Below are 288,358 nucleotides of genomic sequence, written 5' to 3'. Positions count from 1 at the left end.
GTTTTTACTACAAACTTTTGATCTGCTTCTTCCTGGGCTAACGGTCATTTTACCTGTTTTTGGGAACATCTTGATTCCCCTACAAATTGGCGCTGCGAGCAGGGTGGATTCGATTCCTGACCTCCGTGGGTTCCCCGACCGATGCAAGAGGAGTGAGTACCTTGTTCTACCACCATATAGTTAGGCGATTGGAAGGCAAACTTGCGGAGGTCTGGAACGCTCCACCCAGTGGTATGTAACCTATACTGTAACTTGACCGGTGTAGAAGCAATTAATTGTTTGTAGTTAAAAACTGCGTCTTTTTGTGTCTATTGTGTTGTTTTTAAAACATATGTTATGTTTTAACTGATCAGGTAATGTTTTGAAAGTACCAGCGCTGATGATGATTTTGAATATAGCTATACTGTGACAGGGTGATGTTCATCCTAACCTGCGGCGAGTGAGTTTTCAAGCCAAGAACAAAAGGTGAATACGTGGTTGCGTAGCTGCGGCAGGCTGAGTTTTTGGCCCGCGGCCCAGAGTGACTAATTATTTTCACGTCTGGTTATTCGGTCGTGTGGACCGATGAAGCGTATATCGTGTCTGTGTTTTCATGTCCCGGGGAGAGTTGAGTTTTTGCGCCTCGGCCTAGAGTGAGAGACAAGGGAGGACTCTCTCACTTAGGTTTTTGTGAGTTTGTGCTGAGGCAGGCTGAGTTTTTGGCCCTCAGTCCAGGGGACGAAGATCCGAACCGTACCTGGAGTATTAGGTGAGTGGGCTATCATAGCTGCTTTTCCTAAGAAGCTTACTCGTGTCCGACGTGAATCACGTCATTGTTGTGTTCGATACCGTTTTGGGTCATTATTGTTGTTTGACATTGTTCTGAGTCTTTATTGTTTCGTGTTCGTATTGTTCTTGATAGTTTGTTAAGTGTTGGCCAGTAACGCGCATTTATAATTATATATTATTTATATCTAGATACAGACTGATATGAAGTGTACACAATATAGTTGACAGAATATATTACCTAAGTAATATAATAGAATCATAGATAGTATTACAAACTGAGGTTCCGGTCTATTAGCCTAAGTACTGCAGAACCTATATGAACCTGAAATAATGGAGTAAGGTTAATAATGACTAATCTACAGATCTCTGAAGAGTTTTACAATTGTGGGGAAAAGACAAAAATGGTGAAAGACATGTTAAGTGAAGAAGGTTAGGAAGGCTGCTGTGTGTCCTCTGCTAGGGAAAAAGGTGAGAACGGGCCTTTAGAGATACACTGCTATCTTATGGTAATTCAGGGAATGAATTGAGTAGAGGCAGTGGTGATTTCCTGACCATGGTAATTGATGGTAGTCTTCCCATTTTTTTCTACAGTAGCTAGTGAGCTAAACAAAAATTGTGATGGGAAAACCTCCACACACCCTGTCACAACTGACTCAGCTAACTCGGCAGCACATAACGTTAAGCGAACTACTCTAGGTTTAAAGTTAACAACACTAAGTGCATCAAAAAGAAAAGCACTTACCAATGCAATTTCAGTCTGGATTGCATCAAGTGGCCGGCTAATTAACATAGTCGAGGACAGGGGGTTAGAAGCAGGCCTACAGCTCGCATTGAATTCCAAGGAATATCAACTTCCAGCACGATCAACAGTGACAACGAACATAAAGCAGCTGTTTGAGGAGGGGAAAACTAAGCTGGAACAAGAGCTAAGTAAAGTTAACTTTGTCAGTCTGACAGGGGACTTTTCGACCTCAATATCAAATGACAGTCACAACGCAGTGCCACTCTGCAAGTAAAACATGTCACCGAACGCCACACAGCGAACGAATGTGCAATTGAATTCCGAGATGTCGTTGAAGAATGGAATTTGAATGGCAAAATTGAGGTCGTATGCACAGGCAATGCAAGGAATATCCATCTGGGCATCAGCAGAACGGACTTTGACAATGTGTTTTGTGCAGCACACACGCTCCAGTTGAGCATTAAGAAAGGTTTGGAGACTGCGTCAATTGACAGGTTGCTGAGTGCCTGTCGTAAAATAGTTTGCCACTTTAAGCACAGCTCTGTTAGCAAGAACGAGCTATGTTCAAAAGTAGAGGAACTTGGACTCCCTGACAAATGTTTGGAACAAGACATCCCCATGCGATGGAATAGTACCCACAACATGATCAGCAGTCTACTTGAATTAAAAGACGCTGTCGACAGCATCGTTGAAACAAAACCGACACTGAGGGCTCTCTCTGCGTTTGAGTGGGAGCAGCTAGCCAAACTGAAAATTGCACTGAAACCATGCTTGGATGTTACAGAATTGCTCGGTGGAAGCGAGTATGTCACTGGCAGTGTTGTCATTCCAGCTGTATCTCACTTGCGAGGGCAGATGACAATTTCCGAAAAGGACCCAGAATTCATTGAACGATTCAAAACTACCCTGATGGAGGATCTAACCTTCAGAATGGACAACTGGTCATGGATCAAGAAATACGAGGTGGCCACTGCTCTCGACCCTCGCTTTAAGACACTTCAATGCATCGCCACAGAGAGACGTGAAGGTGTCTGGGATGAAATTCTCAAGATGGGATGAGAACTGAATTTGGAACAAGCCCCCTGGATAGCTCCAGTCTTTCAGAAGAAAAGAAAACTTTGTTTCCATGCTGATAACACCTTGGTGGATTCAGAGCAGCCCAGGCCAACACTTGCAGGGGAATTGGCAGTCTACAAATCGCTGGCTGAGCTGGATGATGATTTTGCAAACCCCCTCGAATGGTGGAAGATCCACCAGTTGCAACTGCCACAGCTTGCAAAGCTTGCCATGCGACTGCTTTGTGTCCCAGTCACCTCTGTACAGTGTGAGAGGGTATTCAGCACGGCAGGTTGTGAATAAACTGCGGTCTTCGCTCAACCCGGAGAATGTCAACATCCTCCATTGCTTACAGAACTGGCTTCAGGGGGACATGAAAGCATAATTCCAGGTGAGAATTTTCTATTTCATTTATTTGGCTTAATTGTTGTGATAAATTACATGCCAATTATTTTTTGTTCATTATTGATCATTAGGTGGCAGTGCAAGTAGATTGAGAAGCTTTTGAAAAACAGGGCAGCACAAAACTATGCGATGGTTGTTCTTATGCTACAGTAGCTATATGTGATTGGAAACATTAGTGGCCGCGGTGATGTTGTTAGACAAACTTACTATAGTTAGTTTGAATAGTCAGACGGACTATTCTCTTATCTACTTTCAGGGTTCGCAAGAGAGAGAGAGAGAGATAAATCTACAGAGGGAGAGATAAGCTTACGTCGGATTCCGAGAGATTCAAATGGACATTTACATCGGACACGGAGGATTGAGGGAGAGTGCACTGTGGAGGAAAATATATTCCTGTTGGAATGTTACTGAGGAATAAAATATATATTTTGTCAAAGAAGCTTCAATAAAAAAATTTCCATTAGCAAAATCTGCGTTATTGATTACGCTGTGGTTAAGCTAAGTTTTCATTGCAAATAAAGGAGATTTCTGAAACAAGATGTCATTGGAATGTAAAAATTCATTGGAATGAACGGGTTTAAAATTTACCGATTAATCGACCGATTAATCCAACTAATGGAAAAAAATTAACCAACTAATTTTTTTAATCGGTCGACAGCCCTAATATATATATATATATACACACACACACACTTACCGGCCACTTCATTAGGTGACAGGAGTGGCACCCGGTGTGGTCTTCTGCTGCTGTAGCCCATCTGCTTCAAGGTTTGACATGGTGTGCGTTCAGAGATGCTCTTCTGCATACCTCAGTTGTAACAAGTGGTTATTTCAGTTACTGGTGCCTTTCTATCTGCTCAAACCAGTCTGGCCATTCTCCTCTGACCTCTGCCATTTACAAGGCATTTTCGCCCGGAGAACTGCCGCTCATTGGATATTTTCTCTTTTTCGGACCATTCTCTGTAAACCCTAGAGACGGTTGTGCGTGAAAATCCCAGTAGATCAGCAGTTTCTGATATACTTTAACCAACCTGTCTGGCACCAACAACCATGCCACGTTCAAAGTCAATTAAATCAACTTTCTTCCCCATTCTGATGCTTGGTTTGAACTTTGACCATGTCTACATGCCTAAATGCATTGAGTTGCTGCCACGTGATTGGCTGATTTGATGTTTGTGTTAACGGGTGCAGTTTGCAGTTGAACAGGTTAACGGGTGCAGTTTGCAGCTGAACAGGTGTACCTAATGAAGTGGCCGGTGAGTGTGTGTGTGTGTGTGTGTATATATATATATATATATATATTGCCAGGGATATTCAGTGCGCACATTATTATGATAAACCATTACAAATGTTAAGTGCTTATTTTGGATTAGATTCGGGAGACGGATTTCCCTCGCCAACACCGCTACTATTACTGTTTCATTACAACTAAGTTAATATGTTAGAAGTCTTGTTTCCGTTTTTTTTTTAAAAGTAATTCTTTATGAGTTTCTATATTTCGTTGTGGTCACTTTAAGAATCACAGGATGTCAGTAACAGGAAGTTATGTCATGTGACCAGTAATCAGGAAGTAAATGAGCATGACACGGAGAGCACATTGTTTTATGGTATCTGAGCAATTCCAGCGACATCTACATACGTCTTATGTCTTTGGTTGCATCGTGGGTATGTATTGATTATTTTTGTCGTTATCTACGATCGCAGTCATTATTTTAGGACAATGTTACATTCTGTAAAGTTAGATGCTAGAATTCTACGAGTTGCTATTAGGCTACTAATTACTACATTGTTCCTAAGCCATTGGAAGTTCATATAGGAATAATTACAAATAAATAAATTAACAGATAATTGATTACATGTTAAAAATATGACGCCATATACTACATTTTAAGTTAAATATATAATAAATACATGCAACCTGTAATAGTATAAAACAAGGGGATTTAATTCATATTAAAGGTTGAGTTGGTATATTTACATTGTATGTATCTGTACATGTTAAAAGCAAGCATAGTGGATTATGTTTTTGTATGTTTCAGTTTTACCCTTCTTGCAATGTCAATAAACCTGTGGACAAGGGGCCAACTGTCTTCAGAGTCTTGATGTTAGGGAGGCGTTCATCTGACTATCAACTTACATAGAGCACATATACTGAGGACAGCACAATTACGATAACACAACACAATCAGAGAAGTACTTTCCTTGTAAATGCCCAACCAAGCTCAGAAACAAGTTTAAAACATCTTATGATCAAGAATAAAACATACCACGCAGTGATTATGCGGAGATGTAATGCATACCGAAGGCTTCCCCTGCACTGATGACTTTAATCTAAAATGTACAGCGTTTTCAGAACACGCATCTCTCAAATAACGGTTAAAAAGGTTAAAATGCCACAGTATAGTGCATTCAGACCTACTGAGAGCAGATGTAAAGCACGCCGATGCAAACAATTCTCCCAGTGAGGCGAGAGCACAATGGATTTTTCTTTTTCTTATTTTCCCGACAGACTAGGCACTGTTTAGTGCATTGCTGCCTCCCACTGGTGTAGAAATGTCATTGCTGCTAATGCAATCTGAGGCCTATATCTTGCTATAGAGACCTGGAAGGAAGTGTATTACTTCCCTAGCTCTCTCTTTTTGAACGATCCTGTCACCCAGCAATGATCTAAGGCAAAAAATTTTAATTCCGTTTGCTTAACTCTATAAATAAAACTGTCCTTTCCCCAGCATAGATCGGACAATGCATCAAGACATGTTGTACAGACTCCACAGGACTCCCACTTGCTAAACCGCAGTGCCCCAGCCTTAGCCTTGTCAATTTGATTTCATCTTTCCGAGGCATATTCATTCTATTACCAGGTTTAACAGACGGTTGGATGTTGTATAGCTTTCTCCCTCTGCTGTCTGCATCCCCTTCTTGCTGCCATTGGAGATTCAGTCTCTCACTGATGATGCTGCGGCACTCCATCCTGCCAAATGGCACCTGCACATCTACACTATCCCTACCTAAACTTGCCTTAGCTACCCTGTCCGCCACCTCATTGCCCTCAAGCCCAACATGCGCTGGCACCCATAAAAACCCCACACTACAGCCCTGCCTCTCCAGTTTAAAAATCATCATTAAAATCTCCCCAACTATGTCTATTCTAGCTCTTACCCCCTCACCTCCCCCCAATGCCATCAAGGCAGATAATGAATCAGTGCACAAGACAGCATTGCCCAAACCCTCTTCTTCCACCCACCACAATGCCCACAATAAAGCAACCAGCTCAGCAGAGAATATTGATATCCCATCAGGCAACCTTCTACTCTGACAGAATTGTACATGTGGTACATATAAGCCGACTCCCACTCTTCTGCTTTCAGGATCTCTTGAGCCATCAGTATAAATATTTATATAGTTACCCCACCTATTCCTAAGGTGATCCTCTACATACGCTGCAACACTTCCTATTTAACCTTTCTGTATTAACTCTTTTTATTGCTAAGTCCACAGCAACCTCTGTCTGCATCCACCGAGGGATAGGTGGCCAGCATACAGAGGGCCCTACCTTTATTCCATTAAATCCCAGTTCCTCTGAGTATTTCCTTTCGGAATTTATATAGCTGCCGCTATTAATCCCGCTGCCACCCTTTTCAAACTCCCGGCACTCCGTTAACAGAGAAATCGATGGAAGAGCTGTTCCAAAGCCTTTTAGCTTAATCCAATAATTTAACGCTAATTTTTCACGTCACAGCCTCAGTGGAGCCTCCCCCGTTTCCACCAGCAGCGCTGGGATCGGCGTTGTCGGGAATACCCCAGTGCACAACCTCAGAGCCCTGGCCTGAACAACATCCAATTTCGCCTATTTAGACTTGGCCGCTGAACCATATGCCAAGCACCCATAGTCAAAGATTGCTCTTATCATAGCCTTATAAATCATCAGCATTTAATTTCTATCTGCCCCCCAGGAACAGCCAATCAAGCACCTCATAATATTTACAACCTTCTCACACTTACCATTTTTTTCCCACATGTGCCCTATATGTCAAGTTTTCATCCAGCCACACACCTAAAAACTTAACTTTTTCAATGGGTTCTCCATATACCTTAAGCCCCTGATGATCTATTTCCTTCATTCTGCAAAAGATCACATATTTTGTCTTTGATACTGACAATCTAAAACCCCACTTATCAGCCCAAGTCTGCACCTTATCTAAGGCTCCCTGCATCTGCCTCATCAAATATAAAACATTGCGACCTCTCTTCCATATTGCTCCGTCATCTGCAAAGAGAGATTTACCAAAGCCATCTCCCACTTCATCAAACATATCATTCACCATTATATTAAACTGGACAGGACTGATAACACTACCCTGCGGGGTCCCATTATCTACACTTACAGTGTCAGAAAGACTCCCCCCCCACTTTTACCTGAATAGTATGGGATCTCAAAAAATCTTTAATCCAATTCAACATCCTGCGCCGAATCCCTGCATCATATAACTTAATTACCAACCCCTCTTTTCACAACATATCATAAACCCTCTCTATATCAAGGAAGACACCAATCACCGCCTCCTTATTCACTAGAGCTCTCTTAATGTCTCTATCTAACATTAGGATTGCATCCATTGTTGCTCGACCTAGTCTAAACCCACTCTGAAATGGAGAAAAATACCCTCTCTGCTCTAGTCTATGCACAAGCCGATAATTAACCATTCTTTCCATTATCTTGCAAATAACTGCTGTAAGGGCAATAGGCCTGTGTGATCCAGGACTGTCGGCTTCCTTCCCAGGTTAGAAATCGGAACGACCTCTGCGTGCTTCCACTCAGCCGGAATTAGCCCGTCCTCCCCCTATATTAATCAAATATAACATCTCCCCCAAAGAAAAGTCATCCATGTGCTTAAACAACTCATATCCCAGACCATCTCTTCCAGGGGTGGTATTATGCCCTTGCCTTACTGCACGCTTCAGCTATTGCATAGAAAAGAATAAATGAATCCCATCACTATTATCGGTATTTCAAGTGTGTCCTTCCTGCTCAAGCATTTTTTCCCTCCTCAGCTGTCCCTCTCTGCCCACATTACTAGTACTATGCACTCTCTGAAAAGACCTGACTAATAGATCAGCCTTCTTCCTGTTGCTTACAACTTCTTTATTTCCTTCTACCAAAACAGGAATAGGCAGACCCCTGTTAAGCCCGGCCATTCGATGAATCATACCCCAAACTTGCTCAACAGTTGTTTCTGTATCTATAGTGCTACAAAACCCTCCTAGCCTCTGCTCGCAGTCTCTTATATTCAATAGCATAGCACTCAACTGGACTCTTTCTAAGATGCCTATACCCTCTGTTACGAGCCCGCACTGCCTCGTCACAAGCCTTATTCCACCATGGCACTATTTTCCTCTCTTTCCTGTTCCCCTTGACTTGAATTTATTTTTCAGCCGCTCTTCTCACTACAGAACAGAACTTACAGACTTACTCCATTCTTCTACACTACCCTCACTCATGACATCGCCCAAATCTGCCGATAGTTGTTCTCTAAATTTACCCAAGTTCGCTTTTAGAAAGTTAAATCCTCTCACAGTGCTTTCCTTCTCCACCTGCAAAACTCTACCAAACCGACTTAAAATGGGAAAATGTTCACTCCCCACGGTGTAACGCTCCAAAAGATCCCAATCCCCACACCTAGCTAACTCAGCTGATGCAAAAGTTAAATCTATACATGACAGACTCACATTACCAACCTGAAATCTTGTTGGTCTTCCGTCATTCAACATCACAAGCTAGTATTTATCCAAAAGATCTTTCCTATCTTTATTTTTACTGCCCTATAAAGGATTGTGTGCATTAAAATCTCCTGCCCACACCACTGGGGGCTGCACTTGACCCATTATTCCATCTAACTTCTCCATACTTAACTGGAGACAAGGGTTATAAAAATGTATCACTGAGATAAATTTACGCACATTCCAAATCCCCCTCAGAAGAATTATGATCTTTCCGTAAACAAACAAATCCCGGTAGGTTTCAGCAATGTCTCTTGTACACAAATTAACTTCGGTTTTTCTTTAAAAGCATCCACAAACTTCTTTAACTCCTGCCCATTCGCTACCAAACTCCTGGCATTCCACTGGAGGATAAAAAACATTTTTTTTAAAAACCTAAATATCACCATCTACCATTTGATCCCTGTTATTTTTTACCCTTCTGTCTTTTGAAAACACGTGATTATGAAGGACAGATGGCTCAATCCCTCCAATCCCAAGGATCCTCTCAGCAGCCTGCACCACACTTCTCACCACATCTGAATTTTTCTTGGTCTGCTTTACCTCACACAGCACTTCAACAAAAGCCAGGAAATTAAACCTACTCTGCCTCTATTATAATCACTTCAGTTTTCTTACATACTAACTATGGATGCTTCCCTGAATTTTATGATGGAGCGGCGCTCGGATGTCTTTCATGATATCATATGATGTCTATTACTTCAATACACTTTTAGGCTGAGGGGAACTTTGACCAGGTGGACCCTACATTAATATAGCATACTTTTCTTAAAATAAGAAAGTGTACTTGGTTCACTTTTTAACTATTCTGCAATCGGGGAAAATATACTTATACTAAAAGTTTTAAAGAAGTTCAAGTATATCAAGTATACTCAAGTAGGCTCCAAAAATTATACTAAAATACTGAACTAGCAGTAAGCCAGTAGTTCTGACTGGATGTTTAAGTTGCTTTTGGGTTTGGTTAAGTAAAAGCTGAGGCAGTTTCCTACCAAAGTTGTGAACATCAGTCTAGTTGGTTGATTTTAGTTCATGTGTAGCCTAGCTAACACTCTGTGTTATGGTGGCGTTATTTAAACAGACAGAGTGTGATTGATGAGTTTAAAAAAAAATGTATTTATTAGTTTTTTATACATATGTAAGGAAATGAAAGACTGAAAGACTGGACACCTGGGAAATTCTTAACCTGGAGGCATGGGAACTGGGCCTGAGAAACCCCACCAGGAATTTCCTTTACGGCGGGTCGCAAAATCATTAGGCAGAGGCTGCTGTATCCTGCAAGATGGATTACGACCTCCTGAATTCCAGGGCACCTTTTTCAGGACAAGAGCCACCTGTTTGCAGAGGTCACTGCCAGGCAACAACTGGACATTACTTGTAGAGAGCGAAACATTACCATCATGAGGAAGAAGTAAGTCAGGACACCTCCTTCCTTTTTCCTTTACTCCAAACAAGGGATCTCATACAGAAACCATGCACTGAGCTGGAAAGATACATTTTTCTTTCCAGAGCACTGTATAAAGAAAACTGTGGACATTTTCAGCAAAACTCTGCATTATGTTACATTACATTACAGGCATTTGGCAGACGCTCTTATCCAGAGCGACGTACAACAAAGTGTATAACCATAACCAGGAACAAGTATGACGAAAACCCTAGAGAGAAGTACCGTTCCAAGTGCAGGGAACAACCGCATAGTTCAACTTGGACCCTGAAGGTTAAACTGATTAACACTAACACAAACGAGAACAGCAACAACGCAGTCTATGGAAAAATACAAGCAGTAGTTAAGACAGGTGCATTAACTAACTCACCTACGAAACAGCTACCTAGTTTCAACCCTAAGCTCATTTAAGAGATTACAGGGAGGTAGGGAGGGATGGGGAGAGGTGCAGCCTGAAGAGGTGAGTCTTCAGTTGTCGCTTGAAATGGGTCAGTGTCTCAGCTGTTCTGACCTCCACGGGGAGGTCATTCCATCATCGTGGGGCCAGAACAGACAGGAGACGTGTTCTGGAAGCGCAGGTGCGAAGAGGGGGAGGTGCCAGGCGTCCTGAGGTAGCAGAACGAAGGGATCTGGCTGGCATGTAGGTTTTGAATATCTTGTGGAGGTATGCTGGGGCTGATCCCTTGACTGCCTGGTATGCTAGGAGCAATGTTTTAAATTTGATGCAAGCTATAACAGGCAGCCAGTGGAGGGTAGTGAGCAGGGGAGTGACGTGGGAGTGTCTGGGGAGGTTGAAGACCATGTTATCATTAAGATATTGTTTGTCTGATTAAATATATTGTGTTAGAGTAACATAATCAGAATATACTGAATAAATGTAATATCTATATTAATACACCATATTTTACCTAACTTAGGTTAAAGGTGTATATTGTGGGTATTGCTCCAATCAGAATTCAGGGATATGTTTGGGTTTTAGCTATTGGAACATGTGACTGACAGGTGTTTCTTGTTGCCCAGATGTGTCCTGTTAGATTGATTGGTTAAACAATAAATAGTTCTGAATGTCTGCTCTTGGTTTTAGCCTTGGGTGTTGCCTGTGAAAACTGCATTTGTGTTATAAAAGATAAACTAACATAAAGACCAGAGAGCTGTCTTTGGGAGAAAAGCAAGCTTAGAAAAGAGGGGAAATCTATCAGAGACATTGCACAAGCATTGGGGATAGCTTGTACGACGACTTGGAATGTCCTGAAAAAGAAAGAAACCGCTGGCGTACTGAGCAACAGATATTGAACAGGTCGACCAAGGAAAACAACAGCAGTTGATGATAGAAACATTGTGAAAGCTGTGAAGAAAAACCTCAAAATATCAGTCAGTGACATCACAAACAATCTCCACAGGACAGGGGTGAAGGTATCTCAATCAACCGTTCGAAGAAGACTTAGAGAGCAGCAATATAGAGGTTATACCACAAGATGCCACTCATCAGTATTAAGAATCGGAAGACGAGATTACAATTTGCAAAGAAGTACAGAGATGAGCCACAAAAGTTCTGGAACAAAGTTTTATGGACTGATGAGACCAAGATTAACCTCTACCAAAGTGATGGAAAGGCCAAAGTGTGGAGAAAGAAGGGATCTGCTCATGATCCAAAACATATAAGCTCATCTGTGAAGCATGGTGGAGGAAGTGTCATGGCTTGGGCTTGCATGGCTGCCTCTGGAGTGGGCTCACTAATCTTTATTGATGATGTAACTCATGATGGTAGCAGCAGGATGAATTCAGAAGTCTACAAAAACATTCTGTCTGCCAACTTACGGAGAAATGTGTCCAAACTAATTGGGAGGAACTTCATCATGTAGCAAGACAATGACCCAAAACACACTGCCAACACAACAAAGGATTTCATTAGGGAGAAGTGGAAGGTTTTAGACTGGCCAAGTCAATCACCAGACCTTAACCCAATTGAGCATGCATTTCACCTCCTAAAGAGGAGATTGGAGGGAAAACCCCCCCGAAACAAACAACAACTGAAAGAGGCTGCAGTAAAAGTCTGGAAAAGCTTCACAAAAGAAGAATGCAACAGTTTGGTGATGTCAATGGGTCGCAGGCTTGATGCAGTTATTGCAAGCAAGAGATATGCTACCAAATATTAAGTGTTATTTGCTTTCATTTACTTAAATACTCTTTGTTCCAATACTTTTGCTCACCTAAAAATTGGGTGGTCTGATACCAAAGGTGCTATGTTCTAAGTAGTTTAACACATCTAGGTGTAAATACCAGGAAATAAAAGCTGAAATTCTGAACTCTTGTCTCATGTTCATCTTCTTATCTCAACCCCAAATGTATTCAGTGTATTGCAAAAACAAAGGAATTGGCCTTGCTGTTCCAATACTTTTGGAGGGGACTGTACCTGACTAATAAATTGTTAACCCTTGATTGGTGTGGTTTCTGGTAATTGTTCAACCTGTCTTGTAAATCCCTTCTGTTGAGCCTCCACGATAGCTAGGAAATTGCGTCTGTTCGACTTCTCTGATCAATTAGTTTTGAGTTAAAGGCGCCTCGCCACTTGGCGGTGTTCCATGTGGATAACGAGATCTTAATATGGTCCTCTGCGGGCCCTGAACGTAATCGTTATACCCAACAGAGTTTAAGATATTCGCCCACCTCTGCGTCTCTGCCACTCTACTTGGCAGTGTTCCATGTGGATAACGGGGTCTTAATATGGTCCTCTGCGGGCCCTGAACGTAATCGTTATACCCAACAGAGTTTAAGATATTCGCCCACCTCTGCGTCTCTGCCACTCTACTTGGCAGTGTTCCATGTGGATAACGGGGTCTTAATATGGTCCTCTGCGGTCCCTGAACGTAATCGTTATACCCAACAGAGTTTAAGATATTCGCCCACCTCTGAGTCTCTGCCAGACATCTAGTTTGTCGTATGTTGGACGCATGTCGGCCGGTGCGATCCGCGGTAGGCCGGCCTCTCCCGGTATAGATGTTGCAAAAGAACAGAAATCCATTCACAATCAAGGATAAATTTTAATTGGAGTCAGATAATCGAGAGTAAAACTAACCGCAATGCTTACAGACTGCCTCTGGATAAAACTAGATAATAGCCCAGACCAGAAAAAAGCGGAGAATAGAGTGGTACTACTATTGTAACTTGGTCTAAATTTAGCTGATCTCATTGATCCAAAGTGCAGTCTCGCCCCGTTTATAAGAACGGTGAAATTTAATGCTTATCTTTTTCCTACAGCAACAAAGGAAGCATCACGCACAACAACCTTCGGTCACAGCTAGTTCCGGCTTTGGTACTAGATTTGTACGAGATTTACACATAATAGTTTGACCTAAATGCAGTTATGGTATATAACCCTTTTTGTATATTTCTCTATATAATTGTGCTGCCGTGTTAACACATTTGCATTCGGGTCAGGCACTTTTCATGGTAAGAAGAAATTTTAGGACACTTCCGAAATTGCTTGTGTCTACAGTGCTGCAACGTAAACAGCAATATATGTACTTCACCATCACATCTGTCCAGAATGTAAACAAGTCAGGCATTCTTCAAGGTTGGGATAAATTTTACGACAACGATATCCCGGTCTAGCAAAGACAGTGAAACCACAGCCCTAGTTATTATACACAATATTAAATTAATTTCAAAATACATTTCCATATGATTAAGATTTCAAGGCTTGCAAATTAAATCTGGATCCTATAAAGTGGTTGTTAAAAATCATAGCTAACCACTGATAGCTGATGCCCAGTACAGTAGATGGTGACATCATCCCATTTAAAAAGCGGATTTCCGATCGAATTTATTTGTGATTCGGATTTAAAGTTAACACCTGGGCCTTGTAGCTAGGCTTATTATCTTGAGCCTATAATAGCTTTGATTGTTATAAGATGAAAATTGTAACAAGCTGTGTCTCACTCGAGTGATCACCTTGCTGAAATGATCATGCTGACAGGAGCAAGCTAATCAAAAAGATTAATGATAAGGCCACCATGTCATAGCAAATATAAATTTAATTATAGCAAAGAAACAGTCCTGGATGTATTCTTCATCATACAAGCTCATTCAGTGCAAAACTGTATCTCTGTAGGCTCTGCTTCAGTTGCCTCTGCTTCAAACGTGACATATTTACGTGAGTAAAACATGTCCTTCTACACCTATTAGCTAAAAGTACATAAGAAAAATTTGATCTCTAACTGAAATGAAGGTAATATATAGCAACATTGTTTTGAGAAAATTAACCTAACAGAAATTGTTTCAAATTCAAATTTTTTGCCCTTGTCACATAAATGCCTGCAATATAGAGGACCAAAACTGAATAAATTACTAAAAAAAGAATACATATAAATGCAAGAATAATGTAAAAATAAATGCATGTACACAGAAATAAATTAATAAAATGTGACAATAATGGGAATGTTTGTATTTATTCGCCTGTTTGCTTAATTATTCATTTTTGTACTTATTTCCCTATTTATTTCTGTACTTTTTTATTTCTTGATTCATTTAGTTATGCATATATTTAATTCTGTATTTATTTATTTCTGTATTCATTTATATGATAATGAGGGGGCTGTTAATCAAAGTATGTCATGGTGTCACCTTATTCCCATTGGCTGAACGATATTATTGTGCATAGATCGACTGTACGTACCTTGCTTGGTTACATTGGCTATGTTAATACGCTAATGGCAGCATACTGGCAAGAGATCTGAGACTCTTGGCTTGTACAGCTAAAATTGATAGTCCTGATTATTGGCTCTTTCATGTGGATGCTTTGACAAATAATTTGTAAGTTTGCTACATCTACAGACACGGATGTTGACCCAGTAGTGTTCAGCAATTTGGAGGAAGTGGATCCTCACCTGAATGGTTTCGCTCCTGTCAGGAAGGTGAGGATTAATTGGAATATGTTTAATTTTCTGAACCCAGCACTTTGAACTGTTAACACCCTTGTTTGACACGCTGAATACCGAACACATGTGCATCAGCAGTTAAAACACCTCACTTATCCAACAAATATATTTAATTTGGTAATTATTATCAAAGATATCAATTATCACTTAAATCACCAAATTCATTGATTGGAAGAGCAAACTGTTGGATCAACCTTATCAAAATGTAGAACTCAGAACCAGATGAAATTTAAGAAATTTATTAAGTTACAATAAATATTCACATTTAATCTGAAGACAAGGTTCAACTACCTTAAAACAATTAAAAAAGGTTTCCGACATGGACAGTCACACAAGAAATAAATGAAAGAAGATACCAAACCACAGCTTGTTTGTCCCGAAGTAATCCAAAATTAAAAAACCAAAAGACAGCAGGGTATTCTAAAAGAAACCAGAGATGAAATATAGAATGCCAGACCTAGATGCAGGACTCAGATGCCCACTTCCGACTAACAGTAACAAACTTCTTGCCAAGTTGCCCAAAACTGACAGCTGAATGAAAGAAAGCCGCATATTTCATCTCGTGAAAGAGACGAGGGGGGAGGGGCACAGACACGCATTCAAACCTTGAATGGCCCCAGTCCCTGCTCTTGTCTCCAAGCTATGGTAGCTGAGCTTTTTGAAGCTTTCAATGGCTGAGAAATACATGCCACATGAGTAGGCCAGATCAGCTGGAGGCCCTTTGCATATACTGCCTGTGGAAGCAGTAGAGAGTTATTTATTACCTGGTTTGTCTGTCCAAGACATTGACACACTTTTTGGGGTTGGTGACAGGACAGTTCACTATCGAATGGCGGAGCATGACATAAGGTAAGTCAGAGATCTTGGGGCAACAAGCCTCCTATTGAGTAAAATTCGCCTAGGTGTTTGAGCGTGTTTAACCTTGGTTTACTGGGGCACAGCTCAAGTTTGGGCTGATAAGCCCTACGCCTTAGTTAATGACAAGCTTGCAATGTCTTGTTTCCAACTCACCACATGGCTGAAATCTTGTTCTTAAGGGTGTCTGATTTGTTTAACACTATTTGGAGTGAAAAGTTAGATGCAATGGTGCGGAAGATCCTCAGCCATTATCCAAATACAGGACATAAAATTATGTTCAGCCATCTCAATGTTCAAGGCATACGGATCCAAAGTGAATTACTCATTCTTGTAATCAATGTAATCTATGCTGTGATTAAAGTAATGATTTGACACCGACTCTGTCATATAGCTGCTACCCATTTGAAAAGGTATAACCTTTCCCTCCCCCAGCTTTGTTAAGTTTGCGCAATGGGGATGTTCTGTCTCCATTTAGAAATGAAAAGAAAAGATGGAGGCACTTCTTAAATATTTTATACAGTGCCTTTGGAAAGTATTAAGACCCCTTCACTCTTTCCACATTTTGTTACGTTATATTTCATTCTTCATTCATTTTTATTCTCATCAATCTACACGCAATACCCCATAATGACAAAGCGAAAACAGGTTTTTAGAAATTTTTTAAAATAAAAAACTGAAATATCACATTTACATAAGTATTCAGACCCTTTCCTATGACACTCAAAATTGAGCTCAGGTGCATCCTGTTTCCATTGATCATACTTGAGATGTTTCTAGTACTTGATTGGAGTCCACCTGTGGTAAATTCAATTGATTGGACATGATTTGGAAAGGCACACACCTGTCTATATAAGGGCCCACAGTTGACAGTACATTCAGAGCAAAAACCAAGCCATGAAGTCGAAGGAATTGTCTGCAGACCTCCAAGACAGGATTGTGTCAAGGTACAGATCTGGGGAAGGGTACAAAAAAATTTCTGCAGCATTGAAGGTCCCAAAGAACACAGTGGTCACCATCATTCTTAAATGGAAGAAGTTTGGAACCACCATCTTCCTAGAGCTGGCCACCTGGCCAAACTGAGAAATCGGAGGAGAAGGGCCTTGATCAGGGAGGTGACCAAGAACGTGATAGCCGCTCTGACAGAGCTCCAGAGTTCCTCTGTGGAGATTGGAGAAGCTTCCAGAAGGACAACCATATCTGCACCACTTCACCAATCAGGCTGTAACAAGTTTGCAGTCCTTCTCCCCACAAACCACACAATTCTCTGTTCTCAGACGCACACGGGTTTTATTGCACTTCCAGTACGCACATACACAAACCAAAAAAAACAAACAAAACACACGATAAGGAAGGGGAATTTGCACACTGCGTCGCTCCCGTGCGCGTTTCTCATTCCAGTGCCCCGGTCTCACTGCAGGCAGAGCATATAAACAATTAGCAATTAATTGTCATCACCCACACCTGGGTTGCAATGCCAGCAAAACAACTTCCTCTCCGCCCACAGATGGCGCCCTAACCACACCACCCCTCCACATACCCCCACCACCCGACTTAGGCTGGGGAGCCGTCCCCTCAACCTCCTGGGACAAAACGGCCCCCAGCCTGCTGCTCGATGCATCTGTCTGCAGACGAAAAGGGAGAGCAAAGTCAGGTGTATACAGGAGCGGTTCACCACAGAAGCCTGTTTTACCCTCTCAAATGCCTGTTGGCACCGCTCCGTCCATTGGACCACATCTGAGGCACCCTTTCAGGTCAGATCAGTCAGGGGACTGGTCAGCTCAGAGAATGCTGGAATAAATCTCCTGTAGTAGCCTGCCAGTCCCAAGAACTGTCTAACCTCTTTTTTTTGTCTTGGGTCGCAGGCAGGCCGCAATAGCTGCTGTCTTATCAACCTGGGGACGCAGCTGCCCATTTCCCAAGTGGTACCCCAGATACCGTACTTCCCTCCATCCAACTGCATACTTCTTCGGGTTGGCTGTAAGGCCCGCATACCTCAGAGACCCAAGCACCGCCCCCACATGCTCTACATGCCGCTCCCAGGTGTCACTATAAATGATTACATCATCCAAATAGGCTGCAGCATATGGAGAGTGGGGCCACAGCACCCGGTCCATGAGCGCCCCGAACAGCCTGAATGGAAGTGTAACAAATTGGTGTAATCCATACGGAGTGGAGAAAGCCGCTTTTTCCATGGATTCTGACGACAAGGGAATCTGCCAGTAGCCCTTGGTTAAATCCAGCGTTGTGAAAAAACAAGCAGTGCCCAACCGGTCCAGGAGGTCGTCGACCCTAGGCATGGGATAAGCATCAAAGCGTGAGACATCATTCACCTTGCGATAATCAACACAGAAGCGTACAGACCCGTCCTGCTTAGGCACAAGTACAATGGGGCTGCTCCACGCACTGTTTGATTCTTCTATCACTCCCATCTCTAACATAGCCTGCAATTCTGCCTGTACAGTTTTTGTTTTTGTGTTCAGGCAATCTATAGGGCCGAGAACGTACCGTCACTTCTGGAGATGTTTCATTTTTTTTTACAATAAAACAATGTTCTGTGAAGCTATATCCCTGTAGGTGTGTGCACTACTGCAGTCCTAACAAAATAAACTACTACTACTACTACTACCACCACAATTACTACTATCATTACTACTACCATTACAAGTCCTCTACTTTATACTACTTTACCTGAAACTACTTTCACTTTTTAAATTATATTCCATTAAAACACTGCAAGTACTTGAAGTATAATTATGGTCACCAATTTGTCACTACCATGTGACCTGCAGAGATTTAAACTTGTGTTTCAATATTTATCCTCAAGGGGTCCCCATAGGCACACCAACGGCATAGTTAAGTGACTATTCATACAATTGAGTTTTTAATTCAGGCATTTATGAGCAATTAGTTATCTATTATGGGGTAAATAAAAGTGAACATTGATGTAAGTTTAAATGCTATGAAAGGCATGTCTTGGAGCCAGTGGCCCTCACACCTGGTCCTGGTGAGCCACAGGGTTCACTGACTTTTGCTGTTACTCAGAACTTGAGTAGCACAGCAGTTGATCAGTTAAAACAGATCATTACACAGTTAACTCAAGTCACCTGGTTGCTTTGGCTAAAATGATACTATTTTAGCCAAAAATTGCAACAAATAGTACTTGCATCAAATTTATGTTGTTTCTCCCCCCAGTGCCCTGTCTATCATGGGCCCTAGCCCTCTTTGCTCACTCTTTCTGCAACGTAACCATTTCTGGTTATTATTCTCCCATTATTTGGTATGTACAGTCTTACATTTTTTAAACAAATAAAAATTTCCCCCAAAAAACAGGTTCCACAATTATTGGCACCCCTGGTTTAATACTTTGTGAAAACACCCCTGGCAAAGATGACAGCCATGAGTCTTTTTCTCTAATTTGTGATAAGGTTAGAGAACACATTTGGAGGGATTTTTTACCATTGCTCCATGTAGAACTTTTCAGAATCATTGATATCTTTGGGTTTGCGCTTATGGAACCCCCCTCTTCAGTTCAGACCACAGGTTTTTTATGGAATTTAAGTCTGGAGACTGAGATGGCCAGTGGAAAACATGGATGTTGATTTCACTTAAGCATTTCTGTTTAGATTTTGATGTATGCTTGGAGTTATTGTCCTGCTGGACAATCTACCTATGACCAAGGCTGTTTCTCAATACTCGTTCTTGTCTGTACTTGTGTTCTTGTGTCCTTGTGAAATGTCATCTTTTGCGGCCCAAGTACTGTTCCAATACTCAAGTTCGCATTTCGCCAAGAACGGTTAAAATTCCCGGAAGTGTTCTTGACACACCCATTTTACCGAGGATGCATCGGTTGGTAACTTGTATGAACTTGACAACACAAATATCCCAGCATTCATTGCGCAATGGCAGAAGAGACTACTGAACGGTCACAATTTTTTTTTTCTCATCTCACTAATAAATGTTACGAAAATCCTTCGAAGAATGAAAATGATGTGAGAAATATATGTTATAATAATTTAATTTCAGCTCATTTTAACCACAAAACATATAACTATAAACATTTAATTCGGCTCTAATTCAGTTTAATCTGTTACCTTAGAGACCAATTTATAGCCAGAGGATAGTAGCCTACTACGTGTTAGCCGAGCCAAATTAAACTTTTTTAGTTTTCATTTCACTAATAAACGTGACTAAAATCTTCCACAAACGAAAATGAGGTGAGAAATAGGTGTTAAAATAGCTGCATTTTAACTCTTTTTAAATACAGCTTCTGTGAATAAGAATCGGCTCGTAGCCAGTACTAGCCTCTGTTGTAGGGGGTGCATCAACAGAGGCAAGCGGAGTTGTGTGCTGTAGCAAACGCTGACTTGGAGTTATTAGCTGATACAGAGCAATTTTAAATGATCGGAATGGCTCGGATAACTTGACGACGTTGGGTTGACTGCTTCAGTTTATCCAAGCCTGCCCTTGTTGCTGAAAGTGCTAGGTAGATTTTTGTCGGTATAGAAAGCAATTGTGAATTAAACTTAGTCATGCAGCAGGTTTCGCTCTCTCCACTGTTACCTCCCCACCTATAGTAGTACTTCAACTATAAACATTTCATTTCACATTGAGGCGATACACAAAGATAATCAATGGAGTACATGCAATTTAAAAACTTTGGTGGATTACCTTGTTTACCAATGGTCCTCGAATATTCAGACATCACCTTCCTCTTCTGCTTCTTCTTCAGCTGTTGCAGTTTCTTTTGCATTTTCTGCTGCTTTTATCTTCCTCTTGTCTTCATCGGAAGAATCGGACGACTTTTCAGAAGATGTACGTGAAGAATCAGAGGATGAACCTGAGGACAGCAAAGGACTTGGAGACTTCCTACTCTTCCCACTTCCTACTCTTTTCCCTAAATTGGATATGCACACATAACACAAGGAACATAAGGAAATAGTTCAGTAAGTTAATTTGTTTATCTCCTACCGTCTCTAATTCTGGCATCATCAGACAGTAGAGAAGAAGCCCACTGGACATTTTTTTGTGATAAGTGATTCAATTTGTCTTCAGTATGAACAAAGTTAGCCATTACAATTATAGGTGCAGTTTGGAGAAAAGTGCAAGAGTGGCTTCGATTAAAACAACATTCCACCCCCTCCCCACAGCTTTCCCTCCAAAGCCGCTCCTTTCAAACACTTGCATGCATGCTGCCTGACATCTGAGTACTAGAGAGAGAGGACAAATTATGTGACCTATTTATAATAATCAATCCAAAGTCACTATGGCCAATTTCATAAAAAACGATGTTTATTTCAGTTATAGGGTTTCATCTTACTTAATGTATGACAGCAGAGTTTCACACATTAATTGGAATCTAGTAGTCCTGTCCTTCGCTCAATGGTCATGGACTGCTTCAGCCGTGTTCCTCCCCAGCCCATGCCTTGATGATGTCTGGAGCTCCAGATCTATCATCCGGGTCCTTTAAACAGCACTACTCTAACTATATGATTTGGTCTTCTACTATTCCTTTTAGCTTTCACCTCAGCTGTAACCTGTTCAACCCATTTTATTTGCTGTCTGCTAATTTACAGCAGACTGGCCAGTGGAGGATGGGCTCCCCCTCTATAGCCGGGTTCCTCTCAAGATTTCTTCCCATTGGGGTTTTTTCTCGCCACCATTTGAGGGTTTTCTCCCCACTGGGTGTTTTTTTTACCTTATGTACCTGCTATTTGGGGGTTCAGGCCTGGTGTTTGCTATACCACTCTTTCTCTTGCCTTGCTACTCTGTAAAGTGTCTTCGTGACAGTTCTCTGTAAGAAGCACTATACAAATGAAATTGAATGGAATTTAATAAAATAGTAACTTTAGCCAGGTTATTGTCACCAGTTGCACAATCACCTCAGCTGCTGTCACAGCTACAAGATAATGGGTTTCATCAGATTTTACTTGTCCTGCATTCACCATCTGTAAATCTACATGTCAAACTTTACAAATATAGTTTTGAAGGATTAAATGTAAGATGACAAGCAAGCATGAAATTCCGACTACTGAGACCATATCTACTGCCGTTTGTCACCATTCACATGTAGCGACTACTTTGTCTTAGCTTTCATAATTTGTATGTCTCAATGTCAAATGTTGATTTATTTAATCAGTAATGTAAGATGACAAGGTAGTGCCAGAGTTTTGCGTCATTCAGAGGTCTAGCTTTATCACTAGCTATCTCTGCAGTAATGTTACCTCTGCTCTGCTCTTATCTCTGTAACTCTGCTTGCCCTGTCTGTTGTAGCAGTGCTGTGAATGCACACCAGGTTTGCTAGACAGACAGACAGGGCAGAGAGCTGTCCTGATTGGTTTTTAAGATTCAGGCGCGTAGAGCCAGGGCCAGTCTGAGAGACAAGATTTGTTTTTAGACCTTTTAATTTATTAGCATCTGTCAAGATATGAAGGATATTTAACCAAAATTTAACAAAAGTGTTCTACAACAAACTTACATACTGCACCTTTAACATAAGCTGTGCCTAACTGCACCCCCACACCCTCCCCACACTCTGATTGTTGGGAAATCGCTGGGCACTCTACAATGTACACCTTATGATGGCATGCATGCTTTTCTCCCATACAATGCAACTACATCTGTAGAGGTCTCTGAGGGTAATTCCTCTGTATTGTGCCAGAGAAATGCTTCAGCTGAGCTCTCAGAAAGTTCCTCTTCTTGATTTTCTGCCTGTAGCCTGATGATTTTGACTTTGGCAGCGAGTGACAGCGACCGGGGAGTGTTCTCCATTGAACGCAGAGACAGATCTTCCAGCTCTGCAGCTTCCTTTTCCTTACTGACATCCACAAAAAAAAGACACAAATAGCAGCACAAGCTGTGTTCATCACTTACAAACCACTGTCACTAAAATAGTGTACACACACAGCTACGCTGTAGTGTTTACATGCATGTCTCTCAGTCTAAATATGAATTACTCTTATCACTTACTCAAAACAAACACAGTACCAAAAGAAATGATATCAGATGAAAAATATGTTTTCAACAAACAAAAATGACAAGTTACTAACGCATGCAAAGCACCTGTCTATAAGTTGTTAAATCAAACTGGCATGATCTAGACCTGCCAATAAAAGCATTGATATTAAAATTATGCCAGGTTACAGGAAACAATTTTGGCTATCTTAGGTCACGCAAATTAAACAAGCTGTTTTCCAAAGCAATGCTACCCATTGTTTCCTAGATTGTTTCAAAGATTTCCACAATATATATACATTTGGAGATCTCCGTACACCCTGCAGGTTCCTTTTGTTTTGCAAATGAGTAATTAGAGGCATAAATCGGACAGTCTGTCATCAAAGAAATTGATGAAGAATGTTACATTACGCCATCTATTGCTTGAAGAGATATAGATAGTCAGGTATGTAGTGTAGTGCTCATTATCTAGACTTCACCAAGATCATGTCGGCAGTGTGATATAAAGCATTTTAGTTTTACAAATGGGTGTTTTTATTTTTTTTACTTTTAAAATTTTTTTAAAAATACGGTGAGAAGATTCCCAGTTCCCAACCTGCTGCCTGTGTGCGGCGATGATGCATATTGCTAGGGAGGTAAAAACCTGTTTTGGCGATTTTTCAGAAAACAGTGTTTGACAGTTTATTTTTAATCCATAATGGCACAAATGCTACAGTATGTTCAAATAACTATATAGAAATCACTGTCTTTTCAGAAAATAACGGTTGTTTCCTTTAATACAATGTTAAAAATTAGCTGCTTCCCTCGACATGTAATAACTATCATTGGGAGGAAAGGAGCCTTTTACTTTTTGACCAATTGTTTTCCATTTCAGGAACAGAAATTAGTCAGTCCCAATCCCCCCGCCCCCCCCCCCCCCCCAAATTACATCACTTTATATATTTCAGTGTAGCCTTCATCGTTCTGTTTGTGAAGTCTACTGCAAACAGTAGTTACTGACATATCCATGCCTGCCTCCTGAAGAGTGTCAGTGTTAGGGGTTTTTTTTCTTCATTATGGTGAGAATATTTCGGTCATCAACTGTAGAGGTCTTTCTTGGCCTTTGCAATTACTGAGCTCTCCAGTGCTCACTTTCTTCTTAATGATGTTCCAAAAAGTTGATATTGGTAAGCTTAAGTTTGGCTTGGTCCCTGGCAGTTTTTTTTCTTATTTCTCTGCCTCATCATGGCTTCTTTGACTTTCATTGGCATGACTCTGGTTCTCAATTTGAAAACACTATTAACAGACTCCAAAGCCAATCAAAAGCTTAGAATTAAGATGAGACACTGCAAGCTCTCTTATGCATGCACTAAGGAATAATTGAACATACCAAAATAAGAAACACACTATTTTCCCCAAACATTATGGTGCCCTGAAATGTGTATGCATAAATGAGTATGTATAAAACTACTGTTATTTCTGCATGGTGAAACCCAAATGCATCTTAACCACATGTGAATAGTTTGATTACAATTTTAAATTTGTGCAGCACAGAGTCAAATCAAGAAAAACTATATCTTTTTAAAATGTTATGGAGCTCACTGTATATGTGTCGTATATTGTGATGCAGTGCTGGGAATAGCCTCTGCATCACGTGGTGAACAAACCATCAAACCGAAAAATATGGGTTGGCACACTATACAACATACAAAAATGCCAAGTTACTCAAAAGTATTGATATCAAAATGAAGCCAAGTTACGGTACTACAAACAATATAGGCTATCTTGCGTCACCGAAATTACATAAGATGTATTTCAAAGCAATGCTACCAAATATTTCCTCAATTCTTTCAAGTCACTTGGCCCTGAGTGTATATAAGCGTGCAGTACATGGACAGGCCAAACATATGTGTGGATGGCTTTCTCACAGTCAAGATTGATTGAATAGGCATGTATATGTCCAATTTGTATTGGTATGTATGTATTTTGGTGCCCAGCCTTTCTGTTGCGTGAATGAATGTATGTTTCTTGGTATAAATGTCTGTTCGTAAATGTGAATGTAACATGCTGCGATCGGTCAAGGTGCTCAATTGAGGGGCAACAGGGTTGACATCCCCTGAAGGGCAAGCCTGGGTGTGGGAGCTGAGGTGCGGCCTCCGTGGACTAACTTGTATAAACTGCTCTTGCCTAAGTATGCAGGGGATTTGCAGTGGAGAGTACTCCATGGTGTTGTGCCAGTGAATGCTTTTGTCTCTTTGGTAAACCCCACAGTGGACAAGGGATGCCCTTTCTGTGGTGTTAGAGAGACAATATTCCACTGTTTTAAAGACTGTACTAGACTCCGTCCTCTTTTAAGCATGGTTAGTTCATTGGTGGCTGCTCTTGGGGTAGTCTTTACCATTCAAGGGTTTATTTTTGGCATTCATTGTAGTAAGAAAACAAAAAAAAAAGTGTCCTGCATAGCTAATTTCTTGCTGGGACAGGCTAAGGTGGCCGTGTACCTCAGCAGGAAAAAAAAAGTAGAAGCGGGGGTAATGGTGAGCATCATTGAGATGTATAAGTCTCTCATCAGATCAAGGGTGTCAGTAGACTTTGAGTACTACAGTAGGATGCAGGATATTTGTGTTTTTCAGGATAGGTGGTGCCATGGTTAATTGTGTGTCCTATTGTTTTTTTATATATATATATTTTTTTTTTTTTCTTAAAAAAAATTTGTTGTTGCCATTGGCTGTGCATTGTACAATAAAGGTTTGTTAAAACTCAATAAAAAATTGTATCGCTTGTAGGACAACCTGAAAATAAGATATCCAGATTCTGATGATGTTGATGGGTCACAGACATCAGGAAGTCATGGCATGCAAATGATATGCAACCAAATACAAAACATGACTCTTTTATTTGACATTATGTTAATGTCTACTGTATGAGTGAATTTCCCTGTTTCTAGCTTTTCCCCAAACAGTTCACTGTAGCTAAAGTAAACAAGCAAATGACCAATGATTTGTTGTTAAGACCATTAAAAGCTTTTTTTTTTTTGCCCAGGAGTGTATATATATATATATATATATATATATATATATATAGTGAACTCTCTCAGCCAATGGGGGGTTGAGTGACGGATGCCCAGAAGAACCAGCATGGTGAGACTGAGGTAGTGGTTAACAAAAAAGTTCTTTAATAATTGTAATGAGTGGGGGTAGGGGTAGGGGGAGCCAAAAACAACTAAAAAGTCTTCCCGGTTGGGGTATCAGTGCTCCACTCCAGGTCTTCACACGCTCTTCTAGAGAGAAACGAGAAACAAGTGGGTTAAGGGGGGGGACAGGGCGTGGTCAGTCCGATCCGGGTCCGGTTCCTTGCTCCGGCCGCCGCTGGTGATCCTCCGGTCCCAAGGGGTGTGGGGGAGAAGGCCTCCCTCCCAGTGCGGTAGCACTCCACTCTTCCCCAGCTCAAGTTCTGAGCTGTTCCTGTCGTTGCCCCCTGCCACACGGTCTACAGGAATCACTATTACTCTTTATCCTTTACACTTCAGGTTATCACAATTATTCCTCAGTTTCAAGAGAGTTGGCCCACAGCCGCTTACAGTCTCTTCCAGGGGTGGAGAGTCGTCCGGCGTAGCTGTGACGGAAGCCCCAGCAACTCTGCCATTCCTGGGGTTGTGCTGGTCTATAAAAGCCTGCATGCTCGTCAGTGCAAGCAGCTTCAGGTGGGCGCCGGCAGCCAATCCAGCAAGCAGCTTCAGGTGTGCGGCAGAGTGGAAAATTCCACCTACCTTCCCTCTGCTGCAGCCCTGTCCATGGTGCTGCCGGGTGTCACCTCAGTTGGTCTGCCTGGGGCTGTCCAGGGTCCTGAATGTCTCTAGACTGTGGTTTGCTAGGTACCGCCCACTCACCACTTTTCCTAGCGGCCGCCGGTGTCCATGGGCTCGGCTGTCCTGGTGGTCTCGTGGGGAGCACTGATAAGGGATCGGGGCGCCACAATATATATATATATATATTATTGTTTAGGCTAACTAGGCTATGTATAAATCTCATTTGCAGATGACTAAAATATTTAAATTGGGGCTTGGGGCCTTTCTGTGTGTAGTTCGCATGTCCTCCCCGTGTCCGCGTGGGTTTCCTCCGGGTATCTTTTATTTAGTTTATTTAAAGGATCCCCATTAGCTGATGCCGTGGCAATAAGCTACTCTTCCTGGGGTCCACACCTGACATACTGTACACAACACATTACATGATAAACATTAAATTACATTAATATACATTAAATAGCATCAATACACATTAATATAAAATGCAAGGATTACATTGATATAAAATTTTTTTTTAATTACATTCATGTCGATTTCAAAGCCAGTCGACACTGAACATACATTTAGGTTAAAATATTAATTAAAAATCAATATACAGATGATGTTTAAAAGGATGAGAATTATACAACTCATATGAAATGGAACACAAATATTGGAAAACTAGCCAGAGTTATACCTCCTACTATTCAGTCTGTCATCTGCATACCAATAGATGCATCTGCATATTCTTTTTAAAGGATGATTTATTTTTTATTAGGCAGATATTAAGGGGTAAATTATTCAGTTTATTATGGCTCTGTAAATGACAGTTTTTTTCAATGAGTTAGTCCTTGGGCTGGGTACCACAATATGACCTTTACCTGCAAATCTGGTGTTGTGTGTTATTGCAGAATTTATTGTTATTGTTTATAAGTTATTGTATCGGTTTCCTCCCACATTCCAAAGACATGCAGGTAGGCCAATTGGAGACCCTAAATTGCCCATAGGTGCGTTCCCTCTCCCTCTCGCTTGCTCGCTTGGCATCTTCCTCCCGCCTCCCCCCCCTCCCCCTCCGCGGTGCGGCCCCTGCACCCTCCGGCACACCCCGCTCGGGGCTGATTGCGAATTCGGGGGAGATCTACCTGAAGATCGAAAGAGAGCCCCAGATTTTTCCCGTGGATCTCCCCAGAATCCCCGCCTGGCCTTCCGGGGACCCGGCTTCACCCAGGCCCCCATGATTCCCCGCCCAACCTGTGGGGGACCCGGCCACACCCATGCTCCCGTGACTCCCCACCTGACCTTTGGGGGACCCTGCTACACCCAGGCTCCCATGACTCCCCGCCCATCCTTTGGGGGACCTGGCCACACCCACGCTCCCGTGACTCTCCACGTGACTTTTGGGGGACCCTGCTACACCCAGGCTACCTCGTCTCCCCGCCCAACCTTAGGGGGACCCGGCTACACCCAGGCTCCCGTGACTCCCTGCCTGACCTTTGGGGGACCCGGCTACACCCAGGCTCCTGTGAAGCCCTGCCCGACCCCTGGGAAGACAGGAATCACTCAGGCTCCCTTGACACCCCACCCGACCTTTGGGGGACCCGGCTACACCCAGGCTCCTGTGAAGCCCTGCCCGATCTTTCTCTTCTTTGTTTGATTATTGGTTTTCTTTCCTCTTTTTCTGTTTTGTTCTGGTTTGATTAGGTCAGTTTATTTTATTATTTTATGACTTTTTTTATTACCTCATCTGCCCTTTTGTTTTGTTTGTTTGTTTACTTAAATTAAAAAATTGCCCATAGGTATGAGTGTGTGAGTGAATGGTGTGTGTGCCCTGTGATAGATTGGTGGCCTGTCCAGGGTGTATTCCTGCCTTCTCCTGCCATCTTGGCGAGAAATCGCTCTTTCTGTATTTTCCCCAAGCCTATGTTACCTAGAGACGTTGTGCTTACTGGACTGTACATAGATGCACACACGAATTTGACGAGCGAATAGTTTGACCAATCAATTTTAAAGATCGGATATACTTGACCGGAGTGGTGCAATCGAGAGACATTTTTTAAAGTTTAAAAGTAGGCGTATAAGTAGGCTATAAACTGTTGGCAATAGCTTAGTAAAAGCAAAGGTGTGTCTGAAAAGTGAAAGGAATAGTATTAATTTGGAGGAACTGTAATAGTCAGAAGAATAAAAATTTTTGTGGCTTCGGCACGAAAACCAATGAAAATAGTGAAGTCTTCTCGAGTAGGTGGTTCTTATAAACAAAGTAAGCAAAAAGAAAATGTCTGTAGACCAGTACTTTACACTTAGGCAAGCAATCTAGTTAAGCAATGTTAGCATAAGGTCATGGAAAATACTCCAACATTTGAATACACTATAATACCGTAGCCTGACACATATTGCAGTGTCATAACGTGTAACCTATAGACTGACTAAATGCGCTATAGGCAGTTGCCTACATTAATATAAAATTATCGGTGATATTAAAGTTTATAGGCTCGTTTTCTTTAATTGATACAACTGAATCAAAATGCTCCCCCTTTCGCACACCTTCCTTAAATTTGCAGCCTCTATATAAAGGTGCTGCAAGCGGTCTAAAAAATTTGCACACGGTCCAGAGTCACAAGGTTTCGAGTATAAAAGCTCGCTCACTTCAGTTGTTAAATAACAAAAAGGAAATACAGAAAATGCTGACAGATCCAGAAAGGACACAAACTGAATAAAAGTTATTTTAAAAAGCTGTTTAAAAGAAGTGTAAATAAACTTATTTTAGATAAAATTTTAGGTTTCTGCAAAGTTAATTACACAAATTATACGTCCGTTATTGCTTTTGGATCAGGACGCACTTTCTCATCATGTTCAGAATGGACCCGGAGAAGTCCCATTTGGTACCTGAAAAAGCGCCCAGTATGTATACCATGACGACGGGGAGGTAAATATTACATTTTAAATGATTATGCTTTTAGTTGTTGAACAAATATCTGTAGGCTATACGTTATGCAACCTCACAATCAATTCATTCGCAAACGTGAAAGAAACGTGTTTTAGCGTGCGTGTAGCTTATATGTGTTGATATATAGGCTAATTCAAGTGCTGGAATTTATTTCTGCTCAGCATTGCTTCCCACTGTTACAAATTATTTTTTACACACGGTCTCACGAAGTATTCGCAGTGTGCAAATGGAATGACCAAGATTAAGAGATTTTTTTTCCGCCGAGGATCACTGGAAAAAAATAGAAATTAGTTGACAACTGACTTGCCTCGAGCATCATTTTTTTCTCCAACAGTAAATAGAAGTACTATTATGAGTGCTTGCTTTCAGTTAAAACGCGGGAAAGTAGCAGTTTATGGGGTGGTTGACGATATGATATATTTTCCGACCGTATTATGTATCGTTAGCAGCTTCCTCCTCTGTTTAAAAAAATGTGACATCTAATACATAAATGGAATGTGGTTGCGTTTTGTTGTAATTATATTACCTAGTCCTATCGGAAACAAACTAATCCACAACACTGTAAAAAAATACAGTGAAGTCAATGTCATGTAAGATTATTGTTCTTTTTAAATTGTATTTGAAGTTTTGGGGCCGCTGGGTAGTTCATCCTATTAAGGTGCTGTTCAGGTGTGTGGATGGGCCCCAACGCCTTGTATTGAATCTGAGACTTTGCCAGCCCCAGGGAAACACACAAATGGGCCAAAGCATCTTGGCAACAATGACCAGATAAACAGTGCCATCCACTGGTCACTGGTAATACTCTTACAAAGGACTGAATATCCTGTATGTGCAGCATAACCATACATCACAACACATGCTGCACAACAATGATCTACAACACTAGATTAATCTTCACTTTGAATATAAGGTGCTGGGGTAACTATAACATATACTAGATCTGAAAACCAAGAGATAATCTGGAAAAGTGTATTTAGAGTCTTCAGTGGGAGATATGGGATGACTCTAAAGTTAAGGACATTAGGGATGTGTGGGCTCAGCAGTGAGGAATTGATAGCTGAACAAAGGTTACTGAGTGGAAAGCTTTTGGAGGGAGTACAAGGGAGCTGTAGGCCCAGTAGACAAGCACCAGCATCTTAAATTTGATTTGCTCTTAAACTAGTTTACCTGTGGAGGTCAGTATAATAGTATACATTATTGAAAATGGTTGATTTGAACCTAAAAATGGAAATTGACGACTTGGCCATAATTAAAACAAATTTAAAAAGTACAAAAATGACATGCTCAGTGTCATGGAAGAAATAATTAATTGTTAATACTATTCTCTTTTTCTCTGTCTTACATGGACAGCTTCAGTCTGTCAGTCAGTGAGTCAGGGAAGAAAGATGGTGACATCAGCCATTGCCACGACAACAGCCGTGCACTTGAAGACAGGGAGAGGGAGAAAAAGCAGGCCAGGAAACGCCTCTACATTGTCTCCATAATCTGTCTGGTCTTCATGGTTGGGGAAATCTTTGGTGCGTGTCTGAGGATGCACTCTGTTCTCCTGTCAGACTGACAACCTTTGAAGAAATTAAACAACATTTTGACAGGATCTTTCCATGATATACTGATGAAGACTTTTTACTAAAATAACATCAGCTAACAATACCAGTAATATAGTAACAGTAATATAAACAGCAGTATAGACAATAATACACTTATTGTATGAACGTATTAAATAATATTTCACACTTCTTTCTCTCTGTATAGGTGGATACTTTGCAGGCAGCTTGGCAGTGATGACAGATGCTGCCCACCTGCTAGTAGACTTCACCAGCTTCCTCATAAGCCTGTGCTCTCTCTGGCTGTCGTCTTGGCCTGCTACACACAGGCTTAACTATGGCTGGCACCGGGCAGGTGGGACCAGGGGCACAGGGCTGTTCATGACCTTGAATAATATCTTTTACAACTTGCATGTAGTGGCAAGGTCTGTATTCCTGAGGGACCAGGGACCTCAATTATGAAAAAAGACATGTACGCGGACTTGGGACCCTGGCAACCAGGGGAAGTGATGGTGCAGCTGAGGTTGCTGACGGCTAGCTTTGGCTACTGTAGATGCACTTATCTTTAGATTCATTCTGTTGATCCATTTTCATAATTTACTTCACCATAACAAATAAGCTACTTAATAGTAATAGTAATTAAAGGTACACAGCACTGCCAACAACTAGAAATGTTCTCACTGTTATTCATAAAAGTCATAAAAGAGGGTAAATGTAGCACATCTCACCATAGCTCGGTGACCATTTATTCAAATTTGTCCTGCATTCAGATGATATAATGTTAACTAACTAGATAGATAACTTGCTGAAATCTAACTTAACTAGGGACAGGTTGCCAAGCGAGCTATCTAGAGGCCTGACTGCAAATTGGTTAAGTGGCCAACAACATCTTCTCTTCAAGAAATAGATGGCCTCATGTCACACTCTTCATTAATTTATTTGATGCCAGATGGTCCGATTTACACATCCAGGTTTTCTGAATAACCGTTTATATCAAATACAACCGTTTCACTCAAATACACACAAAAATGTTATGGGTAACAAGCATGTCCCCATTTAAAGCTTGTAGCTAAAATGTATTTTCCTATCCTTTCCCATTAAAATAAGCGGTAATTTGACCACATGCTACGATTCTAGTTTGTTCCTGAGTCCCGTGGTCAAGGTGTTAACTGTCAGATATGGTTTTGAGTGCTCACATTTGCAAACTGGTGGTGGTTGATGAAACCCTAAACCACTGTAGCCAGCATTAACACAATAGGAGGTGACTTGACTTGACTCCGGTGACTTGACTTGGCCATTGTAGCTTTCCTTAAGGATCTATGCATCATTTATTCTTCCACAAAATTGTGTTTGTATAAAAAAATGGACTGCAGTAAGTTATACCTGGGTAATTTCTCTTAACGTATTGAAGCATTGATTGGTACAACGTGTGGAGAATCTGACTAAGTAAGGTGTTACGACCCAGTCAATGGTCAGACTTTAACAGGGTGAATGATAAAGGAAATGGATAAGGGAAACGTATTGCAAACCGACCAGTAACTTTGGTCCCTATCTGCCTATCTAAATCTAGCTGAATGCTGGCTAGTCTTCGAAGGATACTGGGCATGGGGTGGCTTTGAACACTGAACTTCGGACATTTAGCTGATAGTCGGAAACTAAAAGCCGAAATAGCATACCCTCTACAGAGAGTTAAATCTCCACCCGGATTCGCTTCCAAAATAATAAAGGAAAAATAACAAAGAAAAATAACAAACTTGTGTCCCAATGGAAGGATTTTTAGTCCAGCTGGGAACACACTAACTAACTATACAGCAAGCAGAGGCCAAAATGTGAGTTGAGGTCAAGAACGAGCGTACGGACACAAACCAGAAGGTCTAGACGGGAATCGTAATCAAACAAAGATAGGGTCGAATATACGAAGTCAAATGAAGAAATCACTAAACACAAACCACAAGTTCAAAGAGCTAGTCTCTGCTGATGCAAAGGGCAGCTTTTTCAAGCAGAGTAACCACGGATGAACGGCCTGTGGTTAGATGACAACCAGAAAGAAGAAACACACGCGAGAGTGACAAATGTAAACACAAACTTACGACTGGGGTCGTAACAAAGGATTGACAAGTTCTTCCACGACCATCACCAGTGCTTTTTGATTCACTTGTCTGAATCAACAATGTAGTCATAACATTAATGTCTCGCATATTTATGGTTAAAACAAAGCTGACTTGCGTTATTTTCAGGAACTCAGGCATTTTTTATGATAGTAAACAGATCTTAGCCTGAATGCTCTTGGCAAAACCATTTTGTAACCTGCAATCAACAACTTCCTGACAACATTCTAAAAATGTCAGAACGTTCTATCTTTGTTAACACGCAATGTTACAGGAACATTTTGAAGAAACCATTTTGTAACCTGTCATCTACAACATCCCAACAACGTTGTCAAAATGTTGCTGTCAGAATGTTCCATCTTTGTTAACATGTAATGTTATAAGTACGTTGTTGTATAAAAAAAGTACTGTATTCTGTAATGAAAGGAAAAATCTGTATGAATTCTGTTATTGTGAGTGGAGAATTAGGAAGACCAGACGCGACAGAACAGGTTTCAAAAAGCTATTCCCCACAAAGAGAATAACCACCAAGTCTTTAAGAGACACAGGGATATAGGAGGGAAAAAAAATAGAAAAGAAAAAGGCTTCACTCCACGGGAGACTATCCCAAATAAATAAAGTAATCCGCTAAACCGGAAAATGCCGAACTGAGGAGAAGGAGTAAGCGAAAACCTCTAAAAAAAAAAAAATCGAAAGCAAAATGCACCCGAAGGCGAACTAAGCGACAGTTCCACTCACAAGAACTGAAACTAAGAGACCTCAAGACAGCTAACATAAGCTAGGGCGAAACTACACCCGCAATTCTCTCTCTCAAATAATACCGCCAGAGACCAACCCTGAAATACGGAGTTCATTCAGTACCAGTACCAGCTCTCGTGTATAGGTGACACTAAAACGTTGTTACTCGGTGAACACAGACCTTAAGTAAGGTTCGACAGGTGCAACTGTGAACGCACTAAACACGCCTGCAGACCTCTACCCAGTGAGCGCAGGAAAGGAATCGAGCTGGGTGATACATCCACCCAAAACCATGACAGTTATGTACAGTTATATACAGTTAACTGTATATAAACTGTATATTTATCATGTTATTTTATGGGATGGTTGTTAAATAATGAGTTACTGCCCTAATTCTACATTACTTTGACATTGTTTTTTTTTGTGGGATTCAACTTCTGTGACAAGCTGCCACACCACAAATTTTCTTTTATTGGTTATGTGAGGACTATTTATACCAAAGTGTATAGACTGTCTGAGTTCTACCTCCATAACAAGCATCTCGATTTCACACTTCTTGAAGTTTCTCTTCATTGTTTTGTGGTCTGACTTCTCCATTTTCAGTAACAATGAATTGGGATGACAAGCTGATTTATATGCATATCAAATTCACATTGCGTGTTCTATCAACGATTTATGGTTAACTGGGAGTTAACGGGGCAGGATACTAAGCCTGTACAAAATTTCAAGTTGATTGTGAGAAAATTGTGTGCAGGTGAGCATGCGGATGGGTTTATAAATCGGGGTATTTTTGACTGTATGCAGTTTTCTTCTTTTGTGCATATGTAACCCTTCAGTGTAGAACCTCCACAAAGTTTATAAATGAGGCCCCAGGGATTTTAATCAGCACCTGATGGTGTAGCATTGTCTTTGTCATAAATCAACCAGGATGAGGTTGTCCACCAGCAAGTTTGTTTCAGCAAACAAAAGAGGCATTTCAGTGTGACATAAATGACTGTTTCACTTGTTCATCATTCTACTGTGTCTTGTCTTTTCTCCTGGCTCAGAGATCCTGGGTGCACTGCTGTCTGTCTTCACCATCTGGCTGGTGACAGGTGTGCTGGTGTACCTGGCCATTGAGAGGATGATCAATGATGACTACACCATCGAGGGTACAGTCATGCTCATCACATCCGGATGTGCTCTCCTCGCCAACATCATGTAGGCATTGCACCTAACTCCCATTATGTCCTATTCACTATTATGATAATACGAGGGTAGTAGGGTAAGGACTAGAAAATTGCACTCAGAATAGATTTTGCATGTGGGAGCAGTTATTATGGAAAGGAAATATCTCATTTCCAGATCACCTATTAAAACCGAATAAGGGCTGCTGGATGGCTCATTCGGTAAAGGCACCACTCTCTTGTGCATAGATGAGCCTCACAGCCTCAGATCAAATGCAGACTGTGCCAGAGCCAACTGTGGCCGGTAGCTCCATAGGGCAATGCAAAATTGCAGATTGCCCTGGGTTTGGGAAGGTTTGGTCGGTTAGTGGCTAGTGTCTAACTGCTCTCTAGTCGATCAGGCACCTGTAGACTGCATTTCAAAGCTGCAAAGGTCTTCCTTTGTCTCCACTTTGTGCAGCTTAGTTGTAGTCTGCAGTGCGAAAAGAAACAGCCGGTGACACCATGGGCTCTATCTTACAGCCAGCACAAAGCGGCGCCAAGGGTAACGCAAGTGTCTTTGCTAGTTTCAGACCGACGCAGTTGTCATTTTCCTGTCCAGCGCCCACGTTGTTTAAATAGCAAATGTACTTGTGCCCATCTGAGCACCCATGGGTGTGTTGGTCTTAAAATGAGGTGTGGTCAGGCGCATTGTTGGCGCATTGCTATCTTGAGGCAGCGGAAAGCGATTGCGTGATTGACCAACAAAAACCTGGTCTTAAGTCAATGGCGCAGTATTTTACTGTTATTTCCTCTGCAGAGAAGCGTTTTTTCCTACTACTTGGCAAATCTGCCATTATAATAGAAATCCGCCAAGGTGCAAGCGCACCTAGCTTTTAAAGGGAATGGGAGATGACACTCTGATTGGTTTATTTCATGTTACGCCCAAAACACATGTTTAATTAAGAGACTAAGTACAACCCCTTTAAACCATGCGCCTTACTTTGCGCTCAGATTATCTGCCGTTAAACTAGCAAAAGTGGATTTGGACACGCCCTAAATACACTTGGCTTTAGACCATGTGCTTTGATCATTAAAATATAGCCCCATGTGTTTCAGAGGAGAACTTATTCATGCATGAATGCGACTACAGATTTAACATATGGGTGAGGATTAGATATATGGATTAAATATATGCCAAACTATAATAATAATGAAAACAGTCAAGTACAGATATTTATCCCTAATAACTTTTCTAAGTTATAATAGTTCAAGGAAAGATGGAGAATTTGATTAGTGAAGACTGGAGTATGCCAGTTATAGGCTGAATGTGACCACTACGACTGTAAGGGCCCTGATGTAATAACAGGAAGTAAATAAACGGCAAAATTGTTTTTGCACAGAATGGCGCTCACCTTACATCAATCAGAACATGGCCACAGCTCTCATGGACACACCCACAGCCACGGGCATAGCGCACCAGGGAAGGAGGGATCTAGGTCGCGGCCCCAAGCGAACAGCAGTGTGCGGGCGGCCTTTGTGCATGTGGTGGGAGACCTCCTGCAGAGCATTAGCGTGTTGATTAGTGCCATCATCATCTTCGTCAAGGTCAGTGGAAATGGTGGTGGTAAAGGGGATTATTGCTCTCCCTCCTTCCCCAGCTTCTCAAACTTGGCTCCAAAAGAAGAAAAGTCTACTGTCCATGCCTACATCAGCAAGATTAGACTCAGTTGAAATGTAGGGGAGATTGAAAGATTTAGGGGGGTAAAAGTGAAACTATGAGAATTATGTCTGACTCTGCACAAGCTTTACGGTGGAGCACAGCCACACAACTTTTGAGGCTGCAGTAAGAATCTTTAGAATATTGGGGGGGGGGGCTTAATTTTATATATCTATCCTCATTGAATAGGATACACAATTTCTTGTAGCCTCATTTAAAATATTTAGGTAAATAGGACCATTTGAAATAAGTGTCAGTTCTTCAACATGGCAGTTAAAGAAATAGCACAGATGCTTGAAGATAAATGAAAAAGAAAGGTGCTGTATCTTTGCCTAGACTTTCACAACTCAAAATTAGGGACAATATATTGTATTACGTGAGGTTTGCAGAAAATTAAAGTGAACTGGCATGGTTAATTTGAGTACTCTAAAAACATGAAGGAATTGTTTAAGACATTGAACTAACAGCATCTAGCAGCATACCTTTCATTCTTAACTGATGTCAGATGTTGCCATGTTACCATTACATTTAGCAAAGTTACAGTAAGATCATGCAGCAACAAATTGTGGTTCCTAGGCTAAAAATTATCATACCTAAAACAGTATTGTAAGTGTTTAACTGTACAGTACTATAACTGGTCTATTCAGCTAAAAGTGATGTTATAAAGAAGACTTGTTCACATGTTCACTTTTAACACTAATTTGCTTGTTCTATTTAAATGAACCCTGCTTCTATAAATACTGAATTCTATACTGCTTTATGATTTAAATATTTTAGAAATGTTTATTTTGTAAACATGGAAATATAATGATAAATGTATTTCGCAACAGTGTATATTGTAAAAATACATTTCAATATCTGTAAGCAGACATTGTATCATAGCAGTGAAAATTTGTAATCCAGACCTGTATTTATAGTCATACTTTTCATTTCTTTTTCTCCCCCAGCCTGAGTATAAAATTGCTGACCCTATATGCACATTCCTCTTCTCTGTGTTTGTGCTGGGCACCACCGTAAGCATTATGCGAGACATCCTGCTGGTTTTAATGGAAGGTACGGGTCTGCTCTGTCATTCTGTAATCCAGTTCCCTGAAGCACATTGTTTCTATGGTGTTATCCTTTACATTTTTTCAAGCATCAAACTCACAGGGAATGCATTCTTTTCTCCTGTGTATGCACTATTGATATTTATTCCAGCTTTTGGAAAAATATTTTTTTATTTAATCTGCAAGTGCTTCTTCACAGCATAAAGTAACCTGGAAAAGTATGGACATGAGAAGGGAAATTAAGCAGTCCTCTTTTCTCTCTTGTTCTTGCAACTTCTTTTTTGATGAAGGTATTGTAGTATTACAATACTATTAAGCTTGCAGGCCTATTGAAATGGAGTGCTGGACTTGGTACAATAGAACCTCAGATAGAAAGTTCCGTAATTTCTGGTCAGTTTGCAACAACAAGAGTTACAAATTGACTGGTCAACCAAAAACAACGTCAGAACCTGTGACTAGTATAAGCAATTATGCATTTCAAGCTTTCAAACTTTTTATTATGCAATACATACATTTTGTATTACATTCTGAAAAAATAAGAATTTGTTTAAAAATAAATGGAAATACACCTCTCCCTGCATGTTGCTTCTGTCTAAAATCGGGGAGTTTTCTGAGCAGATTTCTGAGGAAGTGGCATAATGAAAAGAAAACAGGGTGTACTGAGTGTGTTCTAATGTGTTTCTTCAGACATTGACAGGTGCATTTATTCATTAGCAGTGCTAGAAGCAGTTTAAGTTGAGTCGATTTGTCAGAAGCTGCCTGCATGCCCACAGACTGCAGTGTGTTATGTCAAGGTCCCTGTTCATCACCATAGGCCAGAAAAGAACTGGTCTTGTGCTTGTTTCATTATCAACGTGATTATTGTTTTCACCTGTTCCTTGTTTGGCTGAGTATTGAAGTTGCCACTGTGCCCTTGTTGCACAGTCTTGGAGTTGCCTAGTATTTTCTTGTTTGTGGGTGCTAGTGGCTTTTGTTATCTGTTTTTCTAGTTCCAGTTTTCCTTGTTCCCATGTTAATTTTTGTACCCATGCTTATTTTTTGTTTATAGAAATACCACTTGCTTTGTCCTGCATCCTGTGTTTGTTGTCTCTGCACTTGGGTCCACCCCTCTGTTCCCTGTGACATGGTAGTAGGCTACCTTAGAATTTTCCATCTGTAATGCGGTGCCTTTTAAGACATGGGGGAAAAAAACACAACCGTAGTCAATATATTTCAATTCTTCTGTAGTCAATATGAAAAGGCTACATTTTTTACGACACTAACTTAGCTACATTTTCTAATGTTTCTGTTTTTGAGAACACAAAAAGGGTTACAATTATTGTGAGCAGTTGTCAGCTATAATCTTGTTTTATTATGCAATGTATTTTTGAATGCCAATGGGGAGTTTATGTTCTTGTGAGATCCCCTCATATTGGTTTGATGAATGTTAAAAACTTAACTTTAAACTTAAATGATCATAAACTATTTATAGCTGCAAAACTAGTTTCTAAAAACTAAGGCTAGAGAAATGCAACTAACCATTCCAATGATTAATTACAATTTACATTTTGATTTCAACTTCAAAGAAGCAAAAATGTCATTTCCGAATGATCCCCCAAAAATGCTTATATCCTTGAAGTACAACTGTATTGATTTACCATGGTGCAAAGCTGTGGTAAATTTCACATGCAGTGGAATAAAACATAATTATTTCAAGCAGTTTGCCTTCTGACTGAATACAATGACTGCTTGTGTATTTTACCAATTTTGACTGTGTCTGTTTTGTAATCCCTTTTTGCAGGAGCCCCAGCAGGGGTGAAGTACAGTGAAGTGAGAGACCAGCTTCTCGCAGTGAAAGGAGTTAAGGCTGTCCATAACCTGCACATCTGGGCCCTGACCATGAACCAGGCTGTTCTTTCTGCACACGTGGCCATAGGTATGGAAACACGAAGTCTAGAACACGGTTTGAGAGAGTTCGCAGTTCAATATGAGAATTGTGGAGCTCATTTGGTTTCTGCATGTCTGGATGCCATGCGCGTGCGGAGTATAAGCCGTCATCATTGTATGTTATTTTATATATTGTAAGATATGTCCTTGTCATGTAAGTGACTCATACTGTCAGTCTTGCCAATGCTGACTGTTGCCTAGTACAGCCAGGACCACAGTGGAAATAAGTCATCATGACTTTATTGTGTCCAGCTGCCTCAATAATTTTACTGTGTATGTGGTTGTTGTCTAAGGGCTACCAACCCTATGTATACTTTGAAATATGTCAAATAATATCAGTCAATCAATCAGTGAAATGCCATTGCAGTTTCACCCCGAGTCATATGCCCACATGCACTGTATGTACAATAAAATAAAGACATGACAACATTTTCTAAAGAAAAACTACAATGGAGTAAAAATACAAATAAATACTTAAGGTTACTGCAATGATTTGACCATCATCATAATAAACATGTTTCAGAGCAAAATATAAACCAACTGACTCTACTATCAAAAGTATTTATTGATCAAAGTTTCTATTGAGTAGCTAATGTTCACCATGTTGGATAATGTTTTTATGTGATCTATGTTGGTTTCTGCAGAGGATGGCATGGCACCCCAGCCTGTGCTGAAAGAGATCACCCAGGTCTGTCTCACCAGCTTTAACTTCCACTCCGTCACCATCCAGCTGGAGCAGCAGTCTGATCAGAAACCCGGGTGCACCCTCTGTCAAGACCCCAAGAACTAGCCTTGCCTTATCAAAGAATATGATACAGTCATATATGGCATCTAAAATACTGTACATTAGATACATTCTGGATGTGCCTGAATATATGCCTGGCTAAATCCCAGATCTGGCTCTCGCAAACTTGCCACCAAAATCATCCCCTGATTTAATTGGCTAAAAAATATTCTCTCCCTCTCCACCTTCGCTAATGTGTGGTGAGCTTTCTGGCGCAAAATGGCTGCCGCGCATCACCCAAGTGCTTTGGTGTACATTGGTGGTGGGTGAGGTGAGTTCCCCTTCATCAGTGTAAAGCACTTTGAGTGTTCAGAAGTTTGGAAGTGTTATATAAATGCAATGAATGAATGAATGAATTCAAGTTTATTTGTCACCACTCTCTTATATGAAAGCTATACATATATTTAAATATTTGTTTTGTGTGCAGTCTACTATATAATAAGAATAATCTTTATTCTGTCAAAAATGTATTGCTTATATACTGCCATTTGGATTTGAAATTGTATTACTGTAGGGGATAAACTTATAAAGGCTTGTTCCTGTGAAGGACTCGCATAAGGGTACAATATAGGGGCAGTAGTCAAATGGAGATGAACATGAGAACCTGATGTGAGCTTTATGTGGAGTTTTTGTTCATCTGTCTTAGAGAAGTCACCAACAGACCATTACTCGTGTTTGACACATGTATGCATTTTTACCTGCACAATATAGTAAATTTAGCAACCCCACTCCCCCCAACACACACACATGTCAGTTAATCTCTTCAAGCCCATGGGTAATTTCCTATACATATCCCATGGTCCAAGTCCAATTATACAATGTTTTATGGAAAGAAAATCTTTCACACACATACATATATATATATATTTTTTTTTATTGACTCACGTTTTATAAATACAGGTAATGGTAATACTAAGGCATGCCCATTGGCAATACTGAAATTAAAACTCTGCCATTTACTGTACTATGGTATCTTTAATAAAAGTTGTGTGATAAGTATCTTGGAGGATTCATTTGCTTTCTGTGTTCTGCACAAGTGTAGATGTTGCCCGGCAACAGGCCTTACAGTAGACTCATTGTCTTTCAACTCACGTTGATCCTCTGCAATAACCCCTCTCCACTGCATTCAGTAACCTCCAGCCCTGCTGTGACCTTGGGGTGGTTATACACTCTCATTATGATAGATTGACAAGGTCTTTTTCCAGGGCCCCTCAGTGTTACCGAGACCTGTAGCCATTGCACATCTCTATTGGTCATTTTCTCCCTCTGCGGACTGTGACCTTGGGGCATCAATGCTGGTATTTTTTTACATTGGTAGAAGGAGTGTTATTGTCACTGGTGTTTAAGATTAACAGGATGAGCCGAGGAGTCATTGATTTGAGCGGTTTTAGCAAATAATCTCCAGGGTTTAAACGCCATTGTCAGATATGCCTGATGTTAGGTGGATTAGCTCTGCTTTAAATTAAATTAGTAATTAATTTATTGCATTAAAATTTTTGGTCCCATCATTCAAAGGCATGGTTATAATTGGGAGTTTCCAAAGACCAAACATAATAAGTGCCTCCACTCATCAACATAGAGGAATCCTCTCATAAATCTGCCAAATATTGTTTGATGGTAGCAGTCTGGCAGCACTATGGAGATCCAATTTCACTCTTGAAACTAACAGTTACTGATAAACAAAAGAAAATGTAACAGGTGAGCCAATGATGTCTTACTGTTCGTGATTCAGATTAACTCACTGAAGGTTTCTGACATTCCTGTGGCCTCTGGTACTGCCATATTTGACCAGGCAGAAAGATGTACATAATGCAAATGCACATGACAGATTGTGTTTCAGAGTCTGTCTGCTGTAAATCTCCCACCCTCTTACTGTTTCCCCTCCCTCTGTACCCCACTGCAGTGAAATGCAGCTAAGCACTTCAATCCCCTACTGCTGCTTTTGCAGTCACTGCCATTGTAATTCTCCTATCAATGCATGGAAGGAGTGAACAGACCCAGGCAACTATACCTTATGCTGAAGGAGCACCACATCACCCAGCCTCTGCCTTCTCTTTAAAAATGTAATTACACGGCACAGGGGGCACTGGGGCAACTAAACACTTCAGTAAAGCCTTGTTGCGCATGGAGATCTTTACTGTCGAACGTGGTCTGAGAATAAATCACAATACAAGCTGGTGTGCACAGGATAAGTGTACCTTTTCAACCCCAACCCCAGAAAAAGATAAGTCAATTTTTAATTAGAGTGCTGGATCACTGAGCAGTGCAGATAATCCAAATTGCTGCAATATCCCATGTGGAGACATTATACGTTTCCCATCTCTCTCCTCTTATTGTACCTGCTTTGCAACTGTTTGAATAATGTGTGTGGAAGCCATTCAATTTAGAGTTGGAAAATGTTTATGACATCATGATATTTGTAATATTTCCAGAGTGAAATGCATGGAATCCAGTGAGAAAACAATTGGATTTCTGTGTCTCTGGCTGTCCTCTCTGAATTCCTCCATCTCTGGCTGTCCTCTCTAGATTTCTCTGTCTCTGGCTGTCCTCTCTGGATTCCTCTGTCTCTGGCTGTCCTCTCTAGATTTCTCAGTCTCTGACTGTCCTCTCTAGATTTCTGTGTCTCTGGCTGTCCTCTCTAGTTTTCTCTGTCTCTGACTGTCCTCTCTAGATTTCTCTGTCTCTGGCTGTCCTCTCTGGATTTCTCTGTCTCTGGCTGTCCTCTCTGGATTCCTGTCTCTGGCTGTCCTCTCTGGATTTTTTCTGGCTCACCCCTCTGTGCTTTTCTCGAAAGCAAGGATCAAGGACTTAGATTCTATCCATGTCATTTTTATTACTGCCTGTGTTCATAGAAAAGCTTTTACCCAATATTAAAGCTAACAGTTTATGTTTGTGATATGATAGGAACTTGAGGAATGTGCTTCCTTCTTTCCGGAGCTTGAGATCAGATGATTCTGCATGACACTCATACTCAGACACTGGCTCCAGGCTTGGCATGTCACACAATGCACACTCTCACTATCTCACTATCCAAGTATTCTGCTTGGCCTTTTGTGGGTGGGTGTGGGAGGATATGCTAATTATCATAGTTTTAAGAATGTATCTTTGGGCAATCTCCTACAGTACACAAACGCACAAAAACCCAAGCAACTGATGTTTCTATTTATGAACTACCATTGTACTTAGACACAATGAATAGCCTAAATGAGTTCAATATAGATGTGATGCTAATACATGCTAATAGAAAAATGTATTTTTAAATTTTACACTTCGATGTCTTTAGCAGATGTGTATTTGTAGAGGTAATACCTGGGTGAATTTCTCAAGGTAAACCAATCATGCTTAGACGGAAGATAATATGCATTAATGTTAAAGATTACTAAGTTCTCAAAGTCATCTACATACTTGTCTTTATATAACCCCAAAATTGAATTCAAAGTTGCAATTTTTCACGGGAGAGCACTGATGCAAAATGAGAATCTATTCCAAGCCCAAACTGAATTTGATTAATTTTAGTTTGAAAAATCAACTAACTAAATATCCCAAGTAAGCTATCACAAGGTCACACCATTTCATGTGTCGAATTTGTACGATTTCCCTATGCATTCTCGAACACGTATAAAATCAAATTAAAGGAACTGAGTTCGGTAATAATATTTATTTATTATAATAATTAAAAATTATTTTGCATGAGGTTAGTGGAGTTTTTTTTTTTTTTTTTTTTTCTATTTATGAAATTATAATTCACACGACTGACACCAGATGTCGCTTTAGTCTTTCTCACGTTTCATGACTAGCGATGCCATACCGTAATATCATGGGACAGTGTAGAACTACTGTATTACATTAAAGCAGCCTACAATAGCTCTAAACTTTTCTCTCATTATATGGTATGAAATACATACGGTTCATGTTCGTTCACAAAAAAAGAATTATGAAGAGTCCAGTACAACAAAATAATGACATACTACGCTGTATTCCAAATGACCACTGGCGCTTGCGTTTATGGTTTTACGGTAGTAAGTTTTTGGTACGCAGTCTCGCGATTGCTCGTGTAGAGCAGCTGAGATCTCGAGAGACACCGGAAGGTTGGGAAGTTGATCTAGCTAGGCTAGTCTATATCACTTAGCTTGCTGTGCACTGTAGGCTAATAAGACTGGAAATAGAAATGTAAAACCGGACTGAAGTAATAGACCGTCAAGGTAATGACCGGTTACTGAAGAATTGTGAGTAAATTTGGTTTGGAGATTTTGCGCTTGCTCTCTTGCTGTAATGTGTGCATTTATTACAGACAGCTGTCTAACGATATGTTAACGAGTTGTCTAGCTAACTAGCACGCATCTAGCTAACGTAAACGAAAAACTGAAATTTACGTAATTTTTTTCTCAACATGGTTTCATTTTAATGACACTTTCTAAATTGCGAAACCAGTTTGCTGGATAACTAACGGTAATTATTGAACTAGATCTAGCACGACGACTTATTTGTAGTGTTGTTCAGAACTACAATTTTCTAAGGTTAGCTATCTAACATTGACAGTCCAATCTTAGCTATCGATAGCAGCTAAAGGTTTTTGCTTGACGTTAGTGCCAGCGGTCGGAGCAGTTACACGACATATGGGATGTGGTCAGTTTGCCTGCCGTCTAGTTAGCCTAGTCTGATACATACCTGGTCCATAGAAACGGACCTAGCCAGCTAGCTGTTGCCTCCATAAACGCTATAGACTAGTAAGACAGAAACGGTTTCAACACATAATTTAGACCGTTGGCTCCGTTGTCTAGTCTAAAGGACAATATCCAGGACAATATAAATCTCAATTTAGCATTAGGGTAACGTTATATTTTTATATTTAAAATGCATGGTGTAAGTGCTTGATTAGTTGGTTCGCCAAGGGATTTATGAAAGTTATTTTCAATCACCTGCAGGGGCACTATTCACAAAACTACATTTGTGGCAGGCTTGGAGGTTATTGTGTGGGAACCCTCAAATTTATTCTCCACATTTTTGCTAAATTATCTTAATGTATGGGCAGCATAAATGGAAGATGTGGCTTATGCATAGCAACTGATGTTCATAACGAGATGCAAAGTATGCATACATCTCCGGGCATAGTGTATAAGCAGCATGTCAACAATGCTTTCCTTTGGAATATTTGAGGTTGCAGCAAAACCACAACCCCAAAGACCTATTAAAATTATCTGACCGCTGGAGTATGTTCAGACAGTGAAGCAAGGGTGCAGTGCACAGCCATTCCAATTGTAAGTGGCATTTGGATGGCAGGTATGCCATCCCGCCAAGTTATGCCTTGGTGGTGCGGCATGCCCCATACCTATACAGCACAGAGAGTTTGGCACCTTTCAGGGTTTCCTACAGAAATAACCACAATGACCACATACTGTCAGCCCTTATAAACATTAATTTCTGTACCTTCTGACCCCATTTCAACAGACAGAATTCACGAACAACTTCACACGTCTGCACAATAAAGCCCCAAACTTAGGGAATTTTGCGTTTCCTGCTTCTTCTTTTTCCTGCCTGATTACATAATCACAAATGCTCAAAGTCCACAATGTGTCTCCCCATTGGACATTTAGCCAATGCCAGCCAATGCCAGCCAATCAAAACATTGCATACACATGCAAACTGGGAATATATTTTGTTCATGAAGAAAACTCTCAGTTTGTACGCCTACTTCGTTGGTGGCTCACTTGTAATGTCCTTGCCATGGGACTGCAGAGGCACAGGATTGAATCCCACCTAAGGCTTAGGCAAATCTTTCATTTCATATCACATTTATTTGCTAAATCATAATTGTCTATTATTTTTAAACTATTGCTTTTGCAACTGCACAATTGTTGTGGACCCTTGTAGACCAAATGTAGCCAGTCTTTCACTGAACAAACAATAATTTCACAAACAATAATACAGTATAGACTGTATTATGGCATACCATCTAGCGTTCGTTTAACCAGCTGCATTTGGTAACCAGCTACGTTGGCCCTGCAGGGGCGACATAGCTCAGGAGGTAAGACTGATTGTCTGGCAATCGGAGGGTTGCCGGTTCAAACCCCGCCCTGGGCATGTCGAGGTGTCCTTGAGCAAGACACCTAACCCCTAACTGCTCTGGCGAATGAGAGGCATCAATTGTAAAGCACTTTGGATAAAAGCGCTATATAAATGCAGTCCATTTACCATCCATTTGGTTGCAACGTTTTCTAGCTGGCTCAAATATAGCCAGGCCATATGGAATAAAACCAGAGCTGAATTGTGCTTACTGGCCTGCTTTCTTTAAAAGCACAAGCAAATGATGGCATTAAAGAATGTCTTCTTATTGCAAAGCTGTTCTTGGCCCTAACTAAGTAGGTGTGCATAACTTAATTCCCTCATGCAATATTGACATTAATGTCACACATTGATTTTTTTCAAAAGTCAAATAAGCTGACCTCTGGTGTTTCTACTGTATTTATTTTTATTTTTTACTAAGTTACTGTAGCTATAACAAACTCCAGGTTTCATATTAGCTAGCCCTTTTCTCTACCGACATTACAGTTAGGCTATATCTGACATGTCTACACCCTATTAAAACACTTACATTTGCAAACATGACAGACACTTTCATAACTAGCAGTGATTTTGCGAAAAAAGGGCGTTGTTGCACAAGCTCCTTATTACATTTGAGACACTTGTTGATCATCAGAGAATATGATATTTGGTAGGTGCTGACTTTTATATATGATTCAATAAGCAAACTTATCTCTGTCATGGTTAGTACATGTTCTTTGTTCAATAGTCTGTGATCATGTGAAATTTAACCTATATGCCCATTGTGCCGAAAACATGGGATATTGTTTAAACTATTCAATTAAATAATTTGTGGTCATTTCTTTGATACTGCTGTTATTTTCTGATATACAAAGATTGCTGGGAAATATGTCTGTGTGTGCTCTTGTCCAATTTCAAGTGTCTATTTGTCACAGAAAATGCTTTTGATGACCACATTCTCTCATAGACATGCATATAGGCTATAACTAGACAGGAAAGCACGCCCTCAGCCGACCTAAGTGGTGAAGCGCTGGAAGTAAGCTTGTACTGTGCATATCTTTGTTGTTTGAGGGCAAAATATTGAGCTCCCCATTAAAGTGAATGGGGAATATCAGACTTTTGAAGGGAACATAAAACTTCCCTAATGGTATTTTGAAACTCGATAGATGACCGTTAAGTTTCATATGAAAAGCAGATTGAAAAATAGGCATTATGTAATAAATATGCACATTTTAATAAATATTTTCCCAAGACCAAAACAACCATTGTTTCAGAAACTGCTGCACGTAATGATGTATGATCACAAAAAATGGACGGATGAGGTTTTCTTTGGTTGTTAAATCATCTTGGATTTCTACATTGAATTCAATCGGCAGCAAGCTCTTTTGCCCTCAGCAATTATGAGCATGCACAGTAGAGGTCATTTCCCAATACTTCCTAGGCTTCACTGACTGGCCACTCCTACCCTCTCCTGGTCCTATGTACGCTCTATGCATTCTCTTCAGATGGTAAGAGGAAAAAACACAGGGCCAAGTTACTTTAAATAATTTAGGAAACATTGGCTAGCAGCATTGCTTTGGAATACAGCATGTTTCATTTGTGTTGGCTAAGATAGCCAATGTAATCTTCAGAAATGTAATACAGTACAAAGCACTTATAGTTTACTGAAACAGTTTGGGTCAGGTGTAGCTAAAGAAAAAAGGTATGTGGCCTGTCTTCTAGATGACTCTATGATTTTAGTGTGGATTAGGGCTGCCATGCTGATTTGAAAATTGCAGGTGAACGACATACGCACACACGCACACACACACCCACACACACACACACACACACACACAAGTACTTCAAGAGTAATTACACCCTAGATCATTTTAAAGCTGTAAATGTGTTAGTATGCCTATGTAACAGGTTCTGTTGTTCCTCTACCCACAAATGTGCGTACAAATAATCAAACGAACAAAACCACACACGACAGGAGAAGGGAACATAATATATAGCTCCTATGTGCTTCTCATTCCAGCCTCCCCGGGCTCAGTTACTAATCACTGAAATTGTCAACAGCTGTGGTTGTAGGTCAGCTAAACCGCAGAATGCACCCTAACCACACCACCCCTCCACAGCCTACTTTGTAATTAAACATTTTAATCCATGCCAATATTTCTACATTTCGGAAATAATATCATTTGTCAGAAAAAACTGCTAGAAAACATGTTGGTGCTGCCCTCTAACTTTTGAAAATTGCTGTCTGCATTCCATTCTGGCCCTGCCTTAATCATGATGTCATGATGAGTTTCATGAGCCAGGCGCAGCTATGCTGTGCAAATTCATTTGCATAAAGAATACTTTATAAAAATGAGATGGACACACCTACTCCACCCCCACCAGGAAGCATTGTGTAGTCGGTGGAGCCAGGCTGAAACAGTACAATTAGGCTACTTTTTAAATACATGTCCATATTCAGCCACGATAAACAGCCACGATAAATGGTCAACACCATTCTGAAAATTACAACAAATGAAACATGCTATCAGAAATATGGCTATATCTGCTTCTGAAAAGAAGAAACTATTGTATTCCAGCAATTTTGCTAAAACTAAACTCACTTATTAACTTATTTGGCTTATAAATGGACTTGACAAAAAGAATATTAGTAAAGTTATTTGCCTGTCATAATGATTAGATCGACATAAGTGCCATTACTGGTTCGTAGCTGGCCAGTCTCTTGTCTGCCAACTTTTCTTGACAACGTGGGGTAGACCAGCTGGCTGCTGCCCATATTCACATGGCTCAGTCTCAAAAGGAAAGATGGATCCAGTTTAATTATGAGATGTTTACTTTCTGACATTTGTTACTCAGTCTTGCATGACTTTTATGACTAGTCCATAGAGATATGGCTCTCATTGTATTAGCAAGACAGATGGGAACCTATTACAATGTGTTGTAGGTTAGCGAGATGTGAGCTTGAGATCTGTGTGAAAAGGAAATGTACAGCCTGCTTTCACATTCTACAAAGCAGAGAGAACACTGTCATAGAATGTGTACACTAGCAGTCGAGAATATGCCCCCTGAATGTTACCACAGCTGCATGTTCTGACATTCAGCAGTGCCAGCTTACCATTTTACGACATCTCTTGCACTTTACAGGTCCATACACTGTAGAAAAAACATGGAAAAAGTGACTAACATCACCCATTGACTTTACATGGCCTTTTGAAGTCAGGAAAGTGCAGTTTTCATGAGGCTGCGCTAGGGGTTGTGATTTTTAATTATTTAACAGATCTCATGATGGCATTATGTGCTTGATTCCAAATCGATTCCTCGGACTGTAATTCCATTGCCTAGGCAAAATAAGGAGCCCAATTTCACTGTGCACTCTCATGTTGCACTCATGATAGCACTGTATATCAGAGACCGATAAACAATAAGCCCTGTTATAAGTTTGCCTTTTGGTAGCCTAAAAATAAAGGTCACGTTTGGGTCTTCCTATCGGTGTAGCCTGTATGCTGTACATTCTACATGGAGCAGTCAAGAAAAATTGTGATTCCGCCTCAACTTAGGAGTGGCATTTGTGAATATTCTATGCAATTCTACGGGTTCTCTGCCATTGGAGACTAAATAGTAACCATGGAGAAAGTCGCCTGCAGCTGGTAACTGCGCTACTAACCCTTCAAATTCTAACACTTTTTTCCCCTCTAAAGGAGATTTGTCAGTTCAGTAAGAGTAAGTTCAATTAAAGTAAGCCATGTCATTTTTATGAATTAATGAAGGACTCATTTGTGCAACAATTTATCTACTCAGTCATTTTATTTCTGTTAACTACGTCATTAGCATTATGATGATCTTCCTTACTCTGTACGTCCTGCTCAAGAATATCAGTTGCCTCTTGGGAGAAGTTTTTTATAATGAGTAGCCTATATCCTTGTCTTCCATTGCAGTGGTAGACCATGGAAATTAGCAGTATGCCAGGACACAAAGCACTCAACTCTTAAAGGGAATTCAAAGAGGTTGTTTGATTGGCTATGACTGAACACCTGCAACACGCCCACTGATAATATATTCAGCATAATCACCAAACAAAAATGGTGAAATTTTGTAGCCACGCCAAGTGCACCCATGTGGCATGCACCATTGATTCCAGCAAATAGAGCCGTAAGTGTTGATTATGCTACAGCGCTGCTCCAGAGTATTGGCCCAATTGCATGTTCAAATGATAGTAATCCACTTTGAGCAAAGCTTTTCAAATAGGCGTTATTACTGCCGACACTGGTCACTTTTATATCAAGGTGGTATTCAGTGTCAGGCAATTTGCTGTTTGTTTGCATTGTTTCAGTAAGGCAAATCAAAAGTCTCCCCTCCCCAAAACTAAAACTCAATACTGTCAAAGCTAAATGAGTGTGGATTATCAAAAAAAAAAAAAAGCACCAAGACCTTAACACTAAACAGAAGCTAAACTGAACTGGAAATTATATTAGAAAACAGTACAGAAAAAACTATGGAATAGACAAAACTATAATTGTTCAGCAGCCAATTTGCTAATTCTCTCTTTTGTGAGTTTGCAAGAAGGGACCGAGTATTTTTGAAGGATTACATGTAGCATTTCTTTACGTGTTTTCAGTGTGATTAGCTTAATGGAATTAGCATTTTTTTCCACAAAATCTTATGACTGTATTGAATCAAGATTTTAACAGTAATGAATAATCTACTAATTTATTGAGTGAGATATGTATGGAAATGTTTAGCATAAAGTTATTGATGTTTTTGTTGCTGTGTAGTTAAAAAGCCCTTTACAATACTGCAGTGTTTTTACACATTATGTAGACAGCTATGTAAAGCAGAACAAAACAACCATAATCACAGACTAGGGCTCTAATGGTTTTCCTCCACACTGCAACCCATGTTGCTGGTCAGATGTACTACAATAAAGTCAGCATTATGAAATCCATCTTTTCTGACAGACCATTGTCAGTTCAGTGCTTCTGAAATTGTCCTCCCTCCTAACGTTGTGAGACTTACCCTAGAAAGGCCACATTATGTCAGAACTGGCTATCACGCCTTGAATATGAATGTTTCATGTTCACACCCCAGGGCATTTGTTGCTGGTAGTTACACTCTCAATTTGATTTACACTTTGAATTGCCTTCAATGTTGGTACTTGATTTGCTTGAATATAATATTTAGCTTTATGGTGTTCTCACGCGTTCTTGGTGGAACAAGGTTTATGTTTGTCTTTCTTCACTCTTCTGCAGTGTTCAGGCATGCTGCTGTTTCCGAGTGTGGAGTAGCCCTCTGAGCCATCTCAGTGAATATTCTTTGCTATCCCCATGACCACACCCCCCATCGCTGGAGCCTGCATGACGTCCGCGGCGTTCCCCGGGCAACCATCGCAGGCAGCCAGGGAGGTGAACACAGCATCGTTGTGTCGCATTGGCCAGGAGACTGTGCAGGACATCGTCTTCAGGACCATGGAGATCTTCCAGCTGCTAAGGAACATGCAGGTGATGTCCCTGATTGGGTGGCGGGTCAAGAGTTCTGGCATTTGGGTGAACTGACTTCTCCCCCATTAATATACAGGATATCAAACTGAAATCTTCACCCAAATAATATTGGAACTTTTTCATCTGCAAATTCACATTTGAAACTCTGAAAATTGTAGTTGTATTTTGAATTGGAAAGATTGTTGATATTAACGCACTGTACTTTAACCAAGTGCACCATTGATCCATCAGCTGTTGTACAGTACAGTTCACTGTTAGTAACCCTAGCTGTTACAATGAAATCTTTTTAAATGAATTTTGAACGAAGGTGGTCACCCCGCCGCTAGTTTAAAAAAATCTAGAAACGATAACGAGCATTGGTAATCATTGGGATCACTGTCTTGGGGCTGCTGGGTGGCTGATTTTGTTAAGGCTGTTGTGGTGTATGGATGACCCTCATGGTCTTGCATCACAATTTTTGTCTTGCTTGTGAATGTATTGAGAAAGGGAAGTCATTTTCTTGGAGAAAAACATTTACCAGTGCCCCATATTCTTTTGCCCACCTTCTCAACTTTGCTCTCTTTCACTCCCCTCTCCAGCTGCCAAATGGGGTGACATACCACCCCAACACACACCAGGACCGACTGGGCAAGCTACAGGAGCACCTAAGACAGCTATCTGTGCTCTTCCGCAAGCTGCGCCTTGTGTATGACAAGTGCAATGAGAACTGTGCCGGCCTGGACCCTGTGCCCACAGAGGTCAGAGCACCGTTTTTCCACATCAGTATTACTGTATTAGGAAGAGTCCCTGTAATACCTGCACTTAACTATGAGAATGCTCCAGCACTAGCCTTCAGCAATGACCAAACAAAAACCATCCATCTTGACCCTTTGGGTTTCTTTTGTCCAAATTCCTGGGCTATTTTAATGCTCCAGTCTGTCACCATGGCTTACTGACTGATCTTGGTTATGTTAATCATATGCAACTGTGTGCCAGTTGTAGTAGGGTCAGTTTTACTGAACCATTAGGGAGTAGATGGTTGAATTGGTCTCTCAGAAGCTTTGTTCAATCATGATTCAATCATCACGTTCAATCGTCAGTCATGAATGATTGGATCTGGTTGTTCTAAAGTAATGGCCACTGTGGAGTAGTACTATGTGCTAACGACACAACTAGACTAATAAAGTAATGTTAAAACCACAACGCAAAAGTTTTTGCTAGCTTAACAAAAGCTGACATAATTTAGATTTTTCATGCAAAATGTTTGTGAAATTTATTTTAACCCCTTAGCACACAAGCCAAATCTTGCCAATCCTTGCCCATGTAGGGGGTACCCTATTTAAAGCTTTATAACTCCAGATGTGAACCACAGAGACTTGAAAAATGGCTTAAATGAAGCAAGACATTTGTACAATTTACTAACGCAGATTAGTTTATATTCATAATTTTGGAAGAAATAAAGTGCCACAAATGCAATTGTTTTGACAAAAAATCAAAAATAAATTTGCACTTTTTAAGTTTGCAATGAAATACTGAGAGATTGCATATATACAGGAGGTTAAACTATACATGTGCTAGATCAAAAACTTCTTGACCACAAGTTCATAAAATCTAATGGTGGATATGTAGAACTACTATAGATGTATGAAGCAAAAACTAAGCAGTGTGTTGTATTACATATATAAATGTCGAAACTACCTATAAAACGCTATTCCAAAACCAGAATTAGACATGTTATACATCGTTAGAAAACTTGTACTCTCGCCTACTGAATAAATGAATTGTCAATCAAGCCCGACTGTACTAAAAAGGGCGACAACGCCGTAAACAACAGGTGTGGTATTACGCACAGCTATTTTGGAAGATACCCAGGCATCACAAATGCGCGTACATTTCCCAAACGGATTGTCCAAGACAATATATGACCACGCGGTCTAAAAAGGGACATCTCTACACGTAAAACCAACAGTAAGGATGTATATTTATTCAATATTTAGTCCCAGATATTGACTGTAGAATGACATGGTATCGTTTTAAAAAACTTTTTCTCATTTATTTCGTTATTCAGTGAGCAGCGTTTTCACTGCTGTATAGGCATATCTTAGGGCTATTGTCGGGTTTATCTTGTTGCTATGATGGAATATTAATTTTTAGTGGTGAAAGAATATTTTTATGAATTCCAAGATAGACAATATTGTCCATTATGTCAAGGGTGGGGGGTGTTTTGTAGATGAGACTGCAGGGAGGGGGTGCGTGTTAAATGAACGACCAGAGCGACAATGGTGGGGCTGCGAAACTCCGTTTTCGGCATAGTTGTCGTGTATTGTCTACTAATTAAACTAAAACAACGCGTTTCTGTTTTTATCTCACACTTTGGTTGCAGTAGCACCAAATGTTTGAGTTTAGTAATCTTGGCACGCCGGCATGCCGACCACTAGGGGCTGTGCGCTAAGAGGTTAAGAAGGTGAATTAAGCAAGTAATTTGCTGCTTATTCTTAACAGGTGCATTAAAAACACTTAGAAGCAAGCATAATTTTTCTGTCAATAACTGAGCATTCAGTTAAGCAGTAAGGTTAGTGTTGACACACTAGCATGATGAATTTGAAATCCATCATCGGCACGAAACATCAATGAGTTTGTGGGGAGAGCCATTTTACTATTTAATTGAATCTTCTGTTACATTCATTCTTTAAAAATTAATTATTTTTTCCCCCAAAGTTAAATTAAAGTAAGTGCTTGGATGGTTGCTACATAAAACATATATGTAACATATATTTGGCACATATATAAAAATGGTATCTCACTGCCACAGTTGTGATAATTCCACTGGTCTCATCGTGGCTTGAAGGAAAGCTGACACAATGGGATCAGTGGTGATATGGGTAATCTGTCTAATGAAACCATTTTATGAATGAGGAAATGGACAGCACAGCTAAGAGACTCGGAACTCCTAGTGTTCAGCCTCTACAGCAAGCAACCTTTATCTCCATAACATACCATGGTCATCTTCACATGCTATTATTTAACAGGTTACCTTGAAACTTGCAAGCCATTACTTGCATAGCATATTTTTATGTGCAGTGGATAAGTATTTCACTATTTCATGGTTTGCTTCTGTTTTTTGAAAATTAGAAAATATTTTGATTCCATAAAGCTCCTGGTCTCTAGATTTATGCATACTATTTGCATTCACGTGAATGCACCCTATTTTCGAGTAATTTTCCTTTTAAAATCCAAGCTGTAGACGTACTGTTCTCTTTCCTTGTGAGTAACCAATTGTTGCACTGTCTGCCGTTTTAAATTCGTATTGACTGTTCTAATGGTAATAACTTTTTTTTAATCAATGTGTTTTCAATTGATTTCAATTTTTAAAGCTGTTTTGAGCATGTATGTGCTGACACACTTCACCTCTTTACAGATAAACTATTATAGCTGAAATATTCATTGTTTGCATTATTACTGGCATTTAGGGGGCTATAAAATCAGGTGTGCATATTTACAGGCATGTAAACAGACAGACCAAATGTATGGCAAAATCCCATCAAAAATGCATGAGTTAAGAAGAAAAAGCAGAGTTAAAGTAGGTCAGGGATGGACCGCTCCAGTCCTCTTGTGCCTCTGGGAGTTCTGGTCTTTCTTTCCCCTCAGGCCTAAGCAACATTACAAGAGCTTGTGATCAGAAGGCCAGCTCCCCTGTTTTTCTTTCCACGGGCCTCATTAGGTTGTGTATGTAAAGGCACCTTTAATGCTTGCCAAAGGCCACATATACCTGGAGGAGTGGTGGTGGTGGTGGGTGTGGGGTGGGCGAGGGGGGATGTGGGAGGGTTGAGGCTGTTGCTGCATAATAATTTGTTCTGCTCCTTTTTGTCTCTTGCAAATTTGGTCCCAGTACATACAGACTTGATATTTTATATTCAGTCCAATATTTTTGACGAGGCCTGGATGCCTCTTTAAGACACTGAGGTATTTTCTTTGGATACTTTGCCCTCCTTCCCTTTGCAAAGTTTGCATATGCTTGCCCCTAGCTTCCCTGGCTCTCCCGACCAACCATCGTCTTGAAACACTTTGCGTCCATCAGTCAATATGGAAGCCATTCAGCTCAGGAAATCAAATCAGCAGGCCGACCAGCATTACCTCACAACTGCCTAATTATCCACAGTCTTTGTAACGAACAGCTGGCTAAGTTGCCGATGTCAGCATTTGCAGAGCAGACAAACTGCAGGCTCCTCAGCCCTTTGGCATTCCTAGCGCTGAGAGAAGCCATTTCGCTATAATTGTTTTCTTTATTTTTACTGGAAGCAGAGAGCTGGAAAACGTTCCGTTCTTCTCAGTCAGCCAAGGAACCAGCATTCGTCTATAAGCGAAAGAGACTGGGGCCTATTCTGTGAGTCTTCAGCCTTTTCCCCTGCCAAAAAAAATAGATTTTTGTCATTCAAAATTTGTTTGGCTGAAAATGAGAAATGTCTCATTTTGTCTGTTTATGAAGTCTATTTTTTGTTCTCATGCCAGTTCATCAAGAGATTATGGCATGGCATGGAGGATAGAGGAGTCCTACCCCCCACCCCCTGCCCCTTTCTGTTCCATTTTTTGTGAGCATGTCTTCTTGTGTCAGGCTTTAACCACAGTTTGCAGAATCTCTGGCCAGCCATTAAATCCAGATTACAGCAGCATTAAAGTATGTCATAATATTCAGGACTCAAATACACTGTGGCAGATTGTATGTTAGATCTGTGTTTAATTTCCCACATTTTTGGTGTGTGTTTGAGCCCGGTGTAAAAATCATGACTGGTAACTCGCTGTTTTAAGTTTCAAATGCTGCTGCTTTACATTGTGTGGCATTCGGTCGCCGGAGAGGCGGATTGGTCTTGGCTGTGCCGGCTGGTGGAGAGAGCACATACAGTTTGTCTGGTGGAGAGAGCACATACAGTTTGTCTGGTGGAGAGAGCACAGTTCGGGGCCGAGACGGAGAGCTAACACAGAGAGTGCAGTTATGATTTTTGTTTCGTTTTATTTTGAGCACTAAAAAGAAAGGAATCCTCAGCTGGGATGCTGGAGGAGCTGGACCTGGCCGGGAAGGCAGGTCAGCTACAGAGCAGAGAACTGAAAAGTTGCTGCACTGTTTTACTTTGTTATTTTAGCTTGTTGTTTTAGTTTATTGTTTTTGCCCGGAACCCATGAGGGGGAAGGGTGAAGGTGTCTGTTTATTTGATTTCATGTTTCTGTGGGTGTGCTCTCTCTCTCGCCATGCAAGAGACAACGGTGTTGCCCGGTACTGCTGCATCTATCCCCCCCCCGAGGTGTCACGTTTGGTGTGACACATTGCAGCCTGTTTCTCATTACTGAAGCAAAAGTGATTTTCCTAATATGCAGAAGCAATAAACCAATTTGCGTGTGAGATCATTTTATGTAGCATGGTGACCATAACAGTATGATTATAAATCATGTTATTCCCCAACAACTCCAACCCTGAAGTTATAGTAGCTAGAAAAGAGAAGCTCTTCACTGAAAATAAGTACTTTTAGTTGTAAGTTTATCATTATTGTAGCTATCTAAATATCAGTATTGCTGAGATAAGGTAACACCCTATAACACCACTCTTGTAATGGAATAATAGTTTATGAAGAAAATTGACAGTAAGTTATTTACTTATGCAAAAGAGCTACACAACACATTGTGATAGAAACTGAGTTTATTCACAGTGCTTTTAAGTGTCCCTCAAGTCCTGTTGGTTTGTTTTTGCCAGTCAGTTCTCTCACTGTTGAATCAGAGTTCCCCCAATCAAATTATTGGGTAAATAAAATGATTACTGAAAAATACATTTTCATTTTTAAAATTTGTATAGTACTTTTTGCAAAGGGCATTGTCACAAAGCAGCTGTGCCGATATCTGGGCCTGAACCCCCCGAAAAGCACATCTAGGGGGACAGTGACAAGGAAAACCTTCCGCTCTGATAATAGTAATAAACCTTGAGTAGAACTTGGCTCAGAGGGGGGAGACCATCTGCCACTGGCTGGCACCAGTTAATTGAAAAAGGCTGATTACGTAACACGTGTATTAACTGGAAAATGCGAGGACATTAATGTCAGTGTGAAAGTATAATTGAAGCAAGGATGACTCGGGTGATGACGGGAGATGGGCTGGAAGGCCAGTGGGTGGCACCTTCAGGCAGACGTGGAGCTGGAGCTGAACCAACTGTGTCTGCTCTACAGGAGGGTGCTCAGTCAGTCTTATGGCTACTGCTCCAGGGAGTTTCCCGAAGTGGGGAAATGAGGAGAGAAACATAATAATTATGCCGCACAAATATTTTGGTGATTCAGTGAAAAGGAGGTGCCTGTGTGCAGTAAGGAAAAAAGCCTGGCAGAACAGGTCTATGGCAGCATAGCTAGAGGCAGGAACACTGCCAGGGATTATGGGCTCCTTGAGAAGATCTCACGTTGGGTCCCATCACCTTAGGCCTCCACATCCCTGCAGAATTACAGCATAAGAGGGCACTCTAGCTAGAGGAACAAAGGTAAAGGGTCAACACAGTCAGGGCAGCCTTGAGATGATCGCCACCAGACCCTGACTGGCTCAACTTACGTGCACAGATACCATGCATGATCTAGTGAGAGCCCTGACCGCTCAATCTACCAGGGACTGTAAGCCATCCAACCCTGTCCCTGAACCTTAGGCCTGGCTAAAAAAGTGATTCTTAAACCTGGATTTAAACGTAGAGAGTTTGCACTCCAAATATGAGCAGGCCGATTGTTCCATTGGAAAGGAGTATGACAGACAAAGGCACTACCACCAACGATACTTTTAACTACTTTAGGAATAGCAATAAGCCCTGCTCCCTGTGAGTGGTATATTGTTGAGGGATTATAGGAAGAAAGGAGATCATTCAGGTACACAGGGACTAGCCCATGTAAAGCTTTAGAAGTAAGTAGAACTATGCTATAATCTGTCTGGAATTTAACTGGTAGCCAGTGGAGACAAGCTAGCACTGGACTGATGTGGTCAAATTTCCTTGTTCTGGTAAGAATACGAGCAGCAGCATTTTGAATGTAATGGAGACCTTTCAGAGAGGAATTTGCACATGCAGACAAAAAAAAAATGTTACAACAGTCTAATGAAGTAACATAAATGTGGACTAAATTTTCTGCATCATGTAGCTACAGATTTTTTTTTTCATTTGAGCAATATTCTTCAAATGATAGAAAGCAGTCCTAGAGATGTTCTTTTATATGTTTTAAATGAGAGATCTGGATCAAGTGTAGTTTAGAGTCAAGCAGTGGTAACCAGCCCTGCTCCTGGTGATCTAACGTCCTGTAGTTTTTCACTCCAACCCTAACAAAGCACACCTCATTCAACAGCTAGAAATCTTGTTGAGATACAAAAGCCGCGTTTCGACCGCAGGAACTAGGGTCTAAATTTAGTTCCGGGGGCTTTATTTTACCCCCAAAAAAGTTCCTGCTCGGGGGGTAGTACTTTCCAAAAGTACCGGAACCTTTGGGGTGGGGCGCAAGCGCTGAAAATTATTGATTGGTCGACTACTTGCAGTGTTTTATTTCAACCGCCATGTCTAAAAATCTGCAGCCGCAAACCGATTTATTTTCATAATAACTTCAAATCAAACTTGTATGTTATGCGGCGCAGTAGCCTAGTTTTGGTTATAGCCTGCCAACCTCTTGGAATTATAACGTGTGCTCTTCTGTTCTTTTCTTGATTTAGTATTTGTTTTATAAAATGCTAAGCATTCATGCTGGGACAGCATATTGCGTACCAAAACATTCAAACGGATTAATTCGGTTGCTGAATATTTTCTTCCGGATTTTCTTTGTTAGCCCGTTGTAATTGACTCAAAATGTTTGATACAGTTATGTGAGGTATGCGGTAGTTCTGCGTAATTCACATTGGTGATACAGTAAAAGCAAACTGGAAATCACCTTCCGCACTTTTTGTCAGGGTAAAATAACAGGTTAATTCTAGTAATCGTCTCTTTAGCTTTTTCAGACTGCCGTAATTTTACTCTGCCATTCTTCAATTCCACAAAAAGACCAGGAAGACTATGAACTAATTTATGGTGCATGGTTCGCATCTGGAGGGCACACTTCACTGCTCGGCTAGCAGTAACTTCGAAGGAAAGCAAACGGTGGCTGTACCACTGCTAATTTAAATTTTCACGCAAGTCCGAGTTTTCGTTCTATTCTTGTCATTTTGTGATTAGCCTATATGGAATTGACGATGAGAAAGTAATCAAACAGCAAATTGTTTACAACGTGTTGTTGCCAGTTATATTGGAAATGTGAATGCATTCTGTCGCCTCGGATGTCAAGACATGAAAGTGAATGTTCGCATAAAAACATAATGAATGTGTTTGAGAGGATATATAAAACAGTTACAATCTGACTATTAGCCTGTTATATCCTATTTGTTGCATAACAACGGTCCAAGTTCAACTACCAACGACAGTTTTGCTTGACAACGGTAAAATATGCCCAAACGGCTGCAGAATAATATTTCAATTCCAGGTGATTAAATCGATAAAAATCAATAAATACAAAAGTAACCATATATAGTCATTGTTGGTAACCCGTTGTATATAGGCCTAAGTGGAATAAACCCCTCTGGGCTGTCCCGGTTATTAGAAAATAATGTAGGCTACTTCGGTGGTAGTATGGGGTTACAGAAGAAATCATAGGACAGATGGACCGACGACAACGTTGCTTTTTCATACGTCAGTGGGCTAATTTGCCTAATCTTCGCGGGACTTTAGACTGCGGTGGAAACGCAGACAACAATGGGCTGAAGGAACCTTTTAGTTCCTTGAAAAGTAGTTCCTGGGACTAAAAGTTCCGGGTACTTTTAGTGGAAACGCGGCTTAATTAGTAGAGTCAGATTTGCCAAATTAGGGTTGAAAGGAAAACCTACAGGAAGGTAGATCTCCAGGCACAGGGTTAGCTACCACGATGGTAGAGGAATGAAACCTGTAAGAAATACGTCTGCATAGTCTCTGCTCTGTGCCACGCATCAGCCTTGCCAGAAGATGTCAGTGTAATTTAAAACACAGACTGCAGAATCCCCCAGATTCAGGTGCAGTTATATTGAACAGATAATTCTTCTGTCAGTTTGGGAAGGTCAAGCAAGGGGGTTGCAATTTTGACATTACTGAAGCATTTCTCCAATCTGTAGATTAATATCAGGAACAGTTTGCCTAATTTCAGTGATCTGAACACATCCCAAAGAGGCGATACTGTAAAAAAAAAAGAACAACAGCAACGTGCACACACTCCTTTCTGTGTTTTATTACAGTTTAGAGCAGTTGAGCCAGAAATGGGGTGAGCTCTACTTACAAGCCAGCTTAATGTCATCACCCATTTAAGAGCAGGAGGATTTTAAGCATTTTGAAATCTCTTTGGAGGAAATTTTTGGCTCAATAACTTTGAAAAGCTTAATGGTAATCATGAAACAATGGACCTATCAGTGTCCTTCATCTAGCTATCGACACAAGTTATACCATTTTCAGTCACAATCCAAAAAAGGAACAATTTTTTTGAGACCGCAGAAAGCCTTTCTTAGGTAATACTTTTTAACTTTGAGATTGTAAACCTTCTTTAACTGTGCCCTTTGTTCTTATCTGTTATAGCAACTCATTCCCTACATTGAGGAGGACAGCTCTAAACATGACGAGCGTTCGACCAACCAGATCCGCTACGCTACTGAGGAGAGAAGAGAGGTCCTGGAGGTCAATAAGGTGAGCATATTCATCTCCACTTGCAGTTGCACTTGCACTATAGGGCTGTCTGACCTGTGTGCAGACTGTTAGAGGGATTTTGTGTATCCCCTTTTGATGGCACAATATGTGCCAATCACAGAGAGCAGCTTGCAAAGCTACACCGCACATTTCAGTCAGGTGGGAGTCCAATTCACAGTCCATCTCCTTCCTTCCACAACCATGCTGAGCTCTCGAGGAAGGGTAAACATAAGCATTACGGCATGGCCCTGTGATTGGTTGCAGCAGCATTCCCATTCCAGAGTCAACATACGTTCCAGAGTCCCATTCACAAGCCAGGCAGGTTTCATGCTCATCAGACATTCGGAGGGGAAGTCTGATGCATCTGGAAGCAGACAGTGAATCACAGCACTGGAGACTGATGTTGGGAACTTGTCCGCATCTGCCGTGGTTATTGGAGCCAAGTTTGATCAGCTTCGGCCGCCCTGTGCTGAACGCTGGAGAGCGAGGGGCTGGGATCCGGGAATGTGTCCATGATGCACTGCAACACTCTCACATATGGACACACAGCTGTGGATCTGCTCTTGTCTACACCAAGACATGATTATGCATTTGCTATTGTAGGATATTTTATTTAAATAAAATGCATTCTGAAGGTGCACATGTATGAGTTTTATGTAAAAAAAATTTTGAGGGGTACATTTTCTCAGCTGCGTTTGGGTCAAATGGGATGGAAATTGACATGTTGGTCTGTGTGCTGTGGAAAATGTTTTTTCCCCTCATAATTCATCACCTAAATTTGAGGTTTTTTGGCATTTTACTCCCATTTTCTCCCCAATTTTAGTCGTTATACCAATTCCCCGTGTGTATCACACATTCCTGGTCGATGCGCTATCCTCTGTTGGTCTGGGGAGGGTGTAGACTACCACATGCCTCCTCCGATACATGTGGAGTCGCTAGCTGCTTCTTTACACTTGACAGCGAGGAGTTTCACTGGGAGAGCGTAACGCATTCAGAGGTTCACGCTATCTCCCTCAGATCCCTTCCCTGCTGAACAGGTGCCCCGACCAACCAGTAGGAGTCGCTAATGCAACAATCAGGACTCATACCCTCACCGGCTTCCCACCCGCGAACACTGCCAATTGTGTTCGTAGGAACGTCTGACCAAGCCGGAAGTACCGCTGCCGGGGATTGAATTTTAATGTTCATCTCACATGAGTGTACATTATTCAAAAGATATTTAAGAAAATTGATACTCGTTTTTTATGTATCAATTTATATTTGCTATTAAAGATTTCTTAGTGTACCAAAGGATTTAGGCCATGTATGGTTACAGTGTTGGGGGTGGGCCATGTAATTCCCTATCGTGATATTTTCAGGTGCCAACAATATGATATAATTTTCAGAGATATTGCCAGCCCTGGATCACAAGCTTTTGACTATTAAATGCTTAATATACGGCTCTAGTGCTACTAGCTACATGTTGAGTTTGCTTCTTTTTCATCCAATTTCTTGTATTGAATGATCTCTTTTTTACTCATTAGTGAAGTAAGCTCATTAGTGAAATCAGGTGATCATGTGTATGGTTGGGGCAAATACCTTCTGATACTGCAGCCCGCAGGACCTGGAGTTAAGTAGCCCTGGTCTAAATCATAATGCTGTGTTGCTGAATGAAAAAAGAAGCTGGTCCTGATAATCTAACTTTTGGAGATAGAACGTAGGGCACTGTTCCAGAAATTGATTTAATGATTTTTTTAGAAGCTTCTGATTGGCCAATTGTCATAATTAGGAGTTAATTGGGAGTTAATTGGGAGTTCATTGGCAACTGTGGCTGTATTTAAGGGCCTACCTTTAGAGCCACTTCCTTTTTGCCCTTGATACCATGAGAAAATCCAAGCAACTCAGCTAAGACCTCAGAAAAAAAAATGTGGACCTCCACAAATCTGAGCCGTGGAAGTACCACCAGCATTTGTGGAAACAACTGTATGCAAATATAAAACTCTTGGGACCACACAGACATCGTTCAGGAAGGAGGCACAAATTAACTTGCAGGTCTGAATGAACTTTGGTCAAAAAAGTTCAATTGAACCCCAAGACCACAACAAAGGAACTGGTGAAGGAGTTGGAGGCATCAGGTACCAACGTATCTACATCCACCATTAAGAGAATCCTATATCGCCATGGCCTAAATGGTTTTCGCGCAAGGAAGAAGGCCCTACTCCAAGACCGGCATAAAAAAGCCAGAATTAAGTTTGCAGGTGATCACCAGGACGAAGACCTAGCCTTTTTGAGGAGTGTTCTCTGGTCAGATGAAACAAAAATTGAACCAAAACTTGTTTGGCCGTAATGATCAGCGCTATATATGGAGGAAAAGGGTGAGGCTTTTAATCAGAAGAACACCATCCCAACTGTGAAGCATGGGGATGGCAGCATCATGTTGTGACGGTGTTTTGCTGGAAAAAGGACTGGTACACTTCAGAAAATAGATGGCATCATGAGGACGGAGGATTACCTAGAAATACTGAAGCAATACCTCAAGACATCAGCTAGAAAGTTGAAGGATAAAAATTCATAGATGTCAAGTCAATGTTTGGTATGTGAATTTGGCATCACATATTTTGCACTGAACAGTGTTTTCATTGACCTTTTCAAAATCATTCCACATGGCACTCTTTTCAACTGACGATTAAAAAAGTGAATGACAATGTGCCCCACACACTCTACTGCCCATTTAGAGCAGTAGTCTACAGTGAGTTATTTTTATTTTGAATGGTTGGAGAATTTTAAAAAGAAAAAAATAATTTTTGATTATTTAATTTAACATCCGACACATATGCTCGCAACTGAAATCGACAAATTGATAAATTGTACACATCCCTAGTCTTGACCCAGCAAATTGTAGAAACGTCTTGCATGGAAAATCAATGACTGTTCACATGACGCCGAAACTGAAATTTTTTCACAAAGATGAATCTGTGAATCTTTTGAATAATTATTTTTAATTATGAAGAGGTAATTCAGTCCTAGGCGCATGGGTATAATATTGCCAGTGGGTCTTACATATTTGTTAATTATCAATCAGGAGCCATGCACTGTTATGCCTTAATCATACATGCTCCTGTACTGACACTGGCTGTGAGGAGGATAATTGGGGCATCGCTGGTGAAACAGCCCTGTTTAGTTGTGCTGTTTGATTACAGGGCTGAATTAAGCTACTGCTTACCCACAGTGGGCAAGCTTATAGTGTTTCTCAGGCTCTCCTCAATGAGCTGAATTCATTCCTGTAGCATTCCTGTGTCCCTGATTGCGTATTTAACAGCGCCTTTCATGGCGAGCTTGGCTTCCTGAAGGCCCTCATTATAACTGTTGAATAAATATGTTCTGAATCCTGGGTTTTCTCAAATATGTTCAGATTGCCCTTTGAATATATTTTGAATGTCGCCTATTCCGAGGTAGTGAATGTGAAGCATAGATTACTTATTTGTGTACTACTGCTCAATAATGAACTGTTTTAAGCAATGCTATTTGTTCCTGCAAATGTACCCCTTTGTCCTTGTTTTGGTTGTTCTTCAGACTCGTTTTGCATCATTAAGCAAGTTTTTCCAATTATCAGACTTTCCTGGGTCAGCAGCCTATGGTTTGTGGTAACCGTACTGTCGCACTGGAGGTTCAAAAGGATGCAGTGTTTTTCCAGACACCCTAACATATGTGACGTTTTCATTTGTTTGGAAGGAATTAGAGCAGTCTGTTCAGTACATGTCGGCACAACCAGGGAACATCAGAGACGTGTAGAGCTGAAGACAGCACCACTCACAGATTCCTTTGTCATGTTCTGTACAGCTAACAATTACTGTGTCAGGGTACACCATGGCATGCATAATTGTTCTTAAAAGCCATTCTTCTGCAAACTGCAATTCGCTAGGGACTGTTCCTATTTTTCTTTAAATCAAAACAAGAACATGAAAGAATGAAGGACTTTCCAAGGGAGCATGTCACAGTTTGTTTGATACTTATGTACATGTTGGTGTTCTGTTCTGTCATTGGTGATTATTTTAGTTGAGGAGGCATATTCTTTGCAGTTGCTCATAGAAAAGGTGAAGCTTCATTTATGGATATATTTACTTTGAGAAAATGTTTATTGATGGCTTGACTTCTATTGAGCGCTGGCTCAATTTTACCCTCGCTTTGGTCTTTTGGCAAAAACGTATCAATTAAAGACCTAGCATGGTCCAGAGTGGAAATGGGTCTAAAGGGTTAACCTGGGGACCTCTGTCTATGCCATCTCTATAGCCTGGGTGGTGCTTTGCCATTAACAGGAGGGTGATGGTCTTGATTTAATACCAGTCTAAGTATGAATACATTCCTGTCACAGCCCATTAGGAATGCCTCAGAGTAAACCAAGGTCTCCTTGGGTGTTATTAATTCTCCCCAGCTCCTCTTGCTCTCACTGCCTCTCCCTCTCTCTGTGTCCCTGTATTTTTAATGCCCTGTTAATTACCGCATGTATCCTCTTTATTCAAATGGGTAACTGAGAAATTAAAGAAAAGAATGTTTATAATTTCAAATAAGCTGCTCATGCTAGGGTGCACACACAATGAATTACGCTGGCATTGTTGGTTACTGTTATCTGAGGCACAGGCCCTGGTGGCGGGCTAGCAGTGCCACCGTAATAAACAACACACTGAAGCGTTAATGAGATTGGGGAGGGGATGCTGGGTCGGGGGCACCCGGATTAGCAGTCTCTCCGCCAGGAGCCCATTAGATTGCCTTGGTCCACGGGCCAGGTGGTGTAATTACAGTCCTCGAGAAGAGGTCAGGGGGCTGAGGTGGAACAGGGACCGGGGTTATTGAAACAGAACGCAAACATGCAGAGGTCGGGACCAGGTGTACGAATGGTCTCTTGACACACGGTTCTGTCCTTTGGTTTGCCCGTGTTCCAGCGGTGTGTCTGCATGTCGCACTGCCTGCGCAGCTCCCTTTCAGCTCACTGGTAAGAGAGTGGGGGGCCAAGGGCTGGTCCTGACAATGTAGGGGTCTCCTGTCAAAGGTCACAAGTGCAGGAGAACAATCCCCTCTGCACAAGCTTGTACTGAACAGCTGTTTCAAAATGCCTCAGTATTTCTTACGCCTTCCAAAGGTCTACGTGTGGACAGGAATGTGGGGAATTGATAAGGAAAGTTGACTTTTAAAAAGGTTACGTGCTCAGTTTCAAATCCAGTCAAGATGTGCTGCTGTATTCTTGAGCACGGCTGGAACCTGAATGGTTTCTTTATATATCCAACAGTGTAGACTGATGATATGCGAAAAAGGGGTGGTTATTCTAGTCGCAGTAAGATGATTTAAAGCAATTGTGTGAATTGAATCCCTAGTTTGTGTTTATTTACTTTGCGTTCTAAGTTTTCTGAATAAATAAATGAATGTACTGTAATCTGCCGGAATCCATGAAATAGTAGCTTTGTGTTTGTCTTAACTGACTCCTGAAGTTTTGGGGTTTGATGCTCAACTGAGTCTCACACCAAAAGCCTTGAGAGCAATGCTCCTGCTCTTCCTCTGTCTGGTACTCAGCATTAGAAGGACCCAGCTGTCAGTAATGGGGCTGCAATAGGCTCATGTTCTCTTTTCGGGGTACGCTTGTACCTGAAGAAAACTTCACACAATCCTTTGAGTCATGCAGCTGTCAAGAGAACGTCAGAAGGCACCTTGGCTGAGAAAAGAATTTGTGTTGGTCTGAGAGGCGTAAATTAGTCATAATTGAACAGGATGTGTGGTGCTCCCCAAAAAAAGATACTTTGCCACTCTCCCCAACCTCAGATCTTTCTTTTGTTATCCTTGTGTGGGAGTGACAGGAAATTAGAGCTTCAGCTTTTCTTTCTATCCTTTACCTTTTTTTCTTCTTCTTTTTTCCTTTTTTTTGAAGAACTTTGTAGGAAGTAAAAGCCAGACCTGCTGTGGTCAAACCCAGACACATGCCGAAGAGATGAAAGCACTGTGCAGCAGTGGAGGAGATGGAGAAGCATTAGCAAAGATGTTTTTTTCCCACTCCCCCCCCAGGACACCTCTCACTCCCTTTCTCCTGCACCCTTCACCCTCTTCCCTCTTCGTAGAACCTGCGGAGGGAGTTGGCCCCGGCATGCCTTCCCACAACCAGCCCCTCCATTCTGCGGCATGGTCACCGTGGGTCAGCTCTTTATTTAGTGTGGCTAATCAATTCCCCCAGCTCATCTCCTCCACTGGAGGGCTTTACACTTACAAAGGCATCTGAAGCTAAAGCCTAAATGCTCCTTTGAAGATTTGATGAACTTTTCAACCAGGGGATTATATATTTATTTGATTCTGATTTCCTTTTCTCAGTTTAGCCTAACAGGAAATAACTGTCAGGAAGAATCTCTAATTGCCCTGCTCACAGTACACTGTGTTAATGAGAAAATTTACTTGCATTTGAATAACAGTTTATGGAGAAGTCTGAGTGTAGTTGCCTCTGTGGCCCTGTGGAGCCAGAGTTCAGACAGAAGTAATGCGGTATGGCTCCTTACTGTGCTCCTCCTTTTTGAAAAAGTTTTTTTTTTTTTTGGGCTTTGTGAAGAAGCTCTTTTCATTGAGCACTATTCAGGATTTATTCACTCGCATAAGCATTTCTGGCTATGTCAGGGTTTTTTCAGGCGGGGTTAATTTAGCTACACTGGTCTGCAATTGTTTTTTTAGCATATGAAAATATTGAGTTGTATCGAATATTGTCAGCTGTCTTGTGATATTAAAGGGGAATTGCACTTTATAACACTTCTGCTTCTCATGACTGATATTGTCCTTCTAATGAATGTCGCCCTTCATTTTTCGATTAGTTATTTCATTTTAAATGTCTAACGTTAGAAACAAAAACCTTTTTTTTTTTTTGCGCAAGTCCACATAGTTTTTTTATTCTTCTTCGATTTCGTTTTGCAGCTAAATCAAGAAGAAGCGAAGCAAAACATTCCGTTAACTTAGCGTTGAAATCGAACAAACTAACTGCTAGCTTTTGTTTGATGTGATATCGGTGTAATAATGAGGTGCATTTTACCTGGTTGTTATAATGCCCCCGTTAAACTTGACTTGAAAGCACATTTTCATAGTTTTCCACGCAATGCAACTTTGTGCCAGACATGGCTGGATGTAATCAGACACCCCAACATAACAGCCGAAGAAGTTTGCAAACGAAGACTAGGGTATGCAGCGGCCACTTTGAAGGCACCGACTACCAAGGCAACCGTCTGAAGCCTGGAGCTGTACCCACCGTTTTCCCATTGTTGGTCGAACCGCTCGCGGTAGGTACTATGCGGGCTGGCTAACGCTATCGCGTCTGTCTGTGATACATATGGTGCCTACCACCAGTTGCCTTTTTTCTGCCTCAATCTCGGCCCGCTCCTGACTCGCTCTTGCACGATCAGCCAGTGTAATATCTGAATATTTTGATTATGCTACTTTCAGAGTCCTAATAGCAAGTCTAGCTGAAGTTATCATTGATGCAGAAAACCGTAATTACTCCCTAGCTTAGATGTTACGACTAAAGTGCTTTTATTTCTTGGTAGTTAAAGTATAGTGGGACTTTTTTTAGCTGACCGATGAACTTGATTTAATATTGAAGAAGACATAAAATGTAGCGTTGGTTCAATGGCACTTCAGCAAATAAAAAATTCATTTCAATGCAGACAGCCTATATTGGTCAGTGATTAATGGTGTGGGAGATGGTGTGGACGCTTTTACTTTAAACTGCAGTCCCCAAAAATATGGCCAAATTTTATCAGTCAGATGTTATGAGAAAGACCATTGTTGATACGCTGTAAGCCTACATCTGATCAGAGAACAGCTTTCCATCCTAGGACCAGATAATAACTGTAGATGGGCCACAACTTTACCAATACCATACTGGGAAGGTTACTCACCCACCCAAGTTTGGCTCTGGCCTTTTAATTTCTCAATGGGAGACGTCTAGACTAGCTTGAAAATTTGAGCTTGAATACATTTATTTAACCAACATAACATTTTATACTATCACAGTCAGGATATAGCTTTGCCAGCTTGATGTTGGAAATGATGTAGCCTACAAGGACTGTACAAGTGTGTTGCTTACTTTTGTTGTTTTAACTTGACAGACCATTGTAACCACTTAGTTGATATGGATTTAAATTTAGTGAGAGATACCTCAGGGAGTAAGCTACTGTATCAAACTTGGCCAGCCACTAATAATTCATATGGGAGTGCCAATATCCACGGCAGCACTCCCTCACGTAATCGACATTATGTTACGCTTCACAGTTGGGTTACAGATAGCTTTGCTGACCTGATGCTGTAAGTAATGTTTTAAATAATTTTACCCACATTCACATCGATGCAGCTGGAGAAGAGAATGGATGGTAAATGGACTGCATTTATATAGCGCTTTTATCCAAAGCGCTTTACAATTTATGCCTCTCATTCGCCAGAGCAGTTAGGGGTTAGGTGTCTTGCTCAAGGACACTTCGACACGCCCAGGGCGGGGTTTGAACCGGCAACCCTCCAACTGCCATACAATCGGTCTTACCTCCTGAGCTATGTCGCCCCCAATTTATACAATGTATAAGAGACAATGAACTAAAGCGACTCCGAATGGGTTTTGGACCGATGGCTTGCAGAAGTTCAGATGCAGGATTTTAATGTTCTAAAGAGACTAGTCAGTGCTGAAGGCTCGCTCTCATCCTGTGTGCACGTATAGCAAGGGGAGGGGGGGGGAAGCTGACTGGCTGTGAGTAAGAGCTGCTTTGTTGAAATAATGTGTAAAGCACATAGTTATCTTTTATGTTTATTGTGAGTAAATAAATATTCAGACTTCATTCTGAAACTGGCTGGACAAATTAAACTGTGCTAGGCCACCAGTTTAGATTGGAACACTGAGCACTGAATAAAGAAATTAAATGGCTTAGTTTAGCTTAGTTGTCAGCTTGTGTCATGCAAGGTATTTCTTTGCATTACTGGCAAAGAAGAATCTCTTGATCAGACCTGGGCATTTCTAGCATTACTCTCTGGTGCAATGTTGTTCATTGTGAGAAATTGGAGCAATATTCATGTGACTAGCTAAGCGATTACTCCTTTGTAGGTAATTCTATTGTTGTGAAACAGGCATGTAAAAGTATTAATGCACTTCCCAAGAGGGGAAAAACTATGATGTGATAAAATAAGCCCTGTTCACAACAGCTTTTGTCTACTGTCGTGCAAAATTTAAATTTGAACCTTTCAAACTGGTTAGCATCCACATTGCATAACATTGCATCTCTGAACTGTGGCAGGTATATCCAGTTGCTGAACCTGGCCAGTTCTGGACCAGAGCATTAGCCAAACGTTTTAAGCCACGTCTCAGCTAACTTTCTGTGGAGAAAAAAAAAAAGAAAGCAGACCGGGTGTTAATGACAGCACAAACGGGAATAGACTAAGCCCAGCCCAAGTTCCTCTGCCATTATGGTGGGAGATAAATGACGGATGATGGAGGAGGCGCTTTAGCAGGATTATCAGTGCTCCCCCTCCCCAGTCGGTCTAATCCCCTCGCCTCGCTCTCAGACACTTACACTTGTAATTCCGCGCCCGGTCCGCAGCAGTGAAAGGAACTGTTCTAGTCGCCAGTGGCAAGACGCAGTGCGGATGAGCCGAGCCGGATCCAGACACAAGCTCCACGCTCTGGCAGGCAGTCCGTGCTCCAGCCACAGCTGAACGGGGGCAGCCTGCTCTCTTTCACTGAAGTGCATTAGAAAACCTATGGAAGGTGAAGAAACTCAAGCCTGGCCTACTTAAATAAAACCAGTTAATATCTCTGCCATCAGAATGCAGCAAAAACAGGGCTGTTCTTGAAATGTTTAGAATGTGCATGTGAAAGTGTGCTTAAAATATAATGATGATTACCTACTTAGAATTTCTAATGTAAAGTTGTTTTCTCTGCCGTTTCTGTCAGGTTTAATAAATCATTGATTGTTCAGCTTAACTGAATAACTAATAATTGCAGAAATAGGCTCTATTTCAGTGTGATTTTAAAGCAATGAAATTCTAACAGTTCCTAAAGGAGTAAGTTGTGCATGTGAAAATGATGCTTAATATTCAAAGACCATAAGTGTTTTTGATATTTAAAAGCCATTACATTAAAGACATCTATTTCTGTATTTTGACATTTTAACATTTCCCTGAAGCTGCCATTAAACTCTCAGCCATCCCCAGTGGACCTTTCTGAAAATACATCACAGTTCAACTTGTTGATTGGAAGCTGTTTTGTAAATAGCATCTTACACAAAATGAGTCGCTGTGGCAAAACATCAGCATTCAGCAGCCAATGTCTTTGGGAATCCAAACAGCTGAAGACTTTATGGTTTATTTATATCACTCTATCATTTCAATTGCGACAGATGGAAACTGAGGTTACTGAAAAACAAAGGCCCTTGGAGGGACCGGCAAACAACGCTGAATTCCATGGTATTGATTTTAACATTGATTGGTCCACAGCAGCCATGGCCATTTTAGCAGGCTTCCACAGTATCAGTCCCCAGGAACTCCTATGATTCTTAATATCCTGTTTATATTTATTCAGTAAGAGCAGAAATTTAGCTAATCTCGGTTAAAGAATGGGAAGAAATGGTTGTGTTAGGGTATGCCAGCACTCAGACTGGACTTCCAATGAAGTAATTAGTATGGAAGACATTTTGTTAGATTTTGAGATGAAAAGAAAGAGTCTGAGGAAGAGAGCCATAAAATGAGATAAGGAATGAAAATTAAATAAAGGTTGCTTTATGGCAAAGTATTACTCTTTTAATATCCAGTGTTCACCCTTTTAAAATAATAAAGGCTTTTTAATGCCCCTCTGTCTTTTCAAATACAGAAGTTGTAGTTAAAAACAATTTACTTTTGTAGACATCCTTCATATATATGGATAATCAGATATTTGTCGCATTACAGCTTTTCATTTGGAAGGAATCGAGACAGTGGCTGCAGTTGGAATCAGAAAGGAGCTGCTCACTGCAATTGCTCACCTGGTCCTAGCTTGAGCATCAGGGACTGCAGGTTTTCATTGTTACTCCCACTAAATTGAGCTATTACTGGGTTCAATTTGTGGCTGGTCTTATGTTGAAAACAAAAACTGCAGATACTATGGCTTCCCAGGACCAAAGCTTCCCCAGAGCAAGGCTAGCAGACCGGATACGAATCCTCCCTGAATGCACCAGAGAATAGAGATGAGAAACTTTCAGCAGTGGCCAAAATGGTGGAAGTGCATGTAGCGTACGATCCGGCTGCATTCTCCCATGCAGCGATACACGGCTTCAGCTCGCTCATGTTCAGGCATGCTCATTTCACCACACACTGCATTCATTCACAGGTGGTCACATGAAGGCGAGCGCCCTCGCTCTGTAGCGTGGCAGTGCCATCTTCCATTAGACTAGACACTATGGCAAAACTTCACACCTCTCAAACTGAAAATTATAAGCTCTTAAAGGAGTACCATGGTGATTTTCACACTTTCTCGGTTTTATGTGCTATTTGCACAAGAGGCATTGAAGAAACACAATGAGTAAAGTATTAAATATGTCCGTTCTGTATTTTTGGAGAAATATGCGTTTAAAATTTATCGTCCTATTTTCAACCGGTTGAGAAAGTTGTCAACTTGGTGCGTCACGAATACAGTAACCACTCTCCTTTCCACGCCCCGTAAACCCATGGATAACTCGACCCATAGTTTGTGCCGCTGGCTTACCGGCAAGACAATGCAAATATTTGACTAACGTTAGGTTCACTTAAATTAGAGTGCCTTTTAAGGACTATTAGATTATTTCTGGTTATATTCATTTAGCTAGCTAGCTAATGTTAGCTAGCTAGGTAGTTTGCTTTCATAAGGCAATGTTATCGATAACGTTAGCTAGCTAGTTTGCTTTTATGAGGATGTTATAGTTGTGCTTTTATCTTAACTTGGCTAGCTAGATAGCAAAAATTATAATTGGATATAAGTCAATGTCCTTACCTTAGCTATCTATCGATACTTGATATACTACTAAGCTAGCTAGCTTGTGAAAATTCAGTCTCCCAAAAAGAGTGCGTATCATGGGGGTAGCTATGGTAATGGGGCACGGTCTGTCAATCATAGCTAACTGACAGTTCTCATTACCATGCCCAGACGGTTCGGGTGAACTTTTATAGTGGGAAATTTAGGCTTAGAAAAATACGTTTTAAAGTACATTGAAATGACTGAATAATAAAAAAAATTATGCACATTTGTTTTGTTGTTGCCTAAAGACAACTGGGAAGTGTCACGTTCAACCACCATGTTACTCCTTTAAGCTTTGAGTGGAATAAACAAAATTTACATAGAAAATGTAAAACAGCAGTGGCATAAAAGGCTTAATACAGGTACAGTATTTATTCCAAAAGCCTTCATAAACGTAACTTCCATATCATCCATAAGAAATTGATGTATAAAAATATTTTTTGAATGACATATAAAATATGTAAAATGCTTATGTCATCATTAGACATTATGTCAATGCACTGACAAAAAAGTCCTGAATATGTTCTGAAGTAATTTATGAAGATGCTAGCTATGATGGGGTTATACTTGCTTCATGAAGATTTTCGGGAATACTTGGTCTGTTTAGTGTGGCTGAGTGGTATAGGCCAAATGTAACACTCTACTGCGTAACTGCATGAGAACTATTTTAGTGACTTTACAGAGAAAGTGTGGATAGAAACTTGACCTGCAACTCCTTGGATTTCTGTAAGGTTATTTGCTGTTTGATTGGGAATGTGATAGGGACTGTCAAATCTGATGATGATGCATAGGAATTTAGGCAAGTGTAAAACAAGTCGCTCTGAAAGCCTGCTGCCCAGAGTGCCTCCCTGTCACCAGCTACTCTGGGGCTGTGGTAGTGGGAGCACCAAGCTGAGGCAGTGCACTTCACTGAGGTGATCCCATGGACCAATGACTGGCAGGCTGTGGACAGATCTGGGTAGTCCCTCATCTCTGTTAAAATCTGCACTGCACACGCTGCATTGCTGCATCATATTGAAGTTTTTTTTTTGTTATTGTGAGAGTGAGCATCCATAGCGCCATTCTATTACACACACGTCACACTGACCTCCATGTTTTGGAAGTAATACTCTACGGTACCGAACTCTACAGGCTGTATCTATTTTTGTATTGACTTTGTATTGTATCCATTTGGCACTGTAATAATATGTATTTGGTTGTCCAGATGAGATGAAAAAACAAAGTGTATTGAATCCCTATAAAGGATTAATGGTCAAATAAATTGTTCAAAATAATTAACATGGGAAGTTAAAAGAATGTCTGAGCAGAGTTGTTTGAGTTTTGCCCAAGATAAAACTCACTGTTTTGCGAAGAAGTCTAGCTCCTTGCACCGACCATGTCCCATTCCTAAATGCTGTTTACTCAACTGCACAATTTTCAGTCTACCATAGAGACTGTGAGATGAGCCATACAGTTTTATCTATGGCAGGGGGAAAAAAAGAAAGAAATTCCTGAGAGCGATCTGCTTTTTCTTAATCACATATAATTATTCATGGGTAAAGGAGTGTGGCTAATGACTTTATTGTGCATTTAATCATTGTAGATTTCATTTCCACTAATATTCCTCCAGCCTCCTCCTTAGACAAGCTACCTTCCAAGAGCAACTCTTTTAGGACTGCTGAGGAAATGTGGGTAAAATGCTACACTGCTGCAGGTATGCCCTCTTCAGGGCAGGTGTGTCCACTTCATGGCAGGTGTGCCCTCTTCGGGGCGGGTGTGCCCACTTCAGGGCGGGTGTGCCCACTTCAGGGCGGGTGTGCCCTCTTCAGGGCGGGTGTGTCCACTTCAGGGCAGGTGTGCCCTCTTCAGGGCGGGTGTGCCCTCTTCAGGGCGGGTGTGCCCACTTCAGAGCTGGCATGATTTTGCCCACAGGCACTGTGAATCATTTGTTAATCATTGTTAAGCTGTGTGATAATTGAGTGGAATATTACAGCAGTTCAGAGGAGACTGCTGGCAGCTGGGTGTGGGAGAAGCTTGGGTGCCCTTATATGCAGATATAAGCAATAACGGGTTTATGTAAACAGCAGCTGTTTGATATGAGCTTAAGCGCAACTGACTCAAAAACTTGACTTGGAATTCCTTGTTGCGTACCAAAGCCTGGTTCGGTGGCAATATTTTTCAGAGTTTGCCAGTCTTCATTGTTTCCTGAATTACTGGCATGTGTAATTTCTGTATGTTTACAGGGTTTGAGCTGAACAGAATATGAAAAACATGCCATGTGTCTCAAGGCAAAAAATGGATAGGCTGCCTTTTTAACCAATGTGAAATGGCAGATTTCTCATACAGTTTATTTATTGGCAGTACTGTAGGTCTTTTAGAGAACACTGATGATGACTGTATCACTGATCCCAAAGAGCTGGACTGGCACTGAGCAGGGACATATGTTACAAAAAGCAGATAGTTATTTCCTGATGAACTATGAAACTGCTAGCTTATTCTAACCATGAATTAATCCACTTGTGTATTTTCATCCCAGATTAATATAATAATATAATATAATATAATAACAATATAATAATTAATCTCCGTTAATATAATATGGTGTCATTGCTGGCAGTGGCAGTGACCAACTTTAATGTGACTGGGTCCAGGCTAGTATTTCACTCGTCATGTCCTGGCATTGTGTCACCGTGGGACAGGATGAATTCCAGTATTTGGCCAGTTATCTGAAACTAAGCCCTGCTTTCTGCATTGCAAACTGTACTAGGAATGAGAGGCCCAAACCCCAGAATAACCCAAACCCTACTTTGTGTCTTTATTTCAGAAACTCAAACAGAAAAACCAGCAGCTGAAGCAGATAATGGACCAGCTACGCAACCTGATCTGGGAGATAAACTCCATGCTCGCCGTGAGGAACTGATACACACACACACACACACACACACCGTAGATTATCCTCAGGCTCAATGTGAGGATCTTAGACATACGCACACACCCACTTGCATGCATACACAAACAGTCAAAAGTTTCTGGAGGACTGTCTACCTGCTAGTTGGAACATGACGGGGACCTTGAGACTCTGAAGATGTGCTTTAGAGGAGTGGTCTTACACAGTATACATGGCAGTGTTATATGAGAGACTCCAGCGAGAGCAGGCAGCTCTGCCATGGCTGTGAGAGACAATATGATGCGTCCATGGGTTCAGCTTACAGGAGATGACAGCTTACATTGAAGAGGACATTGCTCTGTCATTTACATCCAGGCTGGAGATGATTATGTGTCAGAGTTATGTATTGTGATGAATATACAGTAGCCCTCATACTTTATTCAAACCGCTTATAAACATCAAAAAAGTGACGTAGCACAAGGAGTGCAAATATATAATCTGTATTTTTTTCTCTTCAAAAGCAAAAATGTACGAAAGAAAATTGTCATTGTAATAATAAAAATCATCTAATGCTATCCTACTTAAAGTTTCCAAAATGATTAAAGTTAAGATTTGCATACCTCTATTCCTTTGCAGTTTTCCTTTGGTGTTGAACTTAAAACCAGAGGTACACTGCTGGAAACATTCAGGATGAACAAAGTCTGTCATCAATAAGATAAAGCATCCCTAATATTAACACTGGACATTGATTGCATGAAACTGCTGTGAATCCTTTGAAAATAGAAAAGGTGGTAGAAAACTTGTTTTGCACCTTACTTGCACCATATTCTGTGATCCAGTGCAACTAACTTTTCAGGCTTTCATCAGCATTATTTAAATATCTTTATTTAATCAATTCAGAAATCATTTGTAGATGCTGATTGTGTGTTAGCGTTTATATTGCTAAGTTGCATTTTTGTCATTTTATCAAGGGTGTGAGCACATTTGGAAGCCTTATACCTTAAAATGTACATATAATTAGCTTCCCACACTGTACTGATATATTTGTTATGCAGTGTTCACTCAAGAAATATATGAAAGTCAGATATATGGGGGATTTTCAACCCTCCCAATACCTTCAGTTGGCACCAGTTGAAAGGACAAGTTAATGTGACGCAAAGTAGGGGGAAAATAAACCTGTCACATTACAGGTACTGTATGGTGGGTTTTGGTACATACGTTCTATCTTTATTGGTGGTTTGCTATTGAAGACGAACAGATCTACTGAAGAAGCTTCTCTGTGGGCTTTCTGTTGCATTGTCCTCAGGCCATGAAGGGCTTTCACAGGCAGAGAGAGAGAGAATTCTGCCAGTATCTGCCTTATTTCAGCTCTATCAAGAATATTTATAATTCACTTGATCATTGGGTCATGCAAGTTATATAATGACCATTTCTACAAGGAGATGTGAAGAGGGCAAAGTAGATGGAAATAAAGGTTCTTCCGTCTGTAAAGCTGTGGAAAAAATCAATGCTGGAATGCCCCTCAGCATTTCTAAATAAAGTCCACTTCATCTCCTTTGTCCATAAATGTAGTGCTTTCTTATGCAATTTCCTCGGTGATGCAGGTAGAACATTGCGTCCACAAAATGTGAGAATAATTTGTCAGTATTGGACCGAAAGATTAAATCACTTGTAAAAATGCAACGTATTTGCTTACGTGTTGTCTTTATTGTTGTTAAAAACATTTCATATTCAGCCCTAACCTTTGGAATATTGCCAGTAGCAGAAATTATTTATTGGCCAAGAATAGGACTATGGGGATATTGAGTGCTATTCTGAACAACTGACACATCTGTTCTGAGTTCAATTTAAAAAATGAGTTATCTTCATTATACCGTTTTTGTGTAAACTATTTTAAATTATTTTCAACTGATCACAGCTAAATTTGAAAAGCAGTAACAGTAGTAATTTTGTCTTCCATTAAATTTAAACGAATATTTGAAGAGTGAGGTATAGTTTGTTAATATGATGTCTGACCTAGACTTTTAAAAATGTATCCTCTACCTTTTCACATGTAAGTGAAAAGGGTGCTTCGCTGTCTTCTGGAGTGCTAATTTTCTCCCTACTCCAGTGGTAACCCTGTTCCTGGAGATCTACCATCATGTATGTTTTCATTTCAATCCTAATTTGGCACAGCTGATTCTACTAATTAACAGCTCAAGATCTTGAGCTGTTGAATGAGGTGTGCTTTGTTTAGGTTAGAGTTAAGTCCTACAGGATGGTAGATCTCCAGGAACAGATTTGGTTACAACTGCCCTTCACAGACTCAGATGGCACAGAGAAGACTCAGGAAGAGACTGTTGGCCCAACATGCCAGGGCTAGAATTTATTGGGGCTATTGAGCTATAATTTGCATAAGGCATGAAGATGCTGTGCTTGAGTCATACAAATAGGGCTGGGTGATATAATGTCACTCAGATATCGATGATGATTGACAGCTATCATGATGGGACGGATATTGTGATTTACAGATGGATGTCTACTTCGCTAAGTTTGCTTCCGCTTGCAGGCGCTGCACCTTGAAAGGCCATAGTCGCACATGGCGGAATGCACAGTGGAGAGCCAAAAATGCATTCCTTTGCAATAATATGTTCAGGCTAAACAAACTTGGTCTATAGTGCAAAAAAGGCATGAGGGATGCACCTATTGTCAATATGGTAGGATCGTATATCACAGTATTTTCACATGACAATATCGTGATATCATTTCAATGATATCGCCCAGCCCTACATACAAAGGTATGTTGTCCAATCAAGACTATTTCTGCCTGATACTGAGTTCCAAACTCTCTGTTCTGACTGCATCTAAAAAGTATCAGTGAGAATGGAAACATTATTGTGCATATTTATTCAGCCACCTATTGTGGTATTTTTTATTGCAGGTTTGTATATTTCACATCTCAGTTTATCATTTTTTATGTATATTATTAATAAACTCAACATTTCTGATGATGATGGTTTCTATGCAAACAGAGTTATATCTGTGTAAATACTGTTTGTTACTATTCCTGTTACTCAAACATGAAGGCTACGGCAAGGCAATATATTTTTGAGTATGTTCTGTTAAATAGTAATTTGATAATGTAAAGAATTCTTCACTATTAGTCTCCTCTTCTTTCTCCATATATGGAGTTTTGTCTTCCTTAGTCGTATGGTGAGGAATGCATTTTACATTTGCTTGATGAGAAATTCTTTCCATCATTCACACAGAACAACAGAGACATGCAAAATGGTTTACATCAGCTTACATGCAATTATAAAACAGATAGTTCCGGTCCAGAATTCTGATTGGTCAATACAGCATTCGTGTTGCCGATGATATCAAAATGTTACTAACTTCCAAAACTTATGGCATGTCTTTTGTGCCCAAAAAGGCCACTGCTTTGCACATTTACCACTTATTTGAATGACAACATCCAGATTAATTTATCCTATGCAAACATGAAGTTAGCTAAGTCTTTTTTGTAATTTTTTGTAATCGTATAGTCTAGCTAGCAGTAGAGTGATGGACCAGATAGAAAGATGCAGACTAGACTAGCCTAGGTTTGCATAATGTGAGTGTGTATCGCAACACTACTGCTGTAAAATTCAGGAGAAGTGACATTAAGCAAACATTAAGTTTCAAATGAGTTAGCAAGCATTTTCAGCTAGCTAATGTCAGCCATTAGGCTACCTGGGCTGTCTGCTTTCAATCGCCACTTTAAAGATAACGTTAGACTCCGTGTCCAGGTAGGCTAGTGATCGGGCTGATGTGAAAATGTTTCCATTAGCATATGCTAGATAGTAACTCTAATCACTGTCAGCGCTGAAATGCACGGTTGTAGACAGTGAACGCTAGAATAAATTGAATGCATGCTAGACTAATGTGTGTCAGTATTTTCACTGAGTTGTTGCTGCTTGGCAACCATTCAACAATTTTGTTATAGAACAATGTTTCTTGGAGAAAGAATGTTGTATTTTTTATTAATAAATAATTTTATTATGAATAAAAGTGTTAAACATTGCTGTCTTTTTTTATTCAGCTATATGATGTTACCGCCATTTTATAAAAGCAGCTGAGGTAAACCTAAACTAAATTGACGATATCCTGAGCTAACGTAGTCCATTTATGTAAAAACTTCTCTTAACCAAGATTCCCACACCTCTAGACATGCAGATTATATCTGGATTCGGGTTTGTGCTCACTGGGTAAGTGTTTCTTCATGGTTTACAGCAGGGGTGCCCAATACGTTGATCGTGATCGACCGGTCGATCACAGAGGCCATGCAGGTAGATTACCCTGCTATTTAAAAAAATACATCTAATTCTTCCCATTTTCATTCCATTTCCCTCCAGCTTCTGCCTGACAGACAGGTACACTTGATTGACATAAAATGTGGCCAATTTGCTGCTGTTGAGAACTTTGTTACATTAAGCGTGTCCATTCATTTGTGGTATGGTCACTTAAATGTCCAATATTACGTGATAGCAATGATAACTTGCATCCGACAGATAATGGTGTGAACCTCAAAGCTGGAATTTTGTCCAGATATGATATTAGTGTAATTATTTTACTTTCATGCCAATACAGGTTGTCTTAGATGTTTACATGATAGTAATAAATTTTGCCCATGCAAATGGCGCAGGGCAATCATGGTAAGTGACATGATTTGGTCCATTTTAGGTTTTGCTTTCAATATCTGATGAACAGTGGTGTTTTAAATCTAAACTTGGATTTTCTTTGTCCTCAAATGATGCTGGTCTAACGATTTTACTTTTATGCCAATACAGCTAGCCTACAATTGTAGTTACTGGATTTTTAGAAATAGAAACTACTCACATGGAAAACGTAGGCTATTTAAGCTAGTAGCTCTGCCCAGCACTAGATATGTAACTGTACGACACACAAAAAATGCTGGCTAGTGTCTGTATGCAGTATTATTAAGTAGACTCAAAAAAAAAAAGAAAAACAAAATAGATGGATTCACTAAATAAATAAAATTGCTTAAAATTATAGACATAGATTTTTTTTTTGTATATTATGAGTATATGTAAACAGAGAAATCAACATAAAAACACTGAAACTGCCATATATACCAAGGCTGCGCCTACAAAATTGACCTTTTAGGTCCAGCAAATAAAGGAAGTTCACAAAAAAAAGAATTTATGGTTTGAACTGGGCAGAAAAATTATATTAAGGGACTGGCAAGGAAATTGTTAGTCCAGCATTACTACTAGTGGTTATTGAAGGTATGATGTGATCTACCCTACATATCTACATATCTACAGATGGCATAGTTACAGTACTGCAGAATTGTACTTGAAAACATCGTTTGTTGGACTTCACCAGTGCTAGGAAAAAGACTGAGGCCTGCCACAATCATTGATCTAAAGAGTTTGGTACTTAACTTATAAAGGCAACAGAAATCATCCATTATAGTGTGGGGACCAGCTCACTTATTCCCCTTACAGTATTTTTAATGCTTTTCTCCCCAATTTGGAACGCCCAGTCAGATATCAGCATTCATTGCTGTAATCTCCGTTATTGATCTGGGACAGCACAGACAAGCAGGTGATGCCAAGCGGTACTTCTTATCACACTGCCCCTCACACAGAGGTACACACAGAGGTTCACACAGAGATGAGTCAGCAGAAGACATTTAATCTGCAACTCAACAGGAGGACTTTCAGGTGCCTAAGCAGTGGGGCTCACTAGTGATGGATACAGATCCCTGCCAAATGAGCCCTCCCTAACCCTAGTTGACTCTTCTGCCAGTCATGGATCACCCTGCATTTGGCACTGACATGGCTCGGATGTGATCTTAGCCTATGGGCCCATCCATGAACTAGAACAGAGCCCTAACCAGGCGAGCCACCGAGCAGCCCTCTTGTAATTTTTTCCCCACTGTATAGCAGTTTTCTTATTTTAAATCAAACATTTCCCATCTCTTCATGCAAATTTAAATTTATTGCAACATTTCGTAGACTATGTTGAGTCTGATGTGATGAGTCAATAGACATAAACATTGCTGTTATTCTTCTCATGCGGCTCATTAAGTGGTAACTGTGTGATTAACTCAGATGATTGCTGCAATTTCTTCAAAGATTTGTTTTACACATGGCTTGAAACCAAGGCACCATTGAGCCTTGTTGGAGGACTGAAATGCATGCACGATAACCAATATTTTCTCTGAGCACTACTTGTCATCATGCTATCCTTTCGAGTCATTTTTATGTGAAGGAAATTCTTTACAGTACATTTTTCCACCATATTATGTTTATTCATTAATCCTTGTCCATGATGAAAAATCATCGCTGGAAGTTTCCATGTAGTTGTAATCTATAGATCTGACCAGTCCTGTCCAATTGAGTTAAATTCCTTGGAGGTCTGTATGCTCATTACCATTACTGCAGACTCCTCTAGATTACATTATTATTAAGAGGGCAAGCATGCCAAATTTGTTAATCAGGCATAGCAGTGAACTTCTAGACACTATGGTTCTGAAAATATGCTCGAGAATGTAGAATACAGTTTGAATGGTGTTTGGCAATGCTTTTTTAAATATACATTATATATTACAATCATTTATCTTTATACATGTGGCTCTTCAGATACTAAATTTGACACCCTCATAGAGATCAAATATACATGTTAAACACAAGACAAATTTAATCAGTGAATGTGTTTTTGAAGTGTCATCCTTAAATATTTGCCGCTGGTTAGAAGATGACAGATTGCTTAGAGAGTGGGAAGAGTTTAATAATATTCCATTCACACATTCTGTTTGTGTCCCTCCCTCTGGGGAAAAAAGTTCACCCTCTTATCTTGTAATGAAATCGAAGGTGAAATGATGGTAAAAGGGAGTCTCCAGGACACTGGAGTTTTTGAAAGGTTATGTGTGTGATGTGTGGGGGGACCGCAGGGCACTGGCAATAGCAGAGAAGATCTCTATCTATGGAATGTGATGAGAAGGCAAAGGTAGGACTGTCTATACAGACTTAGGAAGAAGTTCAGAAATTTCCTTCAAAGATTAAAAAAATGACAAATACATTCAGAATTCATACTTTGTAGTGTGTGCATGTGTGTGGAAAGGGGGTTCTTTTTGAATAAAATTTTCTTGCCCACGGGTTCTTCTCCTATATGGTAAATGGTAATGGACTGCATTTACATAGCGCTTTTATCCAAAGCACTTTACAATTGATGCCTCTCATTCGCCAGAGCAGTTAGGGGTTAGGGGTTAGGGGTTAGGTGTCTTGCTCAAGGACACTTCGACATGCCCAGGGTGGGGTTTGAACCGGCAACCCTCCGACTGCGAGACAATCGGTCTTACTTCCTGAGCTATGTCGCCCACATGGGTTCCCTTTTGGTTTCCATTCATTGGAATTTTGTTCCGGCGACTTCATTACAAATTTTTTTATGAATTGAATATGAATCATACTTTTTTCTGTACAATCCCAAATGAATGTCCACAAATTTACCTGACCCCGACATCCCACCCACACACACCATGACCTCGTGCTTAACAGTACCCTTCAGCTGTGACTATATTGGCGATATATCGCATGCCTCATTGCTTTACTATAGTTGGGTAGTGATGTTTGACATGTAGTAGTCAACGTTCACATATTTTAAAAGGACAAAATTTCATTAAAAAAAAACATTTTAACCCAATAATAACAATTAAATTGCAATAGACACTATTACATTATCATGACCTGCTCACCAGAGAAGGACAGTGTGGGTGTGTATCCTGCACTTATGTGTATGAAACACCTCATATATAAACCATTCCCTATTGCTAGGTTAGAACAGGTTTTCCAGTGCAGTAACATTAGACGATCAGACAACACAAAAGAAAGAACTTAAGCTACTTTACCATTGTATAGTTAGATCTACAGATTATTCAGTATTTAATAACATTGTAATATTGTGAGCTACTGGACACTAACATTAGATTTGACAGCAGTCTCAAACTCTGGACATTACACTCAAATAAAGAAAGGCTTCAATTCCAAATATCTAAGCTTGAAAGCGGTTTAATCATCACTAGCTAATAGTAGGCATACTTACCAATCCATTACACTTTTGCAACAACCAAGAGAGTCGTTAGCAGCAACAGTTGGGAGGGAGGGAAGGCACTGCATCATGCACCAGTGCTAGCTTTTTAGCAAACCCACCCACAATGTTTTCGTAGATAGTTGGTAAAGTCCTCCTCATGAAAATGGGCACTACAAATATTAACTGCTGGGGTTATTGCACTTGTGCAGAGTCTGTGGGCCTCCAGAAATGAAACCCATTTCTTATGAGTCTCTTCATTTTTCAGAAAATAAAGTATTGTTTTTCCTACATTTACAGAAAGCACAATGCTTAGATATTTCCAACTTAGATTCCCCATGCAAAAGTGGCAAGAGCATCATTTACCTATTATAAGTAGAAAGGATTTCACTGGCTGTAGCATTTTAGTGATGTACATTGTACCCAGCTAACCGTGCCTACTGAACACTAGGTGTTCAATATGTCTCGGTCATTAGTTACTGCAAAAAAGTATTAAAATAACCCATCAGCAACAAATTCACAGATTTCAGTTTTCTGGACCTTTAATAAATACCATAAGCAGAGTAATGCAGGGACCAACAGCTATTGCTATTTTTATTTACTAAACCATTATTTAACCAGGTAGTCCTAGTGAGAATGAAATTCTCTATTGCAGTGACAACCTTGGAAATCAACGTGGGACAGAATGTGAAGGACTGTGTTGCCAGTCAGATGTATGCCATGTGGGCAGAGGCAAACAGAACAAGTTTTTAGTGAGAATTTATCTAAAATGCTGGGGTCAACCCCCGTCCACTTTCAAAATGAACTGGTGAGTGACAGTGGAGAGCTACAGTGCAAATAACAGTGGAATAATTTAAGCAATATTCTGTCAAATTGCATGCTCATCACAAGCCACTTATTCTTGTGTAACAATACATAACTGTGGTGCCCTCTCCAAATCAAACAAATCAAAACTTTTTTAAAAGGGCTAATTGACATATTAGACAACACATGATTCAATTTACAGTTATGTTTCAGTTCTGAAGTGAAACTTAGATCTCTGCTGTACACCATAGGTGAACAGAGCAGCATTAATATGGTGGAGATGAGGCAGAGGTTTGTCCCTCATTGCAAAAATAGGTCAATTTCACACTACTCATGACAGGGAATCACAGCAGATTGAGGTAGACTATTATAGTGGTATTAAACATAGTAATCAGTAGTAATCAGTTCTAGTTGGAGTAAATGTCACAGAATTAAACTTCTTACCAAAAAAAGCACATACAGTAGGGCTACATTTGGAGCAATGAACAGATATTGCAATGATCAGAGGTATGTTGGTCTGCCCCATACTCTCCAAAGATCAGTGAAGATCACTCCCAGTGACACCACTTTCTGCTTATTACATTACATTATATTACATTACAGGCATTATCCAGAGCGACTTACACAACTTTTTTTACATACTGTAGCATTTTACATTGTATCTAATTATACAGCTGGATGTATACTGAAGCAATGTAGGTTAAGTACCTTGCTCAAGGGTACAACAGCGGTGTCCTACCGGGGAATCAAACCTGTGACCTTTAGGTTACAAGAACAATCAAACACTCACAACAAACAAAACAATCAAGATCCATTGACCTACACCCATAAAAAGGCAACAACAGGTGTATTATCAAATATGATTTATTTATTTATTTTTTTATAAAATCATTCTTACAAAATTGTCATTTGTCTATTGTTCTTTATTAACTCTATAAAAGTCATTTGTTAATTACAAATGGGATGAGGAGGGACAAAGGGGTGGGGCCAGGAAGGAGCAAAAGAAAAGAAAATGTCAAAACTCGGTTTGTGTGATGCGTTATTTATAAATAGTTTAAAAAAAGGTGAAGTACGTAGGAGAGAGGTGTTCATGCAGGTCTGGGTGTGTGTTCCATAGGGCCCTCTGCAGCACATTCCAACTGTTATGAATGCAGTATAACTCCAGTGTTAGACAAAGTAAACAAAACAGCCATGATGTTGTGAGTCATCTTCAGGAAAATTACTTTATGGCTGATGCAGAGGTGTCTTTCTATAAAAGGCACATTCCATCTGTACAGACCACCTCACAAAATATACATGTATACATTAGATGAACATCAGACACATATTCAGTGTTTGCACACGCACAACAACGCAAACACACACTAGTTTCCTAATGTTTGCAGCTGCACACATGACAGAATGACCAGTATCCAAATACAATAATTCTGATTAGATATTAGAAGGAATACAGTTCTGTACTGCTACACACAGCATGCATAGAGTATTTGGTATCATACAGGAGGTTGTTCTCTAGTGTAGTGTTACGTCAACTGATAACCCACTGAGGTGTGTACCATTTCAAAAGACAAAAGAGCACTGTCCTACATTGCAGTGATTTGGCAAATGGGTCATAGATACGTACAGGTCAGTGAATGAAACGCAATGTTTCAACTGATTTAGGAACTTAAACCAAGAAACACATTCAAAGAAAAAAAAAGTATGTAATTGGGAAGTAGTGCACCATTCCTCAAGGCCACCTCAGGCTGTTCTCTAAAATCATTCATAGTATATTACACAATTAGCATTTAACAAGCACTTGGAAGTGAAATTCAATTTTATGAGGGGGAGGGGCATGTCGGACATTATACAACACATCAAGAAAACATCCCTGTTCAGAAAGGTTTATAAAGTCTTGATATGTCCAACCACAACACAGAACAGGTTATAAAATTAAGAATTACACTTCTGTAAGTTTAGAATCAAGTTACTGGAATGAATAAAAAAATGTCAAAAAATAAAACATTTTCCAGAAAGTACCACTTGAGTTAGTATATCAGGTTTAGGGGTTTGCTGAATTCCTGGAGGATAAGATGGACATTTAGCATTTTGTTGAAAAAAAAAAAACAGTATTCTATGAGCCGACATGCCGATGACCATTTCATCAAAATAGATAAACTAAACAAATGCATGATCCATTATGGGACTTGGAGATCGGTATTATATTGGTCTGATAGGCTTTTTTTTGCAGGTTTGATGGTACTATCTGAAGGGCAAACGTCCTTGGGGCTAAGCATTTGAAATGAATTTTTTTTTTTTTAATGAAGCAGAAATCAAATTGTTGGCTTCATTGTTAATCTGCATGGGAGAGTGATATTCTCTCAAATAATGTGCTGTTCTTTTGCTTTACAGTTTTTTCCCTGGCTAAGTAATCCCCAGATTGTTGAATACTTGCACACAATACAATTTCAGCTTTTGTTCCAATATGAAAATAAATATGCAAATCTAAGTATGACAAGGTTTTCTACAAAGTTTCTCATGCAATGCGTTATTGTGCAGGATTGAGATTGTTTGACATGAGATGATAAAGGTATGATATAAATTTAAGAGTTGCACTTAAATGTCAACTAGATATCTTTCAGAGAGTGTAGCCTGATATTTTGTTCAGGTTCATTAGTTTACAGACACTCACAATCATTTAATTTTAGCTGTACTAGGATGAATAACAAGTTTTTCTAGACCGTATGAACAACTATGATCCTGGGTCATAAAAATGTGGCATACCAAAAATAAATTAAAATTGTTCTTTATTTCAAATGACATAATCCGTAATCACATATTTAAATATATATGAGTAAATATTTGAAGATCTAAAGAAAAACTGCCTATTGAATCGATCAGATGAAAACATTACACCTCAAGGGGGGTATGGATAGTTAGATGTAAACACACTGCAAGGATGCCTTCTAAAAATTCTGGAAGGATACCAGCAAATGTCAGACTGATACCTTCAGGTTAAAATGAAGTACAGACCAAAGAAAACATGGCCAAACTTTCAAAGGTCAAATTTCCAATTGAAATAAACTCATGAATAATGACTATGTTATAATACATAGCAGGCTGATGACACAGACTATGAAATTACACCTGGTGTTTTCATCTTAATGACTAGCTGTATTGAGTAGTCCCTGAAGGAGTCTGCAAAATGTTGACGGGTAACATCTCTGTTTTTGGTGGATAATTGTAAAATAAACCTTCTCCTCGGTATCATAAGCTTACATATAAATAGATGAATTGCACTTTCTGCATTCTGAAAGACGCACACAAGAATCACTGCAAGATAAATATTTTTTGGTAGATTGATATGTTCAATGAAGAAAGCCAGTCATCAACATAAAAGTCCAGTCAATGACTTTCCTGCAGTTTTTTCATTAATTGGGAACAGAAACTATAATGATAAGATTGCTGGTGTGAACAGGGTCAAGGTTTTATAAGTCCTTCACAGGAACTGACTTTTGATATTTTACAGAACACATTTTATAAGCTCTGTGTTCCTTCATTTTTTTGATTGCTGGCTAAATGAGATATACACATTTCATTTACTTAAGTTCACATGGTACAAAGTAATAAAAAGACCTCATTTGAGGTATGATGCTCCCAAAACAAAGCGTCAAACGATTCAGATTTGAGTCACAGCTGGTTGGCGCTTAAGTTTGGTCACCATCACAAAAAAGGCCACTTGCACGGTGCTCCTTCAAGTCATCAGACATTCAAGTACCTGTTCAAGCGAAGGCTAACATAGCCCACCACACTTTAAAAGATTATTACAGATTGCGATAAGGGACCGTCTACTTTTTCCAAGCACCATTCCCTTGAAATTAATCAATGAGAAAAAGAAATGTAATGAATTACGAGAAATGAGAGGGCCACTAAAATGAAAAGTACCTACACAAGAGCCACAGGAAGTCACGATGGGGACAGGGGGCCACAGGAGTGGCTCTGCCCACTACACCAAACATAGGATCCTGGATTCATTTAATTTGTATTATCTGGTTAATCCCTTTGTCCACACACTTAAAAATATCTTGAGACTGCACCATGTGCCATTCATTCTGACTTTTTATCCTTTATGCCCCTCATTATTTCACACTTGTTGCCTGGGCACTTGTGAATTTACTCCTTTTACATTGCATAAAAGGATAACGGTTTAGATACAGGTTGAATGGCAACATCCACTTAGCAATAAAGAGTGTTAAAAATGAAAGGAGATCATCATGTGTTATTAGCAAAACAAACATTGCAGGCTGCATGATCCTGTTTCCACCCCCAACAAAATAGGTAAAATTATAGAAAAATGTCAACATAAAATGTACTGGATTGTACTTTAAAGGGAACAACTGATATATCAATTGATCTTAAAATTTGAGGAATGGCATTTATTGTTTTTATTAATCAACTATAATTCAATAGAAAAACTGAAGTAACACAACAATGGATCTCCTTAGACATTTAATGCCGCCTGCTTTGATAATATGGCCAAAGAATATAAAGCAGTTTTAAAGGCATCAAAAGGAGCTCCGGGTATGTCATTGGATTGCACATTCAATTTCCATCAATATCAGCTCTTCTTTTCTCAAATGCACCTCAAAGGAAAATGGCAGAAATACTGCTTCATATATATTCACCTGAAAAGTAAGTACTTTTTCCATCTGGTGAGATGGACATAAGTTTTCACCATTGTGGTTACGCTAAAGAAACCCCTACCTATTCATTATGCAACTGAAGACAAATGGCGACATGACATTCAAATGCCTTGAAATGATGTCTTGGGTATACATGACCATTTCAACAAGTGTATACCCAATGGAAATGGAAGGGAATTTCTGCATGCCATCTACACTGAATACCCATAACCGTGAAACTAATGCAATTTCTCCAGTGAGGAATTTGACCTACTTAATACTGTGCTGTTTTTAGGCACTGTGAACACATGCGTGGTTTCCATCTGAAGAGGATGAAGACCCAGAGCTTTAACCCAGAATGTGCTTATCAGAGGGCAAAAAAAACTGAAATAAACTGACAGGCCTTGAATAAATCCTGCTTAACAATTAAAAATAACAATAAACAAAAAAAAAAAATACAGAGGACGGGGAGGGGGGCTGGCGTTGGTGTGATGGAGGAATTACAGCTGACATCCCAATATGCACACTTCCTGCCCTCCCCATCCTAGGTTTGCATTTATTAGCGGCATTCAAATTTGTAAAAAGCTTTCCAGAAGTCTCTTAGTCAGTAGTTTGAGTGTGTGTATGTGCAGTTCACCTGACATGTCTCCGGTTCCATTGTGGCTGTCGTCATTGGCAATGCGCTGCAAGGGATGCTGGGGCGATGGAAGGGTGGCGCCCCCTGTCCCTGTGGCAGCCTGCCCCTCTCAGGCCCTCCCCTTCTCATTCTGTCTCTTATGGCCCCCAGACCTCCCCCTGAGCCAGGGAGGTAGGGGCCTCAGTCTTGTTAGAGTCTCTCAATGTCCCTATACTTCTTGCGCAAGATGGAAACCTGGTCTTTGAAAAGAACTGGGTCTAGTCTCATTTGGGAGTGGACCAGGGGCATGGTGCCAAACCAGCTGGCAAATTTGTTCATGCAGGTCTGTCGCTGGGCGAAGTGGTCCGGGTCAGCCCAGCGTGAGGCTCGAGATGACTGTAACCATGGAGACGGGGGTGACAAAAGCAGGATGGGAACACGTTAATCACTTTCAATTTTTTTGCACCTTTTAACATTGTGGAGATTGTTTACTGCACTTGTGTTACCTGTCTGCATGAGCATAAACCTGCCTTGGTTATAACTGAAATGATGGAAAATGCCACACATACTTAATCTGAGTGCCTGTTTACTCTATTTTATATCCTGTTCCTCACCTAGATGAAGCCCAGTTGGCCACAACCAGGGCACCGTAACAACAACATGGTTAAAATGACAGAGCATTCGTTTCATTCATCTGAGGGTTTATAAGACACCCCTTCGCCCTTTCCTTTTCATTATAAATAAAAAAGTAAAGACAGTATCATTGCAATAATTGTTAGAGGATCAAACAGATAATGTGTGGCATGAAACTTTGCACACATATTTTCTAGGCTAAACTAAACATGTTTCCAACCTACAGGAATTTTCTGGCCTTCAGAAATATTTGCATATTACTTAGATGACTTCTGAATACCCTACTGATCCAACTTCCATAACACTTCGGAGACATCTACAGACTTGTCGACATTATACTGTACTTAATCAGAGTTTTAGGTAAAACATGCAAATTTTCATGAAAATTACTACCATTCACCATTTGGTGAATTATTCTCCAACTCAGACCACAATGTACTGTGACTGCCAAACTTCCTATGGATGTTTTTTCTCCATTCCATTCCTTCAATCCAACTTTAGAGTGCTGCTCAGACAATTGGTGGCACTATAACCTGCTCTTTATATGGAGTACGTCTCCCATAAGGACCCATAAGGCCTGCAAGGATAATGTTGTGGTTGCTGCCAAATATTGCTCTTTGCTGCTTTTATGTACTTTTTATGATTATTACTTTGATTATAATTAAGTTTTCAAATATAGCGTATCCTGAAGTGAAATTACATTTTCAAAGAATTCTCCAAGAGTATCCCTTTTATTCTAAAGAAGAATGCTATTTTTCATTTGAGGATGTTTCCTCAATCATCCTCAAAAAAGTTTTAAAAAACCAGAATAAATAATTCTCTGTTAGGGAAGAAAGATCCGATCAGAAGATATCTTTTCCTCTTAAAAGAATACCCCTAAGAAAAAAAAAATTAACATTCTTATTTTTACAAAACCCGAACATTTAAAATGAAATGAAATTTGAGTACATTGTTGAAGTTTCTTTGACTCTTGAAACTACTGGGAATCTGACTCAAAAAATCAAACACCTTACAGCAACCAGGACTTTTAGAAGTAGCAGCCAGTTGTTCTTTCTGTTTTCTATTCTTTTGATTCTAGATCTAAGAGGGATGAAGGTGAGAATTCATGTCCCATGATATACCAAGAATTCACTTTATTATATTTTGAAGAGAAGCTGTGATCCCATACCTGTCCCATCATGGTCTCCTTGTACTGCTTCTTCTGTGTGACTTTGATTGGCGGCAGTTTAGTCACAGCAGATACTAGGAAATTCATGAGGATATCCTCACAGTTTGCCAACTGGTCTACCATGCTCTTCAGGCTGGCAGGCAAGAAATTGGTGTACAAGTAGTGGTAATATCTGCAAAGAAGAGATAAAAGGAGTCAGGCACAGCAGGATATACACACTTTGGATTCACACATAAAAGGGTAACCCTACCATGCAAATTCTGGAGTGTATTGGCATCAGACTGCAGGTTGATATGGGCAGAAATGCAGAGGAAGCTGTACAATTACAGATTCAAATGTTTTCAAACATTACATTACATTACATTTATTTGGCAGACGCTTTTATCCAAAGCGACGTACAAAAAGTGCATTTCATGGTCATAGACAACTACTAAACACAGGTTCAAAAAGATAAAATACTTATTTTGTACACCTATTTCTAGCCAAGAATACAGTTTAGTTCACACAGTGAACACTATTCAGACCTAACCTCTGCAAAGCCAACTAGGCAGAAGAATAAGCTACAGTATTAGGGCAAATACAAATTACCAAAAAGTGCTGGGACAAACACAGGTACAATGGGCACAATGGATGTGATCCAGAGACTAAGGCTCTTTCAACAAATTCAGTGATTGAAATGTCACTGGGATGAATGAATTGTGTCTTTCACTTTACATTATGGTTGGATTTCTGAGGCAGATACATCTCTTTGGAGCTGACATGTAAACATATCCTATGGAGAAGCACACTTTTACTAAACCTCTGTGGACAACAGACAATAAAGATTTGTCTCCTCTTCCCCTTGGGCAGTAGAATTTGCTGTGGATGCTTGCAGAACTTGTTTTTAACTGGTTTCAGTGACTTTCACTGCAGTCATTTTGAACATGTTTCAGATGAGTATACTGTGAACGGTATAAGAATGTGAATTCTATCAATCTAAAGGTCTAACTCTGAGACCTTCAGGCACTTCATTACTTAATTAATATCTCAGTAAATACCGTTCGCCAAGGTACCTAACAGTCTTTACTTCACATTCTGCAGGGTTATGCTATTAAGCAGGCCAGATTATTTGAGAAAAAAACATGCTCAACCCTGCAAGCCATGGTGGTAAAATCAGGGCAGGCATCGTAAAGACTGTTAGGAATGAATTGCTATCACCCTAACTGCAACCATGTGCTACAGCCCCAATCCCAAGCTACAGACCTACATTGCAATACTGCTCCAATCGACCATCCTAAGAACTACTCTACATTGCTGCCCCAATCCAGGGCTTGAACCGTTACTTCACAACTCCTTTCCAAATCCAGTGATCTAGTTCTAGTCATTACTCCTACCCTACTCCTCCTCTCCTTATTTTTTATGCTGCTACCTGTGGTAAATAGCAGCTCCAGTCAGCACCATGGAGTAGTCATTGGTCCATTTGGAGGTATAGCCCCAGCGCTCCTTGTTGGCATCCCAGAAGTGGCTGCGTGCTGGGTATCCCACAATCCTCTCTGGAAAGCTCTGCCAAACCGTGAAGGCAAAATCCACCTGTAGATGAACCAAAAAGAGGCATCAATACACACGGAACCATGCTGGAACACTTTTACAATGACAATGCAATTTGATGGTTAGTTCAGTCTGGTTCCTCCCACGCTTTCTTCCTATATGCCCATACCTATATCTGCTTTGCCTTTACAGGGACATAGGCCAGGCTACACTGTGAAGCGTATTGTGACAAATTCTTTGTAAAATGCATACTATACATAAAATTTGATTGATTTATGGCCCATGGTGCCTTTCTCTAAAACATTTTCTAGCTCTTTATTATAAGACTCTATTAATTAATAATTTACTAAAACATTAACATTTATTGCAGTGCCTGTTCCCAAATAGACATGGCTCACCCCTTGCAAATAACTTCAGGACAGGTGCTAAAAACAAGTTCATTAATGTCCGTCCATTTGTGACAAGAAGTTCATTAATTCCTGTCCATTTGTGAATCACTTATAAAGGGCAGGTAATGTCTACTTCAGGTAAGGTTCTGCAAAACAATTCATTAGCATTTATAACATTAATAAAAGCTTTATATTTCATTAATGCATGAATGAATAATTACAGTCATTACATCAATTAATGTGCGAATGTTTAACTAAGCTGTCTCTCAGGGGGCAGTATGGCTTTCCAGCAATGCCGTGACAATTTACTAGCTTGTCAAATAGAGCTAGCTTGGGTGCCAGACATGCCAAAAAAAAAAAAAAGTACAATTCTACTGCAAACTATCAGTTTGTTAGTCATTCTTGTGTGCTGACCCCAGAACAGTCTTAGCGAAACCCTATTCAGCACATATTGGTTTCTGGAATGGGGTTTTGGTAGAAGCCTGTGCAAGGATGAGTGTAAACTGGGCATGGGGTACAGAGACGGGCTTTACCCTTATCAGAGGAGAGCAGCCTCAGCAAGGTGCAACAGTGTACAGCCTGTTACTTTAGGGGATGAAGGACTGCATGTTTGTGTTTGTGCGTGTCAGGGAAATGGGTCTACGCTGCATGCTTTAGTCATTTTATCAAACAGTATGCATGCAACAGCAAGCACATAAACAGGTCAAAGAAAGTGTACAAAGCCAAGTTGCATTCTACTCTAAAGAATGGGCACACATCACACATTTACTGTGTCACCACCACGATTTCCCTGTGCCATATAAAATGCATTAGAAAAGTTTGTCACTATCACGTAAAAATATACGTATAAATTGTATAGAAAGCCGTATTAACATAAAATGAAATCATTAAACCAGCAGCATACCTGGACAAAATCCCAGCTATAGATTTAAATTCCATAATAGCAAAATTCCCTGCCTGAAATCGGCCAGATTTATTGTGGCATCACGACTGATTTTCCGCATATAATATGCATTGGCAAAGTTATCCTGTTACAACCACAAAATATTGGATAGTTATGTGACCATCCCAAAAAATCTTTAATCCACAATCGTGTGTATATCATGAATGGGCATGTTTAATTTAATTTAATTTAATTTTTATTTTAAAAGTTTATTCAAATAAGTAATTCTGCTGTTGTTATCAGAGCAGAAATTAACGAGTTCTTTCAAAGAGGGTGGTACCATGTTGTGAATGATCTTAAAAACTAACCGTACATTGGGGGGAAAAAAAGAGATTTTCAAAGCTGAACAGATTAAATTCAGTAAGTATGTTACACTGGTGATGGTGTTGTGGTTTCTTGCCCAGGATTTTTAGAGCTTTCTTGTATATTGAGCAAAGGGGTTTACAGTTGAGGCCAAAAGTTTTCATATACCTAGGCTAAAGATATTCAAACTCAGTTTTTCACGACTGCACATTTCATGTTACCATACATTTCTTTTGGCAAGTCAATAAGGGCATCTATTTTGTTCACATCAGAGGTAATTTTAAAATAATCAACTGGAGACAGATTTATTTCAGCTTCAATTCAATATATCAGAATTCCAGTGGGTCAAAAGTTTACATACACCAAGTTGACTGTCTCTTTAAACAGTCTGGAAGATTCTAGAAAGTGATGTAATGCCATTTTAGAAGCTTCTGAATGGCCAATTGTCATAGTGAGGAGTTAACTGGAAGTTAATTGGAACCTGTGGATGTATTCAAGGGCCTACCTTTAGAGTCGCTGCCTTTTTGCTCTTGATACCATCCAAGGAAAAAAAATTCAAACAACTAAGCCAAGACCTCAGAAAAACAATTGTGGACCTCCACAAGTCCGGTTCCTCCTTAGGAACAATTTTCAAACAACTGAAAGTATCACAAGCATCTGTACAAACAATTGTATGCAAATATAAAAATCTTGGGACCACACAGACACCACATCGTTCAGGAAGGAGGCACAAATTAACTCCCAGGGCTGAACGAACTCTGGTTCAACTGAACCGCAAGACAACAACAAAGGAACTGGTGAAGGAGTTGGAGGCATCAGGTACCAAAGTATCTACGTCCAGCATTAAGAGTATCCTACATAGCAGTGGCCTGAAAGGCTGTTGCGCAAGGAAGAAGCCCCTAATCCAAGACCAGCATAAAAAAGCCAGAATTAAGTTTGCAGGTTGTCACCAGGACGAAGACCTAGCCTTTTTGTGGAGTGTTCTCTAGTCAGATGAAACAAAAATTTATCTGTTTGGCCATAACTATCAGCTATTTTGACCCACTGAAAATCTGATATAGTACATAAAAGCTATTATATTTTGAAATGACCCTCTTACGGAAATGTGGTACATACCCTAATTGACTTAACACAGGAAATGTATGGTAACATGAATTGTGTGGAGCTGTGAAAAATGAAGTTTGAATGTCTTTAGCCTCTAGGTGTATGGTGTAAACTTTTGGCCTCAACTGTAAATGTAGTCATACTGGCTTGGACCAGCTCGATATGGAGTAGGCCAGGTGAGAAAAAATAATGGCGTGCAAATAAATATAAGCAGTCTCGAAGGAAAGGAATAGGATATGTCTAAAATTTGAGATACTTAATTTTAAAATATTTGTCATCTTTTTAATATGCTTTTTATAAGTTAAGGCTGGGTCTAAAGTAATCCCAATATATTTAAATTCATTAACATTTTCAATCTTTTCACCACAAATGAGAATATCAGATATTTGATGTTTTGGAAAAGATAACAACAAATGATAACATTTTTTTCTACATTTAGAGTGAGGCAGGATTAATTGAGCCATTCTGCAGCTTTCTCCAGTACTGATGTAAGTTTTTTTTGCCACTAGCAATGTAAGGAAGTTCTGAACTGCAGCTGATTGGCCACATTTCACGTCAATCTAGTACACTTGCCTGTCAGGAGGAAGCCGTAGGGAAGAGGGACGAAGATGTGAAAAATCAGAATAGTAACCGATGCATTTTTACAAATGACACACAATCTACCAGCATGGGCTCATCGACTGCTTGATTGTGATCAACGTATAGAACACCCGTGGCCTAGACACTTTCAGAGCTGCACAACGCCCACATGACTGAGTGAATTTACCCTTAACACACAAACCTCAAACACAGCTGAGGCTAATTCTAGGCATGGTTTTCTGGACACAATGACATATTATATCCAGAAAGTGCAGCAATGCCACGCTTGAACACACACTACATTATTACCCTGGTTCAAAAAAGAAAAAACATATTTTACAAGTTCTAAATTCCTGTCAGTCGGTGTCATGCATCAATTGTTCTTATCTGTGCATGGCATTATGAGAGTGGTTAAAGTCAAAAGACACACCAGCTCTGGCACTGTATGATAGCGATGGACCTGAAGTGCTTTGAGATACCAGATTACTTGCCTCTGTGGTGGAAAGCACTGTGTCCTCATCCAAGCTCAGCACAGCGTCGGTCACAATTGCCTCATAAGGCTGGAATCGACTGCTCATCACCTGTAATGGACAGCACACAGGTACAGAATGCAGCATTAGGAGAAAGCCACTGTACTGTATACTGGCCTGGTGCCAGCCATGGGAGAGTGAAGCTTCACTAAAGCATGAATGGCTAAAGCTATAATGTCCAATCAATGGCTCACTTATATGAATCAATCACAGTGCAGTAATACGAAGAGCACTGTATTTTTATTGGCTTTCAATCATGCCAGTTGGCACATGATAGCTCCACCCATAACGTTTAAGTTTACCCTCTTATCTGGCACAGAAAAAAGCAATCTGTATACTCACACACAACAATCTATTTCTGTTTCAAGTTATACAGTACACTCAAAGTAAAATGGGATTGTTCATGTTTTAACTTTCCTGTGTGAACTTTCTATGAACTTCTGTTACTGACAGTTGCTGTATCAAGAAGCCAAATAATGATTAAAAAAGGAAAAGAAAGGCTTTCTTTTGACTTCTTCAGGCAAAAGTGATTTAAAACGTTCACAACATTTCAAAGTATGGACAGCTGCTCTTCTTCTATGGTCATGCATTATGTATGCACACCCGCAGTTCACTGCTCACTGTCTCACACAAATTAACTGTTGCAGATATCACCTTGCCATTAGCAAATTTGCATTTTTTTCTGCTTACATTTGCATTTCAGAAAATGGCAGTTCTATTAAAGCTACCTAAAAGTTTACCCCACCACTGCTTACCACTTAAAGAAGAGTTAAAATTTTCGGGAATAGGTTGAATTAATTTTGAAATATTCCAGAGATAGAATTCTGTTGGACATAGTAAGCATGCATAACCCCCATGACCCTAATACCCAAATGTTTACTGTTCTCAAACATTGCAACTCCTCAATATCATTTTTCTCCAAAAATTCATTTTCACACAACCATACTTGCCATTTTTAATTTCAGTCAAGAATGAAAAGGAAAAATGAATTGCCTTATTTTAACAAATAAGATGCACCAAGATGTGACTAATGGAACATGCATTCACACTTATTCTGTAGCTGAAACACTGTTAAGGTCGATGGGTGCTATCAGATTTCAGTATTTACGGTATATGTAGGAGTAGACACTAAACCTGATCTTGTGAGAAAACGTTATGCTGATTTCATCTGGATGCTCTGATTTATCATGACACAAGTATACGCAGTGTTTGGTAAATCTGAGAAAAATAAGGAATGTGTAAGCACATATTTAGTTCGGATTCTACGCAAACTTTGATGCATGTGGCCTTAGATCTCTTATTCACTATATTCCCAGTGGAAGAAAAGACGCATTCTGATCATTCTGAGGAACCAGGGATGAAATGAGTGCCGTTTCCATCAAGTAACCGCATGATAGTAATGATCCGCATAGCCCAGTGACTTCAGTTTTCAACAGAGGAGGCGCTAAAATGCAAGATTTATTCTTGGTTTAACGCAACCCACTTTGAAAGGAAGACCGCTCCAATAAAGACGTGACATTTTTTTTTCTTTCACAATCAAAGATAAATTTTTACGCTCAAATGTTATTTTGTTTTTGAGAATTCGGATACAATTTGAATATCAAACCACACATACCAAGATCCAGTTCTAAAGGTCAGACTATTTCTAGCATTTTTCACTTTGCACTAGATGTTTTCAGTTATATAAAACATAAGATGTAGGGGCTGCTTTAAAAAATGTCAAAAATACACAAAAAAGTGGCTCTTGGTTGTTGCATCTCTTGTTCTTGTAAAAATCAGTACCAAGCATACTGAGTACCTACCTACTAATTTCTGAGATATGGTTCCCAGATGTTTTTTCCCAACAATAATTTCTTAAAGTGAAATTTAAATTGAACAAGTTTAAACATGTTTTAGAAAAGAACATTAATTTTTCATTGTTTATTTCAAAGAGCAGAGTGGTTGGGTATACATAATAACAATGCTGAGTTCCTTGGTGAAACGTATCAAAAGGGCAATGTTAGACAGCCAAAAAAGTAGACAGACAGAACTCGAAGACTGTGGCTCTGACAAACTCCCAATTCCATAAGCTCAAAACAACCTGGGCAGAGACAGTGCACAGACAGTGGCCATTCTTTCTGTTTTCCCGTTCCCTCTTTCTGAAGGAACTTTCAACTGAGGGCTTGGACTCACTGCAATCATTAAGGATCCCATCGCGCTTATTTCAAAGAGCTAGAGTGTTCCTTAGTGGCATTTTCAAATACCCAATTTCTCACTCTTAATCTGACCATCTAATCTTCCCCCAGACGGTTTAATTGGATAAATAAAGCTCTCCCACTAAATCTTTCCCACATCACCCCCCAGATGATGTGTGGTAAGTGTTCCAGAGTAAAATAGCTGCTGTTGGTAGTTGTTGAGGTGGGTCCGCCCACATCACTATAAAGTGCTCCGAGACAAACAGTGCAATAAATCTTGAATGCAATTCAATATCATCATCACTTTAAGTGTTTTAACTGCACACTGTCTCAGCTTTGAATGGGAGAAGGCAGCTTGTATTGCATTGCAGAAGTAATACATTGCATTTGTAATGTTAGATGTTTGACACATTTGCCAAAGGGGGAATTTGTACTCTGTTGTAACAGGGAGTGCTGGATCTGCTCAGCGGATGATCAGCACTTCCTTTTTTCCCTTTCTCTTTAATGGCCATGACTCTGCTTGCTGCGAAGCCACAAATACAATAGTGGGGCTGAGTGCTGGCTGGTGTTGCACTCAAAGTTTAAAGGGCCTCCATTATAAATCTTACTCGACAACAACCTTGAAAAACTGCAATTCAAAACCCAAAAGGCTGGTCTGTAGGCTTAGCACTGCACTGTTGGTTTGGAAGAAGAAAAATAACATTCCCAGAACCTCAGAGAGAGAAACATACAAGCCATGCTCCCTGTGTATGATAGGGAGCTCTACACAGTCTGATTTTGATTCTCGCAGCCACGAGGCACCAGGCCACATAGCCAGTCCACGCTGTGTGTCGTTCTACTGTTCACAAAGAAGTGCAGGGTCTGCGGTCTTTCGAGAAGCACACAGTGCAATGCAAAGGCGGCAGTGGGGAAATGCAGAAGATGGCTGACCTTGCTCTCCCCCTCAATGACGATGACGGGCACCGAAGTGGCGGGCCAGCGGTGCTTGGCAGGCAGAGGTTTGTCACAATTCCACAGGACGACAATCTGAGGCACGGCGACAAACCAAAAAAGAGAAAGAGAGAGCTGTTAAGTTGGATCAAAATGGATCAATTCAGTTTTTCTCTGCATTAATTATTCATTTTTTACACCATTTCCCCCTCAGCCTAGTATAGAGCATTGGAAAGATAATGATACAGTTGTTAAACCTTGTCTGTACAGAGGATAGAGGCATCTAAATATTGTGTTAGGCACAGCACTATTCAAGCAGTGAATTAACCAGTTCAACCTGACAGCAGAAAATCAGAAGAAAATAGCATGGCCTCCATCTAATCCGCTCGCTTAATTTCTCATCAAGCAACATTTTACTTGACATGTCAAATTGTGTGCTCAGTGGGGTTGTGGGTAATTACATCTTTCATTGACCCCATCATTTACAGTTAAACATCAATTTTCATTTAACTTTAGTGGGGGACACATGACACCTGTATGTAGCTACACACACTGATTCAGTTCAACATTTCTCTTCCTTCACAGGCAATCTTCAACGGTGCAACGAAGTTATTTTCAGGGTCACTGAGTATATTGTAGGTCATATGTACAAATAAATGGGGTAAGGAAAGGGTCCAAGTTTGGGACTGGTTTACAGACACAGCTTCAGAGCTTAAATAATAAAAGTGGAACTCAAGCATGTGAAACATTGAGGTGCTACCTCCTCAATGTCTTTTTTCCCCATTTTCTCCCAATTTGGAATGCCCAGTTGTATTCCTTTGCTGCGCATACTGCAGCATCCTCCGCTATCAGTTCAGGAGAGTACAGATAAGCACGTGCTCTCCTCCAAAACAAGCAAAGATGCGGCTTCTTTTCACAGCACAGCCCACACATTGAGCTTGCAGACAGGAACTGAAGGAGGACACTTCATTTGCAGCACCAGAAACAGACTGCGAGTGACTGACTGACCAGTGGGAGTCGCTGGGGAGTGATGAGACAGTCTTCTCAGCTGACTGAATCCCACCCTTCCTGGGTCACGCAAAAAACAATTCCGCATCACTCCGTGGCACCACAGTCAGCATTGGCACAGTCCAGCCTCCGTTACCGGACTGAATGGCCCATCCGCACACCAGAACAGCGCCTTAGCAGGATGAGCCGCCCAGCAGCCTGATCACAGGGCAAATGTCCTTGTTGAACCACTGAAACGAGGGTGGAACTATCAGAAGATATTGCCCCCTTTGTTCTCGCAGGGGCGTAAGTGACACGTGTACCAGGCCTCTCGACGGCAAACCGGGAACAAACAGTCACAGTGGGTGGGCTGCTGTCTCGGGGAGTGTTTCTACCAGAGACAGATCAAAACAGACTTTATTTATTTATATCTCATCCTCTCTGGCTCACTTCCCTTCAGAGAAGAGAGGCTGTACGAGGAAATGAAACAAAACGGCAAGGTTTTGTTCTTATTCCCAGTTCTCTGCTTTTCCCAAAGAACATGCTCAATCTGGCCTGAGCCACAAAGCCAAAGCTCTTCCACTCAACCCCTGCCTCCTCCTGATTTCCCCACGTACACATTGTGCAACAGTTGTCTGAGCCTACCTTCTAGTTCTTATTTGTCTTCACAGACAATTCCAAGAAACACAAAAGTGCAAGGCTACACAAGGACAGGAATCCCTTAATGTTCGCCTTCTTAATGATTATATTTTGTGCTCTCATTTGGGCAGAATTCCAAAGAAAGAAAAAAATGCTCTCATGGAGGTTGAAGCTGAAATTATCTTCAGATTTAAGATGGTCATTTCATGTGTCAAACAGCATAGAGATAACGTGTTCCCACCAGAACGGACCGGAATGAATATCAAGTGTGACATCCTGTAAAAAAGACTTTCAGAATGGGCAATACTTTTTAGGGTTTTTTTTCTTTTGAGATCCAATATAAATAATCAATTTGGGATTTTTTTTCCCACATCAGAAACATTTCCTGTATGACAACTTGGAATAATCGCTAAGCTTACCATAGAAAACTGAACTGAATTACAAAGGAGAACATCTTAGTAAAAAATAACACATATGTATTCATTAAATGTTGCAGCTGCTTGGTGCCAGCAGTGGCAGCATTAGAACTTACTACCCTCAGTGTCAAAAAAACTGAAATAAATCAGTTTTTTCTGTGTCACTAAAAAGAAAAATTCTAATTTCTGCGTGTTGGTTGTTAGTGTTTTTTTTACAACTGATTTTTAATTAAGGCAAACAAAACATTTTTTTTACACTTCCCCATCCGATGACCTCAATACTCATTTACAATATGAGAAGTTATTGTGGATGAAGGCTCATCATGGTCACTCTCACTCCTGTATTCTGGTCCTTACCTGGGAACAGTACTGTGATTTGGCGACAGCAACCAGGAGCTTGAGAATGGGCTGAGACTGGGAAACCAGGGGAGTCACGGCATGGATGACCGCAGTGAATTTGGGGTATGGTTTAACACCTAGGAGACAAACAAGAATACATGAGCCCCAGGACATTTACAATTAAATGATTTATAGTCTATTTATCTATCCAGCTACACAAAATCCCCTTCTCCCTTGTAACAGTGTAGAAACATAGTGATTTTTATTCTGCCCTGAAGTTCACCTCTCAGATGCAATCCTTTTTAATATACCCAAGAATAATCTTAGTGGCTACTTGCTGATTCACCTTTAATCTCTTGTTTAATTGGCGATATAGATGCTACAATGTCACTCAATGTATTTGCTCAATCATTGTAACAGTCTCAAAACTGGCAGCCTTTAGCTTTCCAAGTAGAAAAAGGGTAGCCTACCCTGCTACTATTAATTGGTGGCACCATGATAAACAAGTAATTGGAGTAGTTGAAATATCTCTCTGAAGACTGCTTCATTTTTGTATTCACAATATGAAAAAAAGCACTTATTAAAGCATGTATTGATCTGAGAGACCATCAAATGCAGTGCTTAGAGACAAGGTTTTGGTCAACAAGCCAATAAAGTCAGTATTTGTATACATCATATTGTAATATCATGTTTGGTATTCACTAATGACCGTGCCACACAGTCCATGCCAAGCAGAGTTGAGCATGGGTCTCTCAACTCCAGTTTGGTCAGTGAAGCTTTCTTTGTGCCATCACACTGTCACACTGCCAAGGCTGTACACAAAATTACTTGCCTGTGCAGGTGGCTTGGATGGCTGAAGTGAAAATAAAAACTGAAAAGAAACCACACTACAGACATTAAAAATGCTAATGAACTTGACACGTGGTTGTTCATCTGGAGTTTGTATATTATTTTTAGACTGAGGTAATTAAAATAAAGGCATAGCACCTACTGGATTTGAAGAGAGGACAATAAAGTTTTTCATTTAAGTTTAGCTGTTTATTGATATTAACTGTCATTTACCAAACATTACATACTTGAAGGGAAAAAATATGTTGAATGAATCCTATATGATGACAAAATCATATAACCGATATTCTTTTTTTTTTTTTTAAATGCTGATTTGCACTTAAAGACTGCCATCTTCCATTTAAACCCATTTTTATGGGGTTTGGAGACTGAGACTGAGATGGCCATTGCAGAACATTAATTTTGTTTTCACAGAATCGTTTTAGTGTTAATTATGTAGGTATTTTGGGGCGATTGTCTTGTTGGAATGCACAGCTATGGTCTCAGCATCCTGGCAGAGGCAACCAAGTTTTTGGTCAAAATGTCCTGGTAGTGGATGGAATTCATTATGCCATTGATCTTACCATGAGCCCCAGGGCCATGGGCAGTAAAACGGCCAGAAAGCGTTAATGATGTACCACCTTACTGGACAGTAAGTATGAGGTGCTTTTCCTCGCATGCATCCCTCTTTTGATGCCTAACGTGTAGTCAGTGTGCGTGGCCAAAGCTTCATCATACCATAGCACCTGGCACCAGTCATAGTTCAAATGATGTTTAGGAAAGCAACTTGTGACGCCAAGATGTAACTAAACTCCTCACTTCTTGAATTGTGATCCTTGGGTCCTTCTCTGTCTCCATCATGATCCACGCTATGCGTGGGGACAACAAGCACTTGCACCTTCTTCTGGGCAAGAACTTTTCCGGATGATTATTGATTATTAATTATTTGATTATTGCCCTAACAGTGCTTAGCAGTATGTTTACCCGTTTATATATTTTTGTACCAATACCTCACTTGAGTATGTCAACAACCATCAGTCTCTTAATTTTTTCTTTACTTATTTTTTGTTTTGTTCATGGTAATGGAAGGGATTTTACATGTCTGTTTACCTAATTTTTACAACACAAGGAAACAGGAAGTGGTGCAGCTGTACAGTATAACGGTTAGAGAACTGGACTCATAATCTAAAGCTTGCAGGTTTCTTTCTCAGGTAGGACACTGCTGCTGTACCACAGCAAGTCCATGTAGCAAGTCACTTATCCTGAATTACTTTGGTATATATCCAACCGTACATATGGATACTGTTCAAAAGAGTGTCAGTTAAATGCAATGTATTGCAGTTCCTTAAGACTGAGATGAACTTAAAGTAGAATTTTATTGCAGATTTAACTTTGATTTTGTTTAAATGAATATTTATGGGTACTAATAATTCTGATGCCTAAATTTCTGAGAAAGAAAACAATAGCACTATAAGTTGTTTAAGGAATAATTGCATTAGAATGCTTGATCTGAAACTGACTGTAGGTATGCATTATATAAAATAGTGCTTTCAGGAATAGGATGTAGCCACCAGCACCACATGAGTTTCTTTTAAATATCTATGCAAAAATGAAAACAGTAAAGTGTATTTTAATCTTTTTCGCAACACTGTGTTGTTGTACATCTTTAGCCCAGGGTTTTCAGATAATTTTCAAGAGCACCTTCTTGTTTTACTCATCATAGATAAAATCTGTTCCCAGACAATGCCTTTTTTCCCAGAACACCATGAGTGCCTGGACTTCATCCACAGCTGCTTTTTGACTATAATCCTGCCTGACATTTCCTTTAAATTTCTTTCAGGAACCGGAAAACCGTCTAGCTAAGGCATAGCCAAAACTAAAGGTAACGCCTAATGCACCTTAATCCTGTGTTTACAAATCCCCAGCCAGCTACCCTGTAACTGCATGTCATTAAGAATGCACAGCACAGACCCCACCAGTATACACTCAAGCCAAACTGTGATCAATAGAGGGCCAGATTTAGGTCATGCCCACCCTCAGAGAGGACGGTGAGAGGAATGAAGAGACGTGGGGACGGCTATTTCTGCAGTTTTTTTCCAGCGAAGACAGCACTAAAGCCCCCTTACCAGTGCGGATGGCAGTAAGACCTTACTTGGAATGGGATAGTGAAAAAGCCAATGAAAAAATGCCTGGCAGCGATGCCAGGGAGTTCAAAATAATAACATTTCAAAAACCCAAGCTGGTTACAGTCCACTTAGTAGGAATACACCAGCAAATATCCCCACAAATGAAACAGCAGTTTGAGGCTTTCCATATACACCTGATCTGACCTGCTCCTTGACCCTGTGATTTCAAAGCTCATCACGAAATAACGTTTCTCAGTCTTTTTCAGCTTGGTAACAGGGGTCAGTAAGTCACACCCAGAGCAGTGATTACTGAGGCAAGAGGTTTAGCAGAACTCACCCAGCCCGGCGTAGTAGAAGGGGAAATCTCCCAGGTTGGGGGAGTATTGCGGCAAGACAAACAGCCCCCCAGGGTGGCTGTTCCACATTAGGCTGCTGCGGGACGGGTGCTGGACTACTCTGTCCTGGATGATCTATCCAAAAACAGACATAAAATCAGTGCACTTAACAGCTTGTCCACTCATTCAAAAAGCAAACAACAGCACTTAACAACAGCATTTGTGTAAAGCAGGGGAAGGGAGACTCCAGTCCAGTCTAATACCATTTTTCCTTCAGGCTAAAACTTATTCTGACTTGAGAACAGAGCCAGAGCTGGAAGCTGGGGGTGGGTGAAAGGTAGAGGATGGACAGTCAGATGAGACCTTTAATTTATGTCACTATCATAATGGCATGAAATTGTGTCATTTCGGTTAACCTGTGGATAACGCAAACATTTAAAAGTAAAGAGGCCTGATGTAATACAGACAAGAAATTTCAGGCTGAGAGACAATTTCTCTCATCAACCACAACAAACATAATCAAACATAAACCATGTGGATTAACTACTCAATCTAAAATCAACAGCTAAGAGCACCTACACAGAGGGACACTAAAACAAGGATAATAATGAAAACTAGTCCTTCAAAATGAGTGATTAGCTTCAGCATCTCTGTGGAGAGCAGTCAGCGCCTGATTGGCAGATGAGTTTCATAAAAAGATGGGCCAGGAGTATAAAACGCCACATCCTTGCCGCTTAAGCCGCAGCAGGTGGAGAGAGTTAAACTCGCTTAGAGATGCATCCCCATCTCTTTTTAAGGTTTTAACAAGATTTTTCAAAAAGAAGTATGAATAAACATGAGGTGGGTAATGTTAGCACTACAGAAGTAATGGCATTTACATATCGTAAGCTGTACCTTATCCTTTTGTGGGGATGAATATGCCGTTTTGTGTTTATCAAGGTCAGCCTTCTCAAAAAAAAACAGCAGTCCTGAGTATGCTGTGAAAACTAATATGCTGGTTAAGATGCTCAGCCTGTTCGTATCCTGATTTTAATCTGGGTTGGCCAACCAATACCAAACCAGCACTCCTCATCACCTTTTCAATAAATTAATTTATTGCATAATTTACTTGACAGTCATTTTCATTTAACTGAATACATACACAACTTCAGTTTAATATTGTAATTGTCCTACTAATTCAATTAGGCAGGAACACTCTTTAATACGGATTTAGAAAGCTAAATAGAATGTTTCCTGATGTGCATGCAAAATAATAATAAATAAAAACTACATAGTGCTTTTCCATAGGCACCATGGGTTTTCAGAGGGACAGGTTTATTTTCTTGGTGGGGTATGCTTTCTGATGTGAAAGTGATGTGGGCATTGCATAATGCTCAGACAAAGTGAAGTTGGGCATGGCCATCCAGACTGGACCAGTTGGGAGGATAATGGAAAAATGATTCAACACATATCATCCAATACCCTCCTCAATAAATGCTGTAATAACTTTAATGTACTTTTAATTATTTGTGCAGCCACACACAGAATATATATATACATACATATATATATATATATATATATATATGTACAGTGAGCTCCACATTGTTTGGGACAAAGACATATTTTTTCTCGATTTTGGCTCTGGACTCCACCATTTTAAATTTGTAATCAAACAATTCACATGAGCGCACTCAGCTTTTATTTAAAATAATTTTTATACACTTTGGTTTCACCACGTAGAAACTACAGCTCTGTTTATACATAGCCCCCCTATTTAAGAGCACCATAATGTTTGGGACATATTAATGTAATGTAAATGAAAGTGTTTACTACACTGTTGCATATCATTTGCATGCAATGGCTACTTGAAGTCTGTGACCCATAGACATCACCAGGTGCTGTATGTCTTCTCTGGTGATGTTCTGCCAGGCCTGTACTGCAGCTATCTTCAGCTCCTGCTTTTTTCAGGGGCTCGGGTCCTTAAGTTTTCTGTTTAGCATATGAAACGCATGTTCAATTGGATTCAGACTGGGTGAATGACTTGGCCAGTCAAGAATTGAAAAACTCCTTTGTTGCTTTAGCAGTATGTTTGGGGTCATTGTCTTTCTGTTGGATGAAGCGCCATCCAATGTGTTTTGAGGCATTTGGCAGGATCTGAAGATTTTCATCAATAAGATAATTCTGTACACTGTGCTGCTGTTGTAGTAGTCACGTAACCAATGAATACAAGTGAGCCAGTTCCAGTGGCAGCAATACATGCCCAAGCCATAACACTAATTCCACCATGTTTCACAGATGAGGAGGGGTGCTTTGGATCATGAGCAGGTCCTTCCCTTCTCCACACTTGCCCAATTTCATACAGGTTAACACTTGTCTCATCTGTCCATAAAACTCTAGCCTGGCCGTTCTGTTCTGGAGGCTTACCAGTGGTTTGCATCTTGTGGTGAACCCTCTGAGGGACTGAGCTATGCTGGTGTAGTGTACTCTTTCAGGTAGTCTTTGACATATCTATGCCTACATCCTGGAGAGTGTTCTTGAGCTGTCTGACAGCTGAAAGAGAGTTTTTCTTCACAATTCAAAGTATTCTTCATGCACTACAGTGATCTTCTGTGGTCCACCAGGGAATTTGCTATTGCTGGGCTCACCAGTGCGTTCTTGTTTCATAACAATGCATCAGCAATGTCTGATCAATTTATTCTCATTTTTCAGCCTAATGATGGCCTGCTTATAATATGATCTTCATGTTAAGGAGCAACAACAACAGCATTAGCAATCCCATACATATTTCTTTTGTTAGCTTTCGAGTGCTTGAACTAATGGCGCCAAGACACAGAGCTGGCTAAGAAGCAGCTGAGCAGCTAATTGTCCTGTTACTTTTGGTCCCCTAAAATGGGGGGAAAATGTATAAAAAGGGCTGTAATTCCTACATGGATCCCCTGATATGGATGGAAATTAAATCTGACAGTCTGCACTTTAACCACATCTTCATTGTTTTATTTCAAATTCAATGTGCTGGAGAACAGAGCCGAAATAACAATAATTGTTATTGTGTCACTGTACCAATGCTTGCATATATATGTACAAACACCAACGTACTGTACATAATCACATGCAACATGGTTATTTCATGTCTTACCTCTAGAGTGGTCAGTACAATCTTCTCCACTGAGGAAAAGTAGGCTTCCCATAGGAACTGCGTCTGCTGTCTTAGAGCCAGGATTTTATCTTGATGGATTGATCGAACTGTGGATGGAATCTACAAGGACAGGATGCCAAGTCACCAAGAAATCAGGCATCTAGTGAGGTTGACAGCAGTACACAGATATGATATATGCTTCACGAGTAATGAAGTGATCAGGCAAACAAATCAAACAAAATGAGTGGCAGAACTGTGCATTCAATGTGCAGAAATACTTCAATGTCTGCACTGTAATGGGTAGGTCATGATATTATAGCTTGCTTATACCCATTATAATAGCAAACCTCTGTATGAACAAAATATAATATAGCTAGATTACAATACAGTTATTCAGGGAAGATATCAGCACAATGTTGTCAAGTGAAGAGGTAACGATTTTCTTTTTGGTAAGTTGTATGTCCGCATGATCCTGAATCCTTAGCATTTTAGCAAATAAATCAATAAATAAATTTCTACAACTAGCTAGACAGCTATAATAAACATTATCATTTTCATTTCTATTTTGAAATAGCTGGCTAGCAAGCTATGGTTTCATTGACTGAAATTACAAGGATAATAACTAACTAATTAATGAAATGTATTGACCCTGAGGGAATTTGCCCAGCACACAATGAGCACAACATAAAACAGGCAGCACATGATTCAAATCCATTGCAAAATGCACCCTGCTATGCTCACAGGATGATTTCCGGTCAGTGCAGCCCTTAAGTTTTTAACTCCGGCATCACCTCGCTTCTTTGTCAGCCCAGGGTCTACCTTTAATACATCTGTGAATGTTCACATATCAACTGCGGATGCTAAAAATATGCTTGTTCAATGGGGAGTACGACTGCTTTATAAATCCTAAATCCTATTATACATGGTTGTAAGCTAATCTAAATACTAGCAGCTATAGTATTCTATTATTGTCTGTTATCTAATCAGAAGTGTAACATAGGGTAGGCTACATTGCTGCAACAGTGGAGGGCACATGATGAGCGCATTTGTTACAACGTATTGTGCATGAGAAAAAAAGACATGCACGTTGCACATGTATGTAGCGCATCATGATAGGCCTCACACTGCTGACTTTGCACAAGGCCTCATATCTCCCAGATGGCCCTGTATGTATATATGCATTTATATGTATAATGTATATAAAATGTATTTATATAAAAACTACAGACACAACAACGAAGAAATAACCCTAATTTTCAGAAGAAATGTTCCATATGAATGGGCAAATAAAGAGAGGAAAAAACAGAGTGAAAAAAACAGCATAATTTATGTGACCGTTCATGGGCATCTGACTGGATGGGGAAAATGTGCTAGGTCTGGCTGGGCCACATGTCAAATTTCCTGTTGTGAGTGAGCGGCACAGCACGCCGGCGTCAGGCAAGCTTTGGTGTGTTTTTGGGAAGATGGTGGCGTGGGGCCGTTTCCACAGCTTCGACAGTAAGGCTTATTAAAGCATCCACACCACTGCCCATGCAGTAAACGGAGACTGTACCACAGCAGGATGTTTCCCAGGAAGTGCTATGGGGCGCTGGGCCAGCGATGAGGGATATGCACACCCTCAGAGAAGATGGTGGGAGGGGTGAGAACAGGTTATTTCTGTAGTGTGTTCCTACCCTTACACATTTGAAAAACATGTTTTTGTCATTCCAGTACACATCAGGGGGGCCGTCGGCCAGCGGGACTCCTACCTGCAGCAGCAGCCTCTCGTCCCCGATCACAGCGGCTGTGTTCCAGCTGATGATCTCAGAGAAGGGAAGCTCCCAGCCGTTACTCAGCATGACAGGTACACAGGCAGCCTGAACACAGCAGAGACAAACATTATTACTGACAGATACATCGCTCTGTCGCTCCCATGCTCCCATACTCATACACGCACACACACGTGCAAGCTCACTCAAGCATACACACGTGCGCGCACACACACACACACACACACACACACACACACCTGCGACTGAGGTAGTCATCAAGACTGCGGGACTGCAGTGCTGAATAAAGTACAGCAGCATCTTGCCAATCAGTGTGGAGAAGTATAAAGGGATGAGAGTGAGAGAAGAGGAGGATGAGAGTAGGAAAGTAGGCCAGCATAGTGCTGGAACTTTTCTTTGCAAGTAACTTTGCTGCTGACTTTGGTGATCTGTGTACTGCAGGAATCCAAGGTTCTGCCATGCGGAAAAGCCCTTCAGCCAATCAGGAGAGAGGGCTGTATTCTGCCTTAACAAGGATCAGTGGATAGGGAGAGAGAGAGAGAGAGTGTGAGAGTGGGAGAGATAAAGTGTGAGAACACCAGAAAGGGGAGGACAGGGAAGGAGACTGAGAAGAGGGAAGATAAATAGAAGGATGGAGAGAGAGAAAGGGAGACGAGGGAAAGAAAAAAAGATGGAGAGAGCAGTGAGTTCATGAGGGAAGAGATGAGAGAAAAATAGGGGGAGAGCAATGGACAGGGCAAGGTAGAGAGATGGTATATGGTTCAAGCATGTGTGTTTGCGAGGGTGATGAAGGAGTACACAGCTCCGGAAGTTCATCTGCATTCATTCAGAATCTAGTATAGGTCACAGTGACAGCCACGATGTGTGGATGCTCCTCCTGATCTAAGCATTTAGTCTAAGAGGAGCAGCCTATACAGCAGCCTGACACAAGCAGACAGGACATTCAGTGGCCTGTCCAAGAGTACTGTCACTCCTACCACAGCTTTAAAGGCATACTATGCAGGATTTCTTTCCTGCTCCTACATCCACAATCAAAAACGTCTCCTCCTCCATTCTCAGCCCTGCCTACACCCCCAAGATGATGAAGCTCACTCACCAACAAGCAGCCAGATATTTTGCTCCAGCTACTATGTTGGTAGCTTTATAACATTGTATTGCAGACTGTTGGAATCATGTCTTTTTCAAAAATACAGCAATAGCTGCATTTATACCAGTGAGGCAGTCAAAAGAATGGCAAAATGCACTACTTACATACAGTATATTCAATAGCAAAAGCTTCCACTTCACTGCCATATACAGCATACAATAACATAAGCACCTATATCCACATCAATTCATTGTTGCTGTTTTTTGAATTTTTATTACTATTATTTTGTATCTTTACATAGTCTAAATTTCTCTATCTATTACAGCAAAGTCGAATACCTGTCCCTCTGTGTAGCTGGATGGGAGGCTGCCATCCCCTTTCCCATGGCCAGCCAGCCAACCCCCGTAGCAACAAAGGCACAAGACCATACATTCAGCTACGTTATGTATTTAGTGGAAAATGCAGTGTCTCACTGACCTCGGACATTGGTCTATAGTACTCAAACTGCAGTCGTATCCAGAAAAAATACCAAACTTAAACGGGATAGTAGGATTTCCTGACCGGTGAACTTTCCCGACAGCTAGCTAGCCCATATGAGCCAAGAGAAGGGGACTAGAATCAGCCTTAAGTTTTACTTTGTAAAATATTGGACCCACAGCGAATTCTCAGGCAATCATGACCAGCCAGCTAACCTTGCCAAACAACTAAATTAAGCCATCTAATAACGGCAGCTACCTAATGTTACGGAACGCTAACCTAATGATTGGTTAGCGTTAGGTTAGCCACCAAATCTCTCCAGCACTAACCCAGCTGAAATGTACCACTGCAGCTAATCCATACACACTTGCTCTTCTTCCTCTCCTTCTTCTTCTGTTGGCCACTTTTCAGATACAGCCCAGAGAAAAAGGGTCACGCCCAGAAACATCCCAAACACTTTTTAGAATAACAGATACAGGCAGACAAACAAGGACTGGGCCAGTGCATCATAGTAACGACTGAGCATGGTTGTTTCACAATATTTTCAAGGTGAAAATTCTACATAGAATGCTTTTAAGAACTCTATAACCCCACACAAGCACATGACAGTATTGGGAAAGTGGCTGTTTGGAAACAAGCAATTATCTTCTCGGCATCATTAAATGGCTTCAACAGATTTAATGAAACCTGTGGTTCATTTCAGCGTGAGAGAACTCTTTGTGGAGCTTAGCAGCTAACACTTAGCGCTGGAATTAGTGGGCGTGGGGGCGTGGGGGTGTGGACATGTATATGAATGTAAGAGTGTGTGTGTGTGGGACTGTGTGTTTTTGTGAAAGAATATGGGGAAGGTCATGTGGCTTCATTCACAGGGGGTGAGTGTCCACCCTCAAGTCCCGACCCTCTTTTCCTTCAGCAGTGAAACCCAGTCTCCCACATAAAAAACCTAAAACCTTTATTTGGGAGTCTTTTCCAAAGGCGTTTTCAGAGACGATAAATCAAACACGCACCGCCGTTTCCCTTCGTGCAGAAATGCGAATGAATTTCGGAGCTCAGCACGCGCCAGTCCGCCGCCCGCCATTACCGAACCGTTCGGAACACGCCAGCCTTTATGGGGGGACGGAGAAGAAAGCCACTGTTCTGTTTGACGGGGCTCTGCTAATGAGGCCCCATCGCTCACAAGTTCGTAAAGTTGTCAGATAAATGCCTCAGGCGTGCGGCTCGGCCTGGCCTAACCCGACTGAGAGGCGTGTCAAACACACCTGTCTAAAAGAGACATTACAAGCAGGATAGGGGATCATGCCCTTCGCTTTTTACGATGTCGGGCAGGACCGCCTGGACCTTCAGTCTAAGTACTCCTTGGGCTTGTGAACTGCTGTTGGATGGTAACAACATGGACAGGGGGTTTTCCAACCCTGTGAGATCAATGTGACAGCCACACGCATTTATCACTGACATTCAGAGCTCTCATTTCAGTAGTATTTGGTATGCATCTGTGATGAAGAGAGATAAATGAATATGATTATGAGGCATGTGAATAGCATTAGTTTGAAAAAAAAATGCAGATAATTCAGTAAGGTCGGTTCACTCCCATGAGTGAGCTGCACCGTAAAATTCTCTCTCCCAGGTCAGCTTGGAGAGAAGATGCACATGAAATAATGTTCAGCTCTGTGATGGAGGATCAGTAGTGCTGTGGAGAAGGCAGGGGGATGGGCTGAGACCCTGGGTGTTCCCTCCCTTTGGGGGAAAGGATACGCGTGTCTCCAGTTTAGAGCCACTGATGAAAGTATTAATAATGCAGGGCTACAGCAGTGGGCCTGGGACAGTCTGGCTGTTTGAGCCACGTGTGGTCTGCTGGGATCCAGGCTGCATGCTCAGGATGTTTCCCCTGTTCAGAGTGTGTGTGTGTGTGTGTGCGTGCGGGTGCATGCGTGCGTGCGTGCGTGTGTGTGTGTGTGCGTGCCTGCGGGTGCATGCGTGCGTGTGTGTGTGTGCGTGTCCATGTGAGTGTGAGTGTGTGTGTGTGTGTGTGTTTGTATTCATTACCATGTGTGTGCATGCGTGTGAGTGTGTGTGTGTGTGTGTGTGTGCGCGTGCGTGTCCGTGTGACTGAGTGTGTATTATAGTGATTCAGACTTGTGTCACTGTGCAATGTAATATATTTTGGAATGCTTATTCAACACATGTTCTCACTCATTACAGCTTCTCTCACTGGCACACACACACAGGCACACACAAATGCATGCACATGCATACAGGCCATGCACATGCACCCACATGTACACAGACGATAGCATATACGTCTGGTATTTTATGTTTTTAAGGCAGATTAATGTTTGTTTACAAATCCAAGCAGTGACTTTAAGAGCAAAGGAAAGCAGGTGTGTAAAATGCTGCCCTTGGGTCATATAAAAATAGTCCTCTGAACCGAGCAAGATTGGTCCTCAGGGCTTTGCACTCAAGTGCAGTCCTGCTGTGCCGTCAATGAAATCAACCCCAGCTTCATTCCAGTTTTCTTTCTAAAATCCTCCCAATGTCAAAAATTGTTGCCATTTTTTAAAACTTGCAGTACAATTTTTCACTTCTTGTAAAAACACATGAACAATGCTAATGATCGTGAAAATAAGAATGGGAAATGCAGACAAAGATTTATGAATTGGATATAAATGTGTTCGCCCACACTTTGCAGGATGGCAGAACAGTGAAATTCAATACATATTAAAACATTGATTTGTACCTTGGAGGCAGTACAAGGGAAGTACAACTAAAAGACAAGAACACAATACAAAAGTACAAAGACGACAACAGAACTGGGACTGCCAGGGCCACTGATTAAAGGCAATAAGCCTTGTATCTGCTCTCCGGTGCCTAACATCTCAAATACTTAAATCTAAAAGATGCACCTTAAGAGATGTTATATCTTTTACTTACATCCCCAATTAAATATATTAGAGTAATACTGAAAAGCTTGCACCTGACACCAGTGTCAGTAGTATAGATGTTCCCATGGTTTGGTCAGTAGTCTAGGACTTCCATGGGTTTGGTGAGTAGTGTAGGTGTTCCCGACACTACACTACAGACCAAACCCTGGGAATTCTCAAACTACTGACCAAACCCTGGGATCATCTACACTACCGACCAAACCCTGGGAACAGTATCCACAAATCTCTGAACCCAAAGGTACCCAGGTGAGACGGAACATTCCGGCAGCACTGCAGGAACGCCATGGCACGTCGTTTACCTGCAGCGCCTCCAGGAATCGGAAAGAGCCGAGCCGACGTCCCCGGGGGACCAGGCAGAAGGTGGAGTTGTGCAGCATTTCTCTGTAGTCATACCTGCGAAAACAAGAGAACAAAGAGTCAGTGAAGCGGCTGGTAAGAACCTTCAGCTTATAGGTGGGCAAACTTGTCTCGTGGGAAGGCTGCATTCATGCAGGAGCCATAGACAAATTATCAAATAAACACGGTATAATATACCACGTTACATACTCCATGATTTTCCACCGTCTATATTTGAAAGATGTTGCCTGTGACACTAAAATCTACAGTGAGTCATTTTTTTTCTGATTTAACACTGCACTCCACAATTTTATATTTGTAATCAAACATGCGTTTCAAGTGCACATTCTCAGCTCCACAGACTTTATTTTTTAATATTTGGTTTTTATGTGTAAATTTGGTTTCTAGTTTATTAACAGTGCCATTTATCTGATGCACAATCTTATGCTTGATAATCGACAGAGAAGAGAATCCTCTCATTAGGTGGTAGAGTAATGGAACTTGTGTAGGCCTATCTGTGCTACTAGCACACCGTCGGAGGAAGTGTTCAGCACTGTGGGAAACATCGCCACTCTGTTGTGTAGCTGCTTAAAACCAAAAGGGTTGAAATGCTCATTTTCCTGCCTAACAACGTATAAAACGCGGAACATGAAACAGAAAATATCAAAGTAGTTAGCATTTAGCCTGGAGCAACATTATAATTTGAGAGTATAACGTTATTTTATTTGATTTAATGGTATGTTATTAAAATGATCATGTTTCTTAATAAGATGTTTTTTTAAGTGTTCATATGTAGGCTATTTATTATGACATTAATTTAGGTTTTTTGTTTATGTAAGCTTATTTATTTAAAAAGTACTTGTAATTGTTATTTAATGACATTGAGCTGCATACACAGGTCGCCCCCTGCTGGTGCACACAAAGCATGCAGTCCCAGCAGGAGGGAGCAGAGTGCCCCACAGGGGAGCAGGTGGCCCTTCCCTTCCTGTAGAGGGCTGCTGAACTGGGGTCCCAGGGCGAGGGGCAGATGCCCAGCAGTGATCCACTGCCCCCCTTTTTTGCGTCTCTAATTGTCACCTTCCGTCCCGGCCTCTCTGCTGAGGTGTGCCTAATTGCTTACGGAGCCAAACAATGAGACCTGAAAGCCTAACGAGGTGCAAGCGACACCTGCTTCCAGAGAACGAAGCAGACCGCACGCGATGGAGTCAGCCTCAGCGCGAACACACGTGCTTACGGGGGGGAGAGATGGACACGGGGGACAAATGCGCATCCTGCAACATCCCTGTCACAACGCCACATGTACCCAGAGCCTTACGGGATGGAGCTACCCTACTGCCACCCAGGGGTCAGCTAGAGAACATGCAGGAACAGGAACTTGCATACGTGTAAACACTGAGTGAAAAGATGCATGATTTTTAGTTCTGGCTTCTGTGACCTTAGCCTGAGGACTTGACCAGCTGCACTCCCAGCAATATGCACAACATCCCAGAATCTCTCTTGCTTGGAATCATACAGCGCTCTGCCTGTCTGCCAATATCCAGCACATCACATATGGCCTGTGTACACAGCGGACTGGGCCACGGAGCAGGATGTTTGGCTAGGACGTGTGAGCGGACGCACTGATGCCTGATCGCACGGCTGAGAGGCAGGACTGCCACAAGCCCACCTCTGCTTTTGCTCTATGGCCACCAGGGCCACATAATTTTTAAAACAATGTTTTGTCCCTTACTCTTATTTTCCTCCCCATTTGGAATGCTAATCATACTGTATTTAAGTCCATTGCACATTTGCAACCCCTCCTAGCACCTCTGAACCCAAACATGTAGCTTCACACTATTATACATCTCTCTGGGTCACATTCACAGAAGATCTGATTTTAATAAGCACAGAAATGTTCAACAGCTGACGGGCAATTCTGGCACACCCTCATGATTTTCATTAAAATCTTTTGAAACAGGGCAGCCAAAGTACTCCCAAGCAATATCTTCCTACAGTAAGTATTCCACTGTACAGGCCTATAACACCAGCGATTATATTTTCAGGAATATAGTGAAATGTCCCTTTAAGAGGTTTCATGACCATTCCATCACATTATCCTGTGTGCTTTCACTTCCCTTTGAAGCTCTTGTTTTTCCCCAGAGAAAACTCACATAAAGGCACATCAGGGTGTCAAGCAGCTATATGAACGCAGAACAAAAGGCGAGATGTGCTAGTGATAGGCGCAGTACACGAATCCAAGGCCATCGTTTCCTGTTGCAGTATGTCATGCTCCTCCCCCTCCCCCAGGAGCCAGTCTGAAGGAGAGTGTCGTGTGTCACCCGAAGCATATTGTTTTCAGCGGCAGGCTTCCTATGCATCAACACAGCACATTACTCGGCACTATACCACACGGTTCCATCCCTGCCGACTCATTTATTGAGCGGTCGCACCTGCTGTGAGGAACTGGCCGAGGCATTAAAAAAAATGCGACCAGGAATCTGACCAGGTCAAGCAAGCTCTGACCCGACCTTGTTAGCTGGTCAGTGATGCAAAGGTCTGTTCTGTCATGTGTTGGCTGCCAGTGCTTTTGTTTGGAAGAGATGCTGGTGTTACATTGCTATCAGACCTCCATGTGTGATGGCACATATTACTATTCTCGTATATGACAGCACAGTTCTGATGGACCTATGCTGGTAAAAAAAAAAAAGTCTTAACCCTTAGAAGACCAGGTCTTTTGGAATGGTTTGGAATATTTTAAGTCAGTGTACTGCAACTACATTGTTTTAAATCACCAGTAGCGACTGTTACAGCAGCATTACAACGTTCAGTTCTAATCACAAATTTGCGATCTTGCATCTTGAAGGTTTAATTAGCATCCCATTGTATACTGACCTTTATTTTCCACTATAATGTCCAATGACACCACAGTCTGCAGATGCATGCAATGTTATAGTCTCAATCTGTCCATTAGGGGCCTGTTCACATCTACACATCCAATCACCTGTGCTGCGCTGAGCTGAGCTGGCATTGCTGACACACAGGCATTCAGCCAAACAGCCTACGGGATACCAGGTGAAGGCAGCCTGCTCACAATGCCTCTGCCTGTCACAGATGCTTCTTCTGATCCTCCAGCTGTGTTCTGATGACAGCAGCACTTGCCAGCCATCCACCTAGAGAATCTAATGCTACACATTTGGGTGCAGAAAGGCATATAGCAGCAGCGTTATCAGGCAGTGACATTCTATCGGTATGGTTACAAGAATGCACCCATCTTATGACTTTCTTGTGAAGAGAACCACATACAGTCATGAAGCAGATGTTTCTGTCCATATAGAATCCCTGTTGTTGAATATCAACAAATGTAGGCATGCTGAGCATCCGTGTTCAAAATATAGATGACTGTCTTGAATACACACTGTAAAAGCCTTGAACGAAGAATTCTTGTTCCTTCCCTCAACACTCTGCCTGGAACTGTATATGCAGCCATTGTGTATGTGAAACCATGACTTCTCACCCCCACCTGGCTACCCCCCCAGTCGCAATTTCAATCGGCACTTGGATTAAGGAGCTTCTTGGAATTCCTAATTTGTCATTCCTCTGCAAAGCACCGGGTTTCTCTGCAAGCCACTGTGAGAAGAATAATCAGCAGAGCTGCACATTCTTCTCCCATGATCTAGGGGCCTCCCTCTCCCCCGTCTGCTACGGATCACTGCACAAGCCGGAGGGCAATCCACACAATCCACACAGACCAAGCTTCCTTTATAAAACAGCACGATGCTACTTTCAGCTTGGATTAATTCCATATTTTGTGTTGTTTGCTCATAACCATGTTTCATAAGATACTGAGTTGACCACAAAAGATAAAGCAGAACAAGAATTTAAACCTGAAGAGCTAAAATAAGGAAAAATGCTAACAAGATGGCTCAGGTTTTTAGTCCTACTGGTCACGTTTTTCAACAAAAGCTTGTCAACGTCTCGTTTCCATTTCAGGAAAATGGAATGCAGCACATGCAGCCCGAAAGGCTCTGTGTCAGCTGGCTTAAACCATGCTCTCGTTATTAATATGGAGCAGCACCACAGATGGCAGCTTTCTTAGCTTCTACAGCTTACTGGTGGGCAGAGGTCTGGAGGTATACACAGAGGGAGAATGAGGATGGTGTGAGGAGGAAGAAGCAAATCTGAGTAGCCAGCTTCCTCTCATTCCCACCTCTAGCTGAGAGTGAAGGTTCATGCAGGGAGCTGTCCCTGTGGCCAAGAACACGGGTATGACAGAAGCCTTGAATCAGATTTCTTATGTAGCGCACACATCAATACAATGCATAATTGTTTACAGAACTGATCCAGGATCAGACATCTGCATGTAGGCATGTGATACATTTAAATGACAGAGAATTTCTAGCCACGAGCTAAGCATTTGCCTACATATGCAAAAATGCAGACAAGTTAAAGCTGGTAGACTGAGGTCTGCGTATTCTGTTTGCATGAGGACTTTCACTGGAGGGCCCGGAAAGAGACTGAGGTTGTTTTTCACACCGGTGGTTTAGTCTGAATCTGGGAACAGTTCACCTCAAAATTTGGCAATGAGAAAGCTTTTTCCGAAACCCAGGTGCAGACGAAGAAACCATACGTAACTTCACCTGTACAAGGTGGTCTGAGAACAATTCCAATCAAACTGTGATACAATAATGCAATCCATTCTCATGGAAGAAAAATCATACGCACATGCCAAAATTAGTGGCAATATACTTGCTAGCCAAGCAATAATTTTATAATCACATTCTACGCATCTGCATGACTACATGTGAGGCACACAAGTGTTGTTCACTGTTTGGTAGAGACCACTGATGGTTGGGGAGCTGAAAATAGATGGGACAAAAAACATCCTTTTAAACAGATCATTGGGTCTTAATTAGTTTTCATTCATTTTCTTTGATTAACAAGCATGTCAACAATCTGAATAATCAACTGGCAGGATTAATCAGATTTCTGAATAATCCATTGACAGGTAAACACACAGCCTTTTACTTCACATGATGTTAAGGAGATTAAACAAAATTTAATTTAGAAAAAACTGTTTTCATTACCAAGTATAGGCCTACACTTAATGAAAAAAAGACAAACCACTCTTAACTACTGCATTACCTTTCAGGTAATTTGCAATAAAGGCTGTCTAACCAAACCTGTGTTTCAAGTTAATTTAAATTACAATATCTGCACAGATCTTTGCCATGAATATTCTCCCAGTGTAGGTGCAGGGAATGAGGAGTAGGCTGCATACAGTCACAATTTTAAACAATACCAATAAAATGTGAACAATTTGGGATGCAAATAAAAATAATTTTATTACTCGACTAATAGGCTAATGGATATTGAGGCTAATATCTGATGGCATTGAGAATTCTAATTTTAATTATTCGCTGTAGCCTATTGCTAATGAAGGAAACTAAATGAAAAGGTTGAGACGAATTATCACTTTAAAGGGAAGTTTGCCACCCCGCCAAATTTCAGCTCAGCAGCCACTACTGGTAGTGACACCAAATAAACAAAATGAAAAATGTGAAGCACACATTATTTTCCATTTTTGCTGCTAGTCACAGGTCAGCGATCAGCTGGTAAGCGGAGAGCTACACGCGTAAAAACAGACAACCAAATCGAGCGCACTCTCCCCCAAGCCTCCTAGCCTGGCAGCAGTGGTAAACAATTGCAGGAACACGCTGATGATGGAAGTACTATGCAGACATGCAATGGTTCAGATCAGGGGGCAGGAGGGCAATCAAACAATCTGATTTAGACACAAGCAAAGAAACCAATGCTTGAAAATGGGAAAGAAAATACAAAATGAAAACAAACACTCACTGTTCATTCTCTCATGGATACTAATGACAAAGGCCAGAGTTCTGTTGTCAAACCCCGGAAAGTCAGATGGACTTAAAACCATAAACTTTAAAATACCATAGACAACAGCTGCAAATTTGACCATTAGGACTTCACTTGAGTGATTTCACTTGTTCACTGAAGCCTTGTGTTTCAGAGCATCATAAACATGGCAAAAATTAACCTTTTGGCTACCGAATTTGAATACATCCAAACAAAAGTTCATTACTTTATGGCCTGAATATGGTTTCAGCTTTTACCCTCCAAAAATGTGCCTACTTACACAATGACATCCAAATATACTAAAGTAGTTGTGTTACCATTTGCTTTAAATCCATTTCTAATGAAACAAACGTTAAAAAAGACAAGGCTAATGTAGCAATTATTCCAATAAATAAAGCATTCAACTGATTAAAATCAGTGTATTTTAAAATCACTTTCAATGTTAAAGCATTTTCCAGAAGTTCTACCGTATGTGAAAACCATTTTTGACAGTGGATGTACAAAAATATTTTGTTGTTCAGCTAACGTGTGAGTTGACAAAATATCCAATTTAGCAAGATTTTGCACAAATAAATAAAAATAAATCAATGTACACACTATATATTCTATATTTCCATATTGTCTCATTCCCTTCTCTACCTATCTTTTATGGGAGATTAGTTTTTGTAAACTTCTAAACATTTTAGTAAATGGTATATATTTGGTATATTAATGTCAAATGCTAGAAACTAAAATGGAATAGAAGCTAAAAGTAATTTCCAGGCAAAATGAAGACACTGGGGAACCAACCTTGAAATTACAGTGAAACACACTTATCGAGAGCATAACAGATGTCAGAATAACAATGTTGTAGCAAAAATTTGATGCATGGAATCATCCCTATTCAAATGCTGTTTAATTACCCTCAATCATTTTCAGTTTAGACAAAATATGAAATATTCACAAAATGCACATTCTGTAAAGCCACCCAATCTTTTTCTTTTTAATTACAGCGCAATAAACAGGCTAATAAGACATTTTAGTTTATAAAGCTTATAATGCCACATAATCCTTTTTAAACTTACATTTACAGCAGAGAAATAGTTGATGTTTCATGGTTCAACAGTTAGCAGCACTGGATTTTTTTGTACATACAAATAATAGTTTGTAAACTACAAAATGCAGTGTTAAAATCATCTCCAGTCCAAGATGTGTTCATTTTGTTTCAGTTGACTGGACTGTGACCAAAACATTTAGCCTAATTCCGGATGCAGTACTACACATTATGGGCTAGAAATTCTCTTTCCTACATCCTGACAAACCCACATACGACTGTTTCATTGCACTGCACTGTAACTACTGTATTTCATTAAACAAAAAACAAAAAGTAAAAAAAGTTAAAGGCTAAAGATGAGTACAGTTATGTTAGTAACACATGCCTGACCCTTTATGAACACCTTTTCATCACACAGGTACACTTCTTCCATTTATTTGAATGCACACTGCTTCTATGAATATACTACTGACAGGAATACAATCTTCTGAGATGGAGGCTGTCCTTACAAGCAGGTAGCACTATAATGATGCTTCAAAATGATTGACTGAATGGCAACTTCCACAAGATCAACCCAACACAGTTAAAAAGGCTTCTTCCACACTCTAATACTACTTAGAGCACTTGCCAAAAGGTGTCCGATTCCTCAATGCAATGGTCTCCTGCTCTGAGCCCCACAGAGACAGATAGCTCGGAGAGTAAGGGGTAATTATTCTATAAATCAATGCTAGAAGCTACAGCTTCCTTGCATTTCTCCCTTCCTTCATTTTTTCTTTTTGCTTTAATATTCTGTGAGAGCGGCATCATCATTCCTCTGACCTTGAAATGCAGAAGAGAACCATTGTTGAGCAGGGACCCCAAGGGCAAAGTACAACAGACACTGCAGAGTGTGCGCTATTCCACCCAGTTTGCGCATGAGAGATTGTACGTGTGTGTGTGTGTGTGTGTGTGTGTGCACATGCATGTGTGTGTACGTGTGTGTGTATGAAAAAATCTGTGAAGAAATGCATATAATGCTTCCCTGATTATTGTGGTACAAGTATTTTAAAATCTCCAAACTTATTAATAAAACTTGTTACATTTCCATTTGGATGCTATTCCCTTTTGCTATTTAAAGAATCATTTAATATTATTGTCATAATTACTGTTATTTTCTTCTTATTAATAACAATCATTATCTGAACAAAGCGATCTTAAAGTCAAAACAAAAATTGCTTCCAATGGAAAATCACAAACAGTGCGGCTTCTTTCCAAGGTCACAGGCACAATTGCTTTATATTTCCAGACCTTCAATAAAAACTCTACAAATAAATCCCTTACCATTGTCCCCATGCTAAAAAAGCTGAATGCAGTGAACCTAGGTAATTTCTGAGAACAAGAGAACAATTTCTGTTACAGGTTCAATGCAATCAGGTGACCTTCATCAACCAGACCTCCAGGCAACTCTAAACACCATGGCAACCTCGGATAAATGCTTCCAATTAGAGTGGATTAATTATAAGCATTCTGCACTATGCAGGGAAAATAAAAAAGCACCATTTAAAAAATATCCAGTCTTGTTTGTACTCCACATTAAATGGCAGGCCAATAACACCACCCCCACTGCAGGATTACTGAAGGACCCATTCAAACTCAGGCAGCTTAAAGTCCACACGTCACTACCATATAGCTCAGCTGGAATCACATTTGCACCAATTTAACAGGTTAGAATTAAAAGGCAAATACAATTCATGAACAAAGTTCTTTTATTGGGGAGTTGAAATGGAGACAAAATGACCCAGGGAAAGTCAGGTAATAAAATCTGTGGGATGTAGATTCATGGAGGGATAGGGAAAGAATTTATGTTACAATGGGAATCATGCTGGATTAATTGCTCACAATTTCATAAAGGTCTCAATGAAGAGTTAACGTTGAGGGGGTTTTTATCCAGCTTTTTGATGTACTGGGATAATGTATTTGATTCCTGAATTGTTACTTATGCATCTTTGTGAATGGGCCTCAATACACCCTCAGTCCATTATGACAAGCAGGGTATTATCTATCTAGAAGATTTTGGCAGTGCTTAGATAATTGTGATATTTGTCCACAGAGTATCATTTTACCACATGCTGATGAAGGCATATCCATTGTTTGAAAAGTGAATGTGTCTTGCTTTTTGAGCTATTATATTAAACTGACACTATATTTTCAAGCGCTTTTTCACTTTACTGTATTTACTTTTTTGACAACCAAAGAGACAACCAATTTTTGTTTTCATTGTTCCAATTTTGAATAGAGCATGTCACATCCTGTGAGTGTGGGAGATTCATAAAACTCTACTGTCCATACTGGAATGCGACATTAAGATAAGTCTAAAAATGGCCTGTTACAGTGACAGCCCAGGGCCTGCTAAGCTTCCTATTTGGGATACTGTCAAGTGGGACATGCAACCCTCTGCAGCACCTGCACCCACTCTCCCCTGTACTGAGCATGCCAGCATGATCTGGCTTGCGGTCACTCATTCAAGATTGCAATTTCTCAGCTTATTCTAGAGGTAAGCGGCTGTTCATACTCGATAAAGCAGCTTAATTGTATGAACAATATGACTTTTATGGGCATTGTGCATGTCGTGGAATGCTCCGGTCAGGCATCTCAAGTGCTGCCGGCAATAGCATTCCTGGGTCGTGCGGCTTCCTTTTTTTCTTCACCACGCATTAAATCGATCGGTTATTGCCGATTTACTCAATTGATTTCCCTTGGTAGCGGCATTCTTGCACATGCTGGTGTTATGCAAAACAAAAAAAAGTATTCCTTTGAAGTGCTTATAAAAAGGTTTGCTTTCTGCATCAACCCATTTTCTGTGGCATATTAGAAATAATTCTAAGAAATATGTGGCATTATACAATACCCAAACGGAAATACGTGACATATTTTGTTTTGTTCCTATTTCCCAGCTCCTACTACTTTATGATACTTTACGTTCAAATCCAAAAATAAAAAAAATGTTAAAAAAACCTGAAGGACACTATTTGGTTAGAGTATGGGTATAAAGATTCGCCAGTTTGAACCAAGAAACCAATTCAAATGTCTAAGATGCAGAATTTTCATGACAACTCGGTTCAAATTAAAGGGAAACCAGACAAAAATCATCTGTGCAAATAACTTGAACTTCAGGAGAGTACAGATATCCACACATGGTGTCGCCAGCTGCTTCTTTTCACACCGCAAAGCCAAGCTCCCCTAGAGCAGTGTCTGAGGAAGACCTTTCACTGTGGCTGTAGCATGCAGTCCACAGGCACCAGATCAACCAGCAAGGGTTGCTACATAGCGATGAACATGGAGCCCTAACCAACTGAACTGGCTCATACCCTAGGTATCACAATTGCCAACTGCACGCTGCCCTAAGGAGGTACCAGACACAGTCAGCACTGACATGGTCTGGATTTGATCCGAGGCAGTGAGGCTCATCTATGCACAACAGAGTGGTGACTTAAACGAATGAGCCAAGTAACTGCTGACTGCTCTTTTTTCGTTTACTCGAGTGAATAGTTTTTTCGTTTCGTTTACTCGAGTAAATAGTCGCACCCTAATTCAGAACATATTAAACAACAGCTGCATCCAACCAACAAGAGTTTCTGCAGTATCGCTGCCTTACCCACCAGTGTCATTACCTTGCATCATTGACAGGCTATCCATCTTCATTACAATTAAACTTTTAGGACATTTTGAGTTTTACAAATCCCTACTAATTGTGGTGAGCCATATATGGCCTTTACCTAACCAAGCTGTTTCAACTGAAGCAGTCACATGTTGTGATGAACCACTATGAAAAATGCAATGTTCAATGTTGTGATGGGCCTCTTTTTGTCATTTGATCAATTTTAAGAAAAAGACTGAGAAAAATAAGAGTATAAAATCATAATTATGTAAAATATGCCTTGCTAGCATTAGGGTACATGGCCCAGTCCCAACTGTGCCAACAACGGTTTAATTCTGAGACCTTTGGAGCAGGCAGATATCCATGCTATCTGAGTTAGCGCCTCACTGTCAAGGTGCTGGGCTCTATGACAATAGCTGGTCACAGCAGCAATTACGGCTGCATGCAAAACAATGCATGCTGTCAAGCAAAGAGGAAAAATGCTGCATATGTAAAAAGGTCAGGCAAGAGGAGCATCAAATGAGCCAAACATGCCCACAGTATTTCATTTCCAATTTGCTTGTCAAATATAATAACTTCACACTTCATAAAAAATAAAAATAAAGTAGTCTGCCCATTGCAATTCCTTCATAGGGAAACAGATTTACCATGAACAGTTCCACACAACCATCCTCTCTCACTTCAAACCACAGATTACACCAATTTATAGCACTGGGGCAGCAAATCAAGGCCTTACTGTTTCATGGGGAGGGTGGTCAAGGGAATAATTAGTCTGAGATTGGACATGAACTAAATTTTAAACATACAGTACATGATCAAATAGGAGCCATTAAAAATGTCCCACAATTATTGAACAACCTTTACTTTCAGTACCAGTCACCTTCGAACCTGTGCGTCTGCTCTGTTCACACACAACACTGCCAGAGTAACACTGACAGCGGCTGACTTGCAGAAATTGCAATGGGAACATTACTCAGACTCTTTTATATTTTAAAATGGCAATGAGGGAAGCTCTGCTCCAATGGCTCTCCTAGTGCAGTTCTTCATTTTTACACAGCCAGGCAAAAATTGTGATATTTTGCCATTTTATCATAATAAAATGCAAACCAATAGGAAAGATTTACATCTGTAGTGCCCTACACCTTTGTCATGTGACAAAATAAAATAAATTCTGCCAACATCGTGAAATAGCATGCTCATTCAGCTAGAAATAGAATTGAATGCCTTCACAAAATGTTTCGACCAGAAAGAAAGAAAATTCTATCTGGTCCTTCTATTATAAAATAGGAGATAACCAAGTTGAAATGCAAATTTTTTGATGTTGTGATGGCATTTTCATTGAGCAGCACTTTAGCTAAGCTTAATCATGTCACTGCCTTGACCTATTCCTTTTGTTGATAAAAATCAAATCCAAATTCAAATTCAACCAGCGAATGGAACTGCCAATAAGTGAAATAGATTTCATTGATGTCCTGAGAACATAAATGTTACAATAAAATTGGCAAACATCTCAACATCTATAAGTGTTCAAGAAAGAATTTTTTTTACATTAAGCATAGTGAGAGAGGTACACCATAAGTATATAACCCCAAAAAAGCCATTTGAATTTAATAGTGTGTACGCACATCAAAGTGTGCGTTCTTTATAAAAGGCTGACAGTACTGTGTGGTAGGACTGTTGTTTCAATGGTTTTGTCATGCATGAATGTGTCTTACAGAGCATGCTGCAGGTTCTTGAATGTGCTTTGAGCTTCCTAAGAATAGATCCTTTTATACAAGTATTTCTGTGTGTTTATGTTGTGTGTGCGTGTGTGTGTGTGTGTGTGTGTGTGGAGGGGGGGAGGGGGGGGGGAATCAGGGTACTCTGTGAATGGTTTCCTCATAAATTACCCTTTCTCTCCATCCGCGTTGTGGGGAAAATCAGGCATAAGGGTTCAGCATACTGTATGATCTTTGACAAATATAATACTCCCTAAAATTAGAGAAACACACACTCACAGTTCCATCAGCTTGTATTAACACACACACCCACATAGGTGCCATATCCCCTGCTGATCTTCCCTGATCATACTTGCAAGATCTGGAACAAGAACCTCTGCCTACACGCACAGACACACACACACACAAACATGCGCGCACACACGCATGCACACACAAACACGTACACACACACACACACACCCACCCACCCGTGCACGCACGCACACACACACACATGCATGCACACACATACACGTGCACACACATGCATGCACGCACATACACGCACGTGCGCGCGCACGCACGCACGCACGCACGCACGCACGCACACACACACAATCACTTGTTCACGCATAAACACTGCAGTGCAGAGCAGTGCTCCAGCTGTCATTTCAAACGCATGATTTCTGCCATTGCATTCTACAAAAAAGGACTGGCCTGAGTCACTCCAAATTACATCTCTTTTCCTTCATCCAATTTTAGGTGACTACAAAAGCCTAAAAAATCTCCATAGTGCACTTTACTTTTGTAACCTCCAATTAGACATGGTAATGTTAAAATTTTGTATGAAAAAATCTATTTCTAAGGGGAAAAAATTAGCTGGGTGGACATGATGATTGTTCCCATCTCCCTGCTTCTGAATCATGAGGATGACATATTGTAGGAGTGGTTCATTTCCATCGTTCCTCACTTACCCTTTAGTGAGCACACTTTATTTTGTCAGCATACTTTATTTGAGTTAGCTAATGTTTGTCAGCACTTTCTGCCATTAAATATATTGCAGACCAATGCATCTTCACCAATCCTTTCATAGCCAGTGCTTATAAATTGCTCTGTTTTACTGTTGCAGTCAAAAAGTATGGTTAATGCATATTAATAGATCAATTTGTCTGGTTGTGTGAACTTGTGCCTGCTGACTCCTTAAAATGCTATGACACTGGCCCCAAGATTCTGTTATGAAGCAATCTCAGAACCAGCCTGCATTACCCCGTCCATGCCCAGCAACAGTTCTCCCCTCTCTGATTCAGATTTGGTCAAGACACAGAGGTTCACTATGTACTATGTACATTATGAACAGCTGGTGTTTCTGGAAACATACAATTGAATTCTCTATTTGAATAAGGGGAGGGAAGCTCAGCATAGTGTCCCTACAATTTAATATACTGAATAAGGTGCATTGTGGTGTTGAGCAGAATTGAATAAAACCTGAACTGCAGTAGAATTGAATTTAACAATACAGAATATTAAACTCTACTTCTCCCGTAACAGAAATATATCAAGGACATATCAGGGTCCTAGGTCTCTCTGATTCAGCCAGTATGGTTTAGTTGTGGCTGAATGAGCATGGTCAGGCTCCCATTCAAACAACAGTAGTCTCTTCCTAAGCATTCATTTGAATTGGAAAACTATCCTTCACTGCGCTTCTACACACTAGTACTGTTCTGAGCATGTGCAGAAAACCCATTCAAAATTTCAGTGACACGTGCATTTCCAGACTAACCAAAAAAAAAGGCACTAGAAACAAGACTCCCTAATTACAGGCCTAAAATAATGGCTGTTGAGGGGGGAAAAGACACAAAAAAACTATATAGATGTTGGAACTTGGCAGCGTGAATATATTCCAAGAAGGAGTAGCGCTTGTTATAACACTGCTAAGAGCATTTCTAGGACCCATCTGCCTTTGCGTGCTCCCTGATGAGGTGACTAAAAAAACTAATTAAGTAATTTATTTGCAAACATATTCTAATTTATTCCTTCTTACAGCTAAAAGCTCCATAACCGTAGCACAAATGCTACAGCTATGGCGCAAATAAAATAAATAAATAAACTCACCAAGGAAAAGTTGCCATACAATTAAGGTTTAAGCCTGGCTCCCCACCGAGCTGGATTATTCACCTGCCACTGTCACCAGCTACATTAATATGGTGCATTCAGCAGTCAGGGCCAGGCAGAATGAGCAGGCAGCTCAAATGCAGGGGGTTAAATATGACAGGAGACAGAGTTCTGACATTTTTATGAATTTCTCCCTGCTGTTCCATTATATTACGCTATTCAAGTGAATCAGCTCCCTTCTGCTTGAAAGGTAACCGTTTCATGCCTTTTTTTTTTTTTTTGCGATTTCCAAAAACAGTCATATGACATTCAAAGTAAACACTTCCACTGCCATTTGGTTCTCGTAATGTGAAGTAGGTCAGTTTGAGTCAAGGTTGGTCAAACATTATCTCATTTTTTATAATAGGATCACACTTTGCTTGAAAAGCCAGCCCTAGAATGTGCAGAATGTGATTCCCATAAAACTCTTCGCTACAACTTTTAGATGCAACAGAATCAAATTCTGTGTCTAATGTCATTTCATCATTTTTAGTGAATAGATGAAACTGTTGAAAATAAATGAACAAATGCAGTTAGGGTGCTGGATGGATTTTCTTTTAATCCCAAGAAAGGAACATTCATTTTTTAAGAGGGTCTATGAATGGTGCAACTTACGAGCACATTGGCTTGATAGATAATATGGAACACATTTAACAGCCTGCGAAAAGCAAGCAGACACAGTTAGACACATTATTTTCTGGGCAACTATGTGGGTGGAATATACATTTTCTCAAAATATATTAACCTCCTACATTTTGTTTAATAGCATCCATATTTTGTGCTACATTTATATTAAGTTTCAGTACTGCCTTTACTAACCAAGTGAAATTCATCACAATGTCATTAGTACTCTACACAGATGAGCAGATAAGCCACTAACTGCTTGGACTGGGGACTTGGACTTGGCTGAGACTCAGGTTACCCAAGCACATCTCTAAATTCTGACTAATAAGCGGAGTTAAAAGTAACTTTATGAATATAATTGTGTTTCAAAGACCCTTCAGCAATTAGATTCCAAAATTAATATATTAAAATTGCTTTGGCATAAAATGATCAAGCATTAGATTAGCTTGTGTACATGGAATTTACCTCTGAAAATACACTGATACTTGATACAAATACATCAAATGTTGACAGTGAAAGACACACAGTATTATACATTTGTTTTCACTGGTATGAACCTCACTGTGACTAGAAGTTTGGAGTCCACAGTTTAATCCCTTGAAGACCCCAGCAGTGAACAATGACCTAATACTTCATAACGTTAAGATCTCATGGTTTGAGTAGTTGAGTTGAGGAAAACAATGACCTAATACTTCATTACGTTAAGATCTCATGGTTTGAGTAGTTGAGTTGAGGAGGAACCCTCCCCTGTCCCTGCAGTCAGTGAAATCCAATGGCTCTGAATGACTGAGGTTTGATGCCTCAATCCAAAACCTGACTCACTCACTTCAAATCAGATTACATTGTGGGAGGCTGCCAAGGGCTACTTTGATGCTTCCAAAAGAATGGCGCAAAATCAGCGGCCTTGATATCCAATACTGTTCAACATCTCTCAGCAAGGGGAGCAGATGGCTCAGCAAAAACATGATTGGGAAACAAAGAAAATGATGTGAGTTGGGTCTGTCCAGCCACAAACTGTTCACGGAACCTGTTCCACCGGCTTCTACTGGCCCTACCCTGTAGATATTCCTTTGTTGGAGAGTCTTCTGATCATTGCTGGGTGGCTTATCCTGTTAAAGCACTAGTACAGTGCACAGGGATGGGCCCCATGTTTAGATATCAAATCCAGACTATGCCGGTGCTGACTGTGGTGGGCAGCCCCACAATGAAGTTCAAGTGTTGTCCAGGGAAGGGACAGTTTCAGTCTCATGGATGACAGAACATCATTGCACACCATAGACCCCTGCTGGTCAGTCGGGGCACCCATAAGCCCGTCTGTGGACCTGTGCATGAAGTTTCTTCCTCCACCTCATATCTGTGCAAGCCTGACTTGCCAGCTGTGGAGAGATGAGAAGCAGCACCCCACCTCATGTCCTTCGGCGAGAGCACATGCTTGTCTGGGCTCACCTGAATAGATAGCAGCGATGGCATAGAATAGACAGCGTGATTGGGTATTCTTTATTAGGAGGAACGGGAAGCATTTGACCAAGTCACAGGGTGTTAAACTAACTTACTTTCTGAGATTTAGGCAACTTTACACTCACTGAATACAAAATGTGATTCCTGTGCCTTCTTGGTGGTTTTGCAGTTTTGTATACCCGAGAACACAGATGTTCTCCACTTCAGTAAATCGCTGTGGATTAACAGCAGCTGCTATCATCACCGGTCACCAACCATGCCATGTCCTGAAACCAAAAGGTGGGCGAGTCTTTGATGAAAACAAGCCCCTTCATTCTCAGGCCAGTGAGCCTCTGAAGCCCTCAGGACAAAAATAAAGAGTCAAGGGAACCGCTGAAATGTCGTGTGTAAAAACAGCTGTTCCATCTCTGTTCTCCAGGACAAGGCCCAGGGAGAATGGCAGCTGTGCTCTGGGAGCCCCTCAGAAACCCAAAACACAGCTCGGCCGCCGCGTGAGAAACTAGGAGCAAGCGACGGCAGGATCCACCGACACCGTTGGACGTGAAAATAACGAGGATAAGTGGGTACGTTTTCAGCCAAACACACCAGTGCTTCACCTCTGTATAGGAGCAAGAGACCTACCGGAACAGATGGCCCCATTTGGACATCTGACCACCAGACCGGCCTGGCAATTAGGCCTAATCATCGCTCTCTCAGTGAAGTACAGCATTAATCAGAACACTCTCCCTGTGCAATACCCTTTACGGCTCTGCTAATATTTTCTGTTATAACTTCTTGAGAGCATTGTGGCTACCTGAAGCAGGGGAATGGAGGCACAGCCACATTGAGCTAATAGCTGAGATAGTGCATCCATACTGTGGCATCTCAGAAGGAATCCACATTAAAAACACATAAATACAAGAAACTACCACAATATAAGCAGAGGTTAAGACATAGCTTTCTTCAGCACCTGTCAGCAAGAAATGGCAAAGGCATCTGTTTCATCAAGCTGACTGATGTGCTCATTAATGAGCTGATGTCCTCCAACTAGGACAGAATCGTGTAAGAAAAAATTTGAGTGAGTGAAGGGAATATTTTTATTCCTTTTATTAACTGAATAAAAATGTGACTATCAATGCTTTGGTGACTTCTTGAGATGAACCAATTAAAGTAGAAAGTAAAAAAGGGGGGAATAGGAAATGTTAAATCAATTTAAGTCCAAGCAGTCTCCTAGCAACATACACCGAGTAAAATGGCATATTTTATGCAAGTGAGTGACTGCGCAGCAGTAAATAGCGAGACGATCTGAGAGGCAACTGCATCTCCTTCCAAGCTCAATGCATGCACAAGAAAAATGTCAGTGCTTCTCCAGCACAGTGTGAGCACCCTGTTATTTGGTGATAGGCGAGAAAGAAAAGAGAGGGATATTAAAATGCAGGTGAAATGCATTAAGCAGATGATGGCAGGAGGGAGGAGAGGAACGAGAAACAGGTAGGAGGGATGGAATGGGGAGGAGAGGGCCAAGGTGAGGAGGAACGTGCTCAGTCCTTGTGACCCAAACAGCAGCTGTGTGTGGGAGAGGTGAAGGCGGTCACTCAGATAGATTCTACCAGAAGCTGTTCTGAGGTCTGGTTCCGCTCCGGCGCACAAAGGGACAGGCACCGCCCGGGCCATCGTCTCAATTATCCACGGGACCCCCGGTGCAGCGGGAGGGCGCGCAAGACGCCGTTTGATGCCGAGTCAAAAGCTGTGTTGACCTGGGCCATCTGCTTCCCGCGCTAAGAGACGTCAGGGGTCACACAAAGGCTTGTCAGGACAAACGCCTACTGGTCCTAATGCAGCTTTTTCTGTGGGAACCTTTACCAAAGGCACACACTAACATTTAGCCTGCCCCCTTCATAAAATGAATGGGGTCCATTCACAGACTCTGGCATAACTGCGTTCACTGGCTTGTACTGTGGGCTTTTCAACACGGTGTCCATAACGGTACACAGTGCTGTGGCTGTGTAAAGATGACTTAAGAAATAAATGCTGCCTGCATTCAGCTTTCACTGTTGAATTACATTTTCTCTCTCATTCTGAGGTAAAAGGGAAATGAATACATTTCAGTAACCGTTAATAAAATAATAAAGATAATATAACATATCTAGGCCAAATATTGCAGGCTGAGGCGGCTGCTTTTTTATGAGAATGTAACACAGCAATAACACGCGTTAGAGTAAGGCCTTGCTGATAGTGGAATGTAATTTGGAGGCACAGGAGATCTCATTAGTTCACGAATCTTCGTGTTTGAAAGAAACCCCACAGAAAACTGGCACTGAGCAGGCGCCCTGCCACTGAACTGGTGGAGACTTCACAGCAGGTCGAAAAGGCAGCATGTTTTCTCACACTTACAGTAGCCATATTTCTAAAGTGAATAAACAAATAAAACACAACTTTTCCCCCCCATTGGCTATATTTACTCTATCCTCATGGGAAAGGACTTCAAACATTTTCTTATTTTTCTGCTGTTTCAAAAGGGGAAAAAATGCTTTTTGGAATGCTCGTTTTGCTTTCTTGTTTGTGTTCACTGTTGACTAAAAGAGCCTTCTAATCTGTCATGGTGCATACGTGTCGCCAAAAAACATCACTTTGAACTAGTGGAATTGAGTCTTGAAAGCCTGAAAGATGTTCTGAGAGTGAATGTCATCACATTCAGACATGAAGACGGGCTGGAGGCACAGCCGTCAGCACACGCAAGGTCAGTCCGGCTCGGCTGTCAGCACTCATAAGAGCCCGGGCCAATCACACGTAAGAGCTCCCACACCTCATCGGGGCACACTTCCTCACAGCTGTACGGCATGGAGCCACGCCAGCTCCAGAGCAACTGCTTATTTATGCCTTCTGCCCGCCTGCATGACCAGAGAGCGGACGCGACGGGTCCATCGCTGTCTGTCGGACAGAAAATCCTGCTTCCGCTGTATCCGCTTTTAAAAATTCTCAATGCGCTCGCCCCCGGTGAACACCAGCCTAATTACACAGCACTGGAGAAATTATGCATGGCAAAACTGAATGGCCAGGCATAGCCAAACTCCTTCATGGGAACAACTTCTGCAAGGTGTAAGGAAATGGGAATACCTCGTGCAAGGTGCAAGGAAATGTACTAAAAGAGACATAGTGCTATTCAAGTGGGCAGCTCTCCACGTCATGGCTAACTTTCCCGCTAGCTTTCCTACTCGTGTGCAGTATCCCAGATTGGCCCAAAGGAAATTTCACTTTGCTCAAGACCCAAAGTGTAGTGTTTATGGGAAAAACCACTGGATTGTGTTTTTCCCTCTTCTTTATGGTTGGTTGCAAGAAAGTATTTTTTCAACACAGTCGGGTGAAGTAATCTTGCACTTTGATCCAATTCAGAGCAAACCTGTCAGCGTTTATCCAAGCATGTAATCCCCTACCCCCCTCCCCGCCACCAAATGAAGTGTTTGAGAGTACACGTCGTTAAAACAGCATCTGACAATCGTGCAATCTTCCCCCATCTCGAGCAGTAAAAGCTCAGCAGATTGCCTGTCTTGCGACAGCTGTTCTAGAGCTAACCTGACAGTGAAAAAAGTGCCCTGTGCAGGGAGGCTGTCCGAGGAGCTGGCACAGCTGCCCCGCCGCATTTCCAATATCAAAACGTGTTCCAGCCCTTGCAATAAGCAGGAAAAGTCTGCCAAACGGTTTTCCCTCCACTGCTTGCATGATTCATCATTACAACGGGGAGTGTTTGACGCCCTTCCTCCGGCTCTACGCCCTCCCGGCATTGGGCCTGGCATTGCACGGCAGTGTTAATGAGAAACCTGGGCAGGCATCTGTCAACCGGCCCGAATCTTCCAGCAATGCCAAGCACTCCAGAGTAAAATCAGCCGTCTACTTTAACGCTGAAGATACATGATCCAGACTCCAAACTGATTCCAGCCTCTGTCGTGCACCTCACCAATAACAAATCCCATTTTTCCCCACTGCTGTCCACGTCAAACATTCATTGTTCACACCTTTAAGAATTTAATTACCTGTGTAAATAGTATTAATGAGCCATTGCACAGCTTTCAACTGCAGTCCTAACATCTGACAGAGATAAGCCAACATTACCCATTAAAAACAGGAAAAACTGGGCTGGAAATGCCAGTACTCTTCCTGGAGGGAGGATTTGGATTTCCCGTTTAAAGGGATTTCTAAAAAATAGCAACCTAATATTTTTTTTTAAATAACAGAATATAAATATAAAGAACTTACGTGTTTTCTATGTTTCTATGTGGAGAATAAACAGAAACACCATTGCAGAGCAGCTTGGACCACCCCCTGTACCAGCTACAACCTGTGCATGCTATGGCAGGAAGTCTATCATCATCAGGAATTATGGTGGACAAAAACCACCCCATGCACACGCTCCATTTATGATGGTGAAAACGTTGTCTCGGGCATATTTCCAGGGTATTCCGACGCTCAAATAAATTTAGATTTGGTAACTGGGAGAATGCCAATATCTCCTTCTCTCCTTTAGAGACCCTAATTCCAGTCACCAATCTATATTGGAATTAGCATGCAAACTAGTAAAACAATGACAGTAGGCATGACTGCATAGGCCATAGTCTTTTATCAACGTGCCATACATTCCTTTATGCCTATGATAAGTCTTGATAAATGTTTCGTCATTTTCTACGTAAAAGTATTTTTAAATATACTAGCCACAAAATAAAACAGTTTGATATCTATATTTTGTAAATGTTTTTTTCTGTGATCATGAAATAATATTGACCATTCTGGGACTGATTTGATGGCCTGCCTGCAGTTCCCTCGTCAACCACTAGTGGGCCGCAGGTCATAGGCTGGTCTAGATGCTGCCCTAGACGCTTCCCTTACAGAACACTGATTCTGCTGTGGTTAAACTCAGCTGGTTACAACCAAATAAATCTTGCATCTTTTCATACATCAGTAGACAAGAGCAGCAAAAGGGACCTATAATATCTAAATGCAACAGAGAGCTTGCATTCGGGATTCCTGTATTGTGAATATATTTTCATGACTATATTTCAGGATTTTTCGCATCACGTGCAGGACTGTGAAAAAGCATGCAGGGTTCTGGTGATATGACACTGAAAATCCTGCCTTGAAAAATCATGTAAAAACAGTCTCATTGGTCTGCTTAACCAATAACCATATCCTCTTACCAGTAACTGAACTGAGGAACCTGGCCATGTTCTCAACATCCTTCTGTGTTTCAGGGAGGAAGCACTGGGCCTGCCACCAAGGGGAGCACAAGTCCTGGGGCACGCTCCCTTCATTCTGTGCCAAAGCTACTTCCTCAGGCCTAACACGACTGGGGGATGAATAAATCTCCATGCACGGGCAAATTAAATATTTCCTGTGGATTTCTCAGTGCAGAGGCTATTGGGCTGGAAATCTCTCAGGAGGAGGACAAAAGGGCCTCGACAAGTAAAACGGCCAAAAACACAAAACCACAAACTGCAGCACTACACTGCTGCATGTACAAACACTGCCAACCACCAGCTTTAACAAGAGCCCTATATGTATGCAGACTTTAAAAGGAATCAGAGGACCCTTTAAAGGATAATCTAAAATAGGCCTTATGAACTGCACTATGCACAATTCCAGATCAATCCCGATTTCCAATGTGTGTCACAATATGTTATGTGACAAAAAGGGTTGAAATACTGGGAGAACACAAGTAGATTCTCTTCCAAAATAGTCACATGTATGAGCCAGATAATTACAGTCTATGCATAATGAACACATCACACATTTGACAGCATCACTTGGCAGGAAATTTCACACTATAGCAATGCATACTGTACAGCAATGAGAAAATTAAATATTAATATGCAGTGCACTGCAGTGTAGTGTGGTGTATGCAGTGACATGGGGCATCTTGGTTAGTCACTAGAATGTGAAGTCTGTTCTGCCTTTTCCATCTGACATCATCTGTTATTACAGTTTTTCTCCATGGAAACCTACTTAAGTCAAAGGGAAACACATGAAATACATTCTACACACTGTACTGAGCCTTTGATCAGGGAAGAATTCAATATATTTCTTGTCCATTTCAGGGAAAAACTCAATACTTGAGGCATTATATTTTATTATACTATATGCATGTTACAGTTTTGTGTTAGTTTAAAGCTCCACTAACGTCACTATTCAGTTGGCGTGTACTGTGTGTTGCTGTTACATAAAAGCGTGCACTGAATGCACAGCATGTTATAATCAAGCATCAAATTAAGCTGGCTTAAAAAAAACAAGAATAAAGGGAAGCGCAGATTGATAAAATATAAGCCTGTATAACAAATCCAGCCCATTTCACATTGCAGAGCTGCCTGAAAACTGCTGGCGTGCTGCTATTCACATTGTACCAAGCAAATCCACTTCTAATCAGAGGCGATTTCGAAAGATGTTATATAACTAACTATTCAAAGAAACAATAGTACTAGGAATTTTTTCCACTGAATTTAGAATGCTATTGCAGTTGCAGGAACGAGAGAAATGAGAGTGAATATGCCAGGGCTGTATGAAACCACAGAGGAATCTCCAGATGTTAATAAGCTTCTTTTTTTTTTTTAATCAAGTTTGAATCCCACTGTGCCCAAATCCACTGCTGTACCAGCTGCACCCGCAGGAAGAGCCCTGCAGCTGAAGCCTGTGCAAATGCTCTGATGCTCCTGCTTGTGAGCCAGTGACTCCTTTAAACTCCACATGCCACCCAGGGAAATAGGAGAGGCGGCATCGATTAGGGGAAAGTCTCGCCTCCCATGGTAGTCAGCGGCCGCCTGGCGCATAGCAGGGAGGAGCTAATGCAGCTGTGGGCTGATGACCCCTGGCCGACGTGAACCACGGCGACCAGGACAGAGCCAGAGTCTCACTGCTGCGGACTCCCAGTCACAGTGTTAGCGACGTAGGCCAGACTCAAACCCGTGACCACGGGCATTTCATAATGGAATGTTGATACCCAAGAAAGTACAGCAAACCTTTTCTAACTTTTCAAACTGTTCCAGTCATCAGTGATTTACCTTTATGCATTAGTGCGCACGGAAAAACAAACCCTGCTGACTTATGCTTAAAGTTTGAAGCCAGTTTCAAACCACTCAGGAGGTAGAAGCTTAAAAAATCTAAAAATGAAGAAAAATGGGGAATTCTCCAAATCAAACAAACAGAAAAGGGTTGGCTCAACGCCAGATACGCTGTGGAGCCGGTTCACACCGAGGAAGCAGCAGTAGAAAGCTGATTATGGCAGCCTTAACTGCAGCAACACATTGGGTTTAAGAAATCAAGACAAACTGACAGAAACAAAGATGTGAAACAAAGAGAGCACAATAAGGTGCTCTCCAATATTGCGATAAATGGACAGTGCGAGATCAAGGATGTGTACTGAGAAGAAGTAGAGCTGTGTTTATTATTGATCTCTGACAACATGTGTAAGAAAATACAATCAGGAAAAAATCAAACAACTCGATGGAGTGCATGTTAACAGCAGTTAGGCCAAAATATATAAATACAAACAAATTAACAAGAAATATGGTGTTGTAACTGGTTTTTAAATCCCACAAACAAATTCTAAACTATTTCAAAAAAATCCGTTAACACATCTTGGCAGTCCTCAACTTCCCATTTGTTGGAGGAGCTCAAAGGAACTCCATAAACCATTAACTGCAGCTTGGAGAATAGTGTCTTGCCTCATGCTGGCACTGAATGACCTTTGGTTAATTTATCTAATTACAGCATGAAGAATTCACGCTCCCTCCCCTCCAAGGGACCCTTCCCGACCATCGATTCTCCACTTATTTCCTTCAGAAGAGAGATCCTTTTCTGCACTTTGAAAATAAAATACTCCAGGGGGTGTTTCTGTTACACTGAGCTCAGATGAGTGTAGCTGATCATATCGATAAGCAAAAGGGTTTACAGGAAGTAGCACATCTTCGGCATGACCAATGGCAACAAAGGCTATTCTCTTTTAATCCAATAAGCAGAATTTTATAAATTTCTGCAAACCAGTCGGTAAATGTTTTAATATGGTCAGTCTCGATGACACATAATTACTGATGTCTTCTGATAGAAAATACCGGCACAAAATGATAAGGCTGGTTCTTGTATCAGTTAATTAAAAATCTGCCAGGAGAACAGAAATATAAAAGTTACACTTGCTTACATGTATAAGTACAAATTGCACAGAAAAAGGATGAAAATATCTCCTGAACAAAAATAAGGCAAAAACTACAATGGAACACAAACACAAAGAAGACCACCTTTAAATAAAAACACACTATAATCACATTACGATTTTAAGAAAAGTACAGAATGTAATTTTTTTTCCTTCTAGAAACATCAAGTAAATGTAAATGAATAGAATGGACTGTAAATGTGATTAGAATTGGAGTTATATCGGAAGGTGTAGACACACCTGAGCGTAAACATTGAATAAAGGCATTTCAGTATGGTTAGAATGTCTTTAACATAGACACAATGGAAACAGAACGCAATTAGAAGGTAGTTATGAGAAATAGTATGGTTCTTTTGGGAAGTAAAGCACCAATAGTTCAGTCACCTCAATGATTTCTTGAGTGTGGCTAAAATGGAAATGTGGTTATAATGCCAGGTCAGAGTCAGTGTGGAAATTATACTGAAAGACACAATGGCAACTTAGGATAAGTATGGGTATTACAAAGAAATTAATATGGAGATAATGTCAAAATGAATGTGGGTTATTAATATGAATCAAATTTTATTATAATGTTTAAAAGTTAGAATTGAATGTGGTTGTGGCATGATTGATTGAATAGTGATTATAATTGAGATACAAATGGATTTCAATTAGAAATGGTGGTGCTATCATAGACAAACGTGGTGGAATAAAAATAATCATTATTCAGAAAAAAGGGTGCCTGTGCTCCGTTGGTGCTTGGCCCCCTAACTGTTCAGCCAAGCATGATGTTAAAGGAAAATGCAGTCCTCGGAGAACATGTGTTACATAAATCAGCTGATAATTATAACCATGGTATGTATATTCAAAACTGTAACAAAGAAAAAAAAAAAGCGGAACACTGGAACACAAGGAGCCCAAGCACTGATCTAGGGTCAGTTTCTGCTTTTGACATTGAATATTCAAAGACAAGATTAAGGTTGGGAAAGCTGATCCTGGACTGGTTTTTGTAAATAGAGAGTATTCACAGCCTTGTGTTTTCCAGCCACAGGGGAGAAATCATTGTCTTGAGAGGGGTGCTTTTCCAAGGGAGGTGGGGTTTGGGGGGTGGGGGTGCACTGGAAAACTCCCGCATTCCTGTGCAGCAAGAACCCCTGATGCAATTCCTTCCACGGCTATTGAGTTACTGATTAAGTCCTACAATGCACAAAGATCACTATTCAAGGACAGGAGAAAATTAAGTCAAAAAGTCTCAATTCTCCCTCACACATATCAACTGATACTAATACTGTTACTAATATCATATGTTATCTGTTTATTAACACACACAAATCCAAACTTAAATTTGCTGATCAGCACAACAAGCTCATGAGTGCTTGTGCCGAAATGGTAGCCGCTGAAGACCTTATACTCAGCCAGGGTATAAGGGTGATGGTAATCTCAATGAACAGTTTATTCTAGTTCCCTACTCCTCTTGCTGTCAAACCCTACTCAAAAGCCTGTGCTTCGGAGCTGCTGGTTGTGACATGACAATGATCACAAATATGACAGAGAGAACATGGTGAAATAATAAAACAAATACACCGAAATAAAATGTGACTCAAGGATAATTACATGGCTATATTGTTTCAAAAATTTCAGCATTACCGGCCAAAGGTTAAATAAATATTAATTATAGCTTACAAAGGGGCTAGTGTTTTCTTTAAAAACATAAAATGGACAGTGGGGAGAGATTCACAAATATTGTCTGAACTTTCAATATGAACTGAATACTACTGTTCAAACAAGCTGGCCAGGAGCTCTACACCAAGTGGAATTCTGTACATGGGGTACAATATTCTCAATGTCACACTGCTGACAAGCCATATGTATTACATCTGCAAAAATTTGCCAGTTGAGTGTTTCGCTTCAATTTCTTGTAGCTCCAGAATTTAATTTATTTACCAAATCTAACAACCAAATAACGATTAGAATTTGAAATAAGTTAATTAATACTAATGAATAAATTAAGGCTTATAAGTACTTGCATCTCCTGGTAAGCTCACAAAATGCCCTAACCCATAAATGCAAGAGAACAGAAGAATAAATCAATGTTCACCATGCGTGAATTGAACAGGCAGAATAGAGAGGTCTCACATGGGAAACTACTGGAAAATATTGCCATGGGAGCTCCGTTAGGAGAGGGGAAAATGTGGCTAGCTGTTCTAGCTCACGTTCATCTAATTTTCCCAAATGTACCATCTTCTGGCACATCACTGCTGTTTTCCTGGCCTCCTATCTACCCAATTATGCATAAAAATATATGCTTAAAGAGATCACTTTCTGGGGTTTCTCGATATTATTTCAGATTTAGTGTATGTTTTTGATTGGTCCAGTTTTTATGTGCAGTGCAGAACATTTAAGATTCTTACAGAGGCTTGGCAACCTCTGTAGGCATTACGTTATTGTACAAATTACTTCGGGGTTACTTCATCAGGAGTATTTTCATGGTTTAGACCACAAACCCCTGAATGTCCCAATACCAGCCACTGTAAAGCTGGCAGGTTGTCATCGGCTGTATATAAATAATCCTCAATCGCACACAAAAATGCATGGGGTCAATCAAACACACAGTCTGAACCTGAAAAAATATAAAAAGAAACCCCTGGAATGTGAGTCAAATGTATGTGTGTTTGATAAAGTTGTCTTGACAGAATCAAAAAGTGATTGTTTTCCATAAAGGTGGTACACTTTGGGCAGCATTGATAATTAACAACCACAGTGCACTTTAATCATACTCATTCACAACTACAGCCGTGAATCTGTTACTACATAGTATTCTTTGTACATGGTATTCAGGTCAGAAGGAAAACGGAGGGGAAGAAGGAACATGAATTGCCTGTCTTTTTTCACTATCCAGCTTACTCAATGGAAACATCCGAGAAATGTGCAACCAAGCAAGGTAGCTGTCTACACAGAGAGTACATAAGGAGTTCTTGGAATGCTAAACGAACATTTAAAAAATACACAAGAGCGACACAATTCCAGTCCAAAGCATCATTAGTTTTGCCTTCACCTTCTTTCACTTCAGGTACACATAACCTTTATCAAGAAAGTAATTTCCAGCTGTGTTTGTTTCATTTGTTCAGGTAATGGCCAGTGAAACTTATTCAAGTGTGAAAGAGGATGCAGTACACCCTGGACCCCTGCCCATTCATGCTATTATATCACCTGGAGCAGAAAGCTTTCAGTGCAAACCAGAATTATACAAGCAATTTCCCTTCCCCAAATTACCTGCAATTTTTTTCTTTCAGGAACAAGTCATGTTCATTTTTGATTGACCCCAGCGTGATCCCTTTCAATCACAAATGATACAGCTGACCCATCTTCCCTAGCCTCCCGAAACATACAAGAATGTAGAAAAATTGTGGAAAAAAACTTGTCCTGACAAAACATAACGTGAGGCACTCTGTGACGTTTACTGATATGCTTCAGACAGAAGCCAAGCTACATTTTTGCTTTCCACCCTCGAAAATGAAAAAAAAGTGGCACATATTCAGACTTTTTTTTTTTTCGAGGGGGGAGAAGGGCAGCTAGTTCATATGAGGAAACGAGGCACAATGTGTCTCACTGACAAAAATTCCAGAGAGCTTTTCTACATCCTGAAAAACCCTAAATAAAGTCTTATTTATATGTGAGTGTTTTATTGGCTGTGAAGGCCTTTAATATGATTTATGTGCTTGGTAGATGCCGCTCCTGAGTCTACACACAAAAGAAAATAAACACACTGTGGCTTTGCCATCAAAGGACCTTTAAAGGGTAAGAGATTTATCAAACCGAAAATGGTACGTGAGTATGGATATTAATTAGCACATTACTACAAAGGGCTTTAGAAATCAATAGCTGCTTCAACAGAACAGAACAATATGGCAATAAAGACTGCAGACGGTCTGACAGCGAAGATCAGCAGAGACATAAAGTTATTTTTGATCGGCTTCTGCAGATCCCTGCAGAATACTTAACACATAAAATGCACCAGATTTGCCTAAAAACATCTTAAAATATTCCAATTCCATTGAAAATTTACAATAAAACATCCCCCTTCCACAAATCTGGGGAGGGTAGGTCTGCAGGGGGGGGGGGGGTTATTTGCTTGACTAAAATGGAAGGCAATCTTCCAGCTAGGAGGAACACAACAAGACAAAATGCCTCATAAAGAAGTGATGGGAAACAGTAGCTCAAGTGCATACCAGTTTCAGGGAAAGGACGGAAAAAGTCCTTCCGGAGCATTAGAGTTTAGCAGCCGCTCTTTTTATAATACTGATATGTGAAACAGCTACCTTGTGGTTGTGCATGAAATTAGTACATCAACAGGTACATAATATACAAAAGTTCTTAATTCCAAATGGAGGTCCATGTGTGTGCGGCAAACTTTGTTGTAAGAATTGTGTATATGAAAGAGAAGGGTAAAGGACATGCTTCAGCACTTATCAAGGGCCTTGCTCTCACTGGGCAATTTTAATATTGGTAGATGAACAGTTCTACTTAGGCCTGTTTAAAATGGTAGCTTGTGTTGTAATTAATTTGAAACGGTATTTCCCCCAAAAAAGTTATATAATGCACTATTCTGTAAAAAACATAATCCATTTCAGAGAGAAAAAAAAAATCTCACTATCAGACTTTATTACTGCTGTTGATATTGCATGGCTGTTGACATTCCATGATATTAAAATACCCAAGGTGTCCTATAGCTGGGTGGACCCTGTCTCAGGGAAGACGGGTTCTCACAACTCAATTACTTTCTGGGTGTGAACCACCACAGAGACATGGATGAGAATGAAAAGTTAAAATGGCTGTCAAAGAAAAAATGCAGAGGTACACCAGACCACTGCACAATTCTCTTGTGGTAAAAGAAACGTCATTCACCCTTCCCTTGCCTGACGACACTCCCTCAGGTTTTGTGTGATTTCTGCCAACACCATGGTAAAAAAAGATTTCCTCCCCTACACTGTTCATCTATGTGAGACAGGTGTGATCAAAAACGAGACGGTTTGTTTTGCCAGGATGTAACAATAAATATATCTGTGCCTCAGTTTGACGCTTGTCTGACAGACAGGCAAGTGAGCCTGGTATGGGAAAAGATGTACTTGGCCAACATATGACAGTGACAGAAACTCATTCTACAGCTGAATCAAGGCCAATGCATTTGTGAGACTGAGTATGGAAAAACAAAAATACCTCACAGGCTCGAATCCTGCAGTGTGATCCACAATATGGAAGCTCACAGGGATAACAGAAGAGACGTTAGTAATGGTACCAAGATATAAGCAGTTCACCTCTCAATCATACAAATGTCAACCAAATTAACAGAAAATCAAAATAACTTGATTCACACTCACTTATTAATGCAGCTCACAGATAGGACATCTTTCACTACATTTATCCTCATAGGCAAAGATGTAAATTGCCAGAAAAAAAATCACCTAAAAACAGTGGCTGTAAAATAATGTCCCAGTATTTAATATGGCCATTGCACTGATGAACACAAACACTCTAATGACCTAATTGTTCGACTAATAACTACAAATCTGCCGAGTGGATTCATTCTGAGACCTGTTTCCTCTGACACTGTGGGCAGGTAATTACCTTCACAGTGGGCTGGATGAAAGAGAGACCTGCTAAGGTGAGAACTGGGAGAAGAATTGCACAGGCATGCAAAAACTTTCAATGACATGGCAAAGGAGGCACAGCCATTTTAAAGGACAGAGGAGTCCCTGTACTACGCTGTCCAGGAAATTCTTCAGGTATAAAATCTCTATTTATCAAACAGATTGAACAGATTTTCTTTGCTGTCCAATTGTGTGTTGGCTAGCTTTGCACCAAATGGCTTTCATCCCGATAAACAATGAAAGATGTCCACACCTCTGGGAAAAAAGGATTTCAAGTTACAAAAAAACATCTTCATGTCATCACTGCACAATAGTTTTGCAATTATTTCTTAATTATGACTCATACCAGTCACTATTAACAGAGTTGATCAAGCATACAAAAAAGATACGCAATGTTTTAATAAAACACATAAATTACATAAAATGCATGTCATGGTGTAAGTTCAGAACATAAAGCAATGCCTCAGTGATATCATCAAGCTCAAAAATGGTGAGAAGATGGATGGATGGATGGACGGACGGACAGATAAAAATTTCTTTCAATTAACTGCAGCAATTATCTCAGCTAATCAATCAAGTAGCACTCAATCAGTCATGAGACGATTGCAGTGAAATGTTTATTTCCATTGAAACTTTTCACATCAGACTTGGCGTACTGCATTAGTCACCAAAAACGCTAAAATAATTACATCATTTGCTGCTTGTGTTTACAGCAGGTTTAGGAAATTCTGCCTTTATACCATTGTAGATCAATCAGTATTTTCAACAAGAGAAATCAGTTTCCCCAAGTGCAAACAATATCCTAAACTCCTTTATTGCAATTGTTCTGGATGTAATGTCGACCTCCAATGCACAAACCAAGAAAACCAGACTGATTTTTAATGGTACTCTGCAGCAGAATATCAAACTCCCCATCTGTTTTGTATGGCTTAGGAGGCTTTCTTATTGCTACAGAATAATCATTCCAAGTGAATGGGTCTCTGTGATATCCCGCACACCTTACTTACCCACTTGAACAATGTTAACGTGTTTCCCACATGCTTGCTAAAAAAAATACTTGCACTTCTCAGGAGAAATATTCTCTCTGACCAATTCCTCCCTTAAATCATGTTTTAAATCGTGCAGTTGCTCACTTCTCTTATTTTCCTTATACTTTTTGACAGATGTTTTCCGCTCGTCTCTCTGTTTGACAGATTGTTTTTGTTTTTGTGCTGGTACATTTGTCTTGTGCTTTAAAGACAAGCTGCTAAATGCACAAAACAAATTCAGGCTATCTGTACGCAATGCACCAGGAGGATATGGCTTACTCTGCCATTAGTCTTTGTGCTTTGCTTCATGATTCACTGTCTTCACACTGCAATGGCTTCATTATATTGTTCTACATGCATAATTAGTCATGTACCGATGCTTACTATCAAAGATAGACAGATAGAGACATTTATTTAACCAGGGAGAGGCCGTTGACAGCAAAGATCTTTCTTTTACAATGGTGCCCTGAGAATACAACAATGTAACACATACAACAAACAATACATTTGAATTGCAGAACTCAAGAGCAGGAGTGGGGCATTTTACAACTGTCTCCACACAATGACAAGCTGACCTGTCCTTGCAATTCTATGACTACTTTTTTTAGGGAGCCAGTAGCCCATTTTACAGCAGCAAACCCGCTGAAAGGCATCACAGAACATTTTCTCTGGCTTTACTTCACACACAACACCAGGACCTGAATAAGTGAGCAAGCACCCAACAGCTATCCGTCACCTTTACAATAATTATTAGGCCTTAGAAGACTGATAAAACAAAGATTTTATTTAGCTATTCTGGCAAACAAAGACATAAAACTACATGAAGTTTGGCTACACCTTATAAATCATGGCCTAAGACTGCAAAACATTTAGCCTTTAGACTAGTTTTCAGCCTCTCGTGTGCACTGCACTCAAGGGGATGGAGGACAGCAACAAAAACATATGAGGCACTGTGGAAAATGTGCTACATGTTATATCGCTTACATTTGACTGTGGTTTCAAATAAAAACAATATAAAAAGACAGAGTATACCGCCAGCTTAAGGTTGAAAGTGTGTGCCACAACATATGTGTGACACTCACCAACGCTGATCATATCATACTCTAACATTTATTAAACAGAGTTGATTGTATGTTTTATTGTGTGTTTTACTCATAACAGTCATACTTAATGAAACTCCATTTTTAGATTTTAATTTAAGTATGATTGAGTGAACCTGTCAGTAGTTAGCAAGCTTTATATTAGCCAGGCTGAAACAAATGCAAATTATGAAGCAGGGTTGCAAAGTCTCATGCATCACGCTTTCAGCAATGGTCACTTAGCTGAGCTAAACCATGCCTGTCATACAGGGCATTTGCTATTATCTCCATTTATGAATTCCACAGGGAAAGAATGGTTAAGATCTGATGCATACACATCTGTATGTACTGTAGGCTTTGCATGCTTCCAGGTAGAATAATGTATGGAGATTTCTGATACCTCATTTGTACTTCCCACTACAGAACAGTACCATTTTTTTCTCTGCTCTAGATAATTAAAAAGAGTAGGAATGTTAAATATTCTCAACAGAAGTTGAAAGCTGCTTTTGCCCAGGGAAAGGCTTGCTTCATAAAAAGTTAAATGCTTCTCTTGTACCTTACCTAGTAATGCAGAATATGATCAGCAACAGAAGAAAATCTGCATTAAATCACAATTTCTATAACTCATATATTTTAATCAAGAGTATGATTAGTGTAAGGAAAAAAACTCAATGCAGTGGGACTGGAGGAATAATGACACGTTTTCAAAGGGAAAATTGGCACTAGTTTTACAGGATATTTTAACAATGAATATGCTATAGGTTATACAGGATGCATGGTCACTTCAAATTAGACCACTAATTCTACAACAATTACAACAATTCTACACAAATATCTGAGTTGCAACTCACCCTCCCCTCCCCAGTCAATGCCCCACAAAACCAATTCTTTCAGGAAATGCCTATTCCTCAACTATTCAAAGAATATGCTAAAATTATATTTAAAGAAGAAGGAAGCAGGAGACAATCAGTCATTTATGCTGGTGGCCAGTCCCACATTCTGTGACAAAATCTAAATTAATGATCTATTCGATCTCAGTTTCAGCACCTTACACCAAATAAATACACGTTAAGCAATATTCATTAATTTCCTAATTTTGTGACACCATATGAGGTTGGCCTAAACTCCTATTCCAAGGGCAGATTTAAAGCAAAGACTTCGGACCAGCAATCCTACAGCAAGAAGCAGGCTCATTATTATTCCTACTAATCTTAACTAGTATGGAAACCCACCATGGATTAAAATGGTGCTGGCTTTGCTTGTGGTTTCATCCATCTTTATGGCTTTCAAAACACATCTCACAACACATAGTGACCAGGAAGCCTGGTCATGTTTCATCATTGGATTTATGAAACAAAAATGACTCAACCGTCATCATGAAAATGGGACACATAATGCATGCAGTCATGTCAAGCAGTCAGGGCTGGACATTAGTTCAAAGTAAAGCAATACTTCTGTCTTCTGCCCCATTTTACAACCCTCGTCTAGAAAGACCTGGCTGGGTCTAAATTTTACTACATTTAAACCAAACACTCCTGTTGTCCATCCTTCTGTTTGTATTGTGCTATCAGGTTTCAGCTGCAATGTCCTGATCATATCCACCTGAGCGACTACTTTAGTCCAGACCGATATATGGACACTCTTCTGTGGAAACACTTCTGTGGAAACACAAATGTTAACTGATCCTTTTGTCAAGCTCTGCCCAAAGTCCCACCTTTTACTGTTGATAGGTCAATTATGCTTTCACTTGTGACAGCAACTTTCCATTGGAATGCTTTCAAATGCAAAAGCCATAGCACTTAAATTGTGTTTTAATATAACTGATGAAAATAAGCTCAATTCTGTAACGTTTTTAGCAGGAGATTTCTGAGCACTTCACAGTCACATTAAATTGGGATGGCAAGTTACACCTTGATGGGGCATGCCCCATACCTATACAGCACCACGAGTTTGGCACTTTTAAGGTTTCCCACAGAAATAACTGCAATGTCCACAGACTCTCAGCCCTTAAGAACATTAACTTCTGCACCTTTAGACCTCATGTAAACAAACATAAATCAGATACAACTTCACATGTCCACATAATAAAGTCCCAAACTTTGGTTATTTTGCATTTTCCTTCTTTTTGCTGCTAATGTCGTTATCACAAATGCTCCAATCCCAAAATCAATAATTTTCCTGATTGGACATTTAGCATTTATCTGTGGATAACAAGATCTGATCAAAGTAGTCTGATGAAAGTAGCCAATTGCAGGATACTCTCGATAGATATGTGATGCTATTTCAGCCATGAGACCATGTTTTTAAAAAAAGTAGTGGTTGCCATCTTTGTTTTGTGTGGAACTAGCTTTCTGCCTAAATAATAATTGCCAAAAAATTAAACTATTGATTTTTCAGCTGTATAATGTTTGTGGGAAGCTCTAAAACGCATTCACTTGGACTAATATTGCAGGCTTCGCCAAGCCGTGGGCTTGTTCTGTGGGCCTGCAGCAAGATATTATTTGAGTCCTTTAGCAACAATGCTACACGAAGCAATCAAAATGTTCAAGCATACAGTAACGATAAATGGTGAACAATTTCCATTTCATTACATTACAGGCATCTAGCAGAAGCTCTTATCCAGAGCGACTTACACAACTTTTACATAGCATTTACATTTTATCCATTTATACAGCTGGATATATACTGAAGCATTGCAGGTTAAGTACCTTGTTCAAGGGTACAACGGCAGTGTCTTACCTGGAAATCAAACTTAGGACATTTAGGTTATAAGACGAACCCCTTACCCATTATACAACACACTACTTTGAATTTGACCATTCTTGGCCATTTAAGTAAGTGTTGATAAATAATTCATTATGCAATGCAGATGTTCAAATTACATCAGAATGTTCACACATATGTTTAGGAAAATTCACAAAGTGGGAGCCATATGGATTTTGTGACAGCAGATTTTTGATTTTCTTAAAGTGACAATGGTCAAATTGACTGCTGTGGAATTTCTATAAGTTTTAATTAATGACTTATAGAGAGTGCTCTGTAGGCATGAGTAACTTAGCATTGTTGTACGTTAAAAACATGTTTTGTTTGAGATTACAAATACAACTGTGGTTGTTTACCTTATGTGTGATAAGCTGTCTACAGCGAGTGCCAGTTGTATCCTGCTTCCCGACAGAACTGCTCACTTAACACACTACTGACAATGTATTAAACAAGACAGGTGTCCTTGATTTCTGTCTGTAGCTATCTAGCCATATTAAACACTTTCCACTCAAGATCACTGATGATGTAGCTTGCGTCCCAGCAGGCTTACTTCATTAAGAAATTAGCTAAGCTAGCCAGCCAAGTTGCTTGTCTAGTTTGCATTTTCTATAATTAACCCATAGTTTGGGAAATTTAATTAAAAAACACTTAATTTGTTAACATACCTGGAGTTAATCTTACAAGTACCCCATGCACACCATTTAACCTTTTTTAAAAAAAAATTTTAAACGTACTCCACGCTTTGAAGTAAAAGCGTGGTTATCAATATGTGCTATGCAAAACAAACACCTTGATTAATGGTCAGCTAGCTATTCAAAAGCTCCACAAGGGGTCAACGGAGTGTACACAATGCCATGAAAAAGCATTTTTCCCCTCCTGATTTTCTCTATTATTGCATATTTGTCACACTGAATGGTTTCAGATTTTTAGACAAAATGTAATATTAGACAAAAGAAAACTGAGTCAACACAAAATGCATTTTTAAAAATGATGACTGTGAAAAAGTAATTGCCCTTAGGCTATAGGTAACTGTATGTAACGGTGTTGTGGTCCATTTTTCTGTCCACAGATCGGCACGGAGAACTCATGGTGATCTCGTTGTTTCTAAAGTCACTTCAGTAGATTTCCGTTGCCAGACCTCCCCTGTGTTCTGGCTTTCATGATATAACTGCTATAAAATATGATTTGTGTGAAATATGCTCTGAAGTCTCTGTGACAATCCCTTCTGTTAGGAGTTCTCTCTCAAATAAAATTTGAGTGAATAACAGACTGATTAGATTAGTAACTAGGCTTATTAAACCAATTGTATGGATTTCACAAATTGTGCTTAACTGAAAACCTACAGGACTGCTGATCACTGCTGCTCTAAGAGGGCAAACATCTACCACTTTGGAATCCAGCACTTTGACTGGTTGACAGAGACCACCACAGAAGTGATGCAGGCTGTGGGGGGAAGCCTGGCATTAACAGTCGTCAGGGGGTAGTGACATCCGAAATCTCTCTGAACTCAAACCCGAGTGATGTCCTCTTTGAACATCGGTGTATTCTCATCAATCACTGCCACCCAGTGGTTAATACCCTCCACCCTGCCACCCTTACACCTACGACTCTGCAGGATTAAATGTTTCCCCAGTCAGCTGGTAGCAAAGGACCTAACATTTTGATAGGACTCAGGGAAAACCAAAGTCATTATTTGAACCCTTTCAGGAAACTCAAATGGCTGTGCTGTAAAACCCGTGGGCTGCTTGTGCATATTTGTATTGTGAAACCGACCCTGTCTGCTCTTTGACTTGCTGCTACGGCCATCCTCTCTGTCTCTGTACGTCTCAGTCTTTTTCTCTCTGTCTGTTTTTCTCTCTTTCAACTTCCTCTCACATAGAAGTTGCTTCTTCAGAAAACACTGAGACAACCGCAGTCTGGTGGAGAGAGACTGAGATGGGAGGATTGTGATTCAGTCTAATCTAAGGTAGAGAGATAGACATAGGAGAGAAAGACAGAGAGCAGGCATGCACATATGAGGTGTCAAATACAATTTTTATATATTCAGCAATTGGGGTCACAGCTTGGAGTAAGAAAGTTTGTTGAAAGTTCCAGGTTCTTGGAAGTCCTAGACTGCTTTTGAGAGGCACAACCTCTCAGTTTTTCTTTGTTTGTTTTTTTGCATAAACAGAAAAAATCCAAACAACCTCACTTGAAACAATGGGGCTGTGCGCAAATTATACAGCTCTTTTGAGCAATATGCATAAAACTCCGCATGAAAAGCATCACTGTGAAAACCTCAGTTGCAGTAACAGTCCCCATACAAAATTGCTGTAAGCAACAGCAGGAAAAGCGATACACCGTACTTACTTACGCTGAGTGATAACCTCTATACACCGTATCTACTTATGCTGAGTGATAACCTATACACACCGTACTTACTTACGCTGAGTGATAACCTATATACACCGTATCTGAAAAGTGATAGGAGAGAAAGACAGAGAGCAGATAACCTATGTATACCGCACCTACTTACGCTCAGTGATAACCTATATACACCGTACCTACTTACGCTGAGTGATAACCTATATATACCGTACCTACTTACGCTGAGTGATAACCAAAATATACCGTACCTACTTACGCTGAGTGATAACCTATATGTACTGTACCTACTTACGCTGAGTGATAAGCTATATATACCGTACCTACTTACGCTGAGTGATAACCTAAATATACCGTACCTACTTACGCTGTATGATGTGATAACCTAAATATACCGTACCTACTTATGCTGAGTGATAACCTCTATACACCGTATCTACTTACGCTATATGATGTGATAACCTATATATACTGTTCCTACTTATGCTGAGTGATAAGTTATATACACCGTACCTATTTATACTGAGTGATAAGCTATATACACCATACCTACTTGCACTGAGTAATAACATCTATATACTGTTCCTACTTACGCTGAGTGATAACCTCTATATACTGTTCCTACTTACGCTGAGTGATAATATACCATACCTCCTTACACTGAGCGATAAGCTGTATACACCTTACCTACTACACCATATCTACTTACACTGATTGATGAGCTCCAAGACCAAGTGGTAATAACCTGCTCCCCTCCCTCTTCCTAGATAAATCTTTGCAGAGAAAAATGAGAAAGCAATCAATTAGGAAGAAGAAGGGGTGGATGAAAATGTAGGTGTGTGGTGATGGGGAGGGGGTATTCTTGGAAAGGTTGAGTGGCTTTTGTGCCAATTACTGCCCACCACTTCATATGATTAAAGAGTTGCATACAATAAAGGTCATTCTTCCCTTTCCTAAACTAATCAAATCATTGAAGAAAAATTGTGCTAATGAAACTTGTATTTACTTAAGATTTGCTGACCTTGGCTGCTGGATTCACAGCTTTCAGCCTGGGGAGGATACCTGCTCCAGCAATACACAGTTCTACAACTGCATGCCAGGAGGTGCTATTCCTGCTTCAACCCTCGTTTTCCTTTAACCCAGCATCATCCCTTTTTTCCCTCCTCCCTCACCTTCATTGTAAACATTATGAAACACGTATAAACACCTTGTGTCAGGGGCGTGGAGCCAGTTCAACATGAAATATCCTTTGTTTAGGCAGTTCAGTTGCCCCCAAAACATCTAATAACCAAAACCCAGCACTTCATCACCTGTTATGATTATTCGACTACCAATGGTATCAGACAGCCTACATGCCAATGGTGCAAAATGTTTTTGTTGCCAGAGGAACATGACACAGAAAAGGGGGTTGGGAGAGAGAGGACACAAATGCAAAAACCTATAAGTCCATACTATTGGACTACACATTCAGGTCAACTGTCTGTACTCAGGCCTATGTCTGTGTGCAGTGTCCCCTCATACACCTCCCCTACTTCAAAATTCTGTCTCACTTTACCCTGACAACCTGGTCGATTTTGCTCCCTTGGTCACCAGGTGGTGAGGGGGCAGGTTGGTTCCTCTTGTGCAGACCAAGAAACTTTAGAACAGGCGAATGGGATCAAATGGATGGAGAAGCAAGAAAATCTAGTCTCCAAGGAGACCAGCTTGCCAGACTAAACAAACAAACATAAATAAAGACACTAACCTCTGTAGACAGAGAGAGACTAAACAGAGCCAGAGGGGCAGGAGGTGAGCACCCTTTATTTTTCCATCTCGCCCTGCTGTTCTGACCTTACGCAATAACACATACCCACTACAACACCAGCTCTGCCATCACTTACTGATCCTTCACAGAGTAAATAAATATTAAATATGCAGGAAACCATGTATCTATCGAAATGAATTCATTCTGAATTGTTTCCTGAAGCCACCAGTAACAGAGGTCTGTGAATGCCCTTTTTAATTTGCTCATCATACCCAGACACACAGACACATGCACAGACACACTGCTCATGTACACAAATATTCAAAGGGCTGTGCCATTTTCTGCAACATTTACACAAGCCCAGAAAAAACAGACAACAGACAAGGATTCCATCGCAAATCATAGGATCTCTGCTAAACCCCAAGTTACCCACACCACCTCATCAGAGCCTCGGTTCCAAAGCAGTTAATCTAAAACAGTTACAGGTGTCAAAACAACAGCATGCGTTTAACATTTCCTTGGAATTATTCCTAAAACTCCCGTTAGTTAGGTGTCAAATACAGGAACTAGGAACAAATTTACGCACAATTTACAGGTTTGTCATTTTCCTATTTTAACACAGAGAAATCTCCTATTCAAAGAATTTTTTTCTGTACAACAGAATTCCTCGGTCTTTCACTGGAAAATGGATAAAAGCGGCCTTTTCTCAAGGAGCTGAAAAGATTGCTTGAAAGCCGTGACAACAGCCAGCGGCCTAGCTTGCACTGGTTTGTGCCGCCCACTTGTTTAGGCACACACTGGAGAGCATTGGTAGTCAGGGCATGTTCTCAACCGAGCATCACCATGATTCTCACGCTGGCCTGCTAGCCCCCCTCTTACCACAGCCCTCCAGTAATATAACATACTCCTCACCAGGCCGTCCCCACGCCATCCCACAAACAGATATTTTAAAACTCAACACTGGCCAAGCGAACCTTTTTTATGCTCACTTAACAGAGGGCTCGGACAGCAATTCGGCGCAAGACGTGTCTGTGCACGGACTGACAAATTCAACAGAAACTGGAGGGTGGGGAGGGAGCAGGAGAAGGTAAAAGCAACCGGCTATATGACTGCAAAGATAAAAGGTCATTCTTACCTGTAAAAAGGTCCCAGTGACAGCAGCAGGAAGATGCATAAAAGAAAAAGAGAAAGAAAGCAATTAGTTATGAATTCTTATACCTGGAATTGTATGCATACCTAACTGGCTCGAACCAACAAATTTGCCAATATAACAACTTCAGAAAACAAAAACACTGAGACATGCTGCTTGTTATGCAGAATCATGAAAGAAGCACGTGCAGGACTTCCTGGATTTGGTGTTTTCCTGGAGTCTGCAAATGAAGTAGATCATGTAAGATGATCCGGATGTGCCACAGAGCCCGCCCCCCCCCCCCCCACCCCCCCACCCCCACCATCCCCAGGCCTTGGCACACAGGTGAGCTGCATTTCCCTCTCCTCCAGCTGCCACAGGTAAAATGTGAGAGCTCTAAACTCGCTTTACCAGCACGTCTTAAAGGAAGATTTAAAAAGTAGTAGCAACCCTTTTATTTACGTCTCATTCGTTCAGCTCCATTATTTTCTGTTCCTTTCCTCTGTTCATTTTCGGCAAGATCACAGGTTGTACAGTTTTGGTGCCCTTGTTAAACTGACTTTCTCAGTTCCCAGTGTGAGAGCTGACCTGGCATGTTTGTGCTCATGAACAGGTCTATTATATGTGCACAAATGTCTGTTACTGCTGAGCTGTTCTGAAATGAAGACACGCTGTCATAATGGTTTATGGTTGAGAGCATATTAGGGCACAGCAGAAAAGGGTGTTTACTACATCTTAGACACTGGAGGTTTTTCTTCCCCCCAGCACAATGCTTGGTAATCACGGCCAATGCAATATTGCTCCTTCATGACTCGGTAATTGTCTCCATACAGTGTTAATGGGCTTTGATCCACATGTAAATAATGCCCTGCTTCAGTGAAATAAATGCATGCATGCAGCCAAGAAGAAAGAAATTGTTTTCCAGATGGACATGGCTCACCAGTGTCAACACACATGCGCTGTTATATGTTATATGTATTGTTATATATTATTGATTTTAACAATAAAAAAAAATACTTCATTCATATCCTGAGGTTACAGGACAATGAAATTGAAAATAAACACTAACAGCAAGGAATATAAAGAATTCATGAATTAACTGAATATTTAGTATAAATGTCTTGAAAAAGCAATACTGACTATAAATGACAATTTAAAAGGAGAATTTTACTCATGTTCTAGTTACCATGTCCATTGATCTTATTGCAATTCTAACTGAACTGTATATGGGTCCACACATTTTTTGAAGATGTAAGAATGATTTCAGATGAAAAATACACTTTTCTCTGTAATTAATTATAATTATTACTTTCTGTTCAGATTACTCAAATCACATTCTTAAGACATTCTTTTAAGTATAAATCTGCACTAAAACTACACTCTCCCACAATGCAGTTCTTCCTCATGTGCCTGCAACCAACACATGGAAAGGAATGTGAGGTCTTGAAGAAAAAAAACAAAACAATGGACCACTATCTGATTTGTGTAACTACAAAAACCTTTTAATACATCACTATGGACTCAAAAAACAAAATGCATTGAGCCCAACACTCTGTGAGAACATGATGCTATTCATTAGAAGCTCTGTGAGTCACGAAACATCCAATCTATTACTCAAATCTAGGCATATATTACAATTAAACCATGTTATCATTTAGACATCACAGGATCACACCACAGATGCTTGTCACTTCCCAGTGTCCCTGCACGATCATGTAAGTGATACCAGCTGCTTACGTAAATAAACATTTTTGCGGTCGCTGCAAAGGTTTATGGGACATTGTACCTGGCAAAGGATACTGACACTGATGCTGCCTTCAAATTTAGCCAAATTATGGCAGCAGTCTGTGATGCCTATGAAACGGAACAGCACTAGTGGATTTTTCATTCCTGCCTTAAAATGCTGCCTTATAAAATGCCAGGATATTTGTAAAATGGGACACAGCCAATTATTCTCTTTGTTAGGGTATTAACATGCATGAAACAAGTGAGAATTAATGGAAATGCCATACTTTCCAATTAAAATGAAAATACACCTCTTGCTCTAAAAATGTGTGTTACGATAAAATCAGTGAGGTGGGAGAAAGCTCCTAGCTAACACAAGAAGTTCTCACAACATTACTGCAATCTAATGCCAATGTTATAACATTGACAAAACATTCCACTAACGTTGTGAGAACATTTTGTGTTAGCTGGGAGGTTCGAAGGAGCTTTCCGAATGAAGACATGAATGCACACATTTACAAATGTAGTTGTTTTCATTTTTAATCAAATAGATTGCGTAGTGCGGCATCAGCTCTCCAACTCCCTGTGACGAACTGAGCCTCCTCACTCAAAGAACCTGGACGCTGTGGAGTTATGTACCTAAATGAGTAGCTATTGGCCAATACTATTAGTTTATAATTGGTTTCAAAAACACAATGTGAATGTGAAGCCAGCAGTGAGACCTCAAGACCTGAGCGTTTCGGATTGATGGGGATAGGACCGTCCGTGGTCCCAAAAAGGGTAAATTCAACACAGGGGTTCATTGATTATGGGTGAAGTGCCAAAGATGCACGTTCCCAGCTAATGGTACACTCACCCAGCATGCACTAGCGTTTTCTTGGGTTACCACCATAGACTTTAAAAAAGCACACCAGCTGGCATCCTGGAGGTAATGAGGATTTGGTTTATGGAGCATCAAAAACAAGGCTGGAGCTCTCTATGATGTAGCGTTGATGTCGTCTGCCACCACTGTATCAAGCGCTTTATAAAGAATATAGAAAAAAAACAGCACAAAATACTTCCAGAATGAGGTGATTGCTCTGAACTAGTTCACCATTTACAATAAATACAGCAAGTAACAGCTGTGCTGCACACTGACTAATGAACATAATACATCCTAGAATTTCAGATCTTCTCATTTTAATTTGTTAGAAGACTTTTCTTTATAAATGCAATGTGCCTGGGGCTGCATCCAAGTTAAATATTATAGGCTAATGTAAGTAAACCTTTCATAAAGCTAATAAATGTATGGGTTGTTTCTGCAAGCCCAATAGCAGTCGTCTGCTTTACAGTAGGGATTCACTCCTCCTGGAAAAATAAACTTGCTGCCTTGCTGTGCAGGAAAAGACACGCAAACTATTTACGCATACACCGTCGAATGCAAATTCTTACTGTGGGAAAATGTTTCCTTGAGTAAACCACTTCTTCCTTACGGCAGTTTCAGTTTCATATGATGATATAAGTGGGAAAAACTGCTGAAACACATTTTTAAATTCATCATTTACACACTTTGCACAATATTTTGAGTGTGAGAACGCATGTCCCGGTGTCGGCTTGCGAAAAATGCTGCCTGGGGCTCCAGCCCTCCAGACTAAATGAGATGTTTTGTCCAGACAACGTGCAGTGGAGCTGGAACAGGCACGTTCGCTGATCTACAAAGCATGTGACACCATCTGCATCGTGGCGAAAAAAGTGTATTCAGCAGTTAGCAAGTGGGTATTTAATGTTGACAGAACTCTAATTTCAGCGATGATGTATTGCTGTAAGCAGGAAAATCCTGACACCCAAACCTAGAACCTCAGGCAGCAGAAGAGAAGGTGTAAATATACACTCACCGGCCACTTCATTAGGTATTTGGTTCAACTGCAAACTGCACCCGTTAACGCAAATATCTAATCAGCCAATCACAGCAACTCAATGCATTTAGGCATGTAGACATGGTCAAGACGATCTTCTGAAGTTCAAACCAAGCATCAGAATGGAGAAGAAAGTTGATTTAAGTTACTTTGAACGTGGCATGGTTGTTGGTGCCAGACAGGCTGGTTTGAGTATTTCAGAAATTGCTGATCTACTGAGATTTTCACGCACAACCATCTCTAGGGTTTACAGAGAATGGTCCGAAAAAGAGAAAATATCCAATGAGCGGCAATTATCTGGGCGCAAATGCCTTGTTGATGGCAGAGGTCAGAGGAGAATGGCCAGACTGGTTTGAGCAGATAGAAAGGCACCAGTAACTGAAATAACCACTCGTTACACCCAAGGTACTCAGAAGAGCATCTCTGAAAGCACACCATCTCACACCTTGAAGCAGATGGGCTACAGCAGCAGAAGACCACACCGGGTGCCACTCCTGTCACGTAATAAAGTGGCCGGTGAGTGTATACTAGATGTGCTTGAGAGACCTTCTCTCTAGCAGTAAGCCAAATCCTCGATGGCACAGCAGATGGCTTTAATTGTTGGACTGAGCTTGATGTTCCCATCACTTAGCAGGCTCCTTCCAGCATGGTCAAATTACGTCAAAAACCAAAACTACTGAACAGCCATCAAGAATATCGGAGCAAGCAAGGACCGTGAAAATGACATCAAACCCTGCCTGGCCTATTGTTCTTTCCGGACATACTTCAATACTATGTTAGTGGCAGTTGCCTAAGGGACTTACGCTAGGAACTGTGGGATAGCAGTAGCTTCCTTACTAACTCAGATAAAGTTGGGCTGCTCATCAGCTGCACAAGCACTAACCAAACACAACACTCTGGGGATGTATTCACGTGCCAAAATATGTGGTTTGTACGCCTGTGTGAGGGGTGGCCAGTTGTTCAGATGATCATAATGTCTCAGGCGTGGGGCTGGGAGAGAGATTGTGTCACCACAGACCACATGCCACAAAGATGTGGCAACTCCTCCAACAGTGAGTCAGGGGCATATTTATTTATGGGGGATTGATAACTGTTTTCATTAAATAAATAAAATAATAATTTTAAAAAATGTGTTTTGTGCTTACTCAGGTTCCCTTTGTCTAATATTACATTTTGCCTAAAGAACTGAAACCATTCAGTGTGACAAATATACAATAATAGAGGAAATCAGGAAGGGGGCAAATAATTTTTCGTGGCACTGTATCTCTAACTGATGGCCGTGAACTTTACCGCATTTCAGACTCTGCGTAATCTCGGCAGAGTGAGAGGTTTCCTTAAGCAGGTCAGGCCATGCCCGTAATTGTGCCCCCAACAACAGTGGCCATTTCCAGACCCTTAACAGCACAATGACAGACAGGAAGTTGGAGGGAACACATCTTGCTCCTGAGTAATATAACAGTTGTGTGTGTATGAGGACAAGCACCATTTACAGCTGATTACACATTCCTCCGGACACACACACACACACACACACACACACAAAAAGACGTCAAAAAAGGAAGCACACAAATATGTGGGGAAAGAGGAATGAACAAAATATGCAAATAAAATGCCAGAACAGCATTGTTCACATAATGGATCTGAAATATTCTAATTTACACTTTTGGATATGAGCAGTTACTTTGTAAATGGTAACTAATATGGTAACTAAATACTGTTCACAAAATGTGAAGGATAGTATATGAGACCTATGTACCCAGGAGAAATTCATTTCCACTTGGCCCTTTCATGTTCATTAAAGAAGCAAGACCCAAGGGAGGGCTGACTACTTTCCGGGTCCCTCCAGATGTGTGAGCGCATGTTTGCATGACTCTTGAACGTTGAGCAAGTTTATTCAAGCGTTTGTGTGTGTGAAGGTGTGTCCACAGACATACATGGATTAATGAGAATAGAAAAAATTGTGAATTTATTCACGTGCCATTTTAGAGTATGGGTGGACAGTGGGGAAGGTGGCCTCAGGTCATAAACCTCCCCTAAATTATTTTTTCTTTGTTGCTCTTAAAGAAGGATAAGTGTTGAACACTCACTCAGCAGTAGAGGGCTAAATACTAAATATGGAGATCTATATCTACATCCTGGCTTTGAGAGAGCTGTGCTCTCATTCAGTCTTGTGGGACTTCTCATTTGAATTATGTTTCCACTGCGTGAGAAATGCTTAGATACAGACTGAGACAGCAGCTAGAGTATTATCACATGTTCCTAGTCTCCTAACACAACATATACAGGCATCCAATGACAATACTGTATTTCATTTAGCAAATATAAAGCACTTTGTTTCAAATATTTAAGTTCGTTCTTAAAATTGTTTTGTTTTGAGTTCCCACATTCCTTGAAAATCATTTGAATTTTTTTTTCAAAGTGGAATGGACTATTACACAGTGTGAACGACTAATCATTGCTTTTACCCAATGAGTCAGCTGAGCTCTTTCGTTTTTTAAATGGTCCTCTTAATTCCCCTGTTGTGAGTAACAGAAGGATAAATGTCAGAAGCAGGGACTAGACCAGTGAAGCGCAGTCAGGTGGCATGACTCACGCATTCTGCAACACAAAGGAGGCAGGCCGAGCACCGCAAGGCATCCCAATTACACAGTGTGCTACAGCCGTGATGGACTGGCAGCTGACATTTCAGTGTCATTGCTACGGAGGAGGACATTTTGATGCTTCTGTGGCAGGAGTCTGGCGCACTGTCATGGGCTGTGGTGGAGGGGGACCAGCCCTTTAGCGCCACCAGCAGGACAGATGGAGCGTCATGTTTTCACGTCACTTGACCCCATGGGCATTGCTATACAGCCTGATAGGTGCTGCGTCATATAGGAAGGGCTATTACAGGCTTTTAAAATGCATTTTAAAAATTACTTTCTTGACCTTCCTGGAGAACTAATTGTGGGGTGTGCAAGTTTGTATGTGTGTATCAATAGGTCTTTATATAGTGTCTTTATGGTGTGTGTACATGTGTTTGTGTGTACATCTGTGTAATGTCTGTATGGTGTGTGTATGTACACATATGTGTAATGTCAGTATGGTGTGTGTACATGTGTATGTTTGTATGCGCACATCTGTGTAGAGTTTGTATGTACATGTGTGTAGTGTGAGGTGTCTTTATTGTGTGTATGTTTATTTGTACAAGGGGTACATATATGTCTATGAGTTTGGTGCGTGACCATGTGTTTTTGAGTGGTGCTTCTACAGTGTGCATGTGTGTGTCTGTGGTCCCTGATTGGCTTGTGTGCAAACATCATTTTATCAGAATTTTACTCGGCTTGCGCCACAAGACTCATACCTCATCCATCTTCATTTCACAGACCGCTTGGCTGAGTATTTACGTGCGTATATGTGTGGAACAAGAAATGGCACCCCTCCATAATTTATGTAAAATTCAGCTATTGAAGGGGGTTCAAGCACTGACTGCAAACCAACATTTGTGACCTTCTCCCCTTCTCTCGCCCCCAGAATGAAATCCAATGACAGCCACGCCAGTTTCCATCAGTACTGAAAGTCATTTGGCACGCTCCCGTGCAAAAGCCTGTCTGCACACTTCATTTCCTCAATCTCTTTTTACAGACCCCCACCTCCACACCCCGCACCGCCAATTCCCATCCTTCAGTGGGCACAGCTCCAAACCACATACAGACATGTGCACTGGCGTGCGCATGCACACAAATAAACGCACAAGTACATTTTGATTTCAAGTGGCTACTTGACAGGTGCAGCGAGGGGGGGTTGTAGAGTATGCATGCTGTGCACATGCAATGCAGATTCGCTCATGGAATATTAGCCCATCTCCAGGGCTTCCGGAGAAGGCTAAGCCCACCCCAGCTCCCACATGCCCAGCCACATTCACCACGGACTCCCAGAAGCACACTTGCTCTGAGGACTCACTGATCTAACAGGCTCTCAACAGCCTTTTAATTCTCTATCATCATCTAATCTCAAAATCTAATTTTGCAAGTAATATCTCTGCATTCAGCTACCAATAAAGTATTAATATATTAATCAGACAAAATTAGCATTTGGAGTAATCATATTTCTGAAATAAATAAAAAAAACAATTGCCTCGATAAACCCACAGTAATAACTATTCTTGTCAAACCCTACACTAATAAATAATGAATAATGTCTGAGCTGAGAAAGCACCACTGCCTCTATGAAAATGTACTTTTTCCTCACCCTCCTTCACCTGCATTTTACCCAAAAGGCATCATCTACACTCATCCTGCTGTTTACTATAGCCCTAATAAAATCTACCGTGTTCCACTTATCAGACCATGGGTACGAGTCAGCTTCTTTCACTTTACTTTAAATGCTAAAATGACGGCGAGGCCATCAACAGCTATCAAACATCACACTACGGCAAACTGCCAGGTGAATTCCCCTTTGTTACGTCAATATAATTACCATGCCCCTTACATGCTGATAAGCTCACAGGAGTGTCATTATGAAAATGAAATGTCCTGGAGTTGTTCAGCCTGGATTCTGACAAAAAGGAGAATAACAGACATTAGGCCAAACTTCTATTCACTTTCTGTCCATTCCTTTCACCCCACAGGTCTTAGCTCTTGCAGCAACTCCCGTGGGATGTGACATGTCTGAGCCTGCATGTTCAGGCCTGGCACTGGGGCCTGAATCAGAGCTTGGCAGACACTGAAGACAAGCCTGTCCTTCCTTCCCACACCCCCGGAATAAGGAGCATGTGGGAACAATCTCCTTGGGAGCGCCACTGAACTTGAAATGAGTCATGCAGGCTCAGTTCTGGCAAACACCACGCCCCCACCCCATCCGTGCACTCCATACAAATAACAGGTGGATACACTTTACAAAAGTCAAAAATAAAAAAATTAATGAAACAATAAATACTTAAATAAGTTTCATCATCAAGCGGAGCTCATGTGGAGCTGTGGAGGACTGTAAAATGGTAACGTCCCCATTCTCTGAAAAAAATGAGGAAGAAGGAAATGCTAACTGAATTCCAATTTTAAAAGCTCAAGGAAAATAGGGGCAGTCTCTTGCATGCTTTTATCAAACTGTCAAAATCCATTTCCTCAGCCACCGGCCTCTCCTGTGGCTTTGCAAATAGTGGCCTTTGTCTTCTGGAAAACTGCCATTTCAATCACATGAATCCACTTAAAATTAAAATTTAACCACCTCAAGTAACAAGTGGGGAAATGAATCATCAGAATTCACAGTGGAATGTTGTACGGCCTTAAAGAAATATTATCAAATTAATGACCAGCTGTGCCTAGTTTAATATCAATCTGCAAACATTCACTTGAAATACTGTGCCTGTTTTTCCAAAAACAGAAATAGGCAGTATATCTATGGGGGGATCTGATGAAAGTCATAACGGCTTAACTGTGTCCTGGAAGGCAGATATGTTCAGGGGTTTACCCAAACCTGACTATCCCTGAGGGATCTGGCCCAGAATGTTAATTCTCTCTTTAGGTCACCTTTGGGCCAGGATAGATGTTTGGGGCCTCAGCATGCATTAATGACCCAGGCACTCAAACAGAGGACACTTTCTTCATCCTTCACTCTGGTGCTGAGTCTGTTTGCATAATGGTGTATAATGCTGAATATATGGCATTACCAAATCGCATGAATTAAAGGTTTGGTGACACTAAATTTTGTCCAAGTATATTTCATTCATCAAAGCTTATTTTGAGATGAGGAGAAGGTGTCTATGCGGTCATGCATATTATTCTGAAATAAGGCTATTATCAGTGAAGCCTAGCTTAAAAAGCTTTGCATCCATTCTGTTGTGAGCATCACAGTCATATAGAGCTTACATCTCAACTTATACCTTGATTAATTACAGTTTAACAGCTTCATCAAGTTTGCTGAAAGACCATAATAAAATGTGCCGTACGTTTTGAGTTTATACCCAAATCACTGACTACAAGCAGACATGAGGGGCATACCGGTGATACAGCTACAGATATACGGTATCTTTGCTGGTTTTGTAGTGAAAAAAGCAAAAACGAATTCTTCATCACCGTGACTGCTGCATGGCAACCTGCTCTTACACAAGCAGATTATTATCTGCTTCCTTTTAATTTTGATAAAAAATGCTAGTTTGTTCTCTGACCATCTTATAGCCATTGGGAGTTTCTGCAACTCCAGTGCAATGTCGTGAGCTCTTCACACAGAAATTTGCCATGTTTCACTCCAGAAAATACTTTCTCAATATACAGAAATCCCAGGGAGGTAGGGCCGGAAGTTACATAGTTTATTAAAGTGAATCTTATTTTCTCCATGTAAAATTGAGAAAAATATTTTTGTACGTTGAAGGCAGTGAACAAAAAGGAAACACCTATTGACATCAACCTTGCCATCTAAGTGGCTGACTGGGCCAAAGCCATAGTAGGAAAATGTGCCCCATACCATTATGTAGCCTAACCAAGAAACCTTAACTGTTGCTTCACTGGCGTTCTTCGCTTTGTTCTCTGTTCACAACCCTGCCTGTATTAGAATTTTCAATGCATTACAAATAATGTGCTGATGACAGCAAATCTTGAGCTAGAGTGTGTATACCACTACACATTCAAATACATCAATTTGGGGATGTCACAACAAAGAATACACTGATATCCCATACATTTATACTATACTATACTATACTATACTATAGTAAGAACCATTGCAACATTTTCAATTTTCATTTATTTTTGTGTACAATAACTTAAGTATTTTCTCTCAAAAATGCATGTGCTTACTTTTCTTTTTTACATAAATATGCCGAGGAGGATTTTTTGGAGAGTGTAATGTGCCCAGTAAATCTGTTATACAAGCCAATATCAATATGCCTACATTGCTTCATGATTAAGAATTCCTGGATATTTTCTTCCCATTTGCAACCAATAAGGGATTCTTCTTTCCAAAACAAAGCATTTACCCAATCAATTGAGTAAGAGAGCTCCCCGGAGATGGTAATTAGGACAAAAACTGTCAGCATACCTGACATGCAAGAAAATTCAGAAGAACACCTACTAGTCTTTGGTCCCCTTGATGCTAAAAAAAGTGTTTTTTCTCTTGGGAAATTCTGCAGTTTATTCATCGGCCTCATGTGCAGTGCTGTTGGCCCACTGAGCCCACACCCGACGGTATGGTGAGTTCTCTGAGGGGGCTGTCGGTACACTGCCCATCTCCTCCACTCGCAGTCTCCTCTGAGAGTGGGGGACGTCCCGAGGCAACGAGCTGGAGAACACCGCGTCTGGCTGAACGGCGGCAGCTTAAATCACTCAGAAATGCCCTCCAAGACACTCGCACATAAAAACTGCAGATAGGTACTTCAGACTCAAACGTGCCAGATGGTGCACATAGCTTTGCCATATATACTGTGAACGCAAACCATGGTCACGATCGCAATTCAGTGGCTAGCTTTTGCGGACTTCTCAGAAATCGGACACATTATCACTACCGCCATTTTAAATGAGAAAAAATAGCTCAAACAGCATAACTAACAAAACAATTTAAATATTGCTACTTAGAAGTGACACATCATATCACATAATTTATGTATTTAAGTACTTGTCACACCTCAGACAAATATTAGTCTGAAATGAGCCATCCGTGCATTCGTTCTGTTCGAGTGATTGAGTGACTTCTCAAGATAAATGGATATCGGGTTGCCTTATCATAAAATGAGTGGCAAGAAAAAGGAAAAGGAAACAGATCTAGGTGGTGAAAAAATGGTTTGGGTTTAGTAGTTCTATCAATCTCAGTCATCCATAGAAGAAAGGAGAGATAGGAAGGAGAAAACACACGCTAGAGCGTAACACAAATAGCCATCTTGACATATACGTGAAGTAGAAATCTATCAATGAAAAGCAAAGCACTTAGGGCATCATTACCATTATGCATACTTCCATTATGTCTGCTTGCACTGTAATAAACTCCTCTCAAGGGTATTCATAGTTTTTGTTAAGCTTCCCTACTGACAAAATATTTCGCAGACAAAAGGAAAGTGATGAGCATAATTTCAACAAATGGCTTAATATCAAGACTCCTACCGCACAACCACGCTTGGTAGCTCTGTTACCAAGTCAGAACGAACAAAGTTAAAATTAAAGGTAATAGAGGGGTGTGGAGGTCCAAGTCAGCCGGTCAGTCAGTCAGTAGGTCTGTAACCGGTGTTCATTGGCTGACATCCCAAATAACCGACACTCCTGCAGCTGACTGTTAGATGCCCTAACTGGTGCAGTCACCTTCTTCAAAGAGAAGGGTAAAAAAATGTGTCTCCTCGCATTGATCTCCTTTCAGAATGAAGCGGGAGGCGACAGCCGTTCTGTGCTGATTTAGACTGCGGAGCAATGCGGGAATGACTCTGGCATTCTGACAGTAGCCCTTTCCTGCATTGACCTCTGTGTTCATGGGCTTTGCTCTGAGCTATACTGGGCCCCAAACCACCTGCCTTCTCCGCTCTGTTAGCTAATAATGCCAGGCATGCGGCGCTGAAGGACACCTTCACATACATACAGATGGAAGAACATTTCATATGCATGCTGAAAACTGAAAAGAGAGAGAAACAGGCCTTTTAACCTTGTTGTAATTACTTTACTTCGACTGAAAAGAAAAAGGGATTTTGTAAATGCCTAAAAATAATAATAATAATTGGGGACGGGTTTTGTTACGTTACCTTTGTGGAACTGAGCCTTCCATTTCAGAACAGAAAAATAAACCAAAATGACCCAATAAATCAAAATGGCTAATCAGCAGGAACGCTGAAATGAACAGAAAAGCCCCAGAACCACAGACCTTTAACAGATGTAAGAGCTCTGAAAGAACCTCTGATTATATACCCCCAGATTCCACAAAAACATTTGAACATAGAAAACCAAGAGAAGGGGGGCAGAGAGAGGGAATGAGAGACAGAGTGAGAGGGAGAGAGAGAGATAGAGAGATAGAGAGAGAGAGAGAGAGAGAGAGAGAGAGAGACTTGACTGGCAGACATACTGAGACAGAGAGAAGACGGCCTTTGCTACAAGTCAAAGAGCAGACAGGATCAGTTTCACAATACAAATATGCAGAGGCAGCCCACGGGTTTTACAGCACAACCATTGGAGTGTTTCCTGGAAGGGTTCAAATAATGACTTGGGTTTTCCCTGAATCCTATCAAAATGTCAGGTGATTTGCTGCAAGACAACTGGGGAAACATTTAATCCTGCATCAATAAAACTTCACCTATTTGCCTGGACTAATAAAATAAACAGGTGTGCAAAGAGTCCATCTCTCACCACACATCCACATTGCCAATGGGCAATGGGTAACCATGGAGAAGTCTCTCAGAAGCAAAAACTGAATCTGTTTATCGTACAAACTTTATATATATAAATGTAGATATACATACACACACAGCAAATTCCCATAAACAGGCCTACATTTAGACAATTTCATACAAATCCAATTTCTTGAATAGAGCACAGGAGGTTCTACTGACAACAAATGCTTGTGTACATTTATGTATCCACAAATAAATGGGGGATATGATGCATGTAATGAGAGAAAGTGTGCTCGCACACACACTGCAAAAAGGGAAAAACTTGCCGACTATTTCCAGCACTCAACATAAAACCAGGACAGGAAAGCACCATCTTCAAGTGCTTCACAAACGTTGTATAACTCTCCAAACAAGAGGGACTGAACAAGCTAAGCTCCAGTCCAAAAGTGCACTTCAGCAAGCCCTGCGGCAGTGTGTCTCCACTGCTTTTATGAAGTCCTTTGCCTCTTTTCAAGGGCTGCAGGTGAAGTGCCACATTTTTGTGCCAGTGCCCCCCTCTGCCTCGATCCCCTGACGTGCTTAACTGTATTGATGTGACTGGCCATATCGAGCTAGTGTACATCATAATACAGCAGGAAGACCAATAAAGCAGACTACGTCGATGCAGCAATCAAATCGACCTGGAAAATTGCTAAGATTCTGATTTACTTAGAGGAATGCCAATGCCCCCTTTTAAAAGGAATAAAAAACAGTCCACTGATAAGAATGGAAGGACAGAAGAAATAAACAAAATGACCCAAATCATTTTTTTTCCCCAATAGAGGAGCTAGAGGGCTTTGGTTAGACTGGGTTGTGTGATGGAGAAAGTTAGAGGAACAAAACCAGACGCTGCTGGACCAGTCTGAGCACTGGAGAGAACGGCCACATTTCACAGGGAATTAGGAGACTGGCATGCTAATTAAACATGGGGCCATAACCATTTCTCTCTCTGCGGCAAATGCGTCAGTGACAGTGGATGTGGCGGGGGGGGGGGGGGGGGGGGGGGGGGAGTTGGGGGGTTTGAGCTAGTGCAGCAGTTCTGAGGTCACTGGGCCCCGCTCCCCTCGAGCCACGGCTTCCCTGGGCGTGCAGTAAGATGAAATCAGAAACTAACACGGAAAAGCTCTCAGCACGCTTCTGGCCAAGCAAGGCCACCAAATGAGAACGGAAAAGCACACGGAAGCTGTGTGGAGTTATGCAGGGCTGCCATTGGCCTGCGAGTGGACAGGACAGGCGTGACCCCCGGAGACTGATCCTGATTAATTCTGCCTATGTGTGACCCTGCCTGACACCTCCCCCTGCTGGCTCAGAATGCAGAGCTGGATAATTGGGGATTGCAGCGGGACTGGGGAAGGGGTGTGTGTGAGTGTGTGTGTGTTTGTGTGTGCGTGGGGGGGGGGGGGGGGGGTTGTAGGTGGGCCAAAAGACCCAGTCTATGTCACATCAGAACTGAACTGAAAGGTCAGAAACACAACTGCTTTTATCCGTTCACCAAAATCAAGACTTCAAAGACTACTTCAGGGGATATTCCTAATTTTAACATCAATAGACTTGGATGAATAATACTGCATTTAGTCAGTGATTTGTAATAAATAATGTATGTACCACCCTAACAACATATTTTCTGTTTTCTAAGTTACGTCATCAAAAGAGTTGTGTTCTGGGCTTGCAGGACAGGTTTCAGAATGCTTATTATTATATATCTAAGTACTTGATGCTCATAAGTTCTATGTAGTTTTCGGTTCTAACAAGGAGTTTCTAGGAAAAACAAATACCAGGAAGTAACAAGTAAAGTGTCAATCTGTAATTTCTTCCGTAATTAAAAAAAAACATACCTGATACCTTCTCACGATGTCATTTTTGTAGCAATATCGATTCAATGTGTTAGCTTTCGTAAATTGCTTCTCTATATGCTGTTTTCCACTGGTGGTGTCAGGTGCAACATTCCTGCCACATTTGATGACACGCACAGAATGTTGCATGACGAAAGTGGAAGAGCATGTGTGTAAAATCAGAGACCGTCCCCCAGGATCTCTGTCAACATCTAAAGCTGAAGAAGACTGCAGAAGGGCCGGTATAACTTAAGGGGTTAATAAAAACTTCAGATGTTCCATTCAAAACTAAAATGAAAAGAAAATCAATGTTTGGCTACATTCTTATTTCAAAATGAATAATCTTGAAATGGGGTGAAAAAGGGTTTGCATCTTATGATGCTGGTCTAAACTCTCCATGGACTACATCTGACTCCTATGGTACACTAAACCTTTTTTCCATAAAAGGCATTTCTTCATGGCATGACACATGCATGCTCTCACAGCACTGTTCCCTGGCCATGACTGGCTCTGTGACCTTTCCCCTTCCACCCCCTCACCGCACCGCAGGGCTCCTTCTTTCGATTCGGCCTGGGAAATCCCACAGTCCCCTTTCCTTGCCAGACAGCCACAATGGCTTCCTCCAAGCGGCAGAGTTGCTCGTCATAGCTTAAATATCACTGGCTGTGTTCCGGTATCATCACAGACCGACTAAGGCCTTGTACACACTAGCATTAAGGTAACGGTTACAATAACAATTTCAGTGTGCCTTATACGAGTCTTTTCTTTTGTCAATTGAAATAGACAGGATACACTGCATTAAAGTAAACTGAATTTATTTCAATTTATTTCATTCACCATTATAAACAATGTTTAGTTTGGTATTTGAAACATACTCTTTTTAATACACACCATTAAAATTAGATTTTAAGAACCGCATCAGTTTGCAGATACTTTAATATAAGTTTCCTTGTTGTCTATAATTAATCTAAATTTTGTTAAATACATGACAAATATATTTCCAAGGAGGCATTACTTATATGAACCAAGAAAAATTGACTTTTTTGCAGAGTTTTCATAACACCATTTACCACTGTCGAAATTAACACGTCATTTATTTAGATTTTACCAATGTAATTTTAATTCAAATTATGTGCCCTCAAGTTTTTTTTAAAATTCCAATTCCAATTAATTCAGTGGAATTGGAATAAACTCAGCATTCTGACATGACCCCAGACGTTTAGTAAGCATGTAATATGCAGAAAAATAAAAAGGGGCACTTGGGATATTTGTTTGCACACAGAATCAGTAAGGATGCAAGGACACACTCAGCTCAAGATTCAATACGATACACGGTACAGGGTTAATGATTCGATACACAAACAATATTTTTAACAGTTTGAATGGAAACAAATTATGGCTGTAGAAGATCCCTTCTTTATTCTTGAGTCATAAGATGTGCAAAAATGTTAAGCTTCACCATTTATTTTTTTTTATTTTGTAAACAAAATGAATAGTTTTCAGTGCAAATGTAAATAATATTATCTCTTAAATAAAATGAAACAAATTAGCTTTTGAAAACAGACGCACTGTCTAAAGAAAAATGTCCAAACAAGAATGTCCTCATTACAATAGTGCAAATATCTGAATCCGGTTGGACCAATACTCTCTGAACATCAGTGGCCACAAAATGTAATTTAAAACATGGGTTAAAAAAGGAAAGATTTGGAACCAAAACAGGTGACAGAAGAAAATGACTAATAGTATTTACAAAGTGGCACCAATCCAACATGTCAACAACAAATAAGGCACAGATAAATGTTCCGGATGAGGAAATTGATAACTACAGCAAGTTTTTTTAAAGGTCTTAAAGATAACAGATTTCCTTCATGAATTCATGAAAAAAAACATGGTGCTCTATAGTGATAGGGCTCAATTGAGCCAGTCCTCTAGTGTTCGACCAATAAACCTACAAAATTTCATCAATTTACATCAAACTCTCGGGGTGATAAGCCACACCCACATTCATTTTTATTGGCTTGCCGCGCCTGTTTTTGGGAGTATCAACTTTTTAGAGGACTGACTAATGAAAGAATTGATAGAAGCTTCATCTTTATATGTCAAAATGTCTTGGAGAAGACATTTTTAAAAATGTTTTAAAAAGTTTTCTTACCACAGTAGCGGGTGGGAATAAGAATCTACCTGCCAAATTGTATTGCTCTATGATGTAAAGTTTTTGCTGTGTAAACACTTTTAGGGCATAAAAAATAATAAAAATCAGAACAATCCCAATAGGGTTCCAGAACCTGTCTGGACCCAATTTCTTTTTTTCTATGTCTAGCCTAGGACATAAGGACATGCTTTTTTCCCCCAAGAAAATCAGCATGTCAATATTTTAAAGCAACAGCTGAGGTCTTTAAAAATTCACAATGTCTCCTGCGGTTAAAAAAAACATGGCCCCTTAATAGCTGGAACCTATTACCCGTATGGTATGCTTCTGCCATAGGGGTAGCATAAAATAAATGAACATTGTCTTTCCACTACTTCGGTGGACAGCTGGAAAGTTGGAAATACCTGCCATCTTTAGGACAGTACAGATAGCCAGAAAGGATAGTACTTAGTTACGCCCCCCCCCCCCCAAGTTTAACTGACAAGCATCAGTTCAGCTGTGTTCCAGCCATCACAGAAGTGCAAATGTTCCGAATCTGTGTGTGACTTTACCAAAAACAAAATAGGCAAGATAAATGTATTGCATCCAGGACAGATGGCGGTGGAATTAGAAGCTTCTGAACAATTAGCAGTCGTCGTTCAAGTGGTACGCAGACGCATTCCAGTGGGGTTCGATTCCTGTTTGTGGTGTTAAGATACAGGCCGTCTCTGAACGTTTGGCAAAACATCTCAGTGACAGGTGTGAAAAAGCAGGGATTCTTTGATCCAGTATGAATGCTCCACTGCAATTAACTACATAGTGAGTAAAAATGACATTACGGGGATAAAACGAGTCCCGACTGAACTGGGCTAAAGAGTACACATTGGTGGCGTAATTGGAAGAGATAAGAGTTGATATCACCAACCCATTTTTCAGCTACACACTGCATATTGTCGCATTTTTGGATCATGAAATTGTGCGCCACCATATACTGTTGCACACCAAAGAATCAGTGTGATCATAATTACCAAATTTCAGTCCACATTCAAGAAACGTGAAGACACATTAGGTTGATTCTGTGGACAGTGTGAAAATGTATCAAACATTTATCAATGACAGTCTTCACAGCACTGAAAATGGACAGTGGGAGCATTTGTTCTTTTGTTCAAAAATAGAAAATGGAGACTTGACTGCAGACTGGTTGCCACAATCGTGAAAATCATTGTAGGAAGATAGGCATCTGGGCTTGCAATCTTGTTGAACATAGGCTATTTGATGTTGACTGGTGACACCACAAGTAGTTGTGATGCAGTGGCTGGACATCAGTGAACCCACTCATGGAAAATCTCCATGATGTGCCCCCCCCCCAAGAACTAAACTGTCTATTTTCCAGGGGTTGTCATGATCTCCTCAAGGGTAGCAAATGTGGCAAAAAAAAGCCAGCCAATTTGGGTGTCTGCATGCATCTGAGGGCGTTGTTGAGTCCTGCATTGGCAGAAGTGATCATGGTCTTTGTGAGGGGGGGAAAAATTAAAAATCGAATCCTACTTCACAATGGAGATGGTGAAGAATCATGTCTTTTGCATAGTGGTAATGTTAAGACTATAAGCCAAGTATCGAATCCCACCCCCACTCCCCACATCACCCCAGAAATACCCCCAATGCGCCAAATGACTATTTTAATCCAGTTATCAGACATCAGATGCTGTGGTAGAAAGCTCACTACTCATTACGATTCATGAGGTAGCAACACTCAGAAGACAAACACACACCCAGCTCTCAGTTTTCATGCTGATTTTATTGACTGATTTTGAGGTCCAGCAGAGCAGAGTGGCTAGATTTTCTCTCTTAATAAACGCAAGAAATGTAACTGGATTGCATTGTACATAACAAAGCAGAGCAGGAGTGAAATATATCAGAAGCAGTTTAATCTCTGCAATTATCAACTGACCAGCGACGGGTTTCCTGACAGTCTCTTAATGCCAAAAATGTCTTTAAATGTTTCTTACAGTAACTCTTAAAATAACGTGGGTTTCCCCAAACACATTCATAATGAAAGTGTCTCTTTAGTTCTCGCTAATTTTATGAGTCGTCTAGATCACTCAACCGCAGCAAAGAACCACTTTAAAATCCTACTTGCAGTCGTCCTACGTGCATTCGATGAATACTTACAATCACAGCCTACATTAACCTAAAAAGTGTAGTAGCCTCATAGTCTATTCTTTTTCATGTATATTCATATTAAATATGGTACATAAATGAAATATATACCCATAAAATTAAAATGGAATATTTGAATATGATTTGTATTGAAGGGATAGTTCCTTTCGTTTTTGAGCTGGGTCCGCTGAGTTTCACACTACATGTTACATGTAATAAATTGGGGTACATATCAGATTCAAGCACTCATAATTTCAATTTAGGAGGGTTTGAGCCCATGTACCCCAATTTATTGCATAACTTGTGGAGAGAAACTATATTTAGCAGAAATGCTAAATATCCCTATAACCCCTTCTGTAGCACCACCTTTTTTAACACAAGCCTGAAAATGACATACCCAAAATATAATGGTTACTACTCTCTTGACTACAGACATACATCATTCAACATGCCCTCTGCTGTGGAGTCAGAGCTATTTTCACTGTCCTACACAGAAAGATTCACTCAGATCCCAAGTCTTTTGTTTAGACACAGCCATTGCAAAAGAAATAAATTTTTAAGCATAAAGTCTCAACTTTTTGTCAGTGCACAATGTTTTCAGCATGCATCCTGAAAAGGTTATGGTTCGTTTACACAGGAGATACTTTTATGTGTACTTTTATGCAAGTTTAACAAACTAGGCAGAATTAGACACGTAATTTCATTGTTTAAAATGCTTCTCATCCATCACTATAAAAGCTTGCCATTGTATATCGTGTGACTAGATTGATTGAACATTTCACAATAAAAAATGCAAATAAACCCACTCAGGCCCGATTAACAGCCAGTGCAACTTACGTGGTTAAATTAAACACAAGCTTGGTAATGCCACATTGATAACTTGATTATTTTTAATCAAATTAAATTATAAGCAAATGATCATCCAATTATGTTTCATTAATAAGACAAATTGCTGCACCGGTATAATTGTATAAATAAGGCCAAAACATTTCCATCCCTGCACTAGGAAGAACAAATTAAATTGCCATGGCGGCACTTCAGAGAATCGCGCACCTGGATCAAAGGTGAAAAAGAATATGTCAATGACGCAGTAAAGTGAGAATAAATACTGCAATCAGGGTCAACTTTAATCCACGAGATAACTTAACAGATAAAGCCTTAATTATTTAACCTATTATTCATGGAACCTTTTGCCTTATTATTTACGTAAACTGTTTAGTTAAACAAAACACTCAGAATAAAAATACTTATAATTTAATGATAGCACAATATATTCTCACATTTTGAGCACTTCATTTTAGTGTTGATTGGCTAAAAATAACATACAAATGCAATTTATCAACTACTCATGCATTAGCAGGAAGCATGCTTTGCAAAGTAGCTCATTGTTAAGCTCCTCTTAAAAGTCTGCCAAACGATCGTGTTAAGGAAACCCACGTAATGACAGAACGTTCGTTGATTAAGAATCTCGTGAACACACTCATTAATCCTAAAATCCAACATTATCGGGAAACCCACCCCAGAGCTTTAAAGGTTTAGGTTGAATACACTCATACAGTATCTTTCCTTCCCCACATGACGTCATGGGGGTGAGAGGACGTGCAGTAATCATGGCAGACTCAGTCTTATTTGGCTTTAACCAGTCAAGGTCAAGTCTTCTATCGAGTTGTCACAGTGAGCTTTGAATCCGGATGGCAGCTTGACCAATCGATAAGTTTGGGGAAGTTCTACATGAAAGCTCATTTGAACTAGAATTGCAATAAAAAATTAGTACCAAACGCCTTAACAATAGCTCTTTAATGTTTGACATCGACTCTAGGCTTCCAAACTTTGATGCATCACATGGCAACCTGACCGGCTTGCAAAATCACCAAGATTTCATGTAAAGCCCACAAAACATATATCATCCAAAAAATAAATGAATAAAAAGTACAGTACACACAAAGTGGCAGCCTGATTACAGATGTTTTACTTTATTTGTAGTCATCCGAAACTGAGCAAGTGTTACACTGTTAGTCTGATCCTCATAGAGAATATAGAATCTATCATGAGCTCTCAGTTTGAGTTTTTAACCAAGTAAGCCTTTTCTTTAAATCAGCACAATACTACTAGGTTTAAATAACTGAATCACAGACAAATTCATAACTCTACTCACCTTTCGGTTAATTTAGACTCACTCTCACATCACTATTTTAAGTGTGAATTTTTACATTAAGAGAAGTCTTGCTGTTGAGGAATGAACAGTTTACTGACCATGTCACTGAACTATACATATCTTGCATTGAAAATAAAGTAAAGCTCACTGAAGGAGTGTACATTACCATCATGCTGGGCAAACCCTAAATCACAATTTCGGACCAATCACTGGGTGTTCTGCAGTTCAATAAAAATGCAGCTCATTTCACGCGATTAGGCGCTCCATTTTTATCAACAATCAGTTATCATTTCTAATTCTAATACTAATTCCACCAATACCAGAGTGACACATATGACTGGCTCACTCATTATCTACATTATTTCATTTTTTTTTTTTCTTAAGTGCAAGCCGTGCAATGATCAAAGATCTATGGGAGTCTCTGTGTGAGAGTCCACCTGGGAGTTCCTCAGCATGAGAGCCCTGGCATCTGCTCCCAGCATCAAACACAAATTGAAATTCAGTTTAGATTTCATCAGCCTCTCCAGACATGAGGCAGGGGGAGAGGAAGGGGAGGCGGAGCCAGATTAGATACTCTATTCAAATTCACTTCAAAAAGACATTACCGCCTGTTGTTTGTGGAGCAGTGGAAGACGCTGTTGCCGCAGCCACCACTGATTTGCCTCTGGGTGTGAAATGTACGGCCACGTCCACTCCTCTCCCCTCCTCCATTCCCAAATTTCCACCTCACAGAGATTTCAAAGAGTACCTGCCTAACACCACACTGCATGCCTCCCCACCCCACACACCTTCTAATGAATCACTGAGGGAGTTATGCTGTTTTTCTCCTAAAAGCTGCAGCTCCCCATTTCGTTAGACAGGGAATGACCACATACGACAGATGGGCCCTGCACCTCGGTATGACACCGAGTGCCTTCAAAGCATGTGGATACGCAACTCACTCCACCACAAGCAGGCCAGCAGATAGCCAAGCTGCGCGGTGATTCGACAGCTAACTAAATCCCATTTGCTCCCTTAAGCCATGTGCTGCCATGCAGCTGTGTTGCGATGATCCATTAATTCACAGAGATGCATGGCCAATTTATCATCAAGCAAATTCTGATGAACGAATGTCCCAATTCCAGGTAGTGATGATTTAGGTACCGGCCACGCATCGAATCCCTTCCAGAAATTTTCTTAAAGCATGGTCCCTCACAAACCACAACAAAGGACATCTTTGTAAATCCACCACCCGGTTGTGAAATGCCATTCTCATCAGCAGTTGCTTTAGATTATGGAATAAAAATCCTTGGAAATACACGACTGACCAACTCTTCCAGTTGACAAATGTCAAACCAAAAGTAAAAGCCTCACGACTGCCAAATAAAGCTCTTTACAATAGAGGGGCCTGGGGAATAAGTGGAGTATATCATAATAATGGAAACGCACATTGCTTTTATAATCCTAATTTAATACACTGCTATGCAGAATACAACAGATTGATTAGTGGCGGAAGCTGTATCTGAAATGCAAGAGGCATAATCATTTGGAATGTATCCGCTGTGCAAAGAACCTGTTAAATTTGCTAATATTCTGTAATGAAACATGAGACAAAAAGGGTGAATCACTGAGGGAGCAGCCAGCCGAAGGTGTGCTCTTTTGGGTGTTGAAGTTGCCTGGTATTTAAATAGATTTGTATCGCCTCATAAATAGGGCCACTAGCTTGTCTCCACCACGCGACCTGCAGGGACTTCAATGGTTATCCTCGAGGCGTCCCCACAGGAACTCCAACTGCACAATCAAGAGACTAATCGCACAATTGACTATCTAACTGAGACATTCATAAAAACAATTAGTTAATCTAATATGGGCTAAGTCATCAAAGAAAGTGAACATGGATGGAAGTTACGAAAGCTTCAAAGCTTTATTACGAAGTTATAAAACAGGTCTTTGTTTTAGACAAGCACCTAAGACACAAAATAAATTCATGATTCATCAATTTATTTTGTATTGAACTTTTTTGTTTAAGTTAAATGTAATGTAAGTCAATAGTTGATCATTTAGAGGGTTTCTCCAAAATATTGTTTTAATAATTAATTATTTTTTTAAATAACACATTTTTTTGCTATTTTTTCCCACATAAAATACCACATAAAACATAAATGACAAAATGTATCAAAGATACATTTTAAGAAGCACCATGGCAAATTTGGTAGCTATATCTTTAAGTTAAGTTGGAAAATGATTTTCGTACAGGAAATATGCACTTTAGAGAAAATGGAGGTTTTTTAAATTATAAAATCATGTGTTGTCCACTTGTATAAGTGTGATGTTAATTCATTTCTTTTCCATGAATACAATCTGAGATAACATACTGAATAGCCTATTTATAGATAGGTAATGCACTATACGCAATTCAGATAGGCAAGCCGAGGGGGAATTTTGCATTCTAACCAGAAAAAGCCTTTTGACACCAGTAATCAATCAGTCACTGGTTTACTACCAATATTTATGGAATCACGGTCATGATTTGAAAGGAAATACCTACATACATCCAAGCTAGCTATACACTCCAGAGAATAAACTTTCAAATTATATGCAATTCAACAAGGTCGGTCCTACAGCCTTAGCGACACACTTGCATGAAAGATGCTAACAGAAGCTAATTTTTTGATTGATGTACTTGATGCAGCCGGTAAAAATATCAAAATAAAACATTTAAAGTTGTTTCTGATCATTGTTTCATATATTTTATAAAACTACAGTAGCTGTAGAACCTAAATATTATAATATCTCAAAATTGACCTATCCAGCCAAAATCACCTTATTCACCTGTGGAGCCTCCCCTTAAAGGAATAAACCTAAATGAAACTGTGTTGCATACTTATATATTAGCAACTGTAATTAGTAGCGAAGCAGGTCATTCCATCTAGACAAGTCTTTTGTCTGAGACCAGAGGCTCCCACTTGTTTAAAAATAAGCACTGGGGTTATCAAATGAATTATTCATTGGTTTGTGGGTGTTCGCAAGAAATCCTTGCAGCTGGGTAATTTATCTCAGGTGCTAGGACTTTAAGCATAAATAAATAAGCCCATTAGTTCGAAGCAGCAGGGTGGGGCCTACCAGGCAGAATCTAAACCTGACCGTGGCAATGCTGAGCGGATGGAAGCTCAACAGTGCAGTGCGTAGCCGGGCAGAGCATGGCACAGGGAGGGAGAGTTTCGGTCTGCAGCATGCACCTTACGTGACACAATGGCTATGGATCTCAGCTGGTAGGTTTAGGCATGAAAAGGGTTGGTTGCCTGTTTCAGAGGACAGGCATGCTTCTCTGCGCTCTCTGAAATTGTGAAGATGTTGCAGTGATGTACACAAAAAATACAGCACTGTGCACACGCAACACAGATAAGCACACAGACGCAGGCCTGCGCACACAGTATCAGTCAAACATACATGCGAGCACATAAACACACGCACATACACATACAGGCAGACACCCACGTGTACACGCATGCAGGTAAGGACACATCTCCTGAAGATCTGATTCAGACTCTCCCTGAGGTGCTTCTGCTTCTCCTGCTGTGCTGCAGGAAACTCCAGTAACAGCCCATGTTCCAGCAGACTTCTCACAGCTCCCCACCCTTCTGCATCAAACCCCCTCCCCCTCCCCAAAGAGGATTACATTATACTACTCATTTACAATAGTGCAGATGTCCTCATCCAGAGAATGTACACAGCTTACATTTGAACATATTATTCATTTACACACCAGGATATTTACTTAGCTTTTCAAACATTTCAAGACTTTTTCTTAAAGGTACATTGCTCAAAGTTCTCTTCAGGTCTGAATCCAACTAACCTCCCAAACAGGCTACCCTCGAGAAATTTTGACCTTGCAATTTATTTATTTTATTATTATCTGTAGTGTTGTTCACCGTAAAAGAGGCAGCGACAACACTTACTGTGACAACTGCACCACAGAAACTGCATTGAGAAACTGGTCATTATGCCAAAGGCCCACTTATCGGTTCTGATGATAAAGTTGAACTTAACTAGACCATCTGCACAGAGGCCAAGGTAAAGCTAAATGTTTTACGTGAAAATTACCTTTTTATACTATAAACTGACTCATCAAAGGAGGCACTACCCTGCCGGCTGCTGACCTTAATTAATGATTGATTGCATGTTAGATTGTTTGAGATTGCTCTTCATGTGTAAACGCTTTCGAATACATTTCAGAATGGAAAATTAATTATTAAACCCAACACGTTCAAGGACAAAATGCGAACATAGCTCTAGCCAATTACAGTTGAAAAATAAGACTTGCCGCACAATGAACCGTGAAGAAGGAAAATATAAAGAGATTCCACCCGTCATCTTACAATCTGCATCTGCTAACCCGTTCCTGCTTATGAAAGGGAAATTGTCCACAAGCCTCATGCAGTGGTTGACATAGTATCTGGGTACATGGGAGACAGACAGAAGGGACTGGAGAAAGGTCTGTTTGTATATACAGAGAGGACACTCCGGTTGATAAGAACAGAGATTAGACTGAGATGATGAAGGCATTGGCGTAATTTCAATGGTTGGGGGGGGGGGGGTTCGGAGGGGTGAGGTTGTAAATGGGGGGTATGATGATCCTCCCCCAGGAAACCTTTGCTATTAAGGAAGTGGATCCTGCATTTCAGTGGCTTCTGAGAGGCTAGGTGCCTAGATTAGAACAGATAAAATAAGATATAGACTACTTTATATCTTACACCTGCGACATATTTGTTAAGCCGAACTTTAACCTTTTCTTCCTCATCTGACCCGTCTGTGAAAGTGCAGGGGACATGTCCCCCCAGAGGACTGCAGCAGGGCTGGTACAGAAAGGCTTTAGCGGAAAGCTTTCCTCATGTGACGTGCCGCTTGCTCACCAGAGATAACCCAAACAGTCTCTCCCAAAGCCACCTCCCTGCAGCCGCTATAGCGATCATAATAAAGGACAGCATTAGCCTGTGAACCGCAGTCTATTTTTGGACTGCCTTTAGTAGAAGAGGGAAATATGATTCAAACAGAGATTTTCTTTAATCTTTGGAAGCTGAGAGACTTTGAAGAGCTTAAAATAAAAAAAAATCGAAAGACAGCACAGAGGGATCGTGTGTGCAAATCGACATTTTACTCAAAGATGGGCACAAGTGAACAGAGATCCAAGCCCCGAGCCTAGGCTATATGGAGTCTGAAGACCGTGAGAAAAGATTACCTTGACTTTCTGCACGTACTGTCAGATCTTGTCACAGAGGCTTGAAAATTTCGCAATGCTGATTTACTAAACTACAGAGTCCAAAGCCGGAGACCCACTTCCTCCTACAGGCTGGGAAATACCCACCAGTGCATGCTAAGTCTAATCTCCAGGGACTCAGCAGTCGCGCCTCATCTTGTCTTGTCTCGCCGCGTCTCATAACCGCTCTCGTTTCCTTTCCTTTCCTTTCATTTTCTTGCTAAAAGAAATGTTCTTTCTCATATATATTTAAAAAAAATTGGTATAGTTTTGACTCTTCTGTAGATCTTAAGCTAGGCACCACTGAACTTGTGTCCTTCTTTCCCTGCACAACCGAGGAAGAAAGGTGGACATGAATCCCCAGAAATGTTGATTCCCCTTGAAGAATTCTGTCAGTGAATAACAAATGTAGGAAGGGATTTGGAGCAGCCTGTGATTTGTAGTAAGATTATAAGTACTGCTCCTCAAGAGAACAGGAACACCAACTGGAAAAAATTAACCTTTTGAAAAGCTATATTGTCTAAAGGTACCATTTATTGACCTTGTGGGGTAGGCTAATTTGTCCTCTGCCTTTGACAAATCTAGTTACTTTGGAGCAGTGGGCAGCCACAGTGCAGTGCCTGGGGACCAACTCCAGTTCTGAGGCCAGTGACATGGTAAAGGAGTAAACCTAAGCTGACATGCATGTCTTTTGGTGTGGGAGAAAACTGGAGTAACCGGCGGAAAACCATGTGAACACGGGGAGAACATGCTAACTTTACGCAGAGAGGATCCGGCCGGTGGGAACCTTCTTGTGACGAGGCAACAGCGCTAATCTCGGCTCTGACCAACCTGACACTTTCTTCCACCTAATACGGCCAATAAACGAAGAGAACTCAGGAAACAGTTAAGCAAAGGGTGTTTGAAAACCTTTAACTGTGACCTGGTGTGCAACATAAACAGCAATTATTAAAGAATAAAAGATGCTGCTGTAATGGAAGTTCTCTTTAACAGCCTCTGCAGCTGAGGAAGCACAATCCTCCATGTCTTTTCACCGCAAAGATGCAACTCTGCACAAAGGAGAGACCGTGTCTAATTTCTCAAACACATCCACAGACGCAGCCACATGCGGTCATGCAAATGGACACAAACATCGGCGTGCACGCAGCCGCGTATATGTTTGCGCTCTCTGACATTGTGAGGAAGCTGCAGTGATGCATCAGGCCTACAAAAACATATGGCACGGTACACATGCAACACACAAACAAGCATGTGCACTTATACATGCATACGCACACCTAGGCATGCATGCGTGCAGCCAGTAAAACATGCACTTGAGCACATAAACACACACACATACACATACAGGCAGACACCCACGTGTACACGCATGCAGGTAAGGACACGTCTCCTGAAGATCTGATTCAGACTCTCCCTGAGGTGCTTCTGCTTCTCTTGCTGTGCTGCAGGAGACTCCAGTAACAGCCCGTGTTCCAGCAGACTTCTCACAGCTCCCCACCCTTCTGCATCAAACCCCCTCCCCCTCCCCAAAAAGGATTACATTATACTACTCATTTACAAAAGTGCACATGTCCTCATCCAGAGAATGTACACAGCATACATTTGAACATATTATTAATTTACACAGCAGGATATTTTCTGAAGCTCTCTGGGCAGTTTGAGGACTAAGTATCTTGCTCAGGGATGCAGAAGCAATGCTCTATTTAGGAATGGAATCCACTAACATTACCAACCAAGTCCTGTTGACCCCGCACAAGGACGGCGGACTTCATAACTACTTTCTCACATTTCTTTAAGGACCTTTAGAAACAGCCAAGGACAAGGTTCCCCACTGTCCTTGAAATACTAATTGAACATCTTGGTTTGTTCTGGTAAACAAAATGTTTTATTAAATCTTCTTTTCCTCCCAGAAGATTTTTAAAAAATATATTCTCAAATATTTTTTAATATTCAGGATAATGAATGGCAAATACATTTCGAATTCTGAAGCTGTATTATTTAGTCACAACAACCAGTTAATTTGTTCACACAACCACTGCATTGCCTCTGCAGGAGAGCCATAAACCTGAAACATACAAAATGAAAATCTCTATAAAATCCTTATATTTCATTTCAAAATGTAACTTGCAACAATTCAGACGGCTGGCATGAAACAGGCATGCAGTCATTGGCAACGGTGAGCGCCTGTGTTGTTTTCTATTGTTGTCTGTTTGGGTGCAGGTCAAACCCAAACGAACTTAGCAGCTCACAAGGACTCAACAGACTGTGACGACCACAATAACCCCGGCAGTTAAGTCACCCATGTGCTAAATTGCTACTGCAAATAGTCTCTTACAAATAGTCTCCTGCTCCCAACAATGTCATACCACTATTCGGCTTGCTCTTTTCCCACTTGATAATTGCATTCTACAAGGCCGCCCCAACAACCTTAACTAAATCAGGAGGACAATAAAAAAAAAACTTCTACTTTGAAAGAACAGGTGCAAGGCCAACAATCGCATTATGACTGAGGGCGTTAATAATGTGTGGCACACTGAAGGATAAATTAATTAACGCCAACCTCATTTGTTTTTCTTTCACTCGAGCAGCAGAAAGCTTGTGACCTGTGCACTTTGTGATTGCATAGCAGGCTAATAGTGTGCATCCTGCTACTTCCATTAATTGCCTCTCCAACTTATCTATGTTTCAGTTCCTTCTCAGTATTCTGTATTTGTAGATTGGGCTTGCTGCTTTCAAAAATCAGAAGAAAAACATCATGTTTCTTCATGTTTTTCATGAATCTGCATTCACATAAGAGAGAGGGGACATTACACACTAATAGAGTGCCTTCATGCACGTTTGCCTAACGCAAAGCTTGTTGGAGTGTGGCCTACTTAAATGTGTAGTGGGCTTTCCCTATCTGCCTGTGAGGCAGACAGTTGAAACATTTGATATCCTGTACATTGAATAGTGACTCAATTCACTGTAGTGTTTTAAGGAAACTGTCTTGTCTAGGCTATGGTGACCTCCCACCTTGATTACTGTAACTCACTTCTTGCAAGCCTGCCAGCTTGTGCCATACAGCCACTACAGATGATTCAAAATGCCACTGCCCGACTCATCTACAACCTTCCCAAATTCTCCCACATCACTTCTCTGCTGCGGTCACTCCATTGGCTACCGGTCGCTGCCAGGATCAGGTTCAAAGTCCTGACCCTCGCCTACACTGCAGCCAACAGGATGGCCTCTATCTATTTGCAGGACATGATTTGATTCTATACGCCTTCTCGGCGCCTTGTACCCCCTCCCACCCGAGTAAAGGGATCACAGAGCTTCTCCACCCTAGCTCCCCAGTGGTGGAACAAATTCCCTGTCCCTCTTCGAATCTCTCCCTCACTACCCATCTTCTGCCGTGGTCTGAAGACGCATCTCTTCAGACTATACCTGGACTAACTACCACCACTCTGTATATCATTTCACTTTAAATCCCCCCCTTTCATGACACTCATGATACATGTACCCCCATTCCAGCACGGTTTGGTAATTTGTATTTGTCCTAATATTGTAGCTTGTTCTTCTCCCTAGTTTGGCTTGGCATGAGTTAGGTCAGAATAGTGTTCACTGTGTGAACTAAACTGTGTTCTTGGCTAGAAATAGCTGTACAAAATGAGTATCGTATCTTATTGAACCTGTGTTTTGTAGTTGTCCATGACCATGAAATGCACTTTTGTACGTCGCTTTGGATAAAAGCATCTGCCAAATAAATGTAATGTCATGTAATGTAAGGAGAAAAGAAACATTCCTGCTGTGCTACGGTCCTAGGCAATTCAGATTGGCAGGACGGTTTTTTCCTTCATGTGCCTCTGGCTAAACAAGAGGGCTTCACACCCATAATGCCTTGAAGTGGACACACTTTCTTTACTGGTCTTTGCAAGGCTCCGGCATGCTAGGCCCTTAAGCAGCTGGGACAGTCACACGTCTCACAAGTGAACTAAAGCCTATGAGACAAAAAGCTTCCAAAAGGTTAAATTACTATGAACTGTCAAAGTGCTAATGTGTCTAATTGGGTTCAGTCGCATAGTATGCACAAAAGGCAGCAGTCCAGGTAAAGATATTTGTAATAATACGCATGCAGTATTTTCCTAGAACAGATATAAAGCAATGACAAAAGCATTCTGGATTCTCCACCAAACAAAACTGTGCAGTTACATTTCACTTTTGCATTTTATTTATTTTATTTAACCATGGCAGTCACACCTTCTTGTGAGGCAACAATGCTAACCACTGCGCCACCTTGCCACATTGTCTTTCCGTCTACTCAGCTCTAGTCTTTTTTTTTTTACTACAGACTGTGAGTATGTTTCAAATGACCTGCAAGTTGACTATTCATCATCTCCACTGTGTTTTGATTTTTGAAAATCAACCGCATATTTTAGGTGCAACCCCACAAGCACAAGGGAATAATGCTCTCCTTCCATAAGGGGTGCGTGCTGCAGCACTGGAGAAAGTCTACAGAGGGACAGAACCATAAACCGTCATGCCAAACAACATAATATCAGTCTGTGAGTCAGCAGATGGGTGAAACATCATACACTCAATTGGCTGTACAACTGTCACACTGCCTTGCTTTGCATTTGAATTTTGTGTCGGCGTGGGCTGGGATTAAATATCCAGACATTCACCCTTAGCAGCCATTTATGAATCAATTTCTTCTGAGTCTGCCATGCACACCTCTACAGTTCCTAGAAATATATTAGTGACCCTACTCCCTTCCTGGTCCTGGTCCCTCCTTTTTAAACTTCTTAATACGGACGTGACTGCTGTTGTGCGTGACTGGTCTCTCGCTGAACCTCTGGCCCTCCTCAGCGGTTCATGTACCTTTCTTCCTGAGGCCGTGTCCTACTTCCTTGACACGAGAGGCACCTTCCGAGACTGCGGATCACCCGTTACCAGAGACATTTTCACTGCGCTGAAAACGCCGACCGAATATCTCCTCAAAGGCAATCGCAACAATAACCTGAAGTGAATGAACCCCAGTGTCTAAGCCCATTACTCCCACCAGAGGAAGGTTAGTAAAAAAAAAAACTTGGTACTGATGCTTTTTGCCAAATAATGCCGACTTGCAAATGCAGATAGTAAGTAGCATGATTAATCAGAGATAGATGATATTCTGATGACAGTACAGATTGCGGTTGTGTTTTTTCGTGATACGAACATGAATTTGCAAGTGTTTTAGCACAGCATTATAATCACGAGGAGGAAAGGGAAATGATCCATCTATTATGTTAATTCTATTTAGGCACTCTTTATTTCTGAAAGTCAGAACACATAGTTCCTTAAGCTAAAAGAAAGGCCTAAATGGTACGGCACAAGGTTACGCTTCACTAGAGGGGTTTTGACACAGGAAAATCGATAATTGACAGGAGATCAGCAGCAGATGGAGAACTCCTACATCCACGATAAAAGCACGCAGGCAGCATCGGCCATTAACGGGCATGGGTATCTGCCAGGTGAGTGATGAACGGGACTTCCTGCAGGAAATGAGTCACTTCACAACCACCGTGAGATTGGCATCTCCAACAAAGTCACGTATCAGCCTCACGCACAGGATCTAGGCCTACACATAACTCACAGTCAGCAATACACAGGCCTGGATTAAACTGCTCAAGCAAACATCTGATAGCACGCGAGAAAAATGAGAGAAAAATTCGCTGTAATCCACAACTGAAAGTCTTAAAAGAGGGGGATTCAGGTAAAGTCAAGAAGATTAGTTGAGCAGTGAACCCAACACGGTTTTAAATGTGCTTAACAAAGCACGTTACTGTCGACGGCGACAAAAAGGTACATAACTTCTGAGTGTCGTCTTCTGTAGGGCCACTTGCCTGACTTTTAGAAGCAACTTGGGCCATGTCCATGAGTAAGGAGAATATTGAAGAGCTACTGGTGTTCTACGCCAAATCCCCCCCCCCCTCACTCCCCCTCATTCCAAGCTCAGAGCATGTCAGCAAGGGTCAGTCAGCACATTTCCCTGGCAGTGTAAACACACAAACGGAGAGGCTTCAGCTGCGGCTATCAGTGATTCGCCATGGGTCAGCCTGGCTGAGGCGGGAAGCCAGCGGATTTATCTCCTAGCCCCGCCAGACCCAGGGGTACCTCGAGAGACTGAAGTGAGGCACCCCTCTGACTGCTTTTCTCAGACACTGCAAGACCTGTGGCCAGAGCCTGCAGGCCGAATTTACACGGTATCAGAAGAGTAACCCAATCCCACGATGATCTGTTTCTGCACAGCCAGGGAACTACTTTTCAATTCTCCCCCTGCCCCTGGGATGGAAACCGCTGACAAACTCAGTGCTTCAGACAACCTCAGTGCTCTCACTTCAAAGCTTTGCAAAACGGCACCGACCAGCCACACCCAAACAATCCCGGCGAATCTGCCAACTAACCCTCAGGGCGTTTGCAATTCCATTTCAAAATCTGAAGGAGTGCATCTAAGTTAGGGGCCCTAATAATATAGATAGAAACTTCTGGCAAACAAAATGCTGAGCTAGTATGGTTATTTGACACCTCATTTGATGGGCCTGGGGCAGCAGTATTCCGGAAGTTCTACAGAGGGTAACATCTAAACGACACTGCAGGGGAGACGGACTGTTTCTTTTTGTGCTCTGCTCTTCCCTGGAACGTAGGATTACAGCCCTGCCAAACACATCCACAGTTCTTTCTCTCCACCCCTCTTCAGCGACTCCTCAAATGATTTCATATAATTGAGGAGTAATGAATTAGTCAGAGTGGCAAATTAATCCAAGCTTAGTACCTCCAGGAGGAACGCAGGAATTACAGTTCCGCCACTCCCCTCTATTTCGACATATGCAGTGACACATTCATTACCTGCAATTACACACCTCGATGTTCATCTGCTCTTCATGGGAGGGAATCTCCTGCTCCCTCACTCTGTGGCTTGTGCTCCAGTGAAAATAAAGCAATGCTCTACTCCTCTACTAAAATGGGTCATTAACCTGAACCCAGTAAAATGAGTACAAAATAGTAATACAATGACTCTCAGTAGCATCTCCTTCATATTAACAATGGGAGTGACTGTGACACAGCATAGCAGCCCTATACCCCTTAGCTGGCGTCAACATTCAGCTTCCATCACACGGGTACTGGGGGGCCTAATGGAGTATTTGAGTGTCGTGGATTACATTCAAACCAATGCTTCATTTACTTATGGTTTATTCATCATTTAGGAGTACTTGTTTGAATATAGGCCTTCACTATATTTGCACCAGCCTTTAAATATTACCAGTTAGATCACGCTGGGATTAAATGTAAATCCTATGCATACAGCCATCATACTCTGGCTTCAAAATATCTCTATTAATTCCACAGTTAAACACTTTTAAAAAAATAGTATTCCTTTTTACATATGCTGAAAGCAGAAAAATGCAATGACTAAATCATTCCTATGCCAGTGCAGGTGCAAATACACTTATATTTACTTATGTCAAAAACAATACAAAACTGCTGGCACAGAATGGCAATGAATGGTTGTTGGTACAGTACACCTGGACAGACTTAAAAAAACAAGCTTGGGAGCCTCAAAACTACAAATTCAGCACATCATGTCCAATGTATTACTCCAGCTGTTTAATACTTTTAAACAGCTGAATTCAGTAAGTTCATTTCAACATTCAATATTGGCTAAACTAAGAGGTGCTTTTTATCTCAAACAGCAGTATAATAAAAAAGTTTTCTTGAAATCTGAGAACACAATATCCAACAGTATTAAGGCTACTTTAACAGAAAGAAACTCTCAAGGCCCAATCTCCAAAAAATGAGTTTACAAACACAAAAAATTTAATCATTTTTTAAAAAATCTGTAAAAGACAATCTGCACAATCTGTTCTACATGGTAATTGGAATTTTGTTGTATATCTGGTATACTATTGCTGAGATGGACATGACCCTACAAACCATTGGGGGAGGGGCTAGGAGGGCAGCCTTCGGTGCAGAGCCAAGTGTCACTAGTCTAAACACCTGAAATCACAGCTGTTTCCAGGCTCTTTTTAGTAAGCCGCTGGATACAGTCTCGTGACGGCATGGTGCAGCCACTCGGCAAGCGACCAAAACTTCAGCTGGAGTGTTCCTGCTGAGAAAATGATGTTCCCTTCGCCAACAGGGCATGGAGAAGCACGCAGAGAGGCTGGGGGGGATGGGTTACGAGACCACTTTGTGTCCGGCTGTGGCTGCTCAGCACAGTGAGGCATCTGGGAGAGACTGTGGAGAGTGCGCACTTTCACTCCCATAAGAAAAGACGCGTGAGGCTTAAGCGTACCCCTTAATATGCAAACGTGCGCGTGCAGAATGCAAACAGGAATGACACATTTGTATTTGATTCAAAGGCATAAAATAAGCCTGAAACTTTTAAATTAATGCTGAGAATGCTAGAAGGTTAGTCACAGTTTTGCTACAAATTTTTAATGGCGTAAAGCGCCACTGTGGCATTAAAACCTCCACTAATCCTCAGCCATGGCAACCGTTGAATAATTGTGCTTCTTTTAACCTTCCCTTGAATTTAAGAGCAGAATGTGTTTTTCCCTTCTGCCCCATAGTCTTGTTATATTTCCTGAAGACACATTTCAAATACTGAAGCCCTACACCTTTGCTGAAAACGCCTTGCCATGGGTACCCTCGTCAGCCACTGAGCCTCGCTTTAATGGCAGATAAAAAGAAAAGAAGGAACTAAAACTTAAATTAAAATACCATGAGAGTAAAGAAAAAACCCTCAGAAAACAACAAACAATATTTCCACTCCAAGCACTTTTTGTAAGGATTTCAATGCAGAGAGCAGTGTCTGCCAACCACTGTTGCCTCGGCAGCAGTTTAAAAATAACAGTGAAAAATGAATCGTCCCTCTGCTCAGCTATAGACGATGCCATCATCGTGACCCCGTGGTACACTCCTGTGGTAAAATGCACACCCAGCTTAAGCTGAATAGCTGGACCTGAAGCTCATCGCAGGATGGCAAAAGATTGGCAGCTGAAATCCCCGAACGCATATGAACTACCAACGAGAAGAAGAGAAGGGCCTGCAACACCAACTCCAAAAATAAATCCCTGACCGTGACTAGAGAAGGTAGGCTGGGATGTTATTTAATTAAACCACAGCACTGTAGCTGGGCATGCCTCGACAGCCCCTGTCATTTACGTAAACTGTTTGATGTTGGGACGGTGGGTCATAAACGGAATTTCATGTGGAGTTCAAACCCGGCCAGTTTACACCAAATAGAGGGAGGTGTATTGGTCACAAATGGACAGACTACATAAATCACTACCAATCCCCTCTGCCTCCACCAATCCTAAAATATCTGCTTAAGATACAATCTAAATCAGATAGAGGACTTCTGAAAACCATAAAGTCACAAATACGCCTCTGGCTACAGCCTCCCATCTGCTCCTGAGAACAGCCCAACCCCCCTGTGATGCCCTGGGCACTGTACCAGTGCACTGCACATCCCAGAACAGAACGCGGTCGAGCTGTGGTACCCAGCTGGAGGCCTCTGAGGTCGGGGGGGGTGGGGGGGGGGGGGGGCAGGTATGGTCAGGCGTGAGAAGATTGGGAGGCAGTGATCAATACACTGAACACCCCCAAGAGGATAAATACACAGTGGGCCCCAAGCCTGGCTGGCATGTTGATAGCAGCTTTGACTGAAAGGACTTAATTGGTTTAATTAGGCATAAAGCCAAATTGCAGCTTGGCTACCATCCAATGTGGCACCTTCCCACTTATAGCCTGAGGTATACATAATTATTGATTATTTGTCCTTCATAATATATTTTTTAGTGCTTGCTAGACATCAGCAAGTTATAACACTTCCTTTATGTGGATTCTTTATTTAGTAACTAAACATGTTATTGCAACTGAATATGAATGAATGTTTATTTACTAAACAACAAATCAAGGAAAAAGGAGTTGTTGTCCCACACTTGATTTCATTGCATCATATTTTTCCTTGGATATAAACCCCTTTGTTGCAAGATGAAAATATATTTTGTTCCTGCGATGAGCGCTGGCATTAGAGGACATCTATTTGGCTTATTCTTCACCATCCTGAATAGTCATACATTTATCAGTATCAGGACTTTTTTTGCCACTTTCTAAAGCCCAACTGTTTGGATATGTACCATTTTTATTCAATAAATCTTTTAAATACCAAATAATTTTTGGCTCTTAATCTATCATGATCCTGAATTCAGTTTATGAACAGCCACAGAAATCTGCATTTGGCTTTAAATAATCACAAGTAATTCAACTGCACCAGGATGATAAAAGTCTACAAATGTATAGTGAAGGGCTTCTATTTTTACAGACGGAATTAACTGTACTGTAGGAAGCAGCTACGTACTATAATATAATCTTATATATAGAACACCCATCATTGCTGCTCTAACCAATGTGCTAACACAGTTAAGTTGTTCGTCAATGGTTCTACCCTTCAAAAAACCTTCAGATTCAAAGACATGGCAGTAAAACTATTAATTGTATTGTTTCCCATAACATGTCCCTTGTGGTTTTTTTCATAGACTAAAAAGACAGTACTTTTAACAATCATTTGAACCACTTGAATCAATGTTAAAATGTCCCAAAGACTGTTTGAAATTTCAAAGTTAGCCATGAATAGCCAAAATTAATGCATAAAAATCAATAAAAATAGACAACACTTACAAATGCCCCATAATTTGTTTTATTTCACAGTAATGCATTAGGACAGTCTTATCAGAACTGCACAACCCCTGCCCTTTTTACCCTGTAAAGCTTTATTCCATCCATGCATGTACAATAAATCCACTTTTCCCAGTGAATTGCTAATCAAATGCGTGTTGCCAGGTACATGCCAGGGTCAGCTGAATCTCATTCTTGTTTGAGAGAAGGAGAGGGCACTCAGTTCTGTGTATGTTTAGAAAAAAAAAAAAAAGTGCACCTTGGTCCTCCGTTTTCTACAAACAACCATGCTTGCCTCCCTTATCTGCAAAGGGGCAGAAAATGTGGAATAACAGAAAGGCCAAACAGGGCCACAGAAAAAAGCTAGCCAGAAATGTTCCTGAATGCAAAAAGAGGACTATAAAAAGGAACACTTCATAAAAAGGTACATGTCCTTCATAGTAAAGTCCTAGCTTGACCAGAAAAATCCACCAATGTTCCAAAACAAAAGTCCCTGAATTATTATTCTTTGTACTTCTCCATATTAACCCCCCCCCAAACACACACACACACACACCTTTCACCTCAGCAGTTCAGCTGGCGATCCGTGAAGTGTCAGGAATTCTGCTAAATAAGAATCACTGAAGTGTCTGAACACCCATTGTTGCCATTTCACAGAGTTCAAAAGCAAATGGGAGAAATGTAAAACACCTCCAGTGATTGGTCCAGCCGTTAAGAGAAGTTGTTTAAGAAAGAGGAGAAGGGGGGTTCAGGGGACGTTTTCCAAGTTGAGGCTTGAGTAAGGGTTGCATGGGGGTTGCAGTGTCAACAAGGACACAGGCAACTAAAGGATCTATGCAAACTTTCTCACAAAAGGGTCTCTTGGGACCTCCCTGAGGCAACAGAGATTGATTCTGCTGTCGATTAAGTCACGTCACTCCTCAAAAAGGAGCCAAATGCATTAAACAGATGAACATCAAACAGTCACAGCCGATCCCTAGATACATCCCTCCATCCACCGCCAAATACACATTCGACATTCTATTCAACACACCCTTCAATTCTAAATGACAAATTATTTCTATGGCACCCTTTCTACACAAGCACACTGTGTTGATTGAATGTCTCTACAGTATGTAATGTACGAAAATGTTAATTTCTCCCCTTCTCTGAAACAGATAAAAGGATAATTGTACCCAAAAACAAATATCGACAGTGTGGATGCACAAATGGCTTGAGTTAATGTATACAGCTTGCGCATGTGGGTACAAATTTCTATTTTCCCAATAAAATTCTGGTCTGTGGTTTGTGAAAATGACACAGATGCTATAATCCTTCTGCTAGTGTACAAAAATTAATGGGGAGTTAATTATGGTACAGTGCTCCCCCACCATTCTACAGAAAGACAAGAAAAAAAATGCTAACGAGAATTCGGTACTAACATGGGGCAACAAACACAATGCCACAGGAGTTTCCCAGCAATGACTAGGGCACATCGTCGTTTCCAACATGCCCAGCGCTCTGTGGACATTCCCGGAAATAGCCTGTTTCACTTCAGCCTGAAGATAGATTCACAGCAAGAAATTACTGCACAAGCTGCCCCATTAGTAAAATTTGTTGCGTACGATTCAAAATGCCACAGATAAAGACTGATCTAAAAAGGATGACACCCCCCCCCTTTTTTTTCCTTTAGGAAGGATAAAAAGCCAAAACTGCAGCCTGCATGGGAACCGCTGCTTTGAGCACCCCTCTCCTCTCCCCTCCGCATGTTTGTCCCGCAATCAAAAGGCGAGGCGAGCGGCTTTTATCTCCAATGCAAGACAGATGTCAGAACGCTTAAATCAGATCCCATTCAGGCTGGCTCCACAATGAGGGTGCCTCCCCTCCCTCCTGCCTTCACTCCCCACATTAAACAAGGCAGATACGTCTCCAATTGAATTCCAGTGGATAAGTGACTCAGAACTGCTTTTAACACTATCCCATCCAATTATTAATTCATGCCCTTAGCGCGCTCTCTCACTATGACAGGCGGAATATAAAAGTGGCTCGTTTCTTTCCCCGTCTTACCGTGCACCTTCAATTGCGGCAGCGCGAATTGTCTTGATTTAAAAGAGACTGAGCGCTGGCGTTTTTAATGCTGGGAATGAACACTGCCACTATATAAGGGTGACATCACTCCGCATCCCTGACAAACTGAACGGGCCGTGAGTGGGGCAAACCGCACTGAAGAGATTCAGTACCTCGGCTCCGGTCTAGACTTTGGCAGCACTGCCTTCCAGCACTGAATGGCTCTGACTGCAAGGGGACACACCGCTGACAGAGAGTCGCCCTCTAATCCCCGAGTGAATGTGGGTCACGCTGTGCCGGATAACCCCCCCGCTAGCCAAGGGGACAGACAGCAGGGCCGCCTCAGCCCCCGACAGAAAGGGTTAAGCGGAACAAGCATTCCTGGGCCATGGAGTGGGGTCTGGGAAATGGCTGTACCAACAACAGAGAGAGTGGCTTTCCCTCCTGGCACCAGGGCATTATTCATGCTAATCCATCAAAGAGACACCCCCGCCAAACGCACAGTGCACTGCAGTCACCAGTGACAACACAGCGGGATTTGGGTCTGGCTTTGGGGGAGGGGGAGAGGGGAGGGCATGTAGAGAAGGAGAGCAAATGACACACACAAAAAAGGAGACACACATATCTCAACAGATAGGCTACTCTGAGAAGCAGGCAGGTGACTTTACAGTAGCCACACCACAGAGGATTCATATAAAAAAAGACAACTTTTTCTTTGAAACTCTGAAACTATCCTGCTGGACTTGAAAACTCTGCAAATTAATGCGTAAAATTAGTACATGAAGAGAAAACAAATACCCAGGAGGTAATTAGATTGTTAGATTGTCTGATGAGATTTACAACAGCCTCCCTGTATTATGCAAAAACATTAATCACTGATTCAGCATAACAGTATTCCAGCTAATTACTTCAAGGACATTAGCATAGAAGATTGTTAGCCTTTTTTAATTTAAATAAGCAAGAGACCATGAAATATTCATGGGTTTATAATCTTACAACAGAAACATAAACAGCAATAACCAGTCAAACATGCTTCAGATGTAACAGTGATAGGGCATCCCATGATTAATGCAAGGAAGAGCCCTGGCTGACAGCTCCAGCGACTTTATAACTCAAACTTTCAAAGAGAGGGTCCATTAAAAAAAAACCAAGACAGGAAGCCATCTACTAATAAAACTGAAGAACTAGAGCCAACATAAAAAAGGTTAATGTTTAAGCCAGGATGTCCGCCTTTGCATTCTCCCTTCTGCCTTGGGGAGCTTGTGGTCAAACTTCAGATCACCAGTCTGCCCTGAGGCCCAAATAATCCCTTGTGGTAGTTTGGGCCAGCCCAATAAGGCCTCTGTAGAAATTCTATACTACGGTTAACACTACCTCACTCGCCACCATTTTGTTGCTGTTGGAACACGCTGTGCTTTTTTCATAGACAAGATCAGCCAAAAATCGTCCACTCATAGTTGCGCATACATACATTTTCAGCAAATGTCAGCAAATGTCATCCTACTTCTCATTTTCACATGACATTAATTACAAGAAATACGATAATATTAAAAGAGATAAAGAAAGCAGAAGAGGTGACCAGATGGCTAAACACAGCTTACGCTTTAGAACACTACTTCCGTGAATTATATAATTTTTAAAGTATATTCAAAATATTAACAGAAGGGAAACTGCAGAAATTCAAGTTATTAAGGAAGCATGGGCCCCCACTGTTGCCCATTTGTCAATTCGATCTACATTTTCCACTGACACCATGACAAAATTTTATTTAACTGTCAGTTTTACCTCCATGACGTACAATATGTGGACAGCCCATACTGGTTTTTCAATTTTAAAAAAATGCACATGTTTATACATGCTTGGAAGGATTTTAAATGGGATAAAAAGAAAAATGTACTGTAATGAGACAGAGAACACTACTATCATATACTATTCCTTACTTTATTGCTTCAGGGATAGCCTAAGTAAACTTCCTTCTGCTCAAAGTACATCTGATTCACCAGGAACCAACATCATTGAGATAAGAAACACTCAATGACAAGCTTTTTATATTGAGAGCATGTTTCATTTTCCATCTCTGACCTACTGAACCTCTGATCTACTGAAAACCAGGATGTTTACTGCACATGAAGTAACCAAAAATAATCACGCACTTCCTTTCAGGCCTGAAACTTGCAAAGAAAAACATTAAGCTTTTTCATATTGTACTTTATACAGAGACACCGTGACAATGCTTTACAGGAAAATTAGGAAATGGTAAGCCTAAACCCCCAAAAACCAACACGTAGGGTAAAAATGTGTGGTCCATCAGCTAACAACATCTCTTAAACTCAGGGTCAGGGCCTGGGGACAATGATACGGACATTAAATGCCAAGGCAAACAATTAAATATTTAAATCAAACTGGCCACTGCATCTTTACCTTGCATCAAAACTGAAGAAACCACAGAAATACAGAGACAGTAAGAAGACATTTCTCAGGAAGGAAATGTGCAGCTCAAGCAAAATTACATCTCCATGTACCCTTAATGACTGGTTTTACTGATATACTTTCACCTAAATTAATTAATATCAATACAAATTAATTATCAATGGTATAATTAATGAGTAATGAGTAATGAGTAATTACCACTGTTCTACAATCACTATGGAATTATTGATGTCAACACAGGTCACACTAGCTTTCAGAAATCAACATTTTCACTACAAAGCCCTGAATTTTGACCAACTTCCAAGGCGTTTTAAACAAACAGACATTTTTAATAATTGGCCAGATAATCTCACATGAGCTACGTAAAGATTTTAATAAGCATTTTAAATATACATAAATACAAAATAATAAATGACTTGGCCAAGTAAGCTAGTCACTCAATTAAAAAACTTAAAAGCCTAAAAAACATAAGAGGCGACAAACCAGCATGCTAAACACAAAACAGTGCTAATGCGGCAAGTAAACCACACTGACACTCCACTAGTTAGCACCATTTTTGTGCGCAGTGGGTTTTATGCCATAATCTGTGTTTCTGAAGACTTTTCCTGGTGAACGCTGCCAAAAATGAGAAATACACAACAATGGTAATGATGGGAGATGATAATTAATAACAATACAAAAAGGATTACAAAACTGGCAACTTGACAGCTGTAAAATTTCAGTACAGGAATTAGAGAGCCACTTTAGCTAACATTAGTGAGACCGCTGATTGAATGGGTGAGAGCAGCACCCATCTCCTTGTTTGTGCATTAGTAATATGAGTTAATATTGCAAGATTACTAAGAAGGCAGTGATGTGGGACATACATCTTTGATAGTCAAAAAAATTTGTAATTTGGTTATCTTGCCATGCATTCAGTAAATAAAATAGCTGGCTAAACAACCTTGAGACAGGTGTTGCTTGCATCAGATCACAAAACAGTGTTCCACCTGATCGGCATGCTTGTTTTGTTTAGCCTATATACTGACATTAAAAACTGAAAAGTGTGCAACTTGAAATCAGCTTATGGATGAACACTGCTGCCGTTGTTCTGGGTGGCTAGGGACACCATTAGAGCCTATTTTGTGTGCTTTGTATTTAGGGCAAGTTCATGTGAGCTACATCAATCCACCCATTTCCCAGCTGAATGTTACAATTAAGTGCAGGTTTTCTGAATCAATACAGACACCTCTCGACTCGATAGTGATTTGAATGTCATGATATACACCTGCATTTTCAGAAGGCAGCTTACACTTTGTTTAACAAGCCAGAATCCAGCATCACTGAATAATTAGAGTTCTAGATATGATATTTTGTTGCAAAGGTGTGGCCTTTCTTTACAATCAATAACATGTTGCTTTCCAACTAGAAATTAAACAGATCAAAGAGCTATCATTACATTAATCTACCATTTCACCAATTGCCATTTAATATTTTGATTAATTATCAAAAGCTATGGCTGCCCACCTATGGCACTGACAAAGTATGCTGTCCACGCTGCCTCCTTAGCAGAGAAAGGTGAAGAGTTCTAAGAAACAAACTAGCACAGTTTGAATATTTATTTATTTTGTTTAATGCAAAATCAATAAGATGATTTACACTTCATTTTGTTGCATGGGAGCTCTGCCCTGACAATTTGAAAGATAAGAAACACAATAATCCATAATGCCAGTTTGAGATACATATGTATGTCTGTTAACAAACTATTATTTAGAGCTCTGTGGTTCAAATGCAGATGAAAAATCTTCAAACAAAGATTTGTAAATATTTAAAATAAATATAAATAAATATAAAAATCAACAAAATGAGCATCAAGAAACATTAATGAAACCTCAAAACCCAGTGATCCATCTCTCCATAAATCCTGCACCCCTGATGCATAAAACTGGGGGGAAAAAACAAAACACAAATGATTTTTTTATTTTTCACTGAATATATTGATATACTTGTGCGGAGGTATAGGCCTACATAACATATAATTTGGGGTGTTGTTGGAATCGGAACTAGTGATCGTGGTTTTGTAATGGTGGAATAATAACAGAGAGAGCAAAACGTAGCTGTAGAATGTTGGCAGCAGTGTGTGCACAAGAGCTTGACAATGAATTTCTCACAGGACATGCAGTTTGGTGATAGTTTCTTACTTAACCGCAGTAGTGATCAAACTTACAAGTGCTAGAGTGTTGTTAGCCTTTATTACTCACAATTCTATGTGGCCAATGAGTCATAACCAATAAAAATTAATTTATGTTACTTGTTCAAAGTGAAACTTGCACTATGTCCAGAAGCACAGAACATTTATGTCAAACCCTCAATAAATGATATAAGTCCCAGGATAGGACTGAATTTATCCTTAAAAATGTGATATTTTCTGAATCAGCACTAATGGGGCTTGACTATTACTGTAGTCAAGTGATCTGTGCTTACAGTAACTATGTTCATTACCTCAGAAGTTTTTGTTCAGAGCAGAATTTTAACTCCACTAAGAAATCATGTGAACCCAGCAATAATCCAAATGAAGCTGATCAGATTGAAGCTTGGCATACAAAGAAGTGTCTTCACATTTTACATGGCCCCTACAAAGTGAAAGAATTAAAAGGTAAGAAGGCTTTACATATTTTTTTTCTTGACAAATAAATAAAGATTTCACAAAACCAATTTTATTGTGTTAATTTATCGTTTAATTTAAATGTTTTGGTAATGGAAAGGACATTCTTATTTTTGACTGGGAGGCAATTATTAGGCCTGGGGCTGACAGTTTTACCATTTTGTGAGTCCTGGGATTCACGGATCTAAATTTCTAGATGGATCACGATAGACCAACTGTAAATCAAAATTTGTACTTGCGCTGATGTCTAAAATATTTATATTCGAGATAACTGCTTTCCAGTTAATATTGATGGTCTTCTAATAAGCCATTCAAAAACATTGCAGAAAATCCCAAAATCAAGAAGCAATATCAAGAAATATAATTTTTTTTCAAAAAATGCATTTTATTATTATCTAAAAGTACTTGCTTTTAATACCCATTGTAATACCCTTCTATATTAAGAAAAGTTTTAATCTTCGCCTAGGGAGGTCGCAAGGCACACATCTCCTTACACAATCCCTGATCTCATGAGGACATGAACCACAAAACATGCAAAACTACTTTCTATCTCATGCTGTCCAATGACTGCTTATCAGACTGGAAGTCATAAACACATCAAAGTCCCAGACTTATCTTATCTCCAAAATGCTTTTAATGGGGCAACATGGCTCAGGAGGTAAGAGCGATTGTCTGGCAGTCGGAGGGTTGCCGGTTCAAACCCCGCCCTGGGCGTGTCGAAGTGTCCTTGAGCAAGACTCCTAACCCCTAACTGCTCTGGCGATTGAGAGGCATCAATTGTAAAGCGCTTTGGATAAAAGCGCTATATAAATGCAGTCCATTTACCATTTAATGTTTCTCCTTTCAAATATCCATTGAACACCCCTACTGCACAGAATCTCCCTGCACCTACTGGGAAAAAATGCTGAATTTTTTTATGACTTAAAGTTAATTCACAAGTACATTTCAAACACTTCATCCCCTCTGCAAATGCTGCCATGTTTCAGACATGCAGTTTTAGGTGCAAATTAATTTGACAGAGAAAACAAAGGTTCATTGGTCCCCTGAGTAACCTTGAAATGTTGGCTTAAGTGAAGAGGCTAAAGTACAATATCAATACAGGCAGGCAGGCCAGGTTAAGTATTAATTTAGTTGATGATGCAGGAGACACTCAGAGGTTTGGTGAGCCCTATGCTCCATTTATATTAGTTGAAACATATCGACCTTACTTCACATAACCAGCAAAAACCAGTAGCAAGACATAATTTTAGTGAATGTTTAGATTAATGTTAACTCAGTTGTAATGCCTGCAATTAAAAGAGGCCCCATAATCCATACTTCTGTAAATGGTTCCTAAGTTCTAAAGAAATTGCTGAAATCGAGTAGGCTAAATTTTTCACCTACTACTGGTGCTCTCTGACTTGTTTAAAGCCTCACTCGATGAGTCAGGGTTATCAGTTACAAAAAAAACATCTAGAGCAGGTGGCTGAACAGTGGTCGCTCCTTAGTGTGGAGGAATAGCAGGCTGATCCAGCTGGAAAGCTTCCTGCCTTATTGCTGGAGAGTGGTGGCAGGAAAGGGGACACATCAGCCACAACAGCCCCTGTCCAGTATTACTGTTAGAGCCATATTGCTCACACTCGCTGTTTAACACACATATTCAATTCATACACTGCAATCCACAAGCAGCTGGACAGTCAAACCATTTGTGTTGTTTTGGCTCTGTAATGGGGGACTATGTATAGAAAGGGCTGTAATTACTGCATGGATCACCTAATATGGATGCAACACCTTTAAATTGAAACAGATAGTCTGCACTTTATCCTCATATTCATGGTTTCATTTCAAATCCAATGTGCTGGATTACAGAGCCAAAACCACAAAGATTGTGTCATTGTCCAAATACTTATGGACTGCACTGTATATCCACAAATATGCAGACACAAAGAAATATGTCATGCATTTGTTCATATTACACACCCACAGATGTATACGATGTCAGTATTTCCCAGAGAGGGAGAGAGAGAGATAGATATAGTGGATAGCCCTAGCAGCAACAGATATGCACAGAATAGAGAAACACTGCTAGATTGATTAATATAAATAAAGAGTATATATGAATGCTTTCTTTTTGCATCCTGGCAATAATCTTTTATTTTGCAGAGCCATCCAAAAGATGTTTAGTCAGAAGTGAAATAAACCCTTGAATGCATTTTAATTGCCTTCCTTTAGGGTCCCCATATATCAATTTACAGGACTATACAAGTGAGATTGATTTCCCTATTCAAGACTTGTGCATGGAGACCATGAATAACTTTATTTGGATTTTTTGTGAGACATTTTAAATGAAAGTGCCCCTGCCATAGTTACAATAACAAGACGGCCTAAGGAAACCACTGTCAATGTATTTAATGTTTTGAAGCATACTAATATTTTCCAGTGTTAAAAACATTGATATTACCTGAAAACACCTCTCACTGGCATATCACTGGATTTTGGGTTATAGTGAGTATAGTTCAATAACTATACTTGAAAAGGAAACACACATTTTAAAGTGAATTAACTATATATACTGGGAAAAGGTACATACCAGGAAACACTGAAAAAAATTGGGATCATGGAAAGCATTTCATAATCAATTTCATTTAACATGGCTGAGCAGTAATACATAATTGGCTATTCAGCTACATTAGATTTAAGCCTAAACAAATTAAAACAAATTAAGATGGAATGATTCCAAATAAACGTTCTTCTGTATCCAGTTAAGTATACTCTACTGTGAAATCTTCCAAGGTCCAGCAGTTCTTGTTAACACTTTATGGGACTCTTCAAACTGCTGTTCAAGCTCTTTCCCATTGAACACCACTACGACAGAGTAAGGAGGGCAAAGCCACAAAATGTCACCAGTGATAACACATTAATCTTTGAAGAACTGCCAGTCAGAATATTGACTGTCCAGCAAAGAGCTCTCAAATGTCTACTGGTGTTTGTTTATCGTGTGACATGTACTTTTGTAAATTTCTTTGGTGAGAAGCATCTGACAAATGGCTAAATTGTGAGAACTCCTGCCATTGTCAAACTTATGTGAACAACAGCTCAGAAGGGAGCCTAAAAACTGTGAGAAGGCACCAAATACTTATGCCGATTTCAGGGCACGATGACACAACATGCTGGGCTCAATGTTTGACAGGCATCCAAACAAAATATCACACACTGATGCTTTGATTCAGAAATTCATCCAAGTTGGTTGTCAGAACCATGAGGGAACCAATGATCAAAACCTAGTCTGTTTTTAAACATCATACTGTTAACTATAACACCCATCCAAAGTCTTTTATCAGCAAAAGAAAGTCCCATGATAAACCTAATGAGTCAGTTAATTCTGTTACTCTGATTCCATTTGAATTGCAAATGAGTTCACTTTACCCAGTCTCGTCTCATAGTAAAAGAAATTGCCTTCCAGTATAGTGCGAGTGAGAGCAGCAAAATATGAGATATCACTCAATAAATTACTATGGATCAGTATATGCTGAGGCACATGGACTTTTAATGTAGATTAGCACAGGCCTACAGATCCTGTTCTTTTCCCCAGCTTTGTCAGCTTTGGCCTTATCTGTCAAATTAGCTAAATGGTAACTAATTTCACACTAACTAGTGAAACTGAAAGGGAAACTGGAATTTTTTAAGGGTTTCCCCCTAAAACCATGCAAACTTAACCATACAGTTTGAATTAACCCTTCAAGAGGGAGTTGTCCCTTAAACAGCCATATTTGTGTTTCCTTAGCAACTTCTTTGGCTATAACCATTTAAGATGTTATACACTGAATGAAATAGCAACATTTTTTTACAACACCAAACCTTCAAATTCTCTAACTAAAGTCCATTGGCATGAGTGTCCTAATTGCATGTACATTAAAAAATGAAGGCCTGGTAAGAGTGTCCCTTCAACAAACTCCACTGCGTAATCTTCTACATACATCAAAACACATTCCAACTTGTAATGGGTCATCCTCAACACTACAAAAATATTGCAACTTAAAATTACTTTTTCTTATTTTCTGTATTTATTTAGTCCCCTGACTTACTAATTTGTAAAGCGGTCATTCTAATTTGTATAGTGTGGCCGAAAGGCAAGCCAAAAGGTAAACTTGATTGTCTGTCCATTGGTACAATGATGCAAGTCACGTCATTCCCAAGCATACGGGAACGGGTCCGAACACATCCTTTTTAGCAGTAACATCATCTGTAATGTGGGATGAATTCCTTCACGGTGATAAGGAGGGGCGCAACGACAGCAGTGATTTACACAAACATAGATAAGTAATTGAGTGGCTGCAGTTTTTCCATTCACGCATGAGGAGCAACAGAGACAGACATAAAGAGAAAACAGAAGATATCGTAAGACGATCTTCGCACCAGATTGGTCCTCGAGATCCTGTCAGCACCGACAGTGCATTCCGAAGCCAATAAACTGAGGTGGCATTCTGCTCTACAACTGATGAGGCGCGTTCCTCCATAGACAGCGGGGTAAAGGTTGATCGCAAAACCAAGGCAATTACCAAGTAAATGTTTTGGTTTTTTTTATGTTACAAATTTATTATACAGCAAAAGAACAATAAAAGCCGGCTATGAGTTCTGGAAACTAAAGAAGTCATGGCAGTTTGTTAAACGAATATGAGTGTGCGTAGTTCATATTTAGTTCAATCAATTTGATTGTGTGCATAGATGGAACTTACTTGTCATATTCAGTGTTGTCCCGGTCGCAGCGTGCGTCCTTATGTTTCTGCCAGTCTTTCCCGTGCTTACAGGTGGTTAGGAGCACCACGTCCTCCGCATTGTGGACATGATATAAGGCATTCCTCGTGTCTGAACCAATCCCGGTAAGGTATCGTTTCCCCTTAAATACCAACATGTATTTCCTGAAAGGAGGAATGGAATTGTATTTTAAGTACCCACGCTCCCCTCCGGTCCTGGGGTGGTCCTTGGAGAATAACGGGATGGACACATCAAAGTTCGGTCTGAAGTTTTCGGTGCTGATGCTCGCCTTAGCCAGCATTGCCTGGCCAATATCGAAGCCCAAGTCTTCCGTATAGTCTGGCCATGTGCCCGAGTACAGATTGAAAATAAGGTGGTTCCTGCCATTGTTCCAGAGATGTAGGTTCTGGACTTTAGTTTTTAAATTGTGCACGTACTGCGGCGACAGTTGGTCCCGGTCCAAAGTATCCAGACTGAGAACGAACAAACAAGCCTGACCCGGGTCTGAGGTGTAAAACGTAGACCCCTCGATGGCCGATAATATATTTTGGTAACTTTCAGAAATCTTTTCACCCTTCTGCTGGGGATAAACGTAAACTTTAAATCCGTTCCTTTTACACAGAGAGAAGTCGAAGCAGGACTCCATACGACACCTCTTGCCTTTGTAAACGCTTGAATTGACGTCTCTCTTTTGCCTTGGCGATATATGAATGTTGTAATCCTCCGTTTCCACTTGATCCCAGGGAATGAAATGTTGTAAAGGGTCCGAAAAGTGTGGCCAGGGCTGATCCGGGTGATATCCATTGCGGCTACGATCGTCACGCCGGTTCGGGTTCCTGCTGGACGCAGGGACTTGTACCCCTCCAAAATAGAACAGTAGAACAAGACACGCGCCGGCAGAGAGCAAAATTAAATAACGTTTTTTGGCCTGCATGTGTCCTACTGTCTGGGTCGAGATGTTTACAAATAAATCCAAAGCGCTCAGAAGTTATGCTCTCACCACCTCCAGCAGCACCGCTCCGCCATCTTCCAGTCTGCACGGATTTCAAACTCGCGTCTTCCCCTTTCTTCTGATACCGTTCCCCAATCCAAGGATTGATCCAGAGCATGTGGGCGACTTTATTATTTATTTTCCCTCTCTCCCTCTTCTATCGACCATTTTACAATACAATGCGACGCGGTGTGGTTGGTAGGTTAGGCTATGTATCCCTGCTCAAAACAGTGGTAAAGATCTGATGCAGCCTGTCTCCCTCTCTCTATCTACACTGTATTCTAATATAAAAAGCTGTTCCCCGTTCCTGTTTGCGTGGTTAGAGATTTCTGTGATTGACTAACTACTTCCACTCAAGTGTAGCGGAGGGGTTCGAGTTGCTTTGCCTTGTACGCCACAGAAAGAGGACCCACAGTTTGGATTTAGCTACCTAAAGTCGTTAACACACAGACTGTGGTTTAAAGCTGCAGATGAGGTAACATCCAGATGTCCGAGAGTAAATTTAGCCGGTTTTTGTAGCTTTCCCGTCAGATTATTCACTCCATAATTCCAGCAAACAAAAATAAAAAGGGAAAAGAATTGGCCGTTTATTTGAGCCGCTGTAGCCTTACGAATCCCTGCATTTCTCTATTTTTATTTTATCAATACACCCTCATACATGCTAATAATATATATCCCTACCAGAGGGTGACTGGCCCTGAACTAAGCAAATTAAACACCGGTGCAACGGCCGGAAAACCTATGAAACTCAATGAACAAAGCGCAAAATAAAAAGACCGTTTAAAGACGAGATTCCTTGATCCCAGGGTCCAATTTCCAAATGCTCAGTTGTTTCGATTGTTACACTGTAACATTCCAATCCCGACACGACGGCAGCCGACGTGACGTCCCATCAGCCCGCATCGGGCTTCCCAATTGGTTCTTTGGTAAGCCCGGAAGAGGCGGTGCTTTCTTAGCACCCATTCAGGACCGGAGCCCACAAATACAGTCAACCATCGCGGTAAAGCCATGCGCAAGTGGCCGGTGTGGCAATGTTGAAAATTACCACAAAAAGCAACTTCGAAAATAAGTGAATTAAAACCCTGCCTATATATATATATATATATATATATATATATATATAGATATTTTTTATTGAAGAGTAAATACTGTATATTTTCGATTCTGTATTTGAGTTAGTCTGATGCAGTGATGTTACTTATTACTTGTTTTTCTGCATCAAACTGAAAATGCTTTTCGATCTCAGTTTCCACTTTACAAGTACTCGTTTCATCTGACTGGATCATTGCATATTTGATTTCTTTTTAAATGACAAATCTGTTTCTCTCAGTCTCTGGACCAGAGCAGCAGTTTCTGAAAGTGCTGAAGAGGATGTGCAATGTCTTGACGATGTCATCAGCAGAGTTTAAGCAGTCTGTATTCAGACAAATTCAAGTGTTTTTATGCTAAAATTGTTTGGCTTCGACACTAACAGTAACATGGCCACACTATTTGCTTTTAAAATACCATATCCCGTACAGTATATAACTTGTGTTGAAGTCATTCACTAAGTATCATTGTGAGGGATGGGGCCCATTAAAGTGGTCACAGCTATTTGGCCCCTGATTCTGTCCTTAGGGGATGTTGGCAGTCTCTGTATAAAGCAACCATAAAGACATGTACAGCACATCAACAGTGAATGTTTAGTCATGGAGTGAATTGTGATTATTGCTGAGCCTAGAGCTGTGTACTGGTTATCTGTAATTGCATGAGACAATGCAACAAAAAAAGCCTTGAATCACTGGCACACTGCTATATAGAATGTGGGTGTCCAGCAAAACTGAAATTATGAATATTGGAGGCATCACAATGTTGCTATGTCCCCTGCTTTATTTTCATTTTCCCTCATGATGATTTCTATCCAACCTACAACACTTGTTTTGATTTTGTGAAATACGCATCCAAAGACATTTCCCTTTCTACATGACTGAGCAAAAACTAGGGGACAACCAAATGTGTAGCTGTATATGTGGTGGCCACACACTACACAAATTGGGGGGGAAATTCCATTAGCTAATGGTTGACAGTAACACCAAGTAAGGACAAGGCAGTATACAAATATAAAATACACATAGGGGCTTTGGGTTTGGGAAGCTCTAGTATGTTAAATAAATGTAATCTGATGTTGAAGTATGAAGCCTTCTCATGCAAATTAACATTTATGTTCAATTTCGAATAGCTAAATAGAATTTGGTCTTTTGCAAAAGACAGCTAACTAGCTAGGTAAACTAAAGAGAGTCAGTAAACTAGAGCGAACTGGCTCACCATCTAACGTAGGACACATGTCTGTACAGGGCAAAAGACTCAGCAGTCTCTGTCAGATCCGTTCAGTTGTTGTTTAATCAAGCAGGGTTGCCATAGACTGGAGGAAAAATGTGTCACCAAGTCGCAAACCATATTTGGATGTTCATTTAGCTGAGAGGGCATGTCTTGTAGATGTGGTCATGTTTTATTTGGCATCTTGAGTGGAAGTGGAGTGGAGTGGAAGCATGTGACTTAGGTCCCCGTCATGTCATCATTTATTTGAAAAATCTGTTTCCATCACCCTCTATTACATCTTTACTGTCTTTATTGATAAGCTCCATACATTGACCCACCAGTTCCATTTCAGGCAGCACCTGGATTCACCTAGGTCTCTCTTAAAAGCAACTAGCCAGGCCCTGTTTAGCCTAGATCATATGGTAAGTAAGGCTATATGTTACAATGCTCCAGGCCATGAATAAGAAAGACCAAATAAAGATGGTCTTCTTTGTATTCTGTTCTTGGTTAAAATAAGACAAAAGGAAGATTTTAATAGCTATATACAGAAGTGTGCTAGGTGTTTTCTGTAACTCTGGATTCTGTTTGTTCCTCTTGCAGACAGGCTGCATTAAATCACCTCCTTTTCAGAATACAGGCTGCCACAAACTGGGCTGCCAGAGCGTCATCTTCAGGTTCACTGAGTTTCAGTGCAGGAAGACAAAACAGCTTTTGAGAACCCTGAGAGATCAGACTTCAGATTAACTCCCCAGATGATGCAATGTTCCTGAAGTATCAAATGGAAATGTGAATGTGCGCACAATAAACACACAATGGTTTACTGCAACATGATCACTTAGGTGACATAGCACTAGCAAAAGCAGACATCTTCCTGGACAGTCATAATTCACAAAAACATTTATTTTTATATAAACATCAAAATATATACAAGATTGCATTTTATGGCATGTAATCCCATATTAAAGTATCCCATGCTTTATAAGAATACTTTAAAGTGTTCTTAAAGTATTAAAATCCTTAATTTTTCTGTTTCATTTTGGTGACATCTGTGGTGACTGGTGGTCATGAAGGTTCATTTTCATATTCCATATCCCAGAGTCAGACTGTGAAAGTACAATGCAAGTACATACATTCATATTCATATATTTTATCCACAGCACTGTACAACTAAGAAAAGGAGGATGTTAGCCAATATCTTGATTTGTGTAATTTATAACTAAAGTAGTTTGAAATGCATCAAGTCTCAGCTATAACAGCCAAATAGTTATATTATGGGGATTGCCCTTCAGCATTCAACATTCAGTTTCCTGTACATGTGTGTTCACATTTGAATACTTAGCAGGACTGTCGCATCTGATGGCACCAATGGAAAAGGGTATATAGTGCAGCAATGACAGAATGCCAATACCCTGAATGTTGCTACAAAAATACTAGTGTGAAAAGCTGTCAATGATGGCATTGTTTAATGTGAAATAAATTAACAATTGACACTTCAAATGAATTAAATGAAAATTATTCAAAATTAAAATCTACATTAGCTCTCATGTTGATCACATGCTAAGAGAGATCAGGTAGCCTGCATAGTTACAAAATGGGTCAGGGTTAGGATATATTATGCAAGCATTAACTCACCAAAGAGCTATTGAATCTGTATATAAAAACAAGGGTTGAGGATGAAGTCTGAATTGTGGTGAGGGTAAAACAGGGCATGGACAGCAATCCTACATCATAGAGTCCTGTAATTCACATTGCATGTCTTTTTCCGGCTACTATTCTATTCTGAACACTATGGAATCCCATTTTTGTCTAAATTAAATACATAAATATACTTTTATGCCTGCTATCCCTATGCCACTGCATATGCATACACATGCATATGCAACATATGCGTGCGCACACGCACACACTCACATTTCTTTGAAAAGATGGTGTGGTATAGAGTGTCAGTGCAGAGTGAATGCTAATTTGCTACCTCTGCTGCCAAAACACAGCGCTGGCTGTCCTTCCTGCTTTTGAACATTCTGCCATTCCAGCTTACACTTCTCAGTACATCACGGCCGTACAAGAATAGAGAGCGGTCTAAATGCCATGTCATGAGGTGGTAAAAATAATCTGGAAAATACTGGATCCATCCTTTTTGTTTCTATACTTGATTTTGAATTCCAATTTGACCATAAAAAATCCAGATTATTACATACAGTATAATCACATTCAGATTCTGTCACAGAAAATACATGCAGTTCCACACATACACAGAATACAATCACTTTCACATGTGTTGTTCTGGAATGTTTCAGGACTTGCTAGTATTTTTCATTTTGCAAAATTGATCATGTACAATCAAGGATGGACAGGCCATTGAGAGTACCAGGAGAAATTCAGGTGGGCAGCTCTACCCGGGGGGCCCCAAAAAAGAAAAAAGGATAATGTTAGAATGAGTGTGCGTGTGCATGTTCATGTGTGTGTGAGGAGAGAGAGATAGAGAGAGAGTAAGATAGAGAGAGAGAAGTGTGATGTAAGTGGCCCACACTACATAGTGCACACGGCCAATCACAATCCTACATGATCCATGCCATGGCCAATTACCTCCCTCTCCCACACAGCCCCAAACCTAGCTAACTGTTAACCAAAGTTAGAGGCACAGCTCATTTGAAGTGAAAAAGAGAGATGGGAAAAATGTAACTGCCAAAAAGTGCAAAGTGGGTCAGAAACATCTGAAATCTGTTAGCTTGATATGCTGGTTGGCAATTAGCAACTATGTCAGAAAACAGCTTCAGTTTTATACCATTCTTATTTGCATATGTAGCCAGTGCACAATTGGACAGAACTGTCAAAACTCCAGTGTTGTGATGATATGATGTGCATTAAAATGTTAGTTAAACATTATGCTGATTTTCATTGCCATTTACGTTATTTTGAGAGCTGGCCAACGTTAACCATTGAGCAAGCACTTCAGTCCTAAGTCCTAATGTTATTAACCTTACCAAGCTGCTGTTGATCCAGCATTTTGGCTGGAGACACTAGTTAGCAATAATTATCTGTTTACTGTTTACTCCTGTAGCTTTCACAGAGACAACAAGCTGGGACACTCATAGAAGCTTTTATGTAAATTACTAAATTACCAATACTACATTATAGTGAACAGACTTACTTCTCTTAGAGATTATTTTGTATAGTTTAAGTATCTAGCTATTAGCCAACAAGGATTTGGGGTGGGCCAGTCTAGACAAAGGTTCAGGGCCAATTTTTGGTTCCAGTCCATTCATTTTGTGTATGATCACAGTCTGTGTCATTGCCCATACTCCTTTGGTATGGTTCCAAAGTGCTGGGGTGCAAGGTAGTAGCTGTTCAAGAATATAGTGTATTGAGTATTGATATAGCAGTAAGAAAAATGAAAAACAGAATATAAATGAAGAAAATTAAGTAAATGCCCATTTTGGCATTCTGTATTGTGATGAAGACTAAAATGAGCACAAAACATCCTAGGGGAGAATACAGAGTTTTAGATGTAATGTTTATGTTTGTGACTTTATGTTTTTAGATGTAATGCAGAGTATTTTGGTCATGTTGCTGTCTTAAAGCATAAATGAGAAAAGCAATTTGGAAATCAAAGAAATGGAAATGGTCATAGCAATGAGGGCAACTGAAAATTTCAATTGAAAGGGTAAATTCAGCCATCAGACTAGTGCCTCATACTATTCAAACATGATTTAAAAACTATATAAAAAATCTGGTTTCGCTAAAAGGAGTCTGTATCAGGTTCCTTGTGATACACATAAAATAGGGCACTCAAGTTGTTATCGACAAGTACCTAGGCCCATTTAATTGGCAGCTGTAGAAATAGCACTATCACTACATGTAGTGCTAAAGCATCCTGTTTTTTGTTCAAATAATGAATACTGCAAATACTGTGTGCTTTACCCATGAAGTATAAATGATGAAGATGTTCAGTTGTCACCATTCATGGTTTGGTTTTTATAAAACACAACATAGTATTTCACACAACTAAGTAACAGTGTCATGTTTTGAGCAAAATAATCATATTTGTGCTCAGTTACATATAAAATACAACACATTTGTTTCCTTGTGACTTTTAAAAAGACTGCAAGGTGAGACAGAAAGCCCTTCTCTTGCTGCCTCACTAGAAAGCAGAAAAAAACAAATGAAAAGTTGATGAGGGAGAACATGACGCATGCAAAAGGTCAAAATCACACCATGGAGGACTCAGCTGACAATTCAATTGACAGCTGCATGTTAATTATGCGTATCTAATTGCATTAATCTTCCATCAAAACAAAGTAGGTGTATACTCGAGTGCATAAAGTAAATGTTTGTTTTACTTTCACCTTATATAAGCAGATGTTTGTAATATATTTAAAAAAATTACTTAGCCACCATTTTATTCATGTCTAATTACTTCAGTATTACTTAATATGTCTACACATTCCTTATACCGTCTGAAAAGGTCAGGACCATCATTTCGTTTAAAATGTCAAATGCGCTTCTGCTTCTGAGATGTTGCAATCTGGTGCTATGTGCAATAATATATTATGTGGAATCTGCATTTTCAGCTTGGTGCACAAAGCCTATGAAAGGCTATGGGCTGCGTTTCCGAGTTTCGATGTACCTTAAAGTTTTACGAAGGTTCTTAAGGTATACCTTTCAAAGGGAAACCGCTTTTTGGTCTTTACAGGTCTGTTGCTATTCAGCACAGTCCCTCACATGTACACATAACAAATAAGAACAATAAAAAACCACACCAGAAGAAAAAAATAGCAACACCCTCCATTTAACAAAATCTATTACAGTGGTGCTTTAGTGTGCTGTTCCCTCCTCTCTGTTCATTCCTGATTAATATCTTTTCACCCAGGTGATTTGGACATTGTCGCATTTTTCATTTTCACTGTTCTGTGGATAGGCTATCAAATTGGGTGCAAATGTGCACAGGTTAAGTGCTCTCCCTGGGGAAAGCAGCAATTAGAAAGAGGTACATCTGAACAGAACAATTTACACCCACCTTCAGCCTCCAGCCTCCCACCTCCCACCTCCAGTCCTCAGTGCCTCTGGGTGCAGTCTATACCCACCATGCTTTTTCTCATGACCTGGCAACCTCTCTCCCCTGCACAACAGGGCTGAGACTGCAGCAGACGGGCTCTCCAAAGCACAGTGTATCCTGCATTGTGTATAAGTGTAGCCTCAATCAAATTTCATCCAATGAGCTTTTTTCCTGCAGTGAAAAAAATAACCATAACTTCCTATCAGTTGTAAGCTGAACAGTCTTGAAATCCTTGTTACATGGAGGATAAGTTAATATTCTACAACAACTGAAGCCTAAATGTGTGCACAAATTTAATGCTACCCGATAAATAGAGATGCTCTTTTTTAACACAGTTGCCAGTGTTTTTATTATTTTGTTCCCCTTGAATAGGCTATTATGTCACCACACCTTTATGTTACTGGACTGTTCTCCAATCACCCACAGAAACCCCTGTCTCTGGCCTCCACACATGCGCTGTCAATGAATTATCTTTTAATGGCTATATATTAGTGGTTAACTTACAACACAGCCTTGGTCAGAGTAAATGGCTTAATAAACAGTTTTGTCTATTGCAAGGTTATAGTCTATTGTATACGTAAATGTAGGTAGGTTACAACTAATATCAGTTTGGGGGCGTTCTGTCTGTACAGACTGTAAGGTAAAAAAGGGGAAGGGGGATTGAAGGGTAGGCCTATGCACACTCCATTTTAGCACCATGAGTTGAATTGTTTTCCCAGCTGGCTGCTATATGCTGTTGTTTATTAGGAAGGAAATTCAGGCAATCAGAGAATCACAAGCAATTTGAAACAGTGTTAAACCCAAATATAAATACTCCCATGAAGGGGAATTGAACCCTACTGTGGCACTGTTAGTGCTGTAATCCCATTACTGTCTCTAACCTTTTCTAACCTTTTGTCTGAATAAAGTGAAAAATTGACTGTCCACTCTGTTTTAAAGAAAGTGTCTGTGGTGGCTCATGATAATTTCAAGAATTTACCACTTTGAAATGTATAAAAAATTATGCAGTGTAACTGTCTGAAGGTGAATCCAAACAAGAAAAATGTTATTAAAATGTTATATATCACAGTAAAGCTATTAAATAATAACTTTCACATTTTGTATATAGATTTCTTTGCTTAAAAGGACAGTATTCTCTTTTTTGAATTTCACCAGGGTTATTTTATGTAACTTATAGGAAAACCCCTCTGCACAACCTGGCTTCTGCCACTTTGTTTCTGTTTTCTTTTTGCAGAAAATGGTTCTGCTTCATTTTCAAGAGAGCAATCAATCACATTGGTATGTCCGATCAGCTACAAGAACAAAAACAGTTTTTTTCCCCCAGTGAAAACAGTTTTAGGAGGGACTGGAAAATATTGGCTTCTGTGTAACTCATTGTGAGTAGATCAATTTCAAAAATGAAATTGATTGCCAGTACCTTTAAACACCTTATAATTTTAGTAAAATGGCAGAACATCCTCATGACGAGGAATTCATTATACAGGTCATTATAGTAATATACCATGGAAGACCACTGTAGTGGATGACCGAAGGATAGCTTTCAATTGTGAAGAAAACAACCTTTTTAACTGTAAGATCAAGATCAAGAACACTCTCCAGGATGTGGGCATAACTGTGCAGAAGACTAAAATAAAGATAAGACTATGCTACTATGCTAACCTCAGATGGTTCCCTGCAAGATGCAAACCACTGGTAAGCCTCAAGAATAAAATGGCCAGCACCCCTTCATCTGTGAAATGTGGCAGAGGTAGTGTTATGGTTTGGGTATGTATGGCTGACACTGGAACTGGCTCACTTGATGATGCAACTGCTGACGACAGAAGCAGGGTGAATTCTGAAGAGCACAGAAGCATCTTATCTGCTCAGATGCCAACCAAATGCCTCAGAAGTCATTGGACAGCACTTTATCTTGCAGCAGGGCAATGACCCCAAACATACAGCTAAAGCAACCTATTAATTTTTCAGGGCCAAAAAGAGGGAAATTCTTGACTGGCCAAGTCAATCAACTATCCTGAATCCAGCTGAATATGTGATTTACTTGCTGAAGATAAATCCAAAGGTAAAATGCCACAGAAACAAACAAGAACTGAAGGTAGCTGCAGTACAGACCCAGCAGAATATACCCAGCGTCTGATGATGTCTGTGGGTCACAGACTAAAGGACAGTCATTGAATGCAAAAGATTTTACAAAATAAATTGTGACTTTATTTCAGATAAATATGACAACTTTAAGATATTTTAAGTTAAATTGTCACATTAATTTGTATCCCCAAAATGCGGGGGCTATGCATAAAAAGGTCTGTAATTCCTTCACGGATCACCCAATATGGATGTAAATACCCTCAAATGAAAGCTGACAGCTGCACCTAATGTTCACTGTTTTATTTCAAATACAATGTGCTGGAGTACAGAACCAAAAGAACTGCAATTGTGTGACCCAATACCTTTGCATTTAACTGTATAATTAAAGCAGTTCATTCACACTTCATGCTGGCCTTTAAAGCAAATCCATGTCAGTCCAATTCAGGCATCTGCTATCAATATTGCCAAAGATCAGAGCCTTTGTAACATCTATTATTATGCCTATGATGACTTACAACTTTATTTTCACCTCTATTCTCATCAGTCTGTTCTCATGCCGTTTCTCAGCTGAGCTATTGTTGATGTCAGTCACAACACCAGTGCTCTGAATGACAGTGTGAAATGACCCGTACCCATAAAAACCTTTTTATTATTGATGAACTGGGGGAAAAACCTTTCAGCTTTGTAAAAGTGGAAATGAATATTGACTGAATGAATGACATTACATTTTCTACTAGATTACAGAAAGGCAGTGTACCCTGTTCAAAACAACTTAAAGCCTTATCTTCTACAATACCGAATGACAAAAATATTTATTTGGCCATAAGGGAATGCTAAGGCTCAGCCCACATGTACAGCTCCTTGGTATAACATGATTTTAATTGCCCATTACTGGGCTCCTGGGAAAATCCCAGTTGAAATGAACAGTGGCATGTAAGTATTTCCAAACTGAGCTGTTTGCATTCACAACAGTCAACAGGATCATTCATCCCTCTGTGACTGATATACTTCAGCAAGAGAGTTTGCCATAAATCATGTCTTTCAGATAGGCTTGACCCTTGTGAAATTGAGCATTTCCTAACTGAACTTTTGCCTTTCTCTTGTGTCAATAACCCAAACTGTGTGTGCAATGTTCTGGGGCACATTCCAGAGTGTGATTTATTTAGCTCTTACTTGCAGCAGCTTTGGATGGACAGATTTGATGTCAACCCACAAGCAAGAGGACTGGCTGTTGGGAGGAGAAAAATGTCAGGCCTGTGCTGGATTAATCCATATGAGAATCGGTGGACCTGAGAAATATGAGGAATCACACTCCTTTCTCTAAGAAGAGATCCGCAGCAGGTTTGAGCTTACCTTGGCAGGCCAGAGAGTGGATCAGTTTGACATGGTTAGTTTCTTCTTGCAGCAACTGACACTTACAGCCTTGCAGACAAATGAGCATGAAATCTGCAATGCATTCTCATCACCTCTGGAAAGCAGACAATATCAGCAATCACACCAATGTAAGGTAGAAGTCTGTACCAAATGCAAACTCTATTTAATATATTTCATTTATTCTAAGAGGATAGTTTCACACATATTTCTTGGGGGGGGGGGGGGGGGTGGTCACCTGAAATATAACAAACAACAAAATTGCCATTCATGATAACCATGAATGAAAAAATACTTTTAAACCTAAAAAGAAAATTCTCAGTTTTGGAACTGTCAATTGTGGCTCTCGTGTTTTCATTGTGCCAAAAATGTAAACTCCTCCAATGCATTCACCCACCAGGCAGTGGTTTTTTCCATGCTACAGGCTGCACAGTATTGTGCAAGAGCTGGGGCTGATCACCAGGCAGCCTGTGTGATGTTTACCCAGGCTGAATTGAGCCCATTCTTCTCTTCATGAGACAAAGCTGTGTGTCCCCCTGTTGTTAGCTTCCATAGTTTGTCAATGACATTGTCCAGGAGCAAACCTGCAATAAGATGGCTCCAGTCTGTGCGTGAAATAACTGAGCCAGTTGTTTGTCTCACAATGAATCTATAATGAAGAGATGATGACACGGGGAGATGACGACTTTAGCTCTGACTTCTATCATCCATGTATGCAAACAGTTATTGCATTTTGTGTTGCATAAATTAATTTGCTGATTTTGTTATCTATCTGGTTGTAATGCTGATTCTGTTTCTTTCTTGGGCCCTTTGTAGATTTTAATTATGAACTTTGTATGACCAGTGGCATGCGTCCCAAGAATCCTTAAAGGCCAGGGTATTTGGTGTAGCAGCCAGGTCTCAACCGGAAGCATTTGTCCCCTGGTACAAAAATAATATTTTTGTATGTCCCTGTTGATTGCAGGAAACCAAAACATCAACACCAGCATAGCTCCCATATAGTCAGACAGTAGTCAAATTTGTATTTGAGAAACATTCCATTATGTGTAGCCTGACCTAGATGCTATATCTAGGGCAGATGTAAGTTTGTGAGTAATTAATAATTATGAGTCATGCAAACCTTCCGTAGCCCTTGTAGTTTAGTTGTGAACACAAGTAATTATGACACAGATTCTGTTGTGCCTGACAAAAGCATTCATCCCAATTAGGGGGTTAGGTGGGGTGCGTCTCAGGGCACGGCTGCTCGCTTCCCCACGCATTAGCACCCAGGGAGATGAATACATAGGATGCCATTTATTTTCATTCCTCAGTGCTTCCAAATGTAACCTTGTTGTGAGAGGGATTACCACTCTGACCTGTAGCAAACTGCCATATATGTACAGAGATATCACTGTTGCATTCATGATGCTTATCTGACTTCATGGACCCACTATTAAATTCCAGATTAAAAAGGAAGTAGTTGGCAAAACAATACAGTCGATTATCAGAATTATATCCTTTTATTGCAGTTTTTAAGGAGACAAAGACATGTAGTTTGTCATTTGTAAATTTTACCCTGATTTGTTGCCTGAATTCAAACTACACGTATCATTTCCACAGATAGGGAGAACAGTGATCAATATATTGGGCATTGGTCATGGTGGTGAAAAAGTTCCAAACGTGTATTTCTGTGCTTGGACCTCTGCAATGCCTACGCTATCTTATGTTTTACACTGCCAATGCATGTTTGTTTTGTTTTTATTATTTTATCTAAAGGGGATAGACTTTCATGTGAAGCTTCCCTTACAGAAATTGAACTTTTATTTTATATTTAAATAAATATATACAAAATCATATTGTAACCTTTCACAATATACAGTATACATTATTTATTCTTTAAGACATTGCAATATATTTTGAAAATACAAATTTATATTTGTAGATTCAATATATAACATCTTCAAAAACATCTGTTGTCAACTCCCTTCAATCTTCATTTTCCTCACAACTTCCCCAGTGCAGGTCAACGTCGTGAAATACACTGTCTTAAATATTTTTCAGTAAAAAAGGAGTGGCCTTTATATGATTAAGTTGCAGTTGTCATGCTGTGAGCACAACCCATACTTCACTGTAAATTTACAGGATTTAGCTTCTGCTAAGCTGCCATCAATCCTTTTCCTACAAAACAAAACAACTCCACAAAAAAGTACTACGGTAATACCTTTGTATGCCTTCAGTTCCAACATATACTCTTTTGGCAGTTCTTGACTGGAGATGAAGCTCTCAGCTCATAGAAAAGCTCTGGTGTGCTTCAGTGGCCTGGGATTGGTACAGCTCTGCAGCCTATTGGTTGGCTTCTGACTGCACACTGTCAGAGGATCATGACTTGGGGGCTTTATGGGATCTTCTGAGAGGGTCAGAGGAGCAGGCCCCAGTCATATACAAACTCTGGTCTGACAGGAATGCTCCTTGTACCAGGGAGGAGAAGCATTGTGCTAGTCCTGCCAGCTGTCCTCTCATTGAGGCTGTGATGCCCACACTGAGCTCAGTCAATTAAGAGGGAGCGAGAAGCCTATATCCCCCTCCCCCACTTCCTCCGTCTCCTGCTGCTCACCACTCATTCAATAATTCATCCTTTTTCCTACATCAGACTTTCAGGATACTGTTACAGGGCACTACCAGGCCCTGGCACAAGCAAGTAGACAAAACTAAAAGGGGTATGTGGTACCACATTGTTCCTTTTGGATTTAAGGTTCAGGAACTGCGGGGAGTTGTCCTTGCTGGCACCCTAACCCCAGCTGTCGCAATACAGGCAAGCATCAAGGCATATGCCCTTGGGGGTAGAGCACAGCTGGGAACTGTCCTCTCTGCCAGCTGCCCCTGCCAAGCTCACCTCGCTTCATGGGATGGGGCACAAAACCCACATTCAGAGCTACAAGGCAAGAAGGAGGCCACACCCACCCCCACCCCGACCCCCACTGACAGGCCTCAAAAATTAACTACTATTCATCTCTTTGTTAACATAGCAGATACAATAAATCCCAAACTTAAATGAATATTAACATTTCCTAAGTTGCCATTGTTCATTAGCATTTAACATGGATTGAATGCCTTATTGCTTTTTAAAGTGATTTTGCAGAGTGATTTAGCCTTGTGGAATTCAGATACAAAGAAATGTAATTTCCAGAATACAAAGAAATGTCAGTTGCAGGAGCACAACTATCACAGCTTCTGTCCCCTAAATGTCAGTCAACCCTTGAGAAATTTCAAAAAAATACAATAAATTTTTTTAAACCACATATAAAGAGTTACATTTGAGCACACACACACACATACACACACGTATATATATATATATATGTGTGTGTGTGTGTGTGTAACCCTACAATTATTTTTAAGACAATATGAATTACGCATATACTACACAACTCACTGACTCAACCACTTCAATTTGTCAAGACTGCAATTGGCTGAAGCAGTGCCTTCAGCGTCTCTGGTTGTAACACAGATTAGAAGGGTCGGGATTGCCATCGTCAATCCAATGTAAAGTACATGTCTCTTGCCATTCAAGTCTTCAGGGTTTATCCATTAGCATAAGGACATTACAAAGCAAGATTTTAACTCAAATCTGGTAGTGTACATTTTACTCTGAAATGTGCCTCTAATCTATTTTGGACTCATATAAATTCTACAAAAATTTGATGAACTGCCCACTAAATATCATATTGTGTTTCAACATGAATTTAGTGTGAAAACAAATCAAACTAGGTCCTTGTGAAGCTTACTGTTGAAGCAATCTGTTTGGGGCTGCCCCCACACCAGAAACTGTATTTTTACACAAATAAATTTTTACCACGCTAGAGGTGGCTGCAGCTGCCTAATTACACGTTGCCTGTGCCAAATCAAGACCAGGAAACTGAAAATGAACTGTTACTCAAACCTATAGCGTTTTTAGGTGAAAGGGAAATTTTGATGCAGGCTCCTCTGTTTAAAGGAACCTGATAAAGCACTGTCATTTCCTCCTCTGAATGACATGTGCCTGGCCTGTGCTGCAGGAACATGTCAAGAAAAGGAAGGGAAAAGCCGGGGGTGTTTCCCATAAATGGGCTCGGTGGCTGATCCTCCTCCTATTACACCTGGGTGCCAGGTCACCTCTCTTCGTGAGAACAGTGGTTTGTGTGGAAATGTGGTGAGTCATGTTACAGTAAACATACCGGTGCAATGGCTATGCTGTTCAATGGTATTGCACGGATGCCAAAGTCTTGCACAAACGACCTTGACCACCTGTATCTTAGTGGCTGTGACTGATTCTTAGTCCCAGTCCCTGTGCTCTAAGTCTCTACTATTTCTTGTAACCTTACATTCACTGCTTTCAACAGCTGTTACTGTTTTCTACTGTTTTATCTGTGTGCCAGGAGCCACTTCTCTCTTCCCATTCTGTTCATGGTTCATGGCTAAATGTCAGTCATAAAATAGTGGTCTAAGGGAGGCAGAGTATTATTCCTGTCATTACGCCATTTCAACATTGTGAGACATTGGGAGAAATTCACTTTTAATAGAGCCTAAGCCTAACAGTGCACAGGTTTTATAATTATGTTTCATTATATTCTGTCAGAAATATACAGCATAATATGCAATTGGAGAAATGGAGTAAGAAAGATTGGCTATGACAAGGCGAGGAGACTGTTTTTTTCTGCTTTCGACAAGAGGCCTCAACACAGGGAAACAGAGTCTGGCACTTATTAATCAGGAGCAAGAGACTCTTGCAGTTCTCAGGAAAGACTTGAGACTAACTAATTGGGCTGAGGTCAGGCAGCCTGCTGGCAGACATGCCCAGGGCAAAGAGCTGGACTGTACATTGCAGTCTTACAGTACCACTTTGTCTTCAGTGGAGTCATCCGGCTGGAAATCTGGGTGGGTCTGGGAGCAGGGACGCCAGCTTGAGCGTATTGGGATTCCCTGCACAGTCGTGGCACCCCTTCGCCGAGCCCATTTAAAACCGGCCCTTCCCACAGAGAAGTCAGGCCATTACCAGCTGCCTGTGGAGCCGGCGCACGTTAGCGCTCCGCCTCTGGGGGAGAGTCCCACTGCGCTCGCTTCCACTCTCCCTTTTTCATACCACTCTGTCGCCGTTTCAAACACCATAATTGAGTCTTCTGACAACAAGTCCCCCTTGATGTCTGCCGCAGACTTATTGCCACTGCGCGAGGGACCGGGCGCCGCGGTAACCACGGCTCACAGCTGTGGCTCAAACACACGCGTTTTGCTTTGATGTGTTGGTTCACAACAAGAAATGGACTGGAACTGGCAAGGTGGAAAGGGCAGGGAGAGCCTGGCTTATATGCTCTCACTGATGGAATGACGCTGCTTATTCTCCATGGGGAAACCTGACCTCAGTGCAGGAAGGCTGCAAGAGCCAGATAAAATCAGACCCTAATGGAAATCACATACTGTAAACAATGTTATTATCAACAAACAAAGGACCCTATGGAAAATTAAATTAAATGGGCAAATAAACCCCACACAGAAAGAAGGCTGCATGAGGTTAAATGGATGAACATCTAATCCAGATTATAGAGCCTGGGAAACTGAATTGTATGTGATGAGTTGGTGACTCTGGAAGACACCCTTTACTAACAGCGCCAAATGATGTCACTTCCTGCAACACTCCACGGTTAAAACACATGCTTCGACCCAGAGACATGAGGTGAATTTGGTACTCTGCCCATCAGAGCCAGGCAACGAGAGGGGGAGAGAGAAAGAGAGAGAGAGAGAGAGAGAGAGGGGGGGGTTGAGGAGGCCGAAGCAGGAAGAAAAAAAGAAAGAAAGAAAGAAAGAAAAAACCTCCTTAAAACCAAGGTTCTCAGCTCTCACATAAATAGATGCTCAACTTCCTTGTTGATTTGATGGCTGCCTAGACAGTAAAAGAGGGAGAAAACTTGCTGGATTCCCACAAAACATGTTCCTTCCTCTGGTCTGAGCAAGGCATGTTGTGGATGTGTACTGAGGTGCTGTACATTTCACTGACACTCTCAGTCAGACAGAGTGTCAGACATGTTTAATTCATGGGGCAGGGTGTGTATGCCTAAGAACACACAGGAGAGGGGCAGAAAGAAGGGGAGATATTATCCTGGGCACATGAACAGTTTGAAACCCCAGCAGTGGATCTTTGGGAAAACTGATTTCCATATCTCTCCATCTATTCTGTCCAGGTTCTCAGGCACAGACATGGATGACAAATGGTAAACAGCAAGCTTCGAGACTGACGGGTGCACGCATGCCTTTCTGTTTCTGCCAGGCTCTGTTCAAAGTGGCTTTGCATCTGATTTGTCAGCCAAGGGGAAGGAAAGGCAAAATGGAGCAGCGGGGTGGAACAGCCCTAGGGTTGTTGCCCTTGAAGTTTTACAGTTTATTCAAATTCCACTCCCGTGTTCCTTATTTCTCAGTCTGGTTGCCCTTAGCAGCAAAAATATGACTACTTTTTTGTTCAAAATGATAGACCCCTACTTTGCATAAAATCAGTGTAACTTTGGACACCCTAAGGACATGAGATAATCTCCTATCATTTAGCATGCAGAACTAATTGGAGCTTGGATTTAATGTTTATAGTAAAAGTATGTTTAAAAATTCCAGGAAAAAAAAGAATCCTATGCAGTCCTCATTATCACATACCAAACAGACTCGGTCAATGGCCTGTACAAAATTGTTGGTATATCCCACCAGCCATTTCCCCAGGTTTCATGTTATCATAGAACCTCAACATCCCCTGCCTGCTTTAATTTAAAGAAAAGCAGATATGAGAATGCATACTGTGCAAGTGTGTTGACTGTGTAGTGATTCCCATGACCCCAATCAACTTGTTATACTCACTGATATTGGACTGACGCAAAGACATCAATAGAAAGAAAAGGCAAGACCAAAACTTTTTTTTTTTAAACTTTTAAAATCATCCTTGAAACTGTGAAAGTGAAAGAGGCCACTACAGCTTAATGTTTAATGCTGCTGTCTATTGAGTAATGCCATTAGCAGGGCCTAATGTCAGCACCAGCCAATCGTCAGAATTCAGTTACTGTTCCTCAGCTGCTGATGTTTTCCTGTATCCGTATGTGAATATAATAGTCTATTTACAGTAAATTAAGATGATCAACCAGTAATACTGTCTATGGTGCTTGTTCCTCATTTTAATGAAACCGCTGTACACTTTCATGAAAGTATCTGGTGCTTGTTCCCTATTTCAATGAAAGTTCAATGAAATAGTACATTATACCACAATAGAAATGGCAATTTGTTTAATAATATAATTGTGTAGTAGTATCATCATTATTATTCACAGTAGCAATTAATGATGAGGCACCTACGTGAACATCATGGTCAGAGAGTGACCCCCGTACCAACAAACCGGGGTTATTCCATTTTTCTCTGCATTGTCCTCTTGCTATGTGGGGATGTTCACCTAAATCCCGGACCTGTGGACTATCGGCAAATGCAGGGTGTTGACTCTTGGCAATCAGCTGTTCCCTACGGGCCTGCAGCCAGGCCGGAGATCCACCTTCACCACATTCTCCCCGCAGGATTACAAGGTAACAACAAGACGGCAAACCCGGTGTTTAAACTATGTGATATCGGCCATAAACTGATATATGCTGGTCCCACTATTGCGACGAATGTGCCACGGACTACCGTCAACTTGGCGATTTTAAAACAGAAAACTAAAATGTTTCAGACTGTAAATCATGCAAACGTGCTATGGAACCCGAAAACAAAACCGAAAGGGATATTTGGTGGTCACTTAAACATACGGAGCGTCGTATTACAAAGACTGAACAACTTGAACATTTACTGACTGACTCTAACCTTGACTATCTGTGTCTTACGGAAACTTGGTTAACTCCTACAACTCCATTAGTTATCTTTAATGTACCAGGTTATAATGTGTACACACGAGATAGAAGTAAAGGGAAGGGGGGCGGGGTTCTGATCTATGTTAAAGAGAGCATTCAAAGTAAACAAATTGAAATCGCTGACAACACCCTGGAGTGTGTTGGGGTCACCATTACACTAGCCCCTGAAATGTCATGTGTTGTACTTGCGGTTTATTCAACCACCTACTGCTACAAATGTTTTCTTCGACCATTTATCCGAAATTCTCGAATTCTCAATTCTGATGGTAAAGAAGTACTAGATAGAGCACGTAGAAAGAGGCTAAAGGATATCACCTAAACATTTCAGATGACACAAATGGTAAATAAACCTACGAGACTAACACATTCTTCCAAAACCCTACTGGATTTGATTTTTACAAATAAAGCTGACAGAATAACAAAAATATGCAACTTAATCACTGGTCTTTCAGATCATAATCTTACATTAGCTGCTAGAAAGTTGACAGACACGATACAGGAATCAAAATGAAATTTAAAAGAATTCCAATATCTCTTTCATTCCAAAAAAATATCTAGAGCTCTTTGAGAACGAAATAAAGCAAACTAAATAGAATGACACTATTGCAGATACAGTGTGAGCTGGCGTGTGATGATTTAATGTCAGCTTTCAAACAGATTCTATTAAAATATACCAAAACAATGGCCCGGAAGTCTAATGTAAAACGGAGTTTGCCTTGGTTTAATAGTAACCTATGGGATCTAATGAGAAAAAGAGATGCTTCCCTGAAAAAAATCCCTAAAATCAGGACTGAATACTGATCGTTTAATTTATAAAGGACTGAGAAATAAAGTCACGATGCAACTTAGCAAGGCTAAAGCAAATTTTGTTTTCTGGAAGTCATTAAAGAAGCAAAAGGGAATAGTAAAAAATTATGGAGAAGCATTGATAAACTAACTGGAAAGGAAAAATCTAAATGTGGTAGCATACAGCTCAAAATAAATGGTACTCTTCAAAATGAAAGCTTAGCTGTTGCAACAAATTTTAACGATTATTTTATAAATTCTGTCCTGGAATTGGGTCAGATTTTTACACAAACTCACCTTTCTCAAGCTTCAGTTTATCACAGATCTGCATTAATTTTGACACCTACAAATGAAACAAAGGTAAACAAAATCCTCTCAGCTCTATCAAACAGCAAAGCAAAGGACATATATGGTCTTGATACTGCATTTCTAAAAAAATATAAAGAAAATTTAATCACTCCTATAACTCAAATAATAAACAAGTCAATTAATGAGAGCACTTTTCCTAGTGCCTTGAAACTGGCTAGAATAACCCCTGTATACAAATCTGAAGATAAACAGGAGGAAAGTAATTATAGACCTATCAGCATACTCCCCGCCATCTCACTGGAAAGGTAGTAGCAGCACAACTGATTGCACACCTTGATTCCAAGGCCCTTTAACACCCAATGCAATTTGGATTCAGAAAAAAACATTCAACTGAAACGGCATGCTGCTACTTCCTTGAAGTCCTTAAAGCAAACCTAGATAAAGGTGGGGTGGCGGGAGCAGTCTTCCCCGACCTGCGTAAGACTTTTGACACGGTTAATCATCAAACACTACTCAACAAGCTGGCTAACTATGACCTTTCCATAACAACACAAAACTGGATTAAATCATACCTAAATGGCCGACAACAGTGTGTGCGGATAAACAATAACTTATCACCTCTAAAAGCCTGCACCATGGGAGTGCCACAAGGTTCAATCCTAGGACCACTGCTTTTCTGTCAGGACTCGTGGGGGGTACGGACCCAAAAGCAGAGGGACAAAAAAAACACAAATCCAAAATGGGAGGGGAACAAAAGACTTTACTTACAAAAAGGCAAACAAACAGGGAACAGAAAAGGCCACGATGAGAAAAAACACGAACTCAAAAAATATCTAAATAAAACAGAAAACAAGAGGAACTCACAAACACGGGCAGGGCAGAACACGGTCAGGGCAGAACGCAGGCAGGCAGAACACAAGGGCAATTCAAACAAACACTAGTCAGTAACAAACACAAGGAACCAGCACCTGAGTCAAGGGGACAAAGAACTTAAATAGACAGGGGGTAACAAGACACAGGTGAACTCAAAAAACAATCAAACCAGAAGAGGGGATCACAAGACACAGGTGGGAACAATGATGGAATAACGAGACAATTGAAAACAATCATACAATTAACAGGGGGGAGCAGGACACAAAACAGAAGTGCCGCCATCTGGCGGCCCAACAAGGGAAACACAGACAGGAAAACACAGAACCATGACATTTTCAGTATATACATCAATGATCTCCCATCTGTATGCGATGATGTCGAAATCTTGATGTATGCAGATGACACCGTGTTATACACCCATGGGAAAAACGCAATAGAAGTCGCCACAAAATTATCAAAGGAAATGGAAAATGTTGCTAAATGGCTAAATGACTCCTGTCTTACTTTAAATGTTGGAAAGACTGTAAGTATGTATTTTACCAATAGGTACAAACTTAGAGAGTGTCCTGACATCTGCGTAAATGGACAAAAAATTTAAAACCTGGATGAATTTAAATACCTGGGCGTCACGCTTGATCCAACTCTTGACTTCAAAAAGCATATTAAGAAGATGGGTAACACACTGAAATTTAACCTTGCAAATTTTAGACATATAAGAAACTCCCTCACGGTTGAGGCATCAAAGACCTATTTAAATGCAATGATTCTGTCACACTATTCGTACTGTATTTCAAGTTGGTCCCAGGCAGGTAAAACAGCCTTAAGACCACTCGAATCATTATATAAAAGTGCCCTTAAAATTCACGATAAAAAAATACGCCAATATCACCACTGTCATGTACTCACTAAATATAATATGTTAAATTTGGAAAATTTAATCATGTACTCAAGTGTTTGTCTAATTTTTAAGATTATTCATAACGCTGCTCCTCCTCCCTTGAGGAACTTTGTCACACTCAGCTCAGAAAAAACAACACGAGCCACTAGATCAACCACTCGGGGGGAGTGCAGAATTCCACAACGCAAGATCTCCTTTGGAAAATCATCCTTCACTTTCATGGCCATAAAACAATGGAATAATCTTCCAACAGAACTAATAACATCCACAGATTTTCACACTTTCTCCCGTCTGACAAAACATTGGATCCTTACACAGCAAACTTGCAGACATTAGTAAATTAGTATTGTGGGTGGGGGGGGGCTTTGTTTCAGGGTTGGGATGTGGGGATGACTGTGTTTTGTATGTTTTTACTATTTTTGTATTTTCTACTTTGTTTTTTAATGTCCTCTCTATTTTACTGTTTAATGTACTTTCTATTTTACTATCTTACTTACCTGCCCAGGGACTACGGGTGGAAATTAGCAAATTGCTATAACCCGGTACATTACATCTTTCCTTGTTTTATATAAGATTAATGTTCTTTGTACACTGTCCCTGTTTAAATAAACTAAATAAATAAAATAAATAAATAAATACCATGGTGAGGGAGGAAAAATAAGAGAGTTCAGTCATACTTCTTCGCATGCTTCTGTCACAAACACCAGAAAGAAAAGCTGTCATGTCTATTGTGGTGAACATACCCATCTTAATTTCCATCAGTATGTAGGATATGTGTGAATACAAAAGTTTGGGGAGAGGTAGAGGTCAGCAATATTTTTTAAAATAACAATGAAAAATGAAAGGAATCTAGGTATTGCTCAATGCACTGTGCCATTAATGCATGACAACACTTGCAAATTTGCTGAGAGAACATGTTGCAAAAAGGGATGAGGGAACTTTTTCCAGGAAAAACCCAGTGGTCAACTGAGTCATCAAATTACATTTCTTAAGAAGCGCTTTTGTTAAGGAACCCATTAGCAAGTTCCCTCTAAAGCGATGCCACATAATTAATTGGGGTGTAAAGAATCATTGGTTCAAACTGATCCACCAATCCAAGATACATATATCTAAGATACAATCTGATGCCAAACTGGTAAAAAAAAATAAAAAATAAAAAAAATAAAAAAATTAGGGGAACCGGTCAAAAATTGATATGGCTGTCAAAAACTGATGCCTCTGTCAAAACAACATGATCCCTGTTTTCTTTAGTGTGGCATTGCATGTGTGTTATTCTTCAGCGTAAGTATTGTTATTCATAACAAATAATGCCATTAGATGACCCACATAGGAGCAAGTGAGTGAGTGGAAAACATCACTTTTAGGATTTGATAGAAAAAATGTGCATCTATACAGTTACATTCTGCAACTAACTTTTTCGCCGTTAAGTGAAAGGTTTACTGCCACTGCAAAGCAGCTACAAAATATGACCAATTGATTGTATTCTGGAGCCACAAAACACATAAATGCACTCCAAATGTAATTACAAATAATTATATGTAATCATTTATTCATGTGATACTGGTACAGGTATTATGGCAATAATATGTTGATGGCAGCATGCACATGACAAACAATGAGAATAATGTATGAATGGCAAATGGCTTATAATGGTGAGAATATGATGATGGAACATATGGCAATAGAGGTAATTTGTTCAGTGTATATAGGCCATGGCATATTGCAGAAGGAATCTTAGCAAGAAGCAACTTTCCAGGAGCTAATATTATCCCATTTGAACTTGACTATTTGATTATATGGAATCAAAATCTAGAATGAGTATTTGGCAACTTGGGTTTTTCTAAACACATTGAAGTTTGTTAGCTGGCTAGCCATATAATAGTATACCATTTTAGGTTAGCTTAATAATTTGACTGAATTAGTTGACTGCATTTGTATTAGATTTCATGTAATGTCCTGAATTTCTGATGCAAAATGTGCCAGTGTGACCAACATCTTCCATAAAATTCTTCAGTCTGTGATTTTAAAAAAAGCTTTTTGTGAAATTTCACCACAGCTAGAAGCTGAAGTGCTAAAATGGAAGTCACATATGGATTTGTGGGAATTTGACATAATCAGTGACCACCTTAACCTGTTCTCCAGAAACACGACAGCAACTGGACAAGGGCATCAAGAGTGCAATGATTCAATGTGCTCAGAAACAAACATCCCACTTATCTACATCTATGTGCTGTTTCACTTAAACAGCAGCACTTATCAAAGAATCCCATTGGAAACAATAAAAATACAGACACTTCATCCACTGACAACATTGCCTTTCTGTGGACTAGCTATTTGCATTCTGTGTTTCCAAAACAATATTTAATGTCTAAAAATAGTCATACGCCAGCAGAGAAAGAGAACTGTAAGGAGCAACGTCAGTATGTCAGATCTTTGTTTTCTCCCTTCCCTCCTCCTACTCTCTTGTTTCCTTGCTTTTTATAAGTAGGTGAGCTCTCCAGAGTCCTCTGCATATTCACCTGAATCACACACGATGTGATGCAATGCGACGCAGCAAGAGCCAGACTGTTACCCTCGGTGGCCAAGTGAGGTGCAAGTCATTTTGGTCAGAGTCCCAGTGTCATTTTATTTTAAAAAATGTTCTGGCATTGAATATGTTTGCTAGAGAGCAGCAAACATGGGAAAGGAAAGCTTAGCAGAACTCAGTCACACAGAAAGCAAAGCCTATCACCAAACCCATATGTAACACTATGGAAATTTAAAGGGAAATTATTTTCTGTCTGGGTAGCATAGAAATTAAAGTGCTATCTTTTAAGTATTGCGAGTGAGTGTTTTCTGTCTTTTTGACCTTCTGTCTTTTTGTTGAGCTGTCAGATGAAGCTTCTTACATTTGACTGGCCTTAGACATGGCAGGCAGGAGTGGCCAATGTGTGTGTGTGTGTGTGTGTGCATTTGTATGTGGGGCCTGGCTTGGGGGAATGGGACAGAGTCGCCAGAAACAGTGATATGGTGCAGGGGAGTTCTGGAAAATGGGGTGGCTGGTGAATTTCTCTGGAACATTCTGGCTGCGGTGAATTCTCCAGAGAAGCTGTAAAACAAAATAGAAAGAAGAGAGGGAAACAGTTATGGGAAATAGAAGCATGAATAGAAAAGTAAAGAACAGTGTAGAGATATAAATCAATAAAGAGGAAATGGAGCAAGAAGCAGTGAGCAGTATGAAAAAGGAGTGGGGATGTGGCAATAGGAAAAAGAAAGGACAGCGGATAGTAGAGAAAGAGGGAAAGCAGCACAATTACAAAATGATATGATAATATCAATCCTACTTGCACATCACAGAGCATCACAGAAAAAGACTCTTATTCTAAAGAAAATTATGTAGAATGGATGGGTGTGGAAAACCAAAGTAACATTAAAGTTCTTTCATCATAGTCTGACAGATGTCATTTCTGACATTCAAACACATCACTAGCAAAGCAATCTAAACAGATCTATGACCTATTGTAGATTGTAAAAGAATGTGATAAAGAAGCAAATGCGCTTAAAGGATTACGCAATGCATTGATTTGGGATGGTATATATGCCCTGGGTCATTTTTCTAAGAATTTAATATGATTCAAGCTGTCAGCTTCTAATGAAGAATAGAAGCGACTCTCCCAGAGAATGTCCTCACAGAAAAACAGACAGAACTTCCAGGTTTTCAGGCCTTATTTTTCATTGTCCTTCAAAAATGACATAATTACACTCTTATACATGAAATCACGAGAGAAATCATATCAACAAGCACACATATACATCAACATATGAGGTTACACACTGCTGCATAGTCCAAAGGTAAATATTTGATCATTTTCTATCACCGGATTTTATTCACAAGAATGAAACTGTCTGTGAAACTGGCCCATAATGTTGTAGTGCTTGCATTGAATTATAGACAATAATACTAATTGCATGTTTGCTAAACTTTCAACATCTAACTCTATTCATCAGAAATATAATATGTCTGTCTGGGTATATGAACTTGTGCTCTCGCTCTATACGCAAAAGAACTCCAGTGGAAACAAAATTGTCTCATCTCATTCCCACGGGTGTCACACTGTGTGTGATATGCCTTTTTAAAATAATTTTTGGATGGGTGGGTGTTAGCTCAGGTTGATGAGCAGTGATATGACTGCCTATTAGAAAGTATTATCTGAAATGTGTGTATGTGTGTATATGATGAGCGGGGATATTTTTCGGTTCCAGCCAGACAAAATAAGGAATTAAGAGATCCAGAGATTTGTCAGGGAACAATTTATGTTACTTGGCTTGTGCTTGAAGTAGTAGTAATTTTTTAAAATTTTACTGGGAACAATCCTGCATTTTGGACCATCCTGACTGAGAGAGAGAGAGAGAGAGAGAGAGAGACCTCCTGGCATCCTGACCTCCTTAGTGCCTTTTGCATGATTTGAACTCAGAGACGGTAGAATAATAGGGTATTGCTTTAAGCTTCTGTCTTTTTTTTGTTTTTCATTATGACCTAGAAAACACATGCTGGAATCTCAAAGACCTATCTATATCTCTTTCTTTCTCAATCTCTATAAAAGAGTTAAACCTACAAGGAAGTGAATTCTCCATGGACTGTGTGTGTTTTCCGCAGCTACTACTCAAGGTGATGAAACAGTGTAAACAAAAATAAATTAGGCGTGATTTTCAAATGCAGCCCTGCCTCTAATGTTAGTAGATTCAACATATTGGAGAGACGCAAGTCTCCCCTGCAAAACAAAAAAAAGAAAGATTAAAAGGAGTGCTTTTTGACGCAATTTGCATCTCTTGGCTTCAACAGGTGAAGCAATTAACATCCTATCATGCACTGTGTCATGTACAAAAATGCTGAGCAGGTCAGTTGACGTTGATCTTGGATCAAGTTGGCAAGAGGAAAAGATCTAAGTGACTTTGCATGAGGGTTCATTATTGGGGCACAGGTGTCAGGAGCTTCAGTCACAAAGACTGCTCAACTGGTCAGTGTTTCAATAGGAATAGTGACTTATCTGACTTTAGATCTATGGGAAAGTCATCAGTAAATTAAAAAAATTGGTTGAAAATTGTGGTCGAAAATGTACATTCCATGACTGTGATGCTCATGCATTAAAAACCATAGGCACTGGTCTACAGAGTTGTGGGAAAAAGTGACATGGTCAGATGAGTCATCCTTCACCATATTCTTGACAAGTGGGCCAGTGCATGCGTGGCATACACCAAGAGAACAGGGGGTCTGGTGGCTCTGTTATGCCGTGGGGGGCATTATCCTGGCATGGTTTGGGTACAGTTTTCCTCTTAGAGGGAAAGGTCACTGCAAATCAATACAAAGTTATTCTGACTGATCACCTTTAACCTATGATGAAACATTTCTATCCTGATGGGAGTGGTCTCTTCCAGGATGACAATGCACCCATCCACAGGGCACAAGGGTCACTAAATGGTTTGATGAATATGAAAATTATGTGAATCATATGCTATGGCCTTTGAAGTCACCAGATCTCAACCCAGTTGAACACCTACGGGAGATTTTGGACAGATATATGACAGCGCTCTCCATCACCATCATCAAAACACCAAACGAGGGAATATCTTTTGGAAGAATGGTGTTCCATTGAAGCTGTTTTATTGGCTTTTGGTGGCCCAACATCTCACTAAGATGCTTTATGGTGGTTTTTCCTTCATTTGTCACCCATCTGTATATATATATATATATACACACACATACACTCCCCAGCCCATGCTGTAAGGTTCCATTTGTTCTCTTATTAATTTACTCATATATTCTTCTCTGAATTCATTTTACCTTGCTTTTATTTTATATATTTTTAATTGCTTGTATTATATATGTTTATACTAGGTTATATTATATATATATATATATATATATATATTGAGTCAGAGACATAGGCCAAACTTTAGGCTAACCAAAATCAACTGTTTGGAACATCATTAAGAGAGCACTGGTAAGCTCAATAATCAAAAAGGTAGGCCAAGGAAGAGCTCTACTGTTCATGACTGAGGAATTCTCACCATAATGAAGAAAAACCCCCAAACACCTGTTTGACAGATCAAACACTCTTTAGAAGGCAGACGTGGATGTGTCAATGACAACTGTCTGCACAAGACTTCACAAACAGAACTACAGAGGCTACACTGCAAGATGCAAATCACTAGTTAGTCACAAAAACAGGATGGCCTGGTTACAGTCTGCTAAGAAGTACCCAAAAGAGCCTGGAGCGTTCTGAAAAAAGTCTTGTGGACAGATAAGATCAAAATTGACTTGTATCAAAATGATGGCTAGAGAAAAGTATGGGGACCAAAAGGAACAGCACAAGATTCAAAGTGCACCCTTCATTCAATAAACAAAGTGGTGGGGGTACTGGCTCACTTGTCTTCATTGATGATACAACTGCTGATAGCAGCCGCAGAAAGAATTCTTAAGTGTATAAAAGCCTCTTATTTGCTCAAGTTCAAGCAAATGCCTCCAAAATCATTGGACAGCACTTTATCCAGCAAGACAATAATCCCAAACATAGTGTAGCTAAAGCAACAAAGAAGTTTTTCAAAGCCAAATACTGGAAAATTCTTGACTGGACAAGTCATTCACGTGATCTGAAACCAACTGAATATGTGTTTCATATGCTGAAGAGAAAACCTAAGGCAACTAGCTTCCAAAACAAGCTGGAGCTGAAGATGGCTGCAGTACAGGCCTGGCAGGGTATCAACAGAAAAGATAATTAACACTTGGTGATGTGACAAAGCACTAAACTTTCATTTGCATAACATTAACATGTTCCAAATATTATGGTGGCCTGAAATGTGGGGATTATGTATTAGAAGTGCTGTACATTGAACATAGTGGAACCAAAATGTATAAAAGACGTTTTAACAAAAGCTGAATATCAGCACTTTAACCACATGTGAATTGTTTGATTTACAAATCTAAAATTGTGGAGCACAAAGCCAAATCATGTCCCAAACATTATGGAGCTCATTGTATATATTGACACAAATGACTTGGAGACAAGTGGCCCAGGGCTGTTGATGCATGAATAATTTAGGCAACATTTCAGCTCACTTTTGAGAGGTGCACGCCTTGTAATAAAAAGCCATTGTGACCTTCCCTGTCACATGGCAACATTATCTGTCATTCCTGCTCTTTGCTCTGGTATGATTGTTTGTTCTGCAAGCCCTACTGTTTTGACATTACCCCACCCCTTTCCCTGATTTTAAAAAATAAGCATACACAGGGAAACCGTGTTAGGCTTACACTTCTCATCAACATTGTGAGGTTAAATGCAAACATATTAATTGAGATAGAGCAGGTCTGTTGTTGTTTCCATTTGCATCTCAGTTTCATTTGTTATGCCTTGTCAAATCAACCTATCTCTCTCTCTCTCTCTCTCTCTCCTTTGTTTTCAGGAAGATGATGGAGGAGGTGTTAGGGAACCAAGAAGTAATGATCAGGGCTGCAACTGTATGTTCTTCTATGCCCTCTGGTTTTTTGTGCTCCAATTCTCTTAAATTTTCTTTCTTGCCAAAACATTTCTCTTTTGTTGCACTCTTAAGAAATTTTTAAAGAGTGCAGTCAGACAAGCATGATTTATTTACTATAGCAGTACCAACTAAATTAAATAATCAACCAAAAAAAAGATACATTTTATAATGTCACAATCAATGCAAAACATATTGCAGACTAAAAGTATCAATTCATTTTTAATAATAACAAGGCCACCACAGAGCGTGGCATATGCCCCTAACTGTATGTTGTGAACCACATAATGTAGGTACCCCCCCGCTGTATAACACGCCCTGCTCCTCTCCGCTCACCTTCCCCTAAAACTAAAAAGCCACACAATGATTGTTAATATACTAAAATTTAACAGAAGAATCCAATGTTTATTATATTGAATGAGTGGTGGCGTCACCAATCGAAACCAGCCTTCGTGTGGTCAAGTCCAATTCACCACCAAAAAAATCAGCCCGATTGACAAATGTGTTTTCTGTTAAATGAGCAGAAACCAAATTTAAGATGGCGGCCATGGCAGCCATATTGAATGAGTGGTGGCGTCACTGATCGAAACCAGCCTTCCTGTGGTCAAGTCCAATTCACCACCAAAAAATCAGCCCGATTGACAAAGGAGTTTTCTGTTAAATGAGCGGAAACCAAATTCAAGATGGCTGCCGTGGTGGCCATATTGAATGAGCGGTGGCGTCACCGATCGAAACCAGCCTTCGTGTAGTCAAGTACAATTCACAACCAAAAAAATTTGCCTGATCGGCAAAGGCCTTTTCTGTTAAATGAGCAGAAACAAAATTCAAGATGGCAGCCGTGGTAGCCATATTGAATGAGTGGTGGCGTCACCGATCGAAACCAGCCTTCGTGTGGACAAGTCCAATTCACCTGAATGTGTGCTAGGCATTTTGATGACTTGCTGAAACGAGTAGCACCATTCATCAAACATGCGGGAACTCACAGAATTCCCATCAGATTGGCGTTGACTCTCCGTACATTAGCATGTGAATTCAGCCCTCTGAACTCTCAACCGTGACGTAACCAACTATGTGATATTTGGACCAATAGCTGAGAGGGGGAGGCCGTCGCACACTGCACCGTACGAACACACAACATCGCGTCTTTTTGTTCAGCAGTTGTTCTGATTGCTTCGTTTTGCTCAAAAAGTTCTACTTCGTACGAAGTATACTGCCTACTTTACACATCAATTTTGGACTTGCCCCAAGCTCCACTCATTCTGGACTTCTTTGTTTGACTTTTTTTCCAAGGCGTTTGATAAGCTGTGGGAGCCCGACCCACTAGTGGCCATTCTTGGGGCTACAGGGGACATGACCCTGAACTCTGGGAGAGACAAATGGCCAGTGTATCTGGGATCTGTATTGGCCAAAAAACCCATTTTACAAATGTGGAAATCTGAGGCTGTACCAACATTTGAAATGTGGTTGAGAGAACTAGGTGAGATTCATCACGTGGAGAAGCTTAGATTTAAGATCGCTGGAAGGAAAAAAGCATTTGATAAAGCATGGGGACCAGTGTTGGAATATTTAAGGGATCTGAGAGAGGATGATGGTGTGGGATAAGGATGTGATCTGGTAACTGAATTGATCCGAACTGTAATTTTATTTTACTCATTCTTTCTATTTATTTACTTTTTAAATTTATTTTCTGGCCTATGTGTCTTGCGCTTCAATTACTGTACACTTTAATAAGCTATCTGAGCCGTCATGTAGTCACAATGCCGTGTTCTTTTTTAAGCCGCTGTTATGTTGTGAAAATGAGAAAAGTTATAATTGCTTCTATGTACCACTGCAGACTACACTATTTCACCTTGCAATTAAAATATTTCTTTAAAAAAAAGGATGGCGGCCATATTGAATGAGCGGTGGCGTCACTGATGGAAACCAGCCTACGTGTGGTCAAGTCCAATTCAACACCAAAAAATCTGCCTGATTGACAAAGGCATTTTCTGTTAAATGAGTGGAAACCAAATTCAAGATGGTGGCCATGGCAGCCATATTGAATGAGCGGTGGTGTCACTGAAAGAAACCAGCTTTTGTGTGGTCAAGTCCAATTCAACACCAGAAAATCTGCCTGATTGACAAAGGCGTTTTCTGTTAAATGAGCGGAAACCAAATTCAAGATGGCGGCCATATTGAATGAGTGGTGGCGTCACCGATCGAAACCAGCCTTCGTGTGGACAAGTCCAATTCACCACCAAAAAATCAGCCCGATCGACAAAGGTGTTTTCTGTTAAATGAGTGGAAACCAAATTCAAGATGGCGGCCATATTGAATGAGGGGTGGCGTCACCGATCGAAACCAGCCTTCGTGTGGACAAGTCCAATTCACCACCAAAAAATCAGCCCGATCAACAAAGGCATTTTCTGTTAAATGAGCGGCAACCAAATTGTTGATGGATGACGGACGGATGCGGCCTCGACATAATGCCCCTCCTGCCTCCTACGGAGGCCGGGGGCATAATAAAAAGTACTACTGTAGGTTTTCACTTTGATGGTATTTATTGTGCACACTTTCATTAAAATGCACAGCGGATAATATGCAGTAAATAGGTAACTTCATTCCTGAGGCACTGCAGCATTAACCTCTTAGTGCAAAGCCCTAAGAGGTTATGCCGAGATTACTGAACTCAGACATTCAGTGCAACTGCAACCAAAGTATGAGTTAAAAACAGAAACGCTTTGTTTTAGTTTCAGTAGTAGACGATACATGACAACTATGCCGAATACGGAATTTCGCCTCGCCACCATTGTCGCTCTGGTCGTTCATTTAACACGCACCCCCTCCCTGCAGTCTCATCTGCAACTACACCCCCCCAACCATGACATAATGGACAATATTGTCTATCTGGGCATTCATAAAAATATTCTTTCACCACTCAAAAATCGTATTCTGTCATAGCAACAAAATAAACCCGACAATAGCCCTAATATATGTCAATACAGCAGTGAAAACGCTGCTCACTGAATAACATTACATTACATTACATTACAGGCATTTAGCAGACGCTCTTATCCAGAGCGACGTACAACAAGTGCATTGGTTCACGATGTAGAGGTGCAAAAGAAACACTAGAGTGAAGTAAGGATCGTAGTGCCAGAAGTGACCACATCGATCAGGACTCCAACCCTGTAGAGCAGTGGTGTCAAACTCGTGCCATGGAGGGCCGTGTGTATGCAGGTTTTCATTCCAGCCTCAGATCTTGATTATATAATTAGTTAAATTATTTGCTGAATTAGGGATTCAGGTTTGTGCACAATGGTGACCCGACGTCTATGGTGACCCGCATTGTCTAAATAAAAATTTTCTTATATTCTGTGCTTCAATGCAGTTAAACGCATATGGCTGAATGAGTAATTGGACTCAATTAAGGCAGCATTAATTGGTTGGAATGAAAGCCTGCATACACACGGCCCTCCATGGCACGAGTTTGACACCACTGCTGTAGAGTAAGCTGTTCAGCAAACAAGAATCCTACCAAGAAATAAATAACGAAATAAATGAGACAAAGTTTTAAAAATGATGTCATTCTACAGTCAATATCTGGGACTAAATATTGAATAAATATACAACCTTACCATTGGTTTTACGCATAGAGATGTCCATTTTGAGAGCGAGTGGTCATATATTGTCTTGGACAATCCATTTGTGAAATATACGTGCATTTGTGATGTCTGGGTACCTTCCAAAATAGCTGTGCATAATACCGCACATGTTGTTTACGGCGTTGTCGCCCTTTTTAGTGCAGTATGGCTTGATTTACAATTTATTCAGTAGGTGAGAGTATAAGCTTTCTAACGATGTATAACATGTCTAATTTTGCTTTTGGAATAGCGTTTTATAGGTCAGCGTAACCGAAAATTTTCTTATCATCGCATTCACTTATGCATTCACTCTGTGGTAGAAGTAAAAGACGCTGCACCTAACGAAACGTTGTCAACGATTTTTCGTAATTTCTTGGAAAATACTATTATTATTGAGGACCTCTGGGCATAACTAAGCCATATGGTTGCTGATAGACCTATCTGACATCATTTTCTGGAGCAAAACAGAAGCGGATAGAACTGTGTCATTGATTTACTGTCTCTGTCTGTCTACTGAACACAGATCATTTCATCATTGCTATGTAAGTATTAGTGCTCAAAATGTTTCGGTTATATAGGACTACGTTATTTTTTAAATTGAGTGTCTTTAAATAGGTTAGTGGTATTTTATAATGTGGATATTTCACACTGTAATGTAAGCGTTAGTTAGTAGTGTGATAGTTTTTGTGATGCATGCAACAGTGATGATGAGAGTGTTGGAACATTGCCAAAATGTGGTGGACGGTTGAAAATTGTTTTCATATCGTCCTATCCCCATACAAGAAAACATACGAGAGTACAGAGTATAGAAATACATACAAGAGTTAATTATTACACATTTAGGTACTGTACAGCATTGTGTGACAATATTTTGCATTAAAAAAAATTGATATCAATGTTTCATCTATATGATTTACAATGGACAAAAAGCATTTTATTCCTATTTTTAGAGATTTTGGATATGTTTCTGGACCCCAAGCTATTTTAGGCCACAGTACTGACAGAAAGCTTTACCACTTGAAAATGATGCAACAGTGAGTTTCTTGAGTAAAAACAGTTGATTTGTAGTGAAATAAGTGAATTTGTTGTGCTTTACAGCAATGCATAATTTAGACATTTTGGGTAGATTTGGAGACGCTGAGTACACTGCTTAGTTTTTGCTTCACAGATCTTTAGTAGTTCTACATATCCACCCTTAGATTTTATGAACTTGCGGTCAAGAAGTTTTTGATCAAGGACATGTATGCTTTAACCTGCTGCAATCTCCCAATATTTCATTGCGAACTAAAAAAGAGCAAATTCATTTTAGATTTTTTGCCTAGACAATTGCATTTGTGGCACTTTATATTCATAATTTTGAAAGAAATTAAGTACCATAATCTAAGCTAGTATTGTAAATGGTACAAATATCTTGCTTCATTTAAGCCATTTTTCAAGTCTCTCTGGTGTTCACATCTGGAGTTATAAAGCTTTAAATAGGGTAACCCCTAAATGGGCAAGGATTGGCCAGATTTGGCATGTGCGCTGAGGGGTTAAGGAATGACATCGCATAGGTTTTATGTCATAGTTACCCAGTCATTAAGAATGGCCTGCACTCTGATTTCACAAGTCTGACGATGAGTCTGGGTAACATCTACAGCAATGTGCTACCTTTAATATGCTCAATTTCATACTTTCAAACCACTGAGGTGAAGTGATCTGGTTGATAAAGCTCTCCATTTCCACATAGAATCTCCAAAGAGGCCAAATCCAACAGGTTTAGCGAGGTACTTCTGGATATGAGTGCTCTAATGGAGTAATAAATACAGATTGATGCACAGCTATACTGGCAGGTAGCTGAAGGACACATTCATTAATAATTGATATGTAAAACGGTCACAGCTCATTATTTTTTCCAAATGAAAGAAAAACGGAAATAGAGCATAGTGGAGAGGAGACTGCTACATTTCCAGACTCCACAGGGGTCTTTTTTGACACCAGCTCTCAGTATTACTGGATTTACACGCCATCTTAAAAATAGCCACTGCAATAATTAATTTAACTTGAACACCACCTCACATTACGGCAGAGAGAGACAGAAAGCCTCTCTCCTGTTCCTTCAGACTCTCTTCTACACATTGCAGGCTTCACAATCATCTGTTATCTCAAGATGAAAAAACACAGGGCAAAATTACTTGAAATAATTTAGGAAACATTTGGTAGCAGCATTGCTTTAGAATACAGCTTGATTAATTTGTGTGAGCTAAGATAGCCAATATTGTGTCTTGTAACTTGACCTAATTTTGATATCAATATTTAATGGCAGGCCTAGATGCTGTGAGTTTGAATGAATTTTAGAGCTTTGTATGTGAGTGACTTGTCATTTTTGTTCACTGAAAACGTTTTTCTTCAGTAAGTGATACTAGTAATGCATGTAAATGTAGGTGATGAGAGAGACATGCATACTCATAAATACATGCAAATACATACATTTTAGCTGAAAGAAACACATAGCCATGGATTCTCTCATTTTCCTTTACCATGAATGGCAAATAAATGAAAGTGTCATATTTTTAGATGGAAGTACTTTCAGTGGGGTATTGTACATGACAGACCAACAAATTGTTTGCATGTCGGTACAGGATCTATAGAGCTAGCTAGCATTAATTAGAAATTAGGAGTTGCAGGGTAGCTACAGTAGCCTAGTTATAAAGCAATTACCAGTACCAGTGCAGTGGTGAATTTCACCATTTGGTGCTTAATTTCATAGCCATCTGTACTAACGTTATACACTCGATCTGTTGCCTCACTAGCAAGGTAGCTAATGTTAAACTTAGTCAAAATGGTAGAAGTGAAACTGTCTAAAATGTGGGTGTATTTTATTTGGATTTCAGAAATATAGATTCCTGCAAAGATAATAGAGATTCAAAAGCAAACATTTAAATTTTTAGGAACTTTTTTGTTAGTCAGCATAATAAGTTAGAGGGTTGCCTGAGTCCAACACAGACCTGTCTGATGTCCAAAGGTCCCATAGGCAAACACGCTACCCAGTGAGCTAGTGAAGTAGATGCCAGGGCTGCTGTATAGGTATGAGGCATGCCACCCCGCCAAGGCGTAACTTGGTGGGATGGCATACCTACCATCCAAATTTGAGATATCTAGTAGTCTGTGATGATCTGACAGCTTTACAATGGCTGCTATCATTCACTCACCCTGGATGGCACCACCCTAACACTCTCTTCATCTGCTAAGAACCCCAGAGATAGCTAGAACCTGGACAGCAAACTGTCCCTCTCAGAGAACATGATGGCAGTGTGTCAGGCGTGCAGATTCTTTGTGTACAAAATATTGTGAATCCGTTCCTTCTTTACCACTTCATCAACCCATCTTTTAGTCCAGGCACTGGTCATCTCCTGTCTGGACTACTGAATCTCTCTCCTTACTAGCCTCGCTGCCTCCACCATCAGACCACTGCAGCTCATATAGAATGCTCGTGGTTGTTTGATCTACAACCTTCTCAGCCATGTCACTACCTTTCCCATTACCCTCCATTGGCTACCTATATCATCTCACATCAAACTCAATACCTTAGTACTATCCTATTAGGTACCTAAAGGGTCAGCTCCTTTTTCTATTCAAAAGATCATCAGACCCTATACCAGTGATGGTTGATGAGCTTAAAATTGGTTGGATGGAAAACTTTGCTTTAAACTGATCATTGGTCTCACCTTGTTTTCATTCATTTTCCTTGATTAACAAGCAAGCCAACAATCTGAATAATAAATTGGCAAGTAACATAGCTTCTTCACATCATTTTATGGAGACATTTACTGTACTTCATAAACAAATACACGACTCAATCAACTATCACATTAGCTTTCAGCATAACCAGCAGTAACAAAACCTGCGCTTTGTGAATTCTTCATTGCGTTGATAATCAAAGAAAATGACTGAAAACAGGTCGACCAATAATCAGCTCACTAACCACCACTGCCCTACACACCTACCAGACACCTACCTCTGGGCGTCTGGCACCTCCCCTCCCCACGTACCTGCACTTCCAGGTCATGTCTTCCTTCTGTTCTAGCCCCTGGTGGAAGAATGAGTTTGCTGCTGCGGACAGAACAGGAGAAACCCTCCCAATGCAAACTGAAAACTCACATCTCAAGATTGCACCATGGCTCCCCTAAGACCCTATAGATAACCTTTCTTTCTTTCCTTCCTTTTTTTTGGTTATAAAGTGAGCCTTCGTGTTTCTGCTAAGTAATTGCAATGTAAAAATGTATTGGGCATTCAGGCGGGTTTGTGGTCTAAATGAACTTCAAGAAACTTCCAGAGGCAATACATATGAACACTTCAATTTTATAGTGTTTTTAACAATTATAAAAGGTAAATATCAGTTGCATTAACATGCCAGTACTTCTTTCCTTGAGCACAGAAGTCCCATGTACCATAGGGAAGACTACCATAAATAATATTTGAATTAACTTTTCAGAGAATGATAAGGTCATACGTATACATGTAAACCCTGAAGCTGAAGACATAACGTCACTGTACAAGCTGTTTTAGAGTTACCCAAAGCATATTTTTAGGAATTTTGATCACAAAATATATAAAATATCCTTCATTGAACACAAAAACTCTTTTGGTCAACTGAAAACCTAAATAAGTGAAATTCTATATATTTAAAAACCCACAAAATAAACCAGGCTATCCCTTTAATTTGTTGGGGTAATCCCCAAGTGGCCATGACGCCAGCGTCCTGAGATTTTTTAGCTGCGACCGGCAGCTCTATAGCTCTGTCTGCCGGTCGGTCTACAAAAAGTGTCCCACCCCGTAGCGGCCACAGTTTTTGCCCCAGGAGGCTGAAATGTGGCATGGACGTTGGTCATGACCGAAGGTAGAGCTAAGTAACTTTCAAGGCCAATTGACCAAAGGGGCGTGGCGACGGGCGTGGCCTATCACAAAAAGGTGCATAACTCCCAAATGGATTCACAAATTTGCACAAGATTTTGTGGAAAGGTTGGTAATGAGCCAAAGAAGAGGTCACGTGTTTGTGTGAGGGTGTGTGCGTGGATGCATGCACACATGGATGCATGCGCGTGTACGGTCACAGCTATTGCAGATTTGTGCTTGTTCAACTCAAACTTCAGTGCCCCTACAACCAACCAACTTTGAGTTGAAACTCTGTGTTCGGGCTTTATTAGTAGACGATTTGCCACAACTATACCAAATACGGTGTTTCTAAGTGCCACCATTATTGCTCTGGTTGTCCATTTACCAAGCAGTGTCTATCTGGGCATTTATAAAAATATTCTTTCACCTATAAAAATTTGTATTCCGTCTTAGCAACAAGATAAACCCAACAATAGCCCTAAGATATGCCAATACAGCAGTGAAAATGCTGCTCACTGAGTAACAAAATAAACAAGACATTCTTTTCTAAAATTACACCGTGTCATTCTACTGTCAATATTTGGGACTAAATATGAAATAAATATACAACCTTACCATTGGTTTTACGCGTAGAGATGTCCCTTTCGAAACTGAGGGGTCATATATTGTTTTGGACAGTCTGTTTGTGAAATATATGCTCATTATGCTCGCCTGGGTACCTTCCAAAATAGCTGTGCGTAATACTACACATGTTGTTTACGATGTTGTCACCCTTTGTAGTACAATCTGGCTTTATTGACAATTAATACATCCAATAGGTGACAGAATAAGCTTTCTAATTATTTTACTTTTGGAATAGTGTTTTATATCTCTGCCGCAGACTAAAGGCAATATTGAGAGCAAACTTTTGGTTACGCAGACTCTGTGTAACCAAAAATTTGCTCTCAACATTGCCTCTTTCCGCATTCACTCTATGGTAGCAGTAAAAAACACTGCACCTGGCGAAACTTCACCGATGAGTTTCCTCATTTCATGGAAAATATGATTATTCTTGAGAACTTCTGAACATGGCTAAGGCGTATGTTTGCTGATAGACCGAGCTGATATACTGTTTTCTGGACTGTCAGAAGAGGAGAACGGCAGCTTTGATTTTCTGTCCCTGTCTACTGTATCTACTGAACACAGATAAGATTTCATTGTCCAAATGTAAGTGTTACTGCTCAAAATATTTCGGTTATATATGTACTTTTTGAAATTGAGTGTCTTTAAATAGGTTAGTGGTATTTTATAATGAGGATATTTCACACTGTAACGTAAGCGTTCATTGGTAGCCAAGTCGTTAGCTGACAGGGAGTCCGGATGTGACCTGTGCTGTAGCATCGCCAAAACGTGGTCTATGGTTGAATATATTGTTTTAATGTCATCCTATCCCCATACAAGAAAACATTACATACTGTAGAGTGCAGAAAAACATACGAGAGGTACTGTACCACATTGTGTGAAAATGTTTTTGCATTATTTTTTTAATCTGATATCAATGTTTCATCTTAAACCTTCATAAGGGGTATATGTATATGCTTTATAATGGAGAAAAAGCATTTAATTCATTTTTGGAGAGATTTTGGATATGTTTCTGGACCCCTAGATATTTTATACCACTGTACTGATGGAAAGCTTGTAATTCCCACTTGAAAAGTATGCAAAAGTAAGTTTCTCGAGTCAAAACAGTTGATTTGTTGTGAAACACATGATAACGTTGTGATTTACAGCAATGCATAATTTAGACATTTTGGATGAATTTGGAGACACTGGTTACACTGCTTACTTTTTGCTTCATAGATCTTCAGCAGTTCTGCATATCCACCCTGAGTGGTCAAGGAGTTTTTGATCCAGGACATGTATACTTTTACCTGTTTTATATGTGGGATCTCTCAGTATTTCATTCCAAACTAAAAAAGAGAAAATTCATTTGTGGCACTTTATTTCTTTCTAAATTTGTCAGGACTTCTGCCTGAGTTTCCTCTTTCTTGTGTTTATTTTTCTGTTTTTCAGTATGTATGCGTGAGTTGTGTATGTGTGTGTGGGTGGGTGCGCACGCATGGTTTTGCTTTGTTTACAGGTCCCATGTGTTCCTTTGTCCCGCCCACGCTCCACCCCCAGTTCCTGCCAGCCATTCTGCCACGTCCTGTTCAGAAGTCAATTATTCAATCAAGCCTCAGCCACCGTCCCCACCTGCAGCTCATCTTTTATTTATTTCGCCAGCTATTTATACCCTGCTAGTTTGTGTAGTCTTTTCTAGATCGTGCCTCTGGTTTTCTCAGTGCCATTCTACTCTTTTTAGCTGATTTCCTGGTTTTCGATTTCTGCCTGTTTATCCCGGTTACGAATTTAGCCTGCCTACTCTGTAATCTCGTTTCTGGTTTTTGATTCCTGCCTGTTTACCTGACCTAGCCTCTGCTCCTGTTTTGTACCTTCCCCTGTTTGGATTTTGGATTTTTGGATTTTCGACCCAAGCCTGTTTTGTGACCACGAGACTGTTGCTGTTTTGGTACTCTGTTTGTTGTAATAAATTGCCAAGAATTTCTCTGGATTACCTGGTCTGCTTCTGAGTCCTACCCTGCGCCTGACAAAATTATGAGCATAAACAAATCTAAGTTCTTAGTATTGTCAAGGATACAAATGTCCTGCTTCATTTAAGGAATTTTTCCTTTCCGCTGTGATGCTCCCAACTGGAGTTATAAAGCTTTAAATAAGGTACCCCCTAAATGGGCAAGGACTGGGCAGATTTGGCATTTGCTCAAAGGGATTAATATGAAATGAATTTAGAAAATTTGGCCCTAGAGGGGGTGGTTGAGAAGTGATGTCAGAGCCTCATTTGTCTGGGTGGTAGAATGGTGGTTAATGAGGCCTGAAGGGTAGCATTAATATTATTCTGCTCCGTATTCAGCTCTGTGACAAGGGGAGGTGCTCTAGGGCAGTGCGTTAAAAGAGAAATCCCGGTGAGAGCAAAAGATGGGGACATGAACACAAAGCTTTCCATCACTCTGCTCTCTCTGAGGCTCAGCTGCTCCTGTCTTCTTCCTTACAGTTATGGAGAAGTTCTAGAAGTGGAAATAAACTGCAATAACTAACCACTGACTCTAGAAGGAAGTGTGTGTTCTTCTGGAATGGACACATTCACTGTCTGAATGTTCTGAAAGGAAATCTCTACTAGGAAAAAAACTCTAAATTTACAAAATGGTAAAATCTAATTATTTTATTTTATTTTATTATTTCAATATTTTGCTTATTTTTGTTATTTGTGTTTTAAAAGGCTGAGGTCAGTTTTTATGTACACAATGGAGCAATGCACTCTTGGATTACTGACTCTCTGGCTCCAAAGTCTACCATTTTGGAGGGACAGCTGAATGTTCTCAGTACCCAGAGGTTTGCTTTTAATAGCGATGGACCTGATTAGAAATCATGCCATCATACTTAATGCAAATATATTAATCCAAATAGACAACTATGAGGATCACACCACTGTTATTGTGCAATTTTGAAACAGGAACCAAATAACAGATTTTTTCAATGCTTTTTCTCTCAATTTGGACAGCTCAACTGTATTCATTGGCAGGGCTCATTATGCTACTCATTGCTCATTGATGGAAGGAGTGGGAGGGATAGAAGGAGAGAGGGAGCGATTGCATGTGTGTGCGTGTGTGTGTGTGAGAAAATGGGAAGGGGTGCAGTCATCGATGGCTCTCAAAGCTGAACAATCCAGAAATAAGAGGTTGAAGAGGAACTGTAGGACTGGGGCAGGTCCAGGCATGAGGCTCAACCTGCACAGAGAGAATGAGTGTTGCTGAGTAACTTCTCCAACAAGAAAAACTTGATCAGCCTGGCAATTTTACCCATAAGTCTCAAAGGCCTCTTTCACAAATTTCCCTCCACTCTTGCTAAATCTGTGCCACCAGTATTTAGCAGATGGTTTAATGGTTATAAGAGCTCATTTGGATTACATGAAATGGGGACTGATGTTCAAACTATTTTTCTTATCAGTAATGTACCACTCTACAAACATTAAAATTATGACATTTCAGTTTGGCTTACATTTTATCTATCATTTGTGGACAAAGACCAGCACACGTGGTTTGATCCATTCAGCAGCAAAGCATTTAAGCTGTATATTGCAATTATTTCAGTATCACTGGGAGATTTATGAGCAGTTCAGAGAAATGGAGAGAGAAAGAATGCAAGAAAAATTGAAATATCAGGTCTGGGTACTGAAGCTGAATTTGGATTTGCCTGAAACAAATAAATAAACAATATTCTTTCAAATGGCCCTGTATTTCCCAAAGTAACCACCTTCTAATATCCTTTAATGAAACAATTAGACTTTGTGCTGTGCGTAGGTGTTAGCAGTCATGCTGAGTCATTGCCTCTGTCGATTGAAAATGTGTTTCGTTTACCCTTACGTTGTTGTTTGCCAAATCTTAGAGCGAGAGGACAAGCCCGGACTAATTTAGTGATTGTGGGATACTTTGGAAGCAAACCCTGATCTAGAGTTGCACAAATGGAACCCAAGTCAAAACAACCTCTTACATAATTCGACTTTACCAACAAAGCCGGGATTTGAAAGATGCCTGGCCAGATCACGTACATCTGAGTAACTGAAGTAAACCACTTTATCCCAGAGGGATGCGCCCACGCTTCGCCTCAACCACCACACTACTTCCCAGAATGACGAAAAAACATGATTAAAAGGCTTTTAATAAATTACTGTTTGCAATAAAAGTTACATTTTTTGGGCATTTGGAGAAATTGAACTGGGAACAGTTTGTGTTTGAAACACATGGAGGAGTTGATGTCCCTAGGCAGGATTGTGTGATTCATGGGACTGGTCTGTCTAGATTACCGTGGAAAGAGGAAGTTCAGTCATCTGTTCAGATCATGAATCGTCATCACACACTAGATAGTTTCACATCAGCTAAACCCACATTTTTACATTTAAACCACTTAAACTTTAATGAGCTAAATATATCCTCAGAGGCATTGAATAATCATGTGGGTATCATTACGATGACGAGAATTCCAGAGAAGCTTTCTCGATAGAGATTAAAAGAGAATAGAGATTAATATTATTATTTTTAATTTCAGACACAACAAAATTTCTCCAAAAGCCACCCAGGGAGTCATCTGTGATTACAGAGTTTGCACAGAAGATAATTTGCTCATACAGCCACAGGCTGGCTTTTTATACACTGCAGCTGGCTGGATGTTCACTAATACATTGAAAATCTTTCAACATTTTATCAGGGGCTGGCATAACTGTGATATTTACATCTTGCAGAACATCAAATCTGTACATACTGCGTTATATCAATCTAGCTAGCCAAGAGAATGTAGAGCACTACAGAAATTTAGTGAATGCAGTTTTTTTAAATAAGAAAAACAAAAAGAAACAGATAATTACCTTTCTTACTCACATTTTCCTTTTTATTGTCTTTCAAATTTCAGTGGCCTTTGGCCAATTTCCAGTTAACCAATACAGAACTATGCAAATCATGGAGGCATTAACTGACATTTGTGCAGCCGGTGTAACAAGTTTTCTCTGGGGAAGATGTTTGATCACCCTGTTAAAAGCCTGAATCTGGGCGCTCTAATTTGAAGTTACTTGCTGTAATCAGACAGAGTCACAAGTTTGAGTCTGGCCTATGTGTTTATAACAAAGAGTGTGAGACCCCAGGACACAATTTTCTTTGTCATGTCAGGTTAGGGTAGTATCAAGACAGCCAGGCCTCCATGGAACTCCCCTAGCTACTCAGGAGGCACTTGCAGGGTACCAGTTGTTGTGTGTGAGAGGTGTGTCTCTTTTCTGAAAGAGTCTTCTGTAATACTCTCTGTAGCTTATAGAGTAGAAAACAATCACTAGCTCACAAATGAGCATACAGTATGGGAGAAGTGCATATACTTCAGCAGCAATGGTCTCTGACCGGATGTTGGTGGAATAATGGCAATCAGAGAGCATGCCTTATTGTCAATTTCCAAAATGGGAGAAAGGGGGAATCTTTAGGTTGATATTTTGTGGCTAGTGAACTAGTGAGGGTGGTTATATTCTCCTAGCCTGTACTACAGACCCTGAGCTTGTTTCACATGAGATGGAAAGTACCAGCCACTCCTCAATGGACCCTCAACAGAACAGATAATCCATTTATTCTACAAGCCTTATCCTCCACAGGAACAATACAAACTCCTCAGTTATCCATGCACTCTCCCTATGCAAAGTCAGAATATAAAACAATGCACACCCATATATCCTTGCAATCAATTGTTATTAAATACCTCTCAGTTTCCTCCTCTCCCCCATGAGAGCCCGGGAAGAGTTCACAGCTGCAGATCAATTTTCCACTTAAGCACCTATAATAATCACTTCTTTTACAGGAAATGGGATGGCTCACATTACTGCTTCCCTGAATATTATATTAAAGGAGGAACAAATGTGACCGTTTTATTCAGTAAATTTTAATTGCACATGACTTGGCACGCAGTATCATTATTGTGAGCAAACAGATTTATTTTCATGAGCCATATCAGCAGAGTTGCCTTACAATGTAAGGCAGCAGGAAATCCTGAGATATGGTTTCTGTTTGAGTGTTTAACGAGAACAATAAATATGCAGCTTGGAAGCGCAAGAATGAAATGTGGGATTTTTTTTCTGCAGTTCAAAAAGATTGACTGAATTTACTCAATAAACTTTAGACCTAAAGGTGTTTGTATGTCTTATGAAAAATGCATGTCTTCAGTGACCTTGGGTGCAAACCTGGCTCCTGCTTTGCAATAGGTGAGGCGAGGAAGCAGATTCTCCATTAACCTCTGAGTGCCTATCACAGGGCAGATAATAAATTGAGTCCGGAGGGTGCAGGGGCTTGTCTTGCGTAAAGAGTGGGGGCCCCAGCAGGAAAGAAGGTTACTTCTCTCTAAATGCAGGGCATATTCCTATTTCTCCTCCTCCTCCTCAATCCCTCACTTTTTTCTCTGGATCCCTCCATCCTGCCCCAATCATGGGCTTTATTCATAGCAGTGATGGGTTTTTTTTTACAGAAAGAGATTCAGAGAGAACCAATCAGAAACTAACATACTTGCTTGGCTTAACTGCAGCAATTCCCATCAGTTGTAAATCTGAGTGGCTCTGCCCTGCCAGCCACAGCAGCGCCAGGCCACAGCTGTCAGTATAGCTGACCGGCAATAGCAAGATGCAAATGCCTCAAGTGCCTTAAAAAATATTCACACCCTTCATACAGATGAACAGAGAATACCATATAAAATAAACAATACAGGTAATGAGGTATATTGAATTCTGAAAAAATGTGTGTTTAGTGTAAATTCTTCACATCTCTAAAAAATATTTTACATAAATCCAATGCATATGCATTAACGTGCTACTTCTTTAATTTAATTGAAATCTTAGGGAACTGTATTGCCGTTTTCACGGCTTCCTATTTCACTGGGGTAGAAAAATGATGTAACATGCATGTAAAAACCATTGCATTACATTACATTTATTTGGCAGATGCACAATAGGTCATTGGAACAACTACAAAACACAGGTCCGATAAGGTACAATACTCATTTTGTAACAGTTATTCATGCCAGCCATGAACACATTAAGTCCAGTTCACACAGTAAACATTACTCTCTGACCAAACCTATGCTAAGTCAAACTAGGAGGCATGACAAGCTACAATATCAACAATGCAAGGGGGTCCTTCCCACACATAACAAACTCTCACATGGTGTGAATTCACCCTTAACTCAATAACTATCTTCACTGAAACTATTGCCAAGGACACTTTACTACTGTAACACTTTTCATTTTCAACAGCTGCAACAGCATTTATTTTGCAATATCAGTCTGAAAGTGGCTGGTGGTAACTTTTATGTTCTTAAATCAAATAGTATACCTGGTCTGTTGTTAATAATGTAGTAAATTACAATAAAATGCTTAACAATATTTGAGCAATGTGATTTGTTGGTGAAATCTTAATTTTTTTCACAGAATATACTTAAATAAAATAAGAAACTTTTTTTTTTAAACTTGTCAGACTTATGACCATTTATGTAGCTATGGCCAAGTCAAATAATTACTTCAGTAATATTCGATAATTTTATCAAGACAGTGTAACTTTACTTTTATTACTGTCATATTTACAAGGCCACTGACTAATGTACTTTCTCAACTAAGCATCTAACAATTTTTTAGGACAACAACACAGAAAAAAGTGTTTAGGTAGGGAAGTGAGAAATGACCTAGACAATAAATGCTTTACAGACAGTTCCTTCTTCAAATGGATTAATGGAAGAATGGGTGCTTTATTTTGAAAAGCAGGAAAAAAAGAGCTCTGAAACAGGAACAATAAAGCGAAAGAGAATCGAGCGAGAAAGAGAAAGGCAGAGATCTATTGTGTGCAGTTCCTTATCGGGAACAAGGCCTGTATTGACGATGATGTGGTTTCACTTTGCCGCTGACAGATTCCCTTGTTACTCAATGTATTAACAGAACCTGGCTGGTAATTGCTGCTGGAGCTGAAGATCATAATCATCGCTGGGCATGAAGAAGGAAGCAGTCTAGACAAGTGTTTGAAAATGACACAGTTTACGAATTTATTCCCTTTATGAATCTCAGAAATATTCTGGACAACATGCAATTCATCAGTCACTTCAGGGCACGGGGCAGGACCAATGCAAGCAAATCTCAGTTTACAACAAATGCCTCATTCAGAGTATGTAGACAGATGGAGTCTTTAATCCAAGTCATTTGTTTAACCATCTTTCCTCTCCAGACGAACATATCCTCTTTGAACTACAGTGCAAACTCAGAGATACGAACCTCAGAGACAGGAACTGAACAAACATGGTCAACCAAAGACTGTTTGAAACTGGGAGCATCAGCCATTTTAATCAGTATTAAGCTCTTTATTATCACTGATGCCAGAAGGCAAGAATTAAACCAAAATGAGTCATAATGCCCTGTGATAATAAACTCAGAACACTTCCAGTTGAACGACTGACAATCCTTAGCACTATTGCTGAATAATGCAATGTGGGAAAATGTTTACAACTCAAGGATGGTGTCTAACATCTGTTTGAGCCATGGTTTGACTTCAGATGTGCATCTTGCCAGCCTTTCCACAATTCCCAGTGCGTTTTCCCCACTTACCATGAAAGTCTTGCTAACTATGACCCAGGCTGTGATATGAGACGCATGACAATGAAGTCTGATGCACAGAATGGCAACCTGCCTGTGCTTAGCAGGAAGACTTCAACAAAGGAAAACAAAGCCTTTACCCCAGCGAGCAAAAGTCGGAATCTAGGCATCTACAGGGGTGGAAATCACAGTTGAGAAAAGTTTTGGCATAAAAGGACTATGTAAACACCAATATAGCACAGGTTTTAACAGGATATAGCCTGGCTATGTCCTAATCGGCTAGAAATCTTCACTTTTCAACCAAATGTAGCCAGCCATGTTTTCACCTGAACTTCTAGATGGCATTTACCCGACTACAACATCTGTTCACCACAAAAATGTTCACTGGGACCATTTTTCTTCATCGTATTGATATATTTGGAAGCTATGCAAATCATATAAATTCCCCGTCTTTCAGATGTTTTATTATGAAGACAAAATGCTGTGACGCAGGTATTTTCAGTATACACCATGCATTTTTTCTGCTTGAAAAATGCAGACTCCTGTGTTAATGCAACCTCTGTTTCAGGAAACTTAATTGTTTTGTCATAATGATTTGGACTAAACTTTCATTCATTGATTCATCTAATAGTCTGCATGATTCACAATTCCATACATAATTCCTCAGTACTACATGAATTTGACAAAACTTGAATCATTTCCTCTCTCTGAATTTAGCATTAGTTTTTTTTACAAATCACTCTATTTTTGGCATAAATGTATTTTTTATTTTAATCTAGGTATTAATATATGAGTAATAAACTGTCAGTTTACTGAAATGATTGATAATGGTGTTAATTTCTTGTCAAAGGTTTTTAAATATTTATTTGAATGAACAAACATTACACAATTTTATTGTATTAGCATTTATGTCCCACTGGTAGTATATGGACCCCAATCCATACATGTTCAAGGAGAGGGGCTATACAAAATTATTGGGATTGCCAGCAGTCTAGGGGCCATATTTACTAAGGATTTGCAGGGGTTTTAAAGACTATAACGAGACAGATAGTGTTTTCCATATTTACTAGGGTGCTGCACTGGAGGTTTGCACTGGTAAAATGAGAGAAAAGTGGCATCCCTAACATTTGTCTGTACGGGTTAATGTATATGTATTTTAGAGCATTCTGATGTTAGACCACAAAAATATGGGAGGGAAGAATGTCAATTTAGGCATATGACCTGCTACAGTTGATTTATTATGGCTGTTTTTTAATGTCTTGGAAAAGCAGGTGTGAACTTCTTTCCCGCACGGCAAGATCAACATTGCAGCAGTTGCAATTTTTAGGAGGAGACATCGTCAGCGTGGTAGAGCAGGTCTATTTACTGTATTTGATTTCCTCCCATACAGCTTTTCTTCTCACTGGAACAACACTGCCTGACTGCAATTGTGAAATGTGTTTAGTGGTTTCATCTCCATGGAGAAGAACTTACATTTTATTTTGCGTTCCATTGCTTTGCTATCTTGCAATGCGCAAGATGCGTCTTAAATACTGGCAGTGCTTTTAAATGAACTCGCTGCAGCTGTGCTCAATTACATAACCAGTCCACATAACCCCGCTAAACTGAAAACATGCGGCGACGCATAATTTTGCAGCCCTGACAGTAATTTGTGGTCAGCTTAGTAAAGATGGTCTAAGTTCTTATTTTTACACAGAGGGGATCAACTTTTTTTTTTTGGCTCACCTAATTTTTCTGTACTAGTAATCACATTTGTATTGCCTTAACAGATAATTATGCAATTAGAGTGATTCAAAACACTTCATCTTTCATCTAGAGCTAAGCAATTCATGGATGGCTGACACTGTTTCTGAAGACTATTCATAACATATTCAAATGCATAATTGAATTTCAATCCATCCATTATCTACTGTATACCCGCTTAGCCTGGGCAAGGTCATGGGGGGTGCTGGAGCCTATCCCAGTGTGCATTGGGCGAGAGGCAGGAATACACCCTCGACAGGCCCGCCAATCTATTGCAGGGCACACACATCATTCACTCACACACTCAGGGTCTCCAATTAGACTACCTGCATGTTTTTGGACTGTGGAAACCAGAGTAAACTTAAATGTACGCTTGCTTTTCTAATCATTACAACAGTTCATAGCAAGAGAAATCACTGCGCTGACCCGTTTTAATTTGTTTGGTGCGTTGAAACCAGTGAAATATCGTCAATTGTAAAGAAATTGGTTCGCACTCAAAAAATGGCTACAAAGCTTTAAAAAATGTAATTATTTATTTTTGAATTAGTTTTCGTCAATGCAGAATCATGAAAAAATGTTACAGCTGCCTTTCATTAGGGCTGCTGGCCAATTATTGTGAGACAATTCATTAAGGCTGCTAGCCAATCATAGTGAGACAATTAGATAAATTGATAAACTGGTTAACAAAAGCAATCAAGGAGAATAGTAGAGGGGTGAATGTATCCACAAGTAGCCACAATAGAAGACATCAGGCGAAGCCGTTCATAAATCCATGTGGCCACTCGTGAGCCCAGTCACCCCTCAATCACTCACTCAATCACAAATGCATTCGGGTTATACACTGTAGAATCAAAATCAACAAAAAAGCAGGCATAAAGGCCGTACACAGAGATCTAAAGAAAAGGAATAAGGTCCACCTCCTCATTGAGGCCCTCTGGTGACACAAATTTGAGTCTGTAAATCCAGAAGCCCTCTCTTTGGAGTAGTTCTTTCTCAAAGTCACCTTCCCTGCGGGCTGGTGTTACCTTTTCTATACCCATACATTGAAGGTCTTTAATAGAGTGTTCCTGTTCTATAAAGCACCTTGCCACTGGTGAGGTGATATCACATCTTCTTATAGAGGATTTATGTTCCCCAAGTCGTTGTTTTAAAGCACGTGTAGTTTTACCTATATACACCTTGGGGCAGGGACACTTCAACATGTAGATTATACCTTTTGTACGGCAAGTAATACAAGATTTAATTTTAAAAGATGTGGATGTTTGGGACGCACAAAATGATGTCGTTTCATCATGTTACTACAAGATGCACAGCTCCTGCAAGGGAAACAACCAGTTATAAAAGCTTGTTTTTTCTCTTTAACTACGTCTGATTTACTAGCATATTAGCCAAATTTCTTGTTCTTTTATAAGTAAATAGAGGGGGGCTCTGAAAGGCTGGATTTAAGGAAGTGTTTGTGACAAAAAATGCCAGTGCTTGTTTACGATAGATCTAATTTTGTTAGAACAGTCATTGTAAGTCAGAACATAGTTAACGGATAATGTATTTTTTTGCTTACTCTTTTTTTATTTAGCATGTCATTTCTATTAAGACCTTTGACCTTTTGTTTAGTGTCATTAAGCCATACTTCAGAGTACCCATGAGGAGCTCTGATTGTTTGTCATATTCTTCTTCAGATGTCACAGATATGGTGAAGCCTATGTAACTGACTCACAGGTAACCATTTCTTTAATGGTAATGTGTGATAACTGTCAGCTGACAAAATTGTATTCTTGTCAGTGGGCTTTCTATATACCGTAGTACTAAGGAATTGCCTTTTTTGTGACTAAGACATCCAGTAAGTGAATAGCTTATGGGCTCTTCTCAACTGAAAAGAAAATGGATGGTAGTTTTGAATTAATGTAATTAACAAATTCCATCAGCTTAATTTCTGAATTGTTCCATATCATAAAACAATCATCAATATACCTTGTCTAATATTTAGTAGAACTTGATACTTGATGCCTGATACTATAGGCCTCAAAGGAGGATCTTCAAGGGATTTATGAATCTTAGGCAATGCATATAGTACAGGTATGGTAGGGTGATTCACAGAGAGATATTAATTCCTGATCAGAAATCATTTGTTTTGTAACCCAGCATTAAGAATTTGATTGATTTCAATTTTGTAGTTGGGTGTAGGGTCAAATATCAACATCTTATAACATATCCATCCTGTAACATGACTTTCATTTTACCAATGTATTTACTGGTGTCCTGAATCACAATTCCACCACCTTTGTCAGCGCGTTCTAGAGCTCTCTTTTGACTCTTAGACAAATTGTGTTTATGCACGAAATGATTTCCAGACTGTTTTATCAGTTCTTTCTCAATGTCATTCTCAACCAACATACAGAAAGTATTCACAGATGGGTTATTAACATATGGAATGAAAGTACTTTTTGGCCTAAAGTTGGAGTACTCTGTTGGCCTGGGAGATAATGATTCAATTCTTGAACAATAGAAAGATTTCAGTTTTATATTTTGCAGAAACTTAAACAACTCAATTTTCACCAGAAATGGATAACCCTTTTCTTAGTATATCAACCTGTTTGTCAGAAAGGAGTTTGTCAGAAAGGTTAAAAACTACATTCTGCCTGGGATAAGTGTCTCTTGGGATGGTTACCTCTTTCCTCCATCCCCTCGTTCCTTGTCTTATAGGTTTTCTTTTCTTTTTTAGGTACATTGGTAACTTGGTTAAAGAGCAATCAATTACCCCTCTACTATTCTCCTTGATTGCTCTCGTTAACCAATTTACCAATTTATCTAATTGTCTCACTATGATTGGCTAGCAGCCTTAATGAATTGTCTCATGATAATTGGCCAGCAGCCCTAATGAAGGGCAGCTGTTACTTGTTCAAAAGAAGGTGGAATGTCTTAATCATTGTACCTGCACACTGAAGGCAACATGCCGAAACATTTGTGCATGATTCTGCATTGAAGAAAGCTAATAAAACAATATGACATATTTTTGAAGCTTTGTAGGCATTTTTTGAGTACGAACCAATTTATTTTCAATTAATCATTACAACAGCAAACAAAGGCATAGGTAAAAAAATACAATTTAAACAGTTAATTTATAATGAACATCCCTATTTTATGGATACATAAAATAGAGTGATCCCTGTGACCCGCTTTTAGAATATTATTATGTGTTGGTGTTCTCTACATAACACTATCCCTGCAGAGAACATTTTGATTGGTCAAACAAAAATGCTACCACAGACTGAAATGGACAGGCCACAGCCATGCTTGTGATGGGAATGTCAGTGCCAAGAGCACCCATGTTCTGGGGTGTGCACCAGACAACTACTTCACAACTACAAATTACCTTAATTCACAATTAAATTACTTCACAAATGCAAACCAGCCCTTTACCACATGCAGAATCACAGCAATGCATTACAGTGAGTCAATGCATTACGTGCTGTAGATAGCATGGCTCATTCTGAACAGCAGAACACTGTGCAGAGGAAAACCTTGTCTGGTTGGGTCAAAGTGTGGCTGGATGCTAACAGTGGACATACACAATACTGAAAGTTCAGTATTAAAGTATGGACCACAACTTGAAAAATAACAGTATTTGCACTGTCAACAAGGTGAGTATTAATTTAAATATGTTTAATTTTCCGAACCCCGCAGTTTTAACTGCTAACACCCTTGTTTGACATCCGGCACTCTGAATACCGAACACAAGTGCATCAACCGTTAAAACACCTCACTTACCCAACATGTAAAATATATTTATTTGATTTAATTTGATAATTATTATCAAAGATATGAATTACCCTATCTATGGTAAACAAATACAGAGCTAAGTTTACCCTGCCAGGAATAGGGTTACCGGCACCCATCCCTGGAGCCAGTCCGGCGAGTGCCTGGTGGCCGGGCAGCCCACGTATCTCGGCTGGGTCCAGCTCAAAAAGACTACATGGGAAAACCGTGTGGACCCACTACCCGCAAGGTTCAGGGTAGGGGTCGGTTACAATGCCCGTCGGGCACGGGGCAAGGACAGGGTAGATCCGTGTGTCATCTGCCCAGACGATGGAAACTGATTCTTAGCACGTGGAACGTTACCTCTCTGGTGTCAGTTGAGGTGGTTCGGGCATCTGATAAGGATGCCTCCTGGGCGCCTTCCTCTGGAGGTGTTCCAGGCTCAGCCACCGGGGAGGAGGGGTAGACCTAGGACATGCTGGAGGGATTATATCCAAAGGCTGGCCTGGGATCACCTGGGAATCCACCAGGATGAGTTAGCGGAAGTCGCTGGGCAGAGGGACATCTGGGCTGCTCTGCTTGCCCATTTGCCACCATGACCCTGACCTGGACTAAGCGGTTAGAGAATGGATGGATGAATATGAATTATAAATTAAATTGCCAAGTTCATTGATAGGCAGAGCAAACTGTTTGGGTCAACCTTTATCAAAATGTACAACTCACAACCAGGTGAAAATTAAGAAATTTATTAAGTGACAACAAATATTCACGTCTAATCTAAAGATGAGGTTCAACTACCTTAAAAAGGTTATGGACATGGACAGCCACACAAGAAATGAATGAGAGAAGATACCAAACCACAGCTTTTGTCCCAAAGTAATCCAAAATGCAGAAACCAAAAGACAGCAGAATAGTCCAAAAGAACCAGAGATGAAATGTAGAATGGCAGACCTAGATGCAGGAATCAGATGCCACCTTCCAAGTTGCCCAGACCTAACTAAAAGAAAGCCACATATTTTAACTGGTGAAAAAGAGGAGGGGGCAGGGGCATGGACACCCTCTCTGAGACACACACACACACACACACGCAGATTCACTCTCAGATAGTAACCCCCACTCCCTGCTTTGTCTTTTCTCCAGTCTATGCTGGCTGAGCATTTTGAAACTTCCTATGGCTGAGAACAGCCAAATGGTGAATTACATGTCTCACCGCACGTTGGCAGTTGAATATATTAATAAGGGTGTAAAGTTCATGGGACATGCTACAATATTGAAATAATATGTCCTGCAAATCCCTTGGATGCGAAACAGTTTATCACGATGTCTTCCGCCCCCTAGTGGCGTGGGTGCCAGCGCCCACAAAATGGTAATAAATTCATGTATACCCGGAATAATTCATCACTATTTGCTAAATATTGATACATAGTCTTGATGGCACACATGGTTCCCTTCAAATAATGCCATAAACTCTCTGCTTTTTGTAGCCACAAGGTTGTAAGGTTTTATTTAACAGTAGTATACCTATGTGTAAATTTCCATTTTAATTGCCTGGGAAGAAGGGTTATTGAATCAAAGCACTTAAAACACTTTGGACACTGGAGTGTTAAGTGTTGAACAGGTAGGTAAAGTAAACAGCAGGTGTAGGACAATCATAGCATGATCAAAAACATGTTAGAGACAAATGCCAGTAAACACATCATTAATTGATCAATTGAAAGGCTACAAACACCAAATGATAAATCCATAGGCAGGTGTTTACACATCTGGCATCAAAAACGCAATCTTGTGAAATATCACTGTGATAAGTCCGACAGAACCACACAGGCACAGCGCTGTACGATGCACATGGTTTATTCGTTTACAGCAGAACACTGGCACACTTGCTGTTGCTGTACCGTCGCTGTAGCTGTGCTGTGCTGTTCCTGTTGCTGTCTGTAATGCACCCATCAAACCCCAGTCTTACTGCAGGCAGCACAGATAAAGCTTAGAACTAAACACGTAACTGCCCACAGCTGCGACTGCCGGCTGGCTAAACCACTCCCCCATCTCTCCGTCTGCAGCCGGGACCACAACCACGCCACCCCCTCACACACTGGCAAATGCACTGTTGTCCTGCACTCTACCCATGTACTCTCAAAGAAGAGAAACCTTGTCTTGCGTTGCTTACTAGAAAAATGTGACATAATAACATGATAACAGACACTCATGAAAAAGCAAAGGCACAATTACAAATACTTGACTGCGTCACACTGATCATCTCAGACATTTGTTTTGCAGGTTAGTGGCCTGACATTTAGCTTATCATTTAGGCTCATCAGCATCTGTGCCTGGAGATAAGCTATGCAGTATACCTCCCTTTGAAGTAACAATTTCAGCAGTTCACCTCTCCTATTTGAGAACTATTCCCTCCCTACTGCACTCTATGTGTATTATGAGACTTCTAAAATAGGGAATTAGAGATTCTGAAGGTGTGATTGACAAGACAGACCTTGGTGGGCGTGACTGGGAGTGGTACACATTCCTTCAGACAATTGAGAAAAATGCCTTGCCATAAATGGAATAAATCATCCTGTCATCCATGTTACATGGTCAGTGCCCCGCCCTGCTAAAGAACTGCTAAAACCTGAGAGTAAGCTTTTAGCATGCTAAGTGTAGTAACACACCTCATGGTCTGGTGCTGACTCATGATTATGTCCGTGCAAAAAGAAGTGGACAGCCACTGGGTGCTGGGTAATTAGCCTTAGAATTATCCAGCGAAGTAGGGCTTAGAAGTATAGTTGTGAATTTTCCTGTCAGTGACGGCAGAGTACTAGCAGCACTCACTGTGCGTTTTTGCCCTCTCCCAAATTAACTTACCGACTCAGCAAAGAACACAATGGCATTCAGTCTGCGAAACAGCCTGGCTTCCACGGAGCAATTTAAATTATGATTGAGTAATTGCAAAAGCCTGACAAGATACACAAGCGATTCATCTAGGTTTGTTGGTGTCGTCTTTCCCAATCCATGTCATCAAGACAGTTTCCCTCTGCTCGGATCATGTGTTCCCTTGTCAGGGCTGACTTCAGGAATATGTTGAGGTGAGTTTATGGTAATCTCTCAACCTTCTAATTAAATGTTGTGGATTTTCTGGTGACGGCTCTTTGTTTATGAAGTGCTGCTCAGCTATAAAGTGCTGGCCATAAAATGAAAGAATGGCATTGTTTTTAATTGGTTAATTTCCATTGCATTTGTGTCAGGGTGTTAGTGAGTAGTGAGGAACTTTGTTATCATTGCGACATGCATGCATTGTGTGTGACCTTACTCACATTATTCCATTTTCCAGTTGATGATCAAGGCCGTTAGTCTGGTCATGTTGTGATGCCGGTTTGTATTGATATTCATGGAAAGGCTTGCGGCTCCTGTTTGGGCCTCTAAACATTGACTGATGTACAGAAGGTGAGAGGTGGGTAGGTGACACCACAGTAAATTGGGCCAGGTGTAGATAGCACAAATATTTTATCTGACAATGCTCACCTTTCTTTTTCAAGTCATGTTGCCAACGGGAATCCAATATACTGCAGCAGCGTAATCTGCGACATCCTGGCAGTGGCACACATGACAAATCTCTGACACATCCTTCTCTGCCGCAGCATCTGTCAGGGGCTTTTCTTGGGCTGTCAGTGGTGAGCGTTGCTCGTGCTGGGCGGACAGCCTTGGGTCTCGTGATGATGTCGGAGGACTGTGAGTGACAGTGTGTGAGTGGCCTCGCCCCGGCTCAGGCTCTATCGCCGTGCCAACACGTACAGGCTTTCAGCTCTGGCAGTGAGGGATATCCTCTGTGACAGTCACATCATTTCCTCGCCTCAGGAAAAGGGCAAAACAAAACAGGAAGTAAATATGAAACACTGCCAGGAGTGAAGCATTTCATGGTATACTGCAAAGGAAAAGTGAGGCAGTAAACATTATTTTGGAACAACAATGAATTGATCCTAAAAAATCTTATTTTTGTATAGTAGGACCTTTCACATAATTAAATTACATTTTAAAACTAAATCAAAGTAAATTTAATCACTAAATAAATAACATAATTAAAATATTAATTTAAAAAAGTAGAATAAATAAAATATGTAAAACTATATTGATATATAAAACTATATTGATTTATATAAAACTACTGTATATCGGTTTCACGTAATGAAATTTCACATAATGACATTACATTTTAAAACGTAAATAGAATTAAATGAAACAAATGAATAAATACATGAATAAATAACAAAATGAATTGAAATATAAATTAAAACTATATGGATAATTTAGGATCACACAGTCTGGAGGATTCTGGTCAGCCAAAGGCCGGCATGGAGTGCAACTACACTGAAGAATTATTCTTGGCGACTGAGAACAATTTTTAAGGTTTCTGAAGATAAAAGTATTCTGATTTGCTGGTTTTCTATGACTACCAATAAAGTGGCATGAGCTAAAGCATGTTAAAATGTGGACAGAGTTATAAGCTCCTGTCACCCACAGGAACCTCCTGGACAGTTCCAAGGGAGACAGAGCAGAAAATCTAGACAGAATATAAAATATCTGTGATTGGTGTTCTTTCTAGAACCCCCTGTAGATGTACTACCAATGCATTCATCTACAAAATCTGCTGCATGCTTGCTTCCTTGGGGATGTTTATGAGATCGCTGCATAGTCCACTCAGTATTCACTCCACAGTTCTTGTCTTCACGTGCATCCCAAACAGATGAGCTACAGCAGAGGAGTGGCTTTTCTCTCTAACCCCAACCGTTCTTCCATTTCTTCAGATGGATGGTCCCCATTAATGCATGACAGAGATGTACACAGCTGCCGTATTGAGCTGGGCAGTGGGGATTAGACAGACACACACAGTCTCACTGGCTCCCTTAAAAATCAGTGGGCTTCATGCACAAACATTTTCATACGCTTATCTTAACCTTCTCACGCTTTTCTGTGAGGTGGGCTCGTATGATTCAGCAAATGATCGTAACTTCAGATAACTGAATAATGACCCGCATAATTATGATGAATACCTCTTGTTCGTAAATGAGAGCGCATTCATGAGAATTATGAATTACCATAATTGACACCCTAAAATTGCCATACAGGCTAGGTGTCCCACCACATTTATTCACGCACAGCACAGGGTGCGTGTATGACACTTGTTATATGACACGTGTGTCATGAGCCAGGGAGCTAAAGCATAACCTCAATCACCTGGAGAAAATGGTGAATTTAATGTCAATGAAAATAGTCAGTTAGCATGGTGACAATTAACAGTTGACAAGTCACTTACAAAACCACCCAGCTCCATGGGCATCTTACGCAAGACACGTCCCAACCGCACTATTTTGCAGCACAAAGGAGTGGTGTGCTTCCCCAGGCCATCGGGCATTCAGAAGGCTGTATTTTATATCTGATAAAATTTGTATGTTATAGTGCTTGCGACTGAGGAAGGGGAATGGGTCAGGAGAAGGGGCTAAAATGAGTATATGGGTACAATATAATATAAAATGTTGGGTAGTCCAGCAATGGCATGAAGGCCCCTCTTAGTTTCATGGGTGTTTTGATAACTAAGGGGAGCGCACGACTAATGGAGGACTGAGAAATACCCAGGATGTCCCCTGTCTCCTTCCGGAAGGTTCTTGTGGCGAGGAATCCAATTGTAGTGATTACTTGGAGATGTGGTGGAATAGACCAGAAGTACATCACGTGGTAATCTAAATCGCAATAATAACCATTTGTCAGTCTCTGCCAATATATCAGTACGCTCTCTAAACATACTTTCTCTTCCAAGGACCTGATATCCAAAAGGAGGCAAGCCATCATGGTCACATTGTCTGTTTACCTTATATGCAATGACAAATTAATCTTCAATTAGCAAGTCATTTAAGTCATTTTGCAATTTGAGATGTTGATATTGTAGTACAATACAATAGCCTCAATAGACTATTTAAATTAATGTTAATAATATTGTTATATTAATTATCATTGTCAGTTATAATTCAAAAAGCAGAGTAAACAATAAAATACCACTGTCAAACAGGACAATCTCAATATGATTCTAAATTATGCAGTTTAATTTACATATTCAAACGCAAAATATTTTCAAAGTAATGAACTGGATACAATACCATAGTCAAAAACTAATGTCAAAAAGTTTTTTAGCTTTGGAGAATGGCAGGCTAATTGTACCTGACTCATATGCCAAATCTGGACCACTCATGAATTTTGTGAAGGAAGTGCTCACTGGTACCAGCCTTTTGGCTCCCTCCATGGGGCCCTGTTCAAGGCTAGGAGGAGAAAAACAAAGAAAAGTTCACATCCTCCTTGAAATAACATATGTACAATCAATATAGGTGCAAGCAGCAATTTCGGGCCCAAGCAGTACCATCAACACCAGGGGTAATCAATTCCATCCCACGGTGATGGTGTGCAGGCTTAATTAGCCAATTAGCTTTAGACACATATGTCAGTTTAACCATGGATCAGACCACAATAAAATGTTTCATGTTGGGACACAGGAACATTATTCAGCTGTCATTCGTGAATCTATCAAGAAATGTAGCTAAAATATCAATTACAAAATTATTGGGCAAATTTAATAAGTAAGAATCGAAGTTGACATGAAATCTAGACAGATATGGTTCTCCTTGTCCACCCCTAATCAATGTGCCCTAAATGTGTTTCAAGCCAATAAACCTGTAAGTCTGTAATTAACAACAGTGATATACATCATCCATGCATAAATACCACAATTCAATTTAACACAAAACATATTTCATATGTGGTTAAGAGTTATGACTATTTAAATTTATTGAAAATTCAATCTATTTTCCTTGTGGCACCAAGTGGCTTATCAGCATAAATATTTCTCCCACACTACAATCCATGTAGCCCTCTACCAATGTGCCCACTATCGTTAAATTTGAAGAAGCAAAATTTTTAAAAAGAAGAAAATAAAACACAACAAAAGCCCTACCAAAACTACATGATTCATACGGCCTTTCAGCTTGGACATGTTGCCTTTAGAAGTTAAAAATTGTTTCCATGTAAAAAAGTATGGCTGGAAACTCCATAGAAATGTTCAACATAGAAGCTTTCTTCATACAATTTTTCTAGAGAATAGTCCACTGACCATATTTGTGCAAGTTTCATGCAAACTGGTCAAAGGGTCTAGAAGATGTCATTTAAGTGTTTTTCATAAAATTCAAAAAAGCAAAAAATCTAATGCACTTTAATGGTCCAAGAGACTTTGAGCAGTGTGAGGAGGGGAACCCAGAGACACCAGTCTAAGACAGTTGTTTGGAAAGTTATGACCATTTCAATATTGAATATTAAATTGACTGCTATTTTAATAAAGGAAGTATGGACCAACAGCCTTAATAGTCCTACCCATGAGTTTTCACCAGTTTCATGTTATAAACCTTTGAGCCTCGAAACTGCGAGAAAAATAATAAAAATCAGAACAAAAACAAGAGAGTTCAAGCAACTTTGCTTCTTGGACCCCTAATTTAACAAATGTCTGAACAGTGTTTGTTACATGACATTCATATTTTTAATTGGATTTCCAGAGAGAAGGGATAACACAGCAGAACAAAGGGCCCTGAATACAATGCTCCTGCTCAGAACTCTATAATGTTATAAATGCTAATGAAGGAGTGGGGATCCAGGCTTTATATTGAGTGAGATAGGTATCAGAGTTCAGTTCATGACCTAGTTTTGTCAGGGTGAAGTATGGTAATACATTATAACTATGTGGAGAAACAAAAAAAAAAAGTCCACAAATGGCATTAACTGAGTCCATGATAGTGGGATAGTGAGCTGACTGCTTATGAGTTTTATATACATTCAACAATAGATCAAGATTAATCAATGAATTACCTAGCCAATCAAGTAATTTGTGCAGGTACATACAGTGAATCAATATAGCAGTGCATTGCTTGTACAGTATGGTTATTTTACACACCTATTACACAATTTGCAGTGTAACTGTCAAATGGTAGCCCTAATGCAAGGTGCTGGCGAATTAGGGTGTGTCCAACTCAATATTGGTAATATTGTGACTGTAAAATTTAGCTCAAGTGCAGCACAGTTGTAAAAGAGGCCAGTTTGATAAGATTAAATTAACTGTGATTGTGATTGAGGTTTGGTTTTATTATTACCAACCAGATTGCCACCTTTCCTTCCCTTTAAAAACAGTCCATCAGCCAGTCCCAGTTCTACCCCACTTTGGTAGGGGGCCAATAACATGCTTTGGAGGCGTAATTGGGACGGAGTGTGGCACAGTGGGTAAGGAACTGCGCTTGTAACCGAAAGGTCGCAGGTTCGATTCCCGAGTAAGGACACTGCCGTTGTACCCTTGAGCAAGGTACTTAACCTGCATTGCTTCAGTATATATCCAGCTGTATAAATGGATACAATGTAAAGTGCTATGTAATAAAAGTTGTGTAAGTTGCTCTGGATAAGAGCGTCTGCTAAATGCCTGTAATGTAATGTAATGTAATGTAATCAAATGCTAGTCTGCAGTATTCCGAAAAAAGTACAATTTCAAAGTACCTATTTAATTTGATTTATGGCCATAGACTGTAGAAAAAATATGGACTAAGTCACTGTGACGTTCACCCATTGACTCTCCATGGGCTTGGCGAAAAGCAGTTTGTGGGTGTTCTGGGGTCATCCACTAAGTGTGTGAGATACAGTGACTCAACAGTGACACAAACTGTCCCTGATTCGTCCACAAAATATTACAATCGCGTCCAAATAACACAGTAACTTAACAAATCAGCACATGGGGAGACATTATACAAAGAAAAAACACCTGTTGTGACTACATTTTCTTGTGGGAAAAATTTTTTACTTTGTATTTTGACCGTATTGTTACCACAGACTTACATTGAAACGGGTGGCTGAAACGCCTACACTGGAGCCAACCCCACTTGTGCTAGTGAGCAACATCTTTCAAGAAGACCGGGAAGTGAACGCAACCTGGTTTTGGCCGCTTTTGTTTACTTCTGTTCTACCAACCTGGTGCCTGAAAGGCCCAGATGGATGTATCATGCCATAATCCGGTGCCAAATCAAACCTACAATTGTCCACAGTATGATTTAGGCTGCAAGTTTTTGTACAAGATGTTATGAGGAATACTGATAAACACTTTACTAAATAAGAGCAATTATATACATTTTTAATAAATCACAAAACAGCTTTAATAACTGCAAAAGAAATTATTTCTTCACCAAAAAGAATTAAATAAAATGTACACTTGTGACAACATTTTGCTGAGGAACAAAAATAGTTGCATAATAATCCACATGCAAATATTTCAGTCACTTTTGCCTCATTTCCTTCCTAAATAATTTGCTTGTGCCTGTTGTGCCTGATCCTCTTGTGCTGCTGAGGTCTGCATACACATGATTGGATCAGACACAGCTATATTGCTCCAATCACTTCAGGATATTTACATATAATCACACGATTGGGTCAGACTCATTCCATATGCACAGACATGAGGCACACTTCTACTGCAGTAGCACCAAACGTATTTCGATCATGTGTTTACCTCATAAATAAGCTGCACTACCCTGAAAGCTATCCAGCATGTGTTTTGCCCACTCACAATAGCTGATGAGCTAACCAATGTTAGCTCATGCTCTCAGTTACTGTCCTTAATTACACACAAACACAACAATACATGAAACTAAATCCTGAAAATGGGCTTTATTTTACTTCATCGTTAGCTACTTTGGTGGAAATTCCAGGGATGTTCTGTTGTCTGTACCATGCTGGCCCACCAGCTGGACATGGTCTTGACAGCATGATTGCTATCTCAACCATATTGTTGCCAATCTCCAAACCAGCTGGACCAGCTAACAACCAGGCTGGAATCAAGTTGGAATGCCCACCAGGGCAGCAGTTTTGTCAAATTAGCTAGCCATGGCCAAGTCTCCTTTACATTTTCGCCCTCTGAGTGAAGCCAGTGGCACTAAATGCAAGGTCAGGCAGAGTGTGTGCAATGATCAATATATGCAAGCATTTAACATTCAGAAACACTAGCACTCTTACTTGAAAATATTGGGGGCTCAATTTAAGCACTGCTATAGTGGATCAGAGGTCACCACACGAAAGAAAGAAGAAAAAATTATGTAAAGTTAAGACATTATTAAATAGTGACTGTTAGAACTAATCCAACATAAATTACACCCACTTAAAATAGTTAACATTAATGTCCTTGATCATTGGCAGAAACTTTAATCTCCAAAATTTGCCCCATTTAAACTGAAGCCAAGCAGTTAAATGAGCTTACTTGCTATATAACAGGGATGTTTGAATTGGGGGGGAGAGGGGGTTTCTGGTATTCCTCCTGTTTGGTAGGGTAGCCTATATGTTGGTGTGTGCACTGTAGTACCTGAAGCAGATCCATTCAGCGGCAAACCAAAAAACTTACTTGCATATTCATTAAAATATTTAATCTAAATATGTAAGTTGTCCTTACTGAACTACCATTATGCAGCTAACGTTAACTCCACAAATATCTCATAAATCACAAAACTTCCCCTAGCACAGCTACCACCAATTTACCCTTTATCATAGCCCAGCACATACACCCCCTGCTGCCGACACAGGAGACTGAAGACAACTTGAACCTCTCCAAAACACAGTGTCAGCCAGCTGTTTCTTTTCACATTGCAGCCATAAGCCACCCATGCGCAGAGCGGAGGTAGAGGAGACCCACTCATACAACTGCCCAGAGAGCAAGCTATGGGCACCCAGATAGCCAACAAGAGTCGCTAGAGCAACGAGCACTGCCATTCCCGCTGACTGAATCCTGCCCATATATCCCTTTAGCGATACAAAGCCAATTTTACGCTGCCCCTGCAGAACTTTCGGCTACAGTCAGCACTCAAGCCACAATCACTTATACCGAGTGAACTGCCCAGCAGCCCCTGAATTGCAGCTCTGCCAAACCCACAATACAAGCAAATGCTGCAGGAATGACCGCAATTTTTAATAAGCCAGTAATTATACTCCCAATGGAAATTATGTGAAATTAATTTTTCATGATATTTTAACATTTATTAAACTGTTGTTATTATACTTTTATTGTATTTATATAATGATGCACACATGGCATGGTGGTGCAGTGGGTAGCACTGTTGCGTCAGCAAGAAGTTTGTGGGTTCGAATCTCGGCTTGGGGCCGAGTTTGCATGCTCTCCCTGTGTTCGTGTGGGTTTCCTCCGGGTACTCCACTTTACTCCCACAGTCCAAAGACATGCAGGTAGGCTAATTGGAGACGCAAAATTGCCCAAAGGTATGAGTGTGTGAGTGAATGGTGTATGTGCCCTTTGATAGATTGGTGGCATGTCCAGAGTGTATTCCTGCCTCTCGCCCAATGCATGCTGGGATAGGCTCCAGCACCCCTCCGTGACCCTGCTCAGGATAAGCGGGTATAGACAATGGATAGATGGATAATGATGCAAAGAACATCGACTGGACAAAATCCTTCAAGAATTTATAATGTTTAATTTTGTTCTGAATGTATGCAGTATTGGGCATTTTGCAACTTGTAGTTTCTATGAATATGCAGTCGGATGTGGTTTTGTTTAAAAATATATATAACATGCTGCTAGGTAAAATCTTATTACTAGTACCATTCAGTTTTGTTATGGCCTCATTCTTTTGCCCTTGAAAAAAGGAGTCAAGCAGTACAGGGTCAAGTGGTCAAGCAGTACAGGCTTAATTGAAGCAACTGAAGATATCCCATGTTGTAACCTGATGTGAGCTGCCTCAATTTGTCAGCCTATTCCCAAATGCTAACCACAGAGTAGCAGCTTATTTAAAGAGTACAAACCCTTGGAGATGTACTGTATCTGGAATCGCACTGTTCCAAAGCTCCACTGTCCATTACATGACTAAGAGCAACAAGCTGAATCTTCCTGAATCATACTGGTTTAGACCGAACAGGCCTGCACCAAAACCTGTCAGTTATAACCTATACTGTCTTCTACACCTTTAATGCACTGTCACAGAATGCTGCTGAAACCCAAAATGCCAACAATCAGCCAATTTAAAATATTTCTGGTGCCGTTTTCTTTTTTTCCTATTTGTCCTGACAAATATGTCTGTAGACACAATAACCTTGGACATAAAAATAAAAGGACAGTGTGAGCTGCAGTCCATTCCATCAGCTTATCAATCTATATCTGCACTTTGAGCGGTGCTGAAAGAGCTTCTTGAAGTGGATTGCAAAAAGTCAGCTAGATTTCATGGTCTGGACCCCTCCTTCTTAAAGGTGGATGACACTATTAACTCTGTCCCTGTGTCTCAGCTTCTTCATCTCTCTATTCAGGCGGCCAAATCGCCCCAAGCTTCAAAATTGGCCACTTTTTAAGGCTGCTGATCAAGCTGACCCTAATTGCTGTAGACCTATTTCTATCATGCCCTGTGTATTTATAGAAAAACTTTCAGCTGACTTACTTTTTGGGAAACAACAGTATTCTCTGAGGGATGCCATACCACCCCTAAGAGAATAACATGTTTCTAGCAGAATAGTGTATCAGTGATTCTGATCCAGAATTACTTTACCAATGCCCTGGATAGCAAATTGACATGTACAGCTATCTTTAGTGATCTAGAGGAGACATATGATGAACATTTGATCATGTTTTGGGACTATGTAGCATTGTTTAATTTCTTTCCCTGTATTGTGAATTAGCTTACATTGTCAGCTGGGCTTCGCTGCATTAAATGTGATCTCATCAAAAACACGTTTTCAACGTACAAAAATGCCAAGTTACTCACACGTACAAGACATACACCGTCTATAACACATTCATTCTGACTGTCAAAATGCAGGCCTGCCATTAAAAGTATTGATATCAAAATGACGCCAAGTTACGGTACTACAAACAATATAGGCTATCTTGCCTCACCGAAATTAAATAAGATGTATTCCAAAGCAATGCTACCCAATATTTCTTGAAAGAATTGAGGAAATATTGGGTAACATTGCTTTGGAATACATTCCAATTGTTATGTCTCAGAAGTTATGACTGATTAATATAGGGGTATTATTGTCTCAAAAATAAATAAATAAATAAATGTAACTGCTCCACAAATAAATGCAGCTTGTTCACATTTGTAAATTGCCTGTTGCTTGCATTGATTTGTGGATTTATGAGACAATCCTCACAGCACAATTTGCAAAACAAAAACAAGGTTTTCCAGAAATTGTTTTTTTTTTCCCCTAGTCCAGCCAATCAGATTTTAAAGGGAAGACTTGTTGGCTTTCGTATGGTGCAAATACCTTAAATATATAAATAAATATATAAATATGTTATTTAAACCACATGCCAGATTTCAGTTATGTAAAATATTTTTTAAATCCTTCAACTCATAGGTCGCCATTGTTATTACCGTCGCAATGCACTCTGGGTAGTGACATCAAATGGTTGCACGGGTCTCAGTCCATTGCTGTTGTCCATTGAGCAGCATTGAAAATGTCTTCTGTTCAGCCTTTTGGATTCAAGCCAGAGCGGGACATTACAGGAGGAAAGCACTGAGGAAGGCCCTCATCAAAATAAATCAAAACTATGAAGATTGGAGGAGACGAGAGTAGGGCAAAGAGATGGTGTCTGTGCGGTGACTGCTCGCCTATGCCAACAGACATAGAAAAGTTGCCTGTTGTAAAAAGCTGCGCTTTCTAGCAGCAGTCGTTCAAAGTCATGGATATCCCATGTATCACATCACACACAAATTCTGTTGCATTGATTTTTTTCACTATTAATAACCGCAACTGCTGTACAATAGAACCAAGTTAACTTCCAGTGCAACCATTTAACGTCATCTACCCAAAGTGCACTGCACATGTATTCAATTAAATTTTATTTGTATAGCACTTTTTAGAACTGTCACAAATACACTTTACAGAGTAGTAAAGCAAGAGACACAACATGAAGAGCAAACATAGAAAATACCAGGCCTGACCCCCCCAAATAGCAAGTACAATTCCCATTGGGGAGAAAACCCTCAAATGGCGGCGAGAAAAAACTCCCCAATGGGAAGAAATCTTGAGAGGAATCCAACTATAGAGGGGGAGCCTGGTGTAAAGTAGCAGGCAGAAAATAAAATGGGTTGAGCAGGTTATAGCTGAGGTGAAAGCTAACAGGAATATAGAAGACCAAATGGTATAGTTCAGAATAGTGCAGAGGAGATGGATGATGGATCTGGAGCTCCAGACAGTGTCAAGGCAAGGGCAGGGGAGGAACAGGGCTGAGGCAGTCCATGGCCATGGAGTGAAGGACAAGACTGGAGCAATCCCGTGGAGCCCACATCTAAAATAATGGCAACCTCCATAAATCAAAATTTCTATTAAAGGCTGGGTTTAAAATTTTTTATTTTACTGAAATCTTTTGTGTTATTTTCACAACATATTTCCATAGTTGAGGCCTTTACAACATATTAAGCTATAAAAGTCTTAACAGGCAGGGTTCCCTTTAAGACATCCTTATGGTAATGCCCACATTACTCTGACCAAACACAGCATGTATACCCTTGAGAATTGAGTTGTGTAGTGCCAAGACAACTACTAGGTTGGGAAGATTGCTGTAATGGCTCTCCTTGATTAACGTATGAAGCTTTCAAACATTAAACCAAAGTGAAAGCACATTGTCTTATATTTGTACTATCCCATTAGACTTGGAGAGTGCTATTTATTTATTTATTCATTTATTTATTAATTAATTAATTAAAAAGTAAGAGTTTCAGTCCACTCTCTATTGCAAATCATTCTGTAAGCCCAAGCAATGGGTAGTTTTGTCACAGGGGCTTATTTTCACAGTCATGACACAACTGTCAAGCTCTAGTGGTAATGCAATGTGCTGGGGAATTAAAGCATGTCCAACTCAATTACAGTAATTTTGGGACTTCAGCCGGTAGCAAACTGCAGCACAATTGTAAATTAGGTTAGTTTAAAAGTGATAAATTACCTGTGAGTGCAATGGAAGTTTGGTTTCACTGTGGCCACCCAGAACAACTGCTTCATTTCTCTGTAATACCACTGATTCTCATTGAATCTCTTTAATACTTCAAGTGACCTGGCAGTTTCATCATGTCAGATATACTCGACTGGTAGACGCACAATTGGCACATGTGCATTTATCACACTTTAAAAAGCCTCCTAGTGCAAACAGTGTTATCAAGATATGCTACTAACTTTTATGACTGAATTTTTTTCATCAAACTCAAGGTGAATTGTTTGTGAAATAGGCAATTATAACAAGTTTGATTCATACAAGTATTTGCTAGCTTTCAGGTAGTAATAGCTAGCTTTACAATCTTGATTCATGTGATGCCTAGATTTATACATCATATTATAAATCTAACATTGCAGGGCTTGACATCAAAGGTGCCCCAGGCTACCAAACCATTACCAATGAGCAGTTTTGGCTACCTTTCTTTGTTAACTGGTTGCCAGGTTGGCAAAATAATCTTAGCTATTATTTTGAAATTACCTCTTACGGAAATAAAGTAGATACCCTAATTGACTTAACACAGGAAATGTATGGTAACATGAAATGTGTGGACTTTTGAACCTCACTCATACTCTTCTGGATGAATGGAAGCAAATCCCTTCAGCAATGCTCTGTGAGCTTCGATTCTTGATGACACAACGCATCCACTCACTAGTAGTGCATTAAAATAATGAGAGAATAAATTTAATGTTGATTGTTTTATGATGTAGGCTATTCACTCATGTCATGAAATAGCCCATTAAATTAATTCTTTAATTAGCTCGTTTACGAGGCCTATGAAAAAGTGATGTTTTTTCTCGTCAGATAAACGTGCACCCATTCGCTAGCTCTAAAGAAAATGCTGAATCAAATTATTTCGATGAGAATGTTTGCTCAAAACAGGCAGTTCACTCTCATCATAATTACAAGCATGAGCTAAAACTAAAGTTGATAACTGAATGATCTCAACTTAGCCCCTCAAAAGTCATATTACACATGAAATCCAAATAGTGTCAAATCTAGCTATATTTCCTAGAGTATTTTAGTAGTTACCTGACTGAAACAGTGCACAGTAGTTGCCATCTGCACTTGTGCTCACTCCTACCTGAAAGCGGGTGGTATGGTTGCGATTTGCCACAGGACAATGTACTCCTGTGTACTTTGTTGCTAGATATTTGCAAAACTTAAATCTTGATTCTTAATTCTTGATTCTCTCTGACAAGTGCCAGAGTATTTACAGACACTTTGGAATGAATAAGATATACAGACGGGTGACAAATTCAAGGAAAAACGTGAATAAATGAATGGAGAAACATAATGAATGCAGATGCATACATACAGGTGTACTGCATGATACAATTAAGCAATTAACATCCTATCATGCTCTGTGGCATGTATAAAAATGCTGAGAAGGCCCAATTGACCTCTATTGCAGATGGCAAGAGGAAAAGATCTAAGTGACTTTAAAAATCTCATGCATTAGTGCGAAAAAAGAGATTTAAAAAAGAGAGATTTACTGTTGATGTTACAAGAGTATAAAAATATTATTCCTTGAGATAAAAGATATACAATAGTGTCCCATTGGTTAAAAAAAACTTCTTGATTGATACAGAACACAGTAGGATTGTTGCTGTTACACAAGGGGTTCAATTTGGATTTGGAAAATGGGTGGACCCTGAGATCCGGTGCGAGGTGAGTGAAAAAAAGGTACAAACCGTTGAATGTCTCAACTCAAAATAGTTGTATCTTTAATGTATTGTGCACATAATTGTAATTAAGGAAAACAATGTTTTAAAAAGTATGTATACTATTGATGCAAGCTTTTACATAAAATATTTCAAGTCATTAATGCTGAGAATTTTTTAACCACGAAAATAATCGGTCATCTTCCTCTTTTGTCCTCCCTTTCTTTCTCCTTTATCCATCTTTCTTAAACTGTCGAATTGAAACAAAATAAGACCAGCGGCGACTGGTGAGCTGAAAATTGGTGATGCGCAAAACTTTCCTTTAAACTAATCATTTATCTCAAACTGTTTTAATTAATTTTCAGTGATTAGCAAGCATGCAAATGATCTGACTAAGCAATTGGAAAGGGAAACATAGCTTCTTCGCATTGTGTTAGGGAGATTAAATGATAAATGTGATTTAGAAAAATCTGTTTTAATCACTAGGCTAAGCAGTGGCAGAATCTTCCCCTGATTTTCCTTGAGTATCAATGCAATTAATCCACAAAATAGGCTACTCAATAGCAATACTATCTTGTTTTTCCTTACTGTATGCTACTATAGTAAAGGCTTTTATCTGCATTTTATTCAATGGACTTAAGTGGACTTGATCCTGAGTTTGGTTACACTGTTGTAAGTCGCTCTGGATAAGAGCGTCAGCTAAATGCCTATAATGTAATGTAATGTAATGTAATATAGCCAGCTCTCCCCAAATATGCAGTTTTAGCGAGTAGCCTAGGCCTTATAGCCTACATTTATTTTCATTTGCAGTACGAAATTGTGCACATTTTTAATCAACATTATTTCTAGATACATGCACTCGAATTCATGGCAAATATCTGCAATGCGTAGATTGTAAACAAAATTGAAGTGCAGGTTTTGTTTTTGCTGGTTATTCTGAAAGCTAACATGGTAGCTAACAGACTGGTGTATCTTGTTTGTTAAGTGTAGACTACTTGGTGATTAAAACAGATTTTTAACTGAAAAATTGATTTTATGATTTAATCCCAACACGGTATGAAGACGCTGTGTGTTAGGTTACTTGCCATTTGATTAGTCCGATCGTTGGCATGCTTGATAATAAAGGAAAAATTACTAATGAAAACAGGTTGGGATCAATGATTAGTTTAAAGGAAAGTTTTGCGGCCCACTAATTTTCAGCTCACCAGTCGCCGCTAAACAAAACGTTATGTATGTGGGAAATATTCAATCCTAGCTTAGCTGCTGACCAGCAACCTGCTGATTTTGCTCAAGCAATCAAAGTTGCCGTTAATAATACCCAAATAGCACACATACGTCTCGCCGATGTCAGCCTGAGATCGTAACGTCGCATTCTATTCGTAACGTTTGACAAGCATCGGCCCATAGGCAGATTTCTTCTAATCTCTCCGTGCTCTATTTCAAACGTCTCAGATAGGTCGGCCAACTGACTATTATACTTCATTTGCCGCCACCGCAACCAGCGCTCGAGAAGGAGAGACGCTCACGGTGAAGCCACACTATACGCGGCCCTGCCGCGCGGCGGTGTCGCCTCCATTCATTTTGAATGAGAGGTGGCGGCCAGACCCCGCAAGGCATGTTGGGATTGCCGGCGGCGCGGCGAGAGGCAGCGCGGCCGCGGGGGAGATGGCAAAAATTCAACTTTGACCCCCTCGGTAACCAATCTGATTTGATCTAATGATCCGTCAAGTAAACTGTCCCTATTTTTTTTCTAATTTTAGTTCCACATTCTATCGTTCCACCATGGAGGACCTAACTCGTAATTTCCGTATCGGGTTTCCCAACTTAATAAAATCTCCTACAGAGACATTGATAAGAGGAACGCAGCGTGGAGAAAAGTCCCTGAAATTGTCGGTGGCTCTGCAACGTAGTTATCGCCGTTAGCTACTATCACTGTCCAGTCTGAATAAAAATCATTTTTGCAGTAACCTATCTCTGAAAAATGTTAATAAGCTACCTAGCTAGGCTGTCTAATGTCTAGCTATAGTGAGTAGCCTAACAACAAACAATAACAAACAAAAACATCTTCCTAATGTATTAGTTGCAAGTTGTTCATTTCTACCAGCCACCTAGCTAGCTGACCAGATGTAACTCTGAAGGCATTATCTGGCTAATTAGCCAGACAATGTTTTTGTTGTTGGTTGTTACTCACTAGCTAGATATTAAACAGCCTAGCTAGGCAGCTGACTAAAAATTCAGATCTAGGTTACTACAAAAAATGATTTTTATTCAGACAGGACAATGAATATGAAACACGATATTAAACCCGGTCAACATTTAACGAACGCAACTGTCTGTCAAAAATAGGTGACACGCCCACAAGCAGCCAACTGTGGGGACTGTATAGTGTGGCTTCACTATCTGTTAAGTTGGGAGACCCGATACGGCAATTACGAGTTAGGTCCTCCATTGTGGAACGATAGAATGTGGAACTAAAATTAGAAAAAAATAGGGACAATTTACTTGACGGATCATTAGATCAAATCAGATTGGTTACCGCGACGCGGCGAGGGGGTCAAAGTTGAATTTTTGCCATTTCCCCTGCGGCCTTGCCGCCTCTCGCCGCGCCGCCGGCAATCCCAACATGCCTTGCGGGGTCTGGCCACCACCCGCCGCCACCTCTCATTCAAAATGAATGGAGGTGGAGCCACCGCGTATAGTATGGCTTCACCGTCACTTTCTCTACGTATTCAAAAGGAGTTGTCGTAACGTTACTGGTTTTCAGGTAAAATGGCACTTGAAGTAAATTGACATAAAATAGCTATATTGTTAATTCTGTGACATTTAATAAAGTCGCTAATAAGGCACAACAGGGTGTGCCATTAATATATGTTAGCACAGGTGAAGAGCCCAGATGCCAGCTCATTACTTAGCCAACTTTAGCTAGCTAGCTAGCATAAGGGGATCCATTACCAACCGATTTGAGGCGACAACGTCACGGAATTTTACTAAAAATGTAATCATAATTAAACTATCCCACTTAATGCTATGGACAATGTAGCATAGCTTAGCTTAAAATGTCCTTGAAACTATTCCGGTTTTTAAATCTAACAGCATTTTGTCAGTTTACAACTGTGTTGCTAATTTTGACGATAGTGCTGCAATCCCCCTCTCGATGTTTATATATTTCTGTTTCTCTGTTCCTTGTTCTCTCTTTTCTGTGCTGAGTTCTTTTAAGAGCTTGATGGCTTCAACATATCCAGCCTGATATTAAACTTGTCATTAATCGTGTTTCTTCATTATACCCACACACTAAGTCAGGTAGCTACCATAGCCCATTTTTGATAGTCAAGCATATTGTTTTTCATTGTATCCTCCTTATATTCCCATCAAATTTGATGTTTATTACATGTTCATTTGGTAAGTGAAATTTCAGATCGGTCATGGATAGTGAAATATTTGCTGTCTGAAATATCCGACCTAAATAAATGAAATGCGTAGTTAACAGAGGCTAGTCTGTAGAGCGGCTGGGCGGTGCAGCTTTGATTCATTGTCCAAACATCGTCTGGAGGGCATTTTCGACCAAATGCCGACCTCGTAGCGATGTCTCGCCAATTAGCAAACGCTCAGCATACTACATCTTGCCAACGTAACTTCTATACATCGGGCCAACATCGGCAAGACGTATGTGTGCTATCTGGGATAGCCGGCGTTCGTGGGCGCTGTTTATTCATCTCTCTTTACATGTTAATGAAATTACCTACCGCGTCCGCTTCCAAACAATCAAGACGATCAACAATATTTTTCTTTCTGTGCCTGTCTATATGAACGACTGTTCCTCCTGAGTTTTTTTTCTTTGGATTTTTGATTGGTTGAGCGAGTAACTGGCTAGAGGGAACACATGGACTTGAGCATACGAAAAATGGACTGGATTGTCATAGTTATTTGTAAAACTGCCGGTCAAAATTATTTATTTATTTACCAAAGGTGGGTGGACGCCGTCCACCCTCATCCACCCCCAATTTAACCCCTGCTGTTACAGTATAAGTAATTAAATTGTAACAACAAAATAGCAGGCCTTACTTTCTTTATACTGCATCTTCTCTTGATGTTTAATGCATTTTGTACCCAAAGGGAATTCCCCTGGAAGCTGTGTTTAAAAACCCTGAATAGGATTTGCAGAATGTCAGTTAAAAGATAGCACCTAAATAACTTTATAGCTTTCTGTTGCATTATATGTTGTTCCATAACAATGTACAATCATGGAGAGAGGGACATATGAACATTACTTGAGATCTACACATGCAAAAATATTTAATTCAGCAACTTGTATATACATTATGCTCTCTGACATCATTGATATCTTAACTGAACCACACTGAAATCCTGAGGATTGTTTTCAGTCAGCCTTTTTGGTTCAGGTTTTGTAGTGGTTCCAGGGCTCAGCTAAATCGGTTGAGCACATTTAGTTCAGAGAGGCTTCAATTCCCCCATTCTCCAAAATGTTAACACTACTATCCATCCCGTGGCTGTCCCCCAGGAAAATATGACAGATTTGTGACATTCTCCCTCTCAGTCGGAGTAGATATCTTGAAAGTCGCAAGACCCAGACCAATCCACATCAGGCCATCAGAGATGGCACGGTTCTCTCCAGTACAGATATATATGCCATGAACACAATCGGCTTTCTTTTTGTCTTTTGGAAAAAAGCAGCCAGGCTTTTGACAGCTCCTTCACTGTGATCAGTAAAAAAATATGTTGGAGGGATATGAGGAATGCTGTTTAATCATATCTTCAATTTTGCCTGAGAGCCCTGCAGCTCTTCACGTGAGCAAAGTAATGGCTGCTTTTGTTTCTGTTTATCTTTTCTGTACAAAAAAGTAAAAACCCAAACGGGTTGATCTCAAGGTACCAGGCATACAGTTAAACATTTCTTAAATACATGAAAAATAATAACAAATAATATATTTGAAATTTGCCATTTCCCCGTAGTGATTTCTCATGTTCTTTTCTATCACATATTCAATACTGTTTATTAATATTTTAAAACTATTATGTATTCCACATTTTTCGACCCAATTTGGAATGCACAGTTGCAACTTTAGGCCCATTGCTTCACTGTAACTTCAGAGGACACATATACTTTAAAACACATGCAGTGGGCTACCACATTTGACACATAAAATGAGCTAAAATATTGTTTTTTAATGTGTCATAAATCCCCGTAAAATTATGTGCAGTTCAGCTTTGCTATATACTAAAGGCAGAAATCTGACAGCCTTTCAGGATATATTATTTTATATTCTAAGTGAAGGCGAGCAATTCGACATTTTATGAGTTGAGGGAAATTGCTGTGAAAATGGTTATCTGAACAAAAAAAGCCACTGAAGCAGATGTCAATTTGATAGACTCTGTGTTTTTCCTTTCATTCTAAACCATCTCGTTCGCACATTTTCACACACAGATCTAACATCCATTCTAATCCAATCGTCTTTTTATTCTTGCCATCATTCAAATATGAACACATTGGTATAGAGTTATAGCCAGCCTTCTCATGTCCTGAAAGAACTTACTTTTGAAGCTATGCCTTCTAGCCCATCACACAGAGGGTCATACGGCCTCAGTGTCATTTCAATAGGAAAGTTATACCATTTTGGTCATTTTGTATATAACACAGCATTAACAGTCTGCATGTCAAAAAAATTTCACATGGGACTTCCACTCAATATGCTTTTTAGATATCCTATAATTGTATGGGGTACCACAGTGGAGTTTGGCAGTTTAGCCCTTGCTTTGTATTTCCCCAGAGTGCGTTTGACTCCTTAAGTCTCTTTCTGTGCAAGAAAATGAGAAGCTGCCAAAAGCAGCAAGGACACCAGGGGACTGCAGCAACATCTCCCACATTCACACATGCCTGAAAGGCGAAACACACTGAACCAGAAAATGCCTGCTGCCCATCCTGAGGCTTTGTGACTCCGCGGCATGTTTCTTAGCAACCTCAAAAGCTAAGAAGCGAGAGAGAGCCAGAAAGAAAGAGAGGGGGAAAACCAGGAACATGCAGTCACATATGAGCTCTAATTGGTTTCCAGATGAAAGTGCTGATTTTTGTGTGCATGACCATAATCAAAATGTTGTCATTTAGAATGGTAGGGAGGGCATCCACAGAATGGAATGCTGTACTATAACACGTTTAATCCCTTGCTTTCTCCAAGAGTGCTTTCCAGACCTTCTGAAGAAAGATGGGATGGCATTTATTCCTCAGTAGTCTGGAATTTCATCTGGACAGGCTGGTATTAACAAAGGCTCATTTTTGTAAATAGGATTAAGAGGGAAAAAGTTCAAAACTAACAATGAGAAAAAGCAGAAATTGAGTGCTCTGCTGGAGTGGAGGAGAGGGACAGAGCTAAAGGTCTTTCAATTTTAAAGCTGAAATATTTTCTTTCGTATGCATTTTGCGTACAATTTTGTGGTATGGCAAAAGAGTATAATATTCTAACCAGACTGGTATAATCATAATGAGCTGTTCACAGCTTTCTGGTTCAATTCAATTCAATTTTATTTGAACAGTGCACACTCATGCTAATCTACTACATTGATTTAGCAGACATTCCTATCCGTAGAGTTGATGCGTACAATATAGGAGAAATGTGCATTCACCTGATTAATATGAGCAGCAGCGCCACACTATGCTAACAACAGACCCAGACCGCGGAGTGAAGATACAATATCATTAAAGCACAATGTTCCTCTTACTTTTTAATGTTCCTCTTATTATGGGTGTAGTCTGTATCTACTTCGAAATTGTACTTTATTTCTTGGTTAACATACCATAAGTTGCACCAGTGCAGTGTTCTGTCGTTGGAAGATGGCTAAAAATTCTACTTTCCAGACCCCCCACTGATAAGTTCATTCCATCACTGAGGGGCCAAAACAGACAGGCACAGTGACTAGGAAAAGCAACTATGCATGGAGGGGAGAATCACATGCCTCAAGGTTGTGGTATGGAGAGATATGGCTTGGGTGTAGGATGTAAAGGGGATGAGAAGGTCAGTATGACTCTGGTTCATTTGCTTTTTACCTTAGATAAGATATTGTCCTATGTTCAAAGCCGAAATTGACCTGAATTTGCTACAAAAAAATTTTTTTTAATTATGCAGCTACTACCACAAGGGCACAGTCAACTTGGGGCAAGCTAGGTTGTGACACCAGTAGGTTGCTTTTTCCCAGCTGCTCATGCTATACCTATTATTAGATTGCTGACTTTCAATGAGCTCAACAATGAATTGTGAGGAAAAAACAAAACCCTTTTGCCCCATGGTCTTAATTTGTTGCTTTAAAAATACTGACGTGCTTTGAAGCCTTTTACAGCCATTTACAGCCTTTTACATAAATAGCATATTTTAAAGTCTCTCCATCAAATCCCAGGAGATTTTCATTTGAATTATTCCACCTTCTCTGGTCATTTAAAAAATAGTCCATAACATATTTTGCTAAAATAGAATAACTCAGATTGTAATGGATTCACCCATTTGTAAATCCTTGGAAAGGTCAGAGGTCACATAAGGTGTGGATGAAGCACATGAAAACAGTCAGTGCAAGAGTGCCAGTTAGATGGATTTTTCTGTCCTGAACAACTACAAAATAAGTCAAGCAAATATACTAGTAAGAATTCAAGCATTGATTATTAAAAAACTAATAACATATGCATAGTGTATATGCAATATATTAATGGGTCATGGGTGGTGACTTCGGAACTTTCCACATTTGCTAGTTAACTATATATATATATATATATATATATAGTAGTCGGGAAAATGAGGCAGTGGGCAAAAGAAAACAGTGGACCATCCATCTTGTGCAATGTTTAATGAAATATGAATCTATTGAAATATTGATATCATCACTGAGATACAAATCCCTTAATACATGCTCAGGATGCACATATTGCACTTTGGTTCACCATACTTGCTGCATAAAAAGTAAACATAGAACAGCCATTCAAATAAATATCACTGTATCTATAGCTTCTTTAAAATAGGAATTTGCTGGTGTGATATGGAGAAATCTATGGTGTATAAAACTTTTTTTTTTCTTCACACAGATATAGTGAGTTGATAAAAAATGAAAATTTCAATTATTTTTAAACTTGCCATTTAACAGGCTGAATCATGCTATAATGACAACAATACCATCTTATTCATAAACAGAAATGTAATTATCTCTGTATTCTTGAATGAACAGCATTATGGATTACGGTATATCTGGAAAAACTGCCCCTTTAAAAACTAGGCTGCTGGTATTTATTTATCTATTTTTCATCTGGTGTGTCACATTGCTGACTAAAGAGGTTCCTCCAAGGAGCACACCACACACAAATAGCCTTTATAAAAGAGAAAAGAACAGACAGCGCAAACTGCTGCAGAATAAAACTGATAATCTAGGACTGGCCATTACAATGAGATTGCAGGGAGGGAAATAGGAAAAGTATACAAGCATTTATACCATCAGAGTCAACAGATCTGGGAGGTTGCCATACACCTTTACCATAATCCAGCTGGGCCAGTGGTGCCCTAAGAGAACAATCGCTCAGCCTCTTACTGCAAGGAAGGTAAATCAAATGATGGTAATACAACTCAGTATGGAAAAATGGACTGAAAATAATAGATCCAGCATGGGTTACAGCTAATGTGGACACTGCCTTTGCACAAGCCACAGACAGAGTGCAACTGGAACCATCTATGTTGCAGGGAAAAGGGCTCAATTTGTGGTAAAGAAAAAACAACATAGGCAGTCAAATGATATGAGCTAAACTAGAATTCCTCTGAATACACACCTTTTGAAGATTATTTTCTATTTCAGTTTAGAAATTCATGGCGGGAAAATATAGATGCTGGCTTGATTCAAGTTGGTTTGATGTCTGCCATCAGACTGTCAAATGTTGCTGCTTGATTTTAAACTCTGACTGAGGTCTCATTAGCAGAGTTTGCTTTAAACATCTTGCTGAAGGCACTTTCTATTTTCTCTCCTCTACTACTTTTGACCATGTCACCACTGCTTTCCATCAAATTTATTTGATTCCCTATTATTTAATCTACTGCATCTCAAATGTTTAGACTAATGCCTTGAAGATGGTAACACAACCAAAATCTCATTAGGTCTCATTGCACTCCAGCACAAATCATGATTATAAGTGACATGTGTCTACCAAGCTCTGTCCTTTTGGGGAAAGGAAGATGGAAATGGAGAGATAGAAGGAGAAAACTATGTGAAAAAGGCAACATCCCTAGAGGGACAGGCTCTCTGAGCCCTGAGTTTACAAGCTCAGCTTGTATCATTATCACTACAGTGGAAGACTGCTCTCTGTACTTTACACCACAGCAGGGAGGTTAGACCCATCTCTTGACAACTTCCAAGACACCTTTATATAACCCTTCAAATCATGAATGCACTGCTGCTTCAGCCAATCACTAGGGATGCCTCCGGATACCCAGTTCTAAACAGGGACTGGTTATAAATTTGTAAAAGCATTGTATTGATTAGGTCCAATGTTATCGGTTTTGCTATCGACATTGGAGTAATTAGGGAGTGAGATTTCCATAGTTTTGAGGAATTTATAGAAACATTTTGAACATAATCTTGCCACTTTCTCTCCCTGTTTACATGGTGCATGAACATGCATTTTTCATTATCCCGATAATATATCCAGGTACATATTGCATAACCAGGATCACTTTTTCTCTCCCATCCTAATTTGGAATGACCAAATGTCCATGGAACAACCCCACTGCACAAGACACACAAACAATTTCAAGTGTGGTTCATTTTAGGTTGAAAACATACTTGAATTTTATTGCACTACATGTACGTGAAGTAGTTGCCTCCCGAGTGACATTGTACACTAACTTACTTTTGTCTGGCTGGAGGTTTGAAAGGTATGTCCACTAGGGGCAGATCTGGGCTTCTCTTCAAATGATTCCACCATCCTTCCTAGGATCTGTCACGTCACTAGGCATAAACTGTATACTGCCCCCGTGGTTTATGCAGGTATTGCACCTTGCAGATGCATAGCGTTAATTTTTGAGGATGTACACTAACAATGCTCTGAACGACCGCAGTATACGCATGACAGCAATCTTGCATACAAGTTTGTGTAATTTAAATCAAGTATGTTTCCAGCCTTACTGAAGTCAGTGATGACAATGCTTGTTGCCACAAATGTAATAAAACAATTGCCAGTAAGAGAGGCAATATGAGCAAACATAGCCAAGCATCTGTCGGACAAACATATTATAAATCTGCAGAAATGCAAGGTTTTCACCTTGTTTGCTCACAGGCTTCCATCTCTCATGGTCCCATGCTGGTCTACAGCAGGTAAGCTGCACATAGTAGCCTACCAGAGCAGTAAAAACAGAGCCTGCCAAGCTAATAACAAATTTTGTGTGACTTGTTTTGCACATAGATTTAAAACACAGACTTTTTTGAAATTTGGAATATTTAGCGCAAGCATAGGTTTGTCCGAACACTGTTATTGTTTTGAGTCAGCTCTTGAATGAGGTTAGCTTGATATGATTGTACTAAATATTAGTTGTTTAGGTATATATATATATATTATATTACATTATATATATATTACATTAGGTATATGATACTGATTGAAAATCACTCTGAACTATTTCAGAGAATGCAATATCGAGATATGTGTCATATATTGCCAAAAGCTTAAAAATATAAAGATTTTTCTTTTGCCATATCATCCTAACATAGATTAAAGCAGATTTACTGCCAATGTGGTTTAGACCTTATTACATTTCATTAGCTATTTGCTTTGTGTCAGTCTTACCCTAGGCAATGTAAAAAATAAATAAATAAATAAATAAATTTAAAAAAATAGAATCAAAACTAGATTTGATTCTATTATAAAACAGGACACGGCTGAAGGCAAAATGGTTAGACCTATAACTTCCCCTGGATTGAAACCTGAACAAACATATGTATGCCAGACTTCCACTGTATAGTACAACAGACAGAATAGATTAACATTTGAGTACCCAAATTGCTCTCAGTCTAGTTTACAGTGCATTTGTTAATGCCTCAAGCCATACAAGCGGCACAATGGGGACTACTATAATAACAGTGAGTCAGAGTATGACTGGTACTGAAATCTGCGACTTCTTTTGCCTTAACTACCGGAGTGTACTGTATAAATCAGACCTATGTGGTGTTTCAATTAGTTAATGTAATCAATTTAGTAAACTTGTTTGTTCTTTGTGGCCTGGGGAAACAAGGTTGACCTGTTTTTAATTGTCTGAGAAGTGAGCTGTTTTAAAGTCGGGATTATATTAAGGGGTGACTCTGTGTTGGCACTTAGATTTGTGCAAGCAGTAAACCCTTCTGTGTCTCTCTTTAATCACTGCATTGAAAATGAGTGCCATTTCTCCCTGCTTAATTAAAAGCACTGCTGTGAGGGCAGATCACTGAACTGCCTCTGATTTTTGTAATTCAAACCGCAACCAGAAAAAATAATCTCTACCCACCTTCCCAAGTGTAATTAAGCATAAGATTCTATTGGTAATAATCTTATTGAGGGTCAATTTCCAATTTGGCGAAGGCACATCCAAATTAGTTTGTGGTTATAAATGTTGGGGGTCAGGATATGAGATGCAAAAACATTGTGTTGCTTTTACTATAACTAAAAGTACTCATTACCACTACATTTTAGTATTTACTTTATACCGTATATAGTTTTTGGAAACATGGCTCTCTCGCTGTACAGGTGAGGTACCCTTTTTAAACCAATTTAGTATAATCACCATCCAGGCAACATACCAGATCATACCAACATACCAACTCCATTTGGAATCTCTGCTACAGAACAACTCAAATTGACAGTGCCTGCCATTATGAGGCTGATAAATAAGAAAGAAAACAGTCAGAGAAATAGGCTCACCAAAATCAGCTTATACTTACCAAAATCAACTATTTGGAACATCATTAAGAATAAAGAGCACTAGTGAGCTTAGTACTCGCAAAGGGCCTGGTAGGCTGAGGGAGACCTCTACAGTTGATGACCGAAGAATTCTCACCATAATGAAGAAAGCCCCTAAACACCTGTCCAACAGAACAGAGGCACTATTCAGGAGGCAGGCATGGATGCGTCAGTGACTACTGTCTGCACAAGACTTCATAAACAGAACTACGGAGGATACACTGCATGATTTAAACAAATGACAAATGACAAATGAAACCATGATTTTCTTGTATCAGAGTGATGGAAAGAGCAAAGTGTGGAAGCCAAAAGGAACCGCTCAAGATCCAAAACAACCCCCTTCTTCTGTGAAACACAGTGCTGGGGGTGTTACTGTTTGGGCATGTATGGGTGCTACATGTACTGGCTCACTTGTCGTCATTAATGATGTAACTGCTGATAGCAGCAATAGAATTAATTCTAAAGAATACAGAAGCATTTTATCTGGTCA

General features: G+C 40.2%; 4 protein-coding genes across 6 annotated transcripts; 3 read left to right on the top strand and 1 right to left on the bottom strand.

Moving 5' to 3' along the window:
- Positions 1–27,003: 27,003 nt before the first annotated feature.
- Positions 27,004–28,353, top strand: LOC118234210 (extensin-like). The gene is made up of 2 exons (XM_035430618.1): positions 27,004–27,022; positions 27,707–28,353. The coding sequence occupies exons 1-2, from the start codon at positions 27,004–27,006 to the stop codon at positions 28,351–28,353; spliced, it is 666 nt and encodes a 221-aa protein (XP_035286509.1).
- A 1,017-nt stretch (positions 28,354–29,370) lies between these two features.
- Positions 29,371–41,653, top strand: LOC118233209 (zinc transporter 8-like). Its single transcript, XM_035428626.1, has 8 exons — positions 29,371–29,622; positions 30,994–31,160; positions 31,396–31,542; positions 35,080–35,233; positions 36,582–36,786; positions 37,846–37,951; positions 39,725–39,859; positions 40,515–41,653. The coding sequence occupies exons 1-8, from the start codon at positions 29,546–29,548 to the stop codon at positions 40,658–40,660; spliced, it is 1,137 nt and encodes a 378-aa protein (XP_035284517.1). The 5' UTR covers positions 29,371–29,545; the 3' UTR covers positions 40,661–41,653.
- A 3,063-nt stretch (positions 41,654–44,716) lies between these two features.
- med30 (mediator complex subunit 30) lies at positions 44,717–77,398 on the top strand. 3 transcript variants are annotated; one of them, XM_035430007.1, is made up of 5 exons: positions 44,717–44,880; positions 51,943–52,191; positions 52,770–52,928; positions 61,796–61,903; positions 76,711–77,398. In XM_035430007.1, the coding sequence occupies exons 2-5, from the start codon at positions 52,018–52,020 to the stop codon at positions 76,804–76,806; spliced, it is 537 nt and encodes a 178-aa protein (XP_035285898.1). In that variant the 5' UTR covers positions 44,717–44,880; positions 51,943–52,017; the 3' UTR covers positions 76,807–77,398. The 3 variants fall into 3 exon arrangements, with proteins under 3 accessions (XP_035285898.1, XP_035285897.1, XP_035285896.1); XM_035430006.1 differs by lacking the exon at positions 76,711–77,398 and adding an exon at positions 67,800–68,659 and having other exon boundaries at positions 44,717–44,856; XM_035430005.1 differs by lacking the exon at positions 76,711–77,398 and adding an exon at positions 67,800–68,659.
- A 9,100-nt stretch (positions 77,399–86,498) lies between these two features.
- Positions 86,499–207,825, bottom strand: LOC118233844 (exostosin-1b). The gene is made up of 11 exons (XM_035429858.1): positions 205,944–207,825; positions 116,567–116,660; positions 111,744–111,851; positions 109,996–110,115; positions 106,880–107,012; positions 103,607–103,725; positions 101,208–101,303; positions 98,065–98,154; positions 94,137–94,297; positions 92,729–92,900; positions 86,499–91,323 (listed from the first exon to the last, which is right to left on the bottom strand). The coding sequence occupies exons 1-11, from the start codon at positions 206,894–206,896 to the stop codon at positions 91,138–91,140; spliced, it is 2,232 nt and encodes a 743-aa protein (XP_035285749.1). The 5' UTR covers positions 206,897–207,825; the 3' UTR covers positions 86,499–91,137.
- Positions 207,826–288,358: the final 80,533 nt, after the last annotated feature.

This window comes from Anguilla anguilla, chromosome 8 (assembly GCF_013347855.1).
Source record: "Anguilla anguilla isolate fAngAng1 chromosome 8, fAngAng1.pri, whole genome shotgun sequence".
Taxonomy (NCBI): domain Eukaryota; kingdom Metazoa; phylum Chordata; class Actinopteri; order Anguilliformes; family Anguillidae; genus Anguilla; species Anguilla anguilla.
The sequence above is the reverse complement of the archived record's forward strand: the minus strand, read 5'-3'. Positions and strand labels throughout refer to the sequence as shown.

What these genes read in the sequence shown, in the direction of transcription:
- LOC118233844 (XM_035429858.1), bottom strand. Translation starts at nt 206,896, where the DNA reads ATGCAGGCCAAAAAACGTTATTTAATTTTGCTCTCTGCCGGCGCGTGT. An exon ending in ACGAGAGGCTGCTGCTGCAG is followed by an intron (nt 110,116 to 111,743) that starts GTAGGAGTCCCG and finishes CTGTCCTTGTAG; the next exon opens with ATTCCATCCACAGTTCGATC. An exon ending in CTTCTACTACGCCGGGCTGG is followed by an intron (nt 103,726 to 106,879) that starts GTGAGTTCTGCT and finishes TTTGTCTCCTAG; the next exon opens with GTGTTAAACCATACCCCAAA.
- med30 (XM_035430006.1), top strand. Translation starts at nt 52,018, where the DNA reads ATGACCACACCCCCCATCGCTGGAGCCTGCATGACGTCCGCGGCGTTC. An exon ending in AGCTGCTAAGGAACATGCAG is followed by an intron (nt 52,192 to 52,769) that starts GTGATGTCCCTG and finishes TCCCCTCTCCAG; the next exon opens with CTGCCAAATGGGGTGACATA. An exon ending in AGGTCCTGGAGGTCAATAAG is followed by an intron (nt 61,904 to 67,799) that starts GTGAGCATATTC and finishes TTTTTTTTGAAG; the next exon opens with AACTTTGTAGGAAGTAAAAG.
- LOC118233209 (XM_035428626.1), top strand. Translation starts at nt 29,546, where the DNA reads ATGTTCAGAATGGACCCGGAGAAGTCCCATTTGGTACCTGAAAAAGCG. An exon ending in TATACCATGACGACGGGGAG is followed by an intron (nt 29,623 to 30,993) that starts GTAAATATTACA and finishes TTACATGGACAG; the next exon opens with CTTCAGTCTGTCAGTCAGTG. An exon ending in CCTGCTGGTTTTAATGGAAG is followed by an intron (nt 37,952 to 39,724) that starts GTACGGGTCTGC and finishes CCCTTTTTGCAG; the next exon opens with GAGCCCCAGCAGGGGTGAAG.